The sequence below is a fragment of the Dendrobates tinctorius genome, unplaced genomic scaffold (genome assembly GCF_039654945.1).
Source record: "Dendrobates tinctorius isolate UK_male_01 unplaced genomic scaffold, ASM3965494v1 ptg000017l, whole genome shotgun sequence".
In the NCBI taxonomy this organism is placed as follows: domain Eukaryota; kingdom Metazoa; phylum Chordata; class Amphibia; order Anura; family Dendrobatidae; genus Dendrobates; species Dendrobates tinctorius.
This window is the reverse complement of record NW_027361685.1, coordinates 12,240,112-12,528,469: the sequence shown is the minus strand read 5'-3', so window position 1 is coordinate 12,528,469 and position 288,358 is coordinate 12,240,112. Positions and strand designations below refer to the sequence as shown.

General features: G+C 44.6%; 2 protein-coding genes and 1 long non-coding RNA gene across 5 annotated transcripts in view; 1 reads left to right on the top strand and 2 right to left on the bottom strand.

Moving 5' to 3' along the window:
- LOC141082292 (uncharacterized) overlaps positions 1-111,155 on the bottom strand; it is a 987,535-nt gene extending 876,380 nt beyond the window's left edge. The window contains exons 1-7 of one of the 3 annotated variants that reach the window (XM_073566244.1): positions 111,022-111,155; positions 99,920-100,069; positions 99,611-99,790; positions 99,404-99,527; positions 99,223-99,320; positions 98,934-99,024; positions 63,893-65,641 (exon numbers count right to left, since the gene is read on the bottom strand). In XM_073566244.1, the coding sequence (XP_073422345.1) occupies positions 64,290-65,641; positions 98,934-99,024; positions 99,223-99,320; positions 99,404-99,527; positions 99,611-99,790; positions 99,920-100,069; positions 111,022-111,042 (2,016 nt within the window). In that variant the 5' untranslated portion in view covers positions 111,043-111,155 and the 3' untranslated portion in view covers positions 63,893-64,289. Of the gene's footprint in view, positions 1-63,892; positions 65,642-98,933; positions 99,025-99,222; positions 99,321-99,403; positions 99,528-99,610; positions 99,791-99,919; positions 100,070-111,021 lie in introns of those variants that run through there. The other 2 variants (XM_073566246.1, XM_073566242.1) reach the window with 2 other exon arrangements.
- Positions 111,156-130,811: 19,656 nt separating this feature from the next.
- LOC141082444 (uncharacterized) lies at positions 130,812-250,305 on the top strand. Its single transcript, XM_073566386.1, has 9 exons — positions 130,812-131,105; positions 131,235-131,414; positions 131,498-131,621; positions 131,705-131,802; positions 132,001-132,091; positions 133,519-133,592; positions 165,857-165,980; positions 249,420-249,517; positions 250,207-250,305. Exons 1-9 carry the CDS (start codon positions 130,839-130,841, stop codon positions 250,303-250,305), a joined length of 1,155 nt encoding a protein of 384 aa, XP_073422487.1. The 5' UTR covers positions 130,812-130,838.
- On the bottom strand, positions 220,812-234,166 carry LOC141082290 (uncharacterized). Its single transcript, XR_012230489.1, has 2 exons — positions 234,072-234,166; positions 220,812-221,198 (listed from the first exon to the last, which is right to left on the bottom strand). It is a non-coding gene; the product is annotated as an uncharacterized lncRNA (long non-coding RNA).
- Positions 250,306-288,358: the final 38,053 nt, after the last annotated feature.

Below are 288,358 nucleotides of genomic sequence, written 5' to 3'. Positions count from 1 at the left end.
GTCAACATCCCCAATTCTGTACCTTGCGCCAAGGGTGCTCGGCAGGCGTCCCTGAGGAGGACCAGTTGGGAGCACAATTGTCATCCGTTTGGAGGAGAGTAAAGCAGCGCTTGCTGAATGTAGGTTCTAGGTACAAACGTGTGGCTGACGGTAGACGTGTGCCAGGTCCGGACCTGTGTGTGGGTGATTGGGTGTGGTTGTCTACAAGGAACATCAAACTCAAAATACCATCGCTTTAGTTGGGTCCCAGGTTCATTGGTCCATTTAGGATCTCCGCAATTATCAACCCTGTGGCATTTCGTTTGGAGTTACCTGCCGTATACAAGATACATAATGTGTTTCACAGGGCGTTACTTAAGAAGGCCGTGGGTGCGGTTGATGTTTCGCCCGTGCCACCACCTCCCGTCTTGGTGGATGGCACATTGGAGTTTGAGGTGTCCAAGGTGGTTGACTCTCGGGTAGTGCGTCGCACTCTACAGTACCTGGTCCACTGGCGTGGCTATGGTCCGGAGGAGAGGACTTGGGTGCCGGCTTCGGACATACATACGGACCGACTGGTTACAATGTTTCATCGCCGCCATCCGGACAAGCCGGGTCCTCGACATTGTGAGGTTCCTGGGGTCCCTCGTAGCAGGCGGGGTACTGTCATGTTGGACACTGTTCGCACCAGGGTGTCCGGCAGACAGCGGTAATACCCCATCCTACCACTTTGTTCTCAGCGGCGCTGGTTGTTCCTCTGATCCGGCTTGGATTGGGTTAACCAGGTTGTCATTCTGGCTGAGGTCTTAGCCACGCCCACTGTCTTTAAATTGTCCTGCGTGACTATGGGCGTCGCCGACAATAGCTCTTGCCTTGTGCTAAGCGATACCTTTCTGGAGTGGTGGTCTAAGGAGCATACGGTTGCTGGTGTAGTATATTCCATTGTTGCCATTTTGCCTCCCTGTGTTGTATTATTTGGTTGCCCTTGCACATTACTGTATTCCCCTGTGTGTACGCGGTGTGGTGCATTTCCGTTATCCCTGTCCATACTTATTTGTGGGGTCTGGTGTTTGGTCTCCTCACTGGGTGGAGGGTGGTGGGTTCAGCTTAGGGCTGGACAGGAGACAAGGACAGGGTGGAGGCCCAGGCAGGCACACCTTCAGTGTAAACCCTGGGTTGAGGGACAGACAGGGTTTCCCCTAGTCTGAGGGACACCGCAGGGGCCCCGGGGTTTTAGCCTAAAGTCACCATGACATTTATAGAGAATTGTGAATCCCATGACATTTATAGAGAATTGTGTCCGATATAGATTGGCAGGAGGGTTATAAATTGGCTTTGATCGACGTCGGGAGCTTGTATGCACGAATTCCACAAATCACAGGACTGGAAGCAATAAAAAATCTATGGAAAAAACTGCTGAAACAGATGACTATATTGGATTCATCCTGGAAAGCCTGAATGTTATATTGTCCCATAAGGCCTTCTCTTTTGGGGGCAGCTGGTCCACCCAGATGACGGGGACAGCGATGGGGGCACCAGATGCTGCAGTTTCACTAATTTGTTCTTGCCAGACTTTGAAAATAAATATATTTATAGTGTAAAACCCCCACCTGACACCTCCGTGTGGACCACCGGTACGTGGATGATGTGTTTCTGGTGTGGGCTGGGACAGAAAGGGGTACAGAAAGGGGTTAATGATTTCATTAAATATATGAACGAGGAGAATAAGGTTAATATGAGATTTATTCACAATTTGGATGGAATAACTTTTTTCTCAGATGTGAATAATAAAATAGTGGATGGTAGAATAATAACCAGCACCTATAAAAACCTGCAGCCATCAATATGTCCCTCCATTCTAATAATGCGCACCTGGAACATACTAACAGAGGCCGACCATACAGCCGGTATCTGAGGCTGAGAACAATGAATAGTAGAGAAGAAGGTTTCCTACAACCAGCGAATGACCTGACAGACGACTTATTACACAGAGGTTATCCGCCAACATTATTACACTGTGCTAGAGCGATGGAGGAACCCATGTGGGTCTAGTTACAAGATCCAGGAGGAAGAGCAGAAAAAAGGACGAGATAATAAAAGGTTTATTGTTACTTTTACACCTAATCCCAATATGAATGTAATAAAATCAGCGATAAACAGGAATTGGCATTTGTGAGGAGATGAAGATTTAGCCGTAGCAGCAAAGAACAACCCTCGATTGCTTCTAGAAGAAGCGGTGACTTAGATGACTTATCGCTACAGGAAAGATTCCAGGAGAAGAACAATAAAGTCACCTGGTTACATGGAAGACGCCCAAGAGGCCATTTCCATTGTGGGGATTGCTCCTTCTGTCATCTCCATCTTACAGGAGAAATCTGAGGATCGGGGCGATGACGGTAGATAAACTAATCACGGGCCGCACAGAGCAAGCGCTTTATGTCATATACTGCCCAGGACAATTATTATACTGCCCAGACTATTAGACCGCGGCACATCAGGCTCAGAGAACATTTCCATTCAGTCACACAGGAGAAGGATCTGTGACATTAATGATATAAGAGAGGTCCATAATGCGGACCCCAATGTGCTGAGATCTGCAGGAATTGAGCCCGCTGATTATCCTGTACAAGGCGGTGACCAGAATAGATTACTACTAACAAGAGAAGCAGCATGGATGGTGGATTGCGATGCACAAGTTCCCCTTGGCCTCAGTGATACATTGAATATGTCTGTGTGGTTATGATCTATGTTATATTTCTTGTAATTTTTTGTATTAATCATCTCACTGTACTCACTGTAAATGTTTTGCACTTCTCAGTTAACCATTCCCTAACCCTTGTTAAGAGGAAGTAGTGTAACCCCCTGACAAGCATGGACTGGTAGAAGCGCTAAGCAAGTGCGAAACGGCCGTAGTCCGTCAGGCTCTCTCCTCTGTATAGCTCCCTGCTACCTGCACGCCGCACTCTAATATGGTCTGATGTCACGTTTCACCATGGAATAAAATTGCAAGAAGGATCTGGGTGACAATTCTTTCAATCTCTTATGATTTCTCTTACATGTATACACAATGGTGACGAATGGAAGGCCGCATTATATTGTAGATTGTAAGCTCTCACCAGCAGGGGCGTCTTATTTTGCTTTAATTATTGTATTGTTAATGTTGTTACTTATGACTTGTGTTTTGAAACTGTTAAACTGTAAAGCGCTGCGGAATATATTGGCGCTGTATAAATAAAGATTATTATTATTATTATTAAACCGGAGGGGCATAGTGAAAATTTGGTGATGCCATTCAGATTAAACAATGCTCCGGCAGTCTTTAAAAATGTCATTTTTTTTCTCCCCGATGGGTAGATTTGCGGTAGTTTACCTGGATGATATATTGAGTTACTCACGTACTCTGCAGGAGCATCATGAGCATGTCAGACAGCTGGAGTGGGAAAAACATTACCCAGCAATCTCTTTTTGACATTTTGAAGACCTCCATCATTGAAAAATGTCCTAGCACCAAGAAACATAAAAGAGAAGAAGGAAGATTTGCTAAAAATCGCCTGTCTGCCGAATAAACTCATTACATGCAATCTGAAAACTTGCCTCTGTTGTGACTCGATCTGCCATGGTCTCTCTGAATTCACCTTTATTTCTACTGGTGAAGTTTTCCCGATCAAAACTCCCATGTCATGTTCCACCAGTTATGTTACACACGTGATTATATGCTCATACCAGAAATTATATGTGGGAAGGACGACCCAACCCCTCCACAAAAGGCTGAACTCTCACCGTTCCAATACTCCATAGGGTTTTCTCCAACATGGGCTTTCACGTCACTGCACCATCAAACACAAGAAAGATTCCACACAACTGAGAATATTCCCCACAGAGGAGATTCCCCCACAGGGTCAGAATCGCATTGGATATCTACATCGGGAAGAAATCTTCTGGATTTATAAACTAAACCCCCTTACTCCAAATGGCCTCAGTGAGATTACAGATGTTACAGAGGCTCCTGCTGCACCAGCCTGGGATAAGTCAGATCATCGCCGGATCACCAAACACCTCCTGTGACCCGGTTCCACCAGGGCTGCCGATCCCCCCGGGTTTACTGAATTCAGACTGTGGGACAGACCCCCATTTGACACATTAACTTTTTCCCTATTTTCCTCCTGAATATTTGGGCTGCGTCTTATGGCCCGGTGCAGCTTATAGTCCGAAGGATACAGTATATCTTTATTCATTCTTTTAGGTGACCGCACTTCATTCATAGGCACTTTATAATATAATTATTATATGTAAGTGTGTTCTGTTTTCTCATGATCTATAATTTATCTTTGTGTGACGGACTTTCTCATGAACTTTGACATTTTGTGCTTTGTTGGTTTTTTTTCATTCCAAGGACATACTGATAGGGAATTTAGATTGTGAGCCCCATCGGGGACAGCGATGATAATGTGTGCAACCTGTAAAGCGCGGCGGAATATGTTGGCGCTATATAAATAAAAAGATTATTATTATTAATATTATAAAGACTGCATATAAAACGTTCCAGGCTTGACATGTTTATCCGCTCTCAGGTTTCGTCCTGAGGAAGACGTCCTGCGTGACTGTGAAACGCGTTGACTTTGAAAACCTATTTGAATAAACGTTCTTAGTGAAAATCTCCATCTCCGATCGTCTCCATCAGCAGCGCAGGTACAGACACATTATACCCGGATCAGCTCTTCTGCTCGGTCTTTGGCCCCGGGTCCTGCAGCAGCTGGTTTATGCATTGAGCATGGTGTAAAGGCGCCACTCCATCAGGTGAGTGTAACACTCCCCTACTCTCAATATATCTGGTTATCAGGTGAGACCCCATTTTTCGCTTGTTTGTTCCTCAGTATCTCAACTACAAGAAATCTCTGTAACACTTTCAGGTTACTTGGATAAAACCAATGAAGGGACTGCTGGGACCGTAACGGGGTCCATCTGACACCCCAATGCAAAAGCCAAATGTCCTGAGAACTGGACCTGCTGGACCACAAATTGTCATTTCTCCAGGTTACCAAATAAATAGTTGTCACGTAGAACCTGGAGAACCTGTCTGACATGCTGAGCATGCTCCTCCAGAGGACGCGAGTAACTCACTATATCATCCAGGAAAATTACCACAAATCTACCAATCAGTGAGAAAAAATATAATTACTGACATTGTCACAGACTGCCGGAGCATTGGTTACCCCGAATGGCGGCATCAGGTTGGGTTTTCTTACAACGAATATTGGATTTATGTTGGGGCCCCCTGTCCCTGACAGCCGGTGTCGTTTCCCCTACAGAGGATAATCCACAAGGGCCCTGAGGTGCGAGACTCGGGCGAGATTCTCCCAAGTGTGACCCCGGCCTCAGCCGGACTCTGGAAGGGGGGAAATAACCGAGATTTGGGCATTTTAGCTCCTGGTGTGGAGTGGATAGCACAATCATATGCCGCCATATAGTAGACGGCCGGTAACTGGTGAGAATTCCCTCATGTGTGGGGTCTATTTCCCTCCAGAGAAATCACACGTTACACTCCACACATAACACTGTGTAGAGAAGGCGGCGCGGGGTAATTGTGCCAGTAGTGAGGGGAAATAATGGCGGGAATGTCACTGACTGAGGAGAAGGCTCCATGGAGCGTCTTCACTCCGGAAATCATGTGACCCCTGACTACTCCCCTCCTGTGACCTCATCACAGGTCCTGTGCACAGAGCAGCCATATATGTGGAGTGCGGCTCTGCAGGTTAGTGATGGGCAGTCCGGCTCTTCTGGCTCCTTTCCCCACTTTTCTCCCTCCTGTCCCTTCACTATAAAGCCTGGGCCTCATTATACAGCTGTACAGGGGTCTAGTGAAGGCTTTTTAGCCCTTTCCTCAGTCTGTAGCTCCTGGGAACAGGCCCTCACTCCTGTCCCCTCACTATAAAGCCTGGGCCTCATTATACTGCTGTACAGGGGTCTAGTGAAGGCTTTTTAGCCCTTTCCTCAGACTGTAGCTCCTGGGAACAGGCCCTCACTCCTGTCCCTTCACTATAAAGCCTGGACCTCATTATACAGCTGTACAGGGGTCTAGTGAAGGCTTTTTAGCCCGTTCCTCAGACTGTAGCTCCTGGGCACAGGCCCTCACTCCTGTCCCTTCACTATAAAGCCTGGGCCTCATTATACAGCTGTACAGGGGTCTAGTGAAGGCTTTTTATCCCTTTCCTCAGACTGTAGCTCCTGGGATCAGGCCCTCACTCCTGTCCCCTCACTATAAAGCCTGGGCCTCATTATACAGCTGTACAGGGGTCTAGTGAAGGCTTTTTAGCTCTTTCCTCAGACTGTAGCTCCTGGGAACAGGCCCTCACTCCTGTCCCTTCACTATAAAGCCTGGGCCTCATTATACAGCTGTACAGGGGTCTAGTGAAGGCTTTTTAGCCCTTTCCTCAGTCTGTAGCTCCTGGGAACAGGCCCTCACTCCTGTCCCCTCACTATAAAGCCTGGGCCTCATTATACTGCTGTACAGGGGTCTAGTAAAGGCTTTTTAGCCCTTTCCTCAGACTGTAGCTCCTGGGAACAGGCCCTCACTCCTGTCCCTTCACTATAAAGCCTGGACCTCATTATACAGCTGTACAGGGGTCTAGTGAAGGCTTTTTAGCCCTTTCCTCAGTCTGTAGATCCTAGGAACAGGCCCTCACTCCTGTCCCTTCAGTATAAAGCCTGGGCCTCATTATACAGCTGTACAGGGGTCTAGTGAAGGCTTTTTAGCCCTTTCCTCAGACTGTAGCTCCTGGGCACAGGCCCTCACTCCTGTCCCTTCACTATAAAGCCTGGGCCTCATTATACAGCTGTACAGGGGTCTAGTGAATGGTTTTTAGCCCTTTCCTCAGACTGTAGCTCCTGGGCACAGGCCCTCACTCCTGTCCCTTCACTATAAAGCCTGGGCCTCATTATACAGCTGTACAGGGGTCTAGTGAAGGCTTTTTAGCACTTTCCTCAGTCTGTAGCTCCTGGGAACAGGCCCTCACTCCTGTCCCTTCACTATAAAGCCTGGGCCTCATTATACAGCTGTACAGGGGTCTAGTGAAGGCTTTTTAGCCCTTTCCTCAGTCTGTAGCTCCTGGGAACAGGCCCTCACTCCTGTCCCCTCACTATAAAGCCTGGGCCTCATTATACTGCTGTACAGGGGTCTAGTGAAAGCTTTTTAGCCCTTTCCTCAGACTGTAGCTCCTGGGAACAGGCCCTCACTCCTGTCCCTTCACTATAAAGCCTGGACCTCATTATACAGCTGTACAGGGGTCTAGTGAAGGCTTTTTAGCCCGTTCCTCAGACTGTAGCTCCTGGGCACAGGCCCTCACTCCTGTCCCTTCACTATAAAGCCCGGGCCTCATTATACAGCTGTACAGGGGTCTAGTGAAGGCTTTTTAGCCCTTTCCTCAGACTGTAGCTCCTGGGATCAGGCCCTCACTCCTGTCCCCTCACTATAAAGCCTGGGCCTCATTATACAGCTGTACAGGGGTCTAGTGAAGGCTTTTTAGCTCTTTCCTCAGACTGTAGCTCCTGGGAACAGGCCCTCACTCCTGTCCCTTCACTATAAAGCCTGGGCCTCATTATACAGCTGTACAGGGGTCTAGTGAAGGCTTTTTAGCTCTTTCCTCAGACTGTAGCTCCTGGGAACAGGCCCTCACTCCTGTCCCTTCACTATAAAGCCTGGGCCTCATTATACAGCTGTACAGGGGTCTAGTGAAGGCTTTTTAGCCCTTTCCTCACTGTAGCTCCTGGGAACAGGCCCTCACTCCTGTCCCTTCACTATAAAGCCTGAGCCTCATTATACAGCTGTACAGGGGTCTAGTGAAGGCTTTTTAGCCCTTTCCTCAGTCTGTAGCTCCTGGGAACAGGCCCTCACTCCTGTCCCCTCACTATAAAGCCTGGGCCTCATTATACTGCTGTACAGGGGTCTAGTGAAGGCTTTTTAGCCCTTTCCTCAGACTGTAGCTCCTGGGAACAGGCCCTCACTCCTGTCCCTTCACTATAAAGCCTGGACCTCATTATACAGCTGTACAGGGGTCTAGTGAAGGCTTTTTAGCCCGTTCCTCAGACTGTAGCTCCTGGGCACAGGCCCTCACTCCTGTCCCTTCACTATAAAGCCTTGGCCTCATTATACAGCTGTACAGGGGTCTAGTGAAGGCTTTTTAGCCCTTTCCTCAGACTGTAGCTCCTGGGATCAGGCCCTCACTCCTGTCCCCTCACTATAAAGCCTGGGCCTCATTATACAGCTGTACAGGGGTCTAGTGAAGGCTTTTTAGCTCTTTCCTCAGACTGTAGCTCCTGGGAACAGGCCCTCACTCCTGTCCCTTCACTATAAAGCCTGGGCCTCATTATACAGCTGTACAGGGGTCTAGTGAAGGCTTTTTAGCCCTTTCCTCACTGTAGCTCCTGGGAACAGGCCCTCACTCCTGTCCCTTCACTATAAAGCCTGGGCCTCATTATACAGCTGTACAGGGGTCTAGTGAAGGCTTTTTAGCCCTTTCCTCAGTCTGTAGCTCCTGGGAACAGGCCCTCACTCCTGTCCCCTCACTATAAAGCCTGGGCCTCATTATACTGCTGTACAGGGGTCTAGTGAAAGCTTTTTAGCCCTTTCCTCAGACTGTAGCTCCTGGGAACAGGCCCTCACTCCTGTCCCTTCACTATAAAGCCTGGACCTCATTATACAGCTGTACAGGGGTCTAGTGAAGGCTTTTTAGCCCGTTCCTCAGACTGTAGCTCCTGGGCACAGGCCCTCACTCCTGTCCCTTCACTATAAAGCCCGGGCCTCATTATACAGCTGTACAGGGGTCTAGTGAAGGCTTTTTAGCCCTTTCCTCAGACTGTAGCTCCTGGGATCAGGCCCTCACTCCTGTCCCCTCACTATAAAGCCTGGGCCTCATTATACAGCTGTACAGGGGTCTAGTGAAGGCTTTTTAGCCCTTTCCTCAGTCTGTAGCTCCTGGGCACAGGCCCTCACTCCTGTCCCTTCACTATAAAGCCTGGGCCTCATTATACAGCTGTACAGGGGTCTAGTGAAGGCTTTTTAGCCCTTTCCTCAGTCTGTAGATCCTAGGAACAGGCCCTCACTCCTGTCCCTTCAGTATAAAGCCTGGGCCTCATTATACAGCTGTACAGGGGTCTAGTGAAGGCTTTTTAGCCCTTTCCTCAGACTGTAGCTCCTGGGCACAGGCCCTCACTCCTGCCCCTTCACTATAAAGCCTGGGCCTCATTATACAGCTGTACAGGGGTCTAGTGAATGGTTTTTAGCCCTTTCCTCAGACTGTAGCTCCTGGGCACAGGCCCTCACTCCTGTCCCTTCACTATAAAGCCTGGGCCTCATTATACAGCTGTACAGGGGTCTAGTGAAGGTTTTTTAGCCCTTTCCTCAGTCTGTAACTCCTGGGAACAGGCCCTCACTCCTGTCCCTTCACTATAAAGCCTGAGCCTCATTATACAGCTGTACACGGGTCTAGTGAAGGCTTTTTAGCCCTTTCCTCAGTCTGTAGCTCCTGGGAACAGGCCCTCACTCCTGTCCCTTCACTATAAAGCCTGGGTCTCATTATACAGCAGTACAGGGGTCTAGTGAAGGCTTTTTAGCCCTTTCCTCAGACTGTAGCTCCTGGTCACTATGTGATCTCACCATAACCCTAACAAGCTAATTAAGGTGTGAAATCTTGATCATAATTATCTCAGTACACAAATCTCCAAGGGTGCCCAAAGTTTTGCATCGCCCCTTTTTCCTTTTTACAATTATGAAATTGTAAAAAAGTCTATATATTTATTTTTTATTATTATTTTTGCCTAAAATACAAAGGCCATGTGTCATCTTAGAGGTTCGGCCTTTTAGAGATCATTTCATCTTCATCTTACTACTGCTCACAATAACGGTCATTTTGACCCGGGGCGCCCACACTTTTACATGCCGCTGTCAATGCTCCATCCCGTTGGTGCTCAATATTTAATAGGGTCTTACTATTAAACTTAATGAAAAGTTCGGTGAATGTCTTTGAGCTGTTATTACTAGAGATGAGCGAATATCGTGGGAGAAGTTATTATTGGCTAATATCGCTTACCGAATAGCTGCATCGGGACCCCGGATCCCTGGAGCGCTCCCGATAATCAGCTGCATGTGTCGCCCTCCATGCAGGTGCTGTGACTATCACACAGCGTGACACACGCAGCTGATTATCGGGAGTCCTCCAGCACACTGAGTCCTGCACACACTGAGGCCCCTGATCATGTGACCCCTGACTCCTCCCCTCCTGTCACCTCATCACAGGTCCTGTGTGCACAGAGCAGTCATATATGAGGCAGACACTCCTGGATCTTCTGCTTTCTGGACCGGTTCCTCCTGTGAGTCCTATTAACCCTTTCGCTCCCTGTATTCTCTTTTCTGACAGGACAATATCTGAATTTGGATAGTGTGACAGGAATTTAAGCAATGTGGAAGGAAAAAAACGACAATTTTACTTTTTTCCTCACAAAAATGTGACTTTAGCCCCAGAATTGGCAGCGTAACAAATCCTTATTTTCCCCACTGTAGTTTGTAGACTCCATATACAGATCCCTTAAGTGAGAAAAGAGCTGAATTCCCCACTTAAGTTATTGCATTTTGGAAATTGCCCCCACTGGGAATTTATCTCCAGGTAAAGGCACAATTGTGTCTCCATGGGGGTTGTGCTCACAGCCCAACATCGTGCGGCCTCCAAAGAAATGCCACCCCACACCATTACTGACCACTGCCAAACCGGTCATGCTGAAGGGTGTTGCAGGCAGCAGATCGCTCTCCACGGCGTCTCCAGACTCTGTCACGTCTGTCACATGTGCTCAGTGTGAACCTGCTTCCATCTGTGAAGAGCACAGGGCGCCAGTGGTGAATTTGCCAATCCTGGTGTTCTGTGGCAAATGCCAAGCGTCCTGTACGGTGTTGGGCTGTGAGCACAACCCCCACCTGTGGATGTCGGGACCTCAGACCATCCTCATGGAGTCGGTTTCTCACCGTTTGTGCAGACACATTTACATTTGTGGCCTGCTGAAGATCATTTTGCAGGGCTCTGGCAGTGCTCCTCCTGTTCCTCCTTGCATAAAGGTGGAGGTAGTGATCCTTCTGCTCGGTTGCTGCCTTCATACGACCCCCTCCACATATCCTAGTGTACTGGTCTGTTTCCTGGTAGCACCTCCAGCCTCTGGACACTACGCTGACAGACACAGCAAACCTTCTTGCCACAGCTCGCATTGATGTGCCATCCTGGATGACCTGCACTACCTGAGCCACTTGTGTGGGTTGTAGAGTCCGTCTCATGTTACCACGAGTGTGAAAGCACAACTAACATTCAAAAGTGACCAAAACATCAGCCAGAAGCATTGGTACTGAGATGTGGTCTGTGGTCCCCACCTGCAGAACCACTCCTTTATTGAGGGTGTCTTGATAATTGCCAATAATTTCCATCTGTTGTCTATTCCATTTGCACAACAGCATGTGAAATTGATTGTCAATCAGTGTTGCTTCTTAAGTGGACAGTTTGATTTCACAGAAGTTTGATTTACTTGGAGTTATATTCTGTTGTTTAAGTGTTCCCATTATTTTTTTTAACCGTGTATATAGATAGAGGGAGAGATTTTTTTTGTTTAGGTTGGAGGGTCCAGTTCCAGCTATTGCTGTGGGATCTGTGATTTCTATCTACTCCACTGTGTACAGGATAATAGAGTATAATAAAGTAGTTATGGACGTGACGTAACTAACATTGTGCAGTGACTCTGCTTTCCATATAGTGATGGATATTTCTTGTTGGTGAAACTGTGATATTTTTTTCCCCTTTAAACCTTTTTTAAACCCCTCTGATCAGTGCGATCATACAACATACAAGCCTCTGATGGCTCCGGTGATGCCCTGTACTACTGTAGTGCCGTGTATCATCTCTGACTGTCAGTGTAATACTAACGGCCCCATACACATGAGATCAGAGTTGGCTGAACGGACATTTGGCAGACGGCGATCTCTCCCGACTCCCCCATACACACAAATATTCCAGCTTTCCTGTGGTCTGTATGAGAGAGTCGCCTCCAGACTCCTCTAGAGGAGGATTATCTACAGGAAGAACAAACGGATTATCCTCTGAAATTCAGGATGCCGGATCCTTCTCTGCCCTGACATCATCTGTCGGGAGGCCCCCAAATACATTATATGGTCGGCCAAACCCCCCGAAATCAGTGCTTTCATGGAATTTTAGTCTAATGTGTATGGGGGCGTTATAAGGTAACTTATTGGACGCTGTCTCTGGCACGGCCGAATAGACCTTCATACATTATTACAGACCCCATTATTAGGCATGTAAGTATCGCAGTAACTAGGCCGCCCCATACTATCGAGTACTTGGAGGCGGGGGGCATTCAGCCAAACTCTGTCACACCTTCTTAGATGTCATGTTTGCTTTTCAGAGTTTTTGTTGAAGCCTCATCTGTGCCGTCCCTGCGGTGTACATCTATGTCCTGGGGCACAAAAAGATTAATTTCTTTTTAATAAATGTTTAACATATTAAAAATTATAAAATGTGTCTTCTGCTTTTTACATATTTTTTTTTTTCTTCTTACAAGAATTGTTGGAGCCAATTTTCCTTAGAAACATTTTAATATCGGCTTTTTCTGGAGTTTTTCTTGTAATATAGGAAAGCCTAAGGCCAGAAATAAACCCCATAAATCACTGTACATGGAGACTTTGGGATCAGATCATTTCTGTCTGTTGTGTTTGTGGAAACTAAAAATCTTTTCTAAAAGCCTCAAACTTCTGTGTGTGACTCAGAGCTGAGATCTAACGTGAGAGAAGATTCCAGTGCGGGGAAGACGGGAAACCTTCATATAGACGGCCGGTGGGGATAGAGTCAGTGACCGACTCTGGCCAAATCTGTCTCTAGAGCCGCAGTAGAAGATGAAGATGTCGTCCTCATCATGAAGGAGTTATTTCTCATGTCGCGTGTAATGAATATCTCCTGCAGTATTGCTAATGCCGATTCCAGTGTCGGTAATGAGACGAGAATTAGCGTTATGGAAGATGAGTCTATGAGGAACGTGTTCAGCTGCCGACTCCGAGGAGGAAACTGCTTGTTGTCTGTGGCCTAAATATATAGGTTTTATTAGTAGATGTCAGGGAAGAAAACTAAACCCTGTAAGATAATAAATCTCCTCATATGTTTCCCTTATTATCTCCAGTAATTGTATTATTACACAGGATTCTTATGATGTTACATCGGATCATCTTCTTCTCATTCAGGTCTCTACAATATCGGATCCTCTCAGTGAAGATCTTCTACAGAAGAGAATTCTCCTGATTTACCCATCAAGGATGGATATGGACAGAGACAAGATGGCGGAGAGGATGTTACACCTCACCCTAGAGATCCTCTTCCATCTCACTGGAGAGGTGAGAGATTCTGATGACGTCACATTACATCATTCTTATCTATGGGAATAACAGATGGACAGAACTGGAGAGGTGAGGACTCTGGAAATGTCTGTAGTGAGATTTATTAATGTGTCTCTCCATTACCAGGATTACACAGTGGTGAAGAAGACCTCTAGTGATCACTGTCAGGACCCTGTGTCTGAGGGATGGGGAAGACCCCTGAGCCCAATCACGGGGCCTCCACCTCACCCCCTGATCCATGAGGACATCAATGACCAGAAGATCCTAGAACTCACCTACAAGATGATTGAGCTGCTGACTGGAGAGGTGACACTGCTGGGAATGCTGGGACATTATACAGTAACACTATGAAGGGATCGGGGGATGACGGTATCATTGTGTGTGTCAGGTTCCTATAAGGTGTCAGGATGTCGCTGTCTATTTCTCCATGGAGCAGTGGGAGTATTTAGAAGGACACAAAGATCTGTACAAGAACGTCATAATGGAGGTTCCCCAGCCCCTCACATCTCCAGGTAATAGACAGGACTAAATACACACGGCCTATAATTATCTGTATGTAGAGAATGAATTCAGTCCCTGTATGTGTTTCCTCCAGATCTATCCAGTAACAGGACAACACCAGAGAGATGTCCCCGTCCTCTTCTTCCACAGGACTGTAAACAAGAAGATCCCAGTGCTCCTCAGGATCATCAGGTAGATGGAGAGAAGGTGTCAGGAGATCTCCCCTATGATGTGTAGACGGCTGTGAAGGTCTTGTGCTCAGTCTTGTTTTATCCACCAGTATTATATGTTTTATACTTGTGTGATGAGAACGGTGGAGATGGCAGGATTAGAGCTGATCATAGATGGGACTTCTCCATCTGTCTGTGACTTTTACAATATTTGTTTCAGGGTGAAGATCTGACCCATATTAATCCTACAGAGACATATGTGAGAGATGATGAGTGGTGTAAAGAGGAGATTCCCACATATGACTACCCAGGTGAGTAGTAACCACTGAATGCAGAGAAGTCACAGATTCCTCTCAGTCACCGGCTGTGGCTGCTTTATCGGTGGTGTAGTCCGGCCGTATTACCATGATCACCATTTTGCCTCTAGACCACAACATTCTCCTCCACCCAAAACTGTTCAAATGACTTTGGGCATTGAAAGCCCTTTTCTATAGAACTTACGACCTGGAGGATCCACCTACCCCCTGGGATTAGTGTGAGGGTGATCCCATAAAGCGAGATCTATTTGATTGCTTGTACCTGACCCAATATAGGCCGAGTGCGCGCTTGAAGAGTCACACTGAACACAGAGTTAGATGTCTACTCCTTTCTCAGTAAAGGCTTGCACACAACTGAAGTTTATTCTAAAGACAAAGTGACAGGAGATGGGTGTCACACAATCTTCTGAGTAGCCAGTGTCAGTCTATGATAGGTCCATTTCACCTTCACTTCCATATATGGTATCCAGTATCTCAGCTTCTGCATTCCAAGGATTCCTTCCAGGGTGTTGTCTGAAGACACAGATGCCATCTTGGTAAACCATATCTGAACTGACTTACTGTATATAAGGTTTAATAATTGATTTCATCAGCCATTCTCTCCTTCACATTAGGAGACGCTGACCGTTACCTGCCCAGATCTGTAAACTATAAAGCCAAATGACAGCGTACGTAGAATGTGCTGACAAGATAGAAAATCACTTGTAGAAAAATCTTATGCTGGGCCTGTAAGAGAAAGCGGAGGGTGATGATGCTGTTGGCTTCCTAGATCCCTGAGATCTTATCGGATGAATCTTCTCTCCCTTCTGTGCTGCTGAATGTCTCATGGTCCCTACAAGACCAGGTCCAGTCTTTCTGGCCAAACTTCCCTTTTATGAGCGACACCAGTAAATGTGCAGTGAGGCCAAGTGTGAATTTCTGTCCAATAACAGCAGAGTTTCCCTTTATCCTGACTTTTCAATTTGTATTAAAACCAACTAACTTCAAGGAGGATTGTGATAATCTCCAGGACAAACATTCCACCTGTGCCATGATAGATCTCTAAGCTGTGCGTGGCTGATGGCTGTAATATACATTTATTCCCGCCTGCAGGAGATGTGTTGGCTCCAGCCCTGGTGTCATGGATTCTCTCCACGTCATAAATTACATTATGTTTTTGATCCTAAGAAATTCAGATTACTGCACAATCTCTCCTGAAATGGGGAGCAATATTATTTTCTCTAATCTTCTGCTCAGGATCCATAGTAGCTCCAATGGTCCACCATAAATGAGGGCAACTCTGGTTTACTGTTGTGTAATCTGTATTTGTAGTTTTCAGTTAATGAGATTCTCATGCTCTGTGGGCGGGGCTGTGGGCGGGGCTGTGGGCGGGGCTTTATGTGGTGCTCTGATTACATATTCCTCTGTATTGGCTTATGTCAGGTCGCTGACCCCTCACTGACCTGCCCCATTATTACATAATGCATATAATAGCATTGATATTATTGTTGATAATGCCTATAATATTGTGGCTATTGTGAGGCTTAGAAAAAAAATTACATCCAGCAAAATGTCACCAGCGATGGCGGCGCCTGCGCAGTAGCGTCTATCTCTTACTTATAGATGCTACTGCGCAGGAGCCGCCATCGCCGGTGACATTTTGCTGGATGTAGTTTTTTTTCTAAGCCTCACAATAACATATTGTGCCCAGCTTGTGTCTCTGGAGACCTCCCCCCACCTACCCCCGGAAATTGTTAAGTCAGCTCTACTCAAATGTGTCTGTCACTAAATAAACCAAATGCTTGAATGTCAAAACAGTTCAAAAACGTGGTTCTGTGTGGAAGATTGTAAAGCCGTCATGGAGGCATAAGGCTGGCAATGATGGGCATTGTGGGTAATAATAGCGGGGATCATGCATCATTCCTCTCTAGGAACATACACGACATCTTCTCTGGGGGTTCTTTCTTGTTTCAGTTACTGGGATGAGTGCAATAAAATGTCGCTCAGTGAGTCTTCTCACATCTTCACATTCTAAAGGATTGGTGGGGACAAAATTTTCAAAAACAAGATTTTCAGTGACCTTTTCCTGATAATCAAGGAAAGTATCTGCATTTCCGGCTTTTTTGTATAACACAAAAGAATTATATGTGGCCACCTGAACCAAATACATGACTAACTTTGTATACCAGAGATATGATTTTCTTGATACCTGGTATGGCTGTAGAATCTGATCTGCAAGGTCCACCCCCCATATATTTGTTGTAGTCAGTGACAGACACAGGTTTTGGAGTAGTGGATCCCTGTTGGTCTGCAGTGGCACTTGTGGCTTCTGTGTGGATCGAGCTCAGGATAAAAATATCTTTATTATACTTAAGGACAAGCAGCTCTCCATTGTGTAAAGCCCCTGACTGCCCCTTTTAGAACTTTTTGCTGACCAATGATTGTGGAAACGGTTTTTGCAAATGGTCCCACAAGCCCCCATGTTAAGTTCAACCAGAGTTTTAAATAGGGGTATGCTGGTGTAGTAGTTGTTGCACTTTCTTCACTGTCAGAACATAAAAAGTGCATAAGCCTCCTCTGCACTATAAAACTGATGGGTGATTTTATTTGTTTTTATTTCTTTTTCCGGAAATAGAAAACTCTGACATGACTGACGTGACCAAATTATTGGGGAGACAATTGAGAAAAGCCTAATTCTTTAGCCTAACCCTAACTTTAACCTAAAAGTAACCCTAACTTTACCCCAACCCTAACTATAGCGCTAACTGTAGCCTGCCTTATCTGTTTTATTATTGACAAATTATGGACCTGAGTGGGGTCTTGTTTTTTGTGAGATGAGAATTGGTATTATTTTCGCCTACATAACATTGATTGGTTCCTTTTTTATTCGATATTTGGGAGGCAGAATGAACAAACAGTTGAACACCACACACTACTGGCTCATCCAACAAGGTTTTCTATTAGACTGTGAACAGTCATTGTCTTGGTAAATAATTAAAGTTTTTTACATAGCTTGCCATTTTTATGGACAGTTTAAGTAGAAATGTTTAAAAATATAAAACTCAAGGATATGTTATTAAAAAAATCATTTTTTTATCTTAGCAGATGACTGTACCAGGATATCAGGGGGACAGCTGACATCTTCAATTTTTAAATCTAATGATCTTGAGATCCTACAAGATACAACTGAAGTGAATGCCATTACTCCAGATATACCATCATCCATTCACAGCAAAGATCTGTCATCTGATCCTATGAAACAGGTCCCATCTTCTGATTCATTTCTGACTACTAAGGAAAATCAAAGTCACAAAACAGGCATTAAAAAACAAACTGCTCCTAAAGCAAATAAGTCATTTTCATGTTCTGAATGCGGGAAATGTTTTAACTGGAAATCACAATTGGTTAATCACCATAGAACTCACACAGGGGAGAAGCCTTTTTCCTGTTCAGAATGTGGGAAATGTTTTAACTGGAAATCACAATTGGTTAATCACCATAGAACTCACACAGGGGAGAAGCCTTTTTCCTGTTCAGAATGTGAGAAATGTTTTATCAATAGATCAGAAGTGGTTAGGCACCAAAAAACTCACACAGGGGAGAAGCCTTTTTCCTGTTCATTATGTGGGAAATGTTTTAACCGGAAATCAGATTTGGTTAATCACCATAGAACTCACACAGGGGAGAAGCCTTTTTCCTGTTCGGAATGTGGGAAATGTTTTAACAAGAAAGAGCATCTTATTAGTCACCATAGAACTCACACAGGGGAAAAGCCTTTTCCATGTTCAGAATGTGGGGAATGTTTTAACCGGAAATCAAATTTGGTTAATCACCATAAAACTCACACAGGGGAGAAGCCTTTTTCCTGTTCGGAATGTGGGAAATGTTTTAACAAGAAAGAGCATCTTATTAGTCACCTTAGAACTCACACAGGGGAGAAGCCTTTTTCCTGTTCAGAATGTGGGAAATGTTTTAACAGTAAATCAGATTGTGTTAAGCACCAGAGAATCCACACAGGAGAGAAGCCTTTTTCCTGTTCAGAATGTGGGAAATGTTTTAACAGTAAATCAGATTCTGTTAAGCACCAGAGAATTCACACAGGGGAGAAGCCTTTTTCCTGTTTAGAATGTGGGAAATGTTTTGTCAACAAATCAGAATTGGTTAGGCACCAAAGAACTCACACAGGGGAGAAACCTTTTTCATGTTCAGAATGTAAGAAATGTTTTAACCGGAAATCACAATTGGTTAATCACCAGATAATTCACACAGGGGAGAAACCTTTTTCATGTTCAGAATGTGGGAAATGTTTTAACCGGAAATCAAATTTGGCTAATCACCATAGAACTCACACGGGGAAGAAGCCTTTTTCCTGTTCAGATTGTAAGAAATATTTTAACCAGAAAGTGCTTCTTGATCGCCATCAGAGCAGTCACACAGAGAAGAAGCCTTTTTCATTTTCTTAATGTGGGAAATATTATACTTGGAAATCAACTGTTAATAAACATCAGAGATGTCACATAGGAGAGAAGCCTTTTTTATGTTCGTAGTGTTGAAATAGTTTTAACCAAAATTGAATATTCTTAAATGCGTTGTCTCTTGTCATTCCTCATGTTTGCTGACAAAAGGATAAAACTAAACTTTATTAATTCCAAATCTAAAACTATACCCATAATTTGCCCCCTGAAGGTTAGTCAGTAGATGACTAATAGAAAAAACATATATCCCACAGTTCAGTATATAGGGTAAGGTGACGTTTACACACTCACTCTCCAAGCCTCTCATTTCTATGGGTTTCATCGTCCTCGCCAAAGGTGATTCATCAGCAGACTATTTAATATTGACCTATATTCAAGCGAGACTAGACAAAGAAAAACTAAAATCATGAATCATGTTATCCGAAACAGTCAGAAAACTAGCCACATATTGGCAGATCCCAGACCTCAAACTATATACTTTGTAAGTTTATAAGCCTCTCCAGTGTCAGGAATAGATAGTCTGTGAAAATACAGTACAGATGCTTGTGTTTTTTCTCCTATAGGGACTTCCCTAGTTTGGTATTGTAACTGCTGTATATACTCGCGTATAAGCCGAGATTTTCATCCCATTTTTTTGAGCTGAAAGTCCCCCTCTCTGCTTATACATGAGTCATAAATGCCAGAAGGTCGGCGGAGGAGGGGGAGTGGGAGGTGTCAGCCCCCCTGCTTGTCCCATGCTCTCAGGCACCTTCCTTCAGCGGTCACGTGGTACCACTCATTAACGTCATGAATATGCGCATATTCATGACTTTAATGAGCAATACCACGTGACCGCTGAAGGCAGGCATGAGAGAACAGGGCTGCAGAGACCACGCCAGGAGGGGGTAACTATATGCGATATTCACCTGTCCCCGTTCCAACGCTGCTTGCCGCTGTCTGCTGGGTCCTCTGTCAGTGACATTCAGGCAGCAGAATGTGTGATGATGTAGATAGTGTGCGCCCTCTGCTGCCTGAAGGCCACTGACAGAGGACCCGGCAGACAGCGGCGAGCAGCATTGGAATGGGGACAGATGAATATCTCAGGTGCCGGGTCCTGACCCAGCGTTGACACCAGCATCTGTCCCCCATAGATTGCCGGTGTCCCCACCTGCTCAGGACACCGGCACCTGGCCCCCAGCGACAAGAGGTGATTATGTCACTTTTTTTATTTGCAGCAGTAGCATATGGGGCTTATTCTATGGAGCATCTTATGGAGCAGCATATGGGGGCATAATCTATGGAGCATCTTATGGGGCAGCATATGGGGGCATAATTATGGAGCATCTTATGGGGCAGCATGTGGGGCCTATTCTATGGAGCGACTTATGGGGCTGTCACATGTACCTGTCCTGTGTGACACGACCCGCAGGTCGGTAACTAAAACAACAAGACCAACACGTGTAACTGTCCTGTGTGACACGACCCGCAGGCCGGTAACAAACAACAAGACAAAGGGGAAGGGAAAACAGTTACAATGGTGGGCCCTGCAATAGGAAACGGGGACGTGGAGACCTCCTGCACTCCCCTGAGGCAGTGTCCCTGAACACTCCTAGCGTTCCCTATACAGGCTCTTCACCTGTCGCCGAGCAGGATACCTGTGTCCCTAACTCAGCCTGCACCTATCCCTTTCTAGGGAACTGGGTGATGCAGACACTGTTCCCCACCGCTGTACTAATACACACCAAGGAAAATATACAAACGGGAAAACACCAAAAACACTTATCTTGCTCTGCTGCAGCACCGGGCAGCAGAGTGCATCACCGGATTAACTTTTCGCAGTGGCTCGACACCTCAGCCAGCTGCCACCTTCACCATCTCACTCTGCTGCAGATACCGGGCAGACAGAGTTCAACACCAGTTTCAGCAGTGGCTCTATACCTCAGAGCCAGCTGCCCACTTCACCAGGTTTCAGCAGTGGCTTAACCCTAGAACGCATGACCATAAAAATCTACACTTTCACATACCTGGGGCCTTTTAGGCCCATGTGCAAATAACATGGAATAACTCAAACAAAAATAATTTTCAAAGTTTATTTGAAAATTGCAAAGTAAGGATGCATTCCCACTAGCGCTGGTGTCTGCCAGGAGGAGATCTGTAATGGATCTGACCTCCTGGTGACCCCAGCTAAGGCTGGCGGAATCCCGGCATTCCAGGAGCCTTAACTGGAGTTACCAAGAGATCAGATCCATTACGGATCACCTCCTGGCAGACCCCAGCGCCAGTGGGAACACAGCCTAAGATGTGAATAATTCAAACATTACTATGTGCAAAAAAAAACAAAAGAGTAACTGAACGGGCTTAAAACGTCCAATATACGCATTCGATATAACTCTTTATAATAATGTTTTTTTGTCTAAAAGTTTTTTATAAAAAAGTTGCAGTAAACATGCTGCAGGAATATCTCTTTTCAAAGGTTCCTTTTCTACTTTACTAATGACCGCAACAACTGACAGGACGAGTTCTCTTGTCATCAAAACGAAGGCTTCTCCGAATATCCTCAAATCTATTGACTGACATTGTAGCTTTGTAATGTGGATCTGAAAAAGGGTTCATAAAGAGTTCTCTGATAGGAACATCGTATGATTTTGTACTCCCTGCCAGAAGAGTAAGGCCAATATAAGCATACAGTTCCTCTTTTGTTATCTTTTTCCATGTTTTTTTCTTCCTGAAGTGATACGTTTTCCTTCTAAGTTAGTACACAAAACTACCTCATCTGCAATATCATCTGAAAAAAATGTACAGAACATATCTCTTTTGGACAGGAATTGTGGAATTCCTACAGTTCCTTGAGCAACTCTTACAATATTATGTGATGGGGTTCGTCCAAGAACCTCAGCAGTACTGTTCCAAAAAACATTAGTTTTGGATGTTCTATTTGTACGTTCTGCTGGATCCACTACTTCTTCATCATCTGAAGAATCACTGGACGATGAAGTAGAGACATTAGCTGGTGGCATGTACTCTTCATCAGACAAAGAAATTTCACTGTCTTCATCACTATCAAAAATGATTGCTTTGATTTCTTGGTCAGTCAAACCCCTGGATGTAGACTGTGCCATTGTAACATTAGATGTCAGTAAACTAAAATGAAAAAAAAAAAGATTACAATCAGGGTTGTACACTCTTTGTTAGTGTGTGCGCTAAGGGTAAAGTGCAGACCCCTCCTCTCACCTTCAGCAGGTCACCACTTTCTTTTAGGTGCAGTAGAAGCTTTTGCATTTTTGGAACTCAGAAAGTTTCTTTTTCAAGAAACAAGAAAGCTGACGCCTTCCTACAAAGTCTCTTCAGCAAGTAGCACACAATGAACAGTGTTCAGGATCTATGATGACATCGGAGACGCATAACGTTGTGAGGGAGCCTCCTTCCCAAGATCACAAGACCATGTAGTCAGGCAGAATTCACACTCTTCATAGCAACAGCAGAGTCATAACGACTGAGTCAAAGTCTTCCCCAGCAATAGTGAAGACAAAAAGACTTAGGATCACTTGTAAACCTAGTACGGGCCTAAAAGGCCCCAGGTATGTGAATATGGGGTATTCACAAAAAAGAGTTGTTATACCGAAATGTCTGTAGCATAAAAATAAATGAACAACTGGAAATGACAAACAACTATATACCTGAGGAATACCTAGAGTTTCAAAATTCTAACTAAAGTAATCTTGCAGAAAATAGAAAACAATTAACAGGGCGGGCCGGCGAGGCCCCAGGTATGCATTCTAGGGTTAACAACTCAGCCAGCTGCTCCCTTCACCGTGGTTGGAATCCAACTAAGGAAAAGCTGCTATCACCAACACCTGTTGATAGACCAGCTGACCTCATATAGCAAAGGAGGAGCGGTCACATGAGCAGGGACCAAAAACATGTAATAACCCCAGTGACCACCGGGGGGCAAAAGGTAACCAATAGAGCCTATCAGGCTGTAGTGACACTTGTGGCCACCAGGGGCAGAAACCCATATTAAGCCCCAGAAGCCTGAAAAGGAAAAAAAAGGTTTACCGGAAGGAATCCATAATCTGACACGGATCCAAGAATTGGACCGTGACAGGGGCAGCATATGGGGTATAATCTATGGAGCAGCATATGGGGCATAATCTATGGAATGTCTTATGGGGCCATAACCTTTATGGAGCAGCATATGGGGCATAATCTATGGAGCATCTTATGGGGCCATAACTTTTATGGAGCAGCATATGGGGCATATTATTCTATAGAGCATCTTATGGAGCCTTTATTAACCTTTGTGCAGCATTATATGGGGTGTATTATGTATGGAACATCTTATGGGGCCATCATGAACTGTATGGAGCATTATATGGGGCTCCTGATTCAATATGGATATTCAAAAACATTTAACCTACTGATGTCTCAATTAATTTTACTTTAACTGGTATCTATTTGTATTTTTGAAATTTACCAGTAGCAGCTACATTTTCCACCCTAGGCTTATACTCGAGTCAATAAGTTTTCCGAGTTTTTTGTGGCAAAATTAGGGGGGTCAACTTATACTCAGGTCGGCTTATACACGAGTATAAATTGTAATTAGTATTGCAGACAAATTGTCCTAGACTAAACTCAGTTTTCAGACGGCCCAATTTGTACCACTCAGGGAAAACTTACCTGCTCCAAAGATCATTAGCAGCTTCTAACTAATGACCATGCTGCGGTCTGTCAGGGAATGAGTGCAATATCGTTATAAAGACTAGGGATATGTGCAGTCATAATTAGTGTTGAGCATTCCGATACCGCAAGTATCGGGTATCGGCCGATACTTGCTGTATCGGAATTCCGATACCGACTTCCGATATTTTTTTAATATCGGAATTCGGCATCGGAATCGGAAGTTCAGTTGATTGACGGCCTGACGTCATCATGATGCGCGGTGTGTGCGCATCATGATGCGCCGTCATTTCGGGCCTTCCGGGGGTCTCTGCCGGCCTGCCGGGGGGCTGTGCCGGCCTGCCGGGGGGCTGTGTGGACTGCCCGGGGTCTGTACCGGCCTGCCGGGGGGCTGTGCCGGCCTGCCGGTGGTCTGTGCACCCTGTGGGGGTCTGTACCGGCCTGCCGGGGGGCTGTGCCGGCCTGCCGGGGGGCTGTGCTGATGTCCGGGGGTCTGTGCAAGCATCGTCCGATGGGACTACAAGTCCCATCGGGCGATGCCTGCTACCATGACAGTGATTGACACATTAGCCAATGATGGGACAGTAGTAGTCCCATCATCCGGCTAATGTGTTAAATGTTAAAAAAAAAAAAAAAAAAAAATACTACATACATACTACATACATACTACATGCTACATACATACTACATATATACTACATACATACTACATACATGCTACATACATACTACATGCATGCTACATACATACTACATATATACTACATACATACTACATACATACTGCATGCTACATACATACTACATACATACTACATGCCACATACATACTACATGCATGCTACATATATACTACATGCTACATACATACCACATACATACTACATACATGCTACATATATACTACATACATACCACATACATACTACATACATACTACATGCATGCTACATACATACTACATACATACTACATGCATGCTACATACATGCTACATACATACTACATGCTACATACATACTACATATATACTACATACATACTACATATATACTACATACATACTACATACATACCACATATATACTACATACATACTACATGCATGCTACATATATACTACATGCTACATACATACCACATACATACTACATACATGCTACATATATACTACATGCATGCTACATACATACTACATATATACTACATGCATGCTACATACATACTACATGCTACATACATACTACATACATACTACATATATACTACATACATGCTACATGCATGCTACATACATACTACATACATACTACATGCATGCTACATACATACTACATGCTACATACATACCACATACATACTACATACATGCTACATATATACTACATGCATGCTACATACATACTACATATATACTACATGCATGCTACATACATACTACATGCTACATGCATGCTACATACATACTACATGCTACATACATACCACATACATACATACTACATACAATACATTCATACAATACATACATAGACATACAGTACATATAACATAGAGTAACATACTTACCAATACTTGTCACATTGTTCCCCGAAGCCATTGTCTTTCCGGAATAAATATTAACATAACAAACCACAAAAATACTCACCCACGATCCGAAGCAGTCCACGAGTGTGTCCCACGACGATCTTGGGTAGAGAACTGCAGCATCAGATGATGCTGCCGTTCTCTACGGGCTGCAGGAATCCAATGACGGAAGGTAGGTATCCTTCCGCACTGTATTCCTCCGCCACTTAAAAAAAAAAAGTCCCTAGTCTCACTTTATGCCATTGCTGTGTGGAAATTTCCCACACAGCAATGGCATAAAGTGAGACTAGGGACTTTTTTTTTTTTTAAGTGGCGGAGGAATACAGTGCGGAAGGATACCTACCTTCCGTCATTGGATTCCTGCAGCCCGTAGAGAACGGCAGCAACAGCTGATGCTGCAGTTCTCTACCCAAGATCGTCGTGGGACACACTCGTGGACTGCTTCGGATCGTGGGTGAGTATTTTTGTGGTTTGTTATGTTAATATTTATTCCGTAGACGACAATGGCTTCGGGGAACAATGTGACAAGTATTGGTAAGTATGTTACTCTATGTTATATGTACTGTATGTCTATGTATGTATTGTATGAATGTATTGTATGTATGTAGTATATATGTGGTATGTATGTAGCATGTAGTATGTATGTAGTATGTATGTAGCATGCATGTAGCATGCAGTATGTATGTAGCATGCAGTATGTATGTAGCATGCATGTAGTATATATGTAGTATGTATGTAGCATGCATGTAGTATATATGTAGCATGTATGTGGTATGTATGTAGCATGTAGTATGTATGTAGCATGCATGTAGTATGTATGTAGCATGTATGTAGTATATATGTAGTATGTATGTAGTATGTATGTAGCATGTAGTATGTATGTAGCATGCATGTAGTATATATGTAGTATGTATGTAGCATGCATGTAGTATATATGTAGTATGTATGTAGCATGTAGTATGTATGTAGCATGCATGTAGTATATATGTAGTATGTATGTAGCATGCATGTAGTATATATGTAGTATGTATGTAGCATGCATGTAGTATATATGTAGTATGTATGTGGTATGTATGTAGCATGTAGTATGTATGTAGTATGTATGTAGCATGTAGCATGTATGTAGCATGCATGTAGTATATATGTAGTATGTATGTAGCATGCATGTAGTATATATGTAGTATGTATGTGGTATGTATGTAGCATGTAGTATGTATGTAGCATGCATGTAGTATATATGTAGTATGTATGTAGCATGTAGTATGCAGTATGTATGTAGCATGCATGTAGTATATATGTAGTATGTATGTTGCATGTAGTATGAATGTAGCATGTATGTAGTATGTAGTATGAATGTAGCATGTATGTAGTATGCATGTTGTATGTATGTAGCATGTAATTTTTTTTTTTTTTTTTACATTTAACACATTAGCCGGATGATGGGACTACTACTGTCCCATCATTGGCTAATGTGTCAATCACTGTCATGGTAGCAGGCATCGCCCGATGGGACTTGTAGTCCCATCGGACGATGCCTGCACAGACCCCCGGAGCCTGCACAGACCACCGGCAGGCCGGCACAGCCCCCCGGCAGGCCGGCACAGCCCCCCGGCAGGCCGGCACAGCCCCCCCGGAGCCTGCACAGTCCCCCGGCAGGCCGGCACAGCCCCCCGGCAGGCCGGCACAGCCCCCCGGCAGGCCGGCACAGCCCCCCGGAGCCTGCACAGACCACCGGCAGGCCGGCACAGACCACCGGAGCCTGCACAGACCCCCCTGGCAGGCCGGCACAGCCCCCCGAAAGGCCCGTACAGACCCCAGAGAGGCTGTACAAGGGCAGGAAAGGGTTTTTTCTTATTCCGATACCGGAAGTCCCATAGACTTGAATGGGACTTCCGGTATCGGAATCGGCGATACCGATACTTTTTTTAAAGATCGGCCGATACCATCCGATACGATACTTTGAAGTATCGGATGGTATCGCTCAACTCTAGTCATAATGTCTGGGAGATCTGTGCCATTATTTAGTATGAATATGGAAATTATCTCTGAAAGGTAAGTGTTCCCTGAGCGGTATATACGGGATTATCACATACTATCTATTCCTGACACTGGAGTGGCTTATAAACTTACACAGTATACAGTCTGAGGTCTAGGATCTGCCAATATGGGGCTAGTTTTCTGACTGTTTCGGTTAACATGATACATGATTTTAGGGTTTTCTTCGTCTAGTCCCGCTTGAATATAGTTCAATATTAAATAGTCTCCTGATGAATGAATGAATCCAATGAATATTCATTTCTCTTGACTAGTGGCACATGTGACTGCCGGCAGCAGCAGCATGAAGCCGGTGGCTGACACTGCGCGCTACTGAAGAGTAATGAATACTCACTGCTCTCTGTGTGCACAGTCCCGGTGAGTACTCCAGCAGCTGTGCTCTGCTTGTGAGCAACGCATGACGTCCCTGCCATGTGCTGCTTACAAGCATAAAGCAGTTGCTGGCACCGGAGCAGGACGCTGCGAGGGAGCGCCGGGTAGGTAACTGTAATTTTTTTTATGTTATCTGATGGGGCCCTGCATACCAGGATGAGATGGGGCAATAGGGATGGGACCATGCATACTATGATAATGATGGGGTCCTGCATACCAGGATGAGATGGGGGCCCTACATACCAGGATAGGGATGAGAGGGCTATGTGTATCAGGATGGGGGTGAGGGGACCATATATACCAGGATAGGGGATATTAAGTACAGAATTGACCACATTTTTTGCTTTAATTTTTTTTCCTAATTTCCTGCTCTAAAACCTAGGTGCGTCTTATAGTCCAAAAAATACGGTGTATATATATATTTTTTTTTTTCTCAGTGAACTCATTCCTCATGTTTGGCCTCATTAAAATAAAAACACTCATACTCCGCTGGCGTGCCCGGCTCCTCTTCAGCGGTGTCAAGACTCACTGTCCCGGGGCTTATGTGGGGTTCTCACATCACACGAGCCCTGCACCCAATCAGCGGCAGCTTCACTGTTCCTTCCTTTGGACTGAACATCATTATGAAGCCAGGGCTGCGGCTGCTCTCTGACGGCCTCATGATGCTTGATTTGTCCGAAGGTGGGGACAGTGACGTCAGCGCTGACTGGGCACAGGCTCACATGATGTAACAACCTCAAAAGAGACTGAAGAACGCAAGTGCCGACACCACTGAGATGGTGCCAGCATGGGAGGTTTGTGTAAGTGGTTTTATTTTAACAGGACCAAACATGAGGAATGAGAAGGGGTTGTCCAACTAGTTGTCAACCTCTTTATCAAAAACCCCACACAGGGAAAAGTCATTATTATACCGAGAGTGTGAGAAATGAATTACAGGAAATCGTATTTTGTTGACCTTCAAAAATAACTCAGACGAGGAGAACCTATATATATTATTCACAGATTGTACAAAAACATGATGCACGCGGCGTGCGTTCAAGGATGGAATATTATATGGGAGTTTTATAGAATAAATTCAAGATGAGAATATTATATGGGAGTTTTATAGAATAAATTCAAGGTGAGAATATTATATGGGAGTTTTACAGGATAAATTCAAGGATGGAATATTATATGGGAGTTTTATAGGATAAATTCAAGGTGAGAATATTATATGGGAGTTTTATAGGATAAATTCAAGGTGAGAATATTATATGGGAGTTTTATAGGATAAATTCAAGGTGAGAATATTATATGGGAGTTTTATAGGATAATTCAAGGTGAGAATATTATATGGGAGTTTTATAGGATAAATTCAAGGTGAGAATATTATATGGGAGTTTTATAGAATAAATTCAAGATGAGAATATTATATGGGAGTTTTATAGAATAAATTCAAGGTGAGAATATTATATGGGAGTTTTACAGGATAAATTCAAGGATGGAATATTATATGGGAGTTTTATAGGATAAATTCAAGGTGAGAATATTATATGGGAGTTTTATAGGATAAATTCAAGGTGAGAATATTATATGGGAGTTTTATAGGATAAATTCAATGTGAGAATATTATATGGGAGTTTTATAGGATAAATTCAAGGTGAGAATATTATATGGGAGTTTTATAGGATACATTCAAGGTGAGAATATTATATGGGAGTTTTATAGGATAAATTCAAGGTGAGAATATTATATGGGAGTTTTATAGGATAAATTCAAGGTGAGAATATTATATGGGAGTTTTATAGGATAAATTCAAGGCGAGAATATTATATGGGAGTTTTATAGGATAAATTCAAGGCGAGAATGTTATATGGGAGTTTTATAGGATAAATTCAAGGCGAGAATATTATATGGGAGTTTTATAGGATAAATTCAAGGTGAGAATATTATATGGGAGTTTTATAGAATAAATTCAAGGCGAGAATATTATATGGGGGTTTTATAGGATAAATTCAAGGCGAGAATGTTATATGGGAGTTTTATAGGATAAATTCAAGGTGAGAATATTATATGGGAGTTTTATAGAATAAATTCAAGGTGAGAATATTATATGGGAGTTTTATAGGATAAATTCAAGGTGAGAATATTATATGGGAGTTTTATAGGATAAATTCAAGGTGAGAATATTATATGGGAGATTTATAGGATAAATTCAAGGTGAGAATATTATATGGGAGTTTTATAGGATAAATTCAAGGTGAGAATATTATATGGGCGTTTTATAGGATAAATTCAAGGTGAGAATATTATATGGGCGTTTTATAGGATAAATTCAAGGTGAGAATATTATATGGGCGTTTTATAGGATAAATTCAAGGTGAGAATATTATATGGGAGTTTTATAGAATAAATTCAAGGTGAGAATATTATATGGGAGTTTTATAGGATAAATTCAAGGTGAGAATATTATAAGGGAGTTTTATAGGATAAATTCAAGGTGAGAATATTATATGGGCGTTTTATAGGATAAATTCAAGGTGAGAATATTATATGGGAGTTTTATAGAATAAATTCAAGGTGAGAATATTATATGGGAGTTTTATAGGATAAATTCAAGGTGAGAATATTATATGGGAGATTTATAGGATAAATTCAAGGTGAGAATATTATATGGGAGTTTTATAGGATAAATTCAAGGTGAGAATATTATATGGGAGTTTTATAGGATAAATTCAAGGTGAGAATATTATATGGGAGTTTTATAGGATAAATTCAAGGTGAGAATATTATATGGGAGTTTTATAGGATAAATTCAAGGTGAGAATATTATACGGGAGTTTTATAGGATAAATTCAAGGTGAGAATATTATATGGGAGTTTTACAGGATAAATTCAAGGTGAGAATATTATATGGGAGTTTTATAGGATAAATTCAAGGTGAGAATATTATATGGGAGTTTTACAGGATAAATTCAAGGATGGAATATTATATGGGAGTTTTATAGAATAAATTCAAAGTGAGAATATTATATGGGAGTTTTATAGGATAAATTGAAGGTGAGAATATTATATGGGAGTTTTATAGAATAAATTCAAAGTGAGAATATTATATGGGAGATTTATAGGATAAATTCAAGGTGAGAATATTATATGGGAGATTTATAGGATAAATTCAAGGTGAGAATATTATATGGGAGTTTTATAGGATAAATTGAAGGTGAGAATATTATATGGGAGTTTTATAGGATAAATTGAAGGTGAGAATATTATATGGGAGTTTTATAGAATAAATTCAAGGTGAGAATATTATATGGGAGATTTATAGGATAAATTCAAGGTGAGAATATTATATGGGAGATTTATAGGATAAATTCAAGGTGAGAATATTATATGGGAGTTTTATAGGATAAATTCAAGGTGAGAATATTATATGGGAGTTTTACAGGATAAATTCAAGGATGGAATATTATATGGGAGTCTTATAGAATAAATTCAAAGTGAGAATATTATATGGGAGTTTTATAGAATAAATTCAAAGTGAGAATATTATATGGGAGATTTATAGGATAAATTCAAGGTGAGAATATTATATGGGAGATTTATAGGATAAATTCAAGGTGAGAATATTATATGGGAGTTTTATAGGATAAATTCAAGGTGAGAATATTATATGGGAGTTTTACAGGATAAATTCAAGGATGGAATATTATATGGGAGTCTTATAGAATAAATTCAAAGTGAGAATATTATATGGGAGTTTTATAGAATAAATTCAAAGTGAGAATATTATATGGGAGATTTATAGGATAAATTCAAGGTGAGAATATTATATGGGAGATTTATAGGATAAATTCAAGGTGAGAATATTATATGGGAGTTTTATAGAATAAACCAAATACCAACAGAAAATAAATGACTCAAAACAAGCATTTATCAGTAAAAATAACTCTTTATTAGGTAAAGTATGAAAGAATGGCGCCATTTTCCGATACCCGTCGCATCTCCATTTTTCGTGATCTTGGGTTGGGTGGAGGCTTATTTTTTGTGAGCCGAGCTGACATTTTTAATGACATTTTGGTGCAGATACAATTTTTTGAACAACCGTTATTTAATGCAATGCTGCGGCGACCCAAAAAAACCTAATTCTGGCATTTTGACTTTTTCTTGTTATGCCGCTTAGCGATCGGGTTAATTCTTTATTTATATTGATCAAGCGATTCTGAATGCGGCGACACCAAATATGTATATGTGTTATTTTCTTTTTATTGTTTTATTTTGAATGGGGCGAAGGGGGGTGATTTGAACTTTTATATATTTTTTATATATTTTTTAAAACTTTTTTTTACTTTTGGCATTGTGAAGATATACAGCATTGTATCTTAGTTAACCAGACGGCTATTTTTAGCAAACGAAGAATAATAGAATGTTATCTGTATGTTGGCTTTAAAATTTAAGCGTTGATTTCTGGTTGGTCAAGAAAACAGACTTTTGTTTGTGTAAGCCGGTAATATTGACTTTTATTATGCGCTTATCCTTGATCACTAGTGATGTTTGCTGATATGCTAATTATGCATTGTGTTTTGGAGCCAGTTTGTTGGCTTCTAAAGCAGAGGGAAAAACTATGCAAATAGTTTAAATAATCAAGTAATGCTATAATAATCTCATCTCCATTCTTACCCTTTATGTAAATACTGAATGAGGGACACTTGTTAAGTCTAAAAATAGGTTACAGGCCTCTGTATAAATAGACTGAGAGAAACAGCCAGAGAGATTCTGCCAAGACATCTATACATCTCAAAAGTGCCAGAGACAGGACAGCAGCCATTTTACATCATGGCTCCATCACGAGGGACACGGATTTATCATTCTATAGGAAACAACCTAGGGATTTTCAGCCTTGGTTGGAAGAATACAGATCTGCTCCATTGATCATCGCTAAACCATAGAGAAGTTTGTAGAAGCCAGGTTGTGATCCTCGGATCAACTGGCCTTTTACCTTGTATGGACTGAATGGATTGTCATCTTCCTACGCTTGTCGTTACCTCCTCTCTGTGCGTGCCACAGGTGGGGTAGCGACCATGGTAGCAAATCAGTGGAAGGCTGAGACTCTGTAATGTGCCCCATCTTGGGTCCTGTGCTGGGACTGTTCTATGTGTTATCTGCCTGTTTTGTGGTTCAATAAAGCATTGCCACACTGTTTTACCCTCACTGTGTGTTGTCTGTTTAGCGCTATGCCCATGTTAAAGAAAGAGCCGGCATTCGGTGGGATGATCCCTGATCCATGTAGTTTCGGCCAGCGGACCGGGGTGCGCGCTGACCACCCCATGTCTCCACAGGCATGCTTCAATAGTCTCAATAGGAGGCTAGAAGCTGCTATAACCCGATCAGCTCTGCTACATACAGGCAATGATCAGATCACCTGCATGTAGCAGAGTTGCTCACTTGCTATGAGCGCCGACCACTGGGCAGCACTCATAGGATCCGACAGTGACAACCATAGAGGTCTGCTGGAGACCTCTGGTTGTCATGCCAACCCATCGGTGACCCGAGATCACATGACAGGGTCACTGATGTACAGGATTTAGGCCCATAATGAGCGAGAAAAGCAGCAGAGCCCACATGAAAGGAGGTAGACCGACATCAGCGTACATTTACACCCGATGTCAGAAAGGGGTTAAAGGGGATTGTTTTTACAGAGACAGAATTGGTAATCAATCATGTATACATACAAATAATTACAAAAATACACAGCTTCTAATGGTAAATAGTATAGAGTTAAGACGAGAAATTATAATTTGTGTAAATCATGTGTAGAGCAATACCATCCGATACCCTAAAATATCGGATCGGATGGTATCGGCCCGATACGAAAAAAGTATCGGGTATCGCCGATTCCGATACCGGAAGTCCCATTCAAGTCTATGGGATTTCCGGTATCGGAATAAGAAAAACCCTTTTCTGTCCTTGTACAGCCTCTCGGGGGTGTGTACGGACCTTCCAGGGGTCTGTGCCGACTGCCCGGGGGTCTGTACCGGCCTGCTGGGGGGCTGTGCCGACTGTCCGGGGGGCTGTGTCGGCCTGCCGGTGGTCTGTGCCGACTGTCCGGGGGTCTGTGCAGGTTGCGGGGGTCTGTGCAGGTATCGTCCGATGGGACTACAAGTCCCATCGGGCGATGCCTGCTACCATGACAGTGATTGATACATTAGCCAATGATGGGACAGTAGTAGTCCCATCATCCGGCTAATGTGTTGAATGTTAAAAAAAAAAAAAAACATACTACATGCTACATACATGCAACATACATGCAACATACATACTACATATACACTACATGCATGCTACATACATACATACAACATATATACTAATAATAATAAATTTTATTTTTATAGCGCCGACATATTCCGCAGCACTTTACATTTCAGAGGGGACTTGTACAGACAATAGACATTAAAGCATAACAATAATCACATAGATCATAACAGATACCAAGAGGAGTGAGGGCCCTGCTCGCAAGCTTACAGTCTATGAGGAAAGAGGGAGACACGAAAGGTGGGTGGTAACAGTTGCCCTGATTGTATGGACCAGCCATAATGTTAAGTGTGTAACAGTACAGACACAGAGGGCTAATGGATGCATAAAGCATGTGGGAACATGATGCGGGGAACCTGGTTATGGTAAAACTTTTGGCTGTGCCACACAGGGATAGATTAGGTTAATGTGTTGAGGCGGTAGGCCAGTCTGAATAAATGCGTTTTCAGGGCACGCTTAAAATTGTGGAGATCGGGGACTAATCATATTGACCTGGGAAGTGCATTCCAAAGAATTGGCGCAGCACGTGCATAGACTTGGAGACGGGAGTGGGAGGTTCTGATTATTGAGGATGCTAACCTCAGGTCATCAGCAGAACGGAGGGCGCGGGTAGGGTGGTATACTGAAACAAGGGAGGAGATGTAGGGTGGTGCTGAGCCATGGAGGGCTTTGTGGGTGAGGGTAATAAGTTTATACTGGATTCTGGAGTGGATGGGTAGCCAGTGTAATGACTGGCAAAAGGTAGAGGCATCGGTGTAATGATTGGTGAGGAATATCATCCTGGCTGCAGGATTCAAGACAGATTGGAGGGGGGAGAGTTTGGTAAGAGGGAGACCGATTAGAAGGGAGTTACAATAGTCGAGACGAGAATGAATAAGAGAAACAGTAAGAGTTTTTGCAGAGTCAAAAGTAAGAAAAGGTCGAATTCTAGAAATGTTTTTGAGGTGCAGATGACAAGAGCGAGCCAGTGATCGGATGTGGGGGGCAAAGGAAAGCTCAGAGTCAAGTATGACCCCAAGACAGTGGGCATGTTGCTGGGGAGTAATAGTAAAACCACACACGGAAATGGCAATGTCGGGTATAGGTACATTAGTAGCGGGAGGAAACACAAGGAGTTCAGTCTTTGACAGGTTCAGTTTCAGATATAGTGAGGACATGATATTAGACACAGCGTTTAGACAATCGCCGGTGTTACTACATATATACTACATGCAACATACATACTACATATATACTACATGCAACATACATACCACATATATACTACATGCATGCAACATACATACATACTACATATATACTACATGCAACATACATACTACATATATACTACATGCATGCAACATACATACATACTACATATATACCACATGCATGCAACATACAAATATACTACATATATACTACATGCATGCAACATACATACTACATATATACCACATATATACTACATGCATGCAACATACATATATACTACATATATACTACATGCAACATGCATACTACATATATACTACATGAATGCAACATACATATATACAACATATATACTACATGCATGCAACATACATACTACACATATACCACATGTATGCAACATACATATATACAACATATATACTACATGCATGCAACATACATACTACATATATACCACATGTATGCAACATACATATATACAACATATATACTACATGCATGCAACATACATACTACATATATACCACATGCATGCAACATACATATATACAACATATATACTACATGAATGCAACATACATATATACAACATATATACTACATGCATGCAACATACATACTACATATATACCACATGTATGCAACATACATATATACAACATATATACTACATGCATGCAACATACATACTACATATATACCACATGTATGCAACATACATACATACCACATATATACTACATGCATGCAACATACATACTACATATATACCACATGTATGCAACATACATATATACAACATATATACTACATGCATGCAACATACATACTACATATATACCACATGCATGCAACATACAAATATACTACATATATACTACATGCATGCAACATACATACTACATATATACCACATATATACTACATGCATGCAACATACATATATACTACATATATACTACATGCAACATGCATACTACATATATACTACATGAATGCAACATACATATATACAACATATATACTACATGCATGCAACATACATACTACATATATACCACATGTATGCAACATACATATATACAACATATATACTACATGCATGCAACATACATACTACATATATACCACATGTATGCAACATACATATATACAACATATATACTACATGCATGCAACATACATACTACATATATACCACATGTATGCAACATACATATATACAACATATATACTACATGCATGCAACATACATACTACATATATACCACATGCATGCAACATACATATATACAACATATATACTACATGAATGCAACATACATATATACAACATATATACTACATGCATGCAACATACATACTACATATATACCACATGTATGCAACATACATATATACAACATATATACTACATGCATGCAACATACATACTACATATATACCACATGTATGCAACATACATACATACCACATATATACTACATGCATGCAACATACATACTACATATATACCACATGTATGCAACATACATATATACAACATATATACTACATGCATGCAACATACATACTACATATATACCACATGTATGCAACATACATACATACAACATATATACTACATGCATGCAACATACATACTACATATATACCACATGTATGCAACATACATATATACAACATATATACTACATGAATGCAACATACATACTACATATATACCACATGTATGCAACATACATATATACAACATATATACTACATGCATGCAACATACATACTACATATATACCACATGCATGCAACATACATATATACAACATATATACTACATGAATGCAACATACATACTACATATATACCACATGTATGCAACATACATATATACAACATATATACTACATGCATGCAACATACATACTACATATATACCACATGCATGCAACATACATATATACAACATATATACTACATGCATGCAACATACATACTACATATATACCACATGCATGCAACATACATATATACAACATATATACTACATGAATGCAACATACATATATACAACATATATACTACATGCATGCAACATACATACTACATATATACCACATGTATGCAACATACATACATACCACATATATACTACATGCATGCAACATACATACTACATATATACCACATGTATGCAACATACATACATACCACATATATACTACATGCATGCAACATACATACTACATATATACCACATGTATGCAACATACATACATACCACATATATACCACATGCATGCAACATACATATATACAACATATATACTACATGCATGCAACATACATACTACATATATACCACATGCATGCAACATACATATATACAACATATATACTACATGAATGCAACATACATATATACAACATATATACTACATGCATGCAACATACATACTACATATATACCACATGTATGCAACATACATACATACCACATATATACTACATGCATGCAACATACATACTACATATATACCACATGTATGCAACATACATATATACAACATATATACTACATGTATGCAACATACATATATACAACATATATACTACATGCATGCAACATACATATATACCACATGTATGCAACATACATACATACCACATATATACTACATGCATGCAACATACATACTACATATATACCACATGTATGCAACATACATACATACCACATATATACTACATGCATGCAACATACATACTACATATATACCACATGTATGCAACATACATATATACAACATATATACTACATGAATGCAACATACATACTACATATATACCACATGTATGCAACATACATATATACAACATATATACTACATGCATGCAACATACATACTACATATATACCACATGCATGCAACATACATATATACAACATATATACTACATGAATGCAACATACATACTACATATATACCACATGTATGCAACATACATATATACAACATATATACTACATGCATGCAACATACATACTACATATATACCACATGTATGCAACATACATATATACAACATATATACTACATGCATGCAACATACATATACAACATATATACTACATGCAACATACATACTACATATATACCACATACATGCATACTACATATACTGTATACCACATATATACTATATGCATGCAACATACATACATACAACATATCTACTACATGCATGCAACATACATATATACTACATGCATGCAACATACATACTACATATATACCACATGCATGCAACATACATATATACAACATATATACTACATGAATGCAACATACATACTACATATATACCACATGTATGCAACATACATATATACAACATATATACTACATGCATGCAACATACATACTACATATATACCACATGTATGCAACATACATATATACAACATATATACTACATGCATGCAACATACATACTACATATATACCACATGTATGCAACATACATATATACAACATATATACTACATGCATGCAACATACATACTACATATATACCACATGTATGCAACATACATATATACAACATATATACTACATGCATGCAACATACATATACAACATATATACTACATGCAACATACATACTACATATATACCACATACATGCATACTACATATACTGTATACCACATATATACTATATGCATGCAACATACATACATACAACATATCTACTACATGCATGCAACATACATATATACTACATGCATGCAACATACATATATATACAACATATATACTACATGCAACATACTACATATATACTACATGCATGCAACATACATACTACATATATACCACATGCATGCAACATGCATACTACATATATACTACATGCATGCAACATACAAATATACTACATATATACAACATACATACAACATATATACTACATGCATGCAACATACATATATACAACATATATACTACATGCAACATACATACTACATATATACTACGTATATACTACATGCAACATACATACTACATATATACCACATGCATGCAACATACATATATATAACATATATACTACATGCATGCAACATACATACTACATATATACCACATGCATGCAACATACATATATATAACATATATACTACATGCATGCAACATGCATACTACATATATACTACATGCATGCAACATACATATATACTGCATGCAACATACATACTACATATATATTACATTTATGCAACATACATATATATAACATATATACTACATGCAACATACATACTACATATACAACATGCATACTACATGCATGCAACATACAAATATACTACATGCAACATACATACTACATATATACTACATGCATGCAACATGCATACTACATATATACCACATGCATGCAACATGCATACTACATATATACCACATATATACTACATGCATGTGTATTGTAAGGGTTCCAATGGATTGTGATGAATAAGAAAATGCTCACACAAGAATTGAATTACTAAATTGATTTACTATATAAAGTGATAAGATCAAATAATAAACAGTATAAAACTATAAATACATATGCATTAATCAGAAACAGGCATTATTCATACATTACATTATTCAGATAGTCTCATCTCAGTCCTCTCTGGTCTGTCACACCTCTTTCTCTCTCTCCCTCTGCTAATCAGTACCCTCCTTTTATATGTAAAAACTTCTCTAAAGTCTTTGATGTCCCAAAGTAAATGTGAGACTTAAACAGTATCTATCCTTGGATGCCAGTGAGACGACCCCCTGAGGCCAAATAGATGAGATTTCACCAGTTGACAATCCATGGGGAAAGTTAACACACCCAATCTAATTATGGCAAGGAAGGTCCTTTGTTGGTAGATAAGTGTAAGCCAGTTATTTGTTCTGCTTGGACACTTTGACCATCTGGTTGAAACAAGTTTCAATGTCCTTCTAGGAAGGTTCAAAGAGCTGATTGAAACTATATCAATAGTTGGTATTAATTAATTGGGAGTGTTGAAACCATTAAAAATAAATCATAGTATACATTCCACCCCTTGGTTTCAATCACTTTAATTAATTAACCTGTCACTAAACTATACCATTTATCATTATTTTCATTGATCATATATATATATTTATTTATTTGCTACCAATAGAAAACCGCTTGGTAAAAAATAACATCCTGGGCTTAAAACGGAAAAAATCAAAACAAAAAGCAACATTGGACCAACAGGTAATGAAATATCAAATGTCTGTAGAAATCTTCTTTCTTCGGATCTTCTTGACCGCAATTTTTAAATGGGTCTCTGTTGCAGGGAAAGCACGGGGATTATTATGTCCTCATCACTTTGGGGTGACTTCACTACTTTCCCTGGTTAACAAAAGAACAGACTTTAAAGAGCAGTCTGTCCCTGCCCTTCATGACATTAACCCCTCGTTTCTCCAAAGCAATGGGTGCAGGTGTCCATGGCTGAGCATAAGAGTACCTTTCATCTTCTATTGCTGCAGCTGTTCAGGGCCTCACTTTATATGCCATTTGCATCAGCTGGCAGTCATGAGGATTCACCCTGGTTGACGGTTCAGCATCATCTGGGCTCAGTCTCAGCGCTCATTTGGACATCTTCAGTCTATACACAAGACACAGCCTGCACTGAGGGAAAGTGAAGTTCACAATCATACTTGAAAGTTCCAAAGTCTTGGCAGAGCTAACTCAGTCCAAAGCAACAGTCCAAAATAACTCAGTCCATGATATATTCACAGTCCAAGATAGAATAACTTGTTCAATATAACTCAGTCCTGGTGGCTTGTTTTCCACCCTTTGATCAAATGAATCAAACAAAATTACCGTAGGTTTGTTGGTCCAAATTGTGCCCAGAATGACCTTTGAAATTTTCTACTGTAGCAAATATTTCTACTCTAGATAATAATACTACATAAAATATATATCATATGTGTATGGACTTATACACTGATCAAACACATCAGATTCATGTCAATCACATTTGCATAATAACGATGATCATAATTACCAGTACAATCGTGTTCATGGAGATCACAAAATAATGTTACTACTAATCAGAATCAGAACAATTACACGTTAAGGAAAACAGAACCCACACCAATTCGCTATTAACCCAATTCTAACAAATTATTATTTTTTCATAATATACACATTACATCAACACACACTCTGGCTTCACCTAATGCTCTCATTCAGTAAGCAGGAGAGATTCTCATTTACATATAGACACACACTTTGGGTGCCCACACATTTGCATTGCATGACTCAGGCGTAGGTGAACAAAGCTATATCAAGACATTAACAAACTAGCATTCATTGAAATCATTTAACATATATATTCTTCAAAACCCAATTTGCACGGGAGCTCCCAAAAAAATAAAAAATGTTAAAACTCAAAAATAAGTCATAAAATATAATCTTATATTAGATGGACTCCTTTTTCACTACTGCAGGAATGAACAATTTACTGTGCACTGTATTTACATGTTAATTAAATGGCCAAGGTTTCTTCTTTCACTCCTGCAAACAAACGAAAGGTTAATTACACCCCCCAATCCAACATGTAGTGGACTGAAAAGAGAAAAAACAATTCCTTTAAAAATCAAGAATGCTAAACACAGTACAATTAAAATTCAGAAAATGAGCTCTTAAAATAAAAAATATACCAAATAAAAAGTAAAAATAAAAATACCACGTGGGTTTTTTCTTTGGCTGTGAACCAATTTTAATCAAGGGATATCCATGACAAATACACAAAGCACATACAGTGACAAAGACAAACACTTAGTACAAATAAGTCATCTATTTATCTTGTCAACCCCCCAGTATATTATCAGTCATCTAACTTTAGGTCAGTCTTACATTCATTGTCTGTACTGTCACTCCCTCTTTGCCTTGTATGTTCCTCTCACAATGGCTCCCACATACAGAATCATCTTATATCTGCTGTGGTCTTTTGCCTTTTAAAACATCAAGGTCTATTACAAACCCTCAGGTGAGGAATGCACATTTATGCATCACCAAGACCAAACCCAATTCATCATATATCAGCCAGCGCATACGTCACAGTATGCTCACAGGAGTATTTATCATCATACATCAGCCAGCGCATACGTCACAGTATGCTCACAGGAGTATTTATCATCATACATCAGCCAGCGCATACGTCACAGTATGCTCACAGGAGTATTTCTCTTCATATATCAGCCAGCGCATACGTCACAGTATGCTCACAGGAGTATTTCTCTTCATATATCAGCCAGCGCATACGTCACAGTATGCTCACAGGAGTATTTCTCTTCATATATCAGCCAGCGCATACGTCACAGTATGCTCACAGGAGTATTTCTCTTCATATATCAGCCAGCGCATACGTCACAGTATGCTCACAGGAGTATTTATCATCATACATCAGCCAGCGCATACGTCACAGTATGCTCACAGGAGAATTTATCATCATATATCAGCCAGCGCATACGTCACAGTATGCTCACAGGAGAATTTCTCTTCATATATCAGCCAGCGCATACGTCACAGTATGCTCACAGGAGTATTTATCATCATACATCAGCCAGCGCATACGTCACAGTATGCTCACAGGAGTATTTCTCTTCATATATCAGCCAGCGCATACGTCACAGTATGCTCACAGGAGTATTTATCATCATACATCAGCCAGCGCATACGTCACAGTATGCTCACAGGAGTATTTATCATCATACATCAGCCAGCGCATACGTCACAGTATGCTCACAGGGGTATTTATCATCATATATCAGCCAGCGCATACGTCACAGTATGATCACAGGAGTATTTCTCTTCATATATCAGCCAGCGCATACGTCACAGTATGCTCACAGGAGTATTTCTCTTCATATATCAGCCAGCGCATACGTCACAGTATGCTCACAGGAGTATTTCTCTAAGAAACTCTAGAATGAAAACAACATCATTAGACATCAAAACATGGCAAAACTGTTCAAACAACAATTTTCAGGGATGTTCCACAACTTTTATAATTAGTCCATGAGGGAATCTTGGCAGGGGGTGTAGTATGCCATGGTATTGGAGGAGTGCAAGGGGCGGTTACAGTGGGGGCTTTGCATGCCTCCATCAGGTGTCCCACCTCTATCTTTCCAACCCCCTATCTCATTTGTCGCCACCCTCTTGGGTCTGGCGAGTTGCAATTTACCTTTTCTCCTCAGATCTTGCCATCTCCTCAGCAGGTCACTTGTAGAGATCCCATCTATCTCCTGGAATGGAACCCCACTAGCTATCAGGTCACAAAACAACTCTGTCTTGCTCTTTCTAATTTGGGTATCATCCTCTTTTCTCCTTTCTTGATCTACTCTCTCTACTGTACTATTTTTTGATACTTTTGCTCTCTCTAGAGCAGATAGCTGGGAGATTAAATTGCATGCTGTGTAGACAGTAGTGGAATTTCCCATAAGTGCACTGAACATAGTGAACAATGGGGCTTTGTATGACGCTGGGGCACCTTCTATGCACTTATTCTTCATCAATACTGTCAATATTGCAGCATCTGGTCCCTTCCAATCCTCAACAACAGCAAAATGATCATTCAGATCAGGCACAGGATTTTGAGTTATGCCACCTATACCTGCGATTTCTCTCAATCTCTGAACTCCATCTGCAAGATTCTCCCATCGTGTCTGTGGTATTAATTCCATGGGAGAGTCATACACTTGTGCCACAGAATCCCTCAAATCAAAAATCAAATCAAATTTATTATCGCCAAGTACATATTACATATATACAAGGAATTCTTTGTGGCAAAGAGGCAACATAATATATAACAACAGATACAACAAGTAACATCTAACAAGACAGATACAGTATATAGTCTACACATGATGATTCACTGTTGAACAGAGAGTGGATAGAAGCTGTTCATATGGCGGTTGGTGCTGCATTTGGGGACTCTGAAGCGACGTCCTGAAGGGAGTAGTTGGAATGAGGAGTGTCCCGGGTGAGAGGGATCGGATGAAATTTTCAATGCGTGGGATCGAATACTCTTATCATAAAGATCCTGGATTTTAGGCAGGGGGAACCTATAATTCTCTCTGCTGTTCTGAAAGTCCTTTGTAAGCGGAGTTTGTCATGCGCAGTGGCTCCCCCATACCAGACTGTCAGAGAGGAACAAATCACAGATCTGATGACAGCATTAAAGAATAAGATCAGCAGATTCTTAGACAAACCATATCTTTTCAGCTGACGCAGGAAGAACATCCTCTGTTGTGCTTTTCTTATAACAGCATCCACGTTTTTCCCCCATTTAAGATCATGAGAGATGATAACACCAAGGAATTTGGTCTCTGTGACCCTAAGAACCACTTCGTCATGGATGTAGATTGGAAGTATCTCATGTTGATCTTTCCTAAAATCCACAACCATCTCAGCAGTTTTTTTTAGTGTTGAGTACAAGATTATTGACTTTACACGGGTCACATATTCTTTTCACCTCACTCCGATACAAGTCTTCAGCATTTCCACTAATGAGACCAATCAGTGTCATATCATCGGCAAATTTCAAGATTTTTACTGAGTCTGCTGAAGAGATGCAATCATTCGTACTCACCAAATGCAGCAAAGAGAAAGTCTCTGTAGTGTCCCTTGCACGCCTCATTTTTAGACGTACCATAGGATCAGTACAAATACTACAAAGTCCTACTGCCTCAAGACGGTTCAAGATTATAGTATCGGCTCCCTGATCCCATAATCTGAGAATCCATGCTAACAAAGGTTCTCCTGCTTGCTGCCTGTTCCTGGTAGCTAATTCTGTTAATTCTCCGGCCGTATAATTCCTAGTTTCCTCGGTCATTGAAGCTTCTGCTCCTGTAGCTGCGTTTCCTGCATCCATCCTATCTCCACTACGCTGTGTGACTTCTCTCCTAGTTTTAGTAGTCACAATCGGTCTGGCTTGCTTTTCTTCCTCATCTGTCTCACAGCCATCCCATTCTAGCAAATCTGACCATTTCTCACGTGCAATCAAGGTTCTAATCTGTGCAGTACAAATATCTGACACTGGCCGCTGTCTCCTCCTGCGCCTATTCTTATTCACATTTTTCATTACATAAGCTTCAAAATTCCTTTGCATATTGTCATGCTGTTTCATTTGGTCTCTCAAGGCTGATTGCAAGCTAATCCTTTGCTCTAAAACTGTATGCAGCTCTAAACGCAAATTGTCTATCTTCTCCTGTATTCTTTGGGACACTTGCACACAGATCCATCCAACGGCTGCTGCAGTTTTCTGCTCTTTTGCATCATACCTTGAGAGATCAAATTTGCCAGCCACATCCTGAGGATTTGATAACCGCTGTCCCTCCATATATTTGTTACATTCCTGTGCCATTGGGGTCCACTTTCCTGGTAACACCCATTCTGGCAAAGATCTGACACTACTCTCAACGGCTTTCCTACTCTTAACAAACTTATTCAATTTTGCAAACATTTTTATTCAAAACAATCCCACTTCTGACACCAATTTTGTATTGTAAGGGTTCCAATGGATTGTGATGAATAAGAAAATGCTCACACAAGAATTGAATTTACTAAATTGATTTACTATATAAAGTGATAAGATCAAATAATAAACAATATAAATCTATAAATACATATGCATTAATCAGAAACAGGCATTATTCATACATTACATTATTCAGATAGTCTCATCTCAGTCCTCTCTGGTCTGTCACACCTCTTTCTCTGTCTCTCTCCCTCTGCTAATCAGTACCCTCCTTTTATATGTAAAAACTTCTCTAAAGCCTTTGATGTCCCAAAGTAAGTGTGAGACTTAAACAGTATCTATCCTTGGATGCCAGTGAGACGACCCCCTGAGGCCAAATAGATGAGATTTCACCAGTTGACAATCCATGGGGAAAGTTAACACACCCAATCTAATTATGGCAACGAAGGTCCTTTGTTGGTAGATAAGCGTAAGCCAGTTATTTGCTCTGCTTGGACAATTTGATCATCTGGTTGAAACAAGTTTCAATGACTTGTGAAATACGTTATGGATCTTGAATGTAACTGGAAGAGCCAGTCGAAAAGAAACAGGATTAAGAATCTCCAAAATCTTATACGGTCCAACAAATCTTGGCTTAAATTTTGGAGATGCAACCTTCATAGGAATATTCTTAGATGACAACCAAACCATATCACCCACTTTAAACCGGGGACCAATGGTCCTATGCCGGTTGGAAAATCTCTGGGCCTTTTCCTGAGAGAGTGACAACTTATTCACCACTTGGTCCCATATCTGCTGCATTCTCTCAACCACAGTGTCCACACCTGGGCAGGACGAAGATTCCACTTGCCCTGAAGAGAATCGAGGATGAAACCCAAAATGACAGAACTAGCTCTATTGTTCAGCGCAAATTCGGCCAAGGGCAAAAATGAGACCCAATCATCCTGATCAGCAGATATAAAACATCTTAAAAAAGACTCCAAGGTCTGGTTTGTTCTCTCAGTCTGCCCATTGGTCTGGGGATGAAACATGGAGGATAAGGATAACTGAATTCCTAGATTGGAACAAAAGGCTTTCCAGAATCTGGAAACAAACTGGACTCCTCTGTCGGACACAATGTTCTCAGGAATCCCGTGTAACCGAACCATCTGTTGTAAAAACAAGGGTACCAACTCAGCGGAAGATGGCAACTTTGGGAGTGGTACAAGATGGACCATCTTCGAAAATCTATCACAAATCACCCAGATAACAGTCATTCTCTGAGAGACAGGAAGATCAGAAATAAAATCCATTGAGATATGGGTCCATGGCCTCTTGGGCACCGGCAGGGGCATCAGCAACCCACTAGAACAAGAACAGGGTTTAGACCGAGAACAAGTCCCACAGGACTGTACAAAATTCCTGACATCACGAGATAAGGCAGGCCACCAAAAAGACCTACCGTATATACTTGTGTATAAGTCGAGATTTTCAGCCCTTTTTTTGGGCTGAAAGTCCCCCTCTCGGCTTATACACGAGTCATATACTGGGGGGGATCGGCGGGGGGAGGGGGAGCGGGGGTGTCAGATCATACTCACCCTTCTCTGCAGCTCCCCTGCTTGTTCCATGTTGACGGCGCTGCTCTCTTCCTGCTTCAGCTGTCAAATGGTACCCGCTCATTAAATATGCGCATATTTAATGAGCGGGTACCACGTGACTGCTGAACCAGGAAGAGAGCAGCGCCGACAACATGGAACAAGCAGGGGAGTAGCAGAGACAAGCGCCAGGACCCGGTGAGTATGAACGGGGGGGTGGGGAGGCATATTCACCTGTCCCTGCGCTCTGCTGTCTTGCGTCCTCTGCAGTGACATTCAGGTCAGAGAACGCTAATCGTGCTCTCTGCCTGCACAGTCACTGCAGAGCCCGCAACGCTGATGAGCAGGGGCAGCGACTGAGGGGAGTATACAGTTTTTTTGTTTTTTTGTAAGTGAGGCAGCGGCAGCAGCACCATGATGGGGCCACACACTGTGCAGATAACTGGGGCCACATACTGTGCTGTATAACTGGGGCCACACACTGTGCAGGTAACTGGGGCCACATACTGTGCATCATGACTGGGGCCACATACTGTGCATCATGACTGGGGCCACATACTGTGCATCATAACTGGGGCCACTCACTGTGCATCATAACTGGGGCCACATACTGTGCATCATAACTGGGGCCACTTACTGTGCATCATAACTGGGGCCACTCACTGTGCAGTTTAACTGGGGCCACATACTGTGCATCATAACTGGGGCCACTCACTGTGCATCATAACTGGGGCCACTCACTGTGCTGTATAACTGGGGCCACACACTGTGCAGGTAACTGGGGCCACTCACTGTGCATCATAACTGGGGCCACACACTGTGAATCATAACTGGGGCCACATACTGTGCATCATAACTGGAGCCACACACTGTGCATCATAACTGGGGCCACTCATTGTGCATCATAACTGGGGCCACTCACTGTGCATCATAACTGGGGCCACTCACTGTGCATCATAACTGGGGCCACTCACTGTGCATCATAACTGGGGCCACTCACTGTGCATCATAACTGGGGCCACTCACTATGCATCATAACTGGGGCCACTCACTATGCATCATAACTGGGGCCACTCACTGTGCATCATAACTGGGGCCACTCACTGTGCACTATAACTGGGGCCACTCACTGTGCATCATAACTGGGGCCACATACTGTGTAGATAACTGGGGCCACTCACTGTGCATCATAACTGGGGCCACATACTGTGCATCATAACTGGGGCCACATACTGTGCATCATAACTGGGGCCACACACTGCAGATAACTGGGGCCACTCACTGTGCACCCTCGGCTTATACACGAGTCAATACGTTTTCCCAGTTTTTTGTGGCAAAATTAGGGGGGTCGGCTTATACTTGAGTATATATGGTACTCACCAAATCTCTGGTACCCAAAATACCTGGATGACCAGCCAATGCGGAGCAATGAACTTCAGACATCACTCTCTTTCTCCACTGGTCAGGAACATACAATTTTCCCATAGGGCAACGCTCCTGTTTTCTCCACCTCTCCTCAGTCTCGTGATATTCCTGATCATCTGGCCAATTTTTCTGGGATTGTCAAGACACTGACTGATCTGACCAAGAAGGGAGCTGATGTGCCGAATTGGGGCTGGTGATTCTGTTATGAATGGGTCACCGAGGAGTAAAAACAAAACAAGCTCGTCTCAGAAAACCAGAAAGGTTGGTAACTATGCAGATTGCAGATCCCTGATCATAACCACACAACTAGCAGCAGTCGTGGAGCGTTCCTACGATGAATCTAGACGCCTCGTCACAACTGGAGAACTAAATAAGCCTAAAGCAAGAAAAGGGGAAATCTAACTGCCCCAGAGCAGACCCCAAAGGAAAGACAGCCCCCACACATGTATTGATGGTGAGAAAAGATGAAAACACAAACACAGGCAGGAAAATAGGCTGAGCAAATGATGGGGCCCACACTAACTAGAAAGGATAGGAAAGACACTGTCTGCAATCTGCCAAAAACCCTACAAAAATAATGTCCAACACTTCTGATAAAATTAACCCTGAAGTCACTAGACTTCTCCCACTATATCAGCACTCTGAAATATTCTGAGACAGACCAAAAAGAGGCCAATCTAATAAGGGACAGAAATAGCAAATTGGCAAATACAGATGAATAAGAGAGGAAATTCAGCACAGCCCCAGTCGGGGCTGGCTGGCCTCATAAAAAACTGAATAGACCAACAAAGTCAAGTGTGAACATTAGCAAAAGACTTAGCTTGAGATGACTGGAACAGAGGTGAAAACCAAGACCTGAGAAGCCAGAAGTATCACCATCACCAGAATAGGGCGTCGGCTGTCTTAAATCCAGTCAGAGATTCCAGAGATCCAATCGCTGTCCTCATCATCAGGTGGCAGATCTCCACCACTTAAATCAACCTCACTAACTCCTGTCACCACCAGAGGGAGAACGGAAGGAGAACTCCCAACTGGTAGACCAGACAATGAGTTCACAACACACCCTCATATCCACCCTCTGTATATGCACCCCCATAGCCATCCTCTATAGTATATGCAACCCCATAGCCACCCTCTGTATATGCAGCCTTATAGCCACCCTCTGTATATGTAGCCTTATAGCCATCCTCTGTATATGCACCCCCATAGCCACCCTCTGTATATGCACCTCCATAGCCACCCTGTATAAGCTGTTATGATTGAGTCACCGTAGGAGGCAAAAATAGAAATGCTAGCTAAGTCCAGAAAACCAGAGAAGTTGGCAGCTATCGGATTGCAGACCCCTGAACCTATCAACACAACTAGCAGTAGCCGTGGGGGGGGGCTCCTACGATGCCCTAGGCCCCTCGATCACAGCCGGAGGACTACATAGCCTAAAGACAGAAAGGGAAATCTAAACTGCCCCAGAGCAGACCCCAAAGCAAAAGGCAGCCCCCCACATATAATGACGGTGAAGCAAGAAGAAAGAACAAAACACAGACAGAAAGATAGACTGAGCAAAGATGGGGCCCATGCTAGCTTAGATAGGAAAGGACAGGAAGGCTGCTGTCTGCAATCCGTGAAAAACCCAATGAAAATAAGAGCCAACAAACTGACAGTAAAAAAGGCCCTGAAGACGCTAGGCTTCAAAAAAGCTATGTCAGTACTCAGGAATATTCTGAAGACAGAGCAACAGGCAAAAGGAGATTCAGCTCACCCCAGCAGGGAATGGCAGAATCCAGAAAAGCAAGGAAAACAAAACACTAATGCAAAAAGGCAAAGCAGAAATCTTAGCTTTAGATGAGCAGGAATCAGACTGGTTTCCTAGAAGTCCACAGAGAAATCACCCGCAGGCCAGAAGGGCGTCGGCAGCCTTATATCCAGTCATTAACTCCACTCAGCCAGTCATCATCATCAGCCCCAGGTGTTTGACAATCAGACTCACTACCTTTCTTCACCAGAAGAGGGAGTTCCTCGGGCCTCAGTAGTGAAGGGGAAAATTAACTCACAACAGTACCTCCCCCTTGAGGAGGGGTCACCGAACCCTCAACCATGCCACCAGGGCGATCAGGGTGAGCCCGATGAAAGGCACGCACCAATCTTTTGGCATGAATATCAGAGGCAGAGACCCAGGAAATATCCTCCTGACCATAACCCTTCCACTTAACCAAATACTGGAGTCTCCGTCTAGCCAGACGGGAATCCAGTACTTTCTCTACCTCATATTCCATGTTACCTTCAACCAATACAGGGTCTGGAGGTGCAACCCCCGGAACAACAGGTTCAACAAACCTCTTCAACAAAGATTTATGGAACACATTATGGATTTTAAATGTGACAGGAAGAGCCAAACGAAAAGAGACTGGATTAATAATCTCCAAAATCTTGTAAGGTCCAATAAATCTAGGCTTAAACTTAGGAGAAGCCACCTTCATAGCAATATTTTTTGATGATAACCACATCATATCACCAACCTTAAATTGGGGACCAATCAGGCCCGGATTGGCAATATAACCAACCGGGCATTTTCCCGCTGGGCCGCTGTCACGTGGGCCGCGGGCGGCAGCGCCGATCATCTGGCCGCTTGCCAGCTGCTGCGGCCACTGTTGCTCCTGCCCCGGCCCTCTGCGGGCACGGCGGTGATAGTTTCCAAGTTCCTCCCGCACTGCAGGGAGATAAGCCGCCACACACCCCCCCCTCGCACCCCATCCTCGCCTTAGCATGAGACCCCCTCCCCCCCGCAGCCACTCACAGCGTCGCACTCGCTTGCCTGCTCGCTCTGTTCGCAGGACCTGTGATGAGGTCACAGGAGGGGAGGAGTCAGGGGGTCACATGATCAGGAGCCTTTGTCCAGACCCCCGATCATGTCACCCCTGACTCCGCCCCTCCTGTGACCTCATCACAGGTCCTGTGCGCTCAGCCTTGCCTCTACCGTCTGCAAGACTCTGCTTTGCTGTTGTCATGGTGCTGGTTGAAGTAAGTATGTGTGGGGTCAGGATTTACAGTGTGGATGTAGCAGAGCCCTGTGTGTACGAGGTGTACGGAGCGGAGCCGTGTGTACGAGGTGTACGGAGCGGAGCCGCGTGTGTATGAGGTGTACGGAGCGGAGCCGCGTGTGTATGAGGTGTACGGAGCGGAGCCGCGTGTGTGCGAGGTGTACGGAGCGGAGCCGCATGTGTACGAGGTGTACGGAGCGGAGCCGTGTGTGTACGAGGTGTACGGAGCGGAGCCGTGTGTGTACGAGATGTACGGAGCAGAGCCCTGTGTGTACGAGGTGTACGGAGCGGAGCCGCGTGTCTACGAGGTGTACGGAGCGGTGCCGCGTGTGTACGAGGTGTACGGAGAGGAGCCGCGCGTGTACGAGGTGTACGGAGAGGAGCCGCGCGTGTACGAGGTGTACGGAGAGGAGCCGCACGTGTACGAGGTGTACGGAGAGGAGCCGCGCGTGTAGGAGGTGTACGGAGAGCCGCGCGTGTAGGAGGTGTACGGAGAGGAGCCGCGCGTGTACGAGGTGTACGGAGAGGAGCCGCGTGTGTACGAGGTGTACGGAGAGGAGCCCCGCGTGTACGAGGTGGACAGAGTGGAGCCGTGTGTGTATGAAGTGGAGCCATATGTGTACGGGATGTACGGAGCGGAGCCAAGTGTGTAAAAAGCATACAAAGCGGGCTTTTCCCACGGACACAGGAGTACATGGCGGAGCCCCGAGGAGCATTTTAAAACACACACATGACGTTCCACCTGAAGTGATGTGCTGGAAGCTGACCGGAAATTAGATAATTTCTTGAGGAGATTGTGACGGAACCAGGAATGCTTCAGATCCATCACCGTGTCCTCCTCCGACAGCGCAGACAGCAGGATCGCCTTGGAATCGGGGATGCCGGCCATGTGAGCGGATCATGATAGGTCCTGCACCGGGAGGCTCAGGTGGGCACTACAATGGGAGCCGGGCTGCCATAGTATCTTTCCTCTCTCTCTGTTCTTTCTTTCTTTTCTTTACTTCTTTCTCTCTGTTCTTTCTCTGTCTCTCTCTGTTCTTTCTTTCTTTCCCCTCTTTCTTTCTCTCTCTGTTCTTTCTCTGTCTCTCACTGTTCTTTCTTTGTCTCTCACTGTTCTTTCTTTCTTTCCCCTTTCTTTCTCGCTCTCTGTTTTCTTTTTTCTCTCTCTCTCTGTTTTCTCTCTTCCTTAGTGCCAGTCAGTGTGCCCATAATGCCAGCCACTGTGCCCTCAGTACCAGTCAGTGTGATCAGCAGTGCTAAATGGGTGCGATTAGGTGTGGACATGGGTGTGACTATTTGTGAAATGGGTGTGGCTGGGCGTGGCCAAAATTTGCGCGCCGCAGTCTTTGTCCATCTTTCCCTTCTTCAAAAGTTGGGAGGTATGATAGGGGCGGCTATGACCAGGTGGTCTGGTTGCCCAATGGATAGCAGTTCTGCCAGGAATTCTGTAATCATGCATACAAAAGGGGACAGAGATTTGGGAGGAGTACTGTACCTAAAAGCAATAAATAGGACTGAGCTGAAATACTGGGCACAGCTATGACTACATGTTATATAGTCGTGTTAATCTCCTCTCACTTCTTGTAAACTACAAGTGTACAAAGATATTATATAGTCACCATGTGACTAGTGGGCCTGTGTAACTACAAATGCCAGGGCTGAATTTTAGTCCCAGTCCGGCCCTGGGACCAATGGTCCTATGTCGGTTGGAAAACCGCTGGGCCTTTTCCTGGGAGAGAGATAACTTATCCACCACTTGGTCCCAGATCTGGTGCATTCTCTCCACCACAGTGTCAACCCCTGGGCAGGCAGAGGGCTCCACCTGCCCTGAAGAAAATCGAGGATGAAACCCAAAGTTACAAAAAAAAGGAGACATCAAAGTGGCAGAACTAGCTCTATTATTTAAAGCAAATTCGGCCAAGGACAAAAATGAAACCCAATCATCCTGATCAGCAGAAATAAAACATCTCAAATATGACTCCAAGGTCTGGTTTGTTCTCTCTGTCTGCCCTTTGGCCTGAGGGTGAAAAGCAGAGGAGAAGGACAACTGAATTCCCAGCTTGGAACAGAAAGTTCTCCAAAATCTAGACACAAACTGGACTCCTCTGTCAGATACAATGTTCTCAGGAATCCCGTGCAAGCGAACCACCTGTTGTAAAAACAGGGGCACCAATTCAGAGGAAGACGGCAACTTAGGGAGTGGTACAAGATGAACCATCTTAGAGAACCTATCACAAATCACCCAAACAACAGTCATCCTTTGAGAGATAGGCATATCAGAGATGAAATCCATTGAAATATGGGTCCATGGCCTCTTGGGGACAGGCAAAGGCATCAACAACCCACTAGAGCGAGAACATTTAGACCGGGAGCATGTCCCACAGGACTGCACAAAATTCCTGACATCACGAGACAAGGAGGGCCACCAAAAAGACCGACTCACCAGATCTCTAGTACCAAAAATACCTGGATGACCAGCCAAAGTAGAGCAATGAACTTCGGACATCACTCTCTTCTTCCACTGGTCAGGAACATACAACCTTCCACTGGGACAACGCTCAGGTTTGTCCTCCTGGAACTCTTCCAGAGCATGTCTCAAATCGGGCGAGATGGCAGAAAGAACTACCCCTTCGCCTAAGATGGTAGCAGGCTTGGTCACCACAGGAGAATCAGCAAAGAAGCTCCTAGAGAGGGCGTCAGCCTTGACATTCTTAGTTCCAGGAAGAAAAGAAACCACAAAATCAAAACGTGTAAAAAACAAGGCCCACCTAGCCTGTCTAGGGTTCAAGCGCTTAGCCGACTCTAGGTAAATCAAATTCTTGTGGTCAGTGAGGACCACGACTTGATGCTTAGCTCCCTCCAACCAATGTCTCCACTCCTCAAATGCCCATTTCATGGCTAACAGTTCCCGATTCCCCACATCATAGTTACGTTCAGATGGAGAGAACTTTCGGGAAAAGAAAGCACAGGGATTCATTTTAGATGTTACAGGATCCTTTTGGGACAAAACAGCTCCTGCACCAATCTCAGAAGCATCCACCTCTACCTGGAACGGAAGTGAGACATCAGGTTGCCGCAAAACCGGGGCGGAGGTGAATCTTCGCTTCAGCTCCTGAAAGGAAGAAACAGCCTCCGGAGACCAATTTAACACATCAGCACCCTTCTTAGTCAAATCAGTCAATGGCTTGGCAATACTAGAAAATTTTGCTATAAATTTCCGATAAAAATTAGCAAAACCCAAAAACTTCTGGAGGGCCTTCAAAGAAGTGGGCTGAACCCAATCGTAAATGGCCTGTACCTTGGCCGGGTCCATTTCAATAGTTGACGGGGACAAAATAAATCCCGAAAAAGAAATCCTCTGTACTCCAAAAAGGCATTTAGATCCTTTGACATACAGGGAATTCTCCCTCAAGATCCGGAACACAGTCCGAATATGTTCCACATGAGAATCCCAATCCTTGGAGAAGATCAAAATATCATCCAGATAGATAATCAAAAATTTATCGACAAAATCTCGGAAAATATCATTCATGAAGCACTGGAAGACAGAAGGGGCATTAGTGAGCCCAAAAGGCATCACCAGGTACTCAAAATGTCCCTCCGGAGTATTAAACGCCATCTTCCATTCATCTCCATGCTTAATGCGAATAAGATTATACGCCCCCCTGAGGTCAAGCTTGGTAAACCAGCAAGCACCTTTAACTCTGGAGAATAGATCAGAAATCAGGGGTAACGGATACTGATATTTAACAGCAATTTTGTTGAGAGCACGATAATCAATGCAAGGTCTTAATGATCCATCCTTTTTGGCTACACAAAAAAAAACCGGCACCTAAGGGTGACGAGGATGGTCTAATATGACCCTTCTCCAACGCCTCCTTAATATAGGATCGCATAGCCTCGTGCTCGGGTACAGATAAATTGAAGAGCCGACCCTTGGGAAATTTACACCCCGGGCTCAGTTCAATAGCACAGTCATAACTCCTATGAGGAGGCAGAGACGCAGACTCATTCTCACTAAATACATCATAAAAGTCCGCCAAATAATCAGGAACATCATGCGACTGAGGAGAGGTGGAAAACACCGGAGCCTCACTAAGGGCACACCGACAACCCCAACTCACCACAGACACAGATTTCCAATCCAAAACTGGATTATGAATTTGTAACCAGGGAAACCCCAGAACAATAGTATTTTGCAGATTATGTAACACCAAAAACCTGCAATTTTCTTGATGGTCTGGGGCGACCCGCATTACCACCTGGGTCCAAAACTGAGGTTTATTTTTAGCCAAAGGAGTAGCATCAATCCCCCTCAAAGGAATAGGCGTCTGCAGAGGTGTCATCGGAAATCCACAACGTTTAGCAAAATCCAAGTCCATTAGGTTTAGAGCTGCTCCCGAATCCACAAAAGCCTTGGCGGAAAATGTGGACAGGGAGCAGATCAGAGTAATAGCCAGAAGAAACTTAGGTTGAACACCACCAACAGAAAACGTGTGTGCAAAGCGTTTCTCGCGTTTAGGACAGACAGAAATAATATGCGAGGCATCTCCACAGAAAAAACACAACTTATTACGCCTTCTGAACTCCTGACGCTGCTCTCTGGAAAAAACTCTATCACATTGCATAGGTTCAGACATCTGTTCAACAGGTGGCAACACCTCTCGTGCAGCTCTGCGTTCGCGTAAACGCCGATCAACCTGAATGGCTAAAGACATAGAATCGTCAAGACCAGAGGGAACAGGAAATCCCACCATAGTATCTTTTATGGCTTCTGACAACCCCTTCCGAAAGAGAGCAGCCAGCCCACTTTCGGAATTTTTGACAGTACAATTCTGCAGAATCACGACCCTGGTTCAATGCCAGCAGGGTCTTTTCAGCCTGATCAATGGCATTAGGTTCGTCATACAACAACCCCAAGGCCTGAAAAAATGCATTCACATTAGTCAGAATAGGATCATCTGGTTTCAAAGAAAACGCCCAATCCTGGGGATCGCCACGCAGCAAAGAGATGACAATTTTAACCTGCTGCGCGGAGCTCCCTGACGAGTTAGGCTTCAAGGCAAAAAATAATTTACAATTATTTTTGAAATTCAAAAATTTAGACCGATCCCCAAAAAATACATCAGGTATAGGAATCTTTGGTTCAGCAGCATGTGAATGAGCAAGGTAGGCGGAAATTCCCCGCACTTCCGCAGCGAGCTGCTCCACACGATCAGACAATTGCTTTATCTCCATTGAGAGAAAAAAAATTCCCCCTACGGCCTCAGAGATATAGAGGAAAAAATATACACACTTTTTTTTTTTTTTATACAATTCTTTCCTGCTATTGAGTACCCTAGAATCTGCGGTAGGGCGGGTGATTCTGTTATGATTGAGTCACCGTAGGAGGCAAAAATAGAAATGCTAGCTAAGTCCAGAAAACCAGAGAAGTTCTCAGCTCTCGGATTGCAGACCCCTGAACCTATCAACACAACTAGCAGTAGCCGTGGGGGGCTCCTACGATGCCCTAGGCCCCTCGATCACAGTCGGAGGACTACATAGCCTAAAGACAGAAAGGGAAATCTAAACTGCCCCAGAGCAGACCCCAAAGCAAAAGGCAGCCCCCCACATATAATGACGGTGAAGCAAGAAGAAAGAACAAAACACAGACAGAAAGATAGACTGAGCAAAGATGGGGCCCACGCTAGGTTAGATAGGAAAGGACAGGAAGGCTGCTGTCTGCAATCCGTGAACAACCCTATGAAAATAAGAGCCAACAAACTGACAGTAAAAAAGGCCCTGAAGACGCTAGGCTTCAACAAAGCTATGTCAGTACTCAGGAATATTCTGAAGACAGAGCAACAGGCAAAAGGAGATTCAGCTCACCCCAGCAGGGAATGGCAGAATCCAGAAAAGCAAGGAAAACAAAACACTAATGCAAAAAGGCAAAGCAGAAATCTTAGCTTTAGATGAGCAGGAATCAGACTGGTTTCCTAGAAGTCCACAGAGAAATCACCCGCAGGCCAGAAGGGCGTCGGCAGCCTTATATCCAGTCATTAACTCCACTCAGCCAGTCATCATCATCAGCCCCAGGTGTTTGACAATCAGGCTCACTACCTTTCTTCACCAGAAGAGGGAGTTCCTCGGGCCTCAGTAGTGAAGGGGAAAATGAACTCACAACAATAAGCACCCCCATAGCCACCCTCTGTATATGCACCCTCATAGCCACCCTCTGTATATGCACCTCCATAGCCACCCTCTGTATATGCACCTCCATAGCCATCCTCTGTATATGCACCTCCATAGCCACCCTCTGTATATGCACCCTCATAGCCACCCTCTGTATATGCACCCTCATAGCCACCCTCTGTATATGCACCTCCATAACCACCCTCTGTATATGCACCCTCATAGCCACCCTCTGTATATGCACCCCATAGCTATCCTCTATAGTATATGCAACCCCATAGACACCCTCTGTATATGCACCCCCATAGTCACCCTCTGTATATGCACCTCCATAGCCACCCTCTGTATATGCACCCCCATAGCCACCCTCTGTATATGCACCCTCATAGCCACCCTCTGTATATGCACCTCCATAGCCACCCTCTGTATATGCACCCCCATAGCCACCCTCTGTATATGCACCCCATAGCCACCCTCTGTATATGCACCCCCATAGCCACCCTCTGTATATGCACCCCCATAGCCATCCTCTGTATATGCACCCCCATAGCCATCCCTCTGTATATGCACCCCTATAGCCATCCTCTGTATATGCACCCCCATAGCCACCCTCTGTATATGCACCTCCATAGCCACCCTCTGTATATGCACCCCCATAGCCATCCTCTGTATATGCACCCCCCATAGCCATCCTCTGTATATTCACCCTCATAGACACCCTCTGTATATGCACCTCCATAGCCACCCTCTGTATATGCACCCCCATAGCCACCCTCTGTATATGCACCCCCATAGCCACCCTCTGTATATGCACCCCCATAGTCACCCTCCATACATGCACCCCCATAGCCATCCTCTGTATATGCACCAGTTGCCATGGCTTCAACCTTTTTCTACCGACAGCTCACCTTTATTCTGAAATGCCCCTCTAGTGTGCCTAACCTTATCTACGGGCGGCCACACGTAGCAAGTCAGAGCGAGCCTGCCAAGCTGTAGCGGGAAGGCTCCTTGCCTCTCACCCGGTAGACCTACAGGATGTAACGAGAAGGCTCTCACCCATTAGATCAGCTGACTAGAATAGGAATAGGCCTTTTTCCTTCCAGCCCAGCTCCATGGATTGTGGGAAGGCTACTTTAACTTAGACAGCTCATCTTTCTTTTGAAATGCTCTTCTGTGTGTCTGGACCTCTGTCTTACAGCCCACACATAGCAAGTCAGAGTGAGCCTGCCAAGGTATAGCCAGAGGGCTCCTTGCCCTCTCCTCATCCACAACAAGAAAACCTGCTGACTAAAGTAAGAAGGCCCAGGTGTGATAGGCCTCTGACCTACTTTATCAGCCATACAGTCGGCTACCTCCTTTGCTGATACACAATTTGCTATACAAATCAATCACACAACTAGAAGCGGGTTCAAACACATTAATGACCAAACAATCACTTACAATTTCCTTCTAAATTAGGCACCATATTTTACTTTCAGCTTCCACAATTTCTTTCCATTTCAATTAAGTACTGTTGCTTTAAAATGCACAAATCTTATAGCGAGCCTTTCAGAACCACAGAGAATCTGAGCGCCGCTCTGTGAATCCTCTCATTAGACACTCAGCAGAGATAAGACGAGAGGAGCGAGAGAAGGGGAGAAGAGAAAGTGCGCAGCGCCATCATTCCCCCTCCCATCAGAATGTAGTGTCCTTCAACTAACAGAATGCCATAGCTCTTTAGACTTAATCAAAATCAATTTCTACAAGAAAAACTCAAAATCACGGGATTTCAATGTAAGAGCAGATAACTGTATAATGTGAGTAACCAAGTCTTGCCCTTTTATGGCCAAATGCATTCAGGAAACTTTACAATGTAATGCCACATATAACACGAGCTATATCATTACTCAATTCATTCAGTCTCAGATGTAGATTTGAAATATCTATAACGCATCTGTCCGGGATTCCCCCACAACTAGAAAGGTCACAAATCTCTTGACACAAAATGATGTGTGATGATTCATTCATACGGTCATTTGATTTTACAAAGAGAAGATAACAAAAATCCCTTATCTCAATTACTCATCTCTCATTTCATTCGGAGGTTCTCATAGACATATATACAAGGATTCACACAGCCTGCGTATCCTGCACTTTGGATTTGACACCTTAACCTGCAGCCGTGTCCACTGACACTCTGAGAACACCAAAGCCAACTTCTTAAGCAACAGGAATCAATGAAAACCTGAGCAACCAAAAACCACAGCCCTATACAAAATAGAGCCTCATATGATTTACTGAAAATCCAAAATAGACGCTGCACAGAGTCTATCCCAGACTTTGTGATACACAGTACACCAGTACACGACCAGTTAGTATATTAGTATATTGCCAGAACAGATTAACAGATAATACAGATGACAATTATTATCTTATTACTCTATTATTCAACTCTCATACGGACATACTCACCGCTCACTGGTGATGTGGGTTATTTTTGAACCGTGTTTGTACAGTCTTACCCAGAGATATGTAGAGATTAGAGTTGAGCGACCTTGGTCGGATCGGGTTTCGTAAAACCCGAATGAAACAAAATAAGTTTCAGATGAAACTCGTCCGACTAGAGCAAAAAAAGTCGGAGTTTCGTCCGACTTTTATTTCCCATTGACTTGCATTGGGGTCGGGTTTCGGACGAAACTCCGACTTTGTTTTGCTCTAGTCGGACGAGTTTCATCTGAAACTTATTTTGTTTCATTCGGGTTTCACGAAACCCGATCCGACCAAAGTCGCTCAACTCTAGTAGAGATCCTTAGAGAGGTTGCAAATGCAAAATCAGTGTAAGAATAAAAGTTCTCACCTGCTGCAGCCTGGATTCTGCATTTTCAACCTCCCAGGAAACTCCCACATATGGATTCCGAATAGGCTGGTCTCCACACGGTCCCCGTTGGGCGTCAAAACTGTCGTAGCTGCTTTTTGTTCTGACCAAGCGTCAGATCTTGCCAGATCACCAGTGAGGCCAGAGTACGAGGTTTCGCCCTTCTGTTCACAAGCGCTTGGAGACAAAGAGACTCAACACACACGCAGTGGTCAAATCACTTTATCTGACGTAATGCAGCAAAAGGCAATATTTTTATACCATTTACAACAATATGTGGCTCTATGGAGCTCATTTGACCCCCACCATCACCTCAGGGTCGTACCTTGTTTACAATGTACCCAGAACATGTTGTTGAGAACAAATATGATAACAAGTATAGTTTCCTTGAAGACAGAGACTAATACTCTACATAAGAATAACACATAGCAATAATAGGAAAAAAGGCATTTGAAGTCTTAAAGGTAATTAAAGGGATATAAAAGCAAACCATTAACTCTTCTATATCATACACAGGACCTCTGTATATAGTATACAATGTATAGTGTCAGTGTACAGGTAACACACTAACTCACCAGTGATGTCTCTAGGTGAAGTCCTTCATCCTTGTTTTTCTTCATCCAGCACAGATCGCCATCACTTCTTCCAGCCAGCACTCGTCTCTGCAGGAAATAACAGTTATCTAGAGCTCCGCTTGCAGAACACACTATTTATTTTTTCCCAATTACTACATTACACCACATGAATAAAAAAGGCGACAGTGTCGCTCTGCACAGTACAGGACCACCCCCCCATTTAAAACAGTATACTCAAAAAATTAAATACATCACTGCAGTAATAATATCCCTTAATTTACCCCTATGGTAATAACATCCCCCATCCTGACCCCTGTGTGTCTCATTCCTGGCTTTAGCCATATGTTCTCCCATCCCGCCCTCATGAGTGTCCATTCTTCCCCATATGATCTCCATTGTATCCATCCTGCCCCATGATCCTGTGTGATCTGTCTCCAACCCTGCCCCATCTGTCTCCAATCATGCCCCGTATCTCCATTCTGCCCGTCTCCAGCATTCTGCCCCAGTCTCCAGCATTCTGCCCCAGTCTCCAGCTCTCTGCCCCAGTCTCCAGCTCTCTGCCCCAGTCTCCAGCTCTCTGCTCCAGTCCAGCATTCTGCCCCATGTTTAGCATTCTGCCCCAGTCCAGCATTCTGCTCCAGTCCAGCATTCTGCCCCATGTCCAGCATTCTGCCCCAGTCTCCAGCATTCTGCCCCAGTATCCAGCATTCTGCCCCATATCCAGCATTCTGCCCCAGTCAAGCATTCTTCCCCATGTTCAGAATTCTGCCCCAGTCTCCAGCATTCTGCCCCAGCACCCAGCATTTTGCCCCAGCACCCAGCATTTTGCCCCAATCCAGCATTCTGTCCCAGCACCCAGCATTTTGCCCCAAGTCCAGCATTCTGCCCCAGTTAAGCATTCTGCCCCAGTCCAGTATTCTGCCTCATGTTAAGCATTCTGCCCCAGTCTCCAGCATTCTGCTCCATGTCCAGCATTCTGACCCAGTCCAGCATTCTGCCCCATGTTAAGCATTCTGCCCCAGTCCAGCATTCTGCCCCATGTTCACTATTCTGCCCCAGTCCAGCATTCTGCCCCATGTTAACCATTCTGCCCCAGTCCAGCATTCTGCCCCATATTAAGGATTCTGCCCCAGTCCAGCATTCTGCCCCCCGGATCGCCGCTGTCAGAAAAGAAACAAAACAATTTCTCCTTACATGGCCGCGTTCCAGTGGCGGGCGACGCTCACACTCCCTCCACGCTGCAGCGCGCTCTAGCCGGCGACTGACACTAACGTCACATGCCGGCGAGGTGCATGCTGCTGCTGACGTCAGCTGCCAGCCTCTGATTGGCTTGTGGCTGCCGTGGCTGTTAACTATTGACGTGCGGGCCGCCGGGCCCGCATGTCAATAGCGTTTAACTGCCACTGCGCCAAGGTCCCGGTTTAGCTGCCGATAGGGGCCCAGTGAGCAGAGGAGACCAGGCCCGATGCGGGCCCCCTCTGCCCTCCGGGCCCCATACGCCAGTCAGGGCAGTAATGCCCAGATGGCGGCCCTGCATGTATCATGTTAACCGAAACAGTCAGAAAACTAGCCCCATATTGGCAGATCCCAGACCTCAAACTATATACTGTGTAAGTTTATAAGCCACTCCAGTGTCGAGAATAGATAGTATGTGAAAATACAGTATATACCACTCAGGGAACACTTATCTTTCAGAGATAATTTCCATATTCATACTAAATAATGGCACAGATCTCCCAGACATTATGGTTGCACATATCCCTAGTCTTTATACCGATATTGCACTCATTCCCTGACAGACCGCAGCACGGCCATTAGTTAGAAGCTTCTAATGATCTTTGGAGCAGGTAAGTTTTCCCTGAGTGGTACATATTGGGCCGTCTGAAGACTGAGTTTAGTCTAGGACAATTTGTCTGCACTACTAATTAACAGCTGTTACAATCCCACCAAGGACAACATCTGCAAGGAGTTTGTATGTTCTCCCCTTGTTTGCGTGGGTTTCCTCTGGGTACTCCAGTTTCCTCCCACATTCCAAAAACATACTGATAGAAAATGTAGATTGTGTGCCCCATCGGGGACAGCGATGATAATGTGTGCAAGCTGTAAAGCGCTGCAGAATATGTTAGCGCTATATAAAAATAAAGATTATTATTAAGATTATACCAAACTAGGGCAGTCCCTATAGGAGAAAAATCACAAGAATTATACTGTATTGTCACATACTATCTATTCCTGACACTGGAGGGGCTTATAAACTTACGAAGTATATAGTTTGAGGTCTGGGATCTGCCAAAATGTGGCTAGTTTTCTGACTGTTTCGGATAACATGATTTTAGCTTTTTTTGTCTAGTCTCATTTGAATATAGGTCAATATTAAATACTCTCCTGATGAGTCGCCTTTGGTGAGGTCGATGAAGCACGTAGAAATGAGAGCCTTGGACAGTGAGTGTGTATACGTCATCTCACCCACTGAACTTTGGGTACATGTTTTTTCTATTAGTCACCTTCTGACTAACCTTCAGGGGGTGAATTATGGGTATAGTTTTACATTTGGAATTAATAAAGTTTACTTTTATCCTTTTTTCAGCAAAAATGAGGAATGACAAGAGACAACCCATTTAAGAAGATGCTATTTTGGTTAAAACTATTCAAACATTATGGACATAAAAAAGGCTTCTCCCCTATGTGACGTCTCTGATGTTTATTCACAGTTGATTTCCAAGTAAAATATTTCCCACATTAAGAAAATGAAAAAGGCTTCTCCTCTGTGTGAGGTCTCTGATGTCTAACAAGAAGCGCTTTCCGGTTAAAACATTTCCCACATTCTAAACAGGAGAAAAGGCTTCTCCCAATGTGTGCTCTTTGATGGCGATCAAGATCTATTTTCCATTTAAAACATTTTCCACATTCTGAACATGAATATGGCTTCTCTGCTGTGTGAATTCTCTCATGTGTAACAAGACTTGAATTCTGAGTAGAACATTTCAACATTCTAAACATCAAAAAAGCTTCACTCCTGTGTGAGTTCTTTGGTGAGTAAGAAGCAGTGATTTATGTGCAAAACATTTCCCACACTCTGAACATCAAAAATGCTTCTCTCCTGTGTGAGTTCTCTGGTGTTTTACAAAATGTGATTTCTGCTTAAAACATTTCCCACATTCTGAACAGGAAAAAGGCTTCTCCCCTGTGTGTGTTCTATGGTGAGTAACAAAATTTGATTTATCTGCAAAACATTTCCCACATTCTGAACAGGAAAAAGGCTTCTCCCCTGTGTGAGTTCTCTTGTGAGTAACAAGCAGTGATTTACATGCAAAACATTTCCCACATTCTGAACAGGAAAAAGGCTTCTCCCCTGTGTGAGTTCTATGGTGTTTTACAAAATGTGATTTCTGCTTAAAACATTTCCCACATTCTGAACAGGAAAAAGGCTTTTCCCCTGTGTGAGTTCTCTGGTGAATAACAAGCAGTGATTTACGTGCAAAACATTTCCCACATTCTGAACATGAAAAATGCTTCTCCCCTGTGTGAGTTCTCTGGTGATTAACCAAAATTGATTTCTGGTTAAAACATTTCCCACATTCTGAACAGGAAAAAGGCTTCTCCCCTGTGTGAGTTCTCTGGTGAGTAACAAGCATTGATTTACGTGCAAAACATTTCCCACAATCTGAACAGGAAAAAGGCTTCTCCCCTGTGTGAGTTCTCTGGTGTTTAACAAAATGTGATTTGTGGTTAAAACATTTCCCACATTCTGAACAGGAAAAAGGCTTCTCCCCCATGTGAGTTCTATGGTGAGTAACACAATTTGATTTATCTGCAAAACATTTCCCACATTCTGTACAGGAAAAAGTCTTCTCCCCTGTGTGAATTCTCTGGTGTTTAACAAAAGTTGATTTCTGGTTAAAACATTTCCCACATTCTGAACAGGAAAAAGGCTTCTCCCCTGTGTGAGTTCTCTGGTGTCTAACAAAATGTGATTTAAGTGCAAAACATTTCCCACATTCTGAACAGGAAAAAGGCTTCTCCCTCGTGTGAATTTTATGTTGAATAACCAAATTTAATTTCTGGTTAAAACATTTCCCACAATCTGAACAGGAAAAAGGCTTCTCCCCTGTGTGAGTTCTATAGTGAGTAACCAAATCTGATTTCTGGTTAAAACATTTCCCACATTCTGAACAGGAAAATGACTTCTTTGCTTTAGGAGCAGTTTGTTTTTTAATGCCTCTTTTGTGACTTTGATTTTCCTTAGTAGTCGGTAATGAATCAGAAGATGGGACCTGTTTCATAGGATCAGATGACGGATCTTTGCTGTGAATGGATGATGATATATCTGGAGTAATAGCATTCACTTCAGTTGTATCTTGCAGGATCTCAAGATCATCAGATTTAAAAATTGAAGATGTCAGCTGTCCCTCTGATCTCCTGGTGCAGTCATCTGCTAAGATAGAAAACAATTTTTTTAATAAAATATCATTGAGTTTTATATTTTTGAACATTTCTACTTAAAGAAGTTGTCCACCACTATAACTTTTTTTTCATAAATCTTGCCATTATGTGCCAGTAAAAACATCCACTGTGTTTATATTAGCAATATTACCTTTTATCATGCTCTAGCAGCACATTTTCTGTGCTGGCTCCAGCTCTCATCGGGTTAATCGACAACTTCCTTTCTCCCGACTTACTGTGCTCTAATACTACAAGTTCCATGATGCATTGCACTGGCCTGTAAGCCAGCACCTTGCACACCCACTCCAAAACACACCCAAACCCCTCCCTCCTCTCTCTTCAATCTGAAGCATCTTATTGTAAGGGTCTGTGCACACGTTGTGGATTCTACTGTAGATCTGCAGCGGATTTGGCCCTGCGGATCCGCAGCAGATTCTCCTGCGTTGTACAGTGCCATTATAGTCAATGTAAAACAAAAACCTCTGTGCACATGGTGCAGAAAATCAGCAGCATAAACGCTGAGAGTTCATTACTGCAGAATGTCGGATTCCGCAGCGTTTTACACCTGTTCCATTATAAGAATCCGCAGGTGTCAAAAAGCAGGTGAAAGTCACACAAAATCTGCAGGTAAGACGCCAGTCATTTTACCTGCGGATTTAACAAAATCTGCATGGAAAAATCCACAGCACAATCCGCCACGGGTTCACATAAAACACATTGCAAGCATCATGAGCGCACACACAGGAGCGCGCACAGACACAGGCGTTCTTAATAATAAGTCCCCATGTACACACCGTTATAGTGCTGAGAGCTATAAGGCTGTGTGCACACCGGGCGGATTCCAGGGCGGATCATTCCACACAGAATCTGCAGCTCTTGGCAGAAAATGCAGGTGCGTTATTGATGCGCTTTTCATGTGTTTTTCACATGCGGATTTGTGTGCGTTTTTGCAAGCTAAATAAAGATATGTTATTTAACAAAAAATGATTTGTGATGTCATTTCTGTCCAACCTCCTCTTTTACACTTGTCCAACCCACACTACATTACACACCGATAGATAGAGGATAGAAAAAAAGATAGATAGATAGATATGGGATAGATACAGAGATGGATGGATAGATAGATCCATATATCTATCTATAGATAGATCCATATATCTATCTATAGATATATCCATAGATATAGCCATGGATATTTCCATAGATATTTTATTTCCATAGATATTTCCATATATATATATATATATATATATATATATATATATATATATATATATATATATATATATATATCCATAGATATATCCATATTTATTAATGAACAATATTTCATTTAAAAAAAAATAAGAAATAAAAAAATGGCGTGGGCTCCTGCACAATTTCCTTTGCCATAGGGGGAAAGCCGATGGCCGGGGGCCAATATTTGTAGCCTGGGAAGGGGATAATACCCATGGCCTTTTCCCAGGCTATGAATATCAGCCGGCAGCTGTCTGCATGTCCTTTACTGGCTATTAACATAGGGGACCCCCAAAAAAATGACGTGGGGTCCCCCTAAATTTTATAGCCAGAAAGGCAACACAGACAGTTTCGGGCTGATATTCATAGCATAGGAAGGGTCCATGGATATTGGACCCCCCTGGTTACAAATACCAGCCCACAGTCGCCCCAAAAATGGCGCATCTATAAGATGTGCCAATTCTGGCACTTAGCCCCTCTCTTCCCACTCCCGTGTAGCAGTGGGATATGGGGTAATAAGGGATTAATGTCACCTTGCTATTGGAAAATGACATTAAGCTCGGTTAATAATGGACAGGTGTCAATAAGATGCCTATCCATTATTAATCTTATAGTAATAAAGGGTTAAAAAACACACACACATAAGAATAAAGTATTTTAATGAAATAAAACACAACATGGAATTCATATTTTTTTTGCACGCCCAGATCCAAGCGATGCCCTTGGTCTCCTGTATTAAAAAGTAATAAAATAAACAAACAAACCGTATACTCCCTGTCCGACACAGTCCAATTAATAACAAGTGTCCCACGACGATCTCCCCTACAGAACAGTGACATCAGGTGAGTGGGCCTCCCAGTGATGAACTGACAGGAGACAATGGCTCCTGCAGTGCATCACTGAGGTTACATGAGTTCAGGCTCTCACTTTGCAGCAATGCTGCATGAGAATTAGGATTAGGGTTAGGGCTATGGTTACGGGATCTCTTTCCCGGTGGTGGAGGGATACACAGCGGAGGATTACCTCTGCCTGTCATTTCATTGCTGGGGTCCCTGGAGAGAGGTCACATCAGCTGATGCAACTGCTCTATATGGGAGATAGTCTTGGGACCCTCATTATTATCTGGACTACAGCGGAAAGGTGAGTATAGGTTGCTTTATTATTTTATTACAGGAGATCGATGCCCGCAGACCCCCGCATGGCCTGTCCACCAACCTGCACAGCCAGCAGACAGCCCACAGATCCCCGCACGGCCCGTCCACTCCCCGCATAGCCAGCAGACAGCCTGCAGACCCCTGCACTGCACACACAGCAGCCCGCAGACTCCGGTACGGCCTGTCCACCCCTCGCACAGCTGACAGACAGCCCGTCCACCCCCCCGCACAGCCCCGTCCACCCCCTGCACAATCCCATCACTCTTGATGGGTGAGGAGACAGATGCTGCAGAGTGATGGGGCTGTGACGTGTGGTGCAGCACCGCCCACACACTGCTGTGACTCTTGATGAGCGACAGCAGTGTGTTGATGCTGGGTCACGCCTGCTGATGATGTCACATCAATTTCCAGAGTCAGGAAATTGACATGACATCAGCAGATGTTAGCGGCAGCTGCAGCCTGGGGGTCACGTGACCTGGAATCAGCTGCCCGCATGACGCCGCTCACAGGCAGAATTGGCAACGCAATGTAATTACAAAAATCATTAGGGGCCCCAGGGGGATATAATGGGGGGTTACAAAAAGTAGTGGACAACCCCTTTAAATTGTCCATAAAAATGGCAAGCTATGTAAAAACCTTTAATTATTTACCAAGACAATGACAGCTCACAGTCTAATAGAAAACCTTGTTGGATGAACCAGTAGTGTGTGGTGTTCAACTGTTTGTTCATTCTGCCTCCCAAATATCAAATAAAAAGAAAAACAGATAAGGCAGGTTAGTTAGGGTTAGTGTTGGGGCTAAAGTTAGGGTTTATTCTGAAGTTAGGGGTAGGGTAAAGAATTAGGCTTTTCTCCATTGTTTCCCCAATAATTTGGTCACGTCAGTCACGTCGTAGTTTTGTATTTACGTAAAAAAAAAGAAAACGAATAAAATGGCCGGTCAGTATTATAGTGCAGAGGAGGCTTATGCACTTTTATGTTCCGACAGCGAATAAAGTATTGAAGAAAGCATACAGGATAGTATTACATACATAAGTATACATTAGAGTACAAATTATAATACTTTCCCCATATTTTAATAAATGCAAATACACCAAACACATCCCTCCCCCTTCCCATAACAAGAACCCCCCCGTCACGCATCTACAATCCTTAGCCATGCATTACAATGTTGTACACTGTTTTATAACCCTAATAACCTATTTTTGACGAGTTCTGCGGAAGCCAATCCGGGAAAGTCCAAGCACCCCCCCAGATATTCTCGTAGTGGTTCATCTTGCCTCTTTTCATGTAGACGCTTCGCTCCATAAGGATTACAAAATTAACTCTCTTTACAAATTCCTGCCTAGCTGGAGGATTCTCATCTAACCAGTGCAATGTGATAGTTTTACTTGTAACATAAAGCAGTCTGGCTATTGCTAACCTACCCCATTCATCCAACGCCACCTCCTCTACATGATCTAAAATACACGTCAATGGATCTCGAGTAATATTTGCTTCCGGCAAGCTTTCCACCAAATCCAGGACCCCGATCCAAAATGCCTGTAATCTTGGACAAGACAATGGCATATGAAGAATATCCACTTCATCCATCGTACATCTCGGACATCCAGAGTCTGCCCTTAGTCCAGCCTTTTTCATCCACACAGGTGTCCTGTGTACCCTATGTATAGTGTATAACTGCGGCCCCCTCCCAGATTCACTTACAGATATTCTAGGGACATATTGTAAAACCGACTCCCACTGCTCATCCGATATGTCTCCCAAATCCCTTGTCCATTTGGATCTAGCCATCAATGGGTGTCTATACAAAAATGTACCCAGCAATCCCCTGTAAATTATCGATATAACACCCCTAGTGCCCCTCTGGGGGCCAAGCGTATTCAATATACTGTCATTCTGTATCACTATCGGTGACTTGCTCCACTGTCTAGAGAATGCGTGTCGCAGCTGCAGATACTGGTAAAACATAGTATGCTCCAAAGGGAACTCTTCACTAAGTGTTTCAAATGTTTTAAATGTCTCACCATCTAGCAACAGCGACACATACCATATACCTATTCTTCTCCACTGTCCAAAATTCCATAGACTTAGCAGTTCAGTCAGCCGGGGGTCAAACCAAATAACTGTATCTCATGTATTCCCATATACCCCTCTATAGCTTTATTTTTTTTCCACAGTTTGAGATTTTGGCATTTTTATGACACTAGTCAATGTCTGCCCAGAAATGACCCTGAACATGACAGACTATTCAAAATCAGACACATCATCGTAGACTTGACAGAAAAGTTCTTAAAGCTCTACATCCCAACAGAAAACATTTCCATTGATGAGTCCCTTGTAAAATTCAAAGGAAGACTGCACCTCAAGCAATTTATTCCTTCTAAGAGGGCAAGGTTCGGAATAAAGCTCTATAAAATGTGCGAGAGTTCAAGCGGATCCACATCAGCTTTTCACATTTATGAGGGGAAAGACAGCCAACTAAACCCACCAGGATGCCCTTCTTATCTGGGGACATCTGGAAAAATCATTCATTTTTACAAAAATGCTACAATCTGTATATTGACAACTACTACACCAGCATACCCCTATTTAAAAGTCTGGTTGAACATAACATAGGAGCTTGTGGGACCATTCGAAAAAACCGTCAGGGGTTTCCACAATCATTGGTCAGCAAAAAGTTCCGAAAGGGGCAGTCAGGGGCTTTACACAATGGAGAGCTGCTTGCCCTTAAGTTTAAGGATAAAACAGATATTTTTATCCTGAGCTCGATCCACACAGATTCCACAAGGGCCACTGCAGACCAACAGGGATCCACTACTCCAAAACCTGTGTCTGTCACTGACTACAACAAATATATGGGGTGTGGACCTTGCAAATCAGGTTCTACAGCCATACCAGGTATCAAGAAAATCATAGATCTGGTATAAAAAGTTATTTGTTTCAGGTGGCCACATATAATTCTTTTATGTAATGCAGAAAAGCCGGAAATGCAGATACTTTCCTTGATTATCAGGAAAAGGTCACTGAAAATCTTGTTTTTGAAAATGTTGTCCCAGCCAATCCTTTAGAATCTGAAGATGTCAGAAGACTCACTGAGCGACATTTTATTGCGCTCATCCCAGTAACTGAAACAAGAAAGAACCCCCAGAGAAGATGTCGTGTATGTTCCTAGAGAGGAATGAGGCATGATCCCCGCTATTATTACCCACAATGCCCATCACTGCCAGCCTTATGCCTCCATGACTGCTTTACAATCCTCCACACAGAACCACGTTTTTGAACTGTTTTGACATTCAAGCATTTGGATTATTTAGTGACAGACACATTTGAGTAGAGCTGACTTAACAATTTCCGGGGGTAGGTGGGGGGAGGTCTCCAGAGACACAAGCTGGGCACAATATATTGGGCACTACAATGACATTTTTGCTCTAAACCTTCCTCTACGTGCTTCTGGAAATCATTTGTGTAGTGAAAATGGTCACTATATCCATAGATGAATTCCCAGTGGGGTGTCATTTCCAAAATGGGCACAAGAAATATAATTCACCGCACACTTTTCTTGGATATTATGCAAAATTAGTGAATTTTATTAATAAACATCCAGTCCACAGAAAAAAAGTGCCAGAACAGAAAAATTAGTATATACAACCTAGATTCCCATACCGAACGTTTCGATCCTCCCGGATCTTAGTCATGGGGTACTACAAAAATAGAGAGGACAATATAAGAAAACATATATGACAATATATACATATACACTGTGTGCAGAATTATTAGGCAAATGAGTATTTTGATCGCATCATCCTTTTTATACATGTTGTCCTACTCCAAGCTGTATAGGCTTGAAAGCCAACTGCCAATTATGCAAGTGAGGTGATTTGCATCTCTGTAATGAGGAGGGGTGTGGTCTCATGACAACACCCTATATAAGGTGTGCTTAATTATTAGGCAACTTCCTTTCCTTTGGCAAAATGGGTCAGAAGAATGATTTGAAGGACTCTGAAAAGTCAAAAATTGTGAGTTGTCTTGCAGAGGGATGCAACAGTCTTGAAATTGCCAAACTTTTGAAGCGTGATCACCAAACAATCAAGCGTTTCATGGCAAATATTCAACAGGGTCGCAAGAAGCATGTTGATAAAAAAAGGCGCAAAAAAACTGCCCATGAATTGAGGAAAATCAAGCGTGAAGCTGCCAAGATGCCATTTGCCACGAGTTTTGCCATATTTCAGAGCTGAAACGTTACTGGAGTATCAAAAAGCACAAGGTGTGCCAAACTCAGGGACATGGCCAAGGTAAGGAAGGCTGGAACACGACCACCTTTGAACAAGAAACATAAGATAAAACGTCAAGATTGGGCCAAGAAATATCTTAAGACAGATTTTTGTAAGGTTTTATGGACTGATGAAATGAGAGTGACTCTTGTTGGGCCAGATGGATGGGCCCGAGGCTGGATCAGTAACGGGCAGAGAGCTCCACTCTGACTCAGACGTCAGCAAGGTGGAGGTGGGGTACTGGTATGGGCTGGTATCATCAAAGATGAACTTGTGGGACCTTTTCGGGTTGAGGATGGAGTGAAGCTCAACTCCCAGACCTACTGGCAGTTTCTGGAAGACACCTTTTTCAAGCAGTGGTACTGGAAGAAGTCGGTATTGTTCAAGAAAAACATGATTTTCATGCAGGACAATGCTCCATCACATGCATCCAAATACTCCACAGCGTGGCTGGCCAGCAGGGCTGTGGAGTCGGAGTCATGGAGTCGGAGTTAGTTTTGGTTGGAGCCGGAGTCGGAGTCGGTAGAAATGTACCGACTCCGACTCCAGCTTTAAAAAAAATGTATTAATATTTCATAATTGAACTTTCATATGAATTTTATAAACGTTACTCAAATATATATGTTCTATCAAACTATGAACAACAGTGATAAGCAGTTCTGCTGGAGATAGAGACATTTCTTACTTCTTGTGTGTCACTGTTCTCCACTGCCCTTATCTAATCTTATACTTGGTTAACCTCATGCTGCCCCAACCCCCCTACTTACAATGTATGAAACTGAAAGTGAAAATGTGTTGCAAATTCTTAGTAGTAAAGCTCCTCCTCTAGACTAGATCACACTAGGTGTGCGTCTTCCATGCATCTCACAGCTGCCTGCTACTCAGAAGAGGAAGACTGTAAGAAGTATTATCCTTTCAACAAACTTTGCATCAGTTAACTGTGAGTACATGAGGAATAACAACAGTATTACTGACCACTAGAGTTGAGCGATACCGTCCAATACTTCAAAGTATCGGATCGGAATGGATCGGCCGATCTTTAAAAAAAGTATCGGTATCGCCGATTCCGATACCGGAAGTCCCATTCAAGTCTATGGGACTTCCGGTATCGGAATAAGAAAAATCCTGTTTTTCCCTTGTACAGCCTCTCTGGGGTCTGTACGGGCCTTTCTGGGGGCTGTGCCGGCCTGCCAGGGGGTCTGTGCCGGCCTGCCGGGGGGCTGTGCCGGCCTGCCGGGGGGCTGTGCAGGCTCCGGTGGTCTGTGCCGGCCTGCCGAGGGGCTGTGCAGGCTCCGGTGGGCTGTGCCGGCCTGCCGGGGGGCTGTGCCGGCCTGCCGGGGGGCTGTGCAGGCTTCGGGGGTCTGTGCAGGCATCGTCCGATGGGACTACAAGTCCCATCGGGCGATGCCTGCTACCATGACAGTGATTGACACATTAGCCAATGATGGGACAGTAGTAGTCCCATCATCCGGCTAATGTGTTGAATGTAAAAAAAAAAAAAAAAATTACATGCTACATACATACAACATGCATGCTACATACATGCTACATTCATACTACATATATACTACATGCAACATACATACTACATATATACTACATGCAACATACATACTACATATATACTACATGCATGCAACATGCATACTACATATATACTACATACATACTACATATATACTACATGCATGCTACATACATACTACATACATACTACATATATGCTACATACATACTACATATATACTACATACATACTACATGCTACATACATACTACATGCTACATACATACCACATATATACTACATACATACTACATGCTACATACATACCACATACATACTACATACATACTACATGCTACATACATACTACATATATACTACATGCAACATACATACTACATATATACTACATGCATGCAACATGCATACTACATATATACTATATGCTACATACATACTACATATATACTAAATGCATGCTACATACATACTGCATGCTACATACATACTACATATATGCTACATACATACTACATATATACTACATGCAACATACATACTGCATGCTACATACATACTACATGCTACATACATACCACATATATACTACATACATACTACATGCATGCTACATGCTACATACATACCACATACATACTACATACATACTACATACATACTACATGCTTCATACATACTACATATATACTACATGCATGCTACATACATACTACATGCTACATACATACCACATACATACTACATACATACTACATGCTACATACATACTACATATATACTACATGCATGCTACATACATACTGCATGCTACATACATACTACATACATACTACATGCTACATACATACCACATATATACTACATACATACTACATACAATACATTCATACAATACATACATAGACATACAGTACATATAACATAGAGTAACATACTTACCAATACTTGTCACATTGTTCCCCGAAGCCATTGTCTTTTACGGAATAAATATTAACATAACAAACCACAAAAATACTCACCCACGATCCGAAGCAGTCCACGAGTGTGTCCCACGATGATCTTGGGTAGAGAACTGCAGCATCAGCTGTTGCTGCCGTTCTCTACGGGCTGCAGGAATCCAATGACGGAAGGTAGGTATCCTTCCGCACTGTATTCCTCCGCCACTTAAAAAAAAAAAAGTCCCTAGTCTCACTTTATGCCATTGCTGTGTGGGAAATTCCCACGCAGCAATGGCATAAAGTGAGACTAGGGACTTTTTTTTTTTTAAAGTGGCGGAGGAATACAGAATATGTCTGTCAGTGTATGACAAATGATCCAGACGAAAACAAATGCTGTGAAGCCAAGATGAGTGCATATTCAGGCAAAGATAAAAATGCTCCTACCAGAGCTTCTAATCTAAATAGACATTTACAGCGCTTTCATCCAGAAGTACTGAAAGCAGTGGATGAGAAAGACTGCATCCAAACCAATGAACCAGTGCCCAGCTCTTCCAGCCAAACAAAGCAGCAGAGAACTTTGCAGCCATCAGTTGCAAGATATTTTGTCAGTGACAAAGTTACTGTGACAATGACAGTAGATACATTTAAAAAACAGATCATAGAGCTTGTTGTAAAGGATAGTGTGCCTATTTCATTATTTTCACGACCAGCTTTTATGTGTCTGAATGGGGAAATGGTCCGCAAGCTTGGTGTTTCTCTGGAGAGAGTATTAGAAAATTAGTAATTGAAGAAGATTTTAAACAAAAGGAAGAACTTAAAAAAACTCTCAAGGGAGCCTGTTTCTTAAAATGGATGCCTGCACACGTCACAGAGTGAACTATTTTGCCATCAATGTCCGATTTGTTTGTGACAAAAATGAAAGTTACCAAGACATTGGCAGTAAAAGACACCAAAGCTCATCACACCAGTGAGTTTCTCCAGGTCTTGGTGGAAAAGGTTCTGCAAGACTATGAACTTAAAAAAGAGCAAGTTCTTTCTGTCGTAACTGACAATGCTTCAAATATGATAAGTACTATTAAGCTAATGAATGAGAGTAATGATGGTGACCAGCAGCTAGAAGAACATTCTGGGTCCACAGACACAGAAATGTTTGAAATAGAGGAACACAGTATTGTAACTGAGGAGCAAACTGAAGTTGCTTCAGATGAACAGCAACATGATAGTTTAGATGATCTTGTTGAAACTGTGTCAATATGTTCTTTCATTCATCACATGCGCTGTGTTGTGCATACGCTACAGCTGGCTATAAGAGACAGTCTGCAAGAAGGACATGCTGCTGCACGGATTGGCAAGGTGAGAAAATTGGCTACTGTTGCCAGAACCCCTAAAGTTGACTCAATTTTGAAGAGACGTGCTGGAAAAGGGGCAATTATTGATCAAGCCACACGATGGGGCAGTACTTACTTAATGATTCAGCGCTTGGTTGAACTGAAAACCTTTCTTGTAGACATGGCTAACCCTCAACTGACGCTAAATGAAAGTCAGTGGAATCAGGTGACTGAGCTGGAAAAATTGCTAGAGCACCCATTTACAGTGACTAAAAAATTACAAGCAGAGGACTTAACTCCAGGTATTTTCTTAAAGGAGTGGAAGAACCTGATGTTTCGCCTGTCCCAAAGAGGAGGGTTAATTGCAAGTGGCATTGCTACATCAATGAAACGGAGAGAGGAGCTACTATTACAAAATAACATTCTTTTGGCAGCTGTTTATGTAGACCCAATGCATTGGATTCTTCTAGATGATCAACAGCTAAGTAAAGGAAAAGAAGCTCTGTTTGAAATAGCAGTAAGGATGAAAGGGTTGCAGAACAGTCAGGAGGAACAAGAAGAATTTGGTCGTCCTGCCACATCTTCACCCTCATCATCAACTGATGAAGAATTTAATTTCGAAAAATATTTGGATCACAAGCACCGTGCAAAGCGTTCCCGCATAGAAGAACAGCCAGTACATTTCAGCAGAATTTTTCATGTGCACTAAAAGAAATTGAGAAATTTGACCGTTCATCAAAAATAACAGTGCAACAAGCGATTCCTCTGTATCCTGACATTGTCAGAGATGTTGCCCGAGTGGTTACTGCTTTGCCACCAACACAAGTTAGTGTAGAGAGGTTGTTCTCTGCTCTCAAAATAATTAGATCAGATTTGAGGGCATCCATGAAGGAGGATCTGACAGAGGCAATACTTTTTCTGAGGACAAATTTATAGATTTCTTCCTTTTAACTGCATAAAAGTGTTTATTGCATATTTACTTACAGTTTAGAAAAGTTTATAAAAGTTATTTGCTATATTCTAATTGTATTCTAATAAATGTAGTTTTTGCTCTAAGTGGTCTGATTACTTATATGATGGTGAGAAACTGAATAAGCACGATGTTTAATATTTTACAACAGTAAATTTGTTGTTATGAATTGGCCATTTATGAAGGAGTCGGAGTCGGAGCCGGAGTCGGAGCCTGATAAAATCCAGGAGTCGGAGTCGCAACTGTGGCTTACCGACTCCACAGCCCTGCTGGCCAGTAAAGGTCTAAAAGAAGAAAAAATAATGACATGGCCCCCTTGTTCACCTGATCTGAACCCCATAGAGAACCTGTGGTCCCTCATAAAATGTGAGATCTACAGGGAGGGAAAACAGTACACCTCTCAGAACAGTGTCTGGGAGGCTGTGGTGGCTGCGGCACATTGCAATGTTGATCGTAAACAGATCAAGCAACTGACAGAATCTATGGATGGGAGGAAGGCCAGTGTCATCATAAAGAAAGGTGGCTATATTGGTCACTGATTGTTTTTGTTTTGTTTTTGAATGTCAGACATGTTTATTTCTACATTTTGTGTTGTTATATTGGTTTCCATGGTGAAAATAAACAAGTGAGACGGGTATAGATTTGTATTTTATTAAGTGGCCTAATAAATCTGCACAGTAATAGTTACCTGCACAAGCAGATATCCATCCTCCTAAGATAGCCACATCTAAAAAAAACCCACTCCAACTTCCAAAAATATTAAGCTTTGATATCTATGAGTCTTTTGGGCTGATTGAGAACATAAGTTGTTATTCATTAATAAAAAGAATCCTCTCAAATACAACTTGCCTAATAATTCTGCACACGGTGTACATATGGCTAATACATAAAAACCATAAATACAAAATGATTATGTACAAAAGAGGGACTGTTAATACCAGATGAAGGGAAACCACGGTTTAAACAAGGATTTTTAGTGATTGAAATCCAGAATTTGTAAATATGCAAATAAATACAGCAACACAAATTATGGAACATACGTAGAATGTATTGTATTGATTAACGAACGCTGTAAGCTAAAGCTGGATGTTTTTGAATAAAATTCACTAATTTTGCATAATGTCCAAGAAAAGTGTGCGGTGAATTATATTTCTTGTGCTTATCTGGGTCCCACGTGGTCCATTTCACCAGCACCTTGCCCTTTTAATGACCCGAGTGCACGCCATCCTACCATTATTTCCAAAATGGGGTCACTACAGGGGGGATTCTGTTGGTCTGGGAATTGGAAATGACACCCCTCTGGGAATTGGAAATGACAGCCCTCTGTGAATTCATCTATGGGTGTAGTGACCTATCTACCTATTTTCCAATGTAAAATCTGGGGTTAAAACAACATTTTAGTGGTAAAAATGTAATTATTTTTTCTTCAAAGCCCAATGGTATAATTTTCTATGGAACAGCTGTGGTGTCAGTATGCTCACTGCACCACTAGAAGAATTCATTCAGGGAAGTATTTGGTAAAATGCAGTCACTTTTGGAGGTTTATGCTGTTCTGGCACCTCAGGGGCTCTGACAATGTGACACGTCACCCACAAACAATTCCAGCAGAATCTGCTCTCCAATACGGCGCTATTTCCCTTTGGAGCTCTGCCATGCGCCCAAACAGTGGTTTACCCCCACATATGGGGTGTCAGCATACTCACGACAAATTACACAACACATTTTTGGGTCCAATTTCTCCTGTTACCCTTTGGAAAAAATTGAGGGCGGAAAGATCATTTTTTGTGGAAAAAATATGATTTTTTAATTTTCACGGCTCTACGTAATTATCTTCTATGAAGCACTTGGGGTTCAAAGTGCCAACACACATCTCCTTGGGGGGGTCTTGTTTCCAAATTAGTGTCACTTGTTGGAGGTTTCCACTGTTTAGGCACATCAGGGGCTCTCCAAATGCAACATGGCAACCGCTAATTATTCCCACATATTTTACATTCAAAAAGTCAAATGTCGCGCTTTCTCTTCCGTGCCCTGCCGTGTGCCCAAACAGTAGATTTCCCCCATATATGGGGTATTGGCATGCTCAGGAGAATTTGCAAAACAAAACGTATAGTCCATTTACTCCTGTTACCCTTGCAAAAGTGAAAACATTAGGTGTAAAGGAACATTTTTGGTATAGAAAAGTAAATGTTTATTTTTTCCTTCCAAATTGCATTCATTCCTGTGAAGCACTTGAAGGGTTAATAACCTTCTTGAATGTGGTTTTGAGCACCTTGAGGGGTGCTGTTTTTAGAATGGTGTAACTTTTGTGTATTTTCTGTCATATTGACCCCCCAAACTCACTTCAAATGTGAAGTGGTCCCTAAAAAATGGTTTTGTAAATTTTGTTGTAAAAATGAGACATCGCTTGTCAAATTTTAACCCTTATAACTTGCTAATGAAAAAAATTTGTTTCCAAAATTGTGCTGATGTAAAGTGTGGGAAATATGATTTATTAACTATTTTGTGCAAAATATTCAAAATTTTTGACAAATTTTCTTTTTTAACAAATAAACGCAAATCATATCAAATAAATGGTACCACTATCATAAAGTACAATATGTCACAACAAAACATTCTCAGAATCACCAGGATTCGTTGAAGCGTTTTAGAATTATGACCTCATAAAGTGACACTGGTCAGAGTTGAAAAAATTGGTCACAAAAGCAAAAACAGGCTCTGGCGTGAAAGGGTTAATATTTTGTTGCACAACATTTTGATGCAATCACTACAATCAAAAGATTCCTGTAACGGTCAATGAGACTTACGTAGTGTGCTCTGATTACATATTTATCTATATTGGCTTATGACAGGTTGCTGATCCCTCACTGACCTGCCCCCATTTTTACGTAATGCATATAATAGCATTGATATTATTGTTGATAATGCCTGTAACGATAATGTAAAATATGACGTAAGATTTCCCTGATTTTCACATTTTCTGGAACATTCAAGACTCTTCTATTCACATACTGAACTCTGCTATGCCAGTTGTGAGGGCTTGACACCCCCTGTTTTTTTCCTGTCATGCCTGCATCTTCACTCACAGCTTTTAACCTGAGACTACAGCTCACTCGCTCCTTCCTGTTCCCCCTCCCCATTAAGGAATGCTAATTAGCCAAGAATGTTCTTTGTATAAGCCCATGTGTTGTATATATATATGTGGGAAATATCAAAGAGGCCATAACTCGGACCCAATCAGTGATAGAAATATGAAATTACATATTTGGCATGTTCTTCGATGGGACTATTTAGCCTGTGTTTTTCCAAATTATAGCTTCAGCAGAATCCGAGAAGTGGATTCCTGCGCAACCAGGGCAGCCCGATGCTTTGTGTTTCATTTTGAATGAACGCCAGCGACAAGCTGAATAAGATGATACTATGTGCGTTTCTATACGAGGTACCCTCTGCAAGATATGATTATTATAGTTTTCTTAGCCAGATTGTAACTCTGAAAGCAGGGGGAGGACCAACACAAGCCAGACCCTTTACTGATGTCACAAACCCAGGGGTATAAGTCACTTTAAGTCAGGACAGCTCATTCTAGCCTGGGAAACTGCTGCATCCAGACCCCTCAATGCATGGTGATGTCTGGCTTCTCCCACCAGCATGGTTCTGCCTGAAATGATCTAAGTAAAGGCCCCTTTACATTTAGCGATGCACCAGCGATCCCGACCAGCGATATAACCCGGTCAGGATCGCTGGTGCATCGCTAAATGATTGCTAGTGAGCTTCCACACAGGAAGATCTCACAGCGATGCAGCAGGGATCTAGCGGTTGTTACTTACCTTTCACACGCAGCCCAGCAGGAAGCAGATGACGAGAAATGGAGCTACGCGATTAGCGATGGACAGCGGGGCAGCCGGTCGGAGGTAAGTATCACACATAGCGATATCGCTGCTGCGTCACCAAATCGGTGATGCTTTAGCGATATTGTTAGCGATATTGCTATGTGTAAAACCCCCTTAACATGTGAATGCCTCTTTTCTTGTTAATCCTCTTTTTTTTATTTGTAATTGCTTTGTACATAATTTAATTGTCTCATATTGTAAAATCTTTTTATATCTTCTGTAAACACTGCCTATCTTTTGGGAGTAAAAATATAAAATTACTAGTTCCGTATCTCCTTGCTCTATCACAAATTCATACGTGCCTGAAGTTGATTACGCTACTAATTTGGGTTGTCTTCGTACCCCTTTATTAATTTAAATATTGATAGAGAAATCACAAGCTGGTGGTAGCGAAGTGTGCTCTGGCCTAGGTTGGCTAGCTGGCAGTGACGAAAGGGATTTTATAAGCTGATTGTCTAGCTGCGGCCAGAGCCTTTATAATTCCCTTGCTGCAGTGGGCCTAATAGCCAGTGCACAACAAGTAGCCCGTCTGGCAACTAATTATCCTAGGTGCAGTTCCCTGATTGACCTGAGGGTAAAGGGGGCGCCGGAGAGTTGCAATTTCCAAAGCAGAACTGGAAAGTGGGATATACACAATTCCCAGCAGTTTGTAACTCATTGTTGGCAGCGGTGGGATGACTAAAATAAGCCCCCATGCAGTAAATTGATAGGTCAAGACTATCTTGCTGTTTTTCATCACATTATGGCAGTGGTGGGATAACTAAGATAAGCCCCCCGGCCCATGTAATAGCCGTGTGCTTGCCAAAGGTCATACAACCCCTTTTCCTGACATTTGGTGGCAGAGCGGTAGGATCATAGAGCACTAATGATCTGGATTAAGCAATCATCCCTCTCACTAAAACTTGCATGGTTCTTCCGAGGACCCTGCAGCAACAGTTTGGAGAACGAACTCAGTGTTTACTAGTCCTGAGACAATTGTGTGTACTTGTGATTACCCCCTCCCTTCTCTTTGTTTTTCTATCCTATCTCTTCCTTTATTTTGCAAACATGGATACGTGGAGAGAATCTTATTATAAGCGGCTGAACAAGGATGCCCTTGCGGCCCTGTGCACATCAAACCAGATTGACGCCGCCGACAAAAGCAGAGAAGTTGATTGCGGCGCTGGTGCAATGGGAAGAGAGCCAGGACCATTCCCAAGGCCCAGTGGACACAGAAGGCAGCGCCCATGCCGATGGTGCAGCTTCAGCGGTCTAGCTGGTGCTGGCCAGCCTTACCTGTAGCCAGGGAGCCATGGACCGCTATCCGGAACTGGCCCTACAACACTGCCCCGCTGAAGATATGGACAGACGTCAGCTGCTGATCCAGCAAGCGCTGGAGAGAGCGTCAAGCTGAGAGAGCTGAGTGCCAAGCAGAGCCTGAAAGAGCTGAGCGCCAAAGCCCAGTGAGACAACGAACTGGAGGTTCTTAGGCAGGGGGGAATCCTCTCCACAGCCTGGAGCCGCAAGCCCAACAGCGCTCAGAGTCCTAAACCCCGGCAAGAGCATTTTCCTGTGATGGAAAAGGACGGGGACTTGGACAGTTTTCTGTGGGCCTTTGAGAAAGCCTGTAGACAGTACCAGCTGCCTATGGAACAATGGGACCAGGCACTTGGCCCCAGGGCTAAAAGGCAAAGCTCTGGAGGCGTTTGCTTTTCTCCCGCCAGAAGAAGATGACCACTATGGTGCCATCAAGCAGGACCTGATCGCCAAATACTGGCTAACCCCTGAGGTATACCGAAAGAAGTTCCGGAACCTCCAACATGGCCCATACGACAGTTATATTGATGTGGTGCAAGGACTCAGGACCCACTTTGACCAGTGGATCCACGGACTGTCAGTGAACACCTTTGAGCTGCTGAAAGACCTTATGATCTAAGACCAGTTCTTACATCTTTGCCCAGCTGAGGTCCGACAGTTCATACTGGACCAAGAGCCAACGGATGCGAACAAAGCAGCGCAGATTGCCGACACCTATGAGGCCAACCGGAAACCAGAGACACGGAAGCCAGTCACTGCCAGCTGGAGAGGGGGTAAGCCTGCAACCAACCCCAGTGCCCCGGCCAGCCGACACACCGGAGGCCCTGTCCCATTTGCCAATGCCAGACCCACATCAGACCCTCGCCAGTGTTTTCTCTGCAAACGGACTGGACATCTCAGTGCCACCTGTCCGGAGATGCAGAAGAACCCCCCAGTCAAGGCGTCTGGGCCCAACGCCTCTGTTCTTTTGGTGGGTGGTGTGGTTGGAAAGGTCGATGACAACGTGCAGCACATCTGTGTGGGGGCCCGCCTCGATAGAAGCCTCAAGGACACCATGGCCGAACGAACCCTCATCCAACCCGGACTGGCGACCAGTGAAGAGATGATTGATGGGAAAACCCTAAACGTCACCGGGATTGGGGGCGTCAGCTGCCCCTTGCCAATGGCCCGGGTTTTCATTGATTGCGGTGCTGGGAGCTGGGTGAGGGAAGTGGGGGTGTCCGAAAGCCTGCCCACTGATGTTTTATTGGGGAATGATTTGGGGAGAATGGTTGCATATTACTTCCCTGACACCCCTCCCCAATCTGATAATAAGGGTAACATTGACCCTGATGATGGTCGGAAACTGAATGGGTTACCTGACAATGCTTTATATAGTAATGATGCATTTGATAACCATTCTTTCCCTAGGAATGATGCTGATAGTGATGTAAATGTGCCAACTGAACCTGATAACCATTTTTCTGAGAAGGTTGATGTGTCTACAGGTACAGGAGTGCTCAGTCACGTTGCTCTGCGGAGTGAGACGGCTGAGGAAACCCTAGCAGGAGCAAGTGTCGATGCTACAGGAAATGGGGAGGTGCATGGGAACCGTGAGGAAGGTGATGCCATGCCACTGGCCAGTGCCACCGAGGAAGGTAACTGGCCCATAAGTAGCACTGCCCCTGAAATGTTGGGGGTGGATGGGGAGGTAGAAATCCCCTTGGAGACAGCCTACGTAGCTGCTGTCACCCGCAGTCAAAGTGCCTGGAATGCAGGTAGCACCCTGCATTCTGGACCCTCCTCCGCTACAGTAGTGACTGAACTAGAGGTGGACCCACAGCAGGTCCCAGAGGGTCCCAGTGAAGAGGGGACCCCACTTCTGTCTGCCTCCAGCCAGGAGTTTCAGGTTGCTCAGCGGTCAGATGCGAGCCTGGAGAAATTGAGACACCTCGCCGAGACACCCACCTCCGCAACTGATAAGGAAAGGGTGTTCTGGGAACGAGGAAGGTTGTACCGGGAGACAGTACCCGGAGAATCCCAAAAGGAGTGGCTGAGGGAAAGACAGCTGGTCATTCCCTATTGATTTAGGGCTGAGTTGTTAAGGATTGCCCATGAGATTCCACTTGCTGGACACTTGGGGATCAGCAAAACTAAGGACCGGCTGTCTCAACACTTCTATTGGCCCAAGATGGGGACAGACATGTCCGAATCATGCCACTCCTGTATCATCTGTCAAAAAATGGGGAAGGCAGGGCTTGCCCCTAAGGCTCTCCTGATCTCTTTGCCGGTGATAGAGGAGCCTTTCCAGAGAATCGCAGTGGACATTGTGGCCTGCTGGCAGTCCCCAGCAGCTCTGGAAAGCAATGCATTCTTACCATGGTAGACTACGCTACGTGGTACCCAGAGGCAGTAGCTCTGTCCTCAACCAGGGCGAATAAGGTGGCGGATGCACTGGTGACCATCTTTTCAATGGTAGGATTTCCCAGGGAGATGCTTACCGATCAAGGGACCCAATTCATGTCTCACCTAATGGAGGCTCTCTGTAAGAAAATGCAGGTGACGCAGATGGTATCGAGTGCGTATCACCCACAGACCAATGGTTTGTGTGAACGCTTCAACGGTACCCTCAAACAGATGCTCCGCTTGCTGGTTGAGACCCAAGGGCGCGACTGGGAGCGGTACCTCCCACACCTGCTATTCACTTACAGAGAAGTTCTGCAGGCCTCGATGGGGTCCTCCCCCTTCGAGCTCCTCTACGGCAGGCCAGTCTGGGGTCCCCTTAGGTTGGTAAAAGAATCCTGGGAAGATGAGCTAAACCCCACTGAAGTGTCCATCATGGATTATGTCATGCGCTTCCGTGACAAGATTAAGATAATCCTTTAATCGTCCCACCATGGGGAAATTCAGAGCATTACAGCAGCAAGGCAGGAACAAGTACAGATACAGATGCATAAAGGCATTACATTGACAGTAGGTAGGTACATATACGAAGAAAAAAAAAAATTTAACCGGACTGTCACAACTTTGGATCTATCAGTTCTCTGTTTGGGTCGTTCTCCGTTTTGGACAGTGCTGGTTATACAGCCTAACTGCAGCAGGAAGGAAGGACTTTCGATAGCGCTCCCTCTCACATTTAGGATGAAGTAGCCGGTCACTGACAGTACTGCACATCTTTGTCACGGTCTCATGCATGGGATGGGAATCATTCTGCACCATGTAGCTCACCTTGGCCAGTATCCTCCTGTCGCCTACTTCCTGAACTGGGTCAAGGGGGCATCCCAGGACAGAGCTGGCCCTTCTAATCAGTTTGTCCAGCCTATTCCTGTCCCTGGTTGATATGCCACTACCCCAGCACGCCACACCAAAGAAGATGACTGATGCCACAACAGAGTTGAAGAATGATGCAAGGAGTGCCCCTCTAACTCCGAAGGCTCTCAGCCTTCTGAGCAGATAAAGCCTGCTTTGGCCCTTCCTGTACACTGCATCCAAGTGATGGGCCCAGTCAAGCTTATTATTGAGGATCACACCAAGGTACTTATAGGTGTCGACTATCTCAATGTCATTTCCCTGAATGTTCACCACTACTGGTGGATTTTTGCCCTTGCGAAAGTCCACCACCAATTCCTTGGTCTTCCCGGAATTAATCCTAAGGTGGTTCCTCTGACACCACTCCACAAAAGCTTGGTTAGTATCTCTGTACTCTCTTTCAACTCCTCCTGTGATGAGGCCTACTATTGCAGAGTCATCAGAATACTTCTGCAAGTAGCAGCTAGATGAGTGGCACCTAAAATCCGCAGTGTACAGTGTGAAGAGAAAAGGGGCAAGAACTGTACCTTGAGGTGCCCCTGTATTGCAGATCACTGTATCTGACACACTGTCCCGAACCTTTACAAACTGAGGTCGGTTCGTGAGGTAGTTAAGGATCCAGGTGGAGAGTTGGAGGTCCACGCCAACAAGGCCCAGCTTGTCTCTCAGTAGACCTGGCTGTATGGTGTTAAAAGCACTAGAGAAATCGAAGAACATTATTCTCACAGTGTTCCCAGGTTTCTCCAGGTGAGAGAGAGTCCTATCTAGAAGGTGGATAATGGCATCATCCACACCAATGCCCGGCCTGTAGGCAAACTGGAGAGGGTCCATATCAGAGCTCACTAGAGGACAGAGACGTGTGAGAACCAATCTCTCTAGTACCTTCATCAGGTGTGATGTCAATGCTACAGGTCTATAGTCATTAAGGTCTTTCGGATAAGGTTTCTTCGGAACTGGTACCACACACGATAATTTCCACAGTTGTGGTACTATACCCATTCTCAGGCTCATATTGAACAGATATGTAATGATCTCACTCAGCTGGTGCCCACAGGTTTTGATTAGCCTTGCACTGATGCCGTCAGGACCTGAAGCCTTCAAAACTTTGATCTTATTCAGTTCTTTTGCAACCTGGGTACTTGTGAAGAATCATAGAATCATAGAATCGTAGAGTTGGAAGGGACCTCCTGGGCCATCTGGTCCAACCCCCTGCTCAAAGCAGGATTCGCTAAATCATCCCAGTCAGATGCCTGTCCAGCCTCTGTTTCAAGACTTCCATTGAAGGAGAACTCACCACTTCTCGTGGCAGCCTGTTCCACTCATTGATCACTCTAACTGTCAAAAAGTTTTTTCTAATATCTAATCTGTGTCTCCTCCCATTCAGCTTCATCCCATTGCTTCTAGTCTTTCCTTGTGCAAATGAGAATAAAGTTGTTCCTTCTACAATGTGACAGCCCTTTAGATATTTGTAGACAGCTATTAAGTCTCCTCTCAGTCTTCTCTTTTGCAAACTAAACATTCCCAAATCCTGCAACCTTTCCTCATAAGACAGGGTTTGCAGACCAGTCACCATTCTGGTCGCTCTTTTCTGAACTTGCTCCAGTTTGTTGATGTCTTTTTTAACCCCTTCACCCCCAAGGGTGGTTTGCACGTTCATGACCGGGCCAATTCTTACAATTCTGACCACTGTACCTTTATGAGGTCATAACTCTGGAACGCTTCCATGGATCCCGGTGATTCTGACAATGTTTTCTCGTGACATATTGTACTTCATGTTAGTGGTAAAATTTCATTCAAATAACTTGCGTTTATTTGTGAAAAAAATGGAAATTTGGCAAAAATTTTGAAAATTTCGCAATTTTCCAACTTTGAATTTTTATGCCCTTAAATCACAGAGATACGGCACACAAAAAACTTGATAAGTAACATTTGCCACATGTTTACTTTACATCAGCACAATTTTGGAACCAAAAATTTTTTTTGTTAGGAAGTTATAAGGGTTAAAAGTTGACCAGCGATTTCTCATTTTTACAACACCATTTTATTTTTAGGACCACATCACATTTGAAGCCACTTTGAGGGGTCTATATGATAGAAAATACCCAAAAGTGACACCATTCTAAAAACTGAACCCCTTAAGGTGCTCAAAACCACATTCAAGAAGTTTATTAACCCATTAGGTGCGTCACAGGAATTTTTTTGAATATTTAAAAAGAAATGAACATCTAACTTTTTTTCATAAAAAAAATACTTCAGGTTCAATTTTTTTTATTTTACCAAGGGTAACAGGAGAAATTGGACTGCAAAAGTTATTGTGCAATTTGTCCTGAGTACGCTGATACCTGATTTGTGGGGGGGAAACGACTGTTTCGGCGCATGGCAGAGCTCAGAATGGAAGGAGCGCCGTTTGACTTTTTCAATGCAAAATTGGCTGGAATTCAGATCGGACGCCATGTCACGTTTGGAGAGTCCCTGATGTACCTAAACAGTGGAAACCCCCTACAAGTGACCCCATTTTGGAAACTAGACCCCCTAAGGAACTTATCTAGATGTGTGGTGAGAACTTTGAACCCCCATGGGCTTCACAGAAGTTTATAACATAAAGCCATACAATTAAAAAATCATATTTTTTCCACAAAAATGATCTTTTCACCCTCAATTCTTATTTTTCCAAGGGTAACAGGACCCTAAAAGTTATTGTGCAATTTGTCCTGAGTACGCTGATACCCCACATGTGGGGGTAAACCACTATTTGGGCGCATGGCAGAGCTCGGAAGGGAAGCAGCGCCATTTGACGTTTTTGGCTGGAATTGAGATCGGACACCATGTCGCGTTTGGAAAACCCCTGATGTACCAAAACAGTGGAAATCCCCCACAAATGACACCATTTTGGAAACTAGACCCCCTAAGGAACTTATCTAGATGTGTGGCGAGAACTTTGAACCCCCATGGGCTTCACAGAAGTTTATAACATAAAGCCATACAATTAAAAAATCATATTTTTTCCACAAAAATGATCTTTTCACCCTCAATTCTTATTTTTCCAAGGGTAACAGGACCGTAAAAGTTATTGTGCAATTTGTTCTTACGCTGATACCCCACATGTGGGGGTAAACCACTATTTGGGCGCATGGCAGAGCTCGGAAGGGAAGCAGCGCCATTTGACGTTTTTGGCTGGAATTGAGATCGGACACCATGTCGCGTTTGGAAAACTCCTGATGTACCAAAACAGTGGAAACCCCCCACAAATGACACTATTTTGGAAACTAGACCCCCTAAGGAACTTATCTAGATGTGTGGTGAGCACTTTGACCCCCCCAGTGCTTCACAGAAGTTTATAATGCCTGGGCGTGAAAATAAATAATTCGTATTTTTTTCCACAAACATGATCTTTTAGTCACCATTTTTTTATTTTCCCAAGGGTACCAGGAGAAATTGGACCCCAAAAGTTGTTGTCCAATTTGTCCTGAGTATGCTGATACCCCATATGTGGGAGAAAACTACTGTATGGGCACACGTCGGGGCTCGGAAGGGAAGTAGTGACGTTTTGGAATGCAGACTTTGATGGAATGGTCTGCGGGTGTCATGTTGCCTTTGGAGAGCCCCTAATGTACCTAAACAGTGGAAACCCCCCACAAATGACCCCATTTTGAAAACTAGACCCACTAAGGAACTTATCTAGATGTGAGGTGAGCACTTTGAACCCCCAAGGGCTTCACTGAAGTTTATAATGCCAGGGCATGAAAATAAAAAAATCGTATTTTTTCCAGAAACATGATCAATTAGTCCCCAATTTTTTCATTTTCCCAAGGGTAACAGGAGAAATTGGACCCCCAAAAGTTGTTGTCCAATTTGGCCTGAGTACGCTGACACCCCATATGTGGGAGAAAACTACTGTTTGGACACACGTCGGGGCTCGGAAGGGAAGCAGTGACGTTTTGGAATGCAGACTTTGATGGAATGGTCTGCGGGTGTCATGTGCGTTTGGAGAGCCCCTGATGTACCTAAACTATTGAAACTCCCCACAAGTGACCCCATTTTGGACACTAGACCCCCCTTCGGAACTTATCTAGATGTGTGGTGAGCACTTTGAACCCCCAAGTGTTTCACAGAAGTTTATAACACTCGGATGTGAAAATAAAAAAATCATTTTTTTCCACAAAAATGATATTTTTGCCCCCAATTTTTTATTTTCCTAAGGGTAACAGGAGAAATTGGACCCCCAAAATTGTTTTGCAATTTGTCCTGAGTAGGCTGATACCCTACATGTGGGGGTAAAACACTGTTTGGGCGCATGGCAGAGCTTGGAAGGGAAGGAGCACCATTTGACTTTTTCAACTCAGAATTGGCTGGAATTGAGATCAGACGCCATGTTGCATTTGGAGAGCCCCTGATGTGCCCAAACAGTGGAAACCCCCAATTATAACTCCAACCCTAACCCCAACACACCCCTAACCCTAATCTGAGCCCTAACCCTAGCCCTAACCCTAGCCCTAACCCTAACCCTAACCCTAGCCCTAGCCCTAAGGCTGTGTGCACACGCTGCAGATTTTGCTGCGGTTCCGCAGCGGTTTTGGCTGCTGCAGACCCGCAGCAGTTTCTGCTGCGGTGTACAGTACCATGATTCCCTATGGGAATCAAAAACCGCAGTGCAGACGGTGCGGAATTTTCCGCGCGGATTATCTGCGGTTTTCAATCCGCAGAAAGAATTGACATGTCAATTCTTTCTGCGGATTCTCCTGCGGTTTGCCATCTCCTCTATTGAGATGAAAAACCGCAGGACAAAACCGCAGAGCAATCCGCAGGTAAAACCGCAGGTCTTTTGACCTGCGGTTTCACCTGCGGATTTTACAAAATCCGCGCGGATGAATCCGCACCTAATCCGCAGCGTGTGCACACAGCCTTACCCTAACGGGAAAATGGAGATAAATACTTTTTTTTTTAGTTTTATTATTTTTCCCTAACTAAGGGGGTGATAACGGGGGGTTTGACTTACTATTTATGGCGGTTTTTATGTTTGGCGGCTGTCACACGCTAAAAGACGCTTTTTATTGTAAAATAGTTTTTGCATCACCACATTTTGAGAGCTATAATTTTTCCGTATTTTGACCCACTGAGTCATGTGAGGTCTTATTTTTTGTGGGACGAGTTGACGTTTTTATTGGTACCATTTTCGGGCATGTGACATTTTTTGATCGCTTTTTATTCCTATTTTTGGGACGCAGAATGAACAAAAACCAGCGTTTCATGAATTTCTTTTGGGGGGGTGCGTTTACACCGTTCCGCGTGCGGTAAAATTGATAAAGCGGTTTTATTCTTCGGGTCAGTACGGTTACAGCGATACCTCATTTAGGTTGTTTTTTTATGTTTTTGTCGGTTTTATGCAATGAAAACTATTTTATATAAAAAATAATTATTTTTGCATCGCTTTATTCTGTGAGCTATAACTTTTTTATTTTTTCGCTGATGATGCTGTGTGGTGGCTCGTTTTTTGCGGGACAAGATGACGTTTTCAGCGGTACCATGGATATTTATATGCGTCTTTTTGGTCGCGCGTTATTACACTTTTTGTTTGGCGGTATGATAATAAATCATTATTTTTTGCTTCGTTTTTTATTTTTATTTTTTAAGAGGTTCGCTAAAAGGGTTAACTAATGGGACAGTTTTATAGGGCGGGTCATTACGGACGCGGCGATACCTAATATGTGTACTTTAATTGTTTTTTTTTTATTATTTCCAAAAAATGGATTTATTGAGGGAATATTTTTTTTTTTTTTCTAATTTATTTGGCGATTTTTTTAAATTTATTTTTACATTTTTTTTTAATTTTTTTTTACTTTATTACATAGTCCCAGGTGGGACATCACTGTCCTGTGACAGATCGCTGATCTGTCACATCACAGATCACTGTGACAGATAAGCAATCTGTCACAGGCATTGAAGAAGACTTCCTCTTGCCTGCGCTTTGCAGGCACTGAGGAAGCCAGCTTCCTCAGGTCCCCGAAGGCCCCCGTCGCCATCTTGGATTCGGGGGCCTGGAGGATAGGAGCCCCCCGCAGCAGCGCTGCACATTGCGCTGCCGTGGGGGGCTCAGGGAAGCACGGAGGGAGCCCCCTCCCTGCCGATGCTTCCCTTTAACTCCCGGTACACCGCGATCATGTTTGATCGCGGTGTGCAAGGGGTTAACGTGTCGGGGGCGGTCCGTGACCACCCCTGACACATAGTGCCGGGTGTCAGCTGTGATAATCAGCTGACACCCGGCCGCGATCAGCGGCGCTCACCACGTGGGCGCCGCTGATCGCGGTAGACGTACTATCCCGTCCACGGTCATACGGGCCCGGGTACCGTGGACGGGATAGTACGTCGCATGTCAGGAAGGGGTTAAAATGTGGTGCCCAAAACTGGACACAATATTCCAGATGAGGTCTGACCAAAGAGGAGTAGAGGGAAATAATGACTTCACGTGATCTAGACTGTATGCTTCTGTTAATACATCCTAGAATTGCATTTGCCTTTTTTGCTGCTGCATCACACTGTTGACTCATATTCAGTCTGTAATCTATTAGTATACCCAAGTCTTTTTCACATGTGCTGTCACTTAGCCCTATTCCTCCCATTCTATATATGCTTTTTTCATTTTTATTGCCCAGATGTAGTACTTTGCATTTCTCCCTGTTAAAAACCATTCTGTTAGTTGCTGCCCACTTCTCCAGTTTATTTAAATCTTTTTGAATCCTCTCTCTCTCTTCTCTAGTATTAGCTATCCCTCCTAGCTTTGTGTCATCAGCAAATTTGATCAGTTTACCCTCAATTCCTTCATCTAAATCATTGATAAAGATGTTGAACAATACAGGGCCCAGGACAGAGCCCTGTGGTACCCCACTTGAGACATTCCTCCAACTGGATGTGCAGCCATTTACGACCACTCTTTGGGTCTGATCACTAAGCCAGTTATGAATCCACCTAACAGTTGCCTTGTCCATTCCATACTTAGTCATTTTTTCAATAAGGATTGTATGAGAGACTTTGTCAAATGCTTTGCTGAAGTCAAGATATACTATATCTACAGCATTTCCTTGATCCACCCAATCAGTGATACCGTCATAGAAGGAAATTAAGTTAGTCTGACATGACTTATTAGTTACAAACCCATGCTGACTCTGTTTAATCACTTCATTCTTATCCAGGTATTGACATACATGTTGTTTAATAATTTGTTCAAAGATCTTTCCTGGTATAGAAGTCAGACTCACCGGCCTATAGTTGCCTGGGTCCACCTTCTTCCCCTTTTTGAAGATAGGAACAACATTTGCTCTTCTCCAGTCTTCTGGCACTTCTCCTTTTCTCCAAGAATTTTCAAAGATTATGGAGAGGGGTTCAAAAATTTCTTCTGCTATCTCCTTCAGTACTCTGGGGTGTAATTCATCTGGACCTGGAGACTTGAATTCATTTAGGTTAGCTAAGTGTTTCCTCACTATCTTTCTGTTTATAGATATCCTGGATTCTTCTATTCCCTTAATAGGACAGTGAATAACAGTTGATGTTACATTTCCTTTCTGAGAGAAAACAGATGCAAAATAGGAATTTAAAAGTTCAGCCTTCTCAACATCCTGTCTTACCATGTCATCATTTTCATCCTGTAAAAATCCTATAGCATCTTTGACTTTTCTTTTACTTTTGACATATCCCCAAAATCCTTTATTATTGCTTTTGACATCTCTTGCAAGCCTCAATTCATTTTCAGCTTTAGATAATCTGATTTGTGCCCTGCAGGTTCTGCAGACAGCATTATATTCTTCTTTAGATATGCCTCCCTCTTTCCATTTTATAAACATTTTTTTCTTCCTTTTTAGCATGTGCTTAAGTTCTGTGTTCATCCATCCTGGCTTCCTTAAATGCTTCCTATTCTTCCCTCTTTTCGGAATTGTTAACAACTGTGCTTTGAGAATTTCATTTTTCAAGATTTCCCATCCTTCCTGGACATTTTTGTCTTTAAGGATATCCAGCCATTGGATCCCTCCAATTCTCTTTCTGAATCCCTTAAAATCTGCCTTTCTGAAATCTAACCTTGATGTCTGAGTCTTCACTGGTCTTCCGCCTCTAGTTATCCAAAATTCTAAAATAGCATGGTCGCTACTTCCTAGGGTCCCAGCCACTTTTACCTCCTCAACCATTTCCTCCCTGTTTATAAGGATTAGATCCAAGGTAGCAGTTCCCCTTGTTTTCTCCCTTACCTTTTGGAAGATAAAGTTGTCAGCAAGAGAGGATAAGAATCTCCTTAACCTGTTAGTTTTGCCTGAGAGAGATTCCCAACAAATGTCTGGATAGTTGAAATCTCCCATGACAACTATGTCATATTTTTTGGAGAACTTGGCCATTTGATGCATAAAGAGTTCACCCATAACTTCAGCTTGCACAGGCGGCCTGTAGTAAATGCCTACAATGGTGTCCTTTCCATTGTTCTGTCCTTGTATTCTTACCCAAACAGTTTCCACAGAACTCCCAGTCTCTGAAGCTTCAATCTCTGTGCAGATATACGCGTTTCTAACATACAATGCGACACCCCCTCCTCGCTTATCAAGTCTGTTTCTTGCAAATAAGTTGTATCCTTCTAGTCTTGTATTCCAATCATGTGTATTGTCCCACCAAGTTTCAGTGATTCCAATTACATCATATTTCTTTTCCTGTGTTAATAGTTCCAATTCTCCTTGTTTGTTGCCCATGCTTTCTGCATTAGTATAGAAACATTTTAGTTTGTGATTGGTTTCTCTTTCTCCAATATATTTATTAACTAGATTCTTTCGTCTTTGTTCTTCCTTTCCACTTCTAATAGCAGAGTTCTCAATAGCATTTGTCAGGTGTACGGCTTTTTCTGGTCTTTTGCTTCCCTTCCCATGTTGTTCTAGTTTAAAGCTCTCCTTACATATGGGGGCATATTCAGTGGAGCATCATATGGGGGCATATTCAGTGGAGCATCTTATGGAGGCAGCATATGGGGGCATATTCAGTGGAGCATCTTATGGAGGCAGCATATGGGGGCATATTCAGTGGAGCATCTTATGGAGGCAGCATATGGGGGCATATTCAGTGGAGCATCTTATGGAGGCAGCATATGAGGGCATATTCAGTGTAGCATCTTATGGGGGCAGCATATGAGGGCATATCCAGTGGAGCATCTTATGGGGCAGCATATAAGGGCATATTCAGTGAAGCATCTTATGGAGGCAGCATATGGGGGCATATTCAGTGGAGCATCTTATGGGGGCATATTCAGTGGAGCATCTTATGGAGGCAGCATATGGGGGCATATTCAGTGGAGCATCTTATGGAGGCAGCATATGAGGGCATATTCAGTGTAGCATCTTATGGGGGCAGCATATGAGGGCATATCCAGTGAAGTATCTTATGGGGCAGCATATAAGGGCATATTCAGTGAAGCATCTTATGGAGGCAGCATATGGGGGCATATTCAGTGGCGCATCTTATGGGGGCATATTCAGTGGAGCATAGTATGGGGGCATATTCAGTGGAGCATCTTATGGAGGCGGCATAAGGGGGCATATTCAGTGGAGCATCTTAAGGGGACAGCATATGGAAACATTCGATGGAGCATCTTATGGGGGCAGCATATGGGGATATATTCAATGGAGCATTTTATGGGGCCTATTCTATGGAGCATTTTATGAGGCAGCATATGGAGCATAATCTATGGAATGTCTTATGGGGCCATAACCTTTATGGAGCAGCATATGGGGCATATTATTCTATGGAGCATCTTATGGGGCCATTATTAACCTCTGTGCAGCATTATATGGGGTGCATTTTGTATGGAGCATCTTATGGGGCCATCATGAACTGTATGGAGCATTATATGGGGCTCCTGATTCAATATGGATATTCAAAAACATTCAACCTACTGATGTCTCAATTAATTTTACTTTTATTGGTATCTATTTTTATAGTGGTTTGAAAAAACCACTATATTGTAATCCGAACGCTGCTAACTTATTCTTCTTCTTATTATTATTATTAAGTTGATTTCCGCAATTAATACAGTACGAACCGCTACACGCACAGACTACGTTGAGGTGTCGTTTCGAAGCCAGCGTCCACGAGAGGTGTGCTAAGTATTTTTCGTGTCGATCGGATTTGTAGTTTTTGCGCAATTTGCATTTGAAAATTTTTTTTCCCGTCATTGGAATGCACTGTCTCCAATGCTTTTCAATGGGAAATGGCAAAACGTGCCCTGAGGCGATTGAAATGGCAGTTAAGCTCATTGATATGCGCAGGCAGACCAAGTTACTATGCCAACGCCTACGAATGTCACATGACGCCCCAAGGACAGAGCTTCTGCCACATAATATCAGCTCTTAAAGCGAAACCCACAGCACTAATGCAAATCTAGCTTCATCACATGACACATGCCCCTGAGAGAGAATGTACGCCAAAGTTGATTTAGAAGAAGCCCAGCGAGCCAAACTAGCTCTTAAAGGGCCGACGCGCCAAAGTGATTGTTAAAGGGCCGGTGCACCGAAATGAGTCTTAAAGGGCCGACACGCCAAATCGAAAGCTGAGCGACCCCAGGCTCCAAATCGGAGGCTGCGCCACCCCGGCCTCCAAATCGGAGGCCGAGCCACCCCGGCCTCCAAATCGGAGGCCGAGCCACCCCGGCCTCCAGATCGGAGGCTGATTGACCCCTGCCACAAAATCAGACCCTGAGGGGCCCCAACAAAAGCGGACCCTGAGGGGCCTCGGCCACAAAATCGGACCCTGATGGGCCCCAGCCACAAAATCGGACCCTGAGGGGCCCCGGCCACAAAATCGGACCCTGAGGGGCCCCAACCACAAAATCGGACCCTGAGGGGCCCCAACCACAAAATCAGACCCTGAGGGGTCCCAACCACAAAATCGGACCCTGGGGGCCCCGGACACAAAATCAGACCCTGTGGGTCCCCGGCCAGAAAATCGGACCCTGAGGGGCCCAACCCACAAAATCGGACCCTGAGGGGCCCCGGCCAGAACATCGGACCCTGAGGGGCCCCGCCCACCAAATTGGACCCTGAGGGGCCCCGCCCACCAAATTGGACCCTGAGGGGCCCCGCCCACCAAATCGGACCCTGAGAGGACCCGCCCGCCAAATCGGACCCTGAGGGGCCCCGCCCACCAAATTGGACCCTGAGGGGCCCCGCCCACCAAATCGGACCCTGAGGGGACCCGCCCGCCAAATCAGACCCTGAGAGGTCCCAACCACAAAATCGGACCCTGAGGGGCCCCGGACACAAAATCGGACCCTGTGGGGCCCCGGCCACAAAATCGGACCCTCAGGGGCCCAAACCACAAAATCGGACCCTGAGGGGCCCAACCCACAAAAACGGACCCTGAGGGGCCCCAACCACAAAATCGGACCCTGAGGGGCCCCACTCACAATATCGGACCCTGAGGGGCAACACCCACAAAATCTGACCCTGAGGGGCTACACTCACAAAATCGGACCCTGAGGGGCCACAACCCACAAAATAGGAGCCTGAGGGATCCCGGCCAACAATTCAAGCCCTGAGGAGCCCAGGCCAAGGAATCAGATCCTGAGGAGCCCCACCCACCAAATCAGACCCTGAGGCCAAAGTGGCCCCTGAGAGGCACTCACAGTTAAACCGGATCCTGAGTTGAAAGTCTTGCAGGAGCAGCAGGCAAGTCTCTCTTAAAGGGGCAGCCGGGTACGATTTCAAACCACTATCTGTACTTCCTTCAGGAAATACACATCTAGTTATTTTTGAAATTTACCAGTAGCTGCTGCATTTTCCACCCTAGGCTTATACTTGAGTCAATAAGTTTTCCAAGTTTTTGTGTCAAAATTAAGGGGGGGTAGGCTTATACTCGGGTCGGCTTATACTCGAGTATATACGGGTAATCCTCCAATGTCAGCTGGACATGGTATGGGGATAGTTTATAGTTCAGTTAGTAAAGGCATCATACTTCTTGCTGTTAACTAGTTAATGCTTTCTTGACCACCACACTGCAGTGTCAAAAGAGGAAGACAGAGAGACAGGCAGCAACATCATATCAGAGAGCTCGTGACCTCAAAACACAAAATCCTCAGATCCTAATATTGTGACATAATATTAAGAATAATATCTATTCATTGATATTGCGCTATTAAATCCTCTGACGGATCTGCTGTGAATGGCGAAACTCGCTGATGTGAAAGTAGCCCAAGTCACTGACGACAGTGTCTGCATTAGTCATACTCGCCAATGGGGGGGGCAGCAAGAAAAGTGCCTAGGGCAGCACAAACTCTAAATACGGCCCTGCCTGCAGGCGTGAATAAATGTATATTACAGCCATCAGCCACGCACAGCTTAGAGATATATCATGGCACAGGTGGAATGTTTGCCCTGTAGATTATCACAATCCTCCTTGAAGTTAGTTGGTTTTAATACAAATTGAAAAGTCAGGATAAAGGGAAACTCTGCTGTTATTATACAGAAATTCACACTCGGCCTCACTGCACATTTACTGTTGTCCATCATAAAAGGGAAGTTTGGCCAGAAAGACTGGACCTGGTCTTGTAGGGACCATGAGACATTCAGCAGCACAGAAGGGAGAGAAGATTCATCCGATAAGATCTCAGGGATCTAGGAAGCCAACAGCATCATTACCCTCCGCTTTCTGTTACAGGCCCAGCATAATACCTTTCTTCAAGTGATTTTCTAACTTGTCAGCACACTCTACGTACGCTGTCATTTGGCTTTATAGTTACAGATCTGGGCAGGTAACGGTCAGCGTCTTCTAATGTGAAGGAGACAATGGCTAATGAAATCAGTTATTAAACCTTATATAAGTCAGTTCTGATATGGTGTACCAAGATGGCGTCTGTGTCTTCAGACACCTTGGAAGGAATCCTTGGAATGCAGAAGCTAAGATACTGGATACCATATATGGAAGTGAAGTTGAAATAGACCTATCATAGACTGACACTGGCTACTCAGGAGATTGTGTGACACCCATTTCCTGTCTCTCTGTCTTGAGAATAAACTTCAGTTGTGTGCAAGCCTTTACTGAGAAAGGAGTAGACATCTAACTCTGTGTTCAGTGTGACTCTTTAAGAGTGCACTCGGCCTATATTGGATCAGGTGCAAGCAATCATATAGATCTCTCTTTAAGGGATCACCCTCACACTAATACCAGGGGGTAGGTGGATCCTCCAGGTTGTAAGTTCTATAGAAAAGGTCAAAGTCATTTGAACAGTTTTGGTGGAGGAGAATGTTGTGGTCAAGAGGCAAAATGGTGATCATGGTAATATGGCCGGACTACACCACCGATAAGGCAGCCACAGCCAGTGACTGAGAAGAATCTGTGACTTCTCTGCATTCAGTGGTTACTACTCACCTGGGTAGTCATATGTGGGAATCTCCTCTTTACACCGCTCATCATCTCTCACATATGTCTCTGTAGTATTAATATGGGTCAGATCTTCACCCTGAAACAAATATTGTAAAAGTCACCGACAGATGGAGAAGTCCCATCTATGATCAGCTCTAATCCTGCCATCTCCACCGTTCTCATTACACAAGTATAAAACATATAATACTGGTGGATAAAACAAGACTGAGCACAAGACCTTCACAGCCGTCTACACATCATAGGGAAGATCTCCTGACACCTTCTCTCCATCTACCTGATGATCCTGAGGAACATTGGGATCTTCTTGGTTACAGTCCTGTGGAAGAAGAGGACGGGGACATCTCTCTGGTGTTGTCCTCTTACTGGATAGATCTGGAGGAAACACATACAGGGACTGAATTCATTCTCTACATACAGATAATTATAGGCCGTGTGTATTTAGTCCTGTCTATTACCTTGTGATGTGAGGGGTTTGGGAACCTCCATTATGATGGTCTTGTACAGATCTCTGTGTCCTTCTAAATACTCCCACTCCTCCATGGAGAAATAGACAGCGACATCCTGACACCTTATAGGAACCTGACACATACAATGATACCGTCATCCCCCCGATCCCTTCATAGTGTTACTGTATAATGTCCCAGCATTCCCAGCAGTGTCACCTCTCCAGTCAGCAGCTCAATCATCTTGTAGATGAGTTCTAGGATCTTCTGGTCATTGATGTCTACATGGATCAGGGGGTGAGGTAGAGGCCCTGTGATTGGGCTCAGGGGTCTTCTCCATCCCTCAGACATAGGGTCCTGACAGTGATCACCAGAGGTCTTCTTCACCACTGTGTAATCCTGGTAATGGAGAGACACATTAATAAATCTCACTCCAGACATTTCCAGAGTCCTCACCTCTCCAGTTCTGTCCATCTGTTATTCCCACAGATAAGAATGATGTAATGTGACGTCATCAGAATCTCTCACCTCTCCAGTGAGACTGAAGAGGATCTCTAGGGTGAGGTGTAATATCCTCTCCACCATCTTGTCTCTGTCCATATCCATCCTTGATGGGTAAATCAGGAACATTTTCTTTTGTAGAAGATCTTCCCTGAGAGGATCCGATAATGTAGAGACCTGAATGAGAAGATGATGAGCCGATGTAACATCATATGAATCCTGTGTAATAATACAATTACTGGAGATAATAAGGGAAACATATGAGATTTATTATTTTACAGTGCTTAGTTTTGTTCCCTGACGTCCCCCCAGTTCCATCACCCTCATTCCCTTCTTTTGAGGTCCATACCATCAGGCTCTTCTGTCCCCTCTCCCTCAGAGTAGCGGTCATATACCGGCCCCCAGGCTCACCCACCCACTTCCTTGACCACTTTTCAGCCTGGCTGCCGCACTTCATGTCCTCAGAAATACCAACTCTTATTCTGGGAGGCTTCAACATCCCCATTAACAGCCCTACTTCCACATCTGCATCCCAGCTTCTATCACTAACCACCTCTCTTGGCCTCTCACAGCTCTCAACCTCTGAGACACAGAAAGACGGTAACACCCTTGACCAGGTCTGTGTCCGGCTTTGCTCAATCTCCTACCTAAATAACTCACCACTTCCCCTCTCTGACCACAACATTCTCTCCTTCACGCTCACAAATCCTCGCCCACCCCAGCACACTCCTACCTATCACACATTCAGAAATCTACAAGCCATTAACCCTCAGACACTTTTAGACTCCCTACAATCTTCCGTCCCCAATCTCCTCTTTTTCCTGTAATGATCTGGCTGTTCATCACTACAACACACTCTTACAACCACCCTTAAACAGGTAGCGCCCCTCACCCTCAGAACCTCCAAACACAGAGTAAAACAGCCCTGGCTCACATCGCAAACTCAATTTCTCCAGCGATGCTCTAGGAGTGCTGAACGCCGATGGAGAAAAACCCGCACAGCAGAAGACTTCATCCACTTCAAATTTATGTTAAGAACCTACAACTCTGCCCTTCACCTCGCCAAACAGACCTACTTCACCACCCTGATCTCCTCACTAGCCAACAACCCCAAGAAACTTTTTGACACTTTTCACTCCCTCCTCAGGCCAAAAGCACAAGCTCCTATCTCAGACATTTGTGCAAATGACCTGGCCTCCCATTTTATAGAGAAAATAGATAATATCCGTCAGGACATCCGCTCCCAACCACCAAGTGCTGTGACTCCCATCCCTAATTGCATTTCCCCTGGCTCACTTTCCATATTTGATCCCATCACAGAAGAAGAAGTCTCCAGACTCCTATCTTCTTCTCGCCCAACTACATGCACTACCGACCCCATTCCCTCACAACTCCTCCAGTCTCTTTCTCCAGTCATCACAACTCACTTAACTACAATCTTTAATCTCTCCCTCTCCTCAGGCATTTTCCCATCCTCCTTCAAACACTATCATTACTCCATTATTAAAGAAACCTGCTCTCGACCCATCCTAGTCTACTGCAGCCTTACCCGTTACCTCTCCTCTCACTCCCTCCTAGACCCTTCACAGTCTGGCTTCCGACCCCTACATTCGACTGAAAGTGCACTTATCAAAGTGACCAATGACTTTCTGACAGCAAAATGTAACGGTGAACACTCTCTGCTCATTCTTCTCGACCTTTCTGCAGCTTTCGACACTGTTGACCACCGTTTCCTACTCCATAGGCTCCAGTCACTAGGCATTAAGGACATCGCTCTCTCCTGGTTCTCTTCCTATCTCTCTGACCGCTCCTTCAGTGTTTTGTTTGCTGGCTCCACGTTATCTCCTCTTCCTCTCGCTGTCGGGGTACCTCAGGACTCAGTCCTTGGCCCCCTTCTCTTCTCTCTCTACACGGCCCCAATTGGACAGACCATCAGCAGATTTGGCTTTCAGTACCATCTTTATGCTGATGATACACAACTATATATGCCATCCCCTGACCTTACCCCCGCTGTACTACAGAACGCCAGTGACTGTCTGTCCGCAGTCTCCAACGTCATGTCCGCTCTCTATCTGAAACTTAACCTCTCAAAAACTGAACTTCTTCTGCTCCCGCCATCTACTAACCTCCCTAAATATGTCATTTCCCTCACCGTAGGTGGCACCATAATAACACCCCGGCAGCAGGCGAGCTGTCTGGGTGTTATGTTTGACACCAACCTCTCCTTCACATCCCATATACAATGTCTTGCCTGCTCTTGCCGCTTACACCTAAAGAACATCTCTAGAATCTGCCATTTTCTCACCAGGGAAACAAAAAAAACCGTCATTGTCACTCTGATCCACTCCCGCCTGGACTACTGCAATGATCTATTAATTGGCCTCCCCGCTACTCGACTTTGCCCTCTCCAGTCCATACTTAATGCAGCAGCCAGGGTCTTCTATCTGGCTAATCGGTACTTGGACGCGTCCGCTCTTCGCCAGTCCTTACATTGGCTGCCCATTCATTATAGGGTCCAATTCAAAGTACTTGTTCTCACCCACAAAGCTCTCCACAGTGCGGCACCCCCCTACATCTCCTCCCTCATTTCCGTCTATCGGCCTAGCCGACCGCTGCGCTCTGCAAAAGGCTTTCGACTAACCTCTGCACTAATCCGCGCCTCCCACTCCCGACTCCAAGACTTCTCCCGCGCTGCGCCAATCCTCTGGAATGCTCTACCCCAAGAAATTAGGACTATCCACAATTTGCACAGTTTTAGGCGCTCTCTCAAAACACATCTATTCAGAGCAGCCTATCACGTTCACTAATCAAAGTCATTTTATGTGCAAGTGTGAGTATGTAGCCCATTCACTATCTCTGTCCCCCACCTTCTCAAGAAGGCTGGACCATCATTGTAAATACATCATTGTAAATACACACCTGTACTTTGTATCTCCCCCACCTCATTGTAGATTGTAAGCTCTCACGAGCATGGTCGTCTTATTTTACTTTAATTATTGTATTGTTAACGTTGTTACTTATGACTTGTGTTTTGAAACTGTTAAACTGTAAAGCACTGCGGAATATTTTGGCGCTATATAAATAAAGATTATTATTATTATTATTTTATCTACTAATAAAACCTATATATTTAGGTCACAGACAACAAGCAGTTTCCTCCTCGGAGTCGGCAGCTGAACACGTTCCTCATAGACTCATCTTCCATAACGCTAATTCTCGTCTCATTACCGACACTGGAATCGGCATTAGCAATACTGCAGGAGATATTCATTACACGCGACATGAGAAATAACTCCTTCATGATGAGGACGACATCTTCATCTTCTACTGCGGCTCTAGAGACAGATTTGGCCAGAGTCAGTCACTGACTCCATCCCCACCGGCCGTCTATATGAAGGTTTCCCGTCTTCCCCGCACTGGAATCTTCTCTCACGTTAGATCTCAGCTCTGAGTCACACACAGAAGTTTGAGGCTTTTAGAAAAGATTTTTAGTTTCCACAAACACAACGGACAGAAATGATCTGATCCCAAAGTCTCCATGTACAGTGATTTATGGGGTTTATTTCTGGCCTTAGGCTTTCCTATATTACAAGAAAAACTCCAGAAAAAGCCGATATTAAAATGTTTCTAAAGAAAAATTGGCTCCAACAATTCTTGTAAGAAGAAAAAAAATAACAAAAAAGCAGAAGACACATTTTATAATTTTTGACATGTTAAACATTTATTAAAAAGAAATTAATCTTTTTGGGCCCCAGAACACAGATGTACACCGCAGGGACGGCACAGGAGCGGCTGCAACAAAAACCCTGAGAGTTTAACCACTTGCTGATGTGAAAAGCAAACATGGCATCTAAGAAGGTGTGACAGAGTTTGGCTGAATGCCCCCCGCCTCCAAGTACTCGATAGTATGGGGCGGCCTAGTTACTGCGATACTTACATGCCTAATAATGGGGTCTGGGCTGCAATGTATGAAGGTCTATTAGGCCGGGCCAGAGGCAGCGTCCAATAAGTTACCTTATAACGCCCCCATACACATTAGACTAAAGTTCCATGAAGGCACTGATTTCGGGGGGTTTGGCCGACCATATAATGTATTTGGGGGCCTCCCGACAGATGTCAGGGCAGAGAAGGATCCGGCATCCTGAATTTCAGAGGATAATCTGTTTGTTCTTCCTGTAGATAATCCTCCTCTAGAGGAGTCTGGAGGCGACTCTCTCATAAAGACCACAGGAAAGCTGGAATATTTGTGTGTATGGGGGAGTCGGGAGAGATAGCCGTTTGCCAAATGACCATTCAGCCAACTCTGATCTCATCTGTATGGGGCCCACCATCCAGGTAAGGTGGAGACACCTGACCACACTCCAACACCGGCACCTCCACACCACAAAGTAGCGTAGCAAAGCACCACGGGTGGCTCCCTGCTTGGAGTGTAGCAAAGCACCTTTGGTGGCTCCCTGCTTGGAACACGAAACGTGCTGGGAGGCGGGTGGAGTTTAGTTTGCACTCAAAAGAGCGGGAAGAGTTTAGGATTTGGTCAGTCTGACAGAGTCAGAGGAGGAGAGAAGATCCCCGGAGTGGGATGGATGGAAGTAAGTGCTGCAGCCGACCTCAGTGACCTGGGTCCGCTGGCACAGGAAGGAGACATTATAGAAAGCCTGACTCTCCATGAGAAGGAAAGGATTGTACGGAACGCAAGGAGAGGAGGATTAAGGATTAGGGTTAGAGGAGAACCCTTCCCAAGTTCACATCGCAAGGCCGGGGTCCGGTCCCCGAGGTTGTATGGATACTAATGGTCCTGCAGCAGACACCGGAGGAATAGAAGTTGTCACCACTTTATTCCTACACAAGACTTGGGGGCACAACAGCATCATGAGTGAGCCGGGACTAGGTAGTAAGGAGTCCCCGAAGCAGGCCACAGCTGTCTGCCGTACAAGTAGAGTTCATAGGAACATCTGACAGGAGGAACTCCAGTGTAACTCAGTACTGTGATTACTATAGGCGCAACAAGGGAGACATTCAGAAAAGGCATATGTTGGCGGAGTGTTGGAAAGGAGTACTTTATCTTACCTGGAAGTTGGCTGAGCTCCTGACCCGGAGGACACGGCACGGATGCGGGCGCTTGTACCACAACAGACTGTGAGTAAAGCTTTGGAACTAAATGCCCTGGTGTCCTCCACTTATTCCTGCATCCACCTGCTCAGCACTGCTACATCCCTCGTGCCTGACACTGCACCATCTACGTGTCACTTCACCTACACTGCCCTGGGACTACAGCCCTGCCTGTGGAGGGCTATAACATCATTGCTGCACCACACCATCTGTCCCAGAGGATCTGTCTGCAGCCTCTGCTTAACATCTTCATTGCCGAACGCCACAGGTGGCGTCATGAATCATTCATTCATAAACTGTAACTATCAGAAACAGACTGAACTCATTCCCTCTTTACAATGGGCGCCCAGGGCCATGGGCCGGGTCCCAGCTGCCGTGACATCTACCATTGAAGCTCATTGGGCCCGGTACCGAGTACCCCGCCGGCCCTGGGAGGGCGACCCAACTTGGCGTTGCGAACAGGATGACGAAGCCCGGTACCACCGGGTTCTGTGTACCTCAGATTTATTGGACTTAAAACATTGCTGAAAATGTGCCGAAATAACCACATTTATAGACTGTAAAATGGACTCTAAAAATGGCCGCCGACATGGTGAAGAAGGGCGTGACAACATGGGTGGTCCTAAGAAAAGACCACAAACTGTCCAGGGCCTCCCCTGCCTGAACTTCTATGCAACCGCAACATGGCCCACCCCCAGAGGGGTTCGTATACTGGCTTGGTATGGAGGAGTAGGAAGAAGACGCCGCCCCCAGAAGGAGGAGCGAGAGTCGGTGGCGGGAAAGGAGTCCAGACAGGAAGAAGGAGAGACCACCATGATGAAAGAAGGAAGGAGGCCCGAAGAGAGCACGGAGGTTGAGCTGAACCTCCCCCGGCACACTGGCTGAAGGCTCCAATCAGACTCCCAACATGAATCGTCAGCAGCTGGAAGACGAGATAACCCAGCTGACTACCCGTCTGCGGCTGAGACAGGAGGCACTTTGGATCCTGAACTGGCAGCACGCCCGGGAGGGGCCCACGCCATCAGCACCTCTATCACCGGTACCTGTCGCTGCTGCTGTACCACCGGTACCTTCACCCGCAGTACCTGTCGCTGCTGCACCGGATCTCCCTCAGGCAGCACCCATGGAACCGACGGCTGCTGCAATGTTACCGGCAGCGCCTGTCTCCACCTCCATGCTGCAATTACCGCTGGTCGCGGCCTGCCAAGAGGAGTTGTTTGAGGGCTGGGGAGCTGAAGCAGAGGAAGTAGAGCCCCAACCTGGACCTGACACGGCTGCGCAGGCCCCACCAGAGACCCCTGCGGACCCGGAGCCGCCATCTGCTCCACCGCCGCCACCAGCAGCTGATTGGACTATGCCGGTGGATGTCCATGCTTTCGACTGCCGTCCCAAACCTGCACCGGAGCATCGCCAGGAGGCTCCAGGTACGTCTGCTGCCCCTACATCTGGGCAGGCCTCGGGGTGTGTAACTGCTGCAGTGTCCGGACAGGTCGTGCTGGACCTTGTCTGGGACTGGGACTATGAGCCCTGGGGGGAAACACCTGAACCCCTAGCAGTAGTGCCCTTGTCTACGGTGGGTAGAAGCAGATCCTGGGAGGAGGATGAGACCATGGCCAAATGTCAGACCATCCACCAGCTGGCAGTCAAGCAGAGAGAATGGGAACAGCGGAGGCTGGCTGTGCTGGGCCCTGATCTGGACCAGAAGGAAAAGGTCCGTGCCGGTCACTACAGTCCCCGGGACTCAGCAGGATGGGGTCAGGTCCTGAATGTTAATCATGAGCGGGGGTTTTGTTTCATCACCGACCCCAAGTGGATCTCAGACCTATTCTTCAGCAGGAGGGATGTGGAGTCTCACCTCAGAAAGGGACACCCTGCCAGAGACCTGCAACCAGGGGAATACGCTACTTTTAACCGGCATGAGGGGTTACGTGGCTGGTACGCTATGAATATACGCCGAGAAAGAAAAGACCTATGTCCCTCCGGCAGGAATACCTCCCACTGTGGTGATCACACCTGCCAAGGCCAGGCAGGCTACATCCAACCCTGTTAACCACCCTATGGTACAGGTAGTTGCACCCGCTGTACCTCAGGCAGAAATTCCACCAGCTGCCACCACCTCGTCCTATGTGAACCCACAAGCAGGAAGAGGATGCCCACCAGTTCTCCCCTGGCAGCAGCCCAAGTCATCAGCTTCCAGCACCCCAGGAGGGGACCACCAACACTAAAGAGCATACCAATAACTAACTCTGTTACCCAGGAGGGTATTTGCACCATTGTGCCTGTTTTTTCTATTTTTGTTATGATGTTTTCTTGTTGATTCCAGTTTTTGTTGCCCAGTTTTATTGGCAGTGTTTTTCTTACTGAACTGTGGAGATCATGGACACTGAATGATCCAGAACTGTTAAGTATATAGTTGCACCTCTTTAGGTGCTCTTTCTTGGTTTTACATAAGTCTTTTAGGAATAAGGACTACCTCAACTAATTAGCGTTTTACTTTTGGAATAAGGACATTTCATGACATCTTGGCTGGATCAATGTCTATATTGCACTTATTAATAATGTTTAGCACTTTTTGATAGTAAAAATAAATAATGATAGTGGTTAATTATTATTATTATTATTATTATTTATTGTTATAGCGCCATTTATTCCATGGCGCTTTACATGTGAGGGGGGTATACATAAAAACAAGTACAATAATCTTAAACAATACAAGTCATAACTGGTACAGGAGGAGAGAGGACCCTGCCCGCGAGGGCTCACAATCTTCAAGGGATGGGTGATAATACAGTAGGCGAGGGTAGAGCTGGTCGTGCAGCGGTTTGGTCGATCGGTGGTTACTGCAGGTTATAGGCTTGTCGGAAGAGGTGGGTCTTCAGGCTCTTTTTGAAGGTTTCGATGGTAGGTGAGAGTCTGATATGTTGTGGTAGAGAGTTCCAGAGTAGGGGTGATGCGCGAGAGAAATCTTGTATGCGATTGTGGGAAGAGGAGATAAGAGGGGAGTAGAGAAGGAGATCTTGTGAGGATCGGAGGTTGCGTGCAGGAAAGTACCGGGAGACGAGGTCACAGATGTATGGAGGAGACAAGTTGTGGATGGCTTTGTATGTCATGGTTAGGGTTTTGTAATGGAGTCTCTGGGCAATTGGGAGCCAGTGAAGGGATTGACAGAGGGGAGAAGCTGGGGAATAGCGGGGGGACAGGTGGATTAGTCGGGCAGCATACCTTAATAAAGGTATTGATCGTACTAGAACAGATTTTATAGCTGACAGTGAGATCTAGGAAAGATGTGAAATTTGAATAAAGATTTAAAGTTACAGGTGACAAACCAGGCATCAGCGGTTGTCACTTAGGCTCAAGAAAATGTGAAAGAAGAAATATGTTAATGAGAATACTTGAAGTGGTAGTGTGTTTACTGCCAATAGCACTTTGAATTAGGTACTGTATTAGGACATAGATAGTTAGTTAAAATTGCTTGCAATGTTCAAGAATGAGTGCCTCCCACATTGGGAAGTTTAGATAATTGTTTATTAGCATATCAAAATTTTTGTATGTCCTGTATCTGTCCATCTTTGTTTCTCTTGCAGCCCGCGGACGTGCTGTGTTTAAAGGGGTGGTATGTGGCGCCCCTGAGGGTTCAGTCGCCACAGAGGTACTGCACCTCCTCCTGAGGTGTGGTACCCCATCATCCAGGTAAGGTGGAGACACCTGACCACACTCCAACACCGACACCCCCACACCACAAAGTAGTGTAGCAAAGCACCACGGGTGGCTCCCTGCTTGGAGTGTAGCAAAGCACCTTTGGTGGCTCCCTGCTTGGAACACAAAACGTGCTGGGAGGCGGGTGGAGTTTAGTTTGCACTCAAAAGAGCGGGAAGAGTTTAGGATTTGGTCAGTCTGACAGAGTCAGTGGAGGAGAGAAGATCCCCGGAGTGGGATGGATGGAAGGAAGTGCTGCAGCCGACCTCAGTGACCTGGGTCCGCTGGCACAGGAAAGAGACATTATAGAAAGCCTGACTCTCCATGAGAAGGAAAGGATTGTATGGAACGTAAGGAGAGTAGGACTAAGGATTAGGGTTAGAGGAGAACCCTTCCCAAGTTCACAGCACAAGGCCGGGGTCTGGTCCCCGAGGTTGTATGGATACTAATGGTCCTGCAGCAGACACCGGAGGAATAGAACTAAAAACAAGGAGAAACAAAGAGTATATGTTACCAAAAAATTATAACAAAAAATTTTTTTGTGGGCGCCCCTGGTCAAAATGAGAGCGAGAGAGAGCGCTGTATAATGAGGCCCAGGCTTTATAGTGAAGGGATAGGAGTCTGAGGAAAGGGCTGTTCTCAGGAGCTACAGTCTGAGGAAAGGGCTAAAAAGCATTCACTAGACCCCTGTACAGCTGTATAACGAGGCCCAGGCTTTATAGTGAAGGGACAGGAGTGAGGGCTTGTGCCCAGGAGCTACAGACTGAGGAAAGGGCTAAAAAGCCTTCACTAGACCCCTGTACAGCTGTATAATGAGGCCCAGGCTTTATAGTGAAGGGACAGGAGTGAGGGCCTGTTCCCAGGAGCTACAGTCTGAGGAAAGGACTAAAAAGCCTTCACTAGACCCCTGTACAGCTGTATAATGAGGCCCAGGCTTTATAGTGAAAGGACAGGAGTGAGGGCCTGTGCCCAGGAGCTACAGTCTGAGGAAAGGGCTAAAAAGCCTTCACTAGACCCCTGTACAGCTGTATAATGAGGCCCAGGCTTTATAGTGAAGGGACAGGAGTGAGGGCCTGTTCTCAGGAGCTACAGTCTGAGGAAAGGGCTAAAAAGCATTCACTAGACCCCTGTACAGCTGTATAATGAGGCCCAGGCTTTATAGTGAAGGGACAGGAGTGAGGGCTTGTGCCCAGGAGCTACAGACTGAGGAAAGGGCTAAAAAGCCTTCACTAGACCCCTGTACAGCTGTATAATGAGGCCCAGGCTTTATAGTGAAGGGACAGGAGTGAGGGCCTGTTCCCAGGAGCTACAGTCTGAGGAAAGGGCTAAAAAGCCTTCACTAGACCCCTGTACAGCTGTATAATGAGGCCCAGGCTTTATAGTGAAGGGACAGGAGTGAGGGCCTGTGCCCAGGAGCTACAGTCTGAGGAAAGGGCTAAAAAGCATTCAGCAGACCCCTGTACAGCTGTATAATGAGGCCCAGGCTTTATAGTGAAGGGACAGGAGTGAGGGCCTGTGCACAGGAGCTACAGTCTGAGGAAAGGGCTAAAAAGCCTTCACTAGACCCTGTACAGCTGTATAATGAGGCCCAGGCTTTATAGTGAAGGGACAGGAGTGAGGGCTTGTGCCCAGGAGCTACAGACTGAGGAAAGGGCTAAAAAGGCTTCACTAGACCCCTGTACAGCTGTATAATGAGGCCCAGGCTTTATAGTGAAGGGACAGGAGTGAGGGCCTGTGCCCAGGAGCTACAGTCTGAGGAAAGGGCTAAAAAGCCTTCACTAGACCCCTGTACAGCTGTATAATGAGACTCAGGCTTTATAGTGAAGGGACAGGAGTGAGGGCCTGATCCCAGGAGCTACAGTCAGAGGAAAGGGCTAAAAAGCCTTCACTAGACCCCTGTACAGCTGTATAATGAGGCCCAGGCTTTATAGTGAAGGGACAGGAGTGAGGGCCTGTTCCCAGGAGATACAGTCTGAGGAAAGGGCTAAAAAGCCTTCAATAGATCCCTGTACAGCTGTATAATGAGGCCCAGGCTTTATAGTGAAGGGACAGGAGTGAGGGTCTGTTCCCAGGAGCTACAGTCTGAGGAAAGGGCTAAAAAGCCTTCACTAGACTCCTGTACAGCTGTATAATGAGGCACAGGCTTTATAGTGAAGGGACAGGAGTGAGGGCCTGTGCCCAGGAGCTACAGTCCGAGGAAAGGGCTAAAAAGCCTTCACTAGACCCCTGTACAGCTGTATAATGAGGCCAGGCTTTATAGTGAAGGGACAGGAGGGAGAAAAGTGGGGAAAGGAGCAAGAAGAGCCGGATTGCCCATCACTAACCTGCAGAGCCGCACTCCACATATATGGCTGCTCTGTGCGCACAGGACCTGTGATGAGGTCACAGGAGGGGAGGAGTCAGGAGTCACATGATCAGGGGCCTCAGTGTGTGCAGGACTCTGCTGTGCTGGTTGTCATGGTGCTGGATGAGGGGAAGTTTCTGTGTGGGGTCAGGAGGGGTTTACAGGGTGGATGTAGCAGAGCCGTGTGTGTACGAGGTGTACGGAGCGGAGCCGTGTGTGTACGAGGTGTACGTAGCGGAGTCGCGTGTGTACGAGGTGTACGGAGCGGAGCCGCGTGTGTACGAGGTGTACGGAGCGGAGCCGCGTGTGTACGAGGTGTACGGAGCGGAGCCGCGTGTGTACGAGGTGTATGGAGCGGAGCCGCGTGTGTACGAAGTGTACGGAGCGGAGCCGCGTGTGTGTACGAGGTGTACGGAGCGGAGCCGCGTGTGTACGAGGTGTACGGAGCGGAGCCGCGTGTGTATGAGGTGTACGGAGCGGAGCCGCGTGTGTACGAGGTGTACGGAGCGGAGCCGCGTGTGTACGAGGTGTACGTAGCGGAGCCGCGTGTGTACGAGGTGTACGGAGCGGAGCCGCGTGTGTACGAGGTGTACGGAGCGGAGCCGTGTGTGTACGAGGTGTACGGAGCGGAGCCGTGTGTGTACGAGGTGTACGGAGCGGAGCCGTGTGTGTATGAGGTGTACGGAGCAGAGCTGCGTGTGTACGAGCTGTACTAGCCGTGTGTGTACGAGGTGTACGGAGCGGAGCCGTGTGTGTACGAGGTGTACGGAGCGGAGCCGTGTGTGTACGAGGTGTATGGAGCGGATCCGTGTGTGTACGAGGTGTACGGAGCGGAGCCGTGTGTGTATGAGGTGTACGGAGCAGAGCTGCGTGTGTACGAGGTGTACGGAGCAGAGCTGCTTGTGTACGAGGTGTACGGAGCAGAGCTGCGTGTGTACGAGGTGTACGGAGAGAAGCCGCGTGTGTACGAGGTGTACGGAGCGGAGCCGTGTGTGTACGAGGTGTACGGAGCGGAGCCGCGTGTGTACGAGGTGTACGGAGTGGAGGCGCGTGTGTACGAGGTGTACGGAGCAAAGCTGCGTGTGTACGACGTGTACGGAGTGAAGCCGCGTGTGTACGAGGTGTACGGAGCGGAGCCGTGTGTGTACGAGGTGTACGGAGCGGAGCCGCGTGTGTACGAGGTGTACGTAGCGGAGCCGTGTGTGTACGAGGTGTACGGAGCGGAGCCGTGTGTGTACGAGGTGTATGTAGCGGAGCCGCGTGTGTACGAGGTGTATGTAGCAGAGCCGCGTGTGTACGGAGTGGAGCCGTGTGTGTAAGAGGTGTAAGGAGCGGAGCCGTGTGTGTACGAGGTGTATGTAGCAGAGCCGCGTGTGTACGGAGTGGAGCCGTGTGTGTACGAGGTGTACGGAGCGGAGCCGTGTGTGTACGAGGTGTACGGAGCGGTGCCGTGTGTGTACGAGGTGTACGGAGCGGAGCCGTGTGTGTACGAGGTGTACGGAGCGGAGCCGTGTGTGTACGAGGTGTATGTAGCAGAGCCGCGTGTGTACGAGGTTTACGGAGCGGAGCCGTGTGTGTACGAGGTGTAAGGAGCGGAGCCGTGTGTGTACGAGGTGTAAGGAGCGGAGCCGTGTGTGTACGAGGTGTACGGAGCGGAGCCGTGTGTGTACGAGGTGTACGGAGCGGAGCCGTGTGTGTACGAGGTGTATGTAGCAGAGCCGCGTGTGTGCGAGGTTTACGGAGCGGAGCCGTGTGTGTACGAGGTGTAAGGAGCGGAGCCGTGTGTACGAGGTGTACGGAGCGGAGCCGCGTGTGTACGAGGTGTACGGAGCGGAGCCGCGTGTGTACGAGGTGTACGTAGCGGAGCCGTGTGTGTACGAGGTGTACGGAGCGGAGCCGTGTGTGTACGAGGAGTACGGAGCGGAGCCGTGTGTGTACGAGGTGTACGGAGCGGAGCAGTGTGTGTACGAGGTGTACGGAGCGGAGCCGCGTGTGTACGAGGTGTACGGAGTGGAGCCGCGTGTGTACGAGGTGTACGGAGCGGAGTCATGTGTGTACGAGGTGTACGGAGCGGAGTCGTGTGTGTACGAGGTGTACGGAGCGGAGTCGTGTGTGTACGAGGTGTACGGAGCGGAGCCCTGTGTGTACGAGGTGTACGGAGCGGAGCCGTGTGTGTACGGGGTGTACGGAGCGGAGCCGCTTGTGTACGAGGTGTACGGAGCGGAGCCGTGTGTGTACGAGGTGTGCAGAGCGGAGACGCGTGTGTGCAAGGTGTACGGAGCGGAGCCGTGTGTGTACGAGGTGTACGGAGCGGAGCCGCGTGTGTACGAGGTGTACGGAGTGGAGTCGTGTGTACGAGGTGTACGGAGAGGAGCCGTGTGTGTACGAGGTGTACGGAGCGGAGCCGTGTGTGTACGAGGTGTACGGAGAGGAGCCGTGTGTGTACGAGGTGTACGGAGCGGAGCCCTGTGTGTACGAGGTGTAGGGAGCCGTGTGTGTACGAGGTGTACGGAGCCATGTGTGTAAAGAGTGGAGCCGTGTGTCTACAAGGTGTACGGAGCGGATCCGTGTCTGTACGAGGTGTAAGGAGCGGAGCCGTGTGTGTACGAGGTGTGCAGAGCGGAGCCGTGTGTGTACGAGGTGTACGGAGCGGAGCCATGTGTGTACGAGATGTACGGAGCGGAGCCGTGTGTGTACGAGGTGTATGTAGCGGAGTCTTGTGTGTACGAGGTGTAAGGAGCGGAGCCGTGTGTGTACGAGATGTACGTAGCGGAGTCATGTGTGTACGAGGTGTACGGAGTGGAGCCGAGTATGAACGAGGTGTACGGAGCGGAGCCACGTGTGTACGGGGTGTACGGAGCGGAGCTGCGTGTGTACGAGGTGTACGGAGCGGAGCCATGTGTGTACGAGGTGTACGGAGCAGAGCCGCGTGTGTACGGGGTGTACGGAGTGGAGCTGTGTGTATGCGAGGTGTACGGAGCGGAGCCGCATGTGTACGAGATGTACGGAGCGGAGCCGTGTGTGTATGAGGTGTACTGAGAGGAGCCGTGTGTGTACGAGGTGTACAGAGAGGAGCCGTGTGTGTACGAGGTGTACGGAGCGGAGCCCTGTGTGTACGAGGTGTACGGAGCAGTGTGTGTACGTACGAGGTGTATGTAGCAGAGCCGCGTGTGTACGAGGTGTACGGAGTGGAGCCGTGTGTACGAGGTGTACGGAGAGGAGCCGTGTGTGTACGAGATGTACGGAGCGGAGCCGTGTGTGTATGAGGTGTACTGAGAGGAGCCGTGTGTGTACGAGGTGTACGGAGAGGAGCCGTGTGTGTACGAGGTGTACGGAGCGGAGCCCTGTGTGCACGAGGTGTACGGAGCCGTGTGTGTACGAGGTATACGGAGCGGAGCCATATGTGTACAGAGCAGAGCCGTGTGTCTACAAGGTGTACGGAGCGGAGCCGTGTGTGTACGAGGTGCACGGAGCGGAGCCGTGTGTGTACGAGGTGTACAGAGCAGAGCCGTGTGTGTACGAGGTGTATGGAGTGGAGCCGTGTGTGTAAGAGGTGTACGGAGCAGAGCCACATGTGTACAAGGTGTACCGAGCGGAGCCGTGTGTGTGCGAGATGTACGGAGAGGAGCCGTGTGTGTACGAGGTGTACAGAGCGGAGCCGTGTGTGTACGAGGTGTACGGAGCGGAGCCATGTGTGTACAGAGTGGAGCCGTGTGTCTACAAGGTGTACGGAGTGGAGCCGTGTGTGTACGAGGTGTACGGAGCAGAGCCTTGTGTGTACGAGGTGTACGTGGAGGAGTCGTGTGTGTACGAGGTGTATGGAGAAGAGCCGTGTGTGTACGAGGTGTACGGAGCGGAGCCCTGTGTGTACGAGGAGTACGGAGCCGTGTGTGTATGAGGTGTAAGGGCGGAGCCATGTGTGTACAGAGTGGAGCCGTGTGTCTACAAGGTGTACGGAGCGGAGCCGTGTGTGTACGAGGTGTACGGAGCAGAGTCGTGTGTGTACGAGATGTACGGCGGATAGCCGTGTGTGTACGAGTTGTACGGAGCGGAGCCATGTGTGTACAGAGTGGAGCCATGTGTGTACGAGGTGTAAGGAGCAGAGCCCTGTGTGTACGAGGTGTACGGAGAGGAACCGTGTGTGGACAAGGTGTACGGAGAGGATCCGTGTGTGTACGAGGTGTACGGAGCAGAGCCGTGTGTGTACGAGGTGTACGGAGCCGTGTGTGTACGAGGTGTACGGAGCGGAGCCATGTGTGTACAGAGTGGAGCCGTGTGTCTACAAGTTGTACTGAGCGGAGCTGTGTGTACGAGGTGTACGAAGCAGAGCCGTGTGTGTACGAGGTGTACGGAGCAGAGCCGTGTGTGTACGAGGTGTACGGAGCGGAGCCATGTGTGTACAGAGTGGAGCCGTGTGTGTACGAGGTGTAAGGAGCGGAGCCATGTGTGTACGAGGTGTAAGGAGTGGAGCTATGTGTGTACGAGGTGTACGGAGAGGAGCTGTGTGTGTACAGAGTGTAGCCGCGGGTATAGGAGGTGTACCGAGCAGAGCCCTGTGTGTACGAGGTGTACGGAGTGGAGCCATGTGTGTACGAGGTGTACGTTGCGGAACCGTATGTGTACAAGGTGTACGGCGCGGAGCCGTGTGTGTACGAGGTGTACGGAGTGGAGCCATGTGTGTACAAGGTGTACGGAGTGGAGCTGTGTGTACACGAGGTGTACGGAGCGGAAACGTGTGTGTACGAGGTGTACGGAGCGGAGCCGTGTGTGTACGAGGTGTACAGAGCGGAGCCGTGTGTGTGCGAGGTGTGCGGAGCGGAGCCGTGTGTGTACGAGGTGTACGGAGGGGAGTCGTGTGTGTACGAGGTGTACGGAGCAGAGCCGTGTGTGTATGAGGTGTACGGAGCGGAGCCGTGTGTGTACGAGGTGTATGGAGCAGAGCCGTGTGTGTATGAGGTGTATGGAGCGGAACCTTGTGTATGCGAGGTGTACTGTGCGGAAACGTGTGTGTACGAGGTGTATGTTGCGGAGCCACATGTGTACGAGGTGTACGGAGTGGAGACCAGCTTCAAGTTAGTCTGCAGTTCGTCTTTAGCTATTAGATTTTAATTTATGGTGCACCAACTGTATATAAATTTTATTTGGATCAGGGTACCCTGGACCACTAGTCCTCAAAATGAACAGCTCAATGTCCTGACTAATATTTGGCAAAAAAATTATCAACTCTCACAGCCATCAGTCATTTCCTCCTTTCTTCTGGGCGCCGCCTCCTCAGTATTCAGTTATTTACCTGGTGCCTGCGCTGTAATCTTGTTTCTTGTGCATGTGCAGTTAGCGCTGCCCGTCCACTGACATCACATGATGTCTTCCTTCTCGCACCTGCGTGGACCCGTGGCCCGAGATCCCACCCCGCAGTGTGAATAAATAAGAGACTGGGACGGGATCTCGGGCCGCGCCTCCACGCAGGCGCGAGAAGGAAGACATCATGTGATGTCAGTGGACGGGCAGGAAACAAGAAACAAGATTATAGAGCAGGCGCCGGGTAAATAACTGAACGCGGAGGAGGTGGCGCCCAGAAGAATGGAGAAAATGACTGATGGCTGTGAGGCGTCTGTGTCCAGGGGGAAAGACCTGCACCCCGGACAAACTAGAGGTATGAGGGACAAATTATAAAAATGATTCTTTCTGCGGTGGAAGGGACCCAACTAAAAGAGAATGCAGCATTAGTGCCGCACAAGGAGGGTCTTTCAGTTAAAAACACCTAGGGGGGGTGACAGCTTCCCTTTAATATGATTAAGAATAAAAGGAGATGATGAGATCAGCCTGAACATTTTACTAAACCCTTTACTTGCTGATTGCACAATTTTTGAATGTTTGTGTACTGATATCTCGAATAGGTTAGATATTGGGGGTCTTGCTATAAAATGTCTGAATACGAAGCTGCTCCAGTGTATGGACAGATATTGTCGCCAAGTGTCATCTCGTCATCCGGTGTGCCAGGAAGTCGTGCGTCACATGGATATTCAGGCTCCATGTTTTACAGGCACAGACTGGGGGACATTCATCAAGTGATAATAATATTAGAGCGTTTACATATTATAAATGCTTGTTATAGTCATGTCACTGACAATCATTCATAATCTGTGGATGATTACGGCGTCACATGGATATTCAGGCTCCATGTTTTACAGGCACAGACTGGGGGACATTCATCTAGTGATAATAATATTAGAGCGTTTACGTATTATAAATGCTTGTTATAGTCATGTCACTGACAATCATTCATAATCTGTGGATGATTACGGCGTCACATGGATATTCAGGCTCCATGTTTTACAGGCACAGACTGGGGGACATTCATCTAGTGATAATAATATTAGAGCGTTTACGTATTATAAATGCTTGTTATAGTCATGTCACTGACAATCATTCATAATCTGTGGATGATTACGGCGTCACATGGATATTCAGGCTCCATGTTTTACAGGCACAGACTGGGGGACATTCATCTAGTGATAATAATATTAGAGCGTTTACGTATTATAAATGCTTGTTATAGTCACGTCACTGACAATCATTCATAATCTGTGGATGATTACGGCGTCACATGGATATTCAGGCTCCATGTTTTACAGGCACAGACTGGGGGACATTCATCAAGTGATAATAATATTAGAGCGTTTACATATTATAAATGCTTGTTATAGTCATGTCACTGACAATCATTCATAATCTGTGGATGATTACGGCGTCACATGGATATTCAGGCTCCATGTTTTACAGGCACAGACTGGGGGACATTCATCAAGTGATAATAATATTAGAGCGTTTACATATTATAAATGCTTGTTATAGTCATGTCACTGACAATCATTCATAATCTGTGGATGATTACGGCGTCACATGGATATTCAGGCTCCATGTTTTACAGGCACAGACTGGGGGACATTCACCAAGTGATAATAATATTAGAGCGTTTACATATTATAAATGCTTGTTATAGTCATGTCACTGACAATCATTCATAATCTGTGGATGATTACGGTTTATGCACCGGATCCAGGCTGTTGATTTAGTAAACGATGATAATTAGACATAAATGTTAGTTGTCACCAAACCTTGTGATATCTATGAAATGCAGCTATAGTGAGTTGTGTCACTGTGACAAGTGTAACCTTCCTGCATTCTATGTACAGGGGAGAACTGGGATCTGTGGGCCGCCGGCTTAGGAATGGTGTGATGAAGAGCAGCCATAGTCACATTAAGACTTTTACAAGGCAGATGAGAGACTTTAGTATGTCTCAGTGGTTGAGTCTATGCCATCGCTGGACTAACAGGGTGGCGCTTGTTACAGCGTGCATGCTCGCTGTTGCAGGGCGTGCATTTGGGTGGCTGTCTGGCATCAGGGTTGTATGACCAGCGTTCTAGTTGGCTCAGGCCTGAAGATATGTGTGGTCTGTTGTCCTGTTTCTAGTCTTTGTGATCGGGAATGTTGTCCATTGTAAAGGTGAGGTAATAACATTACACGCACTTACATTGAAATTCTAACCCTAATGTGGCGCACTGAGCACTGAAATAAACATTCCATACACTTACATTAGAATATCACACACCTGTGGCACACTGAGCACGTCATAAGAATAAAAGTCACCTGCTTAGCTTGGTAATGGAAAAATTAAGTGTTGTGTCTGTCGTTGTCATTGTCCATGACCTCTCCGCCGTAGTCCAGATAATAACGAGGGTCCCACGACGATCTCCCATGGAGACCAGCCACGTCAGCTGATGTGACCACTCTCCAGGGGCTCCACGATGAAATGACAGGCAGAGGATCCCTCCGCCGCCAGGAAAGAGGTCCCGTAACCCTAATTCCCACGCAGCATTGCTGTAAAGCGAGACTCTGAACTCAGGTAACCTCAGTGATGCACTGCAGGAGCCATTGTCTCCTGTCAGTTCATCACTGGGAGGCCCTATAGAGCGGTCACATCACCTGATGTCACTGTTCTATAGGGGAGATCGTCGTGGGACACTCGTTTTCAATTGGACTGTGTCGGACAGGGAGTATGCGGTTTATTTATTTTTTTACTTTTTATTACAAGAGATCGAGGGCGTCGCTTGGATCTGGGCGTGAAATAAAAATATGAAAACCGTGTCGTGTTTTATTTCATGAAAATAGTTTATTCTTATGTGGGTGGGTTTTTTAACCCCTTATTACTATAAGATTAATATTGGATAGGTGTCTTATCGACGACCTCTCCATTATTAACCGGAGTTAATGTCACCTTCCAATACCAAGGTGACATTAACCCCTTATTACCCCATATCCCACTGCTACACAGGACTGGGAAGAGAGGAGCTAAGTGCCAGAGTGGCGTATCTTATAGATGCTCCATTTCTGGGGCGACTGCAGGCTGGTATTTGTAGCTGGGGGGGCAATATCCATGGCCCTTTCCTAGGCTATGATATCAGCCCGCAGCTGTCTGCATAGCCTTTCTGGCTATAAAATATAGGGGGACCCCACGTCATTTTTTTGGGGGTCCCCCTATTTTAATAGCCAGTAAAGGCTATGCAGACAGCTGCGGGCTGATATTCATACCCTGGGAAGGGGCCATGGGTATTACCCCTTTCCAAGGCTACAAATATTGGCCCCCAGCAGTCGGCTTTCCTCTGGTGCAGAAAATTGCATGGGAGCCCACACCATTTTTTTTAAATGAAACATATTGTTCTTTAATAGCCATGGTTATATCTATGGATATCTCTATACACATATCTATGGAAATATCTATGGATATATCTATAGGAATATCTATGGATATATCTATGGAAATATCTATACACATATCTATACACATATCTATGGAAATATCTATAGATATATCTATGGATAGATATATCTATGTATGTATGTATCTATCTATCTATTTATCCCATATCTATCTATCTATCTTTCTATCCTGTATCTATCTATCCCATATCTATCTATCCTTCTATCTATCTATCCCATATCTATCTATCTATCTATCTATCTATCAGGGCCGGACTGGGACAATAAAGCAGCCCTGCCACGCAAATCCCACCAGCCCACAAACTATAACACTCCTCACCCCGATCAGTGAATTTTACTTTACTTTGTCATGCCCCTCACTCTCCTTAAAGGAGATATTTGATGAGCCACATGTGAATGACGCCACAGTGCGTATGATTGACCACGGCTGCATTTACACGTTGCTCTACAGAGCGCTGATTTTCGGGAACATAGGGGTCCCAGCAGTCGGATCTCCAGCAATTTGAAAGTTATCCCCTGTCCAGAGGAGAGGGGATTACTTGGGATTATGTATTTAAACCGCTTTCCAATATTTTATTTTTATTTGGCCATAGTAATATTGAAATAACACATACCACAAATCATAATGCACAGATACAGCAGAGAAATATAGGTATACAATGCCAAAGATTTCACTTCTTATATTACATGAGTGATAACTATTGTACATTCTATAATAGGTCATAAATCAGTCAGTATAGTCCTCTATACACTATTATGGGCACCACATAGTGCTCCATACAGAATAACATGTCCCATATATTGCTCCATACAGAATAATGAGCCCCATATATTGCTCCATACAGAATAATGAGCCCCATATATTGCTCCATACAGTATGAGCCCCATATATTGCTCCATACAGTATAATGAGCCCCATATATTGCTCCATACAGTATTATAGGTACCACATAGTGCTCCATACAGTATAATGAGCCCCATATATTGCTCCCAAAAGTATAATGAGCCCCATACCTTGCTTCATACAGAATGGGCCTCATATAATGCTCCATACCGAATATGATGGCCCCCTATAATGCTACAAACTCCAAACAGAATGGGCCCCATATAATGCTACATACAGTATATGATGGGCCCCACATATTGCACCAAACTCCAAACAGAATGGGCCCCATATAATGCTACATACAGTATATGATGGGCCCCACATATTGCACCAAACTCCAAACAAAATGGGCCCCATATAATGATCCATATATGATGGTCCCCATATGATGCTCCAGTATATGATGGGCCCCATATATTGCTCAAAACATTTAAAAACAATCTGAAATCCTCACCTCTCCTCGCTGACCGCTGCTCTGCTCTTGTGTTGGCGTCTTCCGGCTGTCTGCACTGTGACTGTTCAGGCAGAGAGTGCATGGACGTGATGTCACTGCACCCTCTGGCCTGAAACATTGCAGTCAGAAGATGCGGCAGCGGAGGAGTGGGAAGAGGTAAGCATCGCAAGTGTTGAGCAATCTGGGGACGGGAGGACTCTATTAGCCCATGTGGCAACATTTTAGTTCCACAGCAGAGAAAGGTTATGTTATGGATGCAAAATGTTCCATAGAGGCCAAAAAAAGTCTGCCCCTTTTTTCACAACTTATCGGAGTTTATATATATATATATATATATCACAGAGATCACAGGGGGGCACAGAGATCACAGGGGGAGCACAGAAATCACAGGGGGAGCACAAAGATCACAGGGGGAGCACAAAGATCACAGGTGGAGCACAAAGATCACAGGTGGAGCACAAAGATCACAGGTGGAGCACAAAGTTCACTGGGGGTGGCACGAAGACAGTGGGGCACAGAAATCACTGGAGGACACATAGCTGGAGGACACAGATCGCAGAGGGGAACATAGCTGGGGGGCTACTTTCATAATTGTCTGGTTCTTGAGGCCTCCTTCCTGCATCAACCATGATACAGCCCCTAGGGCTAATGTTGTGAAGACACTATGTCTATGCCTACACATTGGGCAGTGGCAGTGGAACAACAAGGACAGTAGTCCAAGCTTTATAATTGTGAATCCCTTGTGATGATGATGATGATGGGTGGCTTCTTCCTGCGTTAATCATCACACAGCCGCTAGGGCAGATTGCTCTCCTTACACCACTTACACACTTAGCTGTCAGAAGATTGCCTCCATTATCACTCGCTCTTACGGCACTTCTGATATATCAATGGCACTGTGTAATTGGTGTACGAGTCCCGCTCTGCCGGCACAAACCACAGGACTTCAAATAGTGTTTGTACATTCTAGTGAAGCAGTGGTGTAAAAGCACTCGTGCAGCCCCTGACCAGGAGCCCCCATGTTATATACATTTGTTTACAGCATACATTTTTTTAACATTTACACATTTTTTAGCCTTTTTTTAGCCTTTCCCTCAGCCCCCAGACCACTTTGTAGGGTCCAGCAGACAATTACTCGCATTTTCCATTGACTATCATTGGACTCGCTACTCGTACCGAATACCCGAGTATTAGGGTATACTCGGTACGAGAAAAGCGAGTCCGAATACTTCACTACTCGCTCATCCCTATTCAGTACATAAAATAATTTTAAGTTACCATAATTAAAATTAGACTCAAAATCTTTTGGAACCATTTTTTTATTGAAATAAAGATAGTGCCTCCTGATTTTTGAGCATTTACCTTCCTCTGTGTGTTGCTTGAAACAATCCATCAATTACGCAATGACAAGTCAGGTGTCATCATACTGAAGGGTGAATTACATTTAATGCTTACTGTGTTTCTATAGTCTATAGTATTTCTATTTTCCTAACTGTGAAGTACAAGTTCCAGTTTACAAATTAAAATGCACGAGAGTCAAAAGATTCCATTTATTAATAATATCCCACTGTCATCGTCTTATTCTTGCAATAGTTCGAGCCTGCCCTCAGCAGTAAAACAGTCTGGTATAAGAAGACCAACACGCCATTTCAGCCCGCTACACCCAGTGCTGAGAAAATTGTTGAAGCAGTGGTAAGTTTGCTTGAAGGAATTCCCACACTTTCAGTGATGGATTTAGATCATTCCGGTGAAGCATCAGCTTGGAACCATGTTCTGGCAAAATTATATCAGAGTGGTAACAAAAAGAATCGATTAAAGTGCTATAAATGTTGGAAATCTCACCCAGAAATTAGACAGAAAGTAAGTCATGGGAAATCTGGCCAACTGGTAAAAAAGAACTTGCTTCAGCCAAAGTTTCCTTGTTAAGAAAGAGTTTACCAACCTACTTTTGACAGATGAGTTTAAACGTTTATCTAATGATATGTCATGCGCCGTGAAAGATAAACCAGCTTTTTGTGGCCTTCAAAACCTTGGAAATACATGTTGGGTTAATGCAACTATGCAGTTATTAGCTAGGAGCAACATTGTGAAAGTGTGCTTGGATTGAGAAATAACGAGTACGTTTTGTGGAAATTCGTTGTACTTACATGCGCGTAACTTCCTCTCCCATCTGAGGATGGGTGATCACACTGGAACAGTTCACCTGGAAAGTTTCTCAAAGATGTTAGCTCTGCCTGTCATTTTGTTGACGGCACACAAAATGATCCGTGTGAAGCCTTGTCTGTTGCACTCCATTGTCTTTTGGAAGGAACGTGTGATGAAGCAGAAATACAGAAATGTACAAATGTTCATTGTGTGGCTTGTGTGGGAGCGTTCCAGAAAGAACCGCATGCATCATTCTGAACCCAGGAAATACACAGACGTCTGTACCACAGTTATTGCAGGATTCAGTAAAGGATGAAATGATTTCTCAATGGATATGCCTTGGCTGCCATAAGAGAAGCCTCAGTAGGATCACAGAGAAGTTTCGTAATCCACCGGAAAACCTTCTGATGCAGGTAGCCAGAAATGTGGGATCTTCACAACAAAGGAATGAATCCACTGTCTTCATTGACCATGTTTTGTCGTTAAGCAGCACAGGAGCTGACCAGGACATGGAACTCAGTTAGGCTAGTTTCACATTAGCGTTTTTTTACGCAGCGCATCGTGCGCATAAAAAACGCAAAGAAAAACACAAAACAAACACGCTTTTTTTAGCGTCCTGCGTACGCTGATGCGTCAAAAAACGCAGCGTTGCTTGCGTTTTACATGCGTTTTCGCATGCGTTTGCGTTTTTATGCGCATGCGTTTTTAGGTGTGACATATTTTCCATTGTCTAGACCACATTCCAGACTTGTTTACCTCAAAAACGCATGCCCAAAAAAAATGCAAGCGTGCGCAAGACCATGCGCACGCATGCGTTCCCATAGACTTCAATGTGTTGTTTTTGCGCATTCCGTGCGCATGCGTTTTTTTGACGAGACAGGGTGGACCAAAAAATGCAACATGTTGCGTCTGGCGCGCCTGGCGTGAAAGACAAAAAAACGCATGCGCACGAAAGCGCAAGTGTGCGCAAGACCATGCACACGTCATGTTAAACATAGGGGCGCAGTGCGCATGCGCACGGGTGCGCACGATGCGCTGCGCACAAAAGCGCTAATGTGAAACCAGCCTGTTGGTGCTATATTTCGTTATGGCACATCAGCTTCAGGCCATTACATAACTGTGGATTTCGACAAACAACATGAAATCAATGTGTTAGATGATGCTTCTGTTAAATGCTATCAAATTACAAACTATGAGGAAAGTATCCAGAAGAACTGCTGTGTGCTGTTGTATGAAAAATGTCTAACACCTAGTAATCCTGATAGCCATTCATGGTTTTCCTGAAGCACTGCACAACAGTGATTCAGAAACGTCACTAAGTAATACTGCGGTAAGTGACGAGAGCAGCATTTATGACCCTTCAGCAACTGAAGATGCAGGGTCCTCAGCTTCAACTAAAGTCAAGCCTTATGTTCAATCTACTGTGTCCTCTGCTTTGAAAGAAGGTCCTTCATATCATGGTTTCCCTCAAAGGAAAAGAAGTTCTAATGTCCTCCCTGAAACATCATCCAATGAGAGTGATTTGTCAAATCCAGTTTTCCAAAATAGAAGTAAAGCTGATGGACACTCATCTTCTGACACAGGAAATCAGGATGTAACAAAAGATTGCAAGCTTCGTTTTGTACATTCAACACCAACCTCTGATCAAGTTCAGAGTGTCTATGCAATTCGCCATCACAAAAGGATGCATCCTACTGTAGCATCATGCTCATACTCTAGTAAAGAAGAAAATTCATGCTATAAAAAGACCCCAACAGCTAAAGACAATGTTTCATCTGAATCCATGCTAATTACTCAGGAAGAAAATTCCATGCTGATCACGGAAAAACGAGAGAGACTGTCATCATCATCATCATCATGGAATGGCAGTGTCTACGTGAAGGTGGAAGAAACCCCCCAAAAAAGAGTAAAACCATTGAAGCCCATAGCACAGAAAACTTTACTTTTCTACTAAGTGAATGTGAATAGGAGAACATTAGACCAAAAAATGGGAAGCGGTTGATTGGAGACTGGTGCAACATGTTTTATGGTAAAGAGAGAGAGTTTCGGCCACAGTGTGCATTGAAATTTTATTACAACCAGATCAAGAAAACAGGATCCCGAAAGCGAAGGGCCCCATATCTAAATGTTAAAGCATGCTGCAAAGTTAATGATTGCTCACACTTCCATTTTCGTATGGACCAAGAACCTAATCTCTTTCCACTGAAAGTGTCTGTTATTGCAAATAAATAGTGCACACATTCCAGTTAACGAACAGATTCAGATGTTCAGTCTCGGAACTTGGCAAAGTCTAAGAGAGAAGAAGCCGCACAATGCGCTACACTAGTTGGTAGTAGCCAGACTTACCACGACCATGAGCATAAAGGAAATGACGTGTAAACTGAAGCTGGCAATATACCAGACATTAAGAATCGTCATGTGTTTCCACAAGCAGCATATGAAGCAAAATTAAAGCGGAGACTTTCCTCTAACTTGAAGACACTGAAGCCTCCAGACTATATACCAACAAAAGCCAAACTCAGTGGGTGCATTCAGCTGAAGCCAGGTAACCCATTCATGTTAGCACTCCACAGTGAACGGCAAACTCGGCTCTTCAAGGATTACGCAAACTTCCATGAGCGTGCTTTATACTGTGATGCCACAGGTTCGCTTACAAAGAATGTACACCGTGAGAAGAAAATGCTGCATTATGCTGCAGTGCTTGAACATCCCAAGAAGGGTCAGCCACCTTTACCATGAGCAGAGTTTGGCAGATGAACACAATGTGCCTGTTGTGTGCTTCCTGTTGAGTTACTTAAAAAGGCACATGCATAGCACCTGCTTGAATGTCACCATTTCGTGTGGTTACTGATCATAGCTGGGCCCTTCTACAATCTGTAAATGTGTCATTTAACCAAATGTCTATTTCTGAGTTCTTAGATTTATGTTGGCAAATCATAACAAAGCAGAAATGTTGGAACCCACAGACATGTTTAACCCCTTAACGACCAGGGGTATTTTTGGTTTTTCATTTTCATTTTTCCCTCCCCTTCTTTCCAGAGCCATAGCTTTTTTATTTTTCCGCCTATATGGCCATGTGAGGGCTTATTTTTTGCGGGATGAGTTGTACTTTTAAACAACACCATTGGTTCTACCATGTCGTCTACTCGAAAACAGGAAAAAAATTCCAAGTGCAGTGAAATTGCAAAAAAAGTGCAATCCCACACTTGTTTTTTGCTTGGCTTTTTTGCTAGGTTCACTATATGCTAAATCTGCCTGGCCATTATGATTCTCCAGTTCATTACGAGTTCATAGACACCAAACATGTCTATGTCCTCTTTTATCTAAGGGGTGAAAAAAAATTCCAAAGTTTGCTAAAAAAAATAAATAAATAAATTGCGCAATTTTCCGAGACCCGTAGCGTCTCCACTTTTCATGATCTGGGGTCTGGTGAGGGCTTATTTTTTCCATGCCGGGCTGACATTTTTAATGATACTACTTTTGTGCAGATACGTTCTTTTGATCGCCCGTTATTGCAGTTTCATGCAATGTCTTGGTGACCAAAAAAACGTAATTCTGGCGTTTTTAATTTTTTTCTCGCTAAGCCGTTTAGCGATCGGGTTAATGCTTTTTATTGATAGATCGGGCGATTCTGAACGCGGCGATACCTAATATGTGTATGTGGGTTCTTTTTTTTAGTTTTATTTTGATTGGGGCGAAAGGGGGGTGATTTGAACGTTTTTTTAAATTTTTTTTATTTTTAAACATTTTTTTTAACTTTTGGCATGCTTCAATAGCCTCCAAAGGAGGCTAGAAGCATGCACAACCCGATTGGCTCTACTACATATGGGCGATGAGCAGATCTCCCATATATAGCAGATTTACTGCTGTGCTTTCAGCGCCTTCCACCGGGTGGCGCTAAAAGCCATATGCCTGGAACAACCATAGAGGTCTCATAGAGACCTCTGACTATCCAGGCAACATGACGCCGACCCCTGATCACGTGACGGGGTAGGCGATGACGTCATTTCCGGCCTGGTGGCCGGAAATGCTATTTAAATGCCCGCTGTCAGCTTTGACAGCGGGATTTAACTAGTTAATAGGCACGGGCAGATGGCGATTATGCTCGCGCCTATTGCGGGCACATGTCAGCTGTTCATAACAGCTGACATGTCCCAGCTTTGATGCGTGCTCAGTGCCGGAGCCCTCATCAAGGCAGGGGAGATGTCTGATGATGGACTGTGTCCATCATTGGACATTAAGGGGTTAATTGCAATATTCTGTGCCCATGCAATGAAAGCATTTGTCCCATTCATTAATACATAAAGAGGTGACACATATGTTGAAATATGCATTTGCACAAATGCAAGAATGTACAAGCCTTCCTGCCGTTGAAAAAATATTCTCAGACATATGTAGAATATGCTTAACAGAATACAAGACACCTGAAACTCACACATACATTCAGAATATACTAGGGTTTCGTCTTCAGGACGACTTTCAATCAAGCGAAACAGAGTCCCCCGCAGAATTACTGGAGGAAAGTACGCTAAAGCAACCCTTGTCCAAGATTTCCCCATTTGGAAGACACTTCTTAGCACTCAAGCTGAAGTATGAAGAGGAATTTGTTTCTGAAAACATCAATAGTCCAAAAGCAAATAACCCACTTTATGGCCCTGAAGCTGTAGATTATTTTATCATGTATCACCTACCCTGCATTCCACTGTGGACCGGAATCTTGTATCATTCAATCAGACCGGATGATAAACTAAATCGTGAAAGCAACTGCCATGTTGATAATTGGTTTAAGATATTGAAGCATGATATAATTCAGAAAAGGTTCAGGTACCACGTTGGTGATTTTGTTCGACTGCTCCAAGCGAATATCAGAGATCGAATTAAATCTTACAAACTTAATGCAAAGTTGTCAACAGTTCAGAAGAGCAAAAAACAACAAGCACAACATTCAAGTGAATCTTCAGAAGACCAAGTGTTATCGCAAGAGAAATGGAACAAACGAAGCTCTCCACGAAAAAAATCACCTATTACCGACATCCTACAACAAGCCAAAAATCAAGACTACTTTCAAGAATAAATAAGGCCACGAAACAGGAAACAGACAGACTATCGCACACGGGATATGAAGATCAATATGTTAATTCTACAAACGAACGTACACCGCACAAACCTCTCCGATCCAAAATTACTACATCCAATGTTACTGCTGCAGGAGGAAAAGAAGAAACCAGTGACCTTAAAAATTCATCATTAATAGGGAACAAATCAATGCTGGAGCCTCAAAACAATTATTATCCATGGAACAAAAGTACAAAAGTGGACATTTCAAGTGTTGAGTGCCTACAGCCAAAACAATGGATATCTGATGAAATTATTGGTTCAGTAGTAAGTCACCTATCACTGCTGGAGATACGTGCACTGAAACCAGATAATTATCAATCGCATTGGGGCGATATGATGGAGTCGTACAATAATTTCACAACACAGACTTTCTCAGTGGTGATGCTCTGTCTATCCCTTTTATTACATCACCTGAGACACGTGGGCTCCATTGGAAGCGAGGTGTAATAGATTTCAATAAGAAGTTGGTATTTGTGATTGACTCTCTCCATAGAAGACCTCAAGTCCCAGAATCCTTGAACCTTTTTCGGACAGCTGCTGCTATTTACCTGGCTGACAGTTTACCAGTTACTCCTGTCGATTGGAAGTCTTTAAATGTCCCTGACACAGACTTGCAAAGAAATACATACGATTGTGGCCTGCTTGTCATTTGCACAGCTGTCGCACTAGCAAACTGTGAAGGTTACAGCAACCTCAGAATTGTCTCTTAATAAAAACACGCCTGTGGGTTGCTGACCAGTATGACCAGTTTCTGGTTCAGAAGAAAACACAATGTCCACGTAAAGTGTTACCAAGAAGACAACAACCAGTTACTGAAAAGTTACAAAAGCTGAGAGACTACACGTTGTCCATGGAAAGCATAGCTGCTGTTTCTATCGGCTTTGGAGGTTTAAATGATTCCTGCAGTTGGAAAATATGCTCACGAAAACCACGCATTTCAGAGAAAAAGCCTCTCAGTGTCAATGTGTGACCTGCCGGAATTGGTTTCACTATTCTTGTGTGAAAGTCACCTCAACGGAAATTAAAGATATAAAGAACTATGTATGCCCTACATGCGATATTAAAAGTGCAAAATCAAAACAGATAAGTGGTAAAAAACATTCAAAAGCTACTATGAAAAAATCCTTCTATACAGCCTTAAGATTAGACTCTGAAGAATACTGTCTTCACTTTCTAGTGACACACAAAAAGTGTACCATCGAGCCAAGTGTTTCCCAAGTGCCTGGCCAAAATGTCAGATTAGTCAATTTAATGGTTTTTGAATTTAACATTTTGAAATGACTTTCCTAGAATCCATGACAGTTATGACTTGAATATCTTTCATTCTCTTTCAGGTAACAAAAGTCATGAGTTGTCACTTTCATATGCTAATGCGTAACTTTAAAGTAGAAAAATATTTAAAAAATGTAAAAACAAAAAAAATGTTAATGGTTGTTTACTAACACCAGCACAAGTAATTGTCATGTTATGTCCTCCATCTTTTTTGTGGGATATGTGTGGAGGCAAATTTAGAATAAGTCTGAAAACCTCAAATTCACAGGAATGAAAATGATAACACAGAAATTAACTTTGGAATACATTTTTTAATGATTCAATTCAAACTTAAACAGAGAATATTTAACACTGGCCAGCCACCCTTAGCAAAATCTACAGAACATTCAAGGTTTTCAAGTGTTAATCCCATTACCTTGACGTGGTGAGCGGCTTTTTACTAAACTACTCACTTTAACTCCCAAACTGATTGCGTAGTTTACTGACCAGGTATAAAACATCTTGAAAACACACCTAATACATTATTAGCGACATTTTACCATGCTTATTTTCACACATGGAAATAAATTATTTTTCCTTTTCACTTCTGAACTATACGGAGTTCAAATTTTTTATTTCAGATTATGTGAATGTACAAGGTACAGTACGTTGAATCTGTGAATAATTAATGTCTTACTGGAAGTAGTTCACAACATTCTGGCCTTGAAGTACATTGTGATGATAATCCGAGCAAGTTACTGGTGAAACTCTTCCAAGTTTCCGCTAACATACATAAATAAGCGATTTACGTGAATAACTTCTGAACTACACATAGAGTTGATAACTTTTTTGGCAAATATTATTCAGGACATTAAGCTGTTTATTTCGAGTACTAGTGGTCCAGTGTACCTTGATCAAAATAAAATTTATATATGATCTGGTGCACCATAGATGAAAATCTAATAGCTAAAGTCCAACTGCAGACTAAATTGAATCCAGTGGGGCAAATAATGGCGGGAATGTCACTGACTGAGAAGTCTCCATGTAGCGTCTTCACTCCGGATATCATGTGACCCCTGACTCCTCCCCTCCTGTGACCTCATCACAGGTCCTGTGCACAGAGCAGCCATATATGTGGAGTGCAGCTCTGCAGGTGGAGGGATGTGGAGATTCCCCCCCATTACTGAGCACATTAATAAATATATTGCACAGGGGATATCACAGCCAATTCCCACAAGAAGAATCCTTGGAACATCGGCTCATCTTCTTCTCATTCAGGTCTCTTCAACATCGGATCCTCTCAGTGAAGATCTTCTACAAAAGAGAATTTTCCTGATTTACCCATCAAGGATGGATATGGACAGAGACAAGATGGCGGAGAGGATGTTACACCTCACCCTAGAGATCCTCTTCCGTCTCACTGGAGAGGTGAGAGATTCTGATGACGTCACATTACATCATTCTTATCTATGGGAATAACAGATGGACAGAACTGGAGAGGTGAGGACTCTGGAAATGTCTGTAGTGAGAGTTATTAATGTGTTTCTCCATAACCAGGATTACACAGTGGTGAAGAAGACCTCTAGTGATCGCTGTCAGGATCCTGTGTCTGAGGGATGGGGAAGACCCCTGAGCCCAATCACGGGGCCTCCACCTCACCCCCTGCTACATGAGGACATCAATGACCAGAAGATCCTAGAACTCCTCTACAAGATGATTGAGCTGCTGACTGGAGAGGTGACACTGCTGGGAATGCTGGGACATTATACAGTAACACTATGAAGGGATCGGGGGGATGACAGTATCATTGTATGTGTCAGGTTCCTATAAGGTGTCAGGATGTCGCTGTCTATTTCTCCATGGAGGAGTGGGAGTATTTAGAAGGACACAGAGATCTGTACAAGAACGTCATAATGGAGGTTCCCCAGCCCCTCACATCTCCAGGTAATAGACAGGACTAAATACACACGGCCTATAATTATCTGTATGTAGAGAATGAATTCAGTCCCTGTATGTGTTTCCTCCAGATCTATCCAGTAAGAGGACAACACCAGAGAGATGTCCCCGTCCTCTTCTTCCACAGGACTGTAACCAAGAAGATCCCAGTGCTCCTCAGGATCATCAGGTAGATGGAGAGAAGGTGTCAGGAGATCTCCCCTATGATGTGTAGACGGCTGTGAAGGTCTTGTGCTCAGTCTTGTTTTATCCACCAGTATTATATGTTTTATACTTGTGTAATGAGAACGGTGGAGATGGCAGGATTAGAGCTGATCATAGATGGGACGTCTCCATCTGTCTGTGACTTTTGCAATATTTGTTTCAGGGTGAAGATCTGACCCATATTAATACTACAGAGACATATGTGAGAGATGATGAGTGGTGTAAAGAGGAGATTCCCACATATGACTACCCAGGTGAGTAGTAACCACTGAATGCAGAGAAGTCACAGATTCCTCTCAGTCACCGGCTGTGGCTGCTTTATCGGTGGTGTAGTCCGGCCGTATTACCATGATCACCATTTTGCCTCTGGACCACAACATTCTCCTCCACCCAAAACTGTTCTAATGACTTACAACCTGGAGGATCCACCTACCCCCTGGGATTAGGAGACGCTGACCGTTACCTGCCCAGATCTGTAACTATAAAGCCAAATAACAGCGTACGTAGAATGTGCTGACAAGATAGAAAATCACTTGAAGAAAAACATTATGATGGGTCTGTTTGAGAAAGCGGAGGGTAATGATGCTGTTGGCTTCCTAGATCCCTGAGATCTTATTGGATGAATCTTCTCTCCCTTCTGTGCTGCTGAATGTCTCATGGTCCCTACAAGACCAGGTCCAGTCTTTCTGCCCAAACTTCCCTTTTATGATTGACAACATTAATTGTACAGTGAGGCCAAGTGTGAATTTCTGTACAATAACGACAGAGCTTCCCCTAGCCTGAGTTTTCAATTTCTTTTTTCTTTTTAAAACCAACTAACTTGAAACAGGATTTTGATAAACTACATAAAACACATTCCACCTGTGCTTTGATATATCTCTACTCTCTGTGTGGTTTATGGCTGTAATATACACATATAGGGGTTTGTCTACTGTGATGCGGTGCTGTGACAAGTGATGCCCGGCACACAATCAGCGCTGGCGTCACTGTCTCCACCTTCGGACAAACTGAACATGAAGAGGAAGACAGAGCTGCAGCTCATCCCGGACTTCCTTCTCATGTTCAGTTTGTCCAAAGATGGAGACAGTGACGCCAGCGCTGATTGGGCATCACCACATCGCAGTCCCAATGCAGCGAGTGCCAACATCACTGGAAGGGAGCCAGATTGGCAGGTGAGTATAAGCTTTATTATTTTATCAGGGACGAAGATTTAGTTTAAGAAGTGCTTGTCCTAGTACTGGACAACCTCTTTAAGAAATACTATAGATATGCGCTAAATACACTAAATGACACTGATATATGCATTACTAAACGTCTATGTGTATGGCTGGGCAGAGTAGTCAGGGGCTCCCGTACACTTAAGGCGATGATCAAATCGATAATGAAGCCATACTGTATCTTGGATATATACTGTGTAGGATGATGCAGAGTCAGCAGCGTTCAGGCCGGCTGCGCTGATCCTGCCTCCTGCTTGAAAAGGAAAGAGCTGCCGCCCTATGTCTGCGTGACGTCACTACACTGCGGACTCTCTTCTATTGCAAAACAGAGTGATATTATCCAATGCGTTTCTGAGGCTTCGGTGTCCTTCGTCAGGGATCCCTTCTTTTTTGCAATAGAAGAGAGCCGGCAGTGTAGTGACATCACGCAGACACAGGGCGGCAGCTTTTACCTTTTCAAGCAGGTGGCAGGATCAGCGCAGCCGGCTGCAACGCTGCTGACTCTGCATCATCCAACATAGTACAAATCCAGGACACAGTACGGCTTCACAATCAATTTGATCACCTCCTTAAGTGTACGTGTGCCCCAGCCTGCTCTACCCAGCCATACATGTAGACGTTCAGTAATTCATAGATCAGGGTCATCTGTGTATGTAGCGCATATCTACTGTATATATTTACTGCATTTCTACACGTTAAGCAAGAGGGCAAGCAGGTGCTGAAGCAGGGAGCAGATAACTTCACCTGGACAGCACCCACACACATACTGCCAGACTGGACGGTACTGCTGGTCCCAGGCACCCTAATCTTAGTGGCTGAACAGTGCCTGTGCCGCCTACAGCTTCTGTTTCTAACGTTGCCTCCATCACCGGTGCTGCCTGGAGAATGAATAAGATGGCACCTGGTGACAGAAGCAGACGTCACCGGAGCAGATCCCAGAGAAAATGGGACATACCGTTTGCGGAAGTCTCAATATGACAAAATGTCAGAAATCCAGAGCAGTAGAAATCCTCATAAAGTGACTACATTTTGGAAATTATAACCCTCGGTCAATTAATCTATAAGAGTAGTGACTATTTTGACTCCACAGGCACTTTGTGGAAATTAGCACACAGGGGATGTTGGAGAGTGAAGATTAGAAATATGCCATATTATTGCCCAGCACATAATGCCCGGATTGTGCTCCACTAGACACGCACATAGGAAACTAAGTGGGTCCTTCTCATTACAGTGATGCCAAATACAGGGATGGTAAATGTGGTTTAGGTACACTGCAAAGCTCAGAAGCCAGGGGGAGATTTGACTTGGAAAGAGTGCATTTTGCTGGATTTGTTTATGGAAGCCATGTTGCTTTTCAAGAGTCGTTGAGCCGCTAATAATGTGGACATCTGTTTTTTCTATGACAGATGATGGACCTGAGTGGGAACTTGTATTTTGTGAGATGAGTAGGAGTTGTTATTGGTGGTATTTTCACCTACATATCATTGATGGGTTGCGTTTTATTTATTACTAGATTATGGCCCGATGCTATCGCATCAGGAGGATGCGATAGCATCACACCTCTTGCCATGTTAACCCTCAACACACACACTCCTCTCACCTTTCACCATCTCCACTCACTCTTTCACTCCACATATGACCCCTTCTCTCACTCCGTCTCTCATGCTCACACCGTCATCGCCGCTGCTCCACGATCCCCGACATCTTCTTCCGCCGGCGCCATCCTGGATCCAGACGTTGTCCACGCCGGCGACATGTTCTTGCGGCGACGCCATCTAGAGTATCGCAGGATTTCGCCGATCCAAAATAGCGTCGCCGCAGGAACATGTCGCCGGCGTGGATGCCGTCGGGATCCAAAATGGAGTGGACGTAAGAGGTGTGCGGTGACGTCACCGGTTACAACTGGACGGAAGTTGTTACAACCGGAAGCTGCTTAGGGCATTTATTATAATAGATGTTTGGGAGGCAGAATGAACAAACAGTTAAACACCACACACTACTGGTTCATCCTCTAACTTTTTCTATTAGACTGTGAACTGTCATTGACTTAGACAGTCATTCATATTTTTACATAACTTGCCATTTTCACTGGCGGTTTAAGCAGCCATTTTCAAAAATATAAAATTCAAGGATATTTTATTTAAAATAATTATCTTTTTTTTCTTTGCAGGTGACTCTACCAGGAGATCAGGACAGCTGATATCTTCAATTTTTAAATCAGATGATCTTGAGATCCTACAGGATACAACTGAAGTGATTGCCATTGTTCCAGATATATCATTATCCCTTTACAGTAAAGATCCTGTGAAACAGGTCCCGTCTTTTGATTCATTACTGACTACTAAGGAAAATGAAAGTAAGAAAATAAGCATCAAAAAAGAAACTGCTCCTAAAGAAAAGTCATTTTCACATTCAGAATATAGAAATAGTTTTTCCCTCAAAAAGTCATTTCTTAATCATCAAAAAAATCACACAACGGAGAAGAGATTTTCTTGTTCCAAGTGTGGGAAATGCTTTAACTGCAATTCAAACCTTATTAGGCATGAGAGAACTCACACAGGGGAGAAGCCATTTTCATGTTCAGAATGTGAGAAGTGTTTTAACCAGAAATCACATTTGGTTCAGCACCAGAGAACGCACCCAGGGAAGAAGCCTTTTTCCTGTTCAGAATGTGGGAAATGTTTTAACCAAAAATGTAATCTTGTTAGACACCAGAGAACTCACACAGGGGAGAAGCCTTTTTGCTGTTCAGAATGTGGGAAGTATTTTAACGAGAGATCAGCTTTGGTTAAGCACCAGAGAATTCACACAGGGGAGAAGCCTTTTTCCTGTTCAGAATGTGGGAAATGTTTTATCCAGAAATCAGATTTTGTTAAACACCAGAGAACTCACACAGGGGAGAAGCCTTTTTCCTGTTCAGAATGTGAGAAATGTTTTAACCAGAAATCAGCTTTGGTTAAGCACCAGCGAACCCACACAGGGGAGAAGCCTTTTTCCTGTTCAGAATGTGGGAAGTGTTTTAACCAGAAATCAGATTTGGCTAAGCACCAGCGAACCCACACAGGGGAGATGCCTTTTTGCTGTTCAGAATGTGGGAAGTGTTTTTACCAGAAATCAGATTTGGTTAATCACCATAGAACTCACACAGGGGAGAAGCCTTTTTCCTGTTCAGAATGTGGGAAATGGTTTACACATAAATCAAATGTTGTTAGGCACCAGAAAACTCACACAAGGGAGAAGCCTTTTTCCTGTTTATAATAATAATAATAAAAATCATTATTTATATAGCGCCAACATATTCCACAGTGTTGACAGTTTAACAGTTTCAAACACAACAGTCGTAACAACGTTAACAATAATTCACTAAAGCAAAATATAACGACCCTGCTAATGAGAGCTTACAATCTACAGGGTGGGCCATTTATATGGATACACCTAAAGAAAATGGGAATGGTTGGTGACCAGATCGGTGCGCTGAATATGCAGAATGGGCAAAACAAAAATTGGAACAGGACCCTCAGTTTACACAGAACATTATGTTTAGTGATGAGGCAAACTTTTTTGGGTGGCCCATTTATATGGATACACCTAAATAAAACGGGAATGGTGACAGATTTCTTGTGTGGGTTTTTTTGCATTGAAATCTGCTGCAATGACCCGGTACTGCGTTCAACAGACATCAACATAATTTCTATCCGCTCCTCACATGTTAACCTCTGTGACACGTCAATGGCTGTAAACAAAGAGAAATTTGTAAATAACTCATGAAAGAATAAAGTTATGTTAAAACCAAGCACACCATTTTTTTTTGTGAAAGTCTCAATACGTTTGTGTCACATGACCCTCTTTCCATTGAAAAAAATAAAGTTAGATCCAAAATGGCCAACTTCAAAATGGCCACCATGGTCACCACCCATCTTGAAAATTTTGATTTTTTCCCCTCCCATTTACAAATGTGCCACAAACAAGAAGCTGATATCACCAACCATTCCCATTTTATTAAGGTGTATCCATATAAATGGCCCACCCTGTACAATGAGGTGGGGGAGATACAAAGTACAGGTGTGTATTTACAATGATAGTCCAGCCATCTTGAGGAAGTGAGGGATGGATGGAGATAGGGAATGGGCTACACACGCACACTTACACATAAAATGACTTTGATTAGGGAATGTGATAGGCCGCTCTGAACAAATGTGTTTTGAGAGAGCGCCTAAAACTATGCAAGTTGTGGCTGGTCCTAATTTCTTGGGGTAGAGCATTGCAGAGGATAGGAGCGCAACACGGGAGAAGTCTTTGAGTTGGGAGTGGGAGGTATGGATTAGTGAAGAGGTTAGTCAACAGTTGTTTCCAGAGCGCAGCGATCGGCTAGGCCGATAGACAGAAATGAGGAGATGTAGGGGGGTGCCGCACTGTGGAGAGCTTTGAGGGTGAGAACAAATACTTTGAATTGGATCCTATAATGGATGGGCAGCCAATGTAACAGCTGGCAAAGAGTGGATGCGTCCAAGTACCTATTAGCCAGATGGACGACCCTGGCTGCTGCAATAAGGATGGACTGGACAGGGGATAGTCGAGTGAGGGGGAGGCCAATTAATAGAGCATTACATTTAAGCATGCAAAAAGAAGGAGTCTATATCCTCATATAAAATCACATGATTATTTTATTGCTAAATAGCTCACAAATATAAGAATCGACAAAATAATGCAATAGTAGTATGGCTGAGTGTCAGAAAGAGACCTAGGTGCAACAAAAGTGCTGAGCTAATGACAGCGGGAGGGAATAGTATGTGTATTGCCAGTGCAAATAGATTCAAGAGGCCCCAAGAATGCAAATTAGCAGAGGTATAATAATCCCCTAGTGAGGTGTGAACATAACAATAGTCCCTCGCTAATCACTCATCAGGTCATAACCCCATGTTTTCATTCCTTACTCGTGGCTGCCAAGAGAACCACATGCTGCGCCCCGACACGCGTTATGCGTGGGCTTCTTCCGGGGGCTCCTCCTTATATAAAGCACACCCAGGTGCCGGGTAAGCCGCAATTAGTGGCTTGTGTTCCCGGAGCGTGAACCGGAAGTAGCGCCACATCCGGCGCCAGGATGACTATGCATGTCACAGGGAAAGCCCTGATGTCAGTGACACGCACAGATCATCTAGTGGCGCCGATGGGACGCATCCATCCAGTACCGTCCGAGGACATGCACACAAGCGGTCAACGTGATGGCACAACTCTCACCAGGGGAATTATACCTCCTACTATAAATAGCGATCTCATACATAGGTCCAATGCATTTATCTTACTTTCCTTTTTTCTATCATACACAAAAGGAACAACCCACAAAACTCTGCCTAAAGAGAATATTTGGCCCATTTGTAAAAAAACCTTTAGGCTGTGTGCACACGCTGCGGATTAGGTGCGGATTCATCCGCGCGGATTTTGTAAAATCCGCAGGTGAAACCGCAGGTCAAAAGACCTGCGGTTTTACCTGCGGATTGCTCTGCGGTTTGGCCCTGCGGTTTTTCATCTCAATGGAGGAGATGGCAAACCGCAGGGGAATCCGCAGAAAGAATTGACATGTCAATTCTTTCTGCGGATTGAAAACCGCAGATAATCCGCGTGGAAAATTCCGCACCGTCTGCACTGCGGTTTTTGATTCCCATAGGGAATCATTGTACTGTACACCGCAGCAAAATCCGCAGCGTGTGCACACAGCCTTAACATGCTAAAAGTGTTTACCAATACCATATATCATATAAAGTGCTAACAGTGACAAGTGCTAAATACACATAAACAGGGTAAGTGGTCCAGGTTACCCATCCTAAACAACATCAAAAAAGTATAAGGCTGGCGTCTCACTAGAGAGAAATACGGAGGAGTGAGAGGCGTTAAAACAACGCATTGCACTCGGACCAATGTTTCTCTATGGGGCAGCTCCCATCAGCAGTACATTTTTTGGCCGTATTTTACGGGCTGAGAAAATAGCAGCATGCTGTGATTGTCAGCATATTATGGGCAAAATACGCCAATGCAAGGCTTTGGGGGCGAGAAAAATACGGATTACCCACGGACCAGATGTGTGACTCGCGAGAAATACGCACCCGGTGTCCTTTACCAAAAGCCGGCAATTCATTTTGCGATACAGTAAAATCACACTGACATGTATATTAAAGAAACGAAAGTATAGATATAGACACATAGAGAATATATATATATATAACACATAGAATATATATATACACACACATGTCATTGAGACACATATATTTATATATATTAGCGGCGATAGAGTTCTACATAGCAGAATCGCTGCTAATTCAATTTCAGTCTTCTGTGAAATCATTCTAAAATCCGACATGAAATGACACATGGTTTACATACAGTAAACCATTTCATTTCATTAATTTTTTTATATGTGTTTGGCTAATAATTAGATGAGGGTTTGTGTGTAAAATTTGGGACATGTAGGTGTTAAATAAAGGGGTTAATTCGTTGAAAAAAATTGCGTAGGCTCCCGTGGTAAATTCGCAACCAGAGAGGGAAAGCCAGTGAGTGAGGGCAGATATTAATAGCCTTGAGAGGGACCATTGTTTTTGTCCCCCACTGGCTACAAAAATCTGCCCCCTGACACCTCAGAAAAGGCGCATCTATAAGATGTGCCTTTTTTGCACTTAGCCTCTCTATTCCCATTGCACTGTAGCTGTGGCTAATGGGATAATAAGAATGGGTTAATGTCACCTTGCTATTGGAAGGTGACATTAAGCCGATTAATAATGGAGCAGTGTTAATTAGACACCTATCCATTGTTAACCCTAGACTAGTAAAGGGTTAAGAAAACACACACAGTCATTAATTAAAAATTCTTTTAATGAAATAAAGACATCAAGTTTTTGGCCATATTAATTCCTCTGCTAATCCATAAATAAACCATGGACCTGTAACAAAAATAAAACAAAAAGCAACAATATCCTTACCTCTCCGCTGGTCAGACAGGTCCCCTGCTGCAATCCATCAGAAGGGGTTAACTGGTTTACAACGGGACCAGTGCTAATGCGACCAGCCCTCTGTAAACCACTGCCAGAATGAATTAGTTCATCTCTGCGCAGCCTCCCTGGCTGACCGAAGAAGAACTAATGAGTGTGGGAAAGTTTCTGCATATTTTCCCACGCTCATCAGTTCACCTCAGGTCAGCCCGGGGACTCCGTGCAGCCTCACATGACGTCCCTGCTTCATCTAGATGCTTAGCTGCTGGGATGCTTTGCTGAGGGGATGTGCACCCCTTAGAATGCTTCTAGATTTATAGGCCACACTACAGGGTCAGGAGAGAGCGATTGTGGGACCTTATTTGGGATAATTTAGCAGTTACTCCTACACCAGGGGGTGGATAGATGATCAAAACATTAGTCCTGGCTCCATCTCTATGCTATAACACCTTTCACAAGATAATATCTACAATGACTCCAGTCATGGATATACAGCAGTGAGTATTGAGTACAATGCAACAGATGAATTATGTCACGGGGCAGTAGTGGGAAAACAGGGAATGAGGAACCTGGGCCCCTGAACTGCCCCTCAGGCTAAGGGGGTGCCCTGACTTTTCTTGGGGGTACACTTGATGGTAGTGAGGCCCAAATCACCGACCTGTCCCTATCTCCTGTTTAGCCCTGAGCTAAACCCCCAACCCCCCCAGGAGGTGAGACAGGGAAAAAAGTGAACTGCACAAATAAAACAAAAGGAAAGATAAGACAGACACCTCGGGGTTAAATCAACTAAAAAGCAAAACTTTTCTTTATCTGCTGCAATGTACCACACAGCAGAGTTAGGCACCAGAACAAGGTTATAGCTGAAGCTCCACTGCACTCAGCCAGCTCCTGACTCCAGCTTGGTTGGTCTACAAAGAGGAAAAGTATCATCAACAGTTAGCTGCAGCACCTGGTGACCTTTTAAAGCAAGGGGGAGTGGTCACCACCTGCATAGCAAACAGACCAGCCATGCAATTACACCAGCGGCCACTAGGGGGAAAAACTGATATTAACCCCTGATGGCCTGAAAGGAAAAAAGGTTTAATATGAGAATGCAGATCTGACACAGATCCAAAAATGGATCGTGACAAATTATAGCGATAATTCAGCAAGCAGAGTTCTATGTTCTATACCATTAAACGAAATGTTGCAGGATGATAAACAGCCGATGACAGCAAGCAGAGATTGTAACCATTAAAATAAATGTTGCAGGATGATAAACCTATGGATACGTCCAGGCGATTTTGCACTCACATGGGCTGTGCGCGCGATCAGCACCGGGAGTCAGTTAATTCTGTCAGCTGACACCCAATACTCAAGGCAAGGAGCAGTCCCGCACTGCTCCGAGTACTTTAACACCCTAAGGCTAGTTTCACACTAGCGCTTTTGAGCGCAGCGACGGCCTGTGCACGGCCGCCGCTAAGCCCCGCCGACTGCCGCGCCTCCGCCGGTAGCTCCGCCTACCGGCGCATGACGCTGCATGCATCCTGCGTCCCCTATCTTTATCACTGGGGGCGCAGGCCGTGCGCAGTATGCATTATGCGCACCGTCAAAAAGGCGCATGCCTGCGCACGGCCTGCGCCCCCAAGTGATAAAGATAGGGGACGCAGGATGCATGCAGCGTCATGCGCCGGTAGGCGGAGCTACCGGCGGACGCGCGGCAGGGGGCGGGGCTTAGCGGCGGCCGTGCGCAGGCCGTCGCTGCGCTCAAAAGCGCTAGTGTGAAACTAGCCTTAGTGATGTGATCAAACTTGATCACAGCATTTCGGGAGCAGGCAGAGGGAAGATAGCCCCTCAGCCCTTGGAGCAGAGACCACGCAACAACATTGCGAGGTCCCGTTTGTTGCCATGTTGACCCAAAGTCATCACGATGACATCCAGGTCAACAGAGCTAGCAAAGTTGCTTGATCATGCTCAGAGCACAATCGGCAACTTTGTCTGTCAGAGCAGCGCTGACAGTTTGCATAGCATAGGGACGCTCTTGCATCCCCATGCTATTCAAGCAATCATCCTGGGAAAAATGAAAGGACCATAGTGGGACAAAGTAAAAAGTTTGAAAAAAAAAAGAAAAAAAACAAGTTAAAAAAAAAATGTAGAAATATCTGAAAAAAATAATACAAAATAAAAATATGTTGTGCCCATAAATAAATATTTGTATAAAAATATATATATAAGCAATAAAAGTACACATTTGGCATTGCCTCATCCAGAACGATTAGACCTATGAAACTGTCCCACTAGTTAAACCCTTTAGTGAATACCATAAAAAATAAATAAAAAACAATGCTTTATCATCATACTGTCAAAAAGTGGAATAAAATGCGTTCAATTAGACAAATACAAATAAGCATGGTACTACTGAAAGCGTCATCTTGCCCTCAAAAAACCATGGGCGCCGCCATATTGGAAAATGGGCGCATGCGCAGTGCGCCCGCCGGCTGCAGATTCCATTCATTCATTTTGATCACTGTGACAAACTCTCACAGTGATCAAAATAGAGTGAAAAGTAAACAAAGCCCCCTTTATCACCCCCATAGGCAGGAGCAAAAAATTAAATAAAGAAATTATTTTTATTTTTTTTTCCATTAGGGTTAGGGTTGGAAATAGGGTTAGGGTTAGGGTTGGAAATAGGGTTAGGGTTAGGGGTGGAATTAGGGTTAGGGTGGAATTAGGGTTAGGGTTGGAATTAGGGTTAAGATTAGGGTTAGGGATATGTTGGGGTTAGGGTTGGGATTAGGGTTAGGCTTGTGGTTAGGGTTATGGTTAGAGTTGGGATTAGGGTTAGGGGTGTGTTGGGGTTAGGGTTATGGTTAGGGTTGGGATTAGGGTTAGAGATGTGTTGGGGTTAGGGCTGTGGTTAGGAGTGTGTTGGGGTTAGGGTTGGAGTTAGAATTGAGGGGTTTCCACCGTTTAGGCACATTAGGGGGTCTCCAAACGCGACATGGTGCAACCATTGATTCCAGCCAATTTTGCGTTCAAAAAGTCAAACGGTGCTCCCTCCCTTCCAAGCCCCGACGTGTGCCCAAACAGTGGTTTACCCCAACATATGGGGTATCAGCGTACTCAGGAAAAATTGCACAACAACTTTGGGGGTCTAATTTCTACTGTTACCCTTGGGAAAATAAAAAATTGGGGGCTAAAAAATTATTTTTGTGGAAAAAAATTTATTTTTTTATTTTCACGTCTCTGCGTTATAAACTTCTGTGAAGCACTTGGGGGTTCAAAGTGCTCACCAGATATCTCAATAAGTTCCTTGGAGGGTCTAGTTTCCAAAATGGGGTCACTTGTGGGTGTTTCTACTGTTTAGGCACATCAGGACTCTGAAAACGTAACGACGACCGCAGACCATTCCATCAAAGTCTGCATTTCAAAACGTCACTACTTCCATTCTGAGCCCTTACGTATGCCCAAACAATGGTTCCCACCCCATATATGGGGTACCAGCGTACTCAAGACAAACTGGAAGACAACTTTTGGGTTCCAATTTCTCCTGTTACCCATGTGAAAATAAAAATTTGCACGCTAAAAAATCATTTTTTGAGGAAAAAAATGATTTTTTATTTTCACAGCTTTGTGTTATAAACTTCTGTGAAGCACTTGACAAATCCCCAGGCCCGGATGGGATACACCCCCGAGTACTGCAGGAATTAAGCACAGTCATAGATAGACCATTATTTTTAATCTTTAAAGATTCCATAATAACAGGGTCTGTACCACAGGACTGGCGTATAGCAAATGTTGTGCCAATATTCAAAAAGGGGACAAAAACTCAACTCGGAAATTATAGGCCAGTAAGTTTAACCTCAACTGTGGGTAAAATCCTGGAGGGTTTTCTAAGAGATACTATACTGGAGTATCTGGAGAAGAATAACCTTATGACCCAATATCAACATGGGTTTACAAGGGACCGTTCCTGTCAGACTAATCTGATAAGCTTTTATGAAGAGGTAAGTTCCGGACTGGACCAAGGGAATGCAGTGGACGTGGTGTACATGGACTTTTCAAAAGCTTTTGATACGGTGCCACACAAAAGGTTGATACATAAAATGAGAACAATGGGGATAGGGGAAAATATGTGTAGGTGGGTTAAGAGCTGGCTCAGGGATAGGAAACAAAGAGTGGTTATTAATGGAGCACACTCAGACTGGGTCACGGTTAGCAGTGGGGTACCACAGGGGTCAGTTTTGGGCCCGCTTCTTTTTAACATATTTATTAATGACCTTGTAGGGGGGCATAGAGAGTAGAATTTCAATATTTGCAGATGACACTAAACTCTGCAGGGCAATCAATACAGAGGAGGACAATTTTATATTACAGGAGGATTTATGTAAACTAGAAGCTTGGGCTGATAAATGGCAAATAAGCTTTAATGGGGATAAATGTAAGGTCATGCACTTGAGTAGAACGTATAAGATGTATAATTATGTGCTTAATTGTAAAACACTGGTCAAAACTGTCACTGAAAAAGACCTGGGTGTATGGGTGGACGACAAACTCACATTTAGTGGCCAGTGTCAGACAGCTGCTACAAAGGCAAATAAAATAATGGAATGCATTAAAAGAGGCATAGATGCTCATGAGGAGAACATAATTTTACCTCTATATAAGTCACTAGTGCGACCACACTTAGAATACTGTGTACAGTTCTGGTCTCCGGTGTATAAGAAAGACATAGCTGAACTGGAGCGGGTGCAGAGAAGAGCGACCAAGGTTATTAGGGAATTAGGGGGTCTGCAATACCAAGACAGGTTATTACACTTGGGGTTATTTAGTTTGAAGAATGGAAGGCTTAGGGGTGATCTTATTACAATGTATAAATATATGCGGGGACAATACAAAGACCTTTCTAATGATCTTTTTACTCTTAGACCTGTGACGGGGACAAGGGGGCATCCTCTGCATCTGGAGGAAAGAAGGTTTAAGCATACTCACAGACACGGATTCTTTACTGTAAGAGCAGAGAGACTATGGAACTCTCTGCCATATGATGTAATGAGTGATTCACTACTAAAATTTAAGAAGGGACTGGATGCCTTTCTTGAAAAGTATAATATTACAGGGTATATACACTAGTTTCCTTAATATTGCGTTGATCCAGGGAGCTAGTCTGATTGCCGTATGTGGAGTCGGGAAGGAATTTTTTTCCCCAATGTGAAGCTTACTGTTTGCCACATGGTTTTTTTTGCCTTCCTCTGGATCAACATGTTAGGGCAAGTTAGGATAGGATATGGGTTGAACTAGATGGACTTAAAGTCTCCCTTCAACCTTAATAACTAGGTTACTATGATAAGTCCAGCATTAGTGTCCTTGGTCCATTCCTGGGCAAATGGTGAACTAATTACAAGGAAAGTTTTGACCACACACAGTCCTATGGTTCAGTGTCCATGAAACAAGGTAAAAACTGGAAAATTCAAAGGAAACTCTTACAGATTACCTGTAGGCACAAAACTTGAAAACAGTTACATATATATACATACAATTTCAACATTTACATTTACTTATCTATACACGATATCTGATGGGCGGTATACCTTGTGTAGTACGGGTAGACCTGCGTAACACTGGTGTGACTGGAAATCTCTCTGTTTGTCTGGTGCTAACTACTGGTGTAGTGTGTGATGTACTGGATACACTACTGGTGGTTCTGTGTAGCACAGGGATACTAGATTGTCTAGGAACTCTTAGACTCACCATGGGTATAACAGATTCACCACTGGCAGGGCGAGGGTTCTCTGGCTCCACTGCTGGTGTGGCATCTGCCGCCTGATTTTCCTGATCTTCAGGATATTCTTGAGTCATGTCTTCCTGTGCTACCAGTTGGGGAAATGTCAACACTGGCACCACTATAGCATCATTTACTTTAGTCCAATTTGCAGGGAATTCTCCAAGTATGGTGCTGACCTTTTCTTCTTCTATGGGTTGGATGTTATTTTGTTCTTCCATTCTTTCTCTTAACTGTTCAGGGCATAATTTCAAATGATCCCTTGATACGGCTGCTGAGGTTTCTCCTCCGTCTTTACTGATAAGGCACACCTTGGTATTGTCGAAATTTGAGGGTAGAATGGTGTAGGGTTCAGCTTCCCATTGGTCATCCAATTTATGCAATCTTCTTTTCCTTTATAAGACTTGTTCTCCTGGTGACAAGGGAACGGCAGGCGCATTTTGATTGTAAAGCTTCTCCTGCTTTTGTCTTGCCTGAGCTAGCCTCTTTTCCACACACTCTTGAACTCTTCTGTACTGTTGTCTTTCTGTATCCCAGTCATCATCTGGTGACGTTACTTCAGGTGTCAGGACTCCCATGTCCAAATCAATAGGCAGCTTACCAGGCCTCGTTTTCATTAGGTAGGCTGGAGTGCAGTTGGTGGAATTCACAGGAATGTGATTGTAGAGGTCTACCAGATCTGGCAACTTTTCTGGCCACAGATTCCTCTCCTCCAAAGGCAGGGTCTTCAGTAGGTCAATCACTACCTGGTTCATCTTCTCACACATGCCATTGGTCTGTGGGTGGTACGGTGCTGTCCGGATCTTCTTACAACCATACAAGTTACAGAATTCCTGGAACACTTCTGCCTCAAAAGCGGGACCTTGATCTGTAAGCACTCTTTCAGGATATCCATGTGGTCTACAGAAGTGCTGTTGGAATGCTCTGGCTGCTGTCCTGGCTGTTTGATCTTTGACAGGCACAACTACCAGGAATCTTGAGTAGCGGTCCACGATGGTAAGAGCATAGATGTAGCCTGACCGGCTTGGGACCAGCTTAACATGGTCCAGGGAGACCAACTCGAGTGGCTGTTTGGTTATTATTGGCTGCAGAGGAGCTCTCTGGCTGTTTCGATCCTTTCTGCGCAGGTTACATTGTCCACACTCCCGGCACCACTTTTCAATGGCTTTCCTCATACCAGCCCAGTAGAACCTCTCCCGGAGCAATGCTTCCAACTTCTTCCATCCGAAGTGTCCAGCTCCATTGTGGTATGCTTCCAAGACCATTGATGCCTCTCTCTTTGGGATTACCACCTGCCAGACCAGCTCATGAGTGCGGGCATTGATACTCCTCCGACACAGCTTTCCTTCATAGATGAACAGCCGGCCTCTTTCCTTCCACAACTGTTGGGTTTCTTCAGGAGCATCCGACTCTGGGCGTGAGTCAGCTTGTCCTTCACCAGGCGGACTGCGGGGTCGCTATCCTGCTTTTCTGCCCAGTCATGATGAGGCAAGGGGTTTAAGGTGACCTCTTTCAAGCCAGACCGTCTGTTTCTCACTCCCTGAGCACGTTGGGCCGCAAGTGGCCGGTGGAAGGGAGACAACTCTATTTCTTCAAGAGCCTCAGGGTCTTCTCCTGCATCTGGCAGATTAGGCATTCTGGACAGTGCATCAGCATTGGCATTCTTGTGCCCTGCTCGGTACTTGATGGTGAATTCATAGTTAGACAGCCGAGCCATCCATCGCTGCTCCAGTGCACCTAGTTTTGCAGTTTCCAAGTGAGTCAACGGGTTGTTGTCCGTGAAGATGGTAAACTTGGCTGAAGCTAGGTAATGCTTGAATCTTTCAGTCACAGCCCAGACTATGGCAAGGAACTCCAGCTTGAAGGAACTGTAGTTATCAGGGTTCCTTTCAGTGGGACGCAGCTTCCTGCTGGCGTAGGAGATCACTCTTTCTTTTCCATTCTGTACCTGCGACAGTACTGCTCCAAGTCCCACGTTGCTGGCATCAGTGTACAACACAAACGGTTTGTCATAATCTGGGTAGGCTAGAACTTCATCCCCTGTGAGAGCCATCTTCAGTCTAGTGAAGGATCTTTCCAACTCCTCAGTCCATTCAAAGGTAGAATTTTTCTGTTTGGTCTTCTTGGACTGCCCCACCAGAAGATTTTGCATAGGGGTGGCTATTTCAGTAAAGCCTTTGATGAATCTTTGGTAGTAGCCTACCAGTCCAAGGAATTGGCATACTTCATGGAGGTTGCTGGGTTTCGGCCAGTCCCGGATGACTGTGACCTTGTCAGGATCTGGTGCCACGCCTTCTGCACTCACCACATGACCGAGGTACTGTACCTTGGGCTTCAGGAGGTGGCATTTGGAAGGCTTCACCTTCAGGCCAAAATTGGACAAGGCTTCAAACACCTCAGCCAGGTGTTCCAGGTGGTCTTCATAAGTCTTGGAGAAAACAATGACATTATCAAGGTATAACAGGACTGTCTCAAAGTTTTTATGTCCCAGGCAGCACTCCATCAGCCGTTGAAATGTTCCTGGGGTGGTGCAGAGCCCGAATGGCATATAGTTGAACTCACAGAGACCCATTGGGGTGGTAAAGGCTGTCTTTTCCTTGTCTGCCTCTGCCACGGGAACCTGCCAATACCCACTAGTGAGATCCAAGGTGAAAAAGTAGTTAGCAGTTTTAAGTGCAGCTAATGATTCCTCAATTCTAGGTAATGGGTAGGCATCTTTATGTGTAATGCTGTTAATTTTTCTGTAATCAACACACATTCTCATGGTACCATCCTTTTTCTTTACAAACACTATGGGAGCTGCCCAGGGGCTACAACTGTCTCTGATAACCCCAGCCTCCTTCATTTCTCTCAACATACCCTTAGCACATTGGTATTGTGTTGGGGGTTTAGGCCGGTACCTTTCTTTAATGGGTGGATGATCTCCAGTGGGGATATGATGTTGAACCCCATTTGCCTGCCCAAAATCTAGTGGGTGTTTACTGAATACCCGCTCATATTCTTGTGTCACTCTGGGTGAGTTCAGAGTCAGCCCAAAACCTCTTGTAGAGAATGTACGGCATGGTGGTCACCTGAGAGCCATTGTCCAGCAGAGCGTTCATGGGGATGCCGTCAATCACCACTGGAAGGATTGGTCTCCCTCCAACATACTTGGCTCCCCAGTTCTTTGGGCCTGGGGATCCTATTCTTGGGGGTTGGCACTCTGCCCCAGGGGTTGCTCGTTTAAATGACAGAACCTGGCGGTGTGGCCTGTCCTGCGGCAGTTACAACAGATGGGACATCCGTCCGGGTCATAGTGATCGTTGATTCTCCCTCAGAGTGGCGGAGTCCTCTTCTTCCGGAGCCACGGGACATCCTCTGGACTGGAGGCGAGCTGGATCTTCTCCTTGGAGGACACTTGCAGGGACTGCAGTTTTACTAAGTGCAGTCATTCCTTTGGTCAACTCCTGGACCTGAAGATACAGCTCTTCAGTTGGATCTTTATCCAGAGTCTGTGCATCAGCCTCCACAGGGATGGAAGGGAAAGATGTTGCTTCCTGGTGGTAGGTGATTGCTGGCGCCTCTGGGGCGCTGGACGGCTGTCAGTTGGCTCCTGCAGTACCCGAATAGCCCTGTCCTTGAAATCAGCAAAGTCCAGATCAGGGTTTTGCAGGGTTATGATGCGCAACTGTCCTGTGGGTACTGGATAGGAGTCCTTCAATGAACTGCTCCTTTAACAGTGTATCTTCCTCCTTCACACTGTCAGGATCAATTTGCTTATCTGCTCCCAGCGACTCCTGCAGGTTAAGAGCATAGTACCTTATACTGTCCTGCGCTCTCTGCTTGCATCCAAAGAATCGCTTCTTGATTTCAGCTGCAGTGCGGGCGTCAAAGGTGCTTCTCAGCTTGGCTAGAATCTTTTTAACAGTCTCTTTGTCAGTGTCCTGCCAGGCTTTCACCTCTCTCTGTGCTGCACCCGTTAGCTGTCCGATAAGGATGTTCACTTTCTGGCTTTCAGACAGGGGGTATACTTCAAACAAACTGCACAGTCTCTCTTTGAATTCACTCAGGGTATGGGACTCCCCTGAATACTACGGTAGCCAGGCTGCTCCCGGAAGGTAGGGCATAGACAGCGGCATTATTGGGACCGCTGCGGTAGGCACTACTCCTTGCGGCGCTGAGAGGTTGGCAGCGGCGTTCGCCGCTCCATTGCTGCGTGGCGCAGACATCCTCTCCCCCCTAGTTAACGTTAGCCAGCGCCGGTGGTTAAGCAAGCTTACCGGCTGCCGCTCTGCAGGCTCGAGGCTCCGGGCTGTAGGCCTCAGCTCCTCCCACCTCTCGCGCGCATTTTTCCTCTTCCCGCGCGGGACTTCACTGTTTCGCGCTCTCCGGCAGGCTACACCCACGAAGGCCCGCCTCTTTGGTTTCCCGCGCGCGTCAAGCAGCGCGTCAATGGCAGCAATGGCGCCAACACAGTCTTTTACACAAACACAGTCTATAGCACACAGGACCCTTGGACACCGGGCTCCGTAATCCTGTTCGTGATGCCAAGTTGGGTCGCCCTCCCAGGTCTGAGGGGTACTCGGTACCGGGCCGGTATCAGCGGGATGTGTCACAGCAGCAGTGACCCGGTCCGTGGCCCTGGGCGCCCAAGTAATAGGGAGATTGAATGGTGGAATGTAGTTAATTGAATGAATAATTTGTGATGCCACCTGTGGTGTTCGGCAAGGGAGGTGTTAAGCCGACGCTACATGCAGATCTGCTGGGACTGATGGTATGGTGCAGCAAAGATGTAAAAGCTCCCCACAGGTGAAGCTGTAGTCCCAGGGCAGTGTAGATGTGATTGGCATGGGGATATAGCGGTGCCGGAAGGGTAGGAAGTAGACAAAGACACAGCGGGGTGCAGTTTCTGTACCTTTACTTGGCAAATGCAGTCCAGGGTCCTGATTACAGATGGTACCAGAGCAGGCTAGCCTGGAAGCAACTCAGGGTTCTCTCTCAGCAGATGGGCTGTGCAGTCTCCTTCCTAGCGCTTATTTGAGGTGTCTACAGTACCGAGTTACACTGAAGTTCTTCCTTATTATCGTTGCTCTGAATACCTCGTATGGCAGACAGCTGTAGCTGCTATTTCTCTCTTGGTTCACACATTGCTGTTGTGCCTCCGAGTCTTAGGTGGCAGTCAAGTATTTACAACTTCCTACTCCTCTGGTGTCTGTTGCAGGACCATTAGTATCCATACAACCGTGGAGACCAGGCTCCAGTTCGTGCGCACTCACTGGAGATGAGCCTTTCCTCTCTGCTCGATCTCCGTGCTTTCTCCACATCTGCACACTTCACCCTCCTCACACTAACTAACCACTCCTTCCTCCTGGCCCTCAGAAAGCACTCTTCCCCTTAATTCCGGTTCAGAGTCCCCCCTGCTGGCCTGGAGTGGAACTGTGTTGCATGTATAGGTTAACTGCGAGAGAGACCCTTCACTGCTTCCAAGCCTGGCATCACCCTCCCTGGAGGAAGGCAAAACCACTGTGGCGGCCATACTCCTGGGGGCGCCACAGAACATACTAAAAGAGGCCGACCATACAGCCGGTATCTGAGGCTGAGAACAATGAATAGTAGAGAAGAAGGTTTCCTACAACAAGCGAATGACCTGACAGACGACTTATTACACAGAGGTTATCCGCCAACATTATTACACTGTGCTAGAGCGATGGAGGAACCCATGTGGGTCTAGTTACAAGATCCAGGAGGAAGAGCAGAAAAAAGGATGAGATAATAAAAGGTTTAATGTTACTTTTACACCTAATCCCAATATGAATGTAATAAAATCATCGATAAACAGGAATTGGCATTTGTGAGGAGATAAAGATTTAGCCGTAGTAGCAAAGAACAACCCTCGATTGCTTCTAGAAGAAGCGGTGACTTAGATGACTTATCGCTACAGGAAAGATTCCAGGAGAAGAACAATAAAGTCACCTGGTTACATGGAAGACGTCCAAGAGGCCATTTCCATTGTGGGGATTGCTCCTTCTGTCATCTCCATCTTACAGGAGAAATCTGAGGATCGGAGCGATGACGGTAGATAAACTAATCACGGGCCGCACAGAGCAAGCGCTTTATGTCATATACTGCCCAGGACAATTATTATACTGCCCAGACTATTAGATCGCGGCACATCAGGCTCAGAGAACATTTCCATTCAGTCACACAGGAAAAGGATCTGTGACATTAATGATATAAGAGAGGTCCATAATGCGGACCCCGATGTGCTGAGATCTGCAGGAATTGAGCCCGCTGATTATCCCGTACAAGGCGGTGACCAGAACAGATTACTACTAGAGTTGAGCGACTTTGGTCGGATCGGGTTTCGTGAAACCCGAATGAAACAAAATAAGTTTCAGATGAAACTCGTCCGACTAGAGCAAAAAAAGTCGGAGTTTCGTCCGACTTTTATTTCCCATTGACTTGCATTGGGGTCGGGTTTCGGACGAAACTCCGACTTTGTTTTGCTCTAGTCGGACGAGTTTCATCTGAAACTTATTTTGTTTCATTCGGGTTTCACGAAACCCGATCCGACCAAAGTCGCTCAACTCTAATTACTACTAAAAAGAGCAAAATCCAAAAAACTGTCACTCACAACTCTACATCAAGAGATAGAGTTGACAGAAAAAACACAAGAACTAAAATTATACATAAATTGCAATTTTATTAGAAATATCATTTTTTTATATCACATAAAATTTATTATTAAGCAATTGTCTACCATATTTGAAAGGAAGAATAAGGCTAAGACATCATTAAACACAGTATACAAATAAGAAATAAAAAAATCATTTCTGCTAATTTGCTAACAAATATTCCACCTTGTGAGATAATAAATATTATTATAAAAAAAAATCCTTTAATCCTTTCCTAAATAATTAGCTGTAATTTTATCTGTCACATAAAGCATTATGTAAAATATGCCAAAAAAGAATGTAATTATGACGGTGCTTTCATCTAGGAATTACCCACAGGTGAATAGAACAAGAAGACTCGCGCATCAATGTCACTCCGCATACAAGAGCTGCGCTGATTCAGTCATTCTAATCATCTGCCGAAGGGCAGAGAACCAGAAAGAAGCGCTGCTAACACAACACAGGCTGCAGCAGAGGCGTATCTAGGCTCTCTGGCACCTGGGGCAAGAATTTGGTTCGGCGACCCCCCCCCCCAAGTACATATGCGACTTGCACAGTTAGTCATGTACCCACGAGCTGCCCTCCCTAATGCTCTCAATGTTCAGTAAAAAACTGAAAGCAGGATGAGACGCTCATTGTCACAGGACCATAACTATGAAAATCGCATATGAGTGAGGTGTCCATGTGATGAGTACTGGAACCTGCAGAGCTGAATCCTGACATTGCAGCTTCTGAATCTCACAACTAATGCACTGCACACTTTTAGGATTCTCCCTTGCCGATGTACAGTCATGTCAGCACAAGTATGTGATTTATATACTTCTGGCCACATTCCGACTAGACGTGCCCGGCCTCGCTCTGTTCATTTTCATTGAGTGAGGCCACACATGTCTAGTCAGCATGTGACCGCATGTATGTATATTATCGGCACGAGAGAATCCTAACAGCGTTCAGTGAGCACTGTGAGAATTCAGAAGTCTGCAGTCACATAAAATGACTGCAGACTCAGCACAAACCTGGACAACCCCTGTAATGCGCCTTAAACAAAAACATGAGAATTAGTCAGTATCACAAATATTTACATCCAGGTACCTTATAGATGACGTCATCTCTGCAGTCGTTCTCCTTTTCTTCTTCTTGTCCAGACCCCATGATGAGTTTTCTCATCCACAGCCGTCTCTGTAGACTTCCATCTTCTCCGGTATTCTGCAGCAAATCCCCACACGATGCCCTTAAAGATAGAAGTGTCATTATAATGCTCCTGAATACAAATATCTGCAATATACTGTCACCTCATACTATTCCCCTCCCTCCTCATACTGTCTCCTCTAACATCCCTCCTGTTCACCATACTGTCTCCTCATATATTTACCCCCTCACTCTCTATACTGTCTGCTCACACATATCCCCGACTCCCCATACTGTGTCCACATGCATTCACCCGTTCGCACCCCTTACTGTCTGCACCCATCCCCCATACTGTTTCCTCATACATACTCTTCATTTTGTGTCCTCAAATCTCCCCACATACATTAAATACCATCCCCACTCCAAATCCCCCCATCCCCAATCCCCCACACACATTAAGTACCCCCCATCCCCACTCAATAACCCCTCGTCCCTACTCCCAAATCCCCCCACACATTATGTACCCCCACTCCAAATGCCCCCACACATGATGTACCCCCCACTCCAAATCCCCCTATCCCCAATCCCCCACACACATTAAGTACACCCATCCCCACTCAATAACCCCTCGACCCTACTCCCAAATCCCCCCACACATTATGTACCCCCACTCCAAATCCCCCCACACATTATGTACCCCCACTCCAAATCCCCCCACACATTATGTACCCCCCACTCCAAATCCCCCCATCCCCAATCCCCCACACACATTAAGTACACCCATCCCCACTCAATAACCCCTCATCCCTACTCCCAAATCCCCCCACACATTATGTACCCCCACTCCAAATCCCCCCACACATTAACCCCCATCCCCACTCATTAACCCCTCCACACATTAACCCCCATCTCCACTCATTAATCCCCCATCTCCACTCATTAATCCCCCATCTCCACTCATTAATCCCCCATCTCCACTCATTAACCCCCACACTCATTAACCCCAATCCCCACATTAACCCTCCACTCATTAACCCCCCACATTAATCCCATCTCCACTCATTAACCCCCACACATTAACCCCCATCTCCACACATTAACCCCCCACTCATTAACCCCCCATCTCCACACATTAACCCCCCACTCATTAACCCCCATCCCCACATTAATCCCATCTCCACTCATTAACCCCCATCTCCACTCATTAACCCCCACACATTAACCCCCCACTCATTAACCCCCATCCCCACATTAATCCCATCTCCACTCATTAACCCCCGCACATTAACCCCCACACATTAACTCCCATCTCCACTCATTAACCCCCACACATTAACCCCCATCCCCACATTAACCCCCATCTCCACTCATTAACCCCCATCCCCACATTAACCCCCATCTCCACTCATTAACCCCCATTCCCACATTAAGCCCCATCTCCGCTCATTAACCCCCATCTCCACTCATGAGCACCCCCCCCATCTCCCATCTTCGGTGGTTCTTCAGCTCCACAGAGGAGCACACTTACCACCAGCGTTCGCTCTGGGCGCCGGGAGTGACGTCAGCAGCGTGATCACATGACCTTATCACGCTGCTGACGTCGCTCTGACCCGGCGGTCAGAGCTTCAATTGTACTGGCGTCTGTATAGACGCCAAGTACAATTGCTGCCTGGGAGTCGGCGTGGCCTCCTTCTCTGCGTCGGCTGTCAGCTTGACAGCCGACACAGAGAACAGTCGACTCCCAGGACTGGTAGCGGCAGAACGCAGCCGCAGGGGGGGGAGACACTGCAGACCGCTGCATTAGGCGGCCGGGCGGCCCGACTGCGCCCCCCTGCTTCCTGCGCCCGGGGCAACTGCCCCGGCTGCCCCCCCCTGGATACACCACTGGGCTGCAGAGAAACAATTCTAAACAAACTTCCATGTGCGATGTCTAAAGCCGCGCTCCTCAAACCCCCCTATTAATCGCTTAATAATACATTTTATGTGATATGAAAAAAAATGATATTTCTAATAAAATTGCAATTTCTCTATTATTTTAGTTCTTGTGTTTTACCTGTCAATTCTATGTCTTGATGGAGAGTTGTGAGTGACAGTTTCGTGGATTTTACTAATTTTAATAACACAAGTTATTTGGGATCATTAGTTGATTTAATACTACTAACAAGAGAAGCAGCATGGATTGTGGATTGCGATGCACAAGTTCCCCTTGGCCTCAGTGATACATTGAATATGTCTATGTGGCTGTGATCTATGTTATATTTCTTATAATTTTTTATATTAATCATTTCACTGTACTCACTGTAAATGTTTTGCACTTCTCAGTTAACCATTCCCTAACCCTTGTTATAAGGAAGTGGTGTGACCCCCTGACAAGCATGGACCGGTAGAAGCGCTAAGCAAGTGCGAAACGGCCGTAGTCCGTCAGGCTCTCTCATCTGTATAGCTCCCTGCTACCTGCACGCCGCACTCTAATATGGTTTGATGTCTCGTTTCACCATGGAATAAAATTGCAAGAAGGATCTGGGTGACAATTCTTTCAACTCCTTATGATTACTCTTATACGTATACACAATGGTGATGAATGGAAGGCCGCATTCAATACACCGGAGGGGCATACTGAAAATTTGGTGATGCCATTCAGATTAAACAATGCTCCGGCAGTCTTTGAAAATTTCATTTTTTTCTCCTCGATGGGTAGATTTGCGGTAGTTTACCTGGATGATATATTGAGTTACTCACGTCCTCTGCAGGAGCATCATGAGCATGTCAGACAGCTGGGGTGGGAAAAACATTACCCAGCAATCCCTTTTTGACATTTTGAAGACTTCCATCATTGAAAAATGTCCTGGCACCAAGAAACATAAAAGAGAAGAAGGAAGATTTGCTAAAAATCGCCTGTCTCCCGAATAAAATCATTACATGCAATCTGAAAACTTGCCTCTGCTGTGACTCGATCTGCCATGGTCTCTCTGAATTCACCCTTATTTCTACTGGTGAAATTTTCCTGTTAAAAACTCCCATGTCATGTTCCACCAGTTATGTTACATACGTGATTATATGCTCATACCAGAAATTATATGTGGGAAGGATGACCCAACCCCTCCACAAAAGGCTGAACTCACACCGTCCCAATACTCCATAGGGTTTTCTCCAACATGGGCTTTCACGTCACTGCACCATCAAACACAAGAAAGATTCCACACAACTGAAAATATTCCCCACAGAGGAGATTCCCCCACAGGGTCAGAATCGCATTGGACAACTACATCGGGAAGAAATCTTCTGGATTTATAAACTAAACCCCCTTACTCCAAATGGCCTCAGTGAGAATACAAATGTTACAGAGGCTCCTGCTGCACCAGCCTGGGATCAGTCAGATCATCGCCGGAACCCCGAACATCTCCTGTGACCCGGCTCCACCAGCGCTGCCGATCCCCCCCCCGGGTTTACTGAATTCGGACTGTGGGCCAGAACCCCATTTGACACATTAACTTTTGCCCTATTATCCTTCTGAAAATTTGGGGTGCGTCTTATAGTCTAGTGCGGCTTATAGTCCAAACCAATGAAGGAACTGCTGGGACCATAACGGGGTCCATCTGAGACCCCAATGCAGAAGCCAAATGTCCTGAGAACTGGACCTGCTGGACCACAAATTGTCATTTCTCCAGGTTACCAAATAAATAGTTGTCACGTAGAACCTGGAGAACCTGTCTGACATGCTCAGCATGCTCCTCCAGAGGACGGGAGTAACTCAATATATCATCCAGGAAAATTACCACAAATCTACCAATCAGTGAGGAATAATACAATGAATGACATTTTCACAGACTGCCGGAGCATTGGTTACCCCGAATGGCAGCATCAGGTTTTATATCGGCCCCTCAGGTGTATTGAATGCGGTCTTCCATTCGTCTCCCTGACGTACACTTATAAGGTTATATTCCCCTCTCACGGTGAGTTTTTAAAACCATTTAGCTCCAGAAAATTGGATAAACAGGTCAGGTATAAGGGGTAAAGGATAGGGAAGGTGAACCGTGACTCACAGGCCCAACCCTCCATCCTTCTACCAAACCCCACGGTGACTGGAGAGGAGCATGGCCGTATATGAGCCTCAGCTGGACTCTGGAAGGGAGGGAATAAACGAGATTTGGGCATTTTAGCTCCTGGTGTGGAGTCGATAGCACAATCATATGCCGCCATATAGTAGACGGCCGGTAACTGGTGATAATTCCCTCATGTGTGGGGTCTATTTCCCTCCAGAGAAATCACACGTTGCATTCCACACATAACACTGTGTAGAGAAGGCGGCGCGGGGTAATTGTGCCAGTAGTGAGGGGCGAATAATGGCGGGAATGTCACTGACTGAGGAGAAGGCTCCATGGAGCGTCTTCACTCCGGAGATCATGTGACCCCCTGACTCCTCCCCTCCTGTGACCTCATCACAGGTCCTGTGCACAGAGCAGCCATATATGTGGAGTGCGGCTCTGCAGGTTAGTGATGGGCAGTCTGGCTCTTCTGGCTCCTTTCCCCACTTTTCTCCCTCCTGTCCCTTCACTATAAAGCCTGGGCCTCATTATACAGCTGTACAGGGGTCTAGTGAAGGCTTTTTAGCCCTTTCCTCAGACTGTAGCTCCAGGGAACAGGCCCTCACTCCTGTCCCTTCACTATAAAGCCTGGGCCTCATTATACAGCTGTACAGGGGTCTAGTGAAGGCTTTTTAGCCCTTTCTTCAGACTGTAGCTCCTGGGATCAGGCCCTCACTCCTGTCCCTTCACTATAAAGCCTGGGCCTCATTATACAGCTGCACAGGGGTCTAGTGAAAGCTTTTTAGCCCTTTCCTCAGTCTGTAGCTCCTGGCAACAGGCCATCACTCCTGTCCCTTCACTATAAAGCCTGGGCCTCATTATACAGCTGTACAGGGGTCTAGTGAAAGCTTTTTAGCCCTTTCCTCAGTCTGTAGCTCCTGGCAACAGGCCATCACTCCTGTCCCTTCACTATAAAGCCTGGGCCTCATTATACAGCTGTACAGGGGTCTAGTGAAGGCTTTTTAGCCCTTTCTTCAGACTGTAGCTCCTGGGATCAGGCCCTCACTCCTGTCCCTTCACTATAAAGCCTGGGCCTCATTATACAGCTGCACAGGGGTCTAGTGAAAGCTTTTTAGCCCTTTCCTCAGTCTGTAGCTCCTGGCAACAGGCCATCACTCCTGTCCCTTCACTATAAAGCCTGGGCCTCATTATACAGCTGTACAGGGGTCTAGTGAAAGCTTTTTAGCCCTTTCCTCAGTCTGTAGCTCCTGGCAACAGGCCATCACTCCTGTCCCTTCACTATAAAGCCTGGGCCTCATTATACAGCTGTACAGGGGTTTAGTGAAGGCTTTTTAGCTCTTTCCTCAGACTGTAGCTCCTGGGCACAGGCCCTCACTCCAGTCCCTTCACTATAAAGCCTAGGCCTCATTATACAGCTGTACAGGGGTCTAGTGAAGGCTTTTTAGCCCTTTCCTCAGACTGTAGTTCCTGGGCACAGGCCCTCACTCCTGTCCCTTCACTATAAAGCCTAGGCCTCATTATACAGCTGTACAGGGGTCTAGTGAAGGCTTTTTAGCCCTTTCCTCAGACTGTAGCTCCTTGGATCAGGCCCTCACTCCTGTCCCTTCACTATAAAGCCTGGGCCTCATTATACAGCTGTACAGGGGTCTAGTGAAGGCTTTTTAGCCCTTTCCTCAGACTGTAGCTCCTGGGCACAGGCCCTCACTGCTGTCCCTTCACTATAATGCCTGGGCCTCATTATACAGCTGTACAGGGGTCTAGTGAAGGCTTTTTAGCTCTTTCCTCAGACTGTAGCTCCTGGGAACAGTCCCTCACTCCTGTCCCTTCACTATAAAGCCTGGGCCTCATTATACAGCTGTACAGGGGTCTAGTGAAGGCTTTTTAGCCCTTTCCTCAGACTGTAGCTCCTGGGAACAGGCCCTCACTCCTGTCCCTTCACTATAAAGCCTGAACCTCATTATACAGCTGTACAGGGGTCTAGTGAAGGCTTTTTAGCCCTTTCCTCAGACTGTATCTCCTGGGCACAGGCCCTCACTCCTGTCCCTTCACTATAAAGCCTGGGCCTCATTATACAGCTGTACAGGGGTCTAGTGAAGGCTTTTTAGCCCTTTCCTCAGACTGTAGCTCCTGGGCACAGGCCCTCACTCCTATCCCTTCACTATAAAGCCTGGGCCTCATTATACAGCTGTACAGGGGTCTAGTGAAGGCTTTTTAGCCCTTTTCTCAGACTGTAGCTCCTGGGCACAGACTCTCACTCCTGTTCCCTCACTATAAAGCCTGAGCCTCATTATACAGCTGTACAGGGGTCTAGTGAAGGCTTTTTAGCCCTTTCCTCAGACTGTAGTTCCTGGGCACAGGCCCTCTGTCCCTTCACTAAAAAGCCTGGGCCTCATTATACAGCTGTACAGGGGTCTAGTGAAGGCTTTTTAGCCCTTTCCTCAGTCTGTAGCTCCTGAGAACAGGCCCTCACTCCTGTCCCTTCACTATAAAGCCTGGGCCTCATTATACAGCTGTACAGGGGTCTAGTGAAGGCTTTTTTTGCCCTTTCCTCAGACTGTAGCTCCTGGGAACAGGCCCTCACTCCTGTCCCTTCACTATAAAGCCTTTGGCCTCATTATACAGCTGTACAGGGGTCTAGTGAAGGCTTTTTTGTCCTTTCCTCAGTCTGTAGCTCCTGGGAACAGGCCCTCATTCCTGTCCCCTCACTATAGAGCCTGAGCCTCATTATACAGCTGTACAGGGGTCTAGTGAAGGCTTTTTAGCCCTTTCCTCAGTCTGTAGCTCCTGGGATCAGGCCCTCACTCCAGTCCCTTCACTATAAAGCCTGGGCCTCATTATACAGCTGTACAGGGGTCTAGTGAAGGCTTTTTAACCCTTTCCTCAGACTGTAGCTCCTGGGAACAGGCCCTCACTCCTGTCCCTTCACTATAAAGCCTGGGCCTCATTATACAGCTGTACAGGGGTCTAGTGAAGGCTTTTTAGCCCTTTCCTCAGTCTGTAGCTCCTGGGATCAGGCCCTCACTCCTGTCCCTTCACTATAAAGCCTGGGCCTCATTATACAGCTGTACAGGGGTCTAGTGAAGGCTTTTTAGCCATTTCCTCAGACTGTAGCTCCTGGGCACAGGCCCTCACTCCTGTCCCTTCACTATAAAGCCTGCTCCTCATTATACAGCTGTACAGGGGTCTAGTGAAGGCTTTTTAGCCCTTTCCTCAGACTGTAGCTCCTGGGAACAGGCCCTCACTCCTGTCCCTTCACTATAAAGCCTGAACCTCATTATACAGCTGTACAGGGGTCTAGTGAAGGCTTTTTAGCCCTTTCCTCAGACTGTAGTTCCTGGGCACAGGCCCTCACTCCTGTCCCTTCACTATAAAGCCTGGGCCTCATTATACAGCTGTACAGGGGTCTAGTGAAGGCTTTTTAGCCCTTTCCTCAGACTGTAGCTCCTGGGCACAGGCCCTCACTCCTATCCCTTCACTATAAAGCCTGGGCCTCATTATACAGCTGTAAAGGGGTCTAGTGAAGGCTTTTTAGCCCTTTTCTCAGACTGTAGCTCCTGGGCACAGACTCTCACTCCTGTTCCCTCACTATAAAGCCTGAGCCTCATTATACAGCTGTACAGGGGTCTAGTGAAGGCTTTTTAGCCCTTTCCTCAGACTGTAGTTCCTGGGCACAGGCCCTCTGTCCCTTCACTATAAAGCCTGGGCCTCATTATACAGCTGTACAGGGGTCTAGTGAAGGCTTTTTAGCCCTTTCCTCAGTCTGTAGCTCCTGAGAACAGGCTCTCACTCCTGTCCCTTCACTATAAAGCCTGGGCCTCATTATACAGCTGTACAGGGGTCTAGTGAAGGCTTTTTAGCCCTTTCCTCAGTCTGTAGCTCCTGCGATCAGGCCCTCTCTCCTGTCCCTTCACTATAAAGCCTGGGCCTCATTATACAGCTGTACAGGGGTCTAGTGAAGGCTTTTTTTGCCCTTTCCTCAGACTGTAGCTCCTGGGAACAGGCCCTCACTCCTGTCCCTTCACTATAAAGCCTTTGGCCTCATTATACAGCTGTACAGGGGTCTAGTGAAGGCTTTTTAGCCCTTTCCTCAGTCTGTAGCTCCTGGGATCAGGCCCTCACTCCTGTCCCTTCACTATAAAGCCTGGGCCTCATTATACAGCTGTACAGGGGTCTAGTGAAGGCTTTTTAACCCTTTCCTCAGACTGTAGCTCCTGGGAACAGGCCCTCACTCCTGTCCCTTCACTATAAAGCCTGGGCCTCATTATACAGCTGTACAGGGGTCTAGTGAAGGCTTTTTAGCCCTTTCCTCAGTCTGTAGCTCCTGGGATCAGGCCCTCACTCCTGTCCCTTCACTATAAAGCCTGGGCCTCATTATACAGCTGTACAGGGGTCTAGTGAAGGCTTTTTAGCCCTTTCCTCAGACTGTAGCTCCTGGGCACAGGCCCTCACTCCTGTCCCTTCACTATAAAGCCTGCTCCTCATTATACAGCTGTACAGGGGTCTAGTGAAGGCTTTTTAGCCCTTTCCTCAGACTGTAGCTCCTGGGAACAGGCCCTCACTCCTGTCCCTTCACTATAAAGCCAGGGCCTCATTATACAGCTGTACAGGGGTCTAGTGAAGGCTTTTTAGCCCTTTCCTCGGTCTGTAGCTCCTGGGAACAGGCCCTCACTCCTGTCCCTTCACTATAAAGCCTGGGCCTCATTATACAGCTGTACAGGGGTCTAGTGAAGGCTTTTTAGCTCTTTCTTCAGTCTGTAGCTCCTGGGATCAGGCCCTCACTCCTGTCCCTTCACTATAAAGCCTGTTCCTCATTATACAACTGTACAGGGGTCTAGTGAAGGCTTTTTAGCCCTTTCCTCAGACTGTAGCTCCTGGGCTCAGGCCCTCACTCCTGTCCCTTCACTATAAAGTCTGGGCCTCATTATACAGCTGTACAGCGGTGTAGTAAAGGCTTTTTAGCCCTTTCCTCAGACTGTAGCTCCTGGGAACAGACCCTCACTACTGTCCCTTCACTATAAAGCCTGGGCCTCATTATACAGCTGTACAGGGGTCTAGTGAAGGCTTTTTAGCCCTTTCCTCAGACTGTAGCTCCTGGGAACAGGCCCTCACTTCTGTCCCTTCACTATAAAGCCTGGACCTCATTATACAGCTGTACAGGGGTCTAGTGAAGGCTTTTTAGCCCTTTCCTCAGACTGTAGCTCCTGGTCACCATGTGATCTCACCATAACCCTAACAAGCTAATTAAGGTGTGAAATCTTGGTCAAAATTATCTCAGTACACAAATCTCCAAGGGTCCCCAAAGTTTTGCATCGCCCCTTTTTCCATTTTGCAATTATGAAATTGTAAAAAAATCTATATATATCTATTTTTATTATTATTTTTGCCTAAAATACAAAGGCCATGTGTCATCTTAGAGGTTCGGCCTTTTAGAGATCATTTCATCTTCATCTTACTACTGCTCACAATAACGGTCATTTTGACCCGGGGCACCCACACTTTTACATGCCGCTGTTAATGCTTCATCCCGCTGGTGCTCAATATTTAATAGGGTGTCGCTATTAAACTTAATGAAAAGTTCGGTGAATTTCTTTGAGCTGTTATTACTAGAGATGAGCGAATATCGTCGGAGAAGTTGTTATTGGCTAATATCGCTTACCGAATAGCTGCATCGGGACCCCGGATCCCTGGAGCGCTCCCGATAATCAGCTGCATGTGTCGCCCTCCATGCAGGTGCTGTGACTATCACACAGCGCGACACACGCAGCTGATTATCGGGAGCGCTCCAGCACACTGAGTCCTGCACACACTGAGGCCCCTGATCATGTGACCCCTGACTCCTCCCCTCCTGTGACCTCATCACAGGTCCTGTGCACAGAGCAGTCATATATGTGGCGGACACTCCTGGATCTTCTGCTTTCTGGGCCGCTTCCTCCTGTGAGTCCTATTAACCCTTTCGCTCCCTGTATTCTCCTTTCTGACAGGACAATATCTGAATTCGGATAGTGTGAGAGGAATTTAAGCAATGTGGAAGGAAAAAATGACAATTTTACTTTTTTTTTGGGATCTGTGATTTCTATCTACTCCACTGTGTACAGGATAATAGAGTATAATAAAGTAGTTATGGACGTGACGTAACTAACATTGTGCAGTGACTCTGCTTTCCATATAGTGATGGATATTTCTTGTTGCTGAAACTGTGATTTTTTTTTTTCCTCTTTAAACCTTTTTTAAACCCCTCTGATCAGTGCGATCACACAACATACAAGCCTCTGATGGCTCCGGTGATGCCCTGTACTACTGTAGTGCCGTGTATCATCACTGCCTGTCAGTGTAATACTAACGCCCCATACACATGAGACCAGAGTTGGCTGAACGGTCATTTGGCAGACGGCGATCTCTCCCGACTCCCCCATACACACAAATATTCCAGCTTTCCTGTGGTCTGTATGAGAGAGTCGCCTCCAGACTCCTCTAGAGGAGGATTATCTACAGGAAGAACAAACGGATTATCCTCTGAAATTCAGGATGCCGGATCCTCCTCTGCCCTGACATCATCTGTCGGGAGGCCCCCAAATACATTATATGGTCGGCCAAACCCCCCGAAATCAGTGCTTTCATGGGACTTTAGTGTAATGTGTATGGGGGCGTTATAAGGTAACTTATTGGACGCTGCCTCTGGCCCGGCCTAATAGACCTTCATACATTGCAGCCCATACCCCATTATTAGGCATGTAAGTATCGGAGTAACTAGGCCGCCCCATACTATCGAGTACTTGGAGGCGGGGGGCATTCAGCCAAACTCTGTCACACCTTCTTAGATGCCATGTTTGCTTTTTACAGCAGCAAGTGGTTAAACTGTCAGGGTTTTTGTTGAAGCCTCATCTGTGCCGTCCCTGCGGTGTACATCTATGTTCTGGGGCACAAAAGTGTTAATTTATTTTTAATAAATGTTTTCCATGTTAAAAATTATAAAAAGTGTCTTCTGCTTTTTGCTTTTTTTTTTTTTTCTCTTACAAGAATTGTTGGAGCCAATTTTCTTTAGAAACATTTTAATATCGGCTTTTTCTGGAGTTTTTCTTGTAATATAGGAAAGCCTAAGGCCAGAAATAATCCCCATAAATCACTGTACATGGAGACTTTGGGATCAGATCATTTCTGTCCGTGTTTATTGTGGAAACAAAAATTCTTTTCTAAAAGCCTCAAACTTCTGTGTGTGACTCAGAGCTGAGATCTAACGTGAGAGAAGATTCCAGTGCGGGGAAGACGGGAAACCTTCATATAGACGGCCGGTGGGGATGGAGGCAGTGACCGACTCTGGCCACATCTGTCTCTAGAGCCGCAGTAGAAGATGAAGATGTCGTCCTCATCATGAAGGAGTTATTTCTCATGTCGCGTGTAATGAATATCTCCTGCAGTATTGCTAATGCCGATTCCAGTGTCGGTAATGAGACGAGAATTAGCGTTATGGAAGATGAGTCTATGAGGAACGTGTTCAGCTGCCGACTCCGAGGAGGAAAATGCTTGTTGTCTGTGGCCTAAATATATAGGTTTTATTAGTAGATGTCAGGGGAGAAAACTAAACACTGTAAGATAATAAATCTCCTCATATGTTTCCCTTATTATCTCCAGTAATTGTATTATTACACAGGATTCTTATGATGTTACATCGGATCATCTTCTTCTCATTCAGGTCTCTACAATATCGGATCCTCTCAGTGAAGATCTTCTACAAAAGAGAATTTTCCTGATTTACCCATCAAGGATGGATATGGACAGAGACAAGATGGCGGAGAGGATGTTACACCTCACCCTAGAGATCCTCTTCCGTCTCACTGGAGAGGTGAGAGATTCTGATGACGTCACATTACATCATTCTTATCTATGGGAATAACAGATGGACAGAACTGGAGAGGTGAGGACTCTGGAAATGTCTGTAGTGAGATTTATTAATGTGTCTCTCCATAACCAGGATTACACAGTGGTGAAGAAGACCTCTAGTGATCGCTGTCAGGACCCTGTGTCTGAGAGATGTGGAAGACCCCTGAACCCAATCACGGTGCCTCCACCTCACCCCCTGATCCATGAGGACATCAATGACCAGAAGATCCTAGAACTCATCTACAAGATGATTGAGCTGCTGACTGGAGAGGTGACACTGCTGGGAATGCTGGGACATTATACAGTAACACTATGAAGGGATCGGGGGATGACGGTATCATTGTATGTGTCAGGTTCCTATAAGGTGTCAGGATGTCGCTGTCTATTTCTCCATGGAGGAGTGGGAGTATTTAGAAGGACACAGAGATCTGTACAAGAACGTCATAATGGAGGTTCCCCAGCCCCTCACATCACCAGGTAATAGACAGGACTAAATACACACGGCCTATAATTATCTGTATGTAGAGAATGAACTCAGTCCCTGTATGTGTTTCCTCCAGATCTGTCCAGTAAGAGGACAACACCAGAGAGATGTCCCCGTCCTCTTCTTCCACAGGACTGTAACCAAGAAGATCCCAGTGCTCCTCAGGATCATCAGGTAGATGGAGAGAAGGTGTCAGGAGATCTCCCCTATGATGTGTAGACGGCTGTGAAGGTCTTGTGCTCAGTCTTGTTTTATCCCCCAGTATTTTATGTTTTATACTTGTGTAATGAGAACGGTGGAGATGGCAGGATTAGAGCTGATCATAGATGGGACTTCTCCATCTGTCGGTGACTTTTATAATATTTTTTCAGGGTGAAGATCTGACCCATATTAATACTACAGAGACATATGTGAGGGGTGATGAGTGGTGTAAAGAGGAGATTCCCACATATGACTACCCAGGTGAGTAGTAACCACTGAATGCAGAGAAGTCACAGATTCCTCTCAGTCACCGGCTGTGGCTGCTTTATCGGTGGTGTAGTCCGGCCGTATTACCATGATCACCATTTTGCCTCTAGACCACAACATTCTCCTCCACCCAAAACTGTTCAAATGACTTTGGGCATTGAAAGCCCTTTTCTATAGAACTTATGGAAAGTATGTAGTGTATGTCAGATTGGTGTGTAGTGTATGTCAGGTTGGTGTGTGGTGTTTACTACACCACACAGATCAACCTGATGTACACTACACCACACACCAACCTGACGTACACTACACCACACACCGACCTGACGTACACTACGCTTCACACAACAACCTGACACACTTTGTCAGGTTGGTGTGTGTGGTGTAGTATATGTCAGGTCGGTGTGTGGTGTAGTGTACGTCAGGTTGGTGTGTGGTGTATTGTATGTCAGGTCGGTGTGTGGTGTAGTGTATGTCAGGTCGGTGTGTGGTGTAGTGTATGTCAGGTCGGTGTGTGCTGTAGTGTACGTCTGATTGGTGTGTATGCCAGGTCGGTGTGTGGTGTAGTGTACGTCAGGATGTTGTGTGTGGTGTAGTGTATGTCAGGTCGGTGTGTGGTGTAGTGTACGTCAGGTCGGTGTGTGTGGTGTAGTGTATGTCAGGTCGGTGTGTGGTGTAGTGTATGTCAGGTCTGTGTGTGGTGTAGTGTATGTCAGGTCGGTGTGTGTGGTGTAGTGTATGTCAGGTCGGTGTGTGGTGTAGTGTATGTCAGGTCTGTGTGTGGGGTAGTGTATGTCAGGTCGGTGTGTGGTGTAGTATATGTCAGGTCGGTGTGTGGTGTAGTATATGTCAGGTCGGTGTGTGTGGTGTAGTGTACGTCAGGTTGGTGTGTGTGGTGTAGTGTACGTCAGGTTGGGTGTGTGGTGTTGTGTATGTCAGCCTGGTGTGGGTGAGTTCTGTAGTGGAATGTCAGGATGTGTTTAGTCCCTGGACGTGTGATGAATTCTGAAGCATTCATTCATACACAGTGCAGGTTTGTCGGGACACGTTTCACATTGGAAACGAGTTTCCCTTTTTATGCCCCTTTTATAGCACACCCGGCACCTTTATTTTTGCTCTCCCCTTAGTGGGAGCATGTTGTCCTGGTACCATACGGGAAACTTGAGTTCCAGGGGGGCTGGGGCGCGCTCTGTCCTCCTCTCCAAAAATCATGGCCTTTATCACCGCCTCCTGGAACTGAAGGAAGGTGTTGTTGGTCTGGCCTGCACATCGTGATAGCACGCATGCGTTATACAGTGCCATTTGTACGATGTGCACAGCCAGTTTTTTATACCACACTTTCGTCTTCCGCATGGCACGATAGGGCTGGAGGACTTCATCACAAAGATCAACTCCCCCATGTGTTCGTTGTACCCCAGGGCACAGTGCGGTTTGTGGACCTGGTCTGGGGTACCTCGAACGGTGGTGGCCGTGGTGCCGGGACCATGGAATGTTGTCAAGAGAAAGACGTCTCTTTTGTCTTTGAACTTGACCACAACCATGTTGCCGCTACATTGGGCTCAGCTCTCACCCTTTGGGAGAGCCTGCTCAATTAGCGACAAAGGGAGACCCCTCTGGTTTCTGTGCACGGTACCGCAAGCGACGGTAGCTCTGGCAGAGAGGGAGTGAAAGAGTGGGATGCTTGTATAAAAGTTATCAACGTACAGATGGTCACCTTTATCAAGCAGAGGGTGGACCAAATCCCACACTATTTTCCCACTCACCCCCAGAGCAGGTGGACATTCTGGGGGCTGGATCCTGGTGTCCTTCCCTTGGTAAACTCTAAAGCTGAGTGTGTACCCTGAGGTACTCTCACACAGCTTGTAGAGTATTATCCCGTACCTCGCCCTTTTGCTGGGCAGGTACTGACGGAACGGAAGCCTTGCTTTGAAGTGGATGAGGGATTCATCCACACAAATTTCCCTTTGGGGAATGTACACTTCAGAAAACTTGTTGCTGAAGTGTTCGATGACCGGCCGAATTTTGAACAGTCTATCAAAATTGGGGTCATCGCGGGGAAGGCTGTCAGTGTTGTCCCTAAAATGGAGAAACTTATGAATCGCCTCAAAACGTCTGTAACTCATAACCATGCCAAATACTGGAGTTTGATATAAAATATCAGTACTCCAGCATTGACAAATTTCTGGTTTCTTCACAATCCCCATATAAAGGACCAGTCCCCAATATTTCATCATTTCTACAGTCAATGGGACTCCAAGTAGAGAATGATGACTTAGGGTTTTCAGCCAAAAATTGCTGGGCGTACAAGTTTGTTTGCCCCACCATAAGACTAACAATTGACTCCGAGAAATAGACTTTGAAAAAGTCTATTTCCCTGAAGTTGGCAGTCTCAAACTGGAGTCATGATTGGGGAACGAAATCAGGAATCCGTGGAGCAAAATTCTCAGGGACAGGGGTCCATGAGGGGGCACTAGTGCTAGGTTGGGCCTGACTAGCACTAGGTTGGGGGTTACTCATATTTGGCTGTGGGTCTTCTCCCTCGGCCTCCGTCTCTTCCTCCCTGGGCTCCAGACTATTTCTCATCCTGCGACATCTTGGTGGTGGTAAGTCTGTGTCGCTGGAGGAGGAAGAGTGGGAGGAATAGAGAAAAGTGGGGTCCTCTCCCTCACTATCCGCTTCGGAGGCAGTAAAGGCATATGCCTCCTCAGCTGAGTACACCCTTTGAGACTGGGATGACTGTGACGAGTGGGACATTGTGTGTGTTGTGTGTATGTGTATCAAAAGATAAACTTATAGTGTGCGTGTGTATGTGCGAGTGTTTGAAACTTTCTACTACAGGAGGGGGCTGTCAGGTGCCGTGGGTCAGGAGGTAGTAGCAGCAGGGTGGTTATCACCGGGGGCGGTCACCGGGGCAGGGGGGCGATCACAGGGACAGGGGGGGCGGAATCAGGCAGCAGAAGGGAGATCTGCGGCGGCAGCAGCAGGGCGTGATCACCGGGGCAGAGAGGCAATCACAGGGCCGGGGGGTGGAATCAGGCAGCAGAGGGGAGCGGAGGACAGCACAGAGGAGAGATCAGCGGCAGCAGGAGTTGATTACTGGGGTAGGGGGTGATTACAGGGCTGAGGGGTGATCACAGGGGCAGGGGGGCGATTACTGTTGCAGGGGGGTGATCACAGGGCCGGAGGGAGTGGAATTGGGCAGCAGAGGGGAGCGGAGGACAGCACAGAGGAGAGATCTGCGGCAGCAGGGGTTGATTACTGGGGCAGGGGGTGATTACAGGGCTGAGGGGTGATCACAGGGGCAGGGGGGCGATTACTGTTGCAGGGGGGTGATCACAGGGCCGGAGGGAGTGGAATTGGGCAGCAGAGGGGAGCGGAGGACAGCACAGAGGGGAGATCAGTGGTGACAGCAGCAGGGGGGTAATTACTGGGGCAGGGGGGTGATTACTGGGCAAGGGGGCGATAACCTGGGCAGGAAGGGGCAATCACCTGGGCAGAGGGGGTGATCACAGGGGCGGGGGGTGTAATGAGGCAACAGAGGGGAGCGGAGCACAGTACCAGAGGGAAGATCGGCGGCAGTGGCAGCAGGCATGGTGATCGGCAACAGCAGCAGCAGGCAGAGACCTGTCAGGTGTGAGGGCAGCAGGCAGCACCTCACTCTTCACCTACCACGGACAGGATGAGGCTGAAGAGCGAGGGCAGCCATACCTGACACCTGCCCCACATCTGATTGGAGGGATAGCGTCACGTGTACGCTAGCTCCAATCAGATCTGGGGGATAACACAGAGGTCACCTAGCTACAGCCAATGACTGATGCTATTGCAGCATCAGCCATTGCTGATTTGTAATATTTCACCAAGTTTCATTGGTGAAATATTACAATCGCTCTGTTTCGCTGTTTCACTTTCAAAAGCCAATCAGAGCGATCGTAACCACGAGGGGGGGCAAAGCCACCCCCCTGGGGTTAACTACAGGTCCTGGTGCTCTGATTACATATTCATCTGTATTGGCTTATGACAGGTCGCTGACCCCTCACTGACCTGCCCCCATTATTACATAATGCATATAATAGCATTGATATTATTGGTGATAATGCCTATAATATTGTGGCTATTGTGAGGCTCAGAAAAAAAATTACATCCAGCAAAATGTCACCGGTGATGGCGGCGCCTGCGCAGTAGCATCTATATCAAATATATCAACTTTCCATCAGCACAATTTTGAAAACAAAATTTTTTTAGTTAGGAAGTTATAAGGGTTAAAAGTTAAACAGCGATTTCTCATTTTTACAAAAAAATTTACAAAACACATTTTTTAGGGACCACCTCACATTTGAAGTGAGTTTGGGAGTCAATTGACAGAAAATACCCCAAAGTGACACCATTCTAAAAACTGCACCCCTCAAGGTTCTCAAAACCACATTCAAGAAGTTTGTTAACCCTTCAGGTGCTTCACAGGAATGAATGGAATGTGGAAGGAAAAAAATTAACCTTTACTTCTCTTTCACAAAAATTTTCCTTTAGACCTAATTTTTTTACTTTCACAAGGGTATCGAGAAGGTGGACTATAAATTTTGTTTTGCAATTTCTCATGAGTGTGCCGATACCCCATATATGGGGAAATCTACTGTTTGGGCGCACGGCAGGGCTCGGAAGGGAAGGCGCGCCATTTGACTTTTTAAAAGTAAAATATGCTGGAATAATTAGCGGTTACCATGTCGCGTTTGCAGAGCCCCTGATATGTCTAAACAGTGGAAACCCACATCAAGCGCAGGTGTCTTCGTTGGCTGCACACATGAGCAAATCGTCCACGTACTGTAGAAGGACTACTTCTGCATGGTCTGTGATGCAGTTAGCGAGAACGAAAGACTTTGCCTTAGTGAACTGTGAGGGGCTATTCTGAGCCTCCTGGGGCATCACAGTCCATGTGTACTGCACACCTTGGTGCGTGAAGGCGAACAAGAACTGGTCATCCGGGTGGAGAGGAACACTGAAGAAGGCGTTGGCCAGGTCTATCACCGTGAACACTGTTGCTGTGGCGGGCACATTGGAGAGCAGAGTGTGCGGATTTGGCACAATTGGGGTTTCAAAGATGGTGTCTTCGTTCACCGCTCTCAAGTCATGCACCATTCTGAATTTGGCGGGTTCTCCTTTCGCCATCTTCTTCCTGACTGGAAAAAGCGGGGTATTGCAGGGCGATGTGCAGGGAACGATGACTCCTATAGCCAGGAAGACCTTCAGTTGGTCAGAGACAGCTTGGCTCTGGACGATGGACAGAGGATACTGGGCCTTGCGTGGGTACGGGGTACCTGGCTTGAGTGTAACCCGCATCGGGGCCACTTGAAGTTTCCCCACGTCCTGGGGCCCTTTGGACCACAGATCTTCTAGTACTACGTCCAGCACCTCCTGGGGTAGGCCTGCATTGGTTGTTTGAGGCTCCTGCAGGGCCGCCAGCATGATTGTGTCCTCTTGGGTCAGGGGTGAGGAGAGCGTCACAGTCCCATCTTCCTGGAACACTATGGTTGCCTTCATCTTCTGCAGTAGGTCCGCTCCCAGCAAGTTGAGTGGGCAGGTTTTTGACACCACAAACTGGGACAGAACAGAGTGTCCTGGCTGTGTCCCCACGCTTAGAGGCTTTGTGAGCTGGGACTGTCTGACTTGACCATCGATCCCCACACAGGACACAGCGGATTCTGACAAACAGGCGGGGTCAGGGAGTTCCACATGTCTCATCACACTTCTGGCTGCACCAGTGTCCACAAGAAAAGATCTGACAACGCCATCCACTTTCAGGGAAATTCGGGGTACTGGTCCTACCGGGGGGTGTCTTGCATGGTAGGAGCGTGGTGTCTTGTGGACCTGGCTTGCCCCTGTCCTATGGACAGGGTTCTTCATTGCTTCCTGTGTTCCGTTCCTGGCCTGTTCCTCTGGGCAAAGTCTTGGCTCGTTGGGGTGCTCTGCAGTGGCTTCGGTAATGGCCAAGTTTTCCACAGTTGAAACATTTGACAGTTTTCCTGTCTTTGCGTGGTGGCTGCTCTTCCCCGTCAGTGGCCACCATGAGGGGGGTTGTCTTCCGCACTCCTGGCTGAGATTCGATCCCCTTGGTCACTGTGAGTAGGATGTCCATTGCTATTGACTTGTATTGTGGTCTGGCCACTATTAGTGGTTTCCTGATTGGTTCTCTCAGTCCATGCACAAAGGCCTGTGCCAGCATCTGCCTGTGTATCTGGTCATGTATGGTGAAACCCAGGTCCTGGAAGACTTGCATTACTCTGCCATGAAACTTCTCCACCGACTCTGTCTTGTCTTGACTCATGTCCTGCAGGCTGAGGGCCTGTCCAGCCAATCTGCCTTTGGCCCATTCTCTGAGCTGGTCTATTAGCTTCAGTCCCGACTCCCAAGCGTGTACATTCAGTCCGGCTGGAATTTTGAAGTGTTCCTTCATGATGAGCGGAGCTGGCTGCCCCCTGCTGGGTCTGAGTGTGTGACTGGTCATTGTCTGCATCAGTGTCAACTTGGGGATTTTCAGCGTCATCCCCTGAGTGCATGAGTGACACTGGTTGTGCATTGTGCGGCACATAAAAGGTCCCCTGTGCTTTTAGAACGGGATACAGTGATACTGGACCGGGATTGGGCGTTGGCCCAGGTGGTACCACTGAACCATGAGAGTGTGAAGAAAGAGGAAGTACAGATGAAAGGCGTGAAGAGAGAGTTTTGGAGCGAGAGCCAGAAGGGAGGGAGGAGACGGGAGGGCTTGAGAGAGCAGCGGAGAAAGAGGTGGGGGGGAGTGAGAGACGTGAAGGAGGAAGCGAGGAAAGAGCAGAGGGAGGAGGGGGAGCTGGGCGCTTCCCCTTTCCAGCATCCAGGGCGGGCATGCTGGGACTTGCAGTACTCGCTCCCTGTAGGGAGGGGCGCGGAGCACCACAGGCAGCACAGGTCTCCTTGTACAATGGATTCTGCTGAGAGCAGACTTCACACACCCAGTATTGCCCTTCACCATAGGGTGGAGGTGCAGATGGTTTCATACGTTTTGCAAAGTTGTACACATAAAAATCATTTCCTGGTGTGTCCACATATCTCTCAGTGGCTCCACACCGATGCAGGTCCGCTGCTACTCGGAACCATGCGGTGGCTTCATTTAGCAGGTTGGCATCAACTAATTTTCCCTTTTTCTGTGTTAATATATCCTGCCATTCTGCTGCTTGCAATCTGCCCTTCTGATGGATTTCACATATTGTCATGAGCAGTCTGTAATTTTTAAAAAATTTAAAGGAAAAAGGAAAAATTTTAAAAAGATTTTTAAAAGGACAATAAACCAAAAACTTGATAAGATCAAAACGTATATAAACTGTAGAAGAACCACTCAGAAAAAAAACCCAAAAACCAATACTATGAAAAATAGAGGGAAAAAGGAAAGAAAAAAAACACAAAAGTTGGTAAACCTTGGTAAAACGCTCCAAAAAGGAAATAAAAGTCCAAAAACTAGTACAGCTTCCAACAATAAAAAGTGTTAATGCAGAATGCAGGCACCCAACTTCCTCTTTTTATGCTTGCATCTCTGTAAAATCTGAGAACAATGGAAAACCAAAAAGCAGACTGTGACTACAGTAATATACTCAAAATGACAATGACGCAGCTTTCCCGAAAATTCTCATACGGCAGTAACAAAAACCACTACCAAAAATGCAAGATAAAATTATGCAAACAGCAGAGTGTAAATCAAAATGTGACAATCTGGAAAATATGTATATCAGGGACACACCCTACAGGCAAAAAGATGAAGTGCAAAAAAGACTTTAGACTTTCCAGTCCCGGGTCTACATGGAAAGCAAACGGCACATCACGGGGTAGCAAACACTGAGACGTCCGGGGAGAGAGATCAAAAGCCCTTGTTTTGCGACTCGTATGTGAAACAGCTGCTGGTAACCGATAACTGCCAACCACACCGGGTGCACTGCGCTGGTGACCCGGGAATGTTAACACGTTGTACCGGATACCTGGGCCGGCTTCTCCTGTCCTTTCCTGTGACCAGGTGTGTTGGTGGCAACCTGTCAAGTGGTTTGGCCTGCAATATCTCCCCTAAGCTAACACCACCGCGTGGCCTGGCGTGGGCGCTGTTGTCCCTTCCTGTGCACGGGTGTTTGTTGTGATAGCTTGATGTGAGATTTGCCTTGTGATAACTCCGTAAGGCCCCACCACCTGTCCCTGGGCAAGGCTTCTCCTGTCCTCCCCCTGTGTCCAGGTGTATTTGTGAGGACCTATCTGAGTGGGTCAAACTCCCCTTTTATCGGTCTCCCATCAACCACAAACACAAATCTGCCACAATTTTCCACCAACTCTCTCACCCGGATCTTAGACACACAGGACCACAGCAGACACTTAGCTTATCCCAGGGTTTAGATAAGGGTGGACTTTTTACACTCTACCTGGGATACGGTGGTGACCACACCTGACCGGCTAGGGGTACAGACCCGGGCTGGACACGGGACATTCAGGCAAGATGACAGAATTTTCTTACCTTACTTATGGAGCTGCAGCCTCCGTCCCGTGGGCCAGGCCCATAACGGCACCCCCGTCTTTCCGGTCAGCTGGGTCCCCGTGTGTTTCGTCCACAGCCCCACGTTGGGCGCCAGATTGTTGTAGAAATTTATATGGGTAGATTTACCCCTGTGCGTACTGTGGCCTGCCCAAATTAGACAGTCTTATTGAGCGCTCAACTGGAAGAAAAGAACTGTATACAGAGACAGCAATCGATTCTTTCAATGCTCTGTAGCTTTATTAAGCATACCTATATTTATGGATACGTGTAGGAAAGGGAGGTTATCTGATTAACATAAAGGCTGAACTTCTAGTTTAATTGGTCAGTTTGAATACATGAACATATATGGAAGAGTTTACCAAAAAAGCTGATTCTAGCAATATAATTTACGGCCTATTGTTCTGCAGTGTCAGCATGTTCTGGTATCGGCTGGCACATCTGGCCTTACTTCCACATTTCCTATGTCTGCTAGATATTTCTCAAGTTGTTTGTCCAGACAGGTTTCATGGGGTCAGATCAGCTGCAGTAACCTGTAAAAAAGTTCAAGACAGCTATGATTATATCTCTATGCGAGCATATATGAATATAGAGTGTATATATGGAGTATATATGGCGTATATAGCATGCATGTGAGATCTATATGAAATATACATATATATTTCCATAACACTAACAGTAACCCTAACTGTAACTCAAACTTTAGCCCAACAGTATCCCTAACAGTAACCCAAACTTTAGCCTAACAGTAACCTTAACTATAACATTAACTGTAGCCTGGCTTATCTGGTTTTCTATTGACAGATGATGGACCTGAGTGGGGTCTTGTTTTTGTGGGATGAGAATTGGTATTATTTTCGCCTATATAACATTGATTGGTTTCTTTTTATTCAATATTTGGGAGGCAGAATGAACAAACAGTTGAACACCACACACTACTGGTTCATCCAACAAGGTTTTCTATTAGACTGTGAACTGTCATTGTCTTGGTAAATAATTAAAGTTTTTTACATAGCTTGCCATTTTTATGGACAGTTTAAGTAGAAATGTTCAAAAATATAAAACTCAAGGATATTTTATTAAAAAAAAATGTTTTTTTATTTTAGCAGATGACTGTACCAGGAGATCAGACGGACAGCTGACATCTTCAATTTTTAAATCTGATGATCTTGAGATCCTACAAGATACAACTGAAGTGATTGCTGTTACTCCAGATATATCATCATCTATTTACAGCAAAGATCTGTCTGATCCTATGAAACAGGTCCAACCTTCTGTTTCATTACTTACTACTAAGGAAAATCAAAGTCACAAAAGAGGCATTAAAAAACAAACTGGTCCTAAAGCAAAGAAGTCATTTTCATGTTCAGAATGTGGGAAATGTTTTAACAAGAAATCTCATTTTGTTACACACCAAAGAACACACACAGGGGAGAAGCCTTTTTCCTGTTCAGAATGTGGGAAATGTTTTATAAATACATCAAATCTTATTGCACATCAGAGAACTCACACAGGGGAGAAGCCTTTTTCATGTTCAGAATGTGGGAAATGTTTTACCTGGAAAAAACTATTGGTTAATCACCATAGAATTCACACAGGGGAGAAGCCTTTTTCCTGTTCAGAATGTGGGAAATGTTTTACAGATACATCAAATCTTATTGCACATCAGAGAACTCACACCGGGAAGAAGCCTTTTTCATGTTCAGAATGTGGTAAATGTTTTAGCTGGAAAAAACTATTGGTTAATCACCATAGAATTCACACAGGGGATAAGCCTTTTTCCTGTTCAGAATGTGGGAAATGTTTTATAAATACATCAAATCTTATTGCACATCAGAGAACTCACACAGGGAAGAAGCCTTTTTCATGTTCAGAATGTGGTAAATGTTTTAGCTGGAAAAAACTATTGGTTAATCACCATAGAATTCACACAGGGGAGAAGCCTTTTTCATGTTCAGAATGTGGTAAATGTTTTAACCGGAAATTAGATTTGGTTAATCACTATAGAACTCAGACAGGGGAAAAGCTTTTTTCCTGTTCAGAATGTGGGAAATGTTTTACTCAGAATTCAAGTCTTGTTACACATGAGAAAATTCACACAGCAGAGAAGCCATATTCATGTTCAGAATGTGGGAAATGTTTTAACTGGAAATCACAATTGGTTAATCACCATAGAACTCACACAGGGAAGAAGCCTTTTTCCTGTTCAGAATGTGGGAAATGTTTTAACTGGAAGTCACAATTGATTAATCACCAAAGAACTCACACAGGGAAGAAGCCTTTTTCCTGTTCAGAATGTGGGAAATGTTTTAACTGGAAATCACAATTGGTTAATCACCATAGAACTCACACAGGGGAGAAGCCTTTTTCCTGTTCAGAATGTGGGAAATGTTTTAACTGGAAGTCACAATTGATTAATCACCAAAGAACTCACACAGGGAAGAAGCCTTTTTCCTGTTCAGAATGTGGGAAATGTTTTAACTGGAAATCACAATTGGTTAATCACCATAGAACTCACACAGGGGAGAAGCCTTTTTCCTGTTCAGAATGTGGAAAATGTTTTAACCAGAAATCAGATTTGGTTAATCACCATAGAACTCACACAGGGGAGAAGCCTTTTTCCTGTTTAGAATGTGGGAAATGTTTTAACTGGAAATCACAATTGGTTAATCACCATAGAACTCACACAGGGAAGAATCCTTTTTCCTGTTCTGAATGTGGGAAATGTTTTAACTGGAAATCACAATTGGTTAATCACCATAGAACTCACACAGGGGAGAAGCCTTTTTCATGTTCATAATGTGGGAAATGTTTTAGCAATAAATCAGATTGTGTTAAGTACCAGAGAACTCACACAGGGGAGAAGCCTTTTTCCTCTTCAGAATGTGGGAAATGTTTTAACTGGAAATCACAATTGGTTAATCACCATAGAATTCACACAGCAGAAAAGCCATATTCATATTCAGAATGTGGGAAATGTTTTAAATGGAAAATAAGTTTTGATAGCCATCAAAGAACCCACACAGAGGAGCAGCCTTTTTCCTGTTCAGAATTTTGGGAATGTTTTAACAATAAATCAGATTGTGTTAAGCACCAGAGAATCCACACAAGAGAGAAGCCTTTTTCCTGTTCAGAATGTGGGAAATGTTTTAGCAAGAAATCAAATTGTGTTAACCACCATAGAACTCACACAGCAGAGAAGCCTTTTTCCTGTTAATGTGGGAAATATTTTAACCAGAAAGCGCTTCTTGATCACCATCAGAGCAGTCACACAGAGGAGAAGCCTTTTTCATTTTCTTAATGTGGGAAATGTTTTACTTGGAAATCAACTGTTAATAAACATCAGAGACGTCACATAGGGGAGAAGTCTTTTTTTTGTTCATAATGTTGGAATAGTTTTAATCAAAATTGAATCTTCTTAAATGGGTTGTCTCTTGTCATTCCTCATGTTTTCTGACAAAAGGATAAAACTAAACCTTATTAATTCCAAATGTAAAACTATACCCATGATTCACCCCCTGAAGGTTAATCAATAGGTGACTAATAGAAAAACATGTACCCCACATCTCAGTATATAGGGTGAGGTGATGTATTGACACTCACTCTCCAAGCCTCTAATTTCTATGGATTTCATCGTCCTCACTAAAGGCTTCATCAGGAGACTAATATTGACCTATTTTTTTTTTTTAATTCGTTTATTGAACCATAAACAAGTGTACTGCATACATACTGGTATATAATGTTAAGCATAATATAAATACACATATATTTCACACTGCATTAAAATGTACAGCAAAATGTAAATACCAGTTGCATACAAATAAAGCAAAACATAATATGCATTAAATCACAGTGGCCTTGTGTTATTATTCCAGTGATGAGATCTACCTGACTACTAAATCATACCTACATCTACGAGAACAAAAAAAAAAAACTATTCCGCAGCCTACTTCCACACACTTAGTTGTTTATTATGTGACATCTACACTCTGCAAAGTAAGGTGAGAGGAATTCCACCTCTCCCATATCTTGTCGAATTTACCTGGGCACCCTCTATTCTGATATAACGTGCGCTCATATGGAATAATCGAGTTTACCAGGCTGATCCAGGACTCGAGAGAGGGAGATGAACTCCTCATCCACCGCAATGCCAATACCTTTCGTGCCATAAACAGTGTCTCTCTTAGGAATATCCCAACATATTGACCCCATGTCTCCTCATCCCATACTCCAAGTAGACAGACCAGTGGCTCAAGGGGAACAGGAATTTGTACCAGAGACGTCAGTAGTGATGTCACTTCCCTCCAATATTGTGCAACAACCGGACAACCCCAGATCATATGAACAAAGTCTGCATCTATTGAGTGACATCTCAAACATTCCGACGATTGGTATCGGCCCATCTTAAAGAGTCGAGTTGGAGTCAAATATGATTGATTTATAATATATAACTGTATCATCCTGTTTTTAACAGACGGAGATACCTTGATCGATGACTCTAGAATTTCTTCCCACTCCTCTCCCTGTGTATCTGGGATGAGCCTTTCCCACTTCTTAACGGAGTCTATGGTGGATTCTGTCCCTATTGACAACAGATATGTATATAGAGAGGAGATGAGACCCTGGGGGCCCTGTGATTTAAGGATCCCTATCAAGGGTAGAGATGAAATAGCATTATCTGTACCTATACATCTCATATGTGATTGAAACGCTGATCTTAGCTGTAAATAATGAAAGAACTGAGACCTCAGGACACTGCGATTAATTTGTAATTGTTCAAAAGAGATCAAAGTTCCACGGTCATACAGATCGCCTATCGTAGAGACACTATATTGAGTCCAAAACTCGGCAGATGGATGTTCAAGTAACGCCGGAAGGTAACCATTATTCCATAGGGGCATCTCAGCTACAATATCCTCAAATCCAACCACCCACTTGATCTGTTTCCATATTGATCGTGCCAGACGAAGCAGGGGCAGCAGTCGTGAGACATTTGTTTTCCTCATTTCAAAAAATCCAAACGGGCAACTAGTTTGTGCGGCATGAAGTAAATGGTTTTCAGAATTAGGTAGGTGACCGCCGGGTATCCACATGCTTATGGCTTTGGCCTGCCCAGACAAATAATACAGGAAGAAATCGGGTAACGCTGTCCCCCCTCCCTTCTTGGGCCTCTGCAAAGTGGCTAGCTTAAGTTTGGGCCTAGTTTTCCCTCATATAAAAGATGTAATTTGGGAATTCAAATTAGCGAAAAAGGATCTGGGCACCACTACAGCATTATGTTGAAGAAAGTAGCTAAGTTTGGGGAGTAATATCATTTTATTTAAATTAATACGTCCGGCCACAGACAGTGGAAGTTTACCCCAGATCGCAAATTTGACTTTAACCATCTCCTGTAGCGGATATATATTAAGGTGCAAATCAAGTTTACTGTCTTTAGAAATATGGACACCCAGGTATTTAAAACTGGTTACAATGGGTAGCAAGGAGAGAGTCTCAGGTCGTGGTATTGGAGCATGGGAAAGAGGCATCGGAGCAGATTTCCCCCAATTTATATATAGGCCAGAAAATTTACCAAATTTATTTATAATAGTGATCACTCTTGTCAGGGTTTCCTCCGCTTTGTCCATAAATATCACCATGTCGTCAGCATATAGGCCCATGGTGTCTGTCCGACCTGCTATTTCTATACCAGCAACATTAGGGGAAGATCTTATACGAATTGCCACTGCCTCAATAGCAAGAGCAAAAAGGGCCGGGGAAAGGGGACACCCCTGACGAGTTCCCCTATGCCGTGAAAATGGCTCAGATATGGAATTATTTACAATGGCCCGGGCCTTAGGCTTCATGTACAAAATACTGACCCATTTTTGAAATCTATCACCGAATCCATACCTCTGCAAACATGCACGGAGAAAAGGCCATTCAAGAGAGTCAAAGGCCTTGGCCGCTACCATCGATACCAATGCCCATTCATTGTCCTGCACCAGAGAGCTATATTGGACCACTGACTGGACTCGTCTAATATTAATGGAGGTGCTCTTACCATGCATAAAGCCAGTTTGGTCAGAGTGTACAAGATCTAATATGACTGAATTCAACCTCTTGGCCAAAATTTTTGTAAAAATCTTATAATCCACATTTACCCATGATATGGGCCGATAAGATCCACAATCTAAAGGATCTTTCCCCTCCTTTTTAAGAACTATTATATTGGCCTCATAGAAGGATTCCGGCATGCATCCCCCCTCCCAAATCCCCTGAAACACCGTCAACAAAAGAGGCGCCAGTATCTCCTGGTATTTCCTATACAGTTCAACAGGAAAGCCATCCGGGCCAGGGGCCTTCCCAGAGGCCATATCCTTTATGGCATCCTCCACCTCCTCCAGAGTAAATTCAGCATCCATAAAGGCCCGCTGGGAAGGACTCAGCGTAGGAAACTCCATATCTGACAAGTAATTTAGACACTCCGGGCCGTCCATATCAGTTTTAGAATTATACAATGAACTATAAGGCTATGTGCCCACGTTGCGTGTTAAAACGCACACCAAAAACCGGACTCCTTTCCAGAAATTGCGCATTTTTTTCCGCGCGATTTCACCGCGATTATGATCGCGATTTTGCCGCGATTTTCGTGTGCGATATTCAAGCACTTTCCAAGCGATTTGAAACATCGCTTGGAAAGTGATTGACAGGTTGGTCACACTCGTCAAACATAGTGTTTGACAAGTGTGACCAGGTTTTTACTATTGAGGCCACCTATGCGGCATCAATAGTAAAAGATAGAATGTTAAAATGCTAAAAAAAATAAAAAAAATCGGTGTATATTTACCTTCCGGCGTCCCGCGCTGCATTCCTGGGCCTCAGTGTTCCCAGCGATGCCTTGCGAGACCTGTGATGACGTAGTCTCGCGTTGCTATAGCGATCTCGCGAGACCGCTAGAGTCACGCGAGACTACGTCTCACAGGACCGTGCTGCAAGGCATTACTGGGAAATCTTAGGCCGGGAATGCAGCGCGGGACGCCGGAAGGTAAATATACCCAGATTTTTTATTTTTTATTCTTTTTTTTACAGGGGTATGGTACCCAGGGCCTGGAGGACAGTCTCCTCTCCTCCACACCGTGGGTACCAACCGCACATGAGACGCTTAACTTCCCGCATGGTGGGCATAGCCACATGCGGGAGGTAAGCGATTCTCATGCATTCCTATGGGTGCGGAATCGCGGCAATTCTTTGCGATTCCGCACAAAAGAATGAGCATGCTGCGATTTTTTCCGCGATGCGATTCTGCTGTGGAAAAAAGCGCAGCATTAGCACAGCATGTGCAGAATGCCATAGGAATGCATGGGGGGCGTTCTGTACACGATTTTTAAACGTTTTCGTGCCGAAAATCGCGGCAAAAATGCTTAAAAATCGCTACGTGGGCACACAGCCTTATAATCAGAAAAACATTTCAGAATTTCCTCCGTTGAAGAAACCAGAGTACCATCCATGTTGCGAATCTGTAGAATTGTGTTAGTTGTATTATGCTGTCGCACCAAATCAGCCAAGAATTTACTCGCCTGATTCCCCATTTCAAAATAAGATTGTCTAGTAAAAAATAGTTTACGTTTAGTTTTAGTATCAATATATTGAGTATATAGCCTTTGAGCAGTCAACCACTCCACCCTATTGCTGTTAGTTTGATCAGATACTGTATATAGGCTGCCTCCGAATTTTTCAGACGTTGCTCCATCTCGCCATCCTCCTCCGATGTCACCCGTTTAATATAAGAGATCGTAGAGTATAAACAACCCCTCAGATAAGCTTTAAGAGTGTCCCAAAATATATTAACATTTCGGGGTTCAGGGTGGGACGAGACGAAGCAACGTAACTGATCTATCGATCTATCAGGCGATTTTATCAACTTCAGCCAAAAGGGTTCAACTTCCATGTTATCCTGTTGGTCGATGGGCCAAATTTAAGCTTAAGAACAACCGGACAATGGTCTGAAATCCCCCTAGTGCCATGTTCAATATTGTCAACGCATATCGCTAGGCTGCTGGATCCAAAAATGTCATCTATACGAGATAGGGAGCGTTTAATGGAGGAATGGCAAGTATACTCCCTTGTCTCAGGATGGCGCATTCTCCATAGATCTAGCCACCCGCTTCCCGCCATGAATTGTGACAGCTGGGATGTAACCGGGGGGATGTCCCGTTCCGCACCCCATCATCCAGCCTCAGCTTATCTAGATGATTATGCATCACTAGTGTTGAGCGATACCATCCGATACCCTAAAATATTGGATCGGATGGTATCGGCCCGATACGAAAAAAGTATCGGGTATCTCCGATACCGGAAGTCCCATTCAAGTCTATGGGACTTCCGGTATCGGAATAAGAAAAACCCTTTTCTGTCCTTGTACAGCCTCTCGGGGGGGTGTACGGACCTTCCGGGGGTCTGTGCCGACTGCCCGGGGGTCTGTGCGGACTGCCGGGGGTCTGTACCGGCCTGCCGGGGGGGGCTGTGCCGGCCTGCCGGTGGTCTGTACCGACTGTCCGGGGGTCTGTGCGGGCTGCGGGGGTCTGTACCGGCCTGCCGGGGGGCTGTGCCGGCCTGCCGGTGGTCTGTACCGACTGTCCGGGGGCCTGTGCGGGCTGCGGGGGTCTGCACCGGCCTGCCGGGGTGCTGTGCTGGCCTGCCGGTGGTCTGTACCGACTGTCCGGGGGTCTGTGCAGGCTGCGGGGGACTGTACCGGCCTGCCGGGGGGCTGTGCCGACTGTCCGGGGGTCTGTGCAGCCTGCGGAGGTCTGTGCAGGATTGTCCGATAGGACTACAAGTCCCCTCGGGCGATGCCTGCTACCATGACGGTGATTGACACATTAGCCAATGATGGGACAGTAGTAGTCCCATCATCCGGCTAATGTGCTGAATATACAAAAAAAAAATACATACATACTACATACATACTACATATATACTACATGCATGCAACATACATACATACAACATATATACCACATGCATGCAACATGCATATATACAACATATATACTACATGCAACATACATACTACATATATACTACATGCATGCAACATACATATATACTACATATATACTACATGCATGCAACATACATACTACATATATACTACATGCATGCAACATACATACATACTACATATATACCACATGCATGCAACATGCATACTACATATATACCACATATATACTGCATGCATGCAACATACATACACTCACTGGCCACTTTATTAGGTACACCTGTCCAACTGTGTGTTAAGACTTAATTTCTAATCAGCCAATCACATGGCGGCAACTCAGTGCATTTAGGCATGTAGACATGGTCAAGACAATCTCCTGCAGTTCAAACCGAGCATCAGTATGGGGAAGAAAGGTGATTTGAGTGCCTTTGAACGTGGCATGATTGTTGGTGCCAGAAGGGCTGGTCTGAGTATTTCAGAAACTGCTGATCTACTGGGATTTTCACGCACAACCATCTCTAGGGTTTACAGAGAATGGTCCGAAAAAGAAAAAAAATCCAGTGAGCGGCAGTTCTGTGGCCGGAAATGCCTTGTTGATGCCAGAGGTCAGAGGAGAATGGGCAGACTGGTTCGAGCTGATAGAAAGGCAACAGTGACTCAAATTGCCACCCGTTACAACCAAGGTAGGCAGAAGAGCATCTCTGAACGCACAGTGCGTCGAACTTTGAGGCAGATGGGCTACAGCAGCAGAAGACCACACTGGGTACCACTCCTCTCAGCTAAGAACAGGAAACTGAGGCTACAATTTGCACAAGCTCATCGAAATTGGACAGTAGAAGATTGGAAAAACGTTGCCTGGTCTGATGAGTCTCGATTTCTGCTGCGACATTCGGATGGTAGGGTCAGAATTTGGCGTAAACAACATGAAAGCATGGATCCATCCTGCCTTGTATCAACGGTTCAGGCTGGTGGTGGTGGTGTCATGGTGTGGGGAATTTTTTCTGGGCACTCTTTGGGCCCCTTGGTACCAATTGAGCATCGTTGCAACGCCACAGCCTACCTGAGTATTGTTGCTGACCATGTCCATCCCTTTATGACCACAATGTACCCAACATCTGATGGCTACTTTCAGCAGGATAATGCGCCATGTCATAAAGCTCGAATCATCTCAGATTGGTTTCTTGAACATGACAATGAGTTCACTGTACTCAAATGGCCTCCTCAGTCACCAGATCTCAATCCAATAGAGCATCTTTGGGATGTGGTGGAACGGGAGATTCGCATCAGGGATGTGCAGCCGACAAATCTGCGCCAACTGTGTGATGCCATCATGTCAATATGGTCCAAAATCTCTGAGGAATGCTTCCAGCACCTTGTTGAATCTCTGCCACGAAGAATTGAGGCAGTTCTGAAGGCAAAAGGGGGTCCAACCCGTTACTAGCATGGTGTACCTAATAAAGTGGCCAGTGAGTGTATATGCAACATGCATACTACATATATACTACATGCAACATGCATACTACATATATACTACATACATGCAACATGCATACTACATATATACCACATATATACTACATGCATGCAACATACATATATACTACATATATACTACATGCAACATGCATACTACATATATACTACATGCATACTACATATATACCACATGCATGCAACATACATACATACTACTAGTGTTGAGCATTCCGATACTGCAAATATCGGGTATCGGCCGATATTCGCTGTATCGGAATTCCGATACCGAGTACCGATATTTTTTCAATATCGGATATCGGAATCGGAAGTTCCCATAATACAAAGAGCCACTGCTGTGGCTCTGATTGGCTGCCGAAATGACGTCATCATGATGCGCGGTCTGTGCGCATCATGATGCGCCGTTAGTTCGGGCCTTCCGGGGGGTCTATGCCGACTGCCTGGGGGTCTGTACCGGCCTGCCGGGGGTCTGTGCCAGCCTGCCGGGGGTCTGTGCCGACTGCCCGGGGCTCTGTACCGGCCTGCTGGGAGTCTGTGCCGACTGCCCGGAGGTCTGTGCTGACTGCCTGGGGGTCTGTGCGGACTGCCAGGGGTCTGTGCCGGTCTGCCGGGGGTCTGTGCCGGCCTGCCGGTGGTCTGTACTGACTGTCCGGGGGTCTGTGCAGGCTGCGGGGGTCTGTACCGGCCTGCCGGGGGGCTGTTCCGGCCTGCCGGTGGTCTGTACCGACTGTCCGGGGGTCTGAGCGGACTGCCGGGGGTCTGTGCCGACTGCCCAGGTGTCTGTGCGGACTGCCGGGGGGCTGTGCCGGCCTGCCGGTGGTCTGTACCGACTGTCCGGGGGTCTGTGCAGGCTGCGGGGGTCTGTACCGGCCTGCCGGGGGGCTGTGCCGGCCTGCCGGTGGTCTGTACCGACTGTCCGGGGGTCTGAGCGGACTGCCGGGGGTCTGTACCGGCCGGTACAGACCCCCGCAGCCTGCACAGACCCCCGGACAGTCGGTACAGACCACCGGCAGGCCGGCACAGCCCCCCGGCAGGCCGGCACAGCCCCCCGGCAGGCCGGTACAGACCACCGGCAGTCTGCTCAGACCCCCGGACAGTCGGTACAGACCACCGGCAGGCCGGCACAGCCCCCCAGCAGGTCGGTACAGACCCCCGCAGCCTGCACAGCCCCCCGGCAGGCTGGCACAGCCCCCCGGCAGGCCGGTACAGACCCCCGGCAGTCCGCACAGACACCTGGGCAGTCGGCACAGACCCCCGGGCAGTCGGCACAGACCACCGGCAGGCCGGCACAGCCCCCCGGGAGGCCGGTACGGACCCCCGGCAGTCAGCACAGACCCCGGGCAGTCGGCACAGACCCCCGGCAGGCCGGTACAGAACCTCGGGCAGTCGGCATAGACCCCCCGGAAGGCCCGAACTGACGGCGCATCATGATGCGCACAGACCGCGCATCATGATGACGTCATTTCGGCAGCCAATCAGAGCCACAGCAGTGGCTCTTTGCATTATGGGAACTTCCGATTCCGATATCCGATATTGAAAAAATATCGGTACTCGGTATCGGAATTCCGATACAGCGAATATCGGCCGATACCCGACATTTGCAGTATCGGAATGCTCAACACTATTCATCACCAAATTAAAATCTCCCATACAAATAACATGAGCATCTGGGTAATTCAGGGCGAAACGCAATGCCTTCTGGATAATGGACATATTTGCTGGAGGAGGGTTGTAAATACACAGGATAACATATTTCTGAGAGTCAATTAGCGCATGTACAAACACAAATCGTCCCTCAGGGTCTTTCCAGGCCTCCCTGGTCTCCCACCGAACATCTTTATGTATTAATAGTGAAACTCCCCTGGAATAGCTGGTGTGAAAGGCATGTATAAACCACTGTACCCATGGTTTTTGCACCCACCGAACCATATCCCTGGTCAGGTGCGTCTCAACCAGAGCCACAATATGAGGGCGATATTGTCTAATCTGTGAGAATACCTTAATTTTCTTTCGGGGGGTTTATGCCCCTTACATTCCAGGTCATAGAAATTAGCTCAGAACCCATTCCCGCCTATCTGGGTATGTTGCGCAGTGGTACCCGAACAGAATGCAGAGACATTACCTAGAGAACAAAGTTGGCATCGGCTGCGGCATTTATCTAAATACCTATAAAAACTAAAACCTTGAAAAGAGAAAACACAAAACAAGAACTTAGTGATGTAGGAGCACAGTCTCACGCCCCCATCAAAAAATAAGGAAAGGGATACCATCACTGAACACAGCGTCCGGTATTGTTGGTAACTGGATCCTTGCCGAAGAAGCTCCAATTAGACCTGTAACTGAAAGGATTCAAATTAACAGCCGTCACATTAGGATTCCTTCGCAGGGGATCCCCCATGGGACTGCAGCCACTCAGCCGCCTCCGCCGGATCTGTAAAAAACACGGAGGTACCTCCGTGATCAACCCGGAGCCGGGCCGGGTATATCATCGAGTACACAATGTTTCTGTCCCTGAGCCGTTTCTTGACCTCGATGAACTGTGCCCGCTGCTTCTGCAATTCCATGGAGAAGTCCGGAAAGATGGAGACGACAGCATTATTGAATTTGATGGGACTTTTTAGTTGTGCAGACGTAGAGTGGTGTCCCTGTCCTTACAATTGAGCAGGCGTGCCAGGAAAGGCCGAGGTGGGGCCCCTGGAGGCAGGAGTTCTGTAGGGACCCTGTGGGCTCTTTCAATAGCGAACATTGGGGAGAATTCATCCCCCAGGGAGGTCTTAAGCCAGTCCTCCAGAAACTGCTCAGGATGCTGACCTTCCGAGCGCTCAGGCAGGCCAATAATGCGGATATTATTCCGACGCATTCTATTTTCCAAGTCGTCCGCCTTTTGTTTCCAAGCATTCATGGAGCCCGCCACCTTCGTCAATTTGGCCTCCATAGGTGTAATGTTAAGCTCCACCCTGGAAACCCTCGTCTCCACCTCCGTAATACGTCCCTTCATGGCCTGCATATCGTGACGAAGCCTCCCCACCTCCGTGTAGACATCCTCGATTTTCTCCGTCAGGGATGTCCTGGTCAGCGAGATAGCCTGCATCAACTGCTCCTGCTCCGTCTCCTCCTCATCCGCAGAAGGGCTATTTTTGCGTTGAACTTGAGAGGAGGTATTCCTAAGGAGTCGGGCACTTTCGGAGGGGTTGGGTCTTGCATACTCTTTTAATTTTTCTGCCGCTCCTGGCCCTTTAAATCGACTCATGACTGATTGCAATTCGATCTAGTGAGGCAGTCAGAAATATGTACCCCGGACAATTCCCACCGCAGAGGGCAATCACAGCAGGGTTAATAATAGATATTATAGTTTCAGCATAGGCCGCAGATAGGAGGCTATATATAATCGTGAGCACTATTCATAAGAGTCCCTTGCGGCCAGGGGAGGGAGAGGGATCCCCACCCAGACAGCAGTAGTGGGGGGAGGGTGCTCAAAGCCTCCCTCAGTAATGGCACCAGCCAGCGCAGTGAGGGGTTAACGGAGGGGAGAATAACACGCAGGGTCCAATTTTCCAGGGCACTCACCGCGTGTCCCCTCTATCGGTCTGCCAGTATCTTCACTGCCTGCGGTGCAGCGGTGTGAATCAGCGCCGCAGCTCTCAGCAGCAGAGCCGCATGACCAAGATGGCCACCACCTCGTGGAGGAGCAGGATCAGCCGCCCGCCTGCAGCAACCACCTCACGCTCTCTTGCGGGGCACCAGGGGGTCCCAACGTCCAGGGGGTCCAGATCGCCACCAGTAAGTTATGTAGAAAGGGGTCTAGATGCCAGGATTTCTTCAGGATTCTAAGGAGCTCTTTCAGCAGCGTCCTCTCCTGCACGCTACATAGCCACGCCACCAATATTGACCGATTTTCAAGCGAGACTAAACAAAAAAAACTAAAATCATATTATCCGAAACAGTCAGAAAACTAGCCCCATATTGGCAGATCCCAGACCTCAGACTATATACTGTGTAAGTTTATAAGTCACTCCAGTGTCAGGAATAGATAGTATGTGACAATACAGTATAATTCTTGTGTTTTCTCCTATAGGGACTGCCCTAGTTTGGTAATGTAACTGCTGATAATTAGTAGTGCAGACAAATTGTCCTAGACTAAACTCAGTCTTCAGACGGCCCAATATGTACCACTCAGGGAAAACTTACCTGCTCCAAAGATCATTAGCAGCTTCTAACTAATGGCCATGCTGCGGTCTGTCAGGGAATGAGTGCAATATCGTTATACAGACTAGGGATATGTGCAATCATAATGTCTGGGAGATCTGTGCCATTATTTAGTATGAATATGGAAATTATCTCTGACAGGTAAGTGTTCCCTGAGCGGTATATACGGTATTTTCACATACTATCTATTCCTGACACTGGAGGGGCTTATAAACTTACACAGTATATAGTCTGAGGTCTGGGATCTGCCAATATGGGGCTAGTTTTCTGACTGTTTCGGATAACATGATACATGATTTTAGGGTTTTCTTCGTCTAGTCCTGCTTGAATATAGTTCAATATTAAATAGTCTCCTGATGAATGAATGATGAATCCAATGAATATTCATTTCTCTTAAGTAGCGGCACACGTGACCGCCGGCAGCAGCAGGAAGCCGGTGACTGACACTGCGCGCTACCGAAGAGGAATGAATACTCACTGCTCTCTGTGCACACAGTCCCGGTGAGTGCTCCGGCAGCTGTGCTCTGTATATGAGCAGTGCATGACGTCCCTGCCATGTGCTGCTTACAAGCATAAAGCAGTTGCTGGCATCGGAGCAGGTTGCTGTGAGGGAGCGCCGGGTAGGTAAGTGTAATTTTTTTAATGTATTTTGATGGGGCCATGTATACCAGGACTGGGATGGGGGCCAATCATACCAGAATAGCGATTGGGCCCTGCATAACAGGACGACATGGGGGCCCTGCATACCAGGATAAGGATGGGGCCAATCATACCAGAATAGCGATTGGGCCCTGCATAACAGGACGACATGGGGGCCCTGCATACCAGGATAAGGATGCGGCCATGCATACCAGGACGAGATGGGGGCCCTGCATACCAGGGTAAGGATGGGGGCCATGCATACCAGGATAGGGATAAGGGCAATCATTCCTGCCAGGATAGGGATGAGGGATCCATGCATACCAGGATAGGGATGAGAGATCCATGCACACCAGGATAGGGATGAGGGAACCATATATACCAGGATGAGATGGGGACACTGCATACCAGGACAGGGATGGGGCCATGCATACCAGTATAGGAATGAGGGCCATGCATACCAGAATGGGGATCAGGGGGCCATGCATACCAGGGTAGGGAATATTAAGTACAGAATCGACCACATTTTTTGCTTTAATTTTTTTCCCTAATTTCCTGCTCTGAAACGGGTGCGTTTTATAGTTCACAAAATACAGCATATATATTTTTTTTTTCTCAGTGAACTCATTCCTCATGTTTGGCCTCATTAAAATAAAACCAGTCATACTCCACTGGCGTGCCGGCTCCACTTCAGCGGTGTTGAGACTCACTGTCCCGGGGCTTATGTGAGGTTCTCACATCACACGAGCCCTGCACCCAATCAGCGGCAGCTTCACTGTTCCTTCCTTCGGATGTATTGAACATCGAGAGGAAGCCAGGGCTGCGGCTGCTCTCTGACGGCCTCATGATGCTTGATTTGTCTGAAGGTGGGGACAGTGACGTCAGCGCTGATTGGGCACAGGGCTCACATGACGTAAAAACCTCAAAAGAGCCCCAAGAACACAAGTGCCGACACCACTGAAACGGAGCCAGCATGGGAGGTTTGTGGAGGAATGAGAAGGGGTTGTCCAACTAGTTGTTAACCTTTTCATCAAAAATCCCACACAGGGAAAAGTCATTATTATACCTAGAGGGCGAGAAATGAATGACAGGAAAATTTTGTTGACCTTCAAAATAACTCAGACGGGCAGAACCTATTGTGAGGTAGCACTGTCATTCAAGTAGGGGATACTCGCTCAGCAGCCACAAAATCAGATCCGGCACAGATTTTCCATAAACTCATAACAGTCCATGCGGTTTATTCAGCAGCATAAACCCATAGCAGTAACATAAACTTCATAACATCAGTACAGCGTCCATGGCAGAGTTCAGCTCTGTAATCCTTTAGCATACAGGTTAAGCAAATGTCCATTACACAGGCTCTTCAGCCTCAGTGTTATCTCACCCCGTCAGGGTCACTCATGGTTCCTTCACCATCATGCGGCAGACGTCCATTCCCTCCAGGGATTTACCAGGCACGTGCAGCCATTAACACAGGGTTCACTTACTGTCAGAAGGCAGCCCCATCTCACTCAGACGGGACCTTCCACACTGGACCAACCAGGTCCCACCATTCACCACATGTGACCTACCCTGGCCACGTTATATGGTCCATAGCCGCGCCCACCGGGTCACATGACTATGACCTCATCACAGGTCCTTCAACCACTCACACTCTTTACAACAGTGTTCTTTAAACACACCCCCTGGGTGGGTTTGTAGGTAGCCAGGTCCGCCCATCTCTCTAGTTACCTAGAGACTTCTCCCTGACACATTGAAGCAACACCTCAGCAATGTCCTTGCTGATCAACACACATACATAAGTCTCCATGTCAAGGCCACCCACCTTGAGATACATAACCATCCTTCAGGATTCTGACACTCATCCTCTCTCTTGGGACATCCACACAGCGCCCCCTAGCGGACACAGTGGTTACTACACCACACTATATATATTATTCACAAATTGTACAAAAACATGATGCACGCGGCGTGCGTTCAAGGATGGAATATGATATGGGAGTTTTATAGGATAAATTCAAGGTGAGAATATTATATGGGAGTTTTATAGGATAAATTCAAGGTGAGAATATTATATGGGAGATTTATAGGATAAATTCAAGGTGAGAATATTATATGGGAGTTTTATAGGATAAATTCAAGGTGAGAATATTATATGGGAGTTTTATAGAATAAATTCAAGGTGAGAATATTATATGGGAGTTTTATAGGATAAATTCAAGGTGAGAATATTATATGGGAGTTTTATAGGATAAATTCAAGGTGAGAATATTATATGGGAGATTTATAGGATAAATTCAAGGTGAGAATATTATATGGGAGTTTTATAGAATAAATTCAAGGTGAGAATATTATATGGGAGTTTTATAGGATAAATTCAAGGTGAGAATATTATATGGGTGTTTTATAGGATAAATTCAAGGTGAGAATATTATATGGGAGTTTTATAAGATAAATTCAAGGTGAGAATATTATATGGGAGATTTATAGGATAAATTCAAGGTGAGAATATTATATGGGAGATTTATAGGATAAATTCAAGGTGAGAATATTATATGGGAGTTTTATAGGATAAATTCAAGGTGAGAATATTATATGGGAGTTTTATAGGATAAATTCAAGGTGAGAATATTATATGGGAGTTTTATAGGATAACTTCAAGGTGAGAATATTATATGGGAGTTTTATAGGATAAATACAAGGTGAGAATATTATATGGAAGTTTTATAGGATAAATTCAAGGATGGAATATTATATGTGAGTTTTATAGGATAAATTCAAGGTGAGAATATTATATGGGAGTTTTATAGAATAAATTCAAGGTGAGAATATTATATGGGAGTTTTATAGGATAAATTCAAGGTGAGAATATTATATGGGAGTTTTATAGGATAAATTCAAGGTGAGAATATTATATGGGAGTTTTTTAGGATAAATTCAAGGTGAGAATATTATATGGGAGTTTATAGGATAAATTCAAGGTGAGAATATTATATGGGAGTTTTATAAGATAAATTCAAGGTGAGAATATTATATGGGAGTTTTATAGGATAAATTCAAGGTGAGAATATTATATGGGAGATTTATAGGATAAATTCAAGGTGAGAATATTATATAGGAGTTTTATAGAATAAATTCAAGGTGAGAATATTATATGGGAGTTTTATAGAATAAATTCAAGGTGAGAATATTATATGGGAGTTTTATAGAATAAATTCAAGGTGAGAATATTATATGGGAGTTTTATAGGATAAATTCAAGGTGAGAATATTATATGGGAGTTTTATAGGATAAATTCAAGGTGAGAATATTATATGGGAGTTTTTTAGGATAAATTCAAGGTGAGAATATTATATGGGAGTTTTATAGAATAAATTCAAGGTGAGAATATTATACGGGTGTTTTATAGAATAAATTCAAGGTGAGAATATTATACGGGTGTTTTATAGAATAAATTCAAGGTGAGAATATTATATGGGAGTTTTATAGGATAAATTCAAGGTGAGAATATTATATGGGAGTTTTTTAGGATAAATTCAAGGTGAGAATATTATATGGGAGTTTATAGGATAAATTCAAGGTGAGAATATTATATGGGAGTTTTATAAGATAAATTCAAGGTGAGAATATTATATGGGAGTTTTATAGGATAAATTCAAGGTGAGAATATTATATGGGAGATTTATAGAATAAATTCAAGGTGAGAATATTATACGGGTGTTTTATAGAATAAATTCAAGGTGAGAATATTATATGGGAGTTTTATAGGATAAATTCAAGGTGAGAATATTATATGGGAGTTTTATAGGATAAATTCAAGGTGAGAATATTATATGGGAGTTTTTTAGGATAAATTCAAGGTGAGAATATTATATAGGAGTTTTATAGAATAAATTCAAGGTGAGAATATTATACGGGTGTTTTATAGAATAAATTCAAGGTGAGAATATTATATGGGAGTTTTATAGGATAAATTCAAGGTGAGAATATTATATGGGAGTTTTTTAGGATAAATTCAAGGTGAGAATATTATATGGGAGTTTATAGGATAAATTCAAGGTGAGAATATTATATGGGAGTTTTATAAGATAAATTCAAGGTGAGAATATTATATGGGAGTTTTATAGGATAAATTCAAGGTGAGAATATTATATGGGAGATTTATAGGATAAATTCAAGGTGAGAATATTATATAGGAGTTTTATAGAATAAATTCAAGGTGAGAATATTATATGGGAGTTTTATAGGATAGATTCAAGGTGAGAATATTATATGGGAGATTTATAGGATAAATTCAAGGTGAGAATATTATATGGGAGATTTATAGGATAAATTCAAGGTGAGAATATTATATAGGAGTTTTATAGAATAAATTCAAGGTGAGAATATTATATGGGAGTTTTATAGGATAGATTCAAGGTGAGAATATTATACGGGAGATTTATAGGATAAATTCAAGGTGAGAATATTATATGGGAGATTTATAGGATAAATTCAAGGTGAGAATATTATATGGGAGTTTTATAGGATAAATTCAAGGTGAGAATATTATTTGGGAGTTTTATAGGATAAATTCAAGGTGAGAATATTATATGGGAGTTTTATAGGATAAATTCAAGGTGAGAATATTATATGGGAGTTTTATAGGATAAATTCAAGGTGAGAATATTATATGGGAGATTTATAGGATAAATTCAAGGTGAGAATATTATATGGGAGTTTTATAGGATAACTTCAAGGTGAGAATATTATATGGGAGTTTTATAGGATAAATTCAAGGTGAGAATATTATATGGGAGTTTTACAGGATAAACCAAATACCAACAGAAAATAAACGACCAAAACAAACATTTATCAGTAAAAATAACTCCTCTTTATTAGGTAAAGTATGAAAGAATTGCACCATTTTCCGATACCCGTCGCGTGTCCATTTTTCATGATTTTGGGCTGGGTTTGGGATTATTTTTTGTGTGCCAAGCTGATGATTTTAATGGAGACCATTTTGGTGCAGATACGATCTTTTGATCGCCCGTTATTGCATTTTAATGCAATGTTGCGGCGACCAAAAAAACATAATTCTGGTGTTTTGGCTTTTTCTCGTTACGCCATTTAGCGATCGGTTTAAATGTTTTTTTTATATTGATAGATCGGGCAATTCTGAACGCGGTGATACCAAATATGTATATGTTTTAGTTTCTTTCTATTGTTTTATTTTGAATGGGGCGAAAGGGCAGTGATTTAAACTTTTATATATTTTTTATATATTTTTAAAAACTTTTTTTACTTTTGGCATTGTGAAGACATACAGCATTGTATCTTAATTAACCAGATGACTATTTTTTAGCAAACGAAGAATAATAGAATGTTATCTGTATGTTGGCTTTAAAGTTAAGTGTAGATTTCTAGTTGGTCAAGAAAACAGACTTTTGTTTGTGTAAGTCGGTAATAGTGACTTTTATTGTGCACTTATCCTTGATCACTAGTGATGTTTGCTGATATGCTAATTATGCATTGTGTTATGGAGCCAGTTTGTTGACTTCTAAAGCAGAGAGGGAAAAACTATGCAAATAGTTTAAATATTCAAGTAATGCTATAATAATCTCATCTCCATTCTTAAGGCCCTTTTACATTTAGCGATGCACCAGCAATCCGACCAGCAATCCGACCCGGTCAGGATCGCTGGTGCATCGCTAAATGATCGCTAGTGAGCTTTCATACAGAAAGATCTCACAGCGATGCAGCAGCGACGCAGCGCACGATACTCACCTTTCACACATAGCGATCCTGCGTCCTCCCGCCCGCCTCCACGCGTCGCTGGACGTCACAGCAGGAAGTCTCAGCAGGAAGCAGGCAACGAGAAATGGAGCCGGACATTCTCGCGCGATCAGCGATGAGCAGCGGGGGAGCCGGTCGCTGGTAAGTATCACACATAGCGATATCGCTAGCAATATCGCTATAACGTCACAAAACCAGTGACGATTTAGCGATATTGCTAGCGATATTGCTTAGTGTAAAACCCCCTTTAGGGTCCCGTTACACTAAACGATGCACCAGCGATCCTGACAACGATACGACCTGCTCAGGATCCCTGGTGAGCTGTCAAACAGGCAGATCTCACCAGCGGTCAGGACAAACGAGGACGCTGGTATCCAAGGTAAACAGTGGGTAACTAAGCGCCGCAGCACTAATGTGCCCCATCTTGGGTGCTGTGCGGGGACTGTTCTATGTGTTATCTGCCTGTTCTGTGGTAGAATAAAGCATTGCCCACACTGTGTTACCCTCACCCTGTGTTGCCTGAGTAGCGTTTTGCCCATATTAAAAGGAGAGCGGGAGTTCGGCAGGACGATCCCTGGTCCATGCGTTTTCAGCTAGTGGGCAGCGCTCACAGCATTCCAGCAGTGACAAGCATTGACTTCTGCTGGAGGCCTCTCGTTGTCATGCCAACCCATTGGTGACCCGCGATCATGTGACGGGGTCACTGATGGGCAGGATTTCCAACGCACTTGCTGACATGTGCCAGAAAAGATGTGGGCTCAGCGCTGGAGCCGACATCAAATGGGACAGTCCAACATCGGCATACATTTACCCCTGATGTCAGAAAGGGGTTAAAGGGGATTGTTTTCACAGAGACAGAAGTGGTGATCAATCATGTATACATACAGATAATTACAGAAATACACAGCTTCTAATGGTAAATAGTATAGAGTTACCACAAGAAATATAATTTGTGTAAACCAGGTGTAGATATAAAAATTCAGGGAAATGTCAAATGTAGCGCCATCTAGTGGCCATGTGCAAAAGTGCCATCATAGAGTAAAATGTATCCTAAGAGAGCGTCACTATCAAGGTGGAGATGAGATTAAAGGGAAGGTGCCGTGATTTTTGATAATTTATTATAAAAATGAAAATTATGTAAAAAGATGTTTTCATCTAAGCTTGACGCTGTTATGTTTATTTTTTTACTCTTTTAGTGCAGCCACTGGGTGCTGCCATTTTACCTTGCAGGTCTGTAATGGCTGCTGAACGACACTTTCCGTCATCAAATACGGCAGTCCCTGGGCATAGGAGACAGCGGTCGGACACCGAACCTATCTCTCACTCAATTCACAGCTGTAGTTATGGCCAGGCGCCATTTTATTAGACACCAGCGCTTATCCGCTGAGCTCCATTTACACTATCGCTAGCCCTATTATGCCGGATGCTGTACTGTTCACTTCCAGCATAACAGGTCTCGGATGGTCACACCACACCTACCGGAGGAGGTGCAGGAGATCAGGACAGGATACCGGAGAAGCTCCTGGAGACCTGATGAGCTGCTGCCTGATGGAGAACCGATGAACTGCTGCCTGATGGAGACCCAACGAACTGCTGCCTGCTGGAGACCCAACGAACTGCTGTCTGCTGTAGACTCGATGAGCTGCTGTCTGCTGTAGACCCGACGAACTGCTGTCTGCTGGAGACCCGACGCGCTGCTGCCTGCTGGAGACCCGACGAGCTGCTGTCTGCTGGAGACCCGACGCGCTGCTGCCTGATGGAGACCCGACGAGCTGCTGTCTTCTGGAAACCCAATGAACTGCTGTCTGCTGTAGACCCAATGAACTGCTGCCTGCTGGAGACCCGACGAACTGCTGCCTGCTGGAGACCCGACGCGCTGCTGCCTGCTGGAGACCCGACGCGCTGCTGCCTGCTGGAGACCCGACGAACTGCTGCCTGCTGGAGACCCGACGAGCTGCTGTCTGCTGGAGACCCAATGAACTGCTGTCTGCTGTAGACCCGATGAGCTGCTGTCTGCTGGAGACCCGACGCGCTGCTGCCTGCTGGAGACCCGACGAGCTGCTGTGTGCTGTAGACCCAATGAGCTGCTGAAGACAAGATGACCTGCCACATGCCATCCTGGATAACTTCGCCTCTGGACACCTCTGATTGGATGGCGTCACCGAAATGACACTGGATGGACTCGTTGCCATGGAGACCGGATGGGTCCACACCACGCGAGCGTTCAGCATCCCAGTGAAGCAGGATGTTCAGGATGAAAACCTGTTGGTAAGACCAAGATGAATAATGCTGCATAGAGCCATCTGGTAGCGATCAATCAGGTAAAGTGATAGTGAGGGGGGTCCGGAAACAGAACAATGCAGGTGAAAAGAGCCAAATGTGACCCCACCAAGTGACCAGTGAGAGTGCAACTGTGCAACGGGTAAGAAAAGAGAATAAACAGTGATATGGTAAAGATATAAAGAGAAAAGCAGCTTAATAACAGTGATGATAATAAAATATATGGGAAAGTATTTGTGGTGAAGTGTATACACTCATAAAAATATTTTCTTTAACCCCTTAGTGACAGAGCCATTTTGCAGCTTAATGACCAGGCCAATTTTTACAATTCTGGATCGCTTTAACGGATCCTGGTGATTCGGACATTGTTTTTTCGTGACATATTGTACTTTATCTTAGTGGTAAAATTTCTTCGATATGACTTGCGTTTATTTATAAAAAGAATGAAAATATGGCAAAAATTTTGAAAATTTTGCAATTTTCAAAATTTAAATTTTTATGCCCTTAAATCAGAGAGATATGTCACACAAATTTCTTATTAAATTACATTTCCCACATGTCTACTTTACATCAGCACAATTTTGGAAACAATTTTTTTTTATTAGGAAGTTCTAAGGGTTAAAAGTTGACCAGCGATTTCTCATTTTTACAACAAAATTTGCAAAACCCTTTTTTTAAGGACCACCTCACATTTAAAGTCATTTTGAGGGGTGTATATGATAGAAAATACCCAAAAGTGACACCACTCTAAATACTGGACCCCTCAAGATGCTCAAAACCACATTCAAGAAGTTTATTAACCCTTTACGTGCTTCACAGGAACTGAAGCAATGTGGAAGGAAAAAAATAATTTAACTTTTTTTTACAAAAAATTTACTTCAGAACCAATTTTTTTTATTTTCACAAGTGTTAAAAGAGAAAATGAACCACAACGTTTGTTTTGTAATTTCTCATAAATGCGCCGATACCCCATATGTGGGGGTAAACCACTTTTTGGGCAGACGGCAGAGCTCGCAAGGGAATGAGCGCCGTTAGACTTTTTCAAAGCAGAATTTGCTGGAATTGAGATCGGACGCTATGTTGCGTTCGGAGAGCCCCTGATGTGCCTAAACAGTGGAAACCCCCAACAAGTGACCTCATTTTGGAAACTAGACCCCTTAAGGAACTTATCTAGATGTGTGATGAGCACTTTGAACCTCTAAGTGCTTCACAGAAGTTTATAACGTAGAGCCATGAAAATAAAAAATAATTTTTTTTCCACAAAAATTATATTTTCGCCCCCAAATTTTTATTTTTAAAAAGGTAACAGGAGAAATTAGACTCCCAAAGTTGTTGTCCAATTTGTTCTGAGTATGCCCATATCCCATATGTGGGGGTAAACCACTGTTTGGGCACACAGCAGAGCTCATAAGGGAAGGAGCATCGTTTGCCTTTTTCAGTGCAGAATTGGCTGGAATTGAGATTGGACGCTATGTCGCATTTGGAGAGCCTCTGATGTGCCTGAACAGTGGAAACCCCCCACAAGTGACACCATTTTGGAAACTAGACCCCTTAAGGAACTTATCCAGATGTGTGGTGAGCACTTTGAACCCGCATGTACCTCACAGAAGCTTATAACGCAGAGCAGTAAAAATAAAAAATCATTTTTTCCTCAAAAATGTTTTTTTAGCCCAATATTTTTTATTTTCCCAAGGGTAACAAGAGAAATTGGACCCCCAAAGTTTTTGTTCAATTTGTCCTGAGTACACCGATACCCCATATGTGAGGGGACCACTGTTTGGGCGCATGGGAGAGCACGGAAGGGAAGGAGCGCCATTTTGGAATGCAGACTTTGATGGAATGTTCTGCGAGCGTCATATTGCGTTGCAGAGCCCCTGATGTGCCTAAACAGTAGAAACCCCCACATGTGACCCCATTTTGGAAGCTAGATCCCCGAAGGAGCTTATCTAGATATGTGGTGAGCACTTTGAACCCCCAAGTGCTTCACAGAAGTTTATAATGTAGAGTGTTATGATGAGTCACCGAAGGAGGAAAAAACAAAATACCAGCTAAGTCCAGAAAAACCAGAGAGGTTGGCAGCTATCGGATAGCAGACCCCTGACCCTATCAACAACAACTAGCAGTAGCCGTGGGGGGTTCCTACGGTGCCCTAGACCCCTCGATCACAGCCGGAGAACTATATAGCCTAAAGAGAGAAAGGGGAAAAACTAAACTGCCCCAGAGCAGACCCCAAAGCAATAGGCAGCCCCCAACATATAATGACGGTGAAGCAAGATGAAAACACTAACACAGATAGAAAGATAGGTTGAGCAAATGATGGGGCCCAAGCTAACTACATAGGACAGGATAGGAAAGCTGCTGTCTGCTATCCGCAAAAACCCTATCAAAATGAGCCAACCGACTGATAGGAAAAACAGGACCTGAAGTCGCTAGGCTTCAAAAGACTATATCAGCACTCAGGTATATTCGGAAGACAGAGCAAAATATCAACAGATCAGAGACAAAAATGGAATTCAGCTCACCCCCGGCCAGGGATGGCAGAACTCCCAAAAAACAAGGCAAAACAAAAACAAAACTGAAGAGTACAAAGCAGAGCAGAAAAACTTAGCTTTGAGATGCAGGAATCAGACTGGTCTCCAAGAATCCAGCAGGAAAATCACCAGCCAGGAAGAAGGGCGTCGGCAGCCCTATATCCAGTCCTCAATTCCAGCCACCCAGTCATCATCTAGCTGCCCAGGTGTTTGGTAATCAGTCTTACTACCTTCCTTCACTAGAGGAGGGAGTTCATCAGACCTCAATGGTGAAGGGAAAAATGAACTCACAACAGTACCTCCCCCTTGAGGAGGGGTCACCGAACCCTCATCCATGCCACCAGGGCGATCCGGGTGAGCCCGATGAAAGGCACGCACCAATCTTTCGGCATGAATATCAGAGGCAGAGACCCAGGAATTATCCTCCTGACCATAACCCTTCCACTTAACCAAATACTGGAGTCTCCGTCTAGCCAGACGGGAATCCAGTATCTTCTCTACCTCATATTCCATGTTACCTTCAACCAATATAGGGTCAGGAGGTGCCACCACAGGAACTACTGGTTCAACAAATCTCTAAAACAAGGACTTATGAAACACATTATGAATTTTAAATGTGACAGGAAGAGCCAACCGAAAAGAGTCCGGATTAATAATCTCCAAAATCTTGTAAGGTCCAATAAATCTAGACTTAAACTTAGGAGAAGCCACCTTCATAGCGATAATTTTTGATGACAACCAAACCATATCACCCACCTTAAACCGGGGACCAACGGTCCTACGCCGGTTGGAAAACCGCTGGGCCTTTTCCTGGGAGAGAGACAACTTATCCACTACTTGGTCCCAGATCTGGTGCATTCTCTCCACTACAGTTTCAACACCTGGGCAGGCAGAAGGCTCCACCTGCCCTGAAGAAAATCGAGGGTGAAAACCAAAGTTACAAAAAAAAGGTGACATCAAAGTGGCAGAACTAGCTCTATTATTTAAAGCAAATTCGGCCAAGGGCAAAAATGAAACCCAATCATCCTGATCGGCAGAAATAAAACATCTCAAATACGACTCCAAAGTCTGGTTTGTTCTCTCCGTCTGCCCATTGGTCTGAGGGTGAAACGCAGAGGAGAAGGACAACTGAATTCCCAGCTTGGAACAGAAAGTCCTCCAAAATCTAGACACAAACTGAACTCCTCTGTCAGATACAATGTTCTCAGGAATCCCGTGCAAGCGAACCACCTGTTGCAAAAACAAGGGCACCAACTCAGAGGAAGATGGCAACTTAGGGAGTGGTACAAGATGGACCATCTTAGAGAATCTATCACAAATCACCCAAATAACAGTCATTCTCTGAGAGACAGGCATATCAGAGATAAAATCCATTGAAATATGGGTCCATGGCCTCCTGGGCACCGGCAAAGGCATCAACAAGCCACTAGAGCGAGAACAAGGTTTAGACTGGGAGCAAGTCCCACAGGACTGCACAAAATTCCTGACATCACGAGACAAGGCGGGCCACCAAAAAGATCGACTCACCAGATCTCTAGTACCAAAAATACCTGGATGACCAGCCAATGTAGAGCAATGAACTTCAGACATCACTCTCTTCCTCCACTGGTCAGGAACATACAACTTTCCACTGGGACAACGCTCAGGTTTTTCCTCCTGAAACTCTTCCAGAGCACGTCTCAAATCGGGCAAGATGGCAGAAAGAACTACCCCCTCGCCTAAGATGGTAGCAGGCTTAGTCACAACAGGAGAATCAGCAAGGAAACTCCTAGAGAGGGCGTCTGCCTTGACATTCTTAGTGCCCGGAAGAAAAGAGACCACAAAATCAAAACGTGTGAAAAACAAGGCCCACCTAGCCTGTCTAGGATTCAAGCGCTTGGCCGACTCCAGGTAAATCAAATTCTTGTGGTCAGTAAGGACCACGACTTGGTGTTTGGCTCCCTCCAACCAATGTCTCCACTCCTCAAATGCCTATTTCATGGCCAACAGTTCCCGATTCCCCACATCATAGTTACGTTCGGATGGGGAGAACTTTCGGGAAAAGAAAGCACAAGGATTCATTTTAGATGTCACAGGATCTTTTTGGGACAAAACAGCTCCTGCACCAATCTCAGAAGCGTCCACCTCCACCAGAAACAGGAGTGAGACATCAGGTTGCCGCAAAACCGGAGCAGAAGTGAATCTTCGCTTCAGCTCCTGAAAGGAAGAAACAGCCTCCAGAGACCAATTCAGCACATCAGCACCCTTCCTAGTCAAATCCGTCAATGGCTTGGCAATACCAGAAAAATTAGCTATAAATTTCCGATAAAAATTAGCAAAACCCAAAAACTTCTGGAGGGCCTTCAAAGAAGTGGGCTGAACCCAATCATAAATGGCCTGTACCTTGGCTGGGTCCATTTCAATAGTTGACGGAGACAAAATAAATCCCAAAAATGAAATCCTCCGTACCCCAAAAAGGCATTTCGATCCCTTGACATACAGGGAATTCTCCCTCAAAATCCGGAACACAGTCCGAACATGTTCCACATGAGAGTCCCAATTCTTGGAGAAGATCAAAATATCATCCAGTTAGATAATCAAAAATTTATCCAAAATGTCTCGGAATATATTGTTCATCAAGCACTGGAAGACAGAAGGGGCATTAGTGAGCCCAAAAGGCATCACCAGGTACTCAAAATGTCCCTCCGGAGTATTAAACGCCGTCTTCCATTCATCCTCATGCTTAATGCGAATAAGATTATATGCCCCCCTGAGGTCAAGCTTGGTTACCCAGCAAGCACCTTTAACTTTGGAGAATAGATCAGAAATCAGGGGCAACGGATACTGATATTTAACAGTAATTTTGTTGAGGGCACGATAGTCAATACAAGGCCTTAATGAACCATCCTTTTTAGCCACAAAAAAAAACCCCAGCACCTAAGGGTGAAGAGGATGGTCTAATATGACCCTTCTCCAATGCCTCCTTAATATAGGATCGCATAGCCTCGTGCTCGGGTACAGATAAATTGAAAAGTCGACCCTTGGGGAATTTACACCCCGGGTTCAGCTCAATAGCACAGTCATAACTCCTATGAGGAGGCAAAGACGCAGACTCACTCTCACTAAATACATCATAAAAGTCAGCCAAATAGTCAGGAACATCATGTGACTGGGGAGAGGTGGAGAAAACAGGAGCATCACTAAGGGCACACCGACAACCCCAACTCACCACAGACAAAGATTTCCAATCCAGAACTGGATTATGGATTTGCAACCAGGGAAACCCCAGAACAATGGTATCATGCAAATTATGCAACACCAAAAATCTGCAATTTTCTTGATGGTCTGGGGCGACCCGCATTACCACCTGGGTCCAAAACTGAGGTTTATTCTTCGCCAAAGGAGTAGCATCAATACCCCTCAAAGGGATAGGCGTCCGCAGAGGTGTCATAGGAAATCCACAACGTTTAGCAAAATCCAAGTCCATCAGGTTCAGAGCTGCTCTTGAATCCACAAAAGCCTTAGCGGAAAATGTGGATAAGGAGCAGATCAGAGTAATTGCCAGAAGAAACTTAGGTTGTACACCACCCACAGAAAACGTGTGTGCACGTTTCTCTCGTTTAGGGCAGACAGAAATAATATGCGAGGCATCTCCACAAAAAAAAACACAGCTTATTACACCTTCTGAACTCCTGACGTTGCGCCCTAGACAAAACTCTATCACATTGCATAGGTTCAGACATTTGTTCAACAGGGGGTAACATCTCTCGTGTAGTTTTGCGTTCACGTAAACGCCGATCCACCTGAATGGCTAATGACATAGAATCGTCAAGACCAGAGGGAACAGGAAATCCCACCATAGTATCTTTTACAGTTTCTGACAAACCCTTCCAAAAGAGGGCTGCCAAGGCACCATTATTCCAGGTAGTAAGGACCGCCCACTTTCGGAATTTTTGACAGTACAACTCTGCCGAATCCCGACCCTGGCTTAATGCCAACAGGGTCCTTTCAGCCTGATCAATAGCATTAGGTTCATCATACAACAACCCCAAGGCTTGAAAAAATGCGTTCACATTATTCAGAATAGGATCATCAGGTTTCAAAGAAAACGCCCAATCCTGGGGATCACCGCGCAGCAAACAGATGACAATTTTAACCTGCTGTGTGGAGTTCCCTGATGAGTTAGGCTTCAAGGCAAAAAATAATTTACAATTATTCTTGAAATTCAAGAATTTAGACCGATCCCCCAAAAATACATCAGGAGAAGGAATCTTTGGTTCAGCAGCATGTGAATGAGCAAGATAGGCGGAAATTCCCCGCACTTCAGCAGCGAGCTGCTCCACACGATCAGACAATTGCTTCATCTCCATTGAGAGAAAAATTCCCCCTATGGCCTCAGAGATATAGAGGAAAAAATATGCACACAAAAAAAATAAATTCTGACACTTTTTTTTTTTTTTTTTTACAATTCTCTCCTGCTATTGAGTACCCTAGGATCTGCGGTATGGCTGGTGATTCTGTTATGATGAGTCACCGAAGGAGGAAAAAACAAAATACCAGCTAAGTCCAGAAAAACCAGAGAGGTTGGCAGCTATCGGATAGCAGACCCCTGAACCTATCAACAACAACTAGCAGTAGCCGTGGGGGGTTCCTACGGTGCCCTAGACCCCTCGATCACAGCCGGAGAACTATATAGCCTAAAGACAGAATGGGGAAAAACTAAACTGCCCCAGAGCAGACCCCAAAGCAATAGGCAGCCCCCAACATATAATGACGGTGAAGCAAGATGAAAACACTAACACAGATAGAAAGATAGGTTGAGCAAATAATGGGGCCCAAGCTAACTACATAGGACAGGATAGGAAAGCTGCTGTCTGCCATCCGCAAAAACCCTATCAAAATGAGCCAACCGACTGATAGGAAAAACAGGACCTGAAGTCGCTAGGCTTCAAAAGACTATATCAGCACTCAGGTATATTCTGAAGACAGAGCAAAATATCAACAGATCAGAGACAAAAATGGAATTCAGCTCACCCCCGGCCAGGGATGGCAGAACTCCCAAAAAACAAGGCAAAACAAAAACAAAACTGAAGAGTACAAAGCAGAGCAGAAAAACTTAGCTTTGAGATGCAGGAATCAGACTGGTCTCCAAGAATCCAGCAGGAAAATCACCAGCCAGGAAGAAGGGCATCGGCAGCCTTATATCCAGTCCTCAATTCCAGCCACCCAGTCATCATCTAGCTGCCCAGGTGTTTGGTAATCAGTCTCACTACCTTCCTTCACTAGAGGAGGGAGTTCATCAGACCTCAATGGTGAAGGGAAAAATGAACTCACAACAGTAGAGCCATAAAAATAAAAAATCATATTTCTTTTCACAAAAATGATCTTTTCGCCCCCAATTTTTTATTTTCACAAGGGTAACAGGAGAAATTGGATGCCTGAAGTTGTTGTGCAGTTTGTCCTGAGTACACCGATACCCTATAGGTGGGGGTAAATCACTGTTTGGGCACACAGCAGAGCTCGGAAGTGAAGGAGCACTGTTTGACTTTTTAAATGCAGAATTGATTGGTATTGAGATCGGACGCCATGTCGCATTTGGAGAGCCCTGATGTGCTTAAACAGTGGAAACCCCCCCAATTCTAACTCCAACCCTAACCTCAACACACCCCTAACCCTAATCTCAATCCTAACCCTAACTTTAACCCTAATGGGAAAATGGAAATAAATAATTTTTTTTATTTTATTATTTTTCTCTAACTAAGGGGGTGATAACGGGGGGTTTGATTTACTATTTATACTGGGTTTTTATGTTTGGCAGCTGTCGCACGCTAAAAGACGATTTTAGTTTCAAAAGATAGTTTTTGCATCACCACATTGTGAGAGCGATAATTTTTCCATACTTTGGCCCACAGAGTCATGTGAGGTTTTGTTTTTTGCGGGACGAGTTGACGTTTTTATTGGTACCATTTTTGGGCAAATGACTTTTTTTATCACTTTTTATTTCGATTTTTATGAGGCAGAATAAACAAAAACCAGCAATTCATGAATTTCTTTGGGGGGAGCGTTTATACCATTCCGCGTGCGGCAAAATTGATAACGCAGCTTTATTCTTCGGGTCAGTATGATTACAGCGATACCTCATTCATATTTTCTTTATGTTTTGGCACTTTCTACAATAAAAACAATTTTATATAAAAATTATTATTTTTGCATTGCTTTATTTTGAGAGCTGTTATGAATCGGTCTGAGGAGGAAATAAAAAACAACACAAGCTAAGTCTCAGAAAACCAAAGAGGTTGGTAACTATACAGACTGCAGACCCCTGATCCTAACACGCAACTAGCAGCAGTCGTGGAGCGTTCCTACGGTGGTCCTAGACGCCTCGTCACAACCGGAGAGCTAAATAAGCCTAAAGCAGGAAAAGAGGAAAACTAACTGCCCCAGAGCAGACCCCAAAGGAAAGACAGCCCCCCACATGTATTGACGGTGAAACAAGATGAAAACACAAACAAAGGCAGGAAAATAGGCTGAGCAAACGATGGGGCCAAACTAACTAGAAAGGACAGGAAAGGAAAGCCACTGTCTGCAATCTGCCAAAAACCCTACCAAAAATAATGTCCAACACAACTGATAGCAAAATTAACCCTGAAGTCACTAGACTTCTCCCACTATATCAGCACTCAGAAATATTCTGAGACAGAGCAAAAAGAGGCCAATCTAATAAGGGACAAAAAAAAGGCAAATTGGCAAATACAGATAAATAAGAGTGGAAATTCAGCATAGCCCAGCCGGACTGGCTGACCACACAAAAAACTGAATTGACCAACAAGAGCAAGTGTGAACATTAGCAAAAACAAACTTAACTTGAGAAGACTGGAACAGAGCTGAGTCCAAGACCTGAGAAGCAGACTGAATCACCAGCACCAGGATAGGGCGTCGGCTGTCTTATATCCAGTCTGATACTCCAGAGATCCAATCGTTATCTTCCTCACCAGGTGGCAGATCACTACCAATTAAACCAACCTCACTACCTCCTGTCACCACCAGAGGGAGAACGGAAGGAGAACTCTCAACTGGTGGAGCAGAAAATGAGCTCATAGCAGAGAGCTATAACTTATATTTTTTCGCTGATGATGCTGTGTGGCGGCTCGTATTTTGGCGGGGAAAGATGATCTTTTCAGTGGTACTATGTTTATTTATATCCATCTTTTTGATCACGCGTTATTCCACCTTTTGTTCGGCGGTATGATAAAGCATTGTTTTTTTAGCCTTTTTTTAACTTTTTTATGGTGTTCACTAAAGGGGTTAACAAGTGGGATAGTGTTATAGGGCGGGTCGTTACGTACGCGGTGTACTTTTATTGTGTAGATTTTTTATTTAAATATTTATTGATTGATTGAATAAATATTGATTTTTTTATTATCTTTAATTATTTTTTAAAATATTTTTACAATTATTTAAAAAAAAATTTAAGTTAATTCTTACTTTTACACTTTTACGCACTATGGGACACTCATTTTGTGCAGGCTGATCACTTCTATAGCATGCAGATCTGCATATTCTAGAAGCGGTCAGCGCTACACAAAGTTGCACATTGACCTGAGAGACTTCTTGGTCATCACTGCGCATGACAGGAAGTCTCTCAATAGTGGAGACCCAGATGTCATTGTCACGACATCGGGTCTCCATGGCAGCGTTCGGGACCCAGCGTCATGCTGCCAGGTCTCCAATCCATAGGCAGAGGGGCTGTCACAGCTGACAGCTCTTCTGCCTGCTCCTGGAATGCTGTGATCATGTTTGATCGCAGTGTGCAGGGGGTTAAAGTGCCATGAGCGTCCATGACCGCTCCTGGCACTTAGTGCCGGGTGTTGGCTGTGATAATCAGCTGACACCCGGCCGCGATCAGCCCCCCCCGTGAGCGCGGCTGATCGCGTATGACGTACTATTCCGTCCATGGGAATTAAGTCCCAGGGCACATGGACAGAATAGTACGTCATATGGCAGAAAGGGGTTAAGATTAAATGTAATAGTTAGTGTTGAGCATTCCGATACCGCAAGTATCGGGTATCGGCCGATACTTGCTGTATCGGAATTCCGATACAGACTTCCGATATTTTTTCAATATCGGAAGTCGGCATCGGAATCGGAAGTTCAAAGTTGATTGACAGCCTGACGTCATCATGATGCGCGGTGTGTGCGCATCATGATGCGCCGTCATTTCGGGCCTTCCGGGGGTCTCTGCCAGCCTGCCGGGGGGCTGTGTGGACTGCCCGGGGTCTGTACCGGCCTGCCGGGGGGCTGTGCCGGCCTGACGGTGGTCTGTGCACCCTGTGGGGGTCTGTACCGGCCTGCCGGGGGGCTGTGCCGGCCTGCCGGGGGGCTGTGCTAATGTCCGGGGGTCTGTGCAAGCATCGTCCGATGGGACTATAAGTCCCATCTGGCGATGCCTGCTACCATGACAGTGATTGACACATTAGCCAATGATGGGACAGTAGTAGTCCCATCATCCGGCTAATGTGTTAAATGTTAAAAAAAAAAAAAAAAAAATACTACATACATACTACATACATACTACATGCATGCTACATACATACTACATGCTACATACATACTACATATATACTACATGCATGCTACATACATACTGCATGCTACATACATACTACATACATACCACATATATACTACATACATACTACATGCATGCTACATACATACTACATACATACTACATGCATGCTACATACATAACATATATACTACATGCATGCTACATACATACTACATGCTACATACATACTACATACATGCTACATACATACTACATACATGCTACATACATACTACATACATACTACATACATACTACATATATACTACATGCTACATACATACTACATACATACTACATGCTACATACATACTACATATATACTACATACATACTACATGCATGCTACATACATAACATATATACTACATGCATGCTACATACATACTACATATATACTACATGTGGGAATTTCCCACGCAGCAATGGCATAAAGTGAGACTAGGGACTTTTTTTTTTTTTAAGTGGCGGAGGAATACAGTGCGGAAGGATACCTACCTTCCGTCATTGGATTCCTGCAGCCCGTAGAGAACGGCGGCATCAGCTGATGCTGCAGTTCTCTACCCAAGATCGTCGTGGGACACACTCGTGGACTGCTTCGGATCGTGGGTGAGTATTTTTGTGGTTTGTTATGTTAATATTTATTCCTTTAAAAGACAATGGCTTCGGGGAACAATGTGACAAGTATTGGTAAGTATGTTACTCTATGTTATATGTACTGTATGTCTATGTATGTATTGTATGAATGTATTGTATGTAGTATGTATGTAGTATATATGTGGTATGTATGTAGCATGTAGTATGTATGTAGTATGTATGTAGCATGCATGTAGCATGCAGTATGTATGTAGCATGCATGTAGTATATATGTAGTATGTATGTGGTATGTATGTAGCATGTAGTATGTATGTAGCATGCATGTAGTATATATGTAGTATGTATGTGGTATGTATGTAGCATGTAGTATGTATGTAGCATGCATGTAGTATATATGTAGTATGTATGTAGCATGTAGTATGTATGTAGCATGCAGTATGTATGTAGCATGCATGTAGTATATATGTAGCATATATGTAGTATGTATGTAGCATGTAGTATATATGTAGTATGCATGTTGCATGCATGTAGTATATATGTAGTATGCATGTTGCATGCATGTAGTATATATGTAGTATGTATGTTGCATGTAGTATATATGTAGTATGAATGTAGCATGTATGTAGTATGAATGTAGCATGTATGTAGCATGTAATTTTTTTTTTTTTTTTTTTTTTTACATTCAACACATTAGCCGGATGATGGGACTACTACTGTCCCATCATTGGCTAATGTGTCAATCACTGTCATGGTAGCAGGCATCGCCCGATGGGACTTGTAGTCCCATCGGACGATGCCTGCACAGACCCCCGAAGCCTGCACAGCCCCCCGGCAGGCCGGCACAGCCCCCCGGCAGGCCGACACAGCCCACCGGAGCCTGCACAGACCACCGGCAGGCCGGCACAGCCCCCCGGCAGGCCGGCACAGCCCACCGGAGCCTGCACAGCCCCCCGGCAGGCCGGAACAGCCCACCGGAGCCTGCACAGCCCCCCCGGCAGGCCGGCACAGCCCCCCGAAAGGCCCGTACAGACCCCAGAGAGGCTGTACAAGGGAAAAACAGGGTTTTTCTTATTCCGATACCGGAAGTCCCATAGACTTGAATGGGACTTCCGGTATCGGAATCGGCGATACCGATACTTTTTTTTAAGATCGGCCGATCCATTCCGATCCGATACTTTGAAGTATCGGACGGTATCGCTCAACTCTAGTAATAGTTTACAATATACATTGATAATTAGGATTAGAGATGAGCGAATATTTCAATGTTCGGATTACTATCGCCTATTTATTCAGTCTATGGGAGGCAAAAGCAAACGCATGCACAACACCTTCTAATGGCCTCAAAATCTGCCAAACAGGAACAGATATCAGGAAAGTGGCCTCAATTCACCCACAGTACACACTGTAGCATGGCACTGCAGCAATCAGCCCTGCATGAGGTATCGTCGTCTGGGCCAGCATTTACAAAAGATTTCCGAGGTCACCAAGGTGTTTGGCTATTCGGTTGGAACATATCTGATTGTATCTGATGGCTTGGCTACAGGCAATAGTTTTTCTTTGTTTTTGAAAACTTGCTGAAATTAATAATCAGGCCTAATACCTTATCTTCTCCCCTTGTAGGCTGTAGAACGACCTCATAGAGTGCCGACATGTCCTCTTCCTCCTGGGATTCCACCAAGACCTGCGCTGGCTAAAATTTTACACTACTGGGACAGAGGTATGATACTGCGACAGGCAACAGATCACTCAGATCTAACGATTAAGGGATCCAAAGTCTCCATCTTTCCAGATTATTCTATAGAAGTTTAGAAATAAAGAGCCACATTCTTTGATATCAAAAACATCTGAGAGATGAAATATGATGTTGAGTTAAGGGTGGTAGCTGGAGCTACTGTGCACGTTTTTCAAGATTCAAAAGAAGCCCTTCACTGCATGGATATTAATGAGTGTTATGACTTGGGTTGGAGTAGTGGTATTGCAACCACTAGGGGCACCACTGGCAGGTTGCGTAGTCAGGAATCACCCAGAGGACGGTACACGGGAGCAGCAGTATAGTTTGGGTGAGGCTCAATAATCACGCAAGGAAGGAAGTGCAATGCCAGATTTAAGTAGGGAGTTCAATTTAAGGGATTACAAAGTGGAAACAATCAGGAACAACACAGGTTCTAGTACCTTGGTTAGCAAGGAACTGTCCAACGAGCTGAATAGCTCAAAAGGAAAAGCTGCCACGTAATGCACAAGAGCTGTTGGGTTCGGATTCTGACAGTAGTCCACCTCCTTCCAAGATGTAGCTGGCTTCTTCAGATGTCTCCAATGAAAGGCTTTTGTAAGCATGGGTGCATAAACATTGTATCCTGGCTCCCATGAATTATCTTATGGTCTGTAACCCCTCCAGTACACCAAATATTGTAATCTTTCTCTAAGTCTTCTAGAGCTCAGAATTGTATCCACAAAGTATTCTTCACCATAAACCTTTTTGTGGTGGAGGAGGTGGTTGAGTTCTTCCAGGAAACAGGTTCTCACTGAATGGTTTGAGCAAAGACACATGGCTAGGAAGTCTAGGAAGACCTCTGGTGGTCGCAAACTTCTTCCATGTAAGGATTATGGAGGCCACTGTGCTCTTAGGAACCTTGAGTACTGAAAAAATTATTTTGTAACCTTGGCCAGATCTGTGCCTTTCCACAATTCTGTCTCTGAGCTCCTTGGATAGTTCATATGACCTCATGATTCTCATTTGGTCTGACATGCACTGTAAGTTGTGAGGTCTTATATAGACAGGTGTGCGCCTTTACAAATCAAGTCCTATCAGTTTAATTACACACAGCTGGACTCTAATGAAGGAGTAGAAACATCTGAAGGAGGATCACAAGGAAATGGACAGCATGGGACTTACATATGAGTGTCTGAGCAAAGGGTCTGAATACTTATTACCATGTGATATTTTGTTTTTTCTTTTTTAATAAATTTGCAAAAATGTCTACTTTTTTTTCAGTCAAGATGGGGTGCAGAGTGCACATTAATGAGAAAAAAATGAACAGATCCACAATACACCATTTCCCTACCTGGCAGCGGAGTTTGGAACCCGAGGGGAAAGCGTTCTGGTGCCTCCGCTCAATGTCCACTGACCCTGTCTGACCCTATAAGGAAATCCCTCACCAAGCCATCACTGTCACCTAAAAAGTGCTTAAGTGCTTTATCCAAGTGTTGAACCTACTGTAGATGTAATGTATTGATAACAAATATGTCTCCAGTGCTTGGGTATAGTATTTTACTCAAATGACCATATATTAATATATATTGTGTATATATTGTATCTTCAATACCTCTAGGGTGAGCACAAAACTATATGTATAGACCACCTCCCAAGAAAATACACTCCAAATGAAATGTTAGAGTAGATCATGTCTCAATGACATATAATAGATTTGAATATATCCGGGGTATAATATCCCTTAATAAATCACCTCACAAGAGGATACACTCCCAATCACATGTTAAAGGTAGAGATGTCACAATGACACATAAGAAGTATTTTACATGTATAAGGTTCAGGATGTCTTAACCCTTAATAAATAATGTCTAAAAAAAGGTGCACCCCACATCCAATATTAGGGTGCTTTATGTCTCAATGACACATCAGAGATATTTCTTAGTTCTACCATTGAGTAGCTCTCACTGAGCCTTCAGGCAAGTTCAACAGCATGTATCAACATAGAGGTTATAACTTAGCTTCTAGATGCATGCATCCCATCCAGACGCGTTTCCTCCCTCTCTTGGATGGATACAGGGGTTCATCAGGGGATTTCAAAGGGTGATGGGCTCGAATCAGCTACCAATTACACTGACCTTTTAGAAGAATTTGTGCCAATGTGTGGACTCTATTATAATGGTGGCTCTCATTTTATAGACCCAAGTCTCCGCGAGACCGGATACCATGCACCGGTCACACCTTCTGGACCAGAAATACTGGTTCTTCCACGACCTGGAAGTAATGCACCAGTACATGCGTACTATGAGCCAGATGCGCTCGTACAATGAAACGCACTGAACTCCACTCGGGACCGGAAGGAGCCGCACACCAAATATAGACCCACATATACTTCAGCCTGGACCACTAGTGGTAATATGGTGGAGTGTATAATGCGTTCCACATCTAATGATATGGTGGAACGCATGTCACAAACTGGTCTCGGCCACACAGTATACTCAAATACCACAGCATTCTTGTATTATCACTTACACTACCGTTCAAAATTTTAGGATCACCCAGACAATTTTCTGTTTTCCATGAAAACTCATACTTTTATTAATTAAATGAATTGCCAAATGAATTTAAAATCTAGTCCAGACATTGACAAGGCACAAAAAAAAAGATTTTTATTTGAAATAATATTTTTCTCCTTCAAATTTTGCTTTCGTCAAAGAATGCCCCCTTTGCAGCAATTCCAGCATTGCAGACCTTTGGCATTCTAGCAGTTAATTTGCTGAGGTAATCTGGAGAAATTTCACCCCATGCTTCCAGAAGCCCCTCCCACAAGTTGGTTTGGCTTGATGGACACGTTTTGCGTACCATACGGTCAAGCTGCTCCCACAACAGCTCAATGGGGTTGAGATCTGGTGACTGTGCTGGCCGCTCCATTACAGATAGAATACCAGCTGCCTGCTTCTTCCTTAAATAATTCTTGCATAATTTGGAGGTGTGCTTTGGGACATTGTCCTGTTGTAGGATGAAATTAGCTGTTGTGGGAGCAGCTTGACCGTATGGTACGCAAAACGTGCCCATCAAGCCAAACCAACTTGTGGGAGGGGCTTCTGGAAGCATGGGGTGAAATTTCTCCAGATTACCTCAGCAAATTAACTGCTAGAATGCCAAAGGTCTGCAATGCTGGAATTGCTGCAAAGGGAGCATTCTTTGACGAAAGCAAAATTTGAAAGAGAAAATTATTATTTCAAATAAAAATCTTTTTTTTTGTGCCTTGTCAATGTCTGGACTAGATTTTAAATTCATTTGGCAACTCATTTAATTAATAAAAGTATGAGTTTTCATGGAAAACAGAAAATTGTCTGGGTGACCCGAAAATTTTGGTGTGACATGCACTGTGAGCTGTGAGGTCTTATATAGACAGGTATGCGCCTTTACAAATCAAGTCCTATCAGTTTAATTACAAACCAGACGTTTGCAGCTAGAATAGTCAATTATCACATTAATAATGTATAGAGTGTATTTCTGAATCATTTACTGATGGCTTCATTGGAAAAAAACTGTGCTTTTCTTTCAAAAATTAGGACATTTCTACGTGATCCTAAACTTTTGAATAGTAGTATATGTGTTACCATTCTTTAGAGAGCTGAATTATATTGTGTTGTGTTCCTTTAGCATAATATTCTATATAACTTTTGTGATGTGTACTAATGTTCATGTACAGTTTAGGGAGAGGAAGGTCTGTTTCACACTTCCGTTTTTGGCCATCAGTCAAAATCCGCCGTTTTTGCAAAAAAATGGATCCGCCATTTTTTTGGGCGGATCCGTTTTTTTCCCCATTGACTTGCATTACTGGCAGATCTTGATGGATGGCCATCCGTTGGATCCGTTTTTTTGCAGATCCGTCAATTTTTTTGCATCCGCTGAGATGCCTGGACGGACCTTGCAATGTTTTTTTAACTGAAGGATCCGCATTTTTATACAGCGCATGCCTGGAGGAATGAAGTCAGGAGGAAATTTAACCCTGAGATCATTTCTCTCTCTCTCTCTTCTCTCCCCCCCCCCCCCGGGCAGCGGTTCCTTTACACTGTGTTCCAAATTATTATGCAAATTATATTTTTCTATGATTTTCTAAATAGTCGGTACAAATGACAGTCATTCTAATAAAAGTCATCACCGGTTAGAGTATACATCAAGTTTTATTGCAGAAACCTCCCAATGATAACAGTATAATCTCCAAAATGAATAAAAACTCAAATTGCAGTGTTCCAAATTATTAGGCACAGTAGAATTTCTAAACATTTGATATGTTTTAAAGAACTGAAAATGTTCATTTGTGGAATTTGCAGCATTAGGAGGTCACATTCACTGAACAAAATGGATATTTAACTCCAAAACATCCTAACAGGCCAAGTTACATGGTAACAGAGGAACCCTTCTGTGACATCACCTTCACAATTCTCCATCCATTGAACTTGGGAGTTTTTGGAGAGTTTCTGCTTGTATTTCTTTGCATGAAGTCAGAATAGCCTCCCAGAGCTGCTGTCTTGATGTGACCGGCCTCCCACCCTCATAGATCTTTTGCTTGATGATACTCCAAAGGTTCTCTACAGGGTTGAGGTCAGGGGAAGATGGTGGCCACACCATGAGTTTATCTCCTTTTATGCCTATAGCAGCCAATGACTCAGAGGTCTTCTTTGCAGCATGACATGGTGCAGGGTCATGCATGAAGAGGATTTTGCTCCTGAAGGCACATTTCTGCTTCTTATACCATGGAAGACAGCTGTCAGTCAGAAACTCTATATACTTTGCAGAGGTCATTTTCACACCTTCAGGAACCTTAAAGAGCCCTACCAGCTGTTTCCCCATGATTCCGGCCCAAAACATGACTCCTCCTCCTCCTTGCAGAAGTCGCAGCCTTGTTGGGACATAGTGGCCATCCACCAACAATCCATCTGGACCATCCAGGGTTGCTCGACACTCATCAGTAAACAAGACTGTATGAAAAATAGTCTTCATGTATGTCTGGACCCACTGCTACAATATCTGCTTGTGAACACTTTTTAGGGGTGGCCGAATAGTAGGTTTATGCACCACAGCAAGCCTTTGAAGGATCCTACACCATGAGGATCGAGGGACTCCAGAGGCACCAGCAGCTTTAAATATCTGTTTGCTGGTTTGTAATGGCTTTTTAGCAGCTGCTCTCTTAATCCAATAAACTTGCCTGGCAGAAACCTTCCTCATTCTGCCTTTATCAGCACAAACATGTCTGTGCTCAGAATCAACCACAAATCTCTTAACAGTACGATGGTCACGTTTAAATTTTTGGGAAATATCTAATGTTTTCATCTCTTGACCAAGGCATTGCACTATTTGATGCTTTTCAGCAGCAGAGAGATCCTTTTTCTTTCCTAAATTCCTTGAAACCTGTGCCCTGCTTAATAATGTGGAACATCATTCTTAAGTAGTTTTCCTTTAATTGGGCTCACCTGGTAAACTAATTATCACAGGAATTTGAGATTGATTTCAGTGATCCAAAGAGCCCTGATACACAATACCATCTATGAGTTTATTTGAAAAACAAAAAATTACATCTTTATGACACTTAAATTCAATTTGCATAATAATTTGGAACGCAGTGCAAAATTGGTCATTCGACGGATCCGTCAAAAAAATGGATCCGGTAGCATACGTTCACATCAGTTAGGAACGGATCTGCTTTTCCGCCTTTTTGGCGGATTTTAACTGACACAGAAAACTGAAGTGTGAAACAGGCCTAAGGTGCTTTCTTTTGGGGACATTAGAGAGGACACCTTAGTATACAGTTCTTATATACAAGGGTAAACTAAGGGAAAGGGACAAAGAACCAGCTGAGATTGTAGCAAGGGGACCTCTTGTTTCATGTAGAAGCACCAGATTAAGGGACATCTTGGTAAAAAATCGCATTGGGATGCATAGTGTGAATTGGTTACACACCGGCATAACGAAAGGAAACCATAAGTGTGGCCATTGCCCTTATTGCAAATTCCATTTAACGGATCAAATTATTCGCATGGGAGCTGTAAGCCATTCTGTTGCAGAGTTTATCTCATGTAAAACGAATGATGTTGTTTATGTAGTGCTCTGCCCGTGCAAATACTTTTATATAGGGAAGACCACACGGTCACTATATGTCCGTTTTAGGGAACATTATAAATCTATCATGTCGAATAAGGGTGTACCGAGATTGATTCATCATGTCAGAGAGGCACATGCAGGGGACCCGAATGTTCTGGCATTTGCGGGTTTGGAGAAAGTGGATTTGCCCCACAGGGGGGAGACCTGCACTAACTTCTACTAAGACGTGAGGCTAGGTGGATTATGCAGACTAATGCAATGGGCCCCACAGGATTTAATGATAGGGTGGACATGTCCATTTTTCTGTAGCAAATTTTCCCTGATAATAGTCACTTATCGTTTGCGGTATCCTTAGTAATATTTTGCTTGTATAGATGGTAGATAATATTATAATCATGTGAAGATTATTTACAGGGAAGATTAAATATAATAATTAATATTAGGGCATGTATCCATAACTAAGAACATATATGATATATCATTGAGTATATTTTAGTCATCACATGTCTGTTCTTTAATTATTATCGCTATATTTAGATCGCATAATTTTTGTATAATTAGGTTACATGTTATTAATGTTTAATTTAATATCTAATTTGATTATCCATTCAGTGTGCAAGACAGTGATAAAGATTTATAGTAAAATAGTTTTGCAGATAAATGTATATATATGGAATCTGATGAACTACATTATAGTGTAAAAGATTTTTCCCTACACATTTATGTGAATTTCTGTGTGTTTTCACGTTCGTGACTTGGTTTTAATTGTTTTTAAATGTCTATGTATTTCATGTCATTATGGCAGCAGCTGCAGAAGGAGGAGCAATAAGGTGGCAAGGTATAATTTCCCACGTCACATTCTTCTACTCACTGACCCGTTGAAGTGCTAGTAGGCACGTCGTCAGATTTTGCTCACTCCTCCCTCCAGCCTCCTGGCCATGAAGTTTTCATGTAGATTGCTAAATAAAGCAGACTTTTTCACCTGGATCGGTGAGTGCTATGGTCTTCTTTTATTCCATGTGGATTTATATACTGTGTCTTCTGTTCCAGCACCCGAGATCACGGGGTTCAGCCTCTATCAGCAATATGGATATGACAGCTTTATATCGGCAGTAGTTTTGGCAGTGTTGTCTGGCTTTTTCCTTACATGTTGATGATATACAAGGGCAAGTGTAGTTCATTTGTGGACCACTAGATGGAGGCATACTAGTGTGCTCTGTTAGGTATAGTTGATAGGATGGTTATAGAGGGTGAAGTGTAGGAGGGGCTGCCGGGTGGTAAGACAGGAGTTTCTAGAAAGTTAGGTCAGACCCGGCCAGGGTGCCCAAGTGTCCACATGGGCTATAGACCCGGACAGCTCAGCAGCCACGTAATGTTAAAGCGCTGCAACCCACGTTATCCACAGCCACTGTGCATCATAGCAGTGGGCCAAAACAGGGAAGAAAAGATGTGGCGACTCATCACCTGGGCAGATGCCTTTTAGGGCAGGAATCGGTGGGTGGAGATAAGGGGAGGGGGAAAAATAGTAAATTAGTGATAGGGGTTTGTTATAAGTCTCCAAAAATGATGGAAGCAACAGAGAATATCCTCATAAAGCAAATAGATGAAGCAGCGACTCAAGGAGAAGTCATTATTATGGGGGACTTCAACTACCCTGAAATACATTGGGGAACAGAAACCTGCAGTTCCAGCAAAGGTGATAGGTGTCTGACAACTATGAGAGACAATTACCTTTCACAACTGGTTCAGGACCCAACAAGAGGGGGGGCACTGCTAGACCTAATATTAACCAACAGGCCAGACCGCAGATCAAATGTAAGGGTTGGGGGTCACTGGGGTAATAGTGATCACAAAATAATAAGTTTTCATGTTTCCTTTAGGCTGTGGGCACACGTAGCGTTTTAAAACGCTCACTAAAAACCGGACTCCGTCCCAGAAATCGCGTTTTTTTCCGCGCGATTTCACCGCGATTATGATCGCGATTTTCGTGTGCGATATTCAAGCACTTTCCAAGCGATTTGAAGCATCGCTTGGAAAGTGATTGACAGGTTGGTCACACTCGTCAAACATAGTGTTTGACAAGTGTGACCAGGTTTTTACTATTGAGGCCGCCTATTCGGCATCAATAGTAAAAGATAGGATGTTAAAATGCTAAAAAAAAATAAAAAAATCGGGGTATATTTACTTTCCGGCGTCCCGCGCTGCATTCCCGGGCCTCAGCGTTCCCAGTAATGCCTTGCGAGACCTGTGATGACGTAGTCTCGCATTGCTATAGCGATCTCACGAGACCGCTAGAGTCACGCGAGACTACATCAGTACAGGGCCTTGCCGCAAGGCATTACTGGGAACGCTGAGGTCGGGAATGCAGCGCGGGACATCGGAAGGTAAATATACCCCAATTTTTTTATTCTTTTTTTTACAGGGGTATGGTACCCAGGGCCTGGAGGACAGTTTCCTCTCCTCCACACCATGGGTACCAACCGCACATGAGATGCTTAACTTCCCGCATGGTGGGCATAGCCACATGCGGGAAGTAAGCGGTTCTCATGCATACCTATGGGTGCGGAATCGTGGCAATTCTTTGCGCTTCCGCACAAAAGAATGAGCATGCTGCGATTTTTTCCGCGATGCGATTCTGCCGCGGAAAAAAGCGCAGCATTAGCACAGCATGTGCGGAATGCCATAGGAATGCATGGGGGGCGTTCTTTACACGATTTTTAAACGTTTTCGCGCCGAAAATCACGGCAAAAACGCTTAAAAATCGCTACGTGGGCACATAGCCTTAATAAGATGTGTAGTAGAGGGGTTACAAGGACACTAAACTTCAGGAAGGCAAATTTCCAACGTATGAGAGATGATCTAAGTGCAATTAACTGGGACGATATCCTGAGACATAAAAATACACAAAGAAAATGGGAGACATTTATTAGCATCCTGAATAGGACCTGTGCACAATATATACCATATTATTATTATTATGCATTTATTCCATGGTGCTTTACATGTAAAAAGAGGAAATATAGACAAGTATAGCAAACATGTGCAAGACAAGGGACACACAAGTACATAAGGAGAGGGGACCCGCGAGGGCTCACAGTCTACAGGGATGGATGAGGATACAGTAGGAGAGGGTAGAGCAGGTCGTGCTGTGGTTCAGTAGACCGAGGATCATTGCAGGCTGTAGGCTTGTTGGAACAGGTAGGTCTTCAGGTTCTTCTTGAAGGTTTCTGTTGATGGTCAGAGTCTGATGTGTTGCGGCAGGGAGTTCCAGAGTATGGGGGAAGCACGGGAGAAGTCTTGTATGCGGTTGTGGGAAGAAGAGATAAGGGGTTAGTAGAGAAGGAGATCTTGAGATGATCGAAGGTTGCGTGCGGGTAGGTACCTAGAGACCATGTCACAGATGTATGGAGGAGACAGGTTGTGGATGGCTTTGTATGTCACGGTTAGGGTTTTGAATTGGAGCCTCTGGGCGATAGGAAGCCAGTGAAGGGCCTGGCATAGGGGGGAGGCTGGGGAATAGCGGGGAGACAGGTGGATTAGTCAGGCAGCAGAGTGTAGGATGGACAGGAGCGGAGACAGAGTGCTAGAGGGGAGGCCAGAGAGTAGGAGGTTGCAGTAGTTGAGGCAGGAGATGATAAGAGCATGCACTAGTGTTTTTGTGGTTGAGGAATGAGCGGATCTGGGAAATATTTTTGAGTTTGAGGCGGCAGGAGGAGGCGAGGGCTGGGATATGTGGCTTGAAAGAGAGTGCAGAGTCGAGGATCACCCCAAGGCACCGAGCGTACGGGACTGGGGAAAGAGAGCAGTCTTTGACATTGATGGATAGGTCTGGTGGAGGGGTTGAGCGAGATGGGGGAAAGATGATGAATTCTGTTTTGTCCATGTTCAGTTTGAGAAAGCGAGCAGAGAAGGCTGAGAGAGCAGACAGACATTGTGGGATTTCATTCAATAAGGAGGCGACGTTGGGTCCAGATAGGTAGATCTGCGTGTCATCGGCATAGAGGTGATACTGCAAACCGTGGGATTCTATGATCTGTCCCAAGCCGAAGGTATACCATATGGGAATAAACATGCAAGAAATAGGAGGAGACCACTATGGCTAAATAGAGCTGTAGGGGGCGCAATAAGAGACAAAAATAAAGCATTTAGAGAATTAAAGCAAGTAGGTAATGATGAGGCATTAACTAAATACAGAAGATTAAATAAATTCTGTAATAAGCAAATCAAGACAGCAAAGATTGAGACAGAGCAACTCATTGCCAGAGAAAGTAAAAATAATCCCAAAATATTCCTTAACTACATAAATAGTAAGAAGCTAAAAAATGATAGTGTTGGTCCCCTTTAAAATAGTCTGGGTGAAATAGTGGATGAGGATGAGGAAAAAGTCAATATGCTAAATAACTTTTTCAACAGTATTTACTCAAGAAAATCCCATGACTGATAGCATGATCAAGGATAAAAATTCTCCATTAAATGTCACCTGCTTAACCCAGCAGGAAGTACGGCGGCGTCTAAAAATCAGTAAAATTGACAAATCCCCGTGCACGGATGGGATACACCCCCGAGTACTGCAGGAATTAAGCACAGTCATAGATAGACCATTATTTTTAATCTTTAAGGATTCCATAATAACAGGGTCTGTATCACAGGACTGGCGTATAGCAAATGTGGTGCCAATATTCAAAAAGGGGACAAAAACTGAACTTGGAAATTATAGGCCAGTGAGTTTAACCTCAACTGTGGGTAAAATCCTGGAGGGTTTTCTAAGAGATACTATACTGGAGTATCTGGAGAAGAATAACCTCATGACCCAATATCAACTTGGCTTTACAAGGGACCGTTCCTGTCAGACTAATCTGATAAGCTTTTATGAAGAGGTAAGTTCCGGACTGGACCAAGGGAATGCAGTGGACGTGGTGTACATGGACTTTTCAAAAGCTTTTGATACGGTGCCATACAAAAGGTTGATACATAAAATGAAAATATGTGTAGGTGGGTTAAGAGCTGGCTCAGGGATAGGAAACAAAGGGTGGTTATTAATGGAGCACACTCGGACTGGGTCACGGTTAGCAGTGGGGTACCACAGGGGTCAGTTTTGGGCCCGCTTCTTTTTAACTTATTTATTAATGACCTTGTAGGGGGCTTAGAGAGTAGAATTTCAATATTTGCAGATGACACTAAACTCTGCAGGGTAATCAATACAGAGGAGGATAATTTTATAGTACAGGAAGATTTATGTAAACTAGAAGCTTGGGCTGATAAATGGCAAATGAGCTTTAATGGGGATAAATGTAAGGTCATGCACTTGGGTAGAACGAATAAGATGTATAATTATGTGCTTAATTGTAAAACACTGGGCAAAACTGTCACTGAAAACGACCTGGGTGTATGGGTGGATGACAAACTCACATTTAGAGGCCAGTGTCAGGCAGCTACTGCAAAGGCTAATAAAATAATGGGATGCATTAAAAGAGGCATAGATGCTCATGAGGAGAACATAATTTTACCTCTATATAAGTCACTAGTGCGACCACACTTAGAATACTGTGTACAGCTCTGGTCTCCGGTGTATAAGAAAGACATAGCTGAACTGGAGCGGGTGCAGAGAAGAACGACCAAGGTTATTAGGGAACTAGGGGGTCTGCAATACCAAGACAGGTTATTACACTTGGGGTTATTTAGTTTGGAGAATCGAAGGCTTAGGGGTGATCTTACTACAATGTATAAATATATGCGGGGACAGTACAAAGACTTTTCTAATGATCTTTTTACTCTTAGACCTGTGACGGGGACAAGGGGGCATCCTGTGCGTCTGGAGGAAAGGTTTAAGCATACTCACAGACGCGGATTCTTTACTGTAAGAGCAGTGAGACTATGGAACTCTCTGCCATATGATGCTGTAATGAGTGATTCCCTACTAAAATTTAAGAAGGGACTGGATGCCTTTCTTGAAAAGTATAATATTACAGGGTATATACACTAATTTCCTTAATATTGTGTTGATCCAGGGATCTAGTCTGATTGCTGTATGTGGAGTCGGGAAGGAATTTTTTTCCCCAATGTGAAGCTTACTGTTTGCCACATGGGTTTTTTTTGCCTTCCTCTGGATCAACATGTTAGGGCAAGTTAGGATAGGATATGGGTTGAACTAGATGGACTTAAAGTCTTCCTTCAACCTTAATAACTATGTTACTATGTTACATGACTCGGTCGGTCAAAATATGGAAAAATTATAGCTCTCAAAATGTGGTGATGCAAAAACTATTTTTACAATAAAAAGCGTCTTTTAGCGTGCGACAGCTGCCAAACATAAAAACCCGGCATATATAGTAAATCAAACCCCCTTTTATCACCCCCTTAGTTAGGGAAAAATAATAAAATTAAAAATTTATTTATTTCTGTAATGTTATGTGAGATATTACTGTAAGATATGATGTTCTGGAACACTAGAATCTTCCCTTGCTCCACACAGATGAAAATCGGCCTGTCACAGCTAAGTGAAAGGAGTGTTAATTAAGCTGGAGTGGAGAGCATTTCTTTGTTTGAGACATGTGGCTGAATAAAATTATGAGAGATATTAAACTAAGCTAGCACGGGCTCCGGTCGCGGCAGAAAAATTATACAGACATTTCTGTGATCTGCGCAGACCCGGCTTCGCTACGGTGGATCTTGCAAAGTTCTAAAACCTCCCGAAACTGAGATATGGATTATTCCCAAATGGAGTATCCATATCATGGCATGCTTGGTGTTGTTTTACTGGATTCGATAAACTGAGAAAAATGAGACCATCAGTGAGTTTATACGAGCTTCCCTCATTAAGATATAGTTATTATAAGTTTTACAGCTGAATTGCAACTTGCAGAAAGGGGGGCTGAACTTCTCCAGACTGCCCCTTTTGTGATGTAACCGACCATAGGCTATAAGATATCCCTCCCTTAAAATTCTTCAGTTAAGCTGGAGTTTTCATGCTGCAAAGACCTGCAGATGTCTGGGGATGTGTGGCTGGCTGGCTGCCCCTCCCCCTAGCACATTGTTTGCCTAATACCAACTAAGCACATGTAAGTGTACTTTCTGCTATCATCCCTGTTATTTTATATTTGCCTTGTACATATTTAATGTCTCACCTTTGTAACAACTTTTTATCTATGTAATCACTGCCCTCTTTGGGGAATAAATCATAAAATTATCAGTCTGCCTTCATGCTTTAAGAAACGAACTATGTGCTTTTTTAGATCATCGCTACTAATTTGGGGTTTTGCTACAGACCCTCTTAATTAACTCTTTGATAATTCCCTTACTGCAGTAGTCTAATTGACTGTGCACACCAAGCAGCCCATCCGACGACTAATTATCCTAGGTGCAGTTCCCTGACTGACCTGAGGGTAAGGGGGCGCTGAAGAGCTGCGAGTTCCAAAGTGGAACTGAGAAAGTGGGATATCCATAAATCCCCACAGTTCTTGGAAGGTTGTTAGCGGTGGTGGGGCATCCAAAATAACCCCCCTGCGATAAATTGCTAGGGCAAGATTAGCTTGCTGTATATTTTTGTCACATGGTGCCAGTGGCGGGATAACTAAGATAAGCCCCCACTGTGCCTGTGATAGCCGTGTGCTGGTAGTGCGTCACATCCCTCCGCCTGCTGACATATTGGTGTCAGCGGTGGGATTGTCACATGTTGGTGGCAGCGGTGGGATCGTGACAATTTCCATTTTCCCGTTAGGGCTAAGGCTGAGATTAGGGTTAGGGGTGTGTTGGGGTTAGGGTTGGAGTTAGAATTGGGGGTTTCAACTGTTTAGGCACATCAGGTGCTCTCCAAACACAACATGGCGTCTGATCTCAATTCCAGCCAAAAAAGTCAAATGGCGCCGCTTACCCCCACATATGGGGTATCAGCGTACTCACGACAAATTGCACAATAACTTTTGGGGTCCTGTTACTTTTGGGAAAATAACAATTGGGGGTGAAAAGATCATTTTTGTGGAAAAAATATTATTTTTTAACTGCACGGCTGTACGTTATAAACTTATGTGAAGCCCTTGGGGGTTCAAAGTGCTCACCACATATCTAGATAAGTTCCTTGGGGGTGTCTAGTTTCCAAAATAGGGTCACTTGTGGGGAGTTTCCACTGTTTAGGCACATAAGGGGCTTTCCAAACTTGATATGGCATCCGATCTGAATTCCAGCCAATTTTGCAAAAAAAAAGTCAAACGGCGCTCCTTCCCTTCCGAGCTCTGCCATGAGCCAAAAGAGTGGTTCCCCCCACATATCAGGTATCGGCGTACTCAGGACAAATTTCAAAATAACTTTTCCAGTTGAATTTCTCCTGTTACCCTTGCTAAAATAAAAAAATTGAACCTGAAGTAATTTTTTTTGTGAAAAAAGTTAAATGTTCATTTTTTTTTAAATATTTAAAAAATTCCTGTGAAGCACCTGAAGGGTTAATAAATTTCTTGAATCTGGTTTTGAGCACCTTGAGGGGTGCAGTTTTTAGAATGGTGTCACTTTTAGGTATTTTCTATCATATAGACCCCTCAAAGTGACTTAAAATGTGATGTGGTCCGTAAAAATAAAATGGTGTTGCAAAAATGAGAAATCGCTGGTCATCTTTTAACCCTTATAACTTCCTAACAAAAAAAAATTTGGTTCCCAAATTGTGTTGATGTAAAGTAGACATGTGGGAAATATTACTTAAGTTTGTTGAGTGCTGTATCTCTGTGATTTAAGAGCATAAAAATTCAAAGTTGGAAAATTGCGAAATTTTCAAAATTTTCGCCAAATTTCTGTTTTTTTCACAAATAAACGCAAGTTATATGAATTAAATTTTACCACTAACATGAAGTACAATATGTCACGAGAAAACATTGTCAGAATCACTGGGATCAATGGAAGCTCCAGAATTATTACCTCATAAAGGGACAGTGGTCAGAATTGTAAAAATTGGCCCGGGCATTAACATGCAAACCACCCTTGGGAGTAAAGGGGTTAAAGCAAAAAATGTGGTCAATTCTGTACTTAGTATCCCTTATCCTGGTATATATGGTTGTCTCACCCCCATCCTGATACACAAGGCCCCCTCATCCCTATCCTGGTATGCATGGATCACTCATCCTTATCCTGGCAGGAATGATCGCCCTCATCCCTATATTAATATGCAGGGCCCCCATCTCGTCCTGGTATGCATGGCCCCATCCCATTTGCCCCCACCCCCATCCTGGTATGCATGGCACCATCAGAAAACTTTAAAAAAAAAAAAAAATTAAACTTACCTACCCGGCGCTCACACGCTGCGTCCTGCTCCAGTGTCAGCAACTGCTTTATGCTTGTAAGCAGCACATGGCAGGGACGCCATGCGTTGCTCACAAGCAGAGCACAACTGCTGGAGTACTTACCGGGACTGTTCATTGGAGACCGGGGTGACTATTCATTGCTCTTCAGTAGCGCGCAGTGTCAGCCATCGGCTTCCTGCTGCTGCCGGCGGTCACGTGTGCCACTACTTAAGAGAAATATATATTCATTGGATTCATCATTCATTCATTCATTCATCAGGAGACTATTTAATACTGAAGTATATTCAAGCGGGACTAGACGAAGAAAACCCTAAAATCATGTTAACCAAAACAGTCAGAAAACTAGCCACATATTGGGCGACCCCAAACCTCAAACTATATACTGTGTAAGTTTATAAGCCCCTCCAGTGTCAGGAATAGATAGTATGTGACAATACAGTATATACCACTCAGGGAACACTTACCTTTCAGAGATAATTTCCATATTCATACTAAATAATGGCACAGATCTCCCAGACATTATGACTGCACATATCCCTAGTCTTTATACTGATATTGCACTCATTCCCTGACAGACCGCAGCATGGCCATTAGTTAGAAGCTGCTAATGATCTTTGGAGCAGGTAAGTTTTCCCTGAGTGGTACATATTGGGCCGTCTGAAGACTGAGTTTAGTCTAGGACAATTTGTCTGCACTACTAATTATCAGCTGTTACATTACCAAACTAGGGCAGTCCCTATAGGAGAAAACACAAGAATTATACTGTATTGTCACATACTATCTATTCCTGACACTGGAGGGGCTTATAAACTTACACAGTATATAGTTTGAGGTCTGGGATCTGCCAATATGTGGCTAGTTTTCTGACTGTTTCGGATAACATGATACATTATTTTAATTTTTTTGTCTAGTCTCGCTTGAATATACTGTAGGTCAATATTAAATAGTCTTCTGATGAGTCGCCTTTGGTGAGGACGATGAAACCAGTAGAAATGAGAGGCTTGGACAGTGAGTCACCTCACTCTATGTATTCAACTGTGGGGTGCATGTTTTTTCTATTAGTCCCCTATTAACTAATCTTCAGGGGGTGAATTATGGGTATAGTTTTACATTTGGAATTAATAAAGTTAAGTTTTATCCTTTTGTCAGCAAACATGAAAAATGACAAGAGACAACCCATTTAAGAAGATTCAATTTTGGTTAAAACTATTCCAACACTATGAACATAAAAAAGGCTTCTCCCCTATGTGACGTCTCTGATGTTTATTAACAGCTGATTTCCAAGTAAAATATTTCCCACATTAAGAAAATGAAAATGGCTTCTCCTTTGTGTGACTGCTCTGATGTCTAACAAGAATCGCTTTCCGGTTAAAACATTTCTCACATTCTGAACAGGAAAAAAGGCTTCTGCCCTGTGTGCGTTCTTTGATGGCGATCAAGATCTATTTTCCATTTAAAACATTTCCCACATTCTTAAGATGAATATGGCTTCTCTGCTGTGTGAATTCTCTCATGTGTAACAAGACTTGAATTCTGAGTAAAATATTTCCCACATTCTGAACATCAAACAGGCTTCTCTCCTGTGTGAGTTCTTTGGTGCCTAACAAGATTCCCTTTATGGTTAAAACATTTCCCACATTCTGAACAGGAAAAAGGCTTCTCCCCTGTGTGAGTTCTTTGGTGCTTAACAAGATTGACTTTCAGTCTAAAATATTTTCCACATTCTGAACAGGAAAAAGGCTTCTCTCCTGTGTGAGTTCTTTGGTGCTGAACAAGATTGACTTTCAGTCTAAAATATTTTCCACATTCTGAACAGGAAAAAGGCTTCTCCCCTGTGTGAGTTCTCTGATGAGTAACAAGCAGTGATTTATGTGCAAAACATTTCCCACATTCTGAACATGAAAAAGGCTTCTCCCCTGTGTGAGTTCTCTGGTGATCAAGCAAATGTGATTTCTGGTTAAAACATTTCCCACAATCTGAACACGAAAAAGGCTTCTCCCCTGTGTGAGTTCTATGGTGATCAACCAAATATGATTTCCGGTTAAAACATTTCCCACATTCTGAACAGGAAAAAGGCTTCTCCCCTGTGTGAGTTCTCTGGTGACTAAAAAGATGACATTTCTGGTTAAAAGTTTTCCCACATTCTGAACACGAAAAAGGCTTCTCCCCTGTATGAGTTCTCTGGTGATTAACAAATTGTGATTTCCAGTTAAAACATTTCCCACATTCTGAACAGGAAAAAGGCTTCTCTCCTGTGTGGAATCTCTGGTGCTTAACACAATCTGATTTATTGTTAAAACATTTCCCACATTCTGAACAGGAAAAAGGCTTCTCCCCCGTGTGAATGCTCTGATGTCTAACAAGAATCGCTTTCTGGTTAAAACATTTCCCACATTCAGAGCATGAAAAAGGTTTCTCCCCTGTGTGAATTCTCTGGTGATTAACCAAATCTGATTTCCAGTTAAAACATTTCCCACATTCTGAACAGGAAAAAGGCTTCTCCCCCGTGTGAATGCTCTGATGTCTAACAAGAATCGCTTTCCGGCTAAAACATTTCCCACATTCCGAACATGAAAAAGGCTTCTCCCCTGTGTGAATTCTCTGGTGAGTAACAAAAAGAGATTTCTTGTTAAAACATTTCCCACATTCTGAACATGAAAATGACTTCTTTGCTTTAGGAGCAGTTTGTTTTTTAATGCCTCTTTTGTGACTTTGATTTTCCTTAGTAGTTGGTAATGAATCAAAAGATGGGACCTGTTTCATAGGACCAGATGACAGATCTTTGCTGTGAATGGATGATAATATATCTGGAGTAATATCAATCACTTCAGTTGAATCTTGTAGGATCTCAAGATTATCAGATTTAAAAATTGAAGATGTCAGCTGTCCCTCTGATCTCCTGGTACAGTCATCTGCTAAGGTAAAAAACAATTTTTTTAATAAAATATCCTTGAGTTTTATATTTTTGAACATTGCTACTTAAACTGTCCATAAAAATGGCAAGCTATGTAAAAAACCTTAATTATTTACCAAGACTATGACAGTCCACAGTCTAATAGAAAACCTTGTTGGATGAAACAGTAGTGTGTGGTGTTCAACTGTTCATTCTGCCTCCCAAATATTGAATATAAAGAAGCCAATCAATGTTATGTAGGCGAAAGTAATACCAGTTCTCACTTCACAAAAACAAGTCCCCACTCAGGTCCATCATTTGTCAATGGAAAAACAGATAAGGCAGGTTAGGGTTAGTGCTATAGTTAGGGTTCATTTTAAAGATAGGGTTAGGTTTTTCTCAATTGTCTCCCCAATAATTTGGTCACGTCAGTTTTCTATTTCCAGAAAAAAAATAAAAATGAATAAAATGGCCGGTCAGTATTATAGAGCAGAGGAGGCTTATGCACTTTTATGCTCTGACAGTGAAGAAAGTGCAGTGTCAGATGGCGATGTGGATTTTGAGGGCTTTAGTAGCAGTGACAGTGATAGCTCAGAAATGAGCAGTGATTCTGGTCCATCCTCACACACAAGGACCAGTACAACAAGAAGGACAAATAGCGCTTCTGGAGAAATGTCTCCAACTCAGGGAACAATGCCCAGTACTAGCGCTGTCCCTAGTGCTCGTGAATTGGCGCACACCAATGTCCAAGGGGCTTCGCCTCTTGATGTAGCATTTCCCAGATGGGAGGCTTCGGATTCGGCTACTCCATTCATCCCTAATTTTAATGCCATTCCTGGTATAAATATGGAGGTGGAAAATTTTGCACCAATTAATTTTTTTTTTAATTTATGACAGATAGCTTGCTAGAGCATACTGTCCTACAAATTTATATGCATCCCAATTCATCAGCCAGAATCCACGATCCTATTATGCTAGGTCAAATTTATGGGACCAACTAATATCCTAGAAATGAAAACATTTTCAGGACTTACAGTACATTAGCTATGGGGCTTGTTAAAAAATGAGCATTCAGTCCTATTGGTCCAACCGCCCTGTTCAAGCCACCCCTATGTTTTCTGCCGTTCTTCCTAGGACCCATTATGAAAGCTTTTCGCATGTATGAGAGGAAAGATGGCCAACTAAACCCACGAAGACGCCCTACTTATCTGGGGACATCTGGAAAAATCGTTTGGGAGCTGATAACTCCATTTTTACAAAAAGGCTACAATGTATATGTTGACAACTACTACACCAGCATACCTCTATTTAAAAGTCTGGTTGAACATAACATAGGGGCTTGTGAGAGCATTCGCAAAAACCATCAGGGGTCTCCACAATCATTGGTCAGCAAAAAGTACCGAAAGGGGCAGTCAGGGGCTTTACACAATGGAGAGCTGCTTGTCCTTAAGTATAAGGATAAAAAAGATATTTTTATCCTGAGCTCGATCCACACAGATGCCACAAGGGCCACTGCAGACCAACAGGGATCCACTACTCCAAAACCTGTTTTTAGTCATTGACTACAACAAATATATGGGGTGTGGACGACCTTGCAGATCAGGTTCTACAGCCATACCAGGTATCAAGAGAATCATAGATCTGGTATAAAAAGTTAGTCATGTATTTGTTTCAGGTGGCCACATATAATTCTTTTGTGTTATACAAAAAAGCCGGAAATGCAGATACTTTCCTTGATTATTAAGAAAAGGTCACTGAAAATCTTGTTTTTGAAAATTTTGTCCCCGCCAATCCTTTAGAATGTGAAGATGTCAGAAGACTCACTGAGCGACATTTTATTGCACTCATCCCAGTAACTGAAACAAGAAAGAACCCCCAGAGAAGATGTCGTGTATGTTCCTAGAGAGGAATGAGGCATGATCCCCGCTATTATTACCCACAATGCCCATCACTGCCAGCCTTATGCCTCCATGACGGCTTTACAATCTTCCACACAGAACCACATTTTTGAACTGTTTTGACATTCAAGCATTTGGTTTATTTAGTGATAGACACATTTGAGTAGAGCTGACTTAACAATTTCCGGGGGTAGGTGGGGGAAGGTCTCCAGAGACACAAGCTGGGCACAATATATTGGGCACTACAATGACATTTTTGCAATTTTTCTGTTGTTCTGGCACTTAGCGGCTCTCCAAAGTGCCACAACAGCAGAATCCCCCCTGAAGTGACTCCATTTTGGAAATGACACCCCTCTGCGAATTCATCTATGGGTGTAGTGACCATTTATCTATCTACCTATTTTCCAATGTAAAATCTGGGGTTAAAACAACATTTTAGTGGTAAAAATATAATTATTTTTTCTTCACTGCCCAATGGTATAATTTTTTATGGAACAGCTGTGATGTCAGTATGCTCACTGCACCATTAGAAGAATTCATTCAGGGAAGTATTTGGTAAAATGCAGTCACTTTTGGGGGCTTATGATGTTCTGGCACCTCAGGAGCTCTGACGATGTGACATGTCACCCACAAACAATTCCAGCAAAATATGCTCTCTAATATGGCGCTCCTTCCCTTGCGAGCTCTGCCATGCACCCAAACAGTGGTTTACCCCCACATATGGGGTGTCAGCATAGTCAGTACAAACTAAAATATATATTGAGCTAAAAAGATTTGGATAATTTTTTTTTTTTATTTCCACGGCTCTACGCTATAAACGTCTGTGAAGCACCTGTGGGTTCAAGGTGCTCAATACACATCTGGATAAGTTCCCTAAAGGGTCTAGTTTCGAAAATGGGGTCACTTGTTGGGGGTTTCCACTGTCTAGGTACATCAGGGGCTCTCCAAACACAAAATAGCAACCACTAATTATTCCAGCAAATTTTACATTCAAAAAGTCAAATGGCGCGCCTTCCCTTTCGAGCCCTGCCGTGTGCCCAAACAGTAGATTTCCCCAAATATGGGGTATTGGCATGCTCAGGAGAAGTTGCAAAACAAAATGTATCGTCCATTTTCTCCTGTTACACTTGCAAATGTAAAAAAAAAAACAGGTCTTAAGGAAAAATTTTGTGAAAGAAAAGTAAATGGTTATTTTTTCCTTCCACATTCCATTAATTCCTGTGAAGCACCGGAAGGGTTAATAAACTTCTTGAATGTGGTTTTGAGCCCCTTGAGGGGTGCAGTTTTTAGAATGGTGTCACTTTTGGGTATTTTCTGTCATATTGACCCCCAACCTCACTTCAAATGTGAGGTGGTCCCTAAAAAAAAGTGGTTTTGTAAATTTTGTTGTAAAAATGAGAAATCGCTGGTCAACTTTTAACCCTTATAACTTCCTAATGAAAAAAAAATTTGATATAGTTGATATAGAGGCTACTGCGCAGGCGCCGCCATCGCCGGTGACATTTTACTGGATGCAATTTTTCTTTTCTAAGCCTCACAATAGCCACAATATTATAGGCATTATCACCAATAATATCAATGCTATTATATGCATTATGTAATAATGGGGGGCAGGTCAGTGAGGGGTCAGCGACCTGTCATAAGCCAATACAGATGACTATGTAATCAGAGCACCACATAAAGCCCCGCCCACAGCCCCGCCCCAGAGCACGAGAATCTCATTAACTGGAAACTACAAATACAAATTACACAACAGTAAACCAGAGTTGCCCTCATTTATGGTGGACCATTGGAGCTACTATGGATCTTGAGCAGAAGATTAGAGAAAATAATATTGCTCCCCATTTCAGGAGAGATTGTGCAGTAATCTGAATTCCTTAGGACCAAAAACAATGTAATTGGTTGTAAGTTCTATAGAAAAGGGCTTTCACTGCCCAACGTCATTTGAACAGTTTTGGGTGGAGCAGAATGTTGTGGTCTAGAGGCAAAATGGTGATCATGGTAATACGGCCGGACTACATCACCGATAAAGCAGCCACAGCCGGTGACTGAGAGGAATCTGTGACTTCTCTGCATTCAGTGGTTACTACTCACCTGGGTAGTCATATGTGGGAATTTCCTCTTTACACCACTCATCATCTCTCACATATGTCTCTGTAGTATTAATATGGGTCAGATCTTCACCCTGAAACAAATATTGTAAAAGTCACCGACAGATGGAGAAGTCCCATCTATGATCAGCTCTAATCCTGCCATCTCCACCGTTCTCATTACACAAGTATAAAACATATAATACTGGTGGATAAAACAAGACTGAGCACAAGACCTTCACAGCCGTCTACACATCATAGGGGAGATCTCCTGACACCTTCTCTCCATCTACCTGATGATCCTGAGGAGCACTGGGATCTTCTTGGTTACAGTCCTGTGGAAGAAGAGGACGGGGACATCTCTCTGGTGTTGTCCTCTTACTGGATAGATCTGGAGGAAACACATACAGGGACTGAAATCATTCTCTACATACAGATAATTATAGGCCGTGTGTATTTAGTCCTGTCTATTACCTGGTGATGTGAGGGGCTGGGGAACCTCCATTATGACGTTCTTGTACAAATCTCTGTGTCCTTCTAAATACTCCCACTCCTCCATGGAGAAATAGACAGCGACATCCTGACACCTTATAGGAACCTGACACATACAATGATACCGTCATCCCCCCGATCCCTTCATAGTGTTACTGTATAATGTCCCAGCATTCCCAGCAGTGTCACCTCTCCAGTCAGCAGCTCAATCATCTTGTAGATGAGGTCTAGGATCTTCTGGTCATTGATGTCCTCATGGATCAGGGGGTGAGGTGGGGGCCCCGTGATTGGGCTCAGGGGTCTTCCCCATCCCTCAGACACAGGGTCCTGACAGCGATCACTAGAGGTCTTCTTCACCACTGTGTAATCCTGGTTATGGAGAGACACATTAATAAATCTCACTACAGACATTTCCAGAGTCCTCACCTCTCCAGTTCTGTCCATCTGTTATTCCCATAGATAAGAATGATGTAATGTGACGACATCAGAATCTCTCACCTCTCCAGTGAGACGGAAGAGGATCTCTAGGGTGAGGTGTAACATCCTCTCCGCCATCTTGTCTCTGTCCATATCCATCCTTGATGGGGAAATCAGGAAAATTCTCTTCTGTAGAAGATCTTCACTGAGAGGATCCGATATTGTAGAGACCTGAATGAGAAGAAGATGATCCGCTGTAACATCATAAGAATCCTGTGTAATAATACAATTACTGGAGATAATAAGGGAAACATATGAGGAGATTTATTATCTTACAGGGTTTAGTTTTCTTCCCTGACATCTACTAATAAAACCTATATATTTAGGCCACAGACAACAAGCAGTTTCCTCCTCGGAGTCGGCAGCTGAACACGTTCCTCATAGACTCATCTTCCATAACGCTAATTCTCGTCTCATTACCGACACTGGAATCGGCATTAGCAATACTGCAGGAGATATTCATTACACGCGACATGAGAAATAACTCCTTCATGATGGGGACGACATCTTCATCTTCTACTGCGGCTCTAGAGACAGGTTTGACCAGAGTCGGTCACTGCCTCCATCCCCACCGGCCGTCTATATGAAGGTTTCGCGTCTTCCCCGCACTGGAATCTTCTCTCACGTTAGATCTCAGCTCTGAGTCACACACAGAAGTTTGAGGCTTTTAGAAAAGATTTTTTGTTTCCACAAACACAACGGACAAAAATGATCTGATCCCAAAGTCTCCATGTACAGTGATTTATGGGGATTATTTCTGGACTTAGGCTTTCCTATATTACATGAAAAACTCCAGAAAAAGCCGATATTAAAATGTTTCTAAAGAAAATTGGCTCCAACAATTCTTGTAAGAAGAAAAAAAGAGCAAAAAGCAGAAGACACATTGTATAATTTTTAACATGTTAAACATTTATTAAAAAGAAATGATTCTTTTTGGGCCCCAGAACATAGATGTACACCGCAGGGACGGCACAGATGAGGCTTCAACAAAAACCCTGAAAAGCAAACATGACATCTAAGAAGGTGTGACAGAGTTTGGCTGAATGCCCCCCGCCTTCAAGTACTCGATAGTATGGGGCGGCCTAGTTACTGCGATACTTACAAGCCTAATAATGGTGTCTGGGCTGCAATGTATGAAGGTCTATTAGGCCGGGCCAGAGGCAGCATCCAATAAGTTACCTTATAACGCCCCCATACACAGTAGACTAAAGTTCCATGAAAGCTCTGATTTCGAGGGGTTTGGCCGACCATATAATGTATTTGGGGGCCTCCCGACAGATGATGTCAGGGCAGAGAAGGATCCGGCATCCTGAATTTCAGAGGATAATCCGTTTGCTCTTCCTGTAGATAATCCTCCTCTAGAGGAGTCTGGAGGCGACTCTCTCATACAGACCAGAGGAAAGCTGGAATATTTGTGTGTATGGGGGAGTCGGGAGAGATCGCCATCTGCCAAATGACCGTTCAGCCAACTCTGATCTCATGTGTATGGGGCCGTTAGTATTACACTGACAGGCAGTGATGATACACGGCACTACAGTAGTACAGGGCATCACCGGAGCCATCAGAGGCTTGTATGTTGTATGATCGCACTGATCAGAGGGGTTTAAAAAAGGTTTAAAGTGAAAAAAAATATCACAGTTTCAGCAACAAGAAATATCCATCACTATATGGAAAGCAGAGTCACTGCACAATGTTAGTTACGTCACGTCCATAACTACTTTATTATACTCTATTATCCTGTACACAGTGGAGTAGATAGAAATCACAGATCCCACAGCAATAGCTGGAATTGGACCCTCCAATGTAAAGAAAAAAAAATCTCTCTATCTATATACACTGTTCAAAAAAATAAAGGGAACACTTAAACAACAGAATATAACTCCAAGTAAATCAAACTTCTGTGAAATCAAACTGTCCACTTAGGAAGCAACACTGATTGACAATCAATTTCACATGCTATTGTGTAAATGGAATAGACAACAGATGGAAATTATTGGCAATTATCAAGACACCCTCAATAAAGGAGTGGTTCTGCAGGTGGGGACCACAGACCACATCTCAGTACCAATGCTTTCTGGCTGATGTTTTGGTCACTTTTGAATGTTGGTTGTGCTTTCATACTCGTAGTAAAATGAGACGGACTCTAAAACCGACACAAGTGGCTGAGGTAGTGCAGCTCATCCAGGATGGCACATCAATGCGAGCTGTGGCAAGAAGGTTTGCTGTGTCTGTCAGCGCAGTGTCCAGAGGCTGGAGGCGCTACCAGGAGACAGGCCAGTACACCAGGAGATGTGGAGAGGGCCGTATGAGGGCAACAACCCAGCAGCAGGACCACTACCTCCACCTTTGTGCAAGGAGGAACAGGAGGAGCACTGCCAGAGCCCTGCAAAATGATCTTCAGCAGGCCACAAATGTTCATGTGTCTGACTCTGCACAAACGGTTAGAAACTGACTCCATTAGGATGGTGTGAGTGCCCAACATCCACAGATGGGGGTTGTGCTCACAGCCCAACACCGTACAGGGCACTTGGCATTTGCCAGAGAACACCAGGATTGGCAAATTTGCCACTGGTGCCCTGTGCTCTTCACAGATAAAAGCAGGTTCACACTGAGCACATGTGACAGATGTGACAGAGTCTGGAGACGCCGTGGAGAGCGATCTGCTGCTTGCAACATCCTTTAGCATGACCGGTTTGGCAGTGGTCAGTAATGGTGTGGGGTGGCATTTCTTTGGAGGATCACACGATGTTGGGCTTTGAGCACAACCCCCATGCAGACAAAATTGTGCCTGTTATGATTGGGTAACCAAGGAGGAAAACAAAACCAAGCTAAGTCACAGAAAACCAGAGAGGTTGGTATCTAAGTGGATTGCAGACCCCTGATCCTAACCACACAACTAGAAGTAGCCGCGGAACGTACCTACGATGATTCTAGATGCCTCGTCACAGCCGGAGGACTAATTAAGCCTAAAGCAAGACAAGGGGAAATCTAAACTGCCCCAGAGCAGACCCCAAAGGAATAGACAGCCCCCACACATGTATTGATGGTGAGACAAGATGAAAGCACAAACACAGGTAGGAAAATAGACTGAGCAAACGATGGGGCCAAAACTAACTAGACAGGACAGGAAAGGAAAGATACTGTCTGCAATCACGCCAAAAAAAACATGCAAAAATGTCCAACACTTCTGATAGCAAAAAACCTTGAAGTCATTAGACTTCTCCCACTATATCAGCATATTCTGAGAACAGAGCAAAAAAAAGGCCAATCTAATAAGGTACAAAAAGCAAACTGGCACATGCAGTGACATAGGAATGGAAATTCAGCACAGCCCCAGCCGGGGCTGGCTAACCCCACAAAAACTGAATAGATCAAACCAAATCAAGTGTGAACAATAGCAGAGAACACTTAGCTTGAGAAAGCAGGAACTGAACTGGAAACCAGAACCTCAGGAGGCAGGAAAAAATCACCAGCATGGGAAGAGGGAATCGGCTGTCTTAAATCCAGTCTGAGACTCCAGATGTCCAATCCTCATCCTCATTATCAGGTGGCAGGTCTCTGTTAATTAGATCAGCTTCATTACCTCCTGCCACTAGCAGAGGGAGCCCAGAAAGAGAACTCACGACTCCTCTGTCAACACAACCAGCTCCTTCACCAGAAACCAGAGGCAGACCAGAAAATAAGTTCACAACATGTGCCTTTACCAGTAGATAAATTCCCAGTGGGGTGCAATTTCCAAAATGCAATAATTTAAGTGGGGAATTCAGCTCTTTTTGCACTTAAGGGATCTGTATATGGAGTCTACAAACTACAGTGGGGAAAATAAGGATTTGTTACGCTGCCAATTTTGGGGTAAAGTCACATTTTTGTGAGGAAAAAAGTAAAATTGTCATTTTTTCCTTCCACATTGCTTAAATTCCTCTCACACTGTCCGAATTCAGATATTGTCCTGTCAGAAAGGAGAATACAGGGAGAGAAAGGGTTAATAGGACTCACAGGAGGAACCGGCCCAGAAAGCAGAAGGTCCAGGAGTGTCTGCCACATATATGACTGCTCTATGCGCACAGGACCTGTGATGAGGTCACAGGAGGGGAGGAGTCAGGGGTCACATGATCAGGGGCCTCAGTGTGTGCAGGACTCAGTGTGCTGGAGCGCTCCCGATAATCAGCTGCATGTGTCGCGCTGTGTGATAGTCACAGCACCTGCATGGAGGGCGACACATGCAGCTGATTATCGGGAGCGCTCCAGGGATCCGGGGTCCCGATGCAGCTATTCGGTAAGTGATATTAGCCAATAACAACTTCTCCGACGATATTCGCTCATCTCTAGTAATAACAGCTCAAAGGAATTCACCAAACTTTTCATTAAGTTTAATAGAAAGACCCTATTAAATATTGAGCACCAGCGGGATGAAGCATTGACAGCGGCATGTAAAAGTGTGAGCGCCCCTGGTCAAAATGACTGTTATTGTGAGCAGTAGTAAGATGAAGATGAAATGATCTCTAAAAGGCCGAACCTCTAAGATGACACATGGCCTTTGCATTTTAGGCAAAAATACTAATAAAAAATACATATATAGACTATTTTACACTTTCATAATTGCTAAAAAGGAAAAAGGGGCGATGCAAAACTTTGGGCACCCTTGGAGATTTGTGTACTGAGATAATTTTGACCAAGATTTCACACCTTAATTAGCTTGTTAGGGTTATGGTGAGATCACATGGTGACCAGGAGCTACAGTCTGAGGAAAGGGCTAAAAAGCCTTCACTAGACCCCTATACAGCTGTATAATGAGGCCCAGGCTTTATAGTGGAGGGACAGGAGTGAGGGCCTGTTCCCAGGAGCTACAGACTGAGGAAAGGGCTAAAAAGCCTTCACTAGACCCCTGTACAGCTGTATAATGAGGCCCAGGCTTTATAGTGAAGGGACAGAAGTGAGGGTCTGTGCCCAGGAGCTACAGTCTGAGGAAAGGGCTAAAAAGCCTTCACTAGACTCCTGTACAGCTGTATAATGAGGCCCAGGCTTTATAGTGAAGGGACAGGAGTGAGGGCCTGTTCCCAGGAGCTACAGTCTGAGGAAAGGGCTAAAAAGCCTTCACTAGACTCCTGTACAGCTGTATAATGAGGCCCAGGCTTTATAGTGAAGGGACAGGAGTGAGGTCCTGTGCCCAGGAGCTACAGTCTGAGGAAAGGGCTAAAAAGCCTTCACTAGACCCCTGTACAGCTGTATAATGAGGCCCAGGCTTTATAGTGAAGGGACAGGAGTGAGGGTCTGTTCCCAGGAGCTACAGTCTGAGGAAAGGGCTAAAAAGCCTTCACTAGACCCCTGTACAGCTGTATAATGAGGGCCAGGCTTTATAGTGAAGGGACAGGAGTGAGGGCCTGTTCCCAGGAGCTACAGTCTGAGGAAAGGGCTAAAAAGTCTTCACTAGACCCCTGTACAGCTGTGTAATGAGGCCCAGGCTTTATAGTGAAGGGACAGGAGTGAGGGTCTGTTCCCAGGAGCTACAGTCTGAGGAAAGGGCTAAAAAGCCTTCACTAGACCCCTGTACAGCTGTATAATGAGGCCCAGGCTTTATAGTGAAGGGACAGGAGTGAGGGCCTGTTCCCAGGAGCTACAGTCTGAGGAAAGGGCTAAAAAGTCTTCACTAGACCCCTGTACAGCTATATAATGAGGCCCAGGCGTTATAGTGGAGGGACAGGAGTGAGGGCCTGATCTCAGGAGCTACAGTCTGAGGAAAGGGCTAAAAAGCCTTCACTAGACCCATGTACAGCTGTATAATGAGGCCCAGGCTTTATAGTGAAGGGACAGGAGTGAGGGCCTGTTCCCAGGAGCTACAGTCTGAGGAAAGGGCTAAAAAGCCTTCACTAGACCCCTGTACAGCTGTATAATGAGGCCCAGGCTTTATAGTGAAGGGACAGGAGTGAGGGCCTGTTCCCAGGAGCTACAGACTGAGGAAAGGGCTAAAAAGTCTTCACTAGACCCCTGTACAGCTGTATAATGAGGCCCAGGCGTTATAGTGGAGGGACAGGAGTGAGGGCCTGATCCCAGGAGCTACAGTCTGAGGAAAGGGCTAAAAAGCCTTCACTAGACCCCTGTACAGCTGTATAATGAGGCCCAGGCTTTATAGTGAAGGGACAGGAGTGAGGGCCTGTTCCCAGGAGCTACAGTCTGAGGAAAGGGCTAAAAAGCCTTCACTAGACCCCTGTACAGCTGTATAATGAGGCCCAGGCTTTATAGTGAAGGGACAGGAGTGAGGGCCTGTTCCCAGGAGCTACAGTCTGAGGAAAGGGCTAAAAAGCCTTCACTAGACCCCTGTACAGCAGTATAATGAGGCCCAGGCTTTATAGTGAAGGGACAGGAGTGAGGGCCTGTTCCCAGGAGCTACAGTCTGAGGAAAGGGCTAAAAAGTCTTCACTAGACCCCTGTACAGCTGTGTAATGAGGCCCAGGCTTTATAGTGAAGGGACAGGAGTGAGGGTCTGTTCCCAGGAGCTACAGTCTGAGGAAAGGGCTAAAAAGCCTTCACTAGACCCCTGTACAGCTGTATAATGAGGCCCAGGCTTTATAGTGAAGGGACATGAGTGAGGGCCTGTTCCCAGGAGCTACAGACTGAGGAAAGGGCTAAAAAGTCTTCACTAGACCCCTGTACAGCTGTATAATGAGGCCCAGGCGTTATAGTGGAGGGACAGGAGTGAGGGCCTGATCCCAGGAGCTACAGTCTGAGGAAAGGGCTAAAAAGCCTTCACTAGACCCCTGTACAGCTGTATAATGAGGCCCAGGCTTTATAGTGAAGGGACAGGAGTGAGGGCCTGTTCCCAGGAGCTACAGTCTGAGGAAAGGGCTAAAAAGCCTTCACTAGACCCCTGTACAGCTGTATAATGAGGCCCATGCTTTATAGTGAAGGGACAGAAGTGAGGGCCTGTTCTCAGGAGCTACAGTCTGAGGATAGGGCTAAAAAGCCTTCACTAGACCCCTGTACAGCTGTATAATGATGCCCAGGCTTTATAGTGAAGGGACAGGAGTGAGGGCCTGTTCCCAGGAGCTACAGTCTGAGGAAAGGGCTAAAAAGCCTTCACTAGACCCCTGCACAGCTGTATAATGAGGCCCAGGCTTTATAGTGAAGGGACAGGAGTGAGGGCCTGTTCCCAGGAGCTACAGTCTGAGGAAAGGGCTAAAAAGCCTTCACTAGACCCCTGTACAGCTGTATAATGAGGCCCAGGCTTTATAGTGAAGGGACAGGAGTGAGGGCCTGTTCCCAGGAGTTACAGTCTGAGGAAAGGGCTAAAAAGCCTTCACTAGACCCCTGTACAGCTGTATAATGAGGCCCAGGCTTTATAGTGAAGGGACAGGAGTGAGGGCCTGTTCCCAGGAGCTACAGTCTGAGGAAAGGGCTAAAAAGCCTTCACTAGACCCCTGTACAGCTGTATAATGAGGCCCAGGCTTTATAGTGAAGGGACAGGAGTGAGGGCCTGTTCCCAGGAGCTACAGTCTGAGGAAAGGGCTAAAAAGCCTTCACTAGACCCCTGTACAGCTGTATAATGAGGCCCAGGCTTTATAGTGAAGGGACAGGAGTGAGGGTCTGTTCCCAGGAGCTACAGTCTGAGGAAAGGGCTAAAAAGCCTTCACTAGACCCCTGTACAGCTGTATAATGAGGCCCAGGCTTTATAGTGAAGGGACAGGAGTGAGGGTCTGTTCCCAGGAGCTACAGTCTGAGGAAAGGGCGAAAAAGCCTTCACTAGACCCCTGTACAGCTGTATAATGAGGCCCAGGCTTTATAGTGAAGGGACAGGAGGGAGAAAAGTGGGGAAAGGAGCCAGAAGAGCCGGACTGCCCATCACTAACCTGCAGAGCCGCACTCCACATATATGGCTGCTCTGTGCACAGGACCTGTGATGAGGTCACAGGAGGGGAGGAGTCAGGGGTCACATGATCTCCAGAGTGAAGACCTCCATGGAGCCTTCTCCTCAGTCAGTGACATTCCCGCCATTATTCCCCCTCACTACTGGCACAATTACCCCGCGCCGCCTTCTCTACACAGTGTTATGTGTGGAATGTAACGTGTGATTTCTCTGGAGGGAAATAGACCCCACACATGAGGGAATTCTCACCGGTTACCGGCCGTCTACTATATGGCGGCATATGATTGTGCTATCGACTCCACACCAGGAGCTAAAATGCCCAAATCTCGGTTATTTCCCCCCTTCCAGAGTCCGGCTGAGGCCGGGGTCACACTTGGGAGAAACTCGCCCGAGTCTCGCTCCTCAGTGCCCTTGTGGATTAGCCTCTGTAGGGGAAACGACACCGGCTGTCAGGGACAGGGGGCCCCAACATAAATCCAATATTCGCTGTAAGAAAACCCAACCTGATGCCGCCATTCGGGGTAACCAATGCTCCGGCAGTCTGTGACAATGTCAGTAATTATATTTTTCTCACTGATTGGTAGATTTGTGGTAATTTTCCTGGATGATATAGTGAGTTACTCCCGTCCTCTGGAGGAGCATGCTGAGCATGTCAGACAGGGTCTCCAGGTTCTACGTGACAACTATTTATTTGGTAACCTGGAGAAATGACAATTTGTGGTCCAGCAGGTCCAATTCTCAGGACATTTGGCTTCTGCATTGGGGTCTCAGATGGACCCCATTACGGTCCCAGCAGTCCCTTCATTGGTTTTTCCAAGTAACCTGAAAGTGTTACAGAGATTTCTTGTAGTCGAGATACTGAGGAACAAACAAGTGAAAAATAGGGTCTTACCTGATAACCAGATGTAATGAGAGTAGGGGAGTATTACACTCACCTGATGGAGTGGCGCCTTTACACCATGCTCAATGCATAAATCAGCTGCTGCAGGACCCGGGGCCAAAGACCGAGCAGAAGAGCTGATCCGGGTATAATGTGTCTGTACCTGCGCTGCTGATGGAGACGATCGGAGATGGAGATTTTCACTAAAAACGTTTATTTAAACAAGTTTTCAAAGTCAACGCGTTTCACAGTCACGCAGGACGTCTTCCTCAGGACGAAACCTGAGAGCGGATAAACATGTCAAGCCTGGAACGTTTTATATGCAGTCTTTATAATAATAATAATAATCTTTTTATTTATATAGCGCCAACATATTCCGCAGCGCTTTACAGTTTGCACACATTATCATCGCTGTCCCCGATGGGGCTCACAATCTAAATTCCCTATCAGTATGTCTTTGGAATAAAAAATGCCAACAAAGCACAAAATGTCAAAGTTCATGAGAAAGTCCGTCACACAAAGATAAATTATAGATCATGAGAAAACAGAACACACTTACATACAATAATTACATTATAAAGTGCCTATGAATGAAGTGCGGTCACCTAAAAAAATGAATAAAGATATACTGTATCTTCTGACTATAAGCCGCACCGGACCATAAGACGCACCCCAAATATTCAGAAGGAAAATAGGGAAAAAGGTAATGTGTGAAATGGGGGTCTGTCCCACAGTCTGAATTCAGTAAACCCGGGGGGGGGGGGGGGGGTCGGCAGCGCTGGTGGAGCCGGGTCACAGGAGGTGTTCGGGGATCCGGCGATGATCTGACCTATCCCAGGCTGGTGCAGCAGGAGGCTCTGTAACATCTGTAATCTCACTGAGGCCATTTGGAGTAATGGGGTTTAGTTTATAAATCCAGAAGATTTCTTTCCGATGTAGTTGTCCAATGCGATTCTGTTCCTGTGGGGGAATCTCCTCTGTGGGGAATATTCTCAGTTGTGTGGAATCTTTCTTGTGTTTGATGGTGCAGTGACGTGAAAGCCCATGTTGGAGAAAACCCTATGGAGTATTGGGACGGTGTGAGTTCAGCCTTTTGTGGAGGGGTTGGGTCGTCCTTCCCACATATAATTTCTGGTATGAGCATATAATCACGTGTGTAACATAACTGGTGGAACATGACATGGGAGTTTTGATCGGGAAAACTTCACCAGTAGAAATAAAGGTGAATTCAGAGAGACCATGGCAGATCGAGTCACAACAGAGGCAAGTTTTCAGATTGCATGTAATGAGTTTATTCGGGAGACAGGCGATTTTTTAGCAAATCTTCCGTCTTCTCTTTTATGTTTCTTGGTGCTAGGACATTTTTCAATGATGGAGGTCTTCAAAATGTCAAAAAGGGATTGCTGGGTAATGTTTTTCCCACTCCAGCTGTCTGACAGGCTCATGATGCTCCTGCAGAGGACGTGAGTAACTCAATATATCATCAGGTAAACTACCGCAAATCTACCCATCGGGGAGAAAAAAAATGAGATTTTCAAAGACTGCCGGAGCATTGTTTAATCTGAATGGCATCACCAAATTTTCAGTATGCCCCTCCGGTGTATTGAATGCGGCCTTCCATTCATCACCATTGTGTATACGTATAAGAGTAATCATAAGGAATTGAAAGAATTGTCACCCAGATCCTTCTTACAATTTTATTCCATGGTGAAACGAGACATCAAACCATATTAGAGTGCGGCGTGCAGGTAGCAGGGAGCTATACAGATGGGAGAGCCTGACGGACTACGGCCGTTTCGCACTTGCTTAGCGCTTCTACCGGTCCATGCTTGTCAGGGGGTTACACCACTTCCTCTTAACAAGGGTTAGGGAATGGTTAACTGAGAATTGCAAAACATTTACAGTGAGTACAGTGAGATGATTAATATAAAAAATGTAAAGAAATATAACATAGATCACAGCCACACAGACATATTCAATGTATCATTGAGGCCAAGGGGAACTTGTGCATCGCAATCCACAATCCATGCTGCTTCTCTTGTTAGTAGTAATCTATTCTGGTCACTGCCTTGTACAGGATAATCAGCGGGCTCAATTCCTGCAGATCTCAGCACATTGGGGTCCGCATTATGGACCTCTCTTATATCATTAATGTCACAGATGCTTTTCCTGTGTAACTGAATGGAAATGTTCTCTGAGCCTGATGTGCCGCGGTCTAATAGTCGGGGCAATATAATAATCGTCCTGGGCAGTATATGACATAAAGCGCTTGCTCTGTGCGGCCCGTGATTGGTTTATCTACCGTCATCGCACCGATCCTCAGATTTCTCCTGTAAGATGGAGATGACAGAAGGAGCGATCCCCACAATGGAAATGGCCTCTTGGACGTCTTCCATGTAACCAGGTGACTTTATTGTTCTTCTCCTGGAATCTTTCCTGTAGCGATAAGTCATCTAAGTCACCGCTTCTTCTAGAAGCAATCGAGGGTTGTTCTTTGCTGCTACGGCTAAATCTTTATCTCCTCACAAATGCCAATTCCTGTTTATCGCTGATTTTATTACATTCATATTGGGATTAGGTGTAAAAGTAACAATAAATCTTTTATTATCTCGTCCTTCTTTCTGCTCTTCCTCCTGGATCTTGTAACTAGACCCACATGGGTTCCTCCATCGCTCTAGCACAGTGTAATAATGTTGGCGGATAACCTCTGTGTAATAAGTCGTCTGTCAGGTCATTCGCTTGTTGTAGGAAACCTTCTTCTCTACTATTCATTGTTCTCAGCCTCAGATACCGGCTGTATGGTCGGCCTCTGTTAGTATGTTCCAGGTGCGCATTATTAGAATGGAGGGACATATTGGTGGCTGCAGGTTTTTATAGGTGCTGGTTATTATTCTACCATCCTCTATTTTATTATTCACATCTAAGAAATCTAAGTTATTCTGTCCAAATTGTGAATAAATCTCATATTAACCTTATTCTCCTCGATCAAAGGGAAGAGTTTCTCTGCTACTTTTAAACAATCGTCTCTTTTCTATCTGAAATCTCAAAAAAGTTCTTAGTTGTTCTGGAACACCCTCTCAGGGCTGTGCGGTTACTCGGTGCCGGGCCAGCGTCTACCCGGTCAATGGCCCTGAGTGTCCATGTAAGGCCCTGTGCACACAGTGCAGATTCGGTGCAGTTCTGCAGCAGATTTGGCCCTGCAGAACTGCACGTGATGTACAGTACCATTTAAGGCTATGTAAAGCCAAAAACGCGGTGCACATGCTGCAGGTTTTTCCGTGCAGATTTGGTGCGGAATAAGGCTAAGTGCAATGAGTGTAACAAGCTGCCACGAGAGGTGGTGAGTTCTCCTTCAATGGAAGTCTTCAGAGGCTGGACAGACATCTGACTGGGATGATTTAGTGAATCCTGCTTTGAGCAGGGGGTTGGACCAGATGGCCCAGGAGGTCCCTTCCAACTCTACGATTCTATGATTCTATGCACACGTACTTTTTTGCCCTGCAGATTTTTCCGCGCAGAATTGAAGAAATCCGCAGGTCAAATGACCTGCACTTTTCCTGCGGATTTCTTCCTTTTTTATTGTGGTTTTTGTGCGGTTTTCCTCTGCGGATTTGGAGAATGGAGCAGGTGGAAAACCGCACAAAAGAAGTGACATGCTGCATATTTTGAACCACAAGAAAACCGCGCGGAAAAATCCACAGCGTCTGCACAGTGTTTTTTTCAATTGATTTACATTGTACTGTACATCACACTGCGGATCCGCTGGATATCTGCATCGTGTGCACAGGGCCTAAAAGAAGCAGCATGTCGCTTCTTTTGTGCGGTTTTACTGCAGTTTTTCACCTGCTCCATTATAGAAATCTGCACTAAAGCTGCAGGTAAAACGCAGGTCATTTTACCTGCAGATTTAGCAAAATCTGCGCAGAAAATTCTACAGCAGAATCTGCACCGTGTGCACATAGCCTAAAAATAAGAAGTGACAACCAGCACAGCAGAGTCCTGCACACACTGAGGCCCCTGATCATGTGACTCCTGACTCCTCCCCTCCTGTGACCTCATCACAGGTCCTGTGCGCACAGAGCAGCTGTAGAAATCTCCGGCCTCGGGGGTCTCACCAGACTTCGCTCTTTTCTTGCAGGGGCCGCAGTGGATTTCATCCTGGATCCATAGAGCTGAATAGAGGAGCGATGTTCCTTCACTCTGATGGGAATTGATGGTGACGTTTGTCCAACGTCCACGTTACCGAGTAAATCCCCCCAGGACTGCAGCCGGTAAAGACCCCGATATCCACAGGTGTCCCCTCTAATTGGGGGAAAGGGATAGAAAAGCCTCTTATCCCGAGGGGAAACCCTGCACATGGAGACATCGGCCTCAGATCTCTCCTGTCCTGTTCTTCCAGAAAAGCCTCAAACTTCTGTGTGTGACTCAGAGCTGAGATCTAACGTGAGAGAAGATTCCAGTGCGGGGAAGACGGGAAACCTTCATATAGACGGCCGGTGGGGATGGAGGCAGTGACCGACTCTGGCCACATCTGTCTCTAGAGCCGCAGTAGAAGATGAAGATGTCGTCCTCATCATGAAGGAGTTATTTCTCATGTCGCGTGTAATGAATCTCTCCAGTATTGCTAATGCCGATTCCAGTGTCGGTAATGAGACGAGAATTAGCGTTATGGAAGATGAGTCTATGAGGAACGTGTTCAGCTGCCGACTCCGAGGAGGAAACTGCTTGTTGTCTGTGGCCTAAATATATAGGTTTTATTAGTAGATGTCAGGGAAGAAAACTAAACCCTGTAAGATAATAAATCTCCTCATATGTTTCCCTTATTATCTCCAGTAATTGTATTATTACACAGGATTCTTATGGTGTTACATCGGATCATCTTCTTCTCATTCAGGTCTCTACAATATCGGATCCTCTCAGTGAAGATCTTCTGCAAAAGAGAATTTTCCTGATTTACCCATCAAGGATGGATATGGACAGAGACAAGATGGCGGAGAGGATGTTACACCTCACCCTAGAGATCCTCTTCCGTCTCACTGGAGAGGTGAGAGATTCTGATGACGTCACATTACATCATTCTTATCTATGGGAATAACAGATGGACAGAACTGGAGAGGTGAGGACTCTGGAAATGTCTGTAGTGAGATTTATTAATGTGTCTCTCCATAACCAGGATTACACAGTGGTGAAGAAGACCTCTAGTGATCACTGTCAGGACCCTGTGTCTGAGGGATGGGGAAGACCCCTGAGCCCAATCACGGGGCCTCCACCTCACCCCCTGATCCATGAGGACATCAATGACCAGAAGATCCTAGAACTCATCTACAAGATGATTGAGCTGCTGACTGGAGAGGTGACACTGCTGGGAATGCTGGGACATTATACATTAACACTATGAAGGGATCGGGGGATGACGGTATCATTGTATGTGTCAGGTTCCTATAAGGTGTCAGGGTGTCGCTGTTTATCTCTCTATGGAGGAGTGGGAGTATTTAGAAGCACACAAAGATCTGTACAAGAACGTCATAATGGAGGTTCCCCAGCCCCTCACATCACCAGGTAATAGACAGGACTAAATACACACGGCCTATAATTATCTGTATGTAGAGAATGAATTCAGTCCCTGTATGTGTTTCCTCCAGATCTATCCAGTAAGAGGACAACACCAGAGAGATGTCCCCGTCCTCTTCTTCCACAGGACTGTAACCAAGAAGATCCCAGTGCTCCTCAGGATCATCAGGTAGATGGAGAGAAGGTGTCAGGAGATCTCCCCTATGATGTGTAGACGGCTGTGAAGGTCTTGTGCTCAGTCTTTTATCCACCAGTATTACTGTATATACTCATGGCTATCTGCCACGTCCTCTGTCTGTGACGTTCAGGCAGAAGAGGGCACGACGCACACTAACCACGTCACCGCGCCCTCTGCTATCTGAATGTCACTGACAGAGGACACATCAGACAGCAGCGATGGAGTGAGGGGACAGTTGAATATAGCCTATACTTTACCCGTCCTGGCGCTGTCTCTGCAGCTCTGTTCTCCCACTGTCTCCCTTCCTGCCTTCAGCGGTCACATGGTACCGCTCATTACACTCATGAATATGCGCATATTCATGAGTTTAATGAGCGGTACTATGTGACCGCCGAAGGAAGGAAGGGAGTCTGTGGGACAAGCAGGGGGCTGCAGAGACGGCGCCAGGACGGGTAAGTATGACCTGGCACCCCTCCGACCCCCTGGCGTATATGACTCGAATATAAGCCGAGAGGGGACTTTCAGTCCCAAAAAATGGGCTGAAAATCTCGGCTTATATTCGAGTATATACGGTATATGTTTTATACTTGTGTGATGAGAACGGTGGAGATGGCAGGATTAGAGCTGATCATAGATGGGACTTCTCCATCTGTCGGTGACTTTTACAATATTTGTTTCAGGGTGAAGATCTGACCCATATTAATACTACAGAGACATATGTGAGAGATGATGAGTGGTGTAAAGAGGAGATTCCCACATATGACTACCCAGGTGAGTAGTAACCACTGAATGCAGAGAAGTCACAGATTCCTCTCAGTCACCGGCTGTGGCTGCTTTATCGGTGGTGTAGTCCGGCCGTATTACCATGATCACCATTTTGCCTCTAGACCACAACATTCTCCTCCACCCAAAACTGTTCAAATGACTTTGGGCATTGAAAGCCCTTTTCTATAGAACTTATAACCTGGAGGATCCACCTACCCCCTGGGATCAGGAGACGCTGACCGTTACCTGCCCAGATCTGTAGTCTACAAAGCCAAATGACAGCGTATGTAGAATGTGCTGACAAGATAGAAAATCACTTGAAGAAAAATCTTATGCTGGGCCTGTAAGAGAAAGCGGAGGGTAATGATGCTGTTGGCTTCCTAGATCCCTGAGATCTTATCGGATGAATCTTCTCTCCCTTCTGTGCTGCTGAATGTCTCATGGTCCCTAAAAGACCAGGTCCTTACAAGTCTTTCTGGTCAAACTTTGCTTTTATGAGCGACAACTCCAAGGGTATGTGCACACGTTGCAGATTTACCTGCAGAATTTTTTGCACAGAATCTGCATCTGTTGCCAGAAAACGCAGGTAAAAATCCGCACGTTTTTTATGTGGATTTGTATGCGTTTTTGTAAGCTAAATAAAGATATGTTAATTAACAAAAAAAAAAAAAAAGATTTGTGATGTCATTTCTGGTCCAACCTCCTCTTTTACATTTGTCCAACCCACACTCCATTACACACACAGATAAATATGGGATAGATGGATATATCTATAGATAGACTGATATATCCATATCTATGGATGGATCCAACTATGGATGGATCCATCTATGGATCCATGGATGGATTTATGATGGATAGATGGATGTATCTATGATGGATAGATGGATGGATCCATCCATGGATGGATATATGATGGATAGATGGATCCATCCAATAAGACGCCTATCCATTATAGATAGATCCATCCATCCAATAAAATGCCTAACCATTATTGATCTTATAGTAAGAAAGGGTTAAAAAACACACATAAGATTAAAGTATTTTAATGAAATAAAACATGACAGTTTTTCATAATTTTTATTGTACGCCTAAATCCATTCAAAGCCATCGATCACCTGCAAAAAAATAAAAAAACAAACCAACAATATACTCCCTGTCCCATGTAATCCCATTAATAACGAATATCCCACGACGATCTCCCCTATAGAGCTGTCACATCAGCAGATATGACCGCTCTATAGGCCTCCGATGACACACTGACAGGCGAAAGCCCTCCAGCAGTGTGTCATTGGAGATAAGCCTCGCATTTTACGGCACTACAGCGTGAGAAAATTCTCACGCTGTAGTGCCGCAAATTGACAGGTGAACTCCAGTGACCTGTCGGCGGCGAAGTGATACAATACAGAGGATTATCTCTGTCATTGTATCACTGGATCCCCTGGAGAGCAGTCGCATCAGCTGATGTGGCAGCTCTCCATGGGAGATCGTCGTGGGATAATCATATTAATTGGATTACGTTGCACACAGGGAGTATAGTGTTTATTATTTTAATATTTTTTCAGGTGAGCGAGGGCTTCGGGGATTAGGTGTAGATGGGGAGTATGAACTGTATATGTGTGTTTTTTTTGTTTTTTTTTTTACACTCAACACATTAGCCGGATGATGGGACTACTACTGTCCCATCATTGGCTAATGTTTCACTCACTGTCACTGTTGCAGGCATCGACCGATGGGACTTGTAGTCCCATCGGACGATGCCTGCATGCACACACACATGCAGACCCCCCGCACACCCCCGGCAGACACGCACACAGTCACCGCCCACACACTTCCCTGTTCCCGATCAGCAGCGTTTCATCCGCAGCAATACTGCAGATCTTTTTTAGACCTGCGGTTTTGCTGCGGAAATGCCTGACTCAATGCAAGTCAATGGGTGCAGAAACACTGCAGATCTGCATAAAGAATTGACATGCTGCAGAAAATAAAACGCTGCAAATCCGTGCGTTTTTTTCGCAGCATGTGCACAGTGTTTTTGGATTTGATGCAATTCTGCGCGTTCAAAAACGCTGCAGAAATGCATCAAAAACTGCAACGTCTGCACGTACCCTAAATGTGCAGTGAGGCCAAGTGTGAATTTCTGTACAATAACAGCAGAGTTTCCCTTTATCCTGACTTTTCAGTTTGTATTAAAACTACTGTATTTTTTTGGACTATAAGACGCACTGTTTTCCTTCAAAAATATGGAGTAAAATGGGGGGGTGTCTTATAGTCCGGATGTACCGGCTCCGGTTGTAGAGGGGAGGTGGGCGAACGGCATCGGCGGAGCAGCGGGTCACATGAGGCTGGAGCCGGTGGCTGCGGCTAACTCCTGTTCCCGTTGCTAAAGAGAAATTAATATTCACTGCATTCTACGCCTATGGGTTTGGAGGGCAATGAATATTCATTTCTCTTTAATAATAGTATCTTGATATGATTAGCCCCCAACTCCGGTCCTGGTATGCAGGGCCCCATCCTTATAATTGGCCCACACCCCCATCCACATCCCTATCCTGGTATGCATGGCCCCTTCAGAAAACATTAAAAAAACAAACCATTACACTTACTTACCCCGTGCTCCCTCGCAGCGTCCTGCTCCGGTGCCAGCAACTGCTATATGCTTGTAAGCAGCACATGGCAGGGACATCATGTGCTGCTCACAAGCAGAGCACAGCTGCCAGGCCTGTGCACGCAAAAGGCACTGAGTATTCTTTGCTCTTCAGTAGCGCACAGTGTCAGCCACCGGCTTCCTGCTGCTACCGGTGGTCATGTGTGCCGCTACTTAAGAGAAATGAATATTCATGAATACTCACTGTTCTCAGCGATGCTTACAAGCATAAAGCATATAGCTATTGTTTTCTGATGGAGTCATGTATACCAGGATAGGAATGGGGGTGGGGGCCACTTATAAGGATGAGTCCCTGTATACCATAATGAGTTGGGGCCCTGCGTACCAGGACGAGATGGGGCCCTGCATACCAGGACGAGATGGGGGCCCTACATACCAGGATGAGATGGTGCCCTGCATACCAGGATGAGACGGTGCCCTGCATACCAGGACGAAATGGGGACCCTGCATACCAGGACGAAATGGGGACCATGCATACCCGGATAGGGATGGGGCCATACATAAGAGGATAGGAATGAGGTGCCATGCATACTAGGATAGGGATGGGACCATGCTTACTAGGTGCCATGTGTATCAGGTTGGGGATGAGGGGGCCATATATAGCAGGATAGGGGATATTAAATACAGAATTGACCACATTTTTTGCTTCAATTTTTTTTCCTAATTTCCAATAAAACCTTAGGTGTGTGTTTTAGTCCAAAAAATATAGTAATTTCAAGGAGGATTGTAATAAACTACAGGAAAAACATAATAATGATAATATTAAAATAATTGTTATTGAATTATAATAACTGGATTAATGTGCAGCTGGATCAAACTGGAGCACGTGTGGAAAATATATGAAAAATGTATTACAGTAAATAAAGCCACAATATTCACAATAGAATAGAAAAATCCTAATACACACTGTCAGCATAAAAGCAGATTATATAAACGGCCCCTAGTTCGGTTTTTGTCCCCTTTTTGAATATTGGCCCCACATTTGCTATACGCCAGTCCTGTGGTACAGGCCCTGTCATTATGGAATCTTTAAAGATTAGGAATAGTGGTCTATCTATGACTGTGCTTAATTCCTGCTGTCCTCGGGGGTGTATCCCATCCGGGCCCGGGGACTTGTACATTTTAGTGATGTTTAGACGCCGCCGTACTTCCTGCTGGGTTAAGCAGGTGACATTTAATGGAGAATCTGTATCACCTAGATAACCAGCCAGGGTCCCATGTACCGGACACTTATTACAGGTCCATTGTAGTCAGCGTCGGACTGGCCCACCGGGGAGCCGGAGGATTCTCCGGTGGGCCCTGGCATCTGGTGGGCCCTGGCACCTGCTGGCATACAGGGCCAGCAGTTGCCTAGGGCCCCCGCTGCTCCAGGGGCCCCCAGCCAGTGGTGTGTCGCACACCATGCAGCTGCTATGGGGGCCCCTGCCAGCGGAGCAGCAGCGGGTGTCAGGAGGCAGGAGCCCCTGTCCCCGCTGCTAAAGAGAAATGAATATTCACTGCGGAGCATATCATTTCAGGTCTCCACCCCCAGAGGCCCCGCCCCCAGCCCAGTAAGCCGCTCTGCATCAGGGCCGGCGCCGCCCTCAGTCCTCTCTGCTCCTGACTCACAGCCAGTGCGCGATGACGTCACTACATCGCGCACCCGCTGTGTGTCTGGCAGAGGGGGCAGCTCCTGACACTGAAGCCGGGATCAGCGTGGGAGCAGGAGGAGAGGTGAGTATTGTGGTTTGTTTGTTTTTTATATCTCTCTCACTCTCTCTATCTGTCTCTCTCTATCTATCTATCTATCTATATATCTCTCTCTCTATCTCTCTTATATCTATCTTTCTATCTCTATCTATTATCTATATCTATCTATCTCTATCTATTATCTATATCTATCTATCTCTATCTATTATCTATATCTATCTCTATCTATTATCTATATCTATCTCTATCTTTCGCTCTATCTTTATATCTATCTTTCTATCTCTACATCTATCTCTATATCTATCTATCTATCTATCTTACTCTATCTATCTCTATATCTATTATCTCTATATTTATTATCTATCTAGCTACCATCTATATCTATCTTTATCTATATATATCTCTATCTAATATCTATATCTATCTATCTATCTCTATACCTATCTATCTATTTATTTATCCGTTATCTATCTCTATATCTTTTCTCTGTATCTATCTCTCTCTATATCTATATCTATCTATCTCTGTATATATCTATTATCTCTATATCTATATCTATTTCTCTCTATATCTCTCTCTATATCTATCTATCTATTTATCTCTATCTCTATATCTATCTCTCTGTATATCTATCTTTCTATCTCTATATCTATCTCTATCTATCTATCTTTCTCTATCTATCTATCTATTTATCTCTATCTATTATCTCTATCTATCTATCGCTCTATCTCTATATCTATCTCTATCTATCTATCTATCTCTATCTATATCTATCTATCGCTCTATCTCTATATCTATCTTTCTATCTCTACATCTATCTCTATATCTATCTTGCTATCTATCTCTATATCTATCTATATTTATCTATTATGTCTATCTATCTAGCTATCTCTATTATCTATATCTACCTATCTCTATATCTTTCTATCTTACTCTATCTCTATATCTATCTGTTATCTCTATATTTATTATCTATCTTTATCTATCTCTATCTATTATTATCTGTATCTATATCTATCTCTCTATCTATTTATCGATCTCTGTATCTATCTCTCTCTATATCTATCTCTCTGTCTATCTACCGCTCTCTCTATCTCTATCTATCTTTATATCTATATTTATCTATCTCTATATCTATCTATTATCTCTATATCTATCTACCTATCTATCTCTATATCTATCTCTATATCTCTCTCTATAGCTATCTATATATTATCTCTATATCTATCTATCTATCTATCTATATAGTATCTCTATATCTATCTATCTCTATATCTATCTATCTCTATATCTGTCTATCTATCTATCTCTATATCCATATCTATCTCTATATCTATCTCTATATCTATCTTTCTATCTAACACTATATCTCTGTATCTATCTCTATATCTCATTATCTATCTATCTCTATCTCTCTCTCTTTATCTATCTATCTATTGATCTATCCATCTATCTCTATATCTATCTCTATATCTATCTATTATCTCTATTATCTATATCTATCTATCCATCTATCTATCTATCTAGCTATCTCTATCTATCTCTATATCTCTCTCTATATCTGTCTATCTTTCTAACTCTATATCTATCTGTCTCTATACATATCTCTATATCTAGCTATTATCTCTATATCTATCTCTATATCTATCTCTATATCTATCTATCTATCTATCTATCTATCTATCTATCTATCTATCTCTTATCTCTATATCTATCTATCTCTATATATATCTCTATATCTATTTTTATTTATAGCCATCTATCTATATATATTTATCTCTATATCTATCTATATATGTCTATATTATTATTATTATTATTATTATTATTATTATATCTGTATATCTCTATCTATTATCTATCTCTATCTATTATGTATCTCTATCTATATATCTATCTCTATATCTATCTATCTATCTATCCATTATCTATTTTCTATCTATCTCTATATCTATCTACCTATCGATCTATCTATCTATATTTCTTTCTATATCTATCTTTATATCTATCTCTATCTATCTCTATGAATCTTTCTATCTATATCTATCCATTATCTACTTTCTATCCATTATCTACTATCTATCTCTATATCTATCTATTTCTACATCTATCTTTCTATCTATATCTATCTAACTCTATATCTATATATCTATATAGCATTATACCCTATGAGGGGCAGCGTTATACCCTATGAGGGGGGCAGTATTATACCCTATGAGGAGGCAGCATTATACCCTATGAGGAGGCAGCATTATACCCTATGAGGAGGGCAGCATTATACCCTATGAGGGGGTGCATTATACCCTATGAGGGGGTGCATTATTCCCTATGAGGGGGGCAGTATTATACCCTATGAGGAGGGCAGCATTATACCCTATGAGGAGGCAGTATTATACCCTATGAGGGGGGCAGTATTATACCCTATGAGGAGGGCAGTATTATACCCTATGAGGAGGCAGTATTATACCCTATGAGGAGGCAGTATTATACCCTATGAGGGGGGCAGTATTATACCCTATGAGGGGGCAGCATTATACCCTATGAGGAGGCAGCATTATACCCTATGAGGGGGGCAGTATTATACCCTATGAGGGGGCAGCATTATACCCTATGAGGGGGTGCATTATACCCTATGAGGGGGTGCATTATTCCCTATGAGGGGGGCAGTATTATACCCTATGAGGGGGGCAGTATTATATTCTATGAGGGGGTGCATTATACCCTATGAGGGGGGCAGTATTATATTCTATGAGATGGCTGCATTATATTCTATTAGATGGCTTCATTATACTATGTGAGGGGGCTGCTTTATATTCTATGAGGGGGCTACCCCAACTCCTGCTACATAATTAAGACATGTACAACCTTATATTATACCCGGATATTAGCGTGTTTTACCGCATAATTGGTGGTCTGGTATTTAACTCTATGCAGCTACATAGTGGGCCCCAAGAATGATTTTCTCTGGTGGGCCCAAGGTGTTCCAGTCCGACGCTGATTGTAGTTAAGGCCTTGTCTCACATAACAAGATCGTTAGCGAGATCGCTGGAACATCACAGATTTTGTGACGCCACAGCGATCTCCCTACGTGTGACACATAGCGGCGACCGCCCCCCCGCCTGATATTGCTGATCGTGCTCAAACATCCTGGACCATTTTTCGTTGTCGGCGTCCCACTGGCCAGCATACATCGCTGTGTTTGACGCCGACGAGCGACCTTGTTGGCGACGCAGAACTCGGACGCAGGCTGGAATCGTTTAGAATAGTTGGTGTGTGACAAGGGCCCAACGACCGCCAAGGTCGCTATACGGATCGCCGGATCGTTGCTGCGTCGCTGAATAGATCTGCCTCTTTGACAGCTTACTAGCGACCATGTAGCGACGCACCAGTGATCCTTACCAGGTCGTATCGTTCTCGGGATCGCTGGAGCGTCGCTAACTGTAACAGTACCCTTACAGTGCCTTGCGAAAGTATTTGGCCCCCTGGAACTTTTCAAGCTTTCCCCACATACTGTACACGCACAATATAATATAATATATATACATATATTATATACATACACACACATATGTATACATATATACATACATATATATACTTATATCTACATGCACGCACAATATATACACACACACTTTTGGTCTGTACTGTATCATGCTTCAAACATAAAGATACCAAATGTAAATTTCTGGTGAAGAATCAACAAGTGGGACACAATTGTGAAGTTGAACGAAATTTATTGGTTTATTTTTAATTCCTACTGAATAGACTGTCAGCTGCTTTTTTCTTGCCATAATACAAATTCTAACAGTCTATTCAGTAGGACTATCAGCTGTGCATCCACCAGACTTCTGCACAACACAACTGATGGTCCCAACCCCATTTATAAGGCAAGAAATCCCACTTATTAAACCTGACAGGGCACACCTGTGAAGTGAAAACCATTTCCGGTGACTACCTCTTGAAGCTCATCAAGAGAATGTCAAGAGTGTGCAAAGCAGAAATCAAAGCAAAAGGTGGCTACTGGGAAGAACCTAGAACATAAGACATACAGTATTTTCAGTTGTTTCACACTTTTTTGTTACTTATAAAATTCCACATGTTAATTCATAGTTTTGATAGTTTTGATGCCTTCAGAGTGAATCTACAATTTTCATAGTCATGAAAATAAAGAAAACTCTTTGAATGAGAAGGTGTGTCCAAACTTTTGGTCTGTACTGTGTGTGTATGTATATATATATATTATGCATAATCTGAGTGTATAGCCCTGCCCACTCCTCATAGCCACATTCACTATAATATCCCACATCGTCCCATCAGTCAGAGCCACCGGACTACTACCCCTAATATCCCATATCATCCCGTCAGCCAGAGCCACCGGACTACTACCACTAATATCCCACATCATCCCATAATCCCGAGCCACCGGACTACTCCCCCTAATATCCCATATCATCCCGTCAGCCAGAACCACCGGACTACTACCCCTAATATCCCACATCATCTCGTCAGCCAGAGCCACCGGACTACTACCCCTAATATCCCACATCATCCCGTCAGCCAGAGCCACCGGACTACTACCACTAATATCCCACATCATCCCATCAGCCAGAGCCACCGGACTACTACCCCTAATTTCCCACATCATCCCATCAGCCAGAGCCACCGGACTACTACCCCTAATATCCCACATCATCCCATAATCCCGAGCCACCGGACTACTACCCCTAATATCCCATATCATCCCGTCAGCCAGAACCACCGGACTACTACCCCTAATATCCCACATCATCTCGTCAGCCAGAGCCACCGGACTACTACCCCTAATATCCCACATCATCCCGTCAGCCAGAGCCACCGGACTACTACCACTAATATCCCACATCATCCCATCAGCCAGAGCCACTGGACTACTACCCCTAATTTCCCACATCATCCCATCAGCCAGAGCCACCGGACTACTACCCCTAATATCCCACATCATCCCGTCAGCCAGAGCCACCGGACTACTACCCCTAATATCTCACATCATCCCGTCACCCAGAGCCACCGGACTACTACCCCTAATATCCCACATCATCCCGTCAGCCAGAGCCACCGGACTACTACCCCTAATATCCCACATCATCCCGTCAGCCAGAGCCACCGGACTACTACCCCTAATATCCCACATCATCCCGTCAGCCAGAGCCACCGGACTACTACCCCTAATATCCCACATCATCCCGTCAGCCAGAGCCACCGGACTACTACCCCTAATATCCCACATCATCCCATCAGCCAGAGCCACCGGACTACTACCCCTAATATCCCACATCATCCCGTCAGCCAGAGCCACCGGACAACTACCCCTAATATCCCACATCATCCCGTCAGCCAGAGCCACCGGACTACTACCCCTAATATCCCACATCATCCCATCAGCCAGAGCCACCGGACTACTACCCCTAATATCCCACATTATCCCATCAGCCAGAGCCACCGGACTACTACCACTAATATCCCACATCATCCCATCAGCCAGAGCCACCGGACTACTACCACTAATATCCCACATCATCCCGTCAGCCAGAGCCACCGGACTACTACCCCTAATATCCCACATCATCCCGTCAGCCAGAGCCACCGGACTACTACCCCTAATATCCCACATCATCCCATCAGCCAGAGCCACCGGACTACTACCACTAATATCCCACATCATCCCGTCAGCCAGAGCCACCGGACTACTACCCCTAATATCCCACATCATCCCGTCACAGCCACCGGACTACTACCCCTAATATCCCACATCATCCCGTCAGCCAGAGCCACCGGACTACTACCCCTAATATCCCACATCATCCCATAATCCCGAGCCACCGGACTACTACCACTAATATCCCACATCATCCTGTCAGCCAGAGCCACCGGACTACTACCCCTAATATCCCACATCATCCCATCAGCCAGAGCCACCGCACTACTACCCCTAATATCCCACATCATCCCGTCAGCCAGAGCCACCGGACTACTCCCCCTAATATCCCACATCATCCCATCAGCCAGAGCCACCGGACTACTCCCCCTAATATCCCACATCATCCCATCAGCCAGAGCCACCGGACTACTACCCCTAATATCCCACATCATCCCATCAGTCAGAGCCACCGGACTACTACCCCTAATATCCCACATCATCCCATAATCCCGAGCCACCGGACTACTACCACTAATATCCCACATCATCCCGTCAGCCAGAGCCACCGGACTACTACCCCTAATATCCCACATCATCCCATCAGCCAGAGCCACCGCACTACTACCCCTAATATCCCACATCATCCCGTCAGCCAGAGCCACCGGACTACTCCCCCTAATATCCCACATCATCCCATCAGCCAGAGCCACCGGACTACTACCCCTAATATCCCACATCATCCCATCAGTCAGAGCCACCAGACTACTACCCCTGATATCCCACATCATCCAGTCAGCCAGAGCCACCGGACTACTACCCCTAATATCCCATATCATCCAGTCAGCCAGAGCCACCGGACTACTACCCCTAATTTTACCCTTCGCCATGACAGCACCCACTGGAGAGAGGGATCCACCCCATAGGAACAGGAAACCTACAGAAAATAAAAGGGGAGGTCTGCCTCTCCTCCTCAGTTGGTTTCCTGTTCCTACGGCATCCACAGGAAGAATCTCCTACAAGAACACATACCTGGGCCAATGCATGCCGCCTGTGCGAGGTCTGTGGGAAAGGCAGGGGCTGTGGTCCAGATGCAGTGTTGGAGGAGTTTCCATTTGACGGCTCCCTCCTCATCTAGTGGATGGCACGATGGCTGGGTCTGGGGAGGGCCGCCCGGTCTCACTCGGGAGACGCGCCGTCGGCTGCATGAAGCCGGGGATGGAGCTGGGCTTCACGGGCCCCGACCAGCATAGCAGTTGCGTGGGGGGCAGCATTCCGGTAAGGCCTGCATCCTGGATGCAGCCCGGTGCATGAAGCCGAGCTGGCACATACGCCGACTGACACAGATTCTTCTGCCCCGGAAGTGAAAGTTGGACTTCCGGGGCACACAGGCTGAGGTACAGGTGGTAGGGGAAGTGCTGGTGGCGCATGCGCGATACACCGCAGCCGCTGACCCGGAACTGGATGGGGGGACTTCTGGGTCATGGAAAAGAAAGGAAAAAATAAAAGGGATGTGTATTATGTTCTATAAAAGCCCCCATGCCGACTACCCCCGCCACCGCATTGAACTATACCGGCATCATAGATGCCGGTACAGTTCATAGCAATGATGGATGATCATTCCCTGCTGTGCCTCTGACACTTCATTGCGCACTCACTGTGTGCCAGGCAGAGCAGGATACCGGAGCAGTGCGGGCACGAGGAGTTGAGTGTTTTGGTTTTTTTAAATGTAACAGTGACTGTGGGGCCATTCTCGGGGGGGAGGGAGAGCTGGTGCATACCATGGGGCAGTGCTGTATACCATTTGATGCTGTGTACCATTTGGTGCTGTATACCATGGTGTTGTGCTGTATACCATATGGGACTGTGCTGTATACCAGTGGGGGGCTGTGCTGTATACCAATGTGGGGCTGTGCTATATACCATGGTGCTGTGCTGTATACCATCTGGGGCTGTGCTGTATACCATGTGGTGCAGTGCTGTATACCATGTGGGGCTGTACTATATACCATGTGGGGTTGTGCCATATACCATGTGGTGCTGTGCTATATACCACTTGGGGCTGTGTTATATACTTTGTGGGGCTGTGTTATATACTTTGTGGCTGTGCTATATATTATGTGACTGTGTTATATACCATGATGGGTACATTATACATTATATCCTATGGGGGAGGCTGTGTTATATAATATAGGGGGATACATTATATTCTATGGGGAGGTGGGCTGTATTCTATTCTATTCGGGGATACATTATATTCTATGGGGGGCTGTATTATATTATATTCTATTGGGGTGATCGCATCATACTCTGAGTGGGCTACATTATACTATATGAGGAGGCTACATTGTATTCTATGGGGGGCTGCATTATAGTCTATGTGGGGCTAGATTATATTGTATGGGGGCTCTATTATATTTTTTGAGGGGCTACATTATATTCTATTGGGGCTGTATTATACTATATGAGGAGGGCTACATTGTATTCTATGGAGGGGCTACATTATACTATATTAGGGGCTGCCATATATTCTATGGAGCGGCTGCATTATACTATATTAGGGGGCTATATTATATTCTATGGGGAGTTACATTATATTCTTTGGGGTGGCTACATTATGCTCTAAGGGGTGGCTGCATTAAACTGTAAGAGTGGGGCTGCATTTTATTCTATGGGGGTTACATTATATTGTATGGCGGGGCTGCATTATACTCTTTGGGGTGGCTGCATTATGCTCTATGGGGTGGCTGCATTATGCTCTATGGTGTGGCTGCATTATACTGTATCAAGGACTATGGGGAATACATTATACTATATGAAGAACTATGGGGTGCATTATACTATGGGAAGTGAATTGTACTACATGGATGACTATGGCGGTGTATTATACTATATGGAGGACTATGGGGAGTATATTATACTATATGGAGGACTGTAGGGGGTGTATTATACTATATGGAGGACTATGGGGTACATTATATTATATGGAGGACTATGGGGTGTAAACTGTAGATGTGCTGCTGATAACATGATACTGTATGGGGACAGATTGATCCATTAGGGATTGTTCTGTCCCCATCATTCTTTCTCAGACGGTGGAAAGAGGCCGGGAAACAAGTGTTGAACAACTTCAATATTGTCGATCACACTCATTTAGCAGCCTTAACTCAGCACATGTAAATACAATCGAACTACTTCTGTGTGATGTGCAATATGTTAGCATTTGGGGCCCCATTTTAAACTTTGCCTAGGGTCCCACTTTGCCTAAAACCGGCCCTGCTCAAACACATGACATGATGCAGCATTACCGATCACAATCTCTGCCAGTGCCTCCAATATAAGATACACACACACCGCGCTCTTATATGGCCTAATATGTCGTATGAGGCCTGTATACCGACCGTACAGACCACACTATCATCCTCCTGTATGCCGTATATAGGCAGAGAGTGCAGTCTGTACAATATCTAAGATGGCGACAGTCTGTATGTCTTATAGGGGGCCTAATAGGAGACGACAGTCTGTATGTCTCATAGGAGGCCGACAGTCTGTATGTCTTATAAGGGGCCTAATAGGAGGCCGACAGTCTGTATGTCTTATAGGAGTCCGACAGTCTGTATGTCTCCTAGGAGGCCTAATAAGAGGCCAACAGCCTGTATGTCATATACGAGGTCAATATTCCGTACATACCGCAATATCGGCATCCTATTTACTGTACATACCACACTTATGGAAAGTATCTATTATAGGAGACTGAGTCTGTATGTGATATAGGATGCCAAGAGTACAGTCTGTATGATATATAGGAGGCTGAGAGTGCGTTCTGTATGATATATAGGAGGCTGAGAGTGCGGTCTGTACAATAGAAAGGAGGCTGAGTGCGGTCTGTACGATATATAGGAGGCTGAGAGTGCAGTCTGTTCGATATATAGGAGGCTGAGAGTGCGGTCTGTTCGATATATAGGAGGCTGAGAGTGCAGTCTGTATGATATATTGGAGGCTGAGAGTGCGGTCTGTATGATATATTGGAGGCTGAGAGTGCGGTCTGTTCGATATATAGGAAGCTGAGAGTGCGGTCTGTACGATATATAGGAGGCTGAGAGTGCGGTCTGTACGATAGAAAGGAGGCTGAGTGCGGTCTGTACGATATATAGGAGGCTGAGAGTGCGGTCTGTACGATATATAGGAGGCTGAGAGTGCGGTCTGTACGATATATAGGAGGCTGAGAGTGCGGTCTGTACGATATATAGGAGGCTGAGAGTGCGGTCTGTACGATATATAGGAGGCTGAGAGTGCGGTCTGTACGATATATAGGAGGCTGAGAGTGCGGTCTGTACGATATATGGGAGGCTGAGAGTGCGGTCTGTACGATATATGGGAGGCTGAGAGTGCGGTCTGTATGATATATAGGAGGCTGAGAGTGCGGTCTGTACAATAGAAAGGAGGCTGAGTGCGGTCTGTACGATATATTGGAGGCTGAGAGTGCGGTCTGTACGATATATAGGAGGCTGAGAGTGCGGTCTGTACGATATATTGGAGGCTGAGAGTGCGGTCTGTACGATATATAGGAGGCTGAGAGTGCGGTCTGTACGATATATTGGAGGCTGAGAGTGCGGTCTTTACGATATATTGGAGGCTGAGAGTGCGGTCTGTATGATATATTGGAGGCTGAGAGTGCGGTCTGTACGATATATTGGAGGCTGAGAGTGCGGTCTGTACGATATATTGGAGGCTGAGAGTGCGGTCTGTACGATATATTGGAGGCTGAGAGTGCGGTCTGTATGATATATTGGAGGCTGAGAGTGCGGTCTGTATGATATATAGGAGGCTGAGAGTGCGGTCTGTACAATATATAGGAGGCTGAGAGTGCGGCCTGTACGATATATTGGAGGCTGAGAGTGCGGTCTGTACGATATATTGGAGGCTGAGAGTGCGGTCTTTACGATATATTGGAGGCTGAGAGTGCGGTCTGTATGATATATTGGAGGCTGAGAGTGCGGTCTGTACGATATATTGGAGGCTGAGAGTGCGGTCTGTACGATATATTGGAGGCTGAGAGTGCGGTCTGTACGATATATTGGAGGCTGAGAGTGCGGTCTGTATGATATATTGGAGGCTGAGAGTGCGGTCTGTATGATATATTGGAGGCTGAGGGTGCGGTCTTTACGATATATAGGAGGCTGAGAGTGCGGTCTGTATGATATATTGGAGGCTGAGAGTGCGGTCTGTACGATATATTGGAGGCTGAGAGTGTGGTCTGTACGATATATTGGAGGCTGAGAGTGCGGTCTGTACGATATATTGGAGGCTGAGAGTGCGGTCTGTACGATATATTGGAGGCTGAGAGTGCGGTCTGTACGATATATTGGAGGCTGAGAGTGCGGTCTGTATGATATATTGGAGGCTGAGAGTGCGGTCTGTACGATATATTGGAGGCTGAGAGTGCGGTCTGTACGATATATTGGAGGCTGAGAGTGCGGTCTGTACGATATATTGGAGGCTGAGAGTGCGGTCTGTACGATATATAGGAGGCTGAGAGTGCGGTCTGTACGATATATAGGAGGCTGAGAGTGCGGTCTGTACGATATATTGGAGGCTGAGAGTGCGGTCTGTATGATATATTGGAGGCTGAGGGTGCGGTCTTTACGATATATAGGAGGCTGAGAGTGCGGTCTGTATGATATATTGGAGGCTGAGAGTGCGGTCTGTACGATATATTGGAGGCTGAGAGTGCGGTCTGTACGATATATTGGAGGCTGAGAGTGCGGTCTGTACGATATATTGGAGGCTGAGAGTGCGGTCTGTATGATATATTGGAGGCTGAGAGTGCGGTCTGTATGATATATTGGAGGCTGAGGGTGCGGTCTTTACGATATATAGGAGGCTGAGAGTGCGGTCTGTATGATATATTGGAGGCTGAGAGTGCGGTCTGTACGATATATTGGAGGCTGAGAGTGCGGTCTGTACGATATATTGGAGGCTGAGAGTGCGGTCTGTACGATATATTGGAGGCTGAGAGTGCGGTCTGTATGATATATTGGAGGCTGAGAGTGCGGTCTGTACGATATATAGGAGGCTGAGAGTGCGGTCTGTATGATATATTGGAGGCTGAGGGTGCGGTCTTTACGATATATAGGAGGCTGAGAGTGCGGTCTGTATGATATATTGGAGGCTGAGAGAGCGGTCTGTTCGATATATAGGAGGCTGAGAGTGCGGTCTGTATGATATATAGGAGGCTGAGAGTGCGGTCTGTACGATATATTGGAGGCTGAGGGTGCGGTCTTTACGATATATAGGAGGCTGAGAGTGCGGTCTGTATGATATATTGGAGGCTGAGAGTGCGGTCTGTACGATATATTGGAGGCTGAGAGTGCGGTCTGTACGATATATTGGAGGCTGAGAGTGCGGTCTGTACGATATATTGGAGGCTGAGAGTGCGGTCTGTATGATATATTGGAGGCTGAGAGTGCGGTCTGTATGATATATTGGAGGCTGAGGGTGCGGTCTTTACGATATATAGGAGGCTGAGAGTGCGGTCTGTATGATATATTGGAGGCTGAGAGTGCGGTCTGTACGATATATTGGAGGCTGAGAGTGCGGTCTGTACGATATATTGGAGGCTGAGAGTGCGGTCTGTACGATATATTGGAGGCTGAGAGTGCGGTCTGTACGATATATTGGAGGCTGAGAGTGCGGTCTGTACGATATATAGGAGGCTGAGAGTGCGGTCTGTATGATATATTGGAGGCTGAGGGTGCGGTCTTTACGATATATAGGAGGCTGAGAGTGCGGTCTGTATGATATATTGGAGGCTGAGAGTGCGGTCTGTTCGATATATAGGAGGCTGAGAGTGTGGTCTGTATGATATATTGGAGGCTGAGGGTGCGGTCTTTACGATATATAGGAGGCTGAGAGTGTGGTCTGTATGATATATAGGAGGCTGAGAGTGTGGTCTGTATGATATATTGGAGGCTGAGGGTGCGGTCTTTACGATATATAGGAGGCTGAGAGTGCGGTCTGTACGATATATTGGAGGCTGAGAGTGCGGTCTGTACGATATATAGGAGGCTGAGAGTGCGGTCTGTATGATATATTGGAGGCTGAGGGTGCGGTCTTTACGATATATAGGAGGCTGAGAGTGCGGTCTGTACGATATATTGGAGGCTGAGGGTGCGGTCTTTACGATATATAGGAGGCTGAGAGTGCGGTCTGTATGATATATTGGAGGCTGAGAGTGCGGTCTGTACGATATATTGGAGGCTGAGAGTGCGGTCTGTACAATATATTGGAGGCTGAGAGTGCGGTCTGTACGATATATTGGAGGCTGAGAGTGCGGTCTGTATGATATATTGGAGGCTGAGAGTGCGGTCTGTATGATATATTGGAGGCTGAGGGTGCGGTCTTTACGATATATAGGAGGCTGAGAGTGCGGTCTGTATGATATATTGGAGGCTGAGAGTGCGGTCTGTACGATATATTGGAGGCTGAGAGTGCGGTCTGTACGATATATTGGAGGCTGAGAGTGCGGTCTGTACGATATATTGGAGGCTGAGAGTGCGGTCTGTACGATATATTGGAGGCTGAGAGTGCGGTCTGTACGATATATAGGAGGCTGAGAGTGCGGTCTGTATGATATATTGGAGGCTGAGGGTGCGGTCTTTACGATATATAGGAGGCTGAGAGTGCGGTCTGTATGATATATTGGAGGCTGAGAGTGCGGTCTGTTCGATATATAGGAGGCTGAGAGTGTGGTCTGTATGATATATTGGAGGCTGAGGGTGCGGTCTTTACGATATATAGGAGGCTGAGAGTGCGGTCTGTACGATATATAGGAGGCTGAGAGTGTGGTCTGTATGATATATTGGAGGCTGAGGGTGCGGTCTTTACGATATATTGGAGGCTGAGAGTGCGGTCTGTACGATATATTGGAGGCTGAGAGTGCGGTCTGTACGATATATTGGAGGCTGAGAGTGCGGTCTGTACGATATATAGGAGGCTGAGAGTGCGGTCTGTATGATATATTGGAGGCTGAGGGTGCGGTCTTTACGATATATAGGAGGCTGAGAGTGCGGTCTGTATGATATATAGGAGGCTGAGAGTGCGGTCTGTTCGATATATAGGAGGCTGAGAGTGTGGTCTGTATGATATATTGGAGGCTGAGGGTGCGGTCTTTACGATATATAGGAGGCTGAGAGTGCGGTCTGTACGATATATAGGAGGCTGAGAGTGTGGTCTGTATGATATATTGGAGGCTGAGGGTGCGGTCTTTACGATATATAGGAGGCTGAGAGTGCGGTCTGTACGATATATTGGAGGCTGAGAGCGTTCTCTTTTGCACACTGTACAGCTTGCAAAAAGGCACACGTTTTAGTGGGAGAGGCCAAAAAATGAACACGTAATAAAACTGTTTATGGTAGCCATAGGGTGGGCCCTAGGCATCCCAGTCCGACCCTGTTCATCCAACAAGATTTTCTATTAGACTGTGAACTGTCCTTGTCTTGGTAAATAAAGTTTATTACAAAGCTTGCCATTTTTATGGACAGTTTAAGTAGAAATGTTCAAATATATAAAACTCAAGGATATTTTATTAAAAAATAATTGTTTTTTTATCTTAGCAGATGACTATAACAGGAGATCAGAGGGACAGCTGACATCTTCAACTTTTAAATCTGATGATCTTGAGATCATACGAGATAGAACTGAAGTGATTGCTGTTACTCCAGATATATCATTATCCATTCACAGCAAAGATTTCTCATCTGATCCTTTGAAACAGGTCCCATCTTCTGATTCATTAATGACTACTAAGGAAAATCAAAGTCACAAAAGAGGCAATAAAAAGCCAACTGCTCCTAAAGCAAAGAAGTCATATTCATGTTCAGAATGTGGGAAGTATTTTACATGGAAATCACATTTTGTTACTCACCAGAGAACTCACGCAGGAGCGAAACCTTTTTCCTGTTCAGAAGCTGGGAAATATTTTGCACAGAAATCAAATTTAATTAACTACCAGAGAGCTCGTCCAGGGGAGAAGCCTTTTTCATGTTCAGAATGTGGGAAATGTTTTACAAAGAAATCAACATTTTTTACCTACCAGAGAACTCACACAGGGGAGAAGCCTTTTTCCTGTTCAGAATGTGGGAAATGTTTTGCAAAGAAATCAACTTTTGTTACCCACCAGAGAACTCATACAGGGGAGAAGCCTTTTCCCTGTTCAGAATGTGGGAAATATTTTGCACAGAAATCAACTTTTGTTACCCACCAGAGAACTCACACAGGGGAGAAACCTTTTTCATGTTCAGAATGTGGAAAATGTTTTGCACATAAATCACAGTTTGTTACCCACCAAAGAAATCACACAGGGGAGAAGCCTTTTTCCTGTTCAGAATGTGGGAAATGTTTTGCACAGAAATCACAATTTGTTACCCACAGGAGAACTCACACAGGGGAGAAGCCTTTTTCATGTTCAGAATGTGGGAAATGTTTTAACAATAAATCAGATTGTGTTAATCACCAGAGAATCCACACAGGGGAGAAGCCTTTTTCTTGTTCAGAATGTGGGAAATGTTTTGCACGTAAATCACATTTTGTTATCCACCAAAGAACTCACACAGGGGAGAAGCCTTTTTCATGTTCAGAATGTGGGAAATGTTTTAACAATAAATCAGGCTGTGTTAAGCACCAGAGAACTCACACAGGGGAGAAGCCTTTTTTATGTTCAGAATGTGGGAAATGTTTTAAATGGAAAATAGATTTTGATCGCCATCAGAGAACTCACACAGAGGAGAAGCCTTTTTCCTGTTCAGAATGTGGGAAATATTTTAACCGGAAATCAGATTTGGTTAATCACCAAAGAACTCACACAGGGGAGAAGCCTTTTTCCTGTTCAGAATGTGGCAAATCTTTTAACTACAAAGGGAATCTTGATGAACACCAAAGAACCCACACAGGAGAGAAGCCTTTTTCATGTTCAGAATGTGGGAAACGTTTTACTCAGAAACCAAATCTTGTTAAACATCAGAGAATTCACACAGCAGAGAAGCCATATTCATGTTCAGAATGTGGGAAATATTATAAATGGAAAATAAGTCTTGATAGCCATCAAAGAACCCACACGGGGGAGGAGCCTTTTTCCTGTTCAGAATGTGGGAAATGTTTTACTCATAATTCAAGTCTTGTTAAACATCAGATAATTCACACAGCAGAGAAGCCATATTCATGTTCAGTATGTGGGAAAGACTTTAAATGGAAAATAAGTCTTGATCGCCATCAGAGAATTCACACAGGGGAGAAGCCTTTTTCCTGTTCAGAATGTGGGAAATATTTTAACAATAAATCAGATTGTGTTAAGCACCAGAGAATTCACACAGGGGAGAAGCCTTTTTCATGTTCAGAATGTGGCAAATGTTTTAACAATAAATCAAATTGTGTTAAGCACCAGAGAACTCACACAGAGGAGAAGCCTTTTTCCTGTTAATGTGGGAAATATTTTAACCACAAAGCGCTCCTTGATCGCCATCAGAGCAGGCACACAGAAGTGAAGCCTTTTTCATTTTCTTAATGTTGGAAATATTTTACTTGGAAATCATCTGTTAATAAACATCAGAGTCGTCACATAGGGGAGAAGACTTTTTTATATTCATAGTGTCGGAGTAGTTTTAACCCAAACTGAATCTTCTTAAATGGGTTGTCTCTTGTCATTCCTCATGTTTGCTGACATAAAACTAAACTTTATTAATTCCAAATGTAAAACTATACCCATAATTCACCCTCTGAAGGTTAGTCAGAAGGTGACTAATAGAAAAAAACATATACCCCACAGTTCAATATATCGGGTGAGGTGACGTATAAACACTCACTCTCCAAGCCTCTCATTTCTATGGGCTTCATCGTCCTCACCAAAGGCGACTCATCAGGAGACTATTTAATATTGACCTATATTCAAGCGAGACTAGACAAAAAAAACTAAAATCATGTATCATATTATCCGAAACAGTCAGAAAACTAGCCCCATATTGGCAGATCCCAGACCTCAAACTATTTACTTCGGAAGCTTATAAGCCACTCCAGTGTCAGGAATAGATAGTATGATTTTGAATTTACCAAATGGCGGCAATGAAACAAAGAGTGAAAAATTTAAAGGGGTCTGAATACTTTCCATACCCACTGTAAAAATAACTCCTCTTTATTAGGTAAAGTATAAAAGAATTGCAACATTTTCCGATACCCGTCGCGTCTCCATTTTTTATGATCTCGCATTGGGTGAGGGCTTATTTTTTACTTGCCGAGCTGATGTTTTTAATGGAGACCATTTTGATGCAGATACGATCTTGTGATCGGCCGTTATTGCATTTTAATGCAACGTTGCGGCAACCAAAAAAAGTAATTCTGGCGTTTTGACCTTTTTTCTCGTTACGCCATTTAGCGATCGGGTTAATTCTTTTTTATAGTGATAGATCGGGCGATTCTGAACGCGGCTATAACAAGTATGTGTATGTTTGATTTTTTTATTGCTGTATTTTGAAAGAGGGGTGATTTGAACTTTTATATTTTTTTAACATTTTTAAAAACTTTTTTTTACTTTTGGCATTGTGAAGACTTACAGCATTGTATCTTAATTAACCAGATGAATATTTTTTAGCAAACGAAGAATAATAGAATGTTATCTGTATGTTGGCTTTAAATGTAAGTGTTGATTTCTGGTTGGTCAAGAAAACAGATTTTTGTTTGTGTCAGCCGGTAATATTGACATCTATACATCCAAAGGACAAGAGACAGGACAGCAGCCACAACATCATCACAAGGGACACGGATCTATCATTCTATAGGAAACAACCTAGGGGTTTTCAGCCTCGGTTGGAAGAATACAGATCTGCTCCATTGACCATTGCTGAACCATGGATACGTTTGGAGACAGGTTGTGATCCTCGGATCAACTGGCCTTGTACCTTGTATGGACTGTCAATTTCCTATGCTTGTCATTACCCCCTGTGTGTGTGTGCCACAGGTGGAGTTGCGACCCTGGAAGATCTGTAGTCACAGCTGCTATTATCCTGGCGGGTCAGTGGAGGGTGAGACTCTGTAATGTTCCCCATCTTGGGTATTTTTCTGGGACTGTTCTATGTGTTAGCATACAAAGAGATAAACTGCACGGCAGGGAAATCACGGCCGCCACATGTGCTCGGTGCGATACTGCTCAGTGAGCCATGATGAGCTCATGTAACTGGACACTTCGGGTGCACACCAAGTAAAGAAAGTGTGGACCCGCAGAAGCGCAAAATGGCCGTCGTCACTCGCATACTCCATCTCCCTGAGGACATGCTGTGAACTGCTTGATCAATAAAGAACAGACTTTTTACACTGGTGAGTGCCACCTCATCTTTTCTTCGTGTTCTATGTGTTATCTGCCTGTTCTGTGGTACAATAAAGCATGGCCACACTGTGTTACCCTCACCCTGTGTTGTCTGAGTAGCGTTTTGCCCATGTTAAAAGGAGAGCGGGAGATCGGCGGGATGATCCCTGGTCCGTGCGGTTTTGGCTAGTGAGTGGAGTTCATAGCATTCCGGCAGTGACAAGCATAGAGGTCTGCTGGAGACTTCTGGTTCTCATGCCAACCCATCGGTGACCCATGATCCTGTGACGGGGTCACCGATGGGCGGGATTTCCGGTGCACTTGCTGGAAGTGCGCATTAAATGCCGCTGTCAGAGGTTGTTCGGGGCAAATGGCAGCTGTTCAAAATAGCTGACGTGCCGGAAAAGATGTCGGCTCACCGCCGGAGCCCACATCAAAGGGAGGAAGTATATTTACACCCGGTGTCGGAAAGGGGTTAAAGGGGATTGTTTTTACAGAGCCAGAAGTGGTAATCAATCATGTATACATACAGATAATTACAGAAATACACAGCTTCTAATGATAAATAGTATAGAGTTACCACAAGAAAATATAATTTGTGTAAACCATGTGTAGATATAAAAATTCAGGCAAATGTCAAATGTTGTAGCTCCATCTAGTGGCCATGTGCAAAAGTGCCATCAGAGTAAAATGTTGGCGTGACACCTAATAGTGGTTGGGACATACCCCTGATGGCTTATTGGTGCAAACCGAGCGACCTGGGGCAAATGCCAATCAGAGGTCACAGGGAGCGAGTATACCCCACGTGGGTACATGCATCTGTGACGCCCCCGGGTGGTGTGTCACGTGCGGGATCCAGGAAACAGCGTCACACGCCATCCCGGGTAACTCCGCCTCCAGGCACCTCTGATTGGATGGTGTCACACCGAAGAGGAGTGACCGGAATGACACTGGATGGACTCGTCGCCATGGAGACCGGACTAGGCCACACCACGCGAGAGTTCAGCATCCCCAGTGAAGCAGGAGGTTCAGGATGAAAACCTGTTGGTAAGACCAAGATGAATAATGCTGCATAGAGCCATCTGGTAGTGATCAATCAGGTAAAGTGATAGTGAGGGGGGTCTGGAAACAAAACTGCATGTGAAAAGTGCCAAATGTGACCCCACCAAGTGACCAGTGAGAGTGCAACTGTGCAACGGGTAAGAAAAGAGAATAAACAGTGATATGGTAAAGATATAAAGAGAAAAGCAGCTTAATAACAGTGATGATAATAAAATCTATGGGAAGTGTTTGTGGTGAAGTGTATACACTCCTAGAAATGTTTCCTCTACAATATAGAGATATAAATGATCAGTATTAGGACGTGTAACAAAGAGGAATCTGTTATTATATAGAGAGAATGTAACGAGCAATAAATGACGGGAATAATCGGGAATGAAATTGTTATTAATACTATAATGAGATCCCAGCACCTGACACTTCCCGGGATATATGGGCTTATATTAGAATCCCAATTACCAACTGGAAAGATAACAACAAAGGGAAAAGGGCGGAACAAAAAACAAGCCCCAAACACCTCATAACCCACAATGTAAGGGCAGAAAAATACCGGAAAATATAAGTTTCTATTCACACTGCAATATTAGTCACATGTGATCTGTGTCTCTTCCAGAAGAAAAGTCATCACAGTGTCATTCCCCATAATAACCGTATAGAGGAGGAAATGATCGCGGAGAGAGAGTCCATTGTTAGAATAGTGGGGAGACACAGATGGGATCCTGTTGTGAGTTCATTTTTCCCTTCACCAGTGAGGTCTGATGAACTCCCTCTTCTGGCGAAGGAAGATAGTGAGGCTGATTACCAAACAGCTGAGCAGGTAGATGATGACTGGGTCACAGGAACTGATGACTGGATATAAGGCAGCCGACGCCCTGCTGCCTTGCCGGTGATTTTCCTGCTGGATTCTTGGAGACCAGTCTGATTTCTGCTTCTCAAAGTGAAGTTTTGCTCTGCCTTTTGTACACTTTAGTTCTGGTTTTGTTTGCCTTGTTTTTTTTTGGAGTTCAGCCATCCCCGGCCGGGGGTGAGCTGAATTCCATTTTTTCTCTGATCTGTTGATCTCTGGCTCTGTCTTCAGAATATACCTGAGTGCTGATATAGTCTTTTGAAGCCTAGCGACTTCAGGGCCTGTTTCTCCTATCAGACGGTTGGGACATTTTTTGGATAGGGTTTTTTGCGGATTGCAGACAGCAGCTTTTCTATCCTGTCCTATTTAGTTAGCTTGGGCCCCATCATTTGCTCATCCTATCTTTCTATCTGTGTTAGTGTTTTTCATCTTGCTTCACCGTCATTATATGTTGGGGGCTGCCTATTGCTTTGGGGTCTGCTCTGGGGCAGTTTAGATTTCCCCTTTCTTTCTTTAGGCCTATTTAGTTCTCCGGCTGTGATCGAGGGGTCTAGGGCACCGTAGGAACCCCCCACGGCTACTGCTAGTTGTTGTGGATAGGATCAGGGGTCTGCAATCTGATAACTGCCAACTTCTCTGGTTTTCTGGACTTAGCTATTATTTTTGTTTTTTCCTCCTTCGGTGACTCATCCATAACAGAATCACCGGCCATACCGCAGATCCTAGGGTACTCAATAGCAGGAAAGAATTGTAAAAAAAAAAAAAAAAGAAGGTGTCAGAATTTCTTTGTGTATATTTTTTCCTCTATATCTCTGAGGCCGTAGGGGGAATTTTTTTTCTCTCAATGGAGAGGAAGCAATTGTCTGATCATGTGGAGCAGCTTGCTGCGGAAGTGCGGGGAATTTCCGCCTATCTTACTCATTCACATGCTGCTGAACCAAAGATCCCTACTCCTGATGTGTTTTTTGGGGATCGGTCTACATTTTTGAATTTCAAGAATAATTGCAAATTATTTTTTTGCCTTGAAGCCTAACTCGTCGGGGAGCTCCGCGCAGCGGGTTAAAATTGTCATCTCTTTGCTGTGCGGCAATCCCCAGGATTGGGCGTTTTCTTTGAAACCTGATGATCCTATTCTAAATAATGTGGATGCATTTTTTCAAGCCTTGGGGTTGTTGTATGATGAACCTAATGCTATTGATCAAGCTGAGAAAGCCCTGTTGGCAGTGAGCCAGGGTCAGGATTCTGCAGAGTTATACTGTCAAAAATTCCGAAAGTGGGCAGTCCTTACTACCTGGAATGATGGTGCCTTGGCAGCTCTCTTTCGGAAGGGTTTGTCAGAAACCGTAAAAGATACTATGGTGGGATTTCCTGTTCCCTCTGGTCTTGACGATTCTATGTCATTAGCCATTCAGGTTGATCGGCGTTTGCGTGAACGCAAGACCGCACGAGAGGTTTTGCCACATGTTGAACAAATGTCTGAACCTATGCAATGTGATAGAGTTTTGTCCAGGGCGCAACGTCAGGAGTTCAGAAGGCATAATAAGCTGTGTTTTTTTTGTGGAGATGCCTCGCATATTATGTCTGTCTGCCCTAAATGAGAGAAACGTTGTGCTCACACGTTTTCTGTGGGTGGTGTTCAACCTAAGTTTCTTCTAGCAATTACTCTGATCTGCTCCCTGTCCACATTTTCCGCCAAGGCTTTTGTGGATTCGGGAGCAGCTCTGAACCTGATGGACTTGGATTTTACTAAACGTTGTGGATTTCCTATGATGCCTTTGCGGACGCCTATCCCTTTGAGGGGTATTGATGCGACTCCTTTGGCAAAAAATAAACCTCAGTTTTGGACCCAGGTGGTAATGCGGGTCGCCCCAGACCATCAAGAAAATTGCAGATTTTTGGTGTTGCATAATTTGCATGATACCATTGTTCTGGGGTTTCCCTGGTTGCAAATCCATAATCCAGTTTTGGATTGGAAATCTGTGTCTGTGGTGAGTTGGGGTTGTCGGTGTGCCCTTAGCGATGCTCCTGTTTTCTCCACCTCTCCCCAGTCGCATGATGTTCCTGACTATTTGGCTGACTTTTATGATGAATTTAGTGAGAATGAGTCTGCGTCTTTGCCTCCTCATAGGAGTTATGACTGTGCAATTGAGCTGAGCCCGGGGTGTAAATTTCCCAAGGGTCGTCTTTTCAATTTATCTGTACCCGAGCACGAGGCTATGCGATCCTATATTAAGGAGTCGTTGGAGAAGGGTCATATTAGACTATCCTCTTCACCTTTAGGTGCTGATTTTTTTTTCGTGGCTAAAAAAGATGGTTCATTAAGGCCTTGTATTGACTATCGTGCCCTCAACAAAATTTGTTAAATATCAGTATCCGTTACCCCTGATTTCTGATCTATTCTCCAGAGGTAAAGGTGCTTGCTGGTTTACCAAGCTTGACCTCTGGGGGGCGTATAATCTTATTCGCATTAAGCATGGGGATGAATGGAAGACGGCGTGTAATACTCCGGAGGGACATTTTGAGTACCTGGTGATGCCTTTTGGGCTCACTAATGCCCCTTCTGTCTTCCAATCCTTCATGAACGATATTTTCCGAGACTTTGTGGATAAATTTTTGATTATCTATTTGGATGATATTTTGATCTTTTCCAAGGATTGGGACTCCCATGTGGAACATGTTCGGACTGTGTTCCGGATTTTGAGGGAGAATTCCCTGTACTTCAAGGGATCGAAATGCCTTTTTGGGGTACAGAGGATTTCATTTTTGGGATTCATTTTGTCTCCGTCAACTATTGAAATGGACCCGGCCAAGGTACAGGCCATTTATGATTGGGTTCAGCCCACTTCTTTGAAGGCCCTTCAGAAGTTTTTGGGTTTTGCTAATTTTTATCGGAAATTTATAGCTAATTTTTCTAGTATTGCCAGGCCATTGACTGATTTGACTAAGAAGGGAGCTGATGTGCTGAATTGGTCTCCGGAGGCTGTTTCTTCCTTTCAGGAGCTGAAGCGAAGATTCACTTCTGCTCCGGTTCTGCGGCAACCTGATGTCTCACTCCCGTTTCAGGTAGAGGTGGGCGCCTCTGAGATTGGTTCAGGAGCTGTTTTGTCCCAAAAAGATCCTGTGACATCTAAAATGAATCCCTGTGCTTTCTTTTCCCGAAAGTTCTCCCCATCCGAACGTAACTATGATGTGGGGAATCGGGAACTGTTGGCCATGAAATGGGCATTTGAGGAGTGGAGACATTGGTTGGAGGGAGCTAAACACCAGGTCGTGGTCCTTACTGACCACAAGAATTTGATTTACCTAGAGTCGGCCAAACGCTTGAATCCTAGACAGGCTAGGTGGGCCTTGTTTTTCACACGTTTTGATTTTGTGGTCTCTTTTCTTCCTGGCACTAAGAATGTCAAGGCAGACGCCCTCTCTAGGAGTTTCTTTGCTGATTCTCCTGTTGTGACCAAGCCTGCTACCATCTTAGGTGAGGGGGTAGTTCTTTCTGCCATCTCGCCCGATTTGAGACGTGCTCTGGAAGAGTTTCAGGAGGACAAACCTGAGCATTGTCCCAGTGGAAAGCTGTATGTTCCTGACCAGTGGAGGAAGAGAGTGATGTCTGAAGTTCATTGCTCTGCATTGGCTGGTCATCCAGGTATTTTTGGTACTAGAGATCTGGTGAGTCGGTCTTTTTGGTGGCCCGCCTTGTCTCGTGATGTCAGGAATTTTGTGCAGTCCTGTGGGACTTGCTCCCGGTCTAAACCTTGTTCTCGCTCTAGTGGGTTGTTGATGCCTTTGCCGGTGCCCAAGAGGCCATGGACCCATATTTCAATGGATTTTATCTCTGATATGCCTGTCTCTCAGAGAATGACCGTTATTTGGGTGATTTGTGATAGATTCTCTAAGATGGTCCATCTTGTACCACTCCCTAAGTTGCCATCTTCCTCTGAGTTGGTGCCCTTGTTTTTGCAACAGGTAGTTCGCTTGCACGGGATTCCTGAGAACATTGTGTCTGACAGAGGAGTTCAGTTTGTGTCTAGATTTTGGAGGACTTTCTGTTCCAAGCTGGGAATTCAGTTGTCCTTCTCCTCTACGTTTCACCCTCAGACCAACGGGCAGACGGAGAGAACAAACCAGACTTTGGAGTCGTATTTGAGATGTTTTATTTCCGCTGATCAGGATGATTGGGTTTCATTTTTGCCCTTGGCCAAATTTGCTTTAAATAATAGAGCTAGTTCTGCCACTTTGTTGTCACCTTTTTTTTGTAACTTTGGGTTTCATCCTCGATTTTCTTCAGGGCAGGTGGAGCCTTCTGCCTGCCCAGGTGTTGAGACTGTGGTGGAGAGAATGCACCAGATCTAGGACCAAGTGGTAGATAAATTGTCTCTCTCCCAGGAAAAGGCCCAGCGGTTTTCCAACCGACATAGGACCATTGGTCCCCAGTTTAAGGTGGGTGATATGGTTTGGTTGTCATCAAAAAATATCGCTATGAAGGTGGCTTCTCCTAAGTTTAAGCTTAGATTTATTGGACCTTACAAGATTTTGGAGATTATTAATCCGGTCTCTTTTCGGTTGGCTCTTCCTGTCACGTTTAAGATTCATAATGTGTTCCATAAGTCCTTGTTGAAGAGGTTTGTTGGTTTGGGGTGGCACCTCCTGACCCTGTATTGGTTGAAGGTAACATGGAGTATGAGGTAGAGAAGATACTGGATTCCTGTCTGGCTAGACGGAGACTCCAGTATTTGGTTAAGTGGAAGGGTTATGGTCAGGAGGATAATTACTGGGTCTCTGGCTCTGATATTCATGCCGAAAGATTGGTGCGTGCCTTTCATCGGGCTCACCCGGATCACCCTGGTGGCATGGATGAGGGTTCGGTGACCCTTCCACAAGGGGGAGGTACTTTTGTGAGTTCATTTTTCCCTTCACCATTGAGGTCTGATGAACTCCCTCCTCTAGTGAAGGAAGGTAGTGAGACTGATTACCAAACACCTGGGCAGCTAGATGATAACTGGGTGGCTGGAATTGAGGACTGGATATAAGGCTGCCGACGCCCTTCTTCCTGGCTGGTGATTTTCCTGCTGGATTCTTGGAGACCAGTCTGATTTCTGCGTCTTAAAGCTAAGTTTTTCTGCTCTGCTTTGTACTCTTCAGTTTTGTTTTTGTTTTGCCTTGTTTTTTGGGAGTTCTGCCATCCCCGGCTGGGGGTGAGGTGAATTCCATTTTTGTCTCTGATCTTTTGATCTTTTGCTTTGTCTTCAGAATATACCTGAGTACTGGTAGAGTCTTTTGAAGCCTAGCGACTTCATGGCCTGTTTTTCCTATCAGTCGGTTGGCTCATTTTGATAGGGTTTTTGCGGATGGCAGACAGCAGCTTTCCTATCCTGTCCTATGTAGTTAGCTTGGGCCCCATCATTTGCTCAACCTATCTTTCTATCTGTGTTAGTGTTTTCATCTTGCTTCACCGTCATATGTTGGGGGCTGCCTATTGCTTTGGGGGCTGCTCTGGGGCAGTTTAGTTTTTCCCCTTTCTGTCTTTAGGCTATGTAGCTCTCCGGCTGTGATCGAGGGGTCTAGGGCACCGTAGGAACCCCCCACGGCTACTGCTAGTTGTTGTGGATAGGTTCAGGGGTCTGCAATCCGATAGCTGCCAACCTCTCTGGTTTTTCTGGACTTAGCTGGTATTTTGTTTTTTCCTCCTTCGGTGACTCATCATAACACCCACCTCCACCTTGCTGGCGTCTGAGTCGGAGAGGAGCTCTCTGGCTTTACTGATCCAGCCTCGGGCCCATCCATCTGGCCCATCAAGATTCACTCTCATTTTATCAGTCCATAAAACCTTAGAAAAATCAGTCTTTACATATTCCTTGGCCTAGTCTTGACGTTTTATCTTATGTTTCTTGTTCAAAGGCTGGTTGTTTTTCAGCCTTCCTTACCTTGGCCATGTCCCTGAGTATGGCACACCTTGAGCTTTTTGATACTCCAGCAACGTTGCAGCTCTGAAATATGGCAAAACTGGTGGCAAATGGCAACTTGGCAGCTTTACGCTTGATTTTCCTCAATTCATGGGCAGTTATTTTGAGCCTTTTTTTATCAACACGTTTCTTGCGACCCTGTTGGCTATTTGCCATGAAACGCTTGATTGTTCGGTGATCACGCTTCAAAAGTTTGGCAATTTCAAGACTGCTGCATCCCTCTGCAAGACATCTTACAATTTTTGACTTTCATAGTCCGTCAAATCTCTCTTCTGACCCATTTTGCCAAAGGAAAGGAAGTTGCCTAATAATTAAGCACACCTTATCTAGGGTGTTGATGTCATTAGATCACACCCCTCATTACAGAGATGCAATCACCTGATTTACATAATTGACAGTTGGCTTTCAAGCCTATACAGCTTGGTGTAGGACAACATGTATAAAAAGGATGATGTAATCAAAATACTCATTTGCCTAATAATTCTGCACACAGTGTATATGGGGCCCATCATATACTAGAGCATCATATGGGGTTCATTATTTATGGGGAATCACATGGAGCCCATTATATGAAGCATTACATATGGGGACCAGTATATTTGGAGCATTATATGGGGCTCATCATACACTGGAGCATTATAAATGGGGCCCAATATACACTGGAGCATCATATGGGGCCCATTATATATGGAGCATTATATAGGCCCATCATACACTGGAGCATCATCCATGGGGACCATCATACACTGGAGCATTATAAATGGGGCCTATCATACACTGGAGCATCATATAGGGGGCCCATTATACACGGGAGCATTGTAAATGGGGCCCATCATACACTGGAGCATCATATACGGGGCCCATTATACACTGGAGCATCATATGGGGCCCATTTTATATGGAGCATTATACAGTATAGGCCCATCATACACTGGAGCATCATCCATGGGGGTCCAGCATATACTGAAGCATTATGTGGAGCTCATCATATACTGTATGGAACATTATATGGGATAAATTATTTATGGAGCAATATATGGGGATCATTATTCTGTATAGTGCACTATGTGGTGGCAATAATACTGTATGGTGGAATATACTGTCCAGTTTTTGAGATATTGTAGAATTTAAAATAGATACCACTCATGTAATGTAAGAAGTGAACTATTTGTCATTGTACTATACCTATATTTCTCTGCCGTATCGGAGCATCATGAATTGTGGTATGTGTTAAAGGGGCCCACTGGGACTTTTTGGCCTGGGGCCCACGAAAACCTGGAGCCAGCCCTGCCCCCCCACAACTTTAGCCAAATAACCCCCAGTTTTTTTTTAAACACAAACTTTATTTCAAATTTTCATAAACAATGCACCGTTTCATATATTAAAACGTATTTCCAATAAACAGACAATAACTTAGCCTATCCTCCTCCCATCCAACCCTCCCTTAAGCTAACCCTAGTCATCGTACATTTTCGGTAACCCCCCCTCGCAACTTCGCACACACTATATGCCTAGACCACTTGGAAAACACAGATTACAATCACCACCTCTGTGATATAGCACCACGTGTTTTATCCCCCCGTCCCAACCCGGACCTTACACCTCACCTTCATTAATCACCTTCAATTTCCCCAAAGTGCCATGGATATCTTCCAATATATACCATTCTGTATACTTAAAGGGAGTTACTATTTTCCTTATTTCCTCTTCACCGCACTGTTGTACTATGAAATTCCTCCATTTTTTGAAAAATTTACCCGTCAGGCCCTCCTTATTCCTTTCCGCCTCCAGCTGTTCGATTCTGAGTAATGATTTAATCTGCCTCAACGCCTCTTCCTCTGACGGCACACTTCCTTCAAGCCATTTGGACAATAAAGCCCTTTTGCCTATGATAGCCACTCCATGGAACAATTTTGGTAATTTGGGCCTCTGGTCCCCCCCTCCTGCTATTATTTGCCCCTTGTTCCTATAATGGAAGATCCACAGCAATGGATCCAGTTCGACTTCCACACTCCCCACTTTTTGTATAAATGTTTGCAATCTTTTCCAGAATTTCTGGCTCTCTGGGCATTGCCAGATCCCATGAAACAGGTCCGTTTTTGACCATTTACATTTGGGACATTGGATCACTCTGTTTATCTGTTGTGTATTTGGGATGTTAAAACCATAGATTGCTCTATGCATCAACCGAAATTGTGTATCCCTCCACCCTTCATTAATCACCTCCTTCCTCATCGTCATCCACCCCTGCAATATCTTGTCCCCTACTTCGACGTCCTCTAATTGTCTTGCCCATGCTCTCCAGATTTGTTCTGGGCATATTGGAATCAAAACCTCCCTCATAGCTTTATATAAAGCTGAAATAGTGTTCTCATGTCGATCTTTCATAATAATTCGGTCCATGTCATTCGTCACCTGTTCCATACTAACATCCCTCAATTGTAACATTAACCCTTTTTCTATCTGTTTGTATTGAAGGATTTGGAATGTGGATAGCCCATATTTTGTCACGATTTCCTGGTATGTCAGCCATCTATTTTCCGTTTCATGTAATAGATCCGTCACCCCTTCTATCCCCTTATTCCTCCATTCTGAAAATAATTTATTGTCCCTTCCCGCTGGGAAATCTGGGAATTTCCATATATTGAGATGTTTGGAGATTCTCCAGGACAAACCGAATTTTTTCCTCACTGCTTTCCAAGCCATCACCGTATCTCTACATACCAGTGAGTGTTTGATTTTCTTCGGTATGTTAGCCAATGACGTGTGAAGTAATGCCCCTAAATTCCAGGGTTTACAAAACTCACTCTCTAAACGTATGTCTGAGTGCCCGTTTGTCTTCCTTAACCAGTCTATGGCGTGTCTCATCAGGCATGCCAAGTTATACCCTCTAATATTTGGCATTTTGATGCCTCCTTTTTCCAAAGATTGCATTAATTTTTCCGTTTTGATTCTTGGTCTTTTCCCCCTCCACAAGAATGTCGAGAATGCTTTATTCAGTCTATTTATGTCTGTATGCTTCAATAACATGGGGATTGTCTGCATTGGGTAGAGTAACTTTGGAAAACTCATCATCTTCAAAAGATGATTTCTACCTAGCAATGATAGCTGTAGCCCTTCCCACATCCTTAGTTCCCGTTCTATTTTCTTTATCAAAGGTTTGTAGTTCAATTCGTATATCGACGCTGTTGTACGTCCCATCTGTATTCCCAAATATTTAAGGTGAGACCGTGCTATCGGTATCCCAGAGATGCCATCTCTTGTTCCATCGGCAACCATCAATTGCATCTTTTGCTCACACAGAAACAAAATTTCACACTTTGCTCTGTTCAATTTAAAGCCTGATAAGCCCCCAAACTCCTCTATCTGTTTTATCACTTTTGGGAGATCCCTCTGAGGGTTGTTCATAAATAGTATGATATCATCCGCAAATAGGGCTGAACACAATTGTTCCTTCCCGACCCTAATACCTTCGAAACAATCTCCTTCATTTAACAGTCTAGACAATGTCTCAATGGCCAGATTAAACAGGAGGGGTGACAGTGGACATCCCTGTCTAGTCCCCTTGCTCAATGGGAAAGATCTTGACAGGAACCCGGGCGTCGCCACCCTCGCCTGAGGATTCGCATACAATACCCCTATGAATGTACGAAAGGCTCCCCTTATCCCCATGTTATCTAGTACCGTCTCCAGCCATGTCCACCCCACGCTATCAAACGCTTTTTCAGCATCAAGTGTGACCATGGCTGGACACTCCTCCTTTCAAAGATCCCTATGTCTAATGGCATCCATTACCAGCATAGCCCTCCGCACATTCGTCACCGCTGCCCTCCCCTTAACGAACCCCGATTGTGCCGGTGATATTAAATTTGGTAGTATCTCCGCCAATCTATTGGCCATCAATTTGGCCAAGATTTTGAGATCTTGGTTTATTAATGAGATTGGCCTATAGTTTGCTGGGTTGTCTAGATTTCTGTCCCCCTTGGGTATCAATTTTATGTACGCAGTGTTAAGGTGTCCCGAAATTCCACCTCCTCTCATTATTTTGTTATACATTCTAGTCAGGATCGGTGCTACCTGCTCTCTCATTACTTTATAAAATTCCCCATTAAACCCGTCAGGTCCCGGTGCCTTGTGTACGTTCAGATCTCCTATTGCCGTCTGTACTTCTTCTAATGTTATTTCTGCATTCAATCTAGACAGCTCTTCCGTATTAATTTGCGTGAGTTTTATGTTTTTCAACCAGTCATTTTCCCTGCCAACCGTCTCTTCCCCCTTACTATATAATTTTGCATAGTAATCCCCCAGAATCTCAGTAATCTCTTGTGGGCTTGTCGATTTGCTCCAGTCAGGTCTAGTCATGTTAGTTATCAAAGTCATTGGTCGTCGACCTTTTGCCAGATTGGCCAATAGTCTCCCTGCCTTATTGCCAAATTTGTGTAAATCAACTTCCTGTTGTGATCGTATCAGATCCTCCCTTTTCCCCGCCCAAGATTGAAATTCCTGTCTTGCTGCTTTCCACTCCTCTTTTGCCTCTTGTGTCTTGTTTTCTAGATACCATGTGTACTTCTCTCTGAGGGCCTCACTTGCAGCCTGGTATTGTTTGTGGGTATGTTTCCTAAGTTTAGCTACATGTCCCATCAATCTTCCCCTTAATACTGTTTTTGCTGCTTCCCAAAACAACATTATATCCGCCTCATGTTCACTATTGGTTCTGCTATAGTCTTCCCACCATTCGTTCAGTGTTTTGGCAAATTCCTTGTCTCTAAGTAGAAACGACGGAAACCTCCACAAGTAGTCCGTCCCCCTCAGTGTTGTATCAGTGATTTCTAGAAGCACAGGGCTGTGTCCGATATCACCATATCTCCAATAGCCACATCCCTTACCTTATGCATCAGAAATTGGTCTACCAAAATGTAATCAATCCTGGACCACGCTTCGTGTGGATGCGAGTAGTGAGAATATTCCCGGTCATTTGGGTGAAGCATTCTCCAACTATCTTTTAAATTTGTGTCCTCCAAAAGCTTGACCATTAATCCTTTTACCTCCCTGATTGGTCTGCCGTCGTCTCTACTATATCTCTTATCTTCCCCCCTTGAAACCACTGCATTTAAGTCCCCTCCGACTATCCGTTTGAGTTCTGTGTCTTTTCCCAATTCAGTAGTGATAAAGTTAAAAAATGAAGTTTGTTCATTGTTAGGGGCGTATATGTTATATATATATCAAACTCTCCCTGTGGACTGGTAAGCTTAATGTGAATATACCTCCCTTCTTCATCATTGATCTGAGACACTATCGTGTGATTAAAATTTTTGTTAATTAGAATCATCACCCCTGCCTTTCGTCCCAGGGAGCCTGACCCAACTACTTTTCCCACCCATAGTTTCTGCATACGGAAGAAATCCCCCTGGGGTAGGTGTGTCTCCTGTAGTAATGCTATATCGACTTTCAGTCTTTTGAGTTGCCTCAATATCATCATGCGTTTATGTGGTGACTTCAGTCCTTTCACATTCCATGTCACTATTCTAACCATTGTCCCAATTTCTCAAGTATTTCACGTCGACATGTGGTCTTTCATATGTGTGGTGTTGTGACCCCTCCAAGCGTTCGGTGCGCCTATAACGTTGCTTTCCCTGAACCCATCTGCTCATCCTAAATCTATTATCAACTAACAACCCCTCAACTGTCCCCCCCTTTACAGTCAATCGTCTCTTCACTTCCATTTTTTCTGTGATGCTCCTGGCTCCGCAACTCCCTCTCAGCTCACTGATTAGTAATTACCCATAGCCTATCCCCCATTCTTCTGCTCCCCACTATATCAAGGCAAGGCCTTCTTGGTCAATAATCTTGTCAACATACAATACCCCTTCCCTCCTTTCCCATACACCTTGTTTGGTGCCTCTGAACCCAATCTCCCTCTCCTTCCTAACGATATGGTCCTCCCAGCACCCAATAGAGAGATTTGGAAGAGAATCCCGGACCCCCATGAACGCCAAAGCTCCTCTACCCCCCAGAGTATGCAGGATCCCAGGATCCATAGAGACCAAAGAGGAGGGGAGAATCAAAGAGAAGATGTAAGAAAAGGAAAAAAAAAATGTCCACCTCTACTTTCCGTCATTCCCCCCCCCCATAGGTCCCCCAGTTCGGTCCAAAATGATATATCTTCTCCTTAGAGTCTCTCTCAAGGCGCTCCCCTGCCCCGGTCTCCAGATTTGCGTGGCGGCGATCTTCTTTCCTTGGGATTCCTCATATGGAGCTCCTTCCCCTCCTCTCTCCTCTCCCTCCATTCGTTCCGGCCCTCTTCTCGAACCTCCTCCTCACTTTCCCCGCATCGACCACCCCTCCTCCCCGAAGATTCTCTTGTCTGGTCACTTTCCTCCGCCTCCTCCATCCATCTCCCCGCCTCTTTCAAGTCCTTTGTCACAAAAAAGGATCCATCTTGTCTTGTCACTCTCAGTAGGGCAGGGTAGAGCAACTGGAACTTTATACTTTTGCGGTACAGTGTAGTGCAGATCTTGCTGAAGGTCTTCCTTTTCCGGGTGACCTCTGCCGAATAGTCTCCAAATATCAATACTTTATGTCCTTGTAAAAACAATGGGATCCTCCTTCCTCTAAATGCTGGCAGCAACTCTTCTTTGTCCTTATATTCCAGGTATTTTATTATGACTTGGTGCGGTCTGGCTGTTCCAGTCGCCCCCGCATTGTCTTCCTTCCCGCTCGTTCTCCACATGCCTGGATTCTCTCTTACAGGTCCCACTCTGTGCACTCTTTCCACTCTGCAATTATGTGTCAGACCCAGCACCTTGGGGAGCTCTATTTCACAAATGTTATCCAATTGTCGCATGCTTATAGATTCCGGCAGCCCCACCAGCCTTAAATTGCTTCTCCTGGATCGGTTTTCCAAATCCTCCAGTTTGTCTTTTATAGCCTGGGAGCCCTCCGACATCTCCTTCAACTGCTCCTTTAATGTTATCACCTCGTCCTCTGCAGCTGATATTCTTTGTTCCGCCTCTGCCATCCTGGTTCCCTGCTGTGTGACCTGTTCTTTAATGGAGGATAGCGCAGCCCCCACCATAGCCTCCAGGGACTCTTTTATCCTGTCTGCCAGGTGCGTTGCCACTGCCCCAGCCAAACGGTCATAGTCTATCTGCATGTGTTATCTGGCTGCGCTGCTGGGCTGCCGACTTTTCGTTCTGCCTCTCCCCTTCCTCCTCCACCAGGCTCTGCTCACCTTCCTGCAGACCGCTGTATCCCGCGTCTGCCGCCATTTTATGGTCCCATGCTGTGTGGTCTCCCTCTGCAGCTCCTTGCTTTAAGTGCTTGCCGCCACTCCGGAGAAGGTACCGCTCCATATACCGATATCTCCTGCTCCCTGCCTCTCGCTTTCCACTGTCTCTCGCGGCCGTGGGGTGTTCTGTGTCGGTCTTTGTAGCTGAGGATTGCACGGAGCTCTGTCTCCTGCGTCCTCACATCAGAGCGCCGGAACCGGAAGTCCAACCCCCAGTTTTTAATGGGTAACTATTATTATAAAGTAAATTAAAGTTGACAAGCTTAAGTAATAAGAATTGATGGCGTTGGTATTGCAATGGGCATTTTAGTTGTGTTTACAGTCCTCCACTCCCAGCCGACTTTTCTTCCCCATTGACTTGCACTGGGTTTCGTGTTTCAGTCGGACCTTCGACTTTTCCCGATATTCGGCCGATTTCGTTCGACTCGACTTTTGAGAAAGTCGGGTGACCCGAAAAAAGGTTATGTCGCTCATCTCTACTCCCAAGACCTCCTTCTCTCCTCCACACTTATTCGCTCCTCACCCAA

Bases quoted from the DNA above. Each gene is read 5' to 3' on its own strand.
- LOC141082444 (XM_073566386.1), top strand. From the start codon at position 130,839: ATGTGGAGATTCCCCCCCATTACTGAGCACATTAATAAATATATTGCA. The intron at 132,092-133,518 runs GTGAGTAGTAAC...CTTTTCAAGCAG, and splicing joins TCCCACATATGACTACCCAG to GTGGCAGGATCAGCGCAGCC. The intron at 133,593-165,856 runs GTACGGCTTCAC...TGTATGTGTCAG, and splicing joins TAGTACAAATCCAGGACACA to GTTCCTATAAGGTGTCAGGA.